This window comes from Myxocyprinus asiaticus, chromosome 44, assembly GCF_019703515.2.
Source record: "Myxocyprinus asiaticus isolate MX2 ecotype Aquarium Trade chromosome 44, UBuf_Myxa_2, whole genome shotgun sequence".
NCBI classification, from domain to species: Eukaryota; Metazoa; Chordata; class Actinopteri; order Cypriniformes; family Catostomidae; genus Myxocyprinus; species Myxocyprinus asiaticus.
The window spans coordinates 24,291,028-24,550,861 of NC_059387.1; the positions used below are offsets into that span (position 1 = coordinate 24,291,028).

The window sequence follows — 259,834 nt, forward strand, 5'->3', positions numbered from 1 at the left end:
TCCCTTTACAAGATTATGTGTGAATGAAAGACATTGGAAGACTTAATATATCTCTCTGAAAGTATTTTTGTGATATGAAAATTCAAATATGTATTTTCAGGGGCAATGCCTCTGAAAAACATATCTAGAAAACAGATATATTATTTGATAAATGCAGTATGATTAAAATGACCTAGAGTGGATTGCAGACAATCTGTGAGGTACATGTTCACACAATGTGTCATCACAGCCAAAGGGGGGAGACCAAGATTTTGTTGTGTAAAATGCTCTATTTCTGTTAGCGCTTGAGTTAATTTGAGCCAACCTATTTTACAAGACAAAAATATTATACTACCACTGTCTTTTACAGCTGCAGCCGTCAAGTAACCTCAGAATCAAAGAGTAACACTAACCTCTGAGTCACATCTCGGCTTCATTGCAGAGTGAGAAAAAGATTGTTTTGGACAGAATGTTTAAAGTTAACATGTAGGAGCTCAACCTTTCATTTAATGACTAAAATAAAAAATAAAACAATTTTTAAAAGCAAAACCAAGAGAAATACAAGTAATTCTGCTCAGCAATTGTAATTTGTTAGATACAACAGTTTGTTCCAGTCCTAAAGTCCTCTAATCTGATTGGTCAAGCAGCGATCTGAGAATGCGGCATTTTAGACAGGTTGTCAATCTATGCATTGCCTGGGGACAAGGGCAAAATAGTCAAATTATCTGGCAATATTGTGCCTAAAATGTAATTTACCCAATAAAACGTCTTGTTTAGACAGTAGAACTGTTGTATGTACCATGTGACATTGCTTAAATGTATTCCATCCCGATTTTCAGTATATCCAGATGAGTTGTTGCATTATTTGACCAATGGCAATTTCATTTAAATTCTACAGAGCATTTATTCTATGAAGCATTCCTTTGCACTCTCAGACTGCCCTATTTATTGTTTGATATATGTGAGTGCTCACATTGATTTCTTACATCTCTCCTGAACTTCCACCTTTCATCAGAAGATTCCTACAGGACTTATGCATATCTTCTCCAGTCACTATTAAACACCTCACAAACCATGACCCCTAGCACACAGCCCCGACCTGTCCTCACAATCTCATCTGCTCACTGGGCCCAGTCCAGAGCCATTGATTCTTCACCAGCTCCAGCACAAGGACAAAATCCCTTGATTACCTCCCTCCTGAACTCTAAATCATTTTACATGTGTTTTATTACAAATCCATGCATCCATTTCCTTTTGACCAAAAAGAGCATATAAATAGTAAAATACTATTGAAATCTCAGGGTTTAACTGGGTCCTGTTGTGCACCATAACTGCAAAATAAAATTGGACCATTTCTACAGTGAATGCTGATGGTGAGAAATAATCTCAAATGTGCTGTGACACATATCCACCAAGATCAGCGTGCTATTGCTAAAAATATTTGTCTTTTTAATGAGAAAAGAATGTTACAATTAGGGCTGTCAAATTAATGTGTTAATTTAGTGCAATTAATTATTTAAAAAATAATGTATTAAAAAATTAACACAATTAATCATGACCCCTGATGCCTACGTAAATTCTGAAATAAATGTGCGAATTGTCCTACCCACGAGCAATTCATACTTGAAGTACATCTGTATTTTTGAGCCTTGTCTATAGATGGCAGCAGGGCCGTAGCATGGTATTGTGGGCCCCCTGACTGTATATTGCTCTGGGCCCCTTTCTTATTAAAAAGGAATATTTATAATTTATTGTGGGCCCCCTGGAACTTTGGGCCCCAAGAATCACCCCACTAGCAACAGCCCTGGACGGCAGCGTGCCTCAACAAACCTCACAAGCAGTGCAGCCACTGAATAAGAACCGTGCTCACTGAGAAAGCACAACAGGTGAGCGAAACAAATCCTGAGACGTGATTTTTCCACTACTTTTAACTTGACATAGCATCCTAAATATGCAGCGTTTAGACAGTGAATCCAAGTGCGAGGCAGACGGAACGCAAGGACGCATACTGTGAGAACTGGATACACTGACGAACTCAATGCAAAACAGATTGCTCTCAACTATGTGCTTGTTCAGTGATATGAGAAAAAACAAACAACATATTGAGTTTTTAAGCTACTTTTTTTTTTTTTTGTATTGTCTAATCAATGCTTTATTCATCTGCCACAATAATGAAATTTATTTCAGACTGAATTTCAGTCCGTATTATATATGGGCCTTACATATTATATTTATAAATATTTGAATTATTATGCTTTATTTATTTTAATTATCTTTATTTGGAGGCCTTTCTCAGTAAATAATGATGTAAGCAATTACGGTAATTGCGATTAATTCGATTAATTAATCGCCATGTCATGTAATACATTAGATTAAAAAAAAATTATCGATTGACTGCCCTAGTTACAATGCTTCAGTATATTTTAAGGTACAAATTTTAGTTCAGATTTGAGTTCAAGTAGGCTGGAATATTAACATCATATCAGCTATTATATATACTGCTATTTACTGTAAAATATGCAGGCACCGAAATGCCATTCCATACTGCCTGAATCGTTGTCACTGTGTTCTTACAGTATATTTCTTGTAACCACAGCTGGCAGGTTGTTTTTTTTTTCTTTTTTTTTATTTATTTATTTTTTTGCATAATTTAACAACGTCTTTATGGTGTCTCGCTGTAAGGACCTACCTTCTCGCTTATCTCTGATTAATGAAGAGCGTTTAGTTTGAAGGAAACCAAGACACCCACACTTGCCCAGGAAAACCAAAGTAAGAGACATTAAAAGGGCCTTGTGTGCAGTTACCAAATGGCTGCTGCTTGGTTAGCTGTAAGCTTCATTTTGGGACCTTTTCCTCCCATATTTAATTAAAACATCATTATCACCTCTATGTGTACTGAGCTGTGTTACAGCAGATACAATTCAGATCAGTTTTCTTAATTGGTCTTAATGGGTAGATTGCACATCACATGCACTGCCTTTTCTCACTGAATAGTGAAGCAAAGTTATGGGGTGTAATTATTCAGTCACTTGCTTTTATTCTCGAGTGCCACTATCATGTTTTTAGAAGAAGGAAAAAAAAAATTAACAGGAGAAACAGGAAGGTGTAATGATTTAGTTAATTAAAGGGATAATTCACTTAAAAATAAAAATTCTTTCATCATTTAGACAACCTCATGTTGTTTCAATCCCATCTGACTTTATGTCATGTATGGAATACAAAATATGTTATTTATAGCACAATGTCCAAGCTGCATTTAATGAGTGTGAATGATGATCACAGCTATTAAAGCAATAGTTCAGCCAAAAATTAAAATTCTCTCATCATTTATTTTCTCACATGCGACTCAAGATGTGAATGACTTTCTTTCTTCTGCTGAACACACACACACACACACACACACACACACACAAAGACTTTTAGAAGAACATCATTCTCAGCTCTGTTGGTCCTCACAATGCAAGCGAATGGTTACAAAAATGTTCCAAGCTCCAAAAGCACATAAAGGTAATATACAATTTATCCATAAGACTCCAGTGGTTAAATCCATCTTCATAAAAGATATGATAGGTGTGGGTGAGAAACAGATCAATATTTAAATCCTATTTTACCATCAGTCTCCATTTTCACTTTCACATCCTTCTTCTTCTATGTTTGGCAATTAAAATTATTCGTGCACATCGCCACCTACTGGGCAGGGAGAATTCATAGTAAAAAAGGACTTAAATATTGATCTTTTTCTCACCCACACCTATCATATCGCTTCTGAAGACATGGATTAAACCACTGAAGTCATATGGATTATTTATATGATGCTTTTATGTGCTTTTGGAGCTTCAAAATGTTGGTACCCATTCACTGCATTGTGAAGACCTACAGAGCTGAAATATTCTTCTAAAAATCTTCGTTTGCGTTCAGCAGATGAAAAAAAGTCATACACATCTGGGATTGCATGAGGGTGTGTAAATGATGAGAGAATAACGTTTTTTGGGGGTGAACTATCCCATTAAGTAAGATTTTCAAGGCAAATTTTTCAGTGAATAGCATGCATCTTAAGACTTAAGTTATATGAAATATAAACCATGATATGTCCTACTTTTATGAACTGTTATGGTGCTTTTGTATTTTTGGGAGCTTGACAGCCCCTGGTCCCCATTCACTAATGGCTCAGACACGCTGCTAAACTTCACCTTTTGTGTTTCACGAAATTTAGAAAGTCCTATGGGTTTGGAATGATATGAGGGTGAGTAAATAATTACTTTTTTCCCTTTTTTTTTCAGTGAACTACCCCTTTAACATTTTTTCAAGGTCAAAGGTCAACACTCTTAATTAAATAAGTCTCAAATCTCAAAAACAGCTTTTGCATCACTGAGCACTTTAAACAGATGTGTTGACATTTTCCCTGCACCAACACAGACACCTCCAGCACGCATCTGATTGCAATCAGCGTTTGCGTGTTTACCTGTTGTGCGTGCCACACGCACCCAGAAAAACTTGAGCAGACCTTGGAGCAAACCTTACAGACAAACCATTGTTTAGAGGCATTAATATTCAGCAGGTCCCACTGCCAAGCACCTTGGACAGATGCACATGTCTAATGCAGCCACACAGAGCATGTGAGGCTGCAGTCACATCGTCAGTTCTCCTCTCATCTCCTCATTGTTGCTGAGCGAGCCTGGCTCCCCTGGCATAAACTAAGTGGCTGGCTGGCATATGGTGTAACCTCCATTTGAGTGCTAAAAGCTGAAGATTGTTTTTGTGGAGCAGATGTTGGTGGGTGCAGCAGTAGCACAGCTGACTCTTTCAAACAGCTGGGAACTGTGTGTGTCCCATATAAAGGAAAGTGGCCGTCTGCGTGTTTCTCCATGCAGGGGCACCAAATCATGTTTCTCCCCTTTTGTACATCTCATTTTTGGGGGGTTTTTGCACAACAAGTCTACTCGATTACGAATGAAGCCAAACGATAAGATACGGGTTGGTTTATCTGTTTTATTGTGTTACATGTAGCAGCTTGGAAGGCAATAATTAAGATATTTAAAATGTTGTTAAAATGGAGCAGCATACAAATGAAGCTTTTCTTGTATTTTTCAAAGACAAAAAAGATATTAAGGTATTTTTGCATCCAACGCCATGTCTCATTGTCAAGGCCGCGTACAAATGAAGATTACTATGTGCTCATAATGAGGATGCCAAGGCCATTATCATCTGTGCTTTGATAAATGTTGTGGCATTCTCTAAGCAGATGGGGCCTTGTGTTATGGGGTGGGATGGTGGGAGGGCATCTTTCACGAGAGCAGTGTGCAAGCATGCCTACACAAAAGGTGACTAAATATCCTCACTTGTCCCAAATGCTCCACACTCCACTGTATGTAAGAAACATTATTGTTTTCAACACCTTAGTAATAATATATTGCCGTTGAACTACATCAAATTGTTAATTCTTTTAGCTTTAGTTCTCTGTCTCGTTCATTATAAACACACACAAAAAAGGTATCTTGATAGGGATTTTTCCACTTTGAGAAATTACTTTATAAATGAAATAATTACACAACAGTTACAAAAAAGTGGTCACCTGAACTCAGCAGGAAGGTATAGTGAAGAAACAGTAATTTAAAAGCAATTAGGATTTTAGGGTACACCCCCTGAAGAGGAAATCAGTGGGACTCATCCTTTCAAAATTCAAACACACAAAAGTGTGCATTCGGGGGCCTGGGTAGCTCAGCGAGCATTGACGCTGACTACCACCCCTGGAGTTGCGAGTTCGAATCCAGGGCGTGCTAAGTGACTCCAGTCAGGTCTCCTAAGCAACCAAATTGGCCCTGTTGCTAGGGAGGGTAGAGTCACATGGGGTAACCTCCTCGCTCTCGGTGTGGTTCTCGCTCTCGGTGTGGCGCTTGGTGAGTTGTGCGTGGATGCCGTGGAGAATAGCAAGGGTCTCCACACGCGCTACATCTCTGCAGTAACACGCTCAACAAGCCACGTGATAAGATGCGTGGATTGACGGTCTCAGACGCGGAGGCAACTGAGATTCGTCCTCCGCCGCCCGGATTGAGGCGAGTCACTACGCCACCACGAGGATTTAGGGTCCATTGGAAAATGGGCATTCCAGATTGAGGAGAAAAAAATAAATAAATTTGCATTCAATGAGAGCCTTGAAGCAACCTCTAGGTCACCTATCCTCAGGAATCCAGCAGTATAACTTTTAGTGTTGTGGGTCTGTAGGCAAGGAGCAAACAACATTGTTTAAAAGCTCTCCCTCACGCTGCAGCCATTAATTAGTGGAGCTGTTTGTTGATTCTAGATTGATGTGTTTCGCTCTCCAGAGAGAGATGTGGGACGCCAGTGATGCCTTGATGCAAATCTCATCGACGGGGCCTAGACTCCCAAGGCACAATTTAGCACTCTGCATGGAGGACACATGGGCAACTGCATTTAAATGTGACAATGAGAATCATAATATTTATTAAAATGCAGATGTAATTTTTTAATTTTCACCCTTCCAGTGCCAGAGGGAGAGAAATCACCTGTAGCAATTAGCTATTTATACAAATTTTTCAACAGACAAAATATAGATGAAAACACATTTTCTTCATGGAGATGGGAAGAGGGCATTTATTTAGACTAATTAATTAAGAATTTACATCACTTTTCAAATAATGTGAAATAATGATGTTAAGGAGCTGCACTGACTGTCAGTCTAAAAAGAACAAATGCATAAATATAAATGGATTCTAATTAAATTGGACCATGGACTGTTTTAGACAGAAACTACCTAGCCTCACGTAGCCAGACTTACGGCATTACAGAGTTAGTTCACCCAAAAAGGAAAATGCTTTCATGATTTACTCACCATCCTGGCATCCAAGATGTGTATGACTTTTTTTTTTTTTCAGCAGAACACAAATGAAGATTTTTAGAATATTTCAGCTCTGTAGGTCCATGCAATGCAAGTGAATGGGTGCCAAAATTTTGAAGCTCCAAAATCCACATAAAAGGAGCATAAAAGTAATCCATAAGACTCCAGTGGTTAAATCCATGTAATCAGACACGATATGATAGGTTTGGGTGAGAAACAGTAGGGGGCTTCCCAGTAGGGGGCGATATGCATGAAGAATGTGAATCACCAAAAACAGAAGGAGGAGAATGTGAAAGCAAAAGTGAATTGGAGATTGACTGAGCAGGGAGAATTTGTAGTAAGTAAGGTTGATCTGTTTCTCACCAACACCTATCATATTACTTCTGAAGATATGGATTTAAGCACCAGAGTCATCTGGAGTACTTTTATGTTGCCCTTATGTGGATTTTGGAGCTTCAACATTTTGGCACCCATTCACTTGCATAATATGGACCTACAGAGCTTAAATATTCTTCTAAAAATATTTGTTTGTGTTCAGCAGATGAAAGAAAGTCATACACATCTGGGATGGCATGAAGGTGAGTAAATGATGAGAGAATTTTCATTTTTTGGTGAACTGACCCTTTAATTCTGGTCCACATAGCAGCTTATTCTGGCAAAAAACTGCCCACTTAGGCTGAAAGAGACCATGTGACTGGCATGGAAAGCCCAACATATACTTACAGTTTTTGTTGCAACCGCTATGCGTACAGTCTAATGCTATCCTTTCAAAATATACTTTATCTGACTGTGTGCATACACAGGCACATGCATGTTCTACATTCGTCTCCTGAGGTTTAGCACCGATTACATAATCTAGTGCTTCTTCGTGACAGCAAATGCTAAACTGTGAGTGCTGCCACCTTGTGAACCCACAAGTGCAAATAATTCCAAGCGCATACACATTCTGCACATTCAGAGAACATGCGGTCAGAAAAATTAGGCCGTACGCATTCAGTACTAGATCACTGATGACAAAATTTGTGTCACGCGTCCTGAGTGTCCGTGTCTGACCAAAGTATACTTTAGGCTTAAAGCGACCAACCAGTTTGTTTTTCTGTGCTGTTTAAGGGTTTATATGAAATAGATTATACCCTAAAAACAGTGAGGAAAACACTGATAGTTGATAATGAGTATACAGTTAATTTTTGTCCACCCAAAAGTAATAAGCACATCACAGAGATTACAAAGTGGAATATACAGTTCTGCTCATAGATATAGGGGTAAATGACAAATAAGGTTGTCAGAAAAACATTTTTAACATCTAGTTTCAAACTTGTAAAATTCATAGAAATGTAATCAATGTGTCTATGTTGGTTTCATGAAGTTTTAAAAAATATATAAAAGCACTTTCTACAAAAAATTGACTTAATAGCTTTAAAAAAAAGTAAACTTGTGTAACCATCAAGTAAAAGGTATTAAAATACTGTCTTTGCACCTTGCAAATGAATGTACATAACTGAATCATTAATTACATTTTCAGTTTTAAATTTTGTGCGACCTGCACTTTAAAGTGCATGTGCCTTTTTATAAAAATGTCTAAATATTAGAATTGTTTATTTATTTTTATTTATTTTTTTACACACTTATGAGGGTCTACAGTGCTCCTCTCGTTTTTTATTTATTTATTTATTTTTGTCACATGACAACGGAATATTGGTTACACCACCTGATTTGTTGGACAAAACTTTTTCAAATATGAACAATATTATAACAAGATTGCTTAATTTCTTGTTTTATTTAAACATTATTAGTAAAAGATTATTCCAAACACATGAAGCATTTTATTTATTTATTTATTTATTTATTTATTTACTTATTTATTTGTTTGTTTATTTATTATTTTTACTGTTTCTGGACAGTTAAAACACTTAGACATTTTTGACTTAAAATATTAAATGACTTTTAACTCAGAAATTGAAAAATGTTCGTCATAGAAGAGATATATTCAAGTAAAGTGCTCAGTCTGAAATGCATTTTTAGGTGTAACAATCACTTGCAGTTTGTAATTATTTTTTTATTTTTAAATAATTTCTCCTATCTCAGAAAAAAGTGGAGAGACAACTATAATAAACCATTTTTAGGTTGATCAGGCATAAAAAGTCACAGATTTAAACATAAATTTTTTTTCTTCCCTTGTTTTTAATTTCTACTATCAGTAGAAGTCATTATTATTTCGAGAAAGTAGTCACAGTGTGTTTTGGTCTACTGTGCAGTGGTTGGGGTGGGTTTATGATTTCTTAGGCCCCAAGCAATCGACCAACCCGGGGCCCCATTTCGAAAAAATTTGCTTAAAAAATGACAACATTTATTTTAAATCATAATGTTAAATTCATCCTATCAGTTATTGTAGCCAAGTACATTCAAAATGTTTAATGAAATAAAAATCTTGTTAAAGATAATGAATGCATGTTTTCCATGTTTTTTATTTTTTATTTTTATTTTATTTATTTTTTTTGTGAACAGGGTGCAAAACTATTTCACCCAGTATCATTTTGGAATTCCGTTGTTACAGTATGTATATTAATATTATAACCCAACAATTATTTATTGTTGTCCAGATTGTCATCATAATATGATACAGTAATATTATTATTACTTGAGGATTTGTTGTATACAACAGTAATATTACTATATTACAATAATATTTTATTATTGACTTTACTTTCACCTAGAGCTTATAATCTGATGCTGCAGTGTATTGTTCACCATGTTGCAAAAGGCTGTATTTTATGTAAGCATCGTAGGCAACATTCGTTACAGTATTGTAACAGTAAACACACAAGGCACGACGGCCCCTCAGAACACTAGCAGCAGGGGGATAAATTTGACATTTAGCAAGCACTGAAACTTTGCATGGTGCAGAATAATCTGGAATAATGTTAAACACTGTAACAGTCACCTCTTTGCAGCCTGAACTTGTTCAGAACGTTAAATCTTTGTGACACCTGTGCTAAAAACAATCTAGACGCAGTGCAACAAATGAAACAGAATGCAGGTGTCTTGACATGCATTTCTGAAACCTGAAGTTCTTTTTAACTTGACACAGTGTCTAAAAATGTTCCAGTCCTGCGTGAGACACTGAAGAAACAGCGAGACGCGATGCAGCAGTCAAGGACGTTCGTCCAGCGTGTGTTTACATAGAAAAACAATGGAAAAACAGAGTAGATGCACACAAAAATACGTTCAGTGTGAACAGCCCCTCATCCTTTCGCACATGTCTGTAAGCAAAAGCATGTGGGAGAAACAAGTTCAGAAGGCCCGTATATTTTTTTCATAAATTACAACCCAAACCCAAAGTCCTACTGACCCGAACCCGGTGGCTTCGTGAACCGCGCGTGTACCCAGAACATGTCACCCCTCAAACGGTTTTTGCAGAGCACTGGAGCGGGGGGCCCCCGACATGCGTGGTTGTTAAAACTGCTACTGGTTGTGGTCAGGATGAGTCAGGGACTGCTCCACCTTCCCATCATGCCTTATTTCTCGCCGCCTATATCAGACTGACTTTGATAGACGCATGGCCCACGATACTTGTCAGGACATTCTTTAGAAATAGACAGGGAAAAAATGCAGCATGGGTGTGTGTGTACATAGTTCCCGATTTGTATTGACGTGTGTGAGAGAGATGTGTGTGTCTCTAGCTTTTCTCCTCAGATCCAGGATTAATGGTGAAAGAGTTGTAACGGAACGTTAAATCTGTTGCTGCTCTCTGGGAGGACAGAAGCCAGCGAGTTGAAGCAGAAAGATGTCAGAGCATATTTGGCCTAATTATGGCGCCTCCTCACTGTAGTTTATGGTAATGAATGGGATGTACTTCACATTTAGTTAAATATCACTCAGGCACTACTACTTCAATAACTGTAGACATTCTCTTTCAGTTAGCACTAATTTTCTGAATACACCTTAACATTTGAACAAAGCTGTTTACATGGGGACATCATTTAGTATTTTAGCTAAATTTGGGGAGGAAGACATTTAGTCTCAGCAGGTGAGACTGAAGCATCTAAGTGAAGCTTACTTATAGGGCAAAATATGGGACCATATCCACCATAGACAATGAGGGTTACACATTTCCCCAATATTCAGATTAGAGGTTGACCTGCTTTTGTCAATACCCAATGCTGAATACCCTGTTACATCCATGGCAAAATACAAGAAACAAGAGCTAAAATCATAAAAAAACAGACGCTGAGTTTGGAATTGCATACTACCATACTACTTTTACTCTTTCTGCCATAGACTAACGTAGTACAAGTAATATGGTTAGTATGCAATTCTGAACTCAGCGATAGGATCACCAAATAGTACAGCCAGAGAGTTGAGACAAACTTAAAAATAAAAGCATTGCAATGACATAAGCCTAACATGAAACACCAAAACAAAGATAACATTTTTTTTTAGAACTATAAAAATGATCAAAAAAGTAAATAAATAAAAAAAAATTTAAAAAGTAAAAATTTAAATTCATTATAAAAATTATTAGATGAATTTTGTTTGAGGTCTTAATGCCTTTGCACGTGCTATACACTCTGCTAAAATGTTAAATGTAAATATAAATTGTATTTAATGTTTGATATATAAATATTCAAAGTAATATTTAATTCATATTTATAATGTTTCATATGACTGCTTTTTGATGCCTTTTTAAATAAAATTATTATTTGGCACTAATGTGCTTGGGCACTGTAATGTAAGTTGCTTTGGTTAGAGCATTTTTAAAAATTAGAAAATTTAGATGTAAATATAAATGCTTGATAAATAAATATTCAAATAACTATTTCATGCAAATTTATTTTGTTTCACAATGAGAGCTTTTTGATGCCTTTATAAGGGCATTCATAAAGGCATCACATAATAATGTGATTTGACTATAATGAAATAACTGTGTTAACACTATAGGATTCATCAAAACTACAAGGATAAACTTAAGAACTTCAGTTAATTGCAAAAGAACAATGAAGTTTGTTGCCTTGGTTCTGAGCATTACCAGCATTACTGCACTCTGATTGCAAAAAAACAAAACAAAACACACACACACACACACACACACACACACACACACACACACACACACAAACACATAATGCACATATTATTCAGACAGCAGTCAAACAAAGACCTACTTCATGTCAAAGTCAGATCACGTCTCTATAACCGGCCTGCTGTCTGTGCTCTTAGATGTGCAGCAGACTTCACCTGAGATGACAGGTGGGTGTCCTGAAGCAGGCCAAACTCAACAGGGAGGACCTGACCTGCCAAAGACCTGTCACTCACACAAGCCCACTGCGGCAGCTCAATCATGTCATCTCTTTAACGCATGAATCAGTGTGACACATCTAGTTTACATCAGTAAAGAGTCAAACAAAATCTTTTAAAGAAAAACTGTAAGCTATTAAAAATCCATGCCGAAGGGCATGTAAATGATTATGAATACTAATATTTTTGGTTCATGTACTTATCTTTTTTTATATGTAATATAGAGTGGAAAATGGGAGGACATTTCCAGTGGTGGTTTGTGAGGAGATCACTAAAACAACCAAGACATGGCTGAAATAAAAAAAACTTAAAATACTGAATCATTCAATACTGAAAGTACTGATAAAAATGATATATTTTTGCATTATTAAAAATTGACAACAATTAATTCTGGTCATCTTTTTATTTTTTATTTTTATTTATTTATTTTTTTTTTTAATGCTGCCTCCGAAGGTACACTGTAGCTGCAGGCAGTTTTGGAACAAAACTATGCTGTCAGGCAGGATGAAAAAATTGCCTAAATAACATTAATAAATTAAATCACACTTTGTGGGATGTTTGCTTACTATATATTTCTTGAGGGGATTTCATTTTTAAAATCAATAAATGTATTTGCATAATTTCTTGGCCTTTTTAGTTTCTCTCCAAGTGGACAGAGATTAATTTGTGCTGTGACCTCATCATATAATCTCTTCTTATTTGAATATAAGGGGGGAAACAGTTTGTGCCATATGGCAAATGATTACAACAATAAATCTGGTTCAGATCTCCCATCGTAATATATGACAAACTTATGCACTTTTTAACTGAAAGAGGGAGCAGTTGTGATGACATTTCAGGACTTCATTTCCCCCCACTCTTCTTTAATCAGATTTTTATTTCACTGTAGGGATTGTTCATACAGCTCATAGGCTAGTTGCTAACTGATTAAAGGACCGCAATTAATGGTGGAGCATTTACTGTATGTAAATGAGTAACCTTTAGGAGTCCTGCACTCGGCTACAGTGCCAGATGGGCACTAATGGTAATGGGGTGGAGACTGGCTAGAATAAATCTCAAACGGTCTGGACTCTAGTTTGGTGGTCTCAAGCCTGGCACCTGTGAGTCCAAATACCTTTTGAGGCCACTGTATGTTCATATAGTGCGGATGATATGTAGACAATTTTGGAGAATTATTTTCAACCCTGGTCCAATTAACAGATAATGTGCACAGTCATTCACAGTGACCTTGTCCCCATTAGCAAGGGAATTACATTTGGGGAAACAATTAGCTGTTTTCAAGCTCAGTAAGTACAACCCAATTCCGAAAAATTTGGGACAGTATGAAAAATGCTAATAAAAACAAAAAGGAGTGATTTGTAAATTAAATTCACCCTTTGCTATATTGAAAGCACTACAACTAAACATTATATGATGTTTTACCCTGTGAATTTCATTGTTTGTTTTTTTTTAATGTACAGTAATTTCAAATCAGATGATTGCAACACATTCCAAAAAGGTTAAGGCAGGGGCAATTTAAGACTAATAACAATTTGACGCGTTAAAATAACAAGGCAATGTGAAACGGGAGATGTTAAACAGGTGAAACAATCATGTCATAGTATATAAGGAGCCTCCATAAACTGCCTAGTCCTTCAAGAGCAAGAATCATTCAAGACTTGTCAATTTGCCAACAGATGCTTCAGCATATAATCCAGCACTTTGAGAACAATGTTTCCCAAAGACAAATTGGAAGGATTTTGTGCATTTCACACTCCACAGTGCACAATATAGTTAAAAGTTTCAAGGAATATGGTCAAATCTCGATGTGTAAAGGGCAAGAATAAAACCACTTCTGAATGCACGTGATCTCTGATCCCTTAGACATCACTGTCTTAAAAAACATCATTCATCTGTAATGGATATCATGAACATGGGCTTGGGATTACTTTAGTAAACCTTTGAAAGTCAACACCATTCACCACTGCATCCACAGATGCAAGTTCAGACTTTACTATACAAAGCAGAAGCCCTACATCAACACCGTCCAGAAGCGCTGCCAACTTCTCTGGGCTTCGTCACATCATAGATGGAAAGTAAAACAGTGGAACCGTGCTTTTTGGTCCGATGAGTCCAGTTTTTGAAAAATACAGCCGTCGTGTTCTCCAGGCCACAGAGGAAAAGGACCATGTAAGCTGTTATCAGTGTCAGGTCCAAAAGCCAGTGTCTGTATGGGCCAGGGGTGTGTGTCAGTGCCCATGGCATGGGTAACTCACACATCTGTGAGGGCACCATTAATGCAGACAGATATGTACAAATTTTGGAGCAGCATATACTGCCATCATTTCCAGGGACGTCCCAGAATTTTCAGCAGGACAACTTCAAACCACATACTGGCCGAATAAGCAGAGAGTCCGGGTGCTAGATTGGTCTGCCTGCAGTCCTGACCATCTCCAACTGAGAATGTGTGGTGCATTATGAAGCGCACAATACGGCAACGAAGACCCCATAAAATTGTGCAGCCGAGGACCTGCATAATGGATGAATGGGGGAAAATTCCACTTTTTAAACTTAACAAACTTGTGTCTTCAGTGCCTAAATGCTTAATAAGTGTTATTAGAAGAAATGGTGATGTTTCACAGTGGTAAACACTTGACTGTCCCAACTTTTTTGGAGTGTGTTGCAATCATCTGATTTGAAATTACTGTACATTAAAAAACAACAACAATGAAATTCACAAGATAAAACATCATATCATATTTAGTTGTAGTGCTTTCAATATAGTAAAGGGTGACTATAATTTACAAATCACTCCTTTTTGTTTTTATTAGCATTTTTCATACTGTCCCAACTTTTTTTGGAATTGGGGTTGTAATAAGCTGCATTGTCTTAGCACACAAAACAAATGGGTTTCAAAGAAACCAAACCATCAAAGGTGTCTAATTGAAATCCTCATGAGGGATGGAACTCTTGCAAATAAATATTGAGCTCAGAGACATAAAACCTGCTACGTGGCAGGACATGAGACATCCTTTTCCCCTACGGTGCTAAATTACCATGACAGCAAGTAGCTTTTCTATATTGGAAAGTGAGTGATCAGTATCATCATTTAAACAGCAATTTGGCAGTTAATTAATGTGACCTTGGTTGTTCCATGTGCATCAAAAAAGCAGACACCACCACCTTTCTTGTGCCGTCTGTGTGCGTGCTGTCAGAAGGTCTGCTGCTCAATTAAGTCACCCTGGTGACATAAGTAAATTAGGCACCTGTCAGGTCCGGTATTCACAGGTATATCCAGGCAACAATATCATAAAATCACAGAACAGTATCCAGCTAAGAGGATGTTTCAATGCAGAACTGTAATTTTATTCTAGGAGATCATGTGTGTACTCATTTGTTTCTGTTAATGAATAGTTCAACTAAAAAAAATACAATTCTGTCATCATTCACTCACCCTTGTGTTGTCCCAAACCCGTATGACTTTCTTTCTTCCATGGAATGTGGAAGGAGATGTTAGATAGAATAACTCAGTAGCCTCAGTCACCATTCACTTTCATTGCATTAAAAAAAAAAAATTTAAAAAATTAAAAAAAAGATGCAATGAAAGTGGACATTGACTGAGAATAATATACTGCCTAACATTTCCCTTTGTGTTCCATGGGATAAAAAAGTAATATGGATTTGGAACAACATGAGCTTGAGTAAATGATGACAGAACAATCTCTTAAGGTGATCACACTAAAGCCAAGGAGGAAGTACCTGGTGAGCTATCCATTAGAATAATTTTGTACCTTTGCTATAGGGCCTGTGTGATGGTCAGACAGTATGTAGTTGCTTTACAGATTTACTTTATTGTGGACACTCAAAAAAGTGTGCTGCGACTTAGTCTCATAGAATGAATGTCACTATTACTACATTTTTACAAACTGACTTTTATGTGCCGAATCCTACATATTGCTGCAGTGTCCTGGTGAAATTAACACTAGATGCGCTACAACAACTGTTTTATTCACTTTAACACAAATCATGACTACAGTTGCTGATTATTACTTTAAAAACATTAATTTTTTGCACTATTAGTCACCTTAAAAAACCTAGTCTGATTACGACACCGTTTCACTCGTTTTTGGCACTCCTCGCTGGATATTTCACTGGGAAATTATGCACATAATTTCATTTTGCAAAAATGTTGCCATGGTCACGTAACGTTCATGAGATAAGGCTGAAAGTTTTTCTACTTAGGATGCATAGGTTATATCGGAGTGTATACATCTCTATTTGCTTTAGATTGCTTTGTTACCTGATGTCAGTTTGTAATTCACAAGAGCTGGAATCAAGAGGTTTGGTCTGCTCCTCTCGAACATCAACTTTTGACAGATTAGAAACAGGATTTTTCCTCACCATCATTATTACTAAGCGATTTATGATGAGTTTAATGCTTTTTGGAGAGTGCCATTAAAAGGGAGATGTAAAAACTGGATAGCATGAAATCAATAGAATTGCACAGTAATGTTTAACGAAAAGTCTGTGACAACATCTTTAAAACCCAATGGAGTGTATTTAACAATTAGTTGTGTGGAACTGAGTATGAGGATTGTTGTCTGTAATGTTTAAACTTATTCAGGGGCTTCAGAACACCATGAATTATTTAACAGTGATGCTAATATTATATCATTTTCCATGTCTAATATCTTCTGCACATTCCAACTCTGGGAGGACATTACAACTGACAAAAGGAGTCAGAATAACCTTCATGTGGAGAAAAGTGTTCACCATTTATGTAAATACTCAGTTGTGCCATTGAAATGCATATTTCCCTGCCTGATTATTAAAACGGTGACAAGTGAAAATGGTACCAAGCAACGAGCAAGAAAATTAAGGATGCAAAGGGTATCAAGAGATCTTATGAATCTAACACATCTTAATACTTGTTCCTGCAAAAAAGAGAAACTGAACTTACAATATGACAGATTATCAATTGCACCATGAGCCAACTCTGTGAACAATATGAAAGCTACATGGTCTTAAAGGTGTCATAAGTTGGTTTTTTATTTTATAATGTTCCTTGAGGTCCACTTATAATGTTAGTGTGATTTTTTTCATTAAAAATAGTCATAATTTAGGAATAATTGGTCATTTTCTATCCAGTTTTTGTGCCTCTGATTCAAACACTCCATTTTTTGGGGTGTGTTTTCTTCAAGACTTCAGTGTAAACGCCCACTGCTGTGATTGGGTAACATCTTTGCACGTGGATAAGTGCAAACATCCCCGCCATTACCCGCGTGTGGGGTTGTTTTGAAAACTTCAGACAGTTTAACAAAATGACAACCGGAGGAATTCATCCATACATGTTTGAGCCAGAGTCTGATCCCGAATTTTTAGAAAATTAACCCCCTCCACAGACAGCGTGGTAAGTAATCACTGTAATTTACTTGTCTATTTTTGTAAATAGGTATTACTTTTATTGTTGTTTAAACCAAGATGTGACACAACAGTGTGTATCTTGTTATATAGTTGGGGCATTTTCCAACAGTGAAACATTTCTATGTTTTACAAATGCTGAGTTATGCATGACAGTACCAAATAAAGTGTAAATACATGGTGCTATCACATTTATAACTGTGAAAGGATACACTTACTGTGCAACATGTAAACGTATACAGGATACATTCACCGGTGTTTGTCGCACTGTCGTTATTCAGTGTAGTGACAAACGCATACGTTCTTCATTACAATGAGTCATGTTTTTATTAAAAAGGAAAGAGATTGTCTGAATATATTGATATCCATACTCTTCAGGTGCATCTGTGGCAATTGTGCCATCATGCCAACAGAAAAAGAAAATACACGCTGCTTAGAGATCCCTGTGCATTAAAACTAATACATGACCGTCTAAAATCACTAGGATCAAAACAAATACTCAGTAAACATCTACCCAGTACACAAAACAATTAACATGGATACTCACACTTGTTTGTTGCGAGATCCCTGTCAGGTCCAATATAGTTGGCACATTAGCTTTTAATTTAAGTCTCTCTGCAAAGCCTGATTCAAACTGTGTCTTGTTTGTGAAAGAATCATAGGTAAATTGAAGCGAGCAAACAAACACGTTCTTACCGACACGATCCGGGACTTATTAAAAATAAACATCAGCCACTGTTTCTTAATGTTGGGATCCTTGCGACATAAAAGCAAGAGATCTAGTTTCCCACAACCTGGCACTACAATGTCTTGACATCTTCGTGGCCATCATGACACCTCCTGTTGCTCCAAAAATAATCAACCGCTCTAATCTAACAACAAGACCGGTGGGCGGGCCTAAGCGATGTCGACGATAAAGTAGGCATTGATCTATTTATGCAGAGGCTGGCCTGTGCTGATGTAATACCTTACTATGATGTATTAGTGAGGAGGAAGTAGAGAACAAGCCATTTTGGCACCTTGGTTTCAATAAAGCCTTTTTTTGGACTAACAAAGAAGTTTTCGGTTCTGAAATTTACAGTATGTTTTTATAGTGCTATGAACTCTTATGTCAATATATCATGGTAAGTTTGATTTTCCAATGACCCCTTTAAGAGATATAAATAATAATTCTAAGTTATTAGTTAAGTTAAATTTATAATAATTCTATTTTGCTGTTGTCTACATTGGCTGATCTTCTACAAGATTAAAATGGCAGATTATCAGTTCATAAACTTACTTTTCACTCTGTTCCTTACACAGTGCTTTCTTGTGAAATCGAAACACTTTTACTAGCGCATGACTTGCAAGGTGATACATTTTAATGTTTGCATGACCATTTACAAGCTTGTTTAAGAGCGATCAAATTGGGCAGTAGCTCAACTGAAGGAGGCTCGGAGTAACGAAGCGTAGCTGGAGCCAGGTGACCGAAAGACCAAGGCGGAACTGCAGGGACCCCGGAGAAGCCGATTGGCTGAAGGACCACGGTGGAGTCAAAGGGACAGAGGGAACGAAGGGCCAAGGTGGAGTCCAGGGCTCGGAGGGTCTAGGCAGAGTCAGAGGGTTTGAGGTTCCCCTTGACCATGGTTTCGCATGGGGCGAAGGTCATGCCGGTATCGTGGGAGGAGCCGGCTGACCAGGAGGAGGAAGAGGAGGAAGTGTCCTGAGTGGAGCCAGCGGAGGAGGTAGGACCAGGGTACTGGAGAGAACTAGGGTGTCCATGATGTTGGGCAGAGCCAGCGGAGGAGTACACTGGGTGGGCATATGGGTGGGAATGGAATCAAAGTCAATAAGCTCTGTGAAATTAGGCTCTGGGACAGATGGGGCTATAGGTACTGGCTCTAGGACGGTCGAGGCTACAGGCTCTGGGACAGTCAAAGTTCAAGCCCATTCCGTAGATGGCAATGAGGAAGGGGTCCAAGATAGTGGTGGATGAGTTGAAGGAACTTTACGGTGTAATGCAGGAGAGGAATGTCTTGTTTGAAAAGTTCCAAGAAAGGACCTGTCAGCTCCATAACTTAAGAGACTGTGAAGGGAAATAAGAGAAATCAGTTTAAGTCCATTTGTAGGTCAGTCCTTCTGTGATGCTGGGTTCAAGGAGAGGAGACACAGGAGTGGATACTTTCAATCTTTTAATAATAGACGCAGGATTGGAACAAACTATAATGCGAAACATCACAAAATAACAACACAACATAACACTTCAAGGACTGACAATTGAATGAACAAAACTAGAGGGTATTTATACACAAGGAGCTAAATGAGGGAATGGAATACAGGTGAGGAGCAAATGGAAGTGATGAGGGCTGTGAACTATGGGAGAAGTAGTCCAGGGGGAAATTTCAAAATAAGAGTCCTAGGAAGACATGAATGAGACAGACTGTGACAGGCATGAATCCTCAAGGGCATGCAAATTGGCCCATGAGCCAAAAGTGTTGAAGACCCACAAATGATGTGTTTGCTTCAGCAATAGTATTTTTTTTTTTTAATCTCACACTTGCTTTTTATGAAACTATTGGTTAGGTTTAGGCTTAAAGGGATAGTTCACCCAAAAATGAAAATTCTCTCGTCATTTACTCACCCTCATGCCATTCTAGATGTGTATGACTTTCTTTCTTCTGCAAAACACAAATTATGATTTTTAGGAGAATATCTCAGTGCTTTAGATCCATGCAATGCAAGTGAATGGGTGCCAAATTTTTACGCTCCAAAAAAGCACATAAATGCATCATAAAAGTCATCCATATGACTCCATTCTGATCATCTATATTTTCAGAAGCACAACACAAGAAGAATGTGAAAGTGATCTGTTTTTCACCCACACCTATTATATCGCTTCTGAAGATATTGATTCAACCACTGGAGTCTTATGGATTACTTTTATGCTGATTTAAATTGCTTGTCAGAAGGTTCTGTGTTGCAGCTGGTGAATTTTTTAGAATATGCTCGGATACAAAGCCCTCCAAAAAGCAAGTGATTCCTCGCTAACTGTTTTTGATGAAAATGTCAATGAAGCTGCAGGTCCTTTCATTTTTCGGGTCCAGAGCTGTCCATCTAACCCAAACGGGCCTGGCACACTAAGAACCGTTTATCCACGATGAAGAGCATGTCATGTAATAATGATTGTCTCTGGGGAGCATTTAGAATGAAGGAAATTGCTGATTGGGACAATAGGCTGCTGAATCTCATTTGGGCTCTGCTGTGACAGGTGACTTCTGGTATAAACATGCATTTCTCCAAGGAATAGAGCTGTGTTTTCTCACTCTCTCTCTCACTCTCTTTTATTCATGTTAACAGCTGTAGCGAAAATCTTATTTTATTCCTGGAGAATAAGCTGTTTGTGGGCATTGTTATTGTGCGTTCGTAAACCTTAATCTTTAGTTCAGATTCCATGTCTCAGCATCCTATATATCAGTGGAAAACCAGTACAAAAAGGAGAAATATAGAAACACACATCTCAGGACATTTCTTATAAGAATAGAACTGAGAAAAGGGGTGGGGAACTGCTTATGATCATAAAATAGAGAAATGTGCTGTCAGTTTCACTTTTTATTACCTTACCAGTTTACAACAGATAAGCTGATAAAAGCATTTATTGTGAGCAAAGGGATGCCGTTATTTTAGTAGTGACAAAGCAAATGGATGGAGACATGAGTGACATGATGATGGTGATGCAACAAAGTTTAGAAAATTTTAACGAAATGCAAATGAGCAGTGATGCGATGCAGCGACTACCAGTGGAAGTGAAGGCCGTGTAGCTCATGTGATCTACCTCTTGATACAGCTGGATACTGCAATTGAGTGGGAACCAACCAACTACCAATCTACTACCCACAACAGTATTGTGACTTGCTGACCTTCAGCGATTTAATGGCTAAATTAGGAATTGCATACTACCACACTACTCTTACTATTTCTGCTGTTTAAAGATATGGCAGAAATAGTAAAAGTAGTATGGTCAGCCTGATCTCATGACAATTATGACTGTGCGGTGACATTTTTGCAAAATGACATTACGTGGTTCATTTCACATCTTGCGACAGTTTCAAGATGAAATATCCACTGTGTGGTGCTAAAATTTTGTTAAATGTTCTCCCAAACAAATGAGGTTTTAAGGTTAATGCTCTATCAAATTTTAAGTCAACAAATCCTACCTCCCTACCCTAAAGCTTAAACCTGAAGCTAACAGATGATGCTTCTATGACACTTTTGGCTCACGTGATGAAAGTGAAAAGTGAGTGCTGAACTGATACTTTGCTGTTTTACACATGATTTTAATTAAAGCGAATAAAAGTCACTATTGTAGCACCTTTAGTGTTTATTTCACCATGAAACTGATGCTATGCATATAACAAGCCACGTAAAAATCAAAAGCCCTACACTAGAAACCTCTTGGTAACTTGAAAATAAATGCTTTTCAGTCACTTTTGTTAATCGCTGTCATGTAACTCACTGCAACTGAGTGTTGCGAATAAACTAGATCACAATTTTGCTGATTATAATGGGAGCGATCTAGTTTTGCAACAATTTAGCTTCCGCTTGCTTGCAATTTAGATGGGAGGTTAGGCCTTGTCTGGCATTCGCTGTTCTAGAAAAAGGAGCCAGACCACACACCAGCTGCATCTGCAGATGCTCGTTTAAAACCAGCTTCCTTCACACAATTCTTTCCACTCGTTTATTTGCTGGTAATTTAGCCCTTGAAGCAAAAAAAAAAAAAAAAGTACAGCTTTGTTTTCATACTAACAAGGCAATTAGCAATCATTACCAATGCTTTTTCTCTTTTTCTCCCCCTGATCAGATGTGCTTGATGCCAAAAGCAGGAGTCTGAGACTATTTAATCATTTTTTGAGGGTCAGTGCTCAGGTTTGTGTACATCCAAGGATGATTGTGTGTAGACACCATTATGTGTATTTTGAGTGCGCATGACATGTTTAGCAGCAGATCATAGAAGCCTCAGTTCTATTTGCATAAAAACAAAGCAAGTCTTTGTGGTTTCTGAATCACTGTCTACTGAGCGGTCACAGAAATTCCCCAGTGACCCTCTGAATGCGGTGCAGCAGCAGGGATCTTGATTACGACGGGTGGCATGTAATCACATAAGAACAGGGCAGTAGTTTGTTTCTTGAATCAATAGAGAAGCTGATGATCTGGACAGGAAATTTGAGGAGACAGGTGTCTTGGTGTTGAAAGAGTGTGCTTCCATAGGAGGGTCTGTCAAATTTCATATTATTGCTCATGTGGACCACACCTGAGTGAACACAAACAATTTTTAGTAGTAATCTTGTGCTTCAAAGATACCACTGTGCAACCTGAAATCATTTTTATTCTACTAAGATGTACATAAATAAGATGTCCAATGCATCCATTGATTGGTCTGTAATTGTCTATACCTGGCAGATCCTGGACAAACAGGAGCTGAGCTGTACTGGCAAGCAAAACAACTTTCTCAATTTGCTCATATGGCAGAAGTCTCTCTTGGAAATCTTCTTAGGCCACATCCATACTAATCCCTTTCGTTTGAAAATTAAAATTTTTAGTTTCTAATATCATTTTCCAAAATATGCGGTAATGGCATTCTAGTGTGGATGAGAAACATGAACGTAGCTAAATGAATGCGTCTTCAAACCAAAATAATCTTGTTCTCATACACAGTACAAATCATACAGTAGATGTCCCAGAAATTATTTTTTTAAATGTGGCAAGCTCAATCAACCAAGCACATTTGTTCTAGCATGATCAATCATCATCTGTTAATCTGCTCCAATCCACAGGGTGAAACCCCTGCAGGATCCCTGATGGTATGAGTTTTCTGTCTGGCCTCATTGTTGATGCCGTTTCATCTGGCCAGGGAGAGAGTGCCGTACACGGCAGAGTCCAGCAGCGTCCCCAGAGCTGCATGCTATGCTCTGGGACCCCTGCTGCCTGGCCTACCTGCCTCATCTCATATGAGCAACAATCACAGCCATATGTGAAGCTGCAGGAAAACAGATGCTGTTTTTCCATTTGTAAAATCAAGCTGTTGGAATGGAGTCAGAATTATGGGCACCGTCAGCAAAAGGGCAAATATTAAAGTGACAGTGTTGTTTATGGCGAGCACCTCGATTTGTTGTGGGCACATCGAGTGCAGAAACAGGAGGCTCCTTCCATGATTCCAAGTCGAGGAATGAAACCCCATTTTGATGTAGCATGACTAGCCATCTGCTACAGGCTGCCTATATTAGCTTTTGCACAATTCTAATTTATAATGTATAACTGGATTTCCTAGGAGCTGAAAGAGCCTTATTCTTACTCAAGTGTATATTTATTTATTTATTTCTTTACATTTTTGTAAGGTCAGATTTGTCAAACAATAAAAAAAATAAAATAAATAAATAAATAAATAGAACATTTTCTAAATGTAATATTAGAAAATGAATAGTTCTGACTCCAAATTCTCATTGGACAGGCCATGTTCCAAGTTGTAACATGCAAATGAATGCACTCCTGGGACAGCACATTCTAAATAAATGTGGAAATTTGCTACAGTATGTTACTTGGCAACCATAAAAAGCATGCAGTTAGGCTAATGAACTATGTTGATGCAAAAATATATTATTCTGATTATTTTATTTTACTACTTACTGGACATTGCTGTCTTTCATCATATTGCGGTTGCCGCTGTTTTATAAAAGCAATCAGCTTCACGTCATGAATGAAAGGAAAGAACATTCCATGGTAAAAATCACTTTAAACCTCCATGGCTTCAACCCTCCTCTTATGTTTGGGTCATTTTTGACCCATTTAAGAGTTCAAAAAAGTGGAAAAACTAACATTAATCTTGTATTTGGTCAAATTCCTTTGAATTCTCCACAACAATGAATAAATGAAAAGGTAAAAGGTGGCACTTTTTCCATATAAAATGTTTTAAAAAGCTTGTGCTTAGTGTGAAAAACAAGCCTATGGCAATGTTTATGTTTATACTCAAAAGGAAGGTGCTATATTACTAATGTAATCTACTGGGTCTTTTTTTTTTTTTTTACCCGAACAAACAGGTTGGAATTTTCTCTAAAACAGAAGGGGTTCAAAAAAATAAATACAAATAAAAATAAATAAATAGAACATTTTCTAAATGTAATATTAGAAAACGAGAAAATGGGAGTATTTTGTGTGACTCTTGCAAGCAAGGTCCATGCCACCCTCCCCTCCACAGCCGGTGGTGGATCTGTCTGCAGTGGAGAGGCTCTTTTGTCAGTCATCTGTTGATGCCAACTGACAATACGTGGCAGCGCTGTCAGGTGAAGCAAAGCAAAACGGAGTGGAAGAACTCCTCTGCACACGCTGCTCCACCAAATCGCTCGCCCTCACACAAACAGGTCACAGTCACGGAGATGACACCTGTCACTCACGTACAGTGCGGTCTGAGAGACGGCCCCAGACAGCCCTCCACATGCTTACATTTCAGACACGTAGTAGGGCCTGTTATATCCTGCAATACAGTGTTGAAAGTTTGAAATGCTGAGCAGTTAATCAGTTTAAAGCAATAGCAGTATTGTATGTGTGTCAAAGTATGTTTAGGAGAACAAGAGTAGATTTGGTCATTGATTTTCCAAATACACTACATGGCCAAAAGTATGTGGACTTCTTCTAATTAATGGGTTTGGCTATTTCACCTATACTCATTGCTAGCAATAATCTCCTTAGGCCTTTTTTTTTTTTTTTTTTTTTATTAACCATTTTTATTGATTCCATTCAAAAATAGACATCACAGAAAATGTGGAATCAAATTATGTACAATTAAACCCTTCCCCCCAAACACCCCCACCCAACACAAACACACCCCAGTGGTCATATATATATATATATATATATATATATATTAAAAAAAAACACACACAAAACACGCACACAAAAAATAAATTAATTAATTAATAAATTAAAAGCATATTTTCAAAAAATATTCAAATTGCACACACATATTTAAAACTAGAGATCCCTCTCCACTTTCCCTGAAAGCCTTCCAAAAAGGCCAAATATCTGCTCCATTTCCTATCAAATAACCCCAGATTTCCCAGCCGTCTATACATCCCTTCCTCAAAGGCCGCCACCCTCCCCATCTCTGAGCACCACTCATGAAATGAGGGCACTCCAACCGACTTCCAACCCCTTAAAATAACCTGGCTGGTGATCATGACGTTCATTAGGACCCAACTCTTTATGTGCCGATTCTCAATGTCAATGACCACCCCATCGCCCAAAATACAGAGTCTGGGGCAAAGCAGAGTGCCCAATACATCACATATAAGACTCTGAACTTTCAACCAGAACTCCTGGATCTCAACACACCCCCAAAAGACATGAGTTATGTCTCCAAACTCTGATTGACATCGCCAGCAGGTGGGTGTCTTTAAGACCAAGCCTATACAATCTGGAGGGGGTCCAATAAAATCGATGTAAAATCTTAAATTGCATAAGGTGAACCCTTGCATCTCTAGATGCAGATTTGACATTTTTTAGGATCTTACCCCACACCCCCTCCTCCAATGTCAAGTTTAGATCTTTCTCCCATAATTTTTTGAGAGAATTCAAAGTTCTGTCCCCCAGACTCTGAATTAGCGGAAGTAATACACTAATGCCTCATGACCCTTCCCAAAATCAGCAATCACCACTCCCAGAGTATCTGCCGCACTGGGGGGGGGGTGCATGCCACTCCCAAAAACAGTGCAGAGTAGGTGGTGCAGCTGTAAATACTTTCAAATTTTCAAAAGGTCTCAATGCTCCACTCTCATATAGGTCACCAAGTGTATTAACCCCCCTCACAATCCAATCTGACCAACAAAAAGGGGACTTTTTGCTCGAGGCTACATTTAAATAAATGATAAGAATTAAACACTCTGGACTCTTTTGTCCATATCGAGTGCAAATGCAAAATAACGGGGTGCGACTTAACCTCTTCAGCTAGTTTAATCGAAAGGCTTTGCAGTGGTGAGATAGGGGCAAGAACTTCCTTTTCAATACAAAACCAGGGAGGGGCTCTCTCTCAGGTGGAAGCGACCAATGAGCCAAATGTCTAAGACCGAATGCATAATAATAAAAGAAAATCTTGGGTAGGCCTAACCCACCTTTGTCAATCGGCCTAAGTAACTTATTGAAATTTAACCTGGGACGCTTACCATTCCAAATGAAGGACTTCGCTATGCTATCAAATTGCTTGAAATAAGAGAGGGTGACATCTACAGGGAGAGACTGTAGCAGGTAGTTGAATTTTGGAATACAATTCATTTTAATAACATTAACCTTCCCAATCATCAATAAGTGTAATGAAGCCCACATGTCCACATCATTCGAAAACCTTTTTATTAAGGGATCAAAATTAACTCTGACTAAATCAGACAAATTTGCTGGGAATAAAAATTCCCAAATTCCCAAATTCCCAAATACAAGCACCTGGCTGGAAGGCCGTTACTGGACAGTATGCTGTCAATGCCAAAGCTTTGGACTTAGACCAATTGACTTAGTATCCTGAGAACTTGGAAAAGGAATTAATAATTCTGTGGAGGCAAGGCATAGATCTAGTAGGGTAGAATACGAATAATAAAATATCATCTGCGTAAAGCAGAAGCTTATGCGCCACACCTCCCGCAATCACCCCTGGAAAATCATCCTCCTTTCTTATCGTGGCTGCTAATGGTTCCAGGGAAGACAGAACAATAATGGCGAAAGAGGGCAACCCTGCCGGGTGCCCCTATCCAGAGTAAAATAATCTGAAATTAACCCGTTTGTTTGTACTGCCGCTACAGGGTGTCTATAAAGTAACTTAATCCAACCAATAAATGTACTCCCGAACCCATACATTTCCAAAATCTTAAAAAGATAATCCCATTCTACCATATCAAATGCCTTTTTGGTGTCAAGTGAGATGGCAGCAACTGGAGATTGATCATTCGCTACTGACCACATGATATTGATGAGACGCCTAATATTATCAGAAGAGCTACGGCCTCGAATAAACCCCACCTGATCTATATGTATAAGAGATGTCATAACTTTACTTAATCGATTAGCCAGAATTTTGAACAAAATTTTTACGTCTAACTGGATCAGGGAAATTGGGCAGTAACTTTTACACTCGCTTGGATCTTTATCTTTTTTAAGAATCAGACTGATCCGGGCATGCGTCATGGTTGGAGGAAGCTTTCTGTTCTTTAATGATTCCGTATAAACTTCTAACAAAAGTGGAGCCAGTTCTGTAGCATAAGATTTGAAAAACTTGCCTCTAGGCAAGGCCTTAATTACCTCATCAAGCTCCTCCAAGGTTATCTCAGAATCAAGAGAATTGTCGTCAGTCGTCAGTTTAGGGAGATCTATTGGTTCCACAAAGTTCCTAATATCTTCATCAGTAGACGAAGATGTGGAACTATAGAGATCAAAGTAGAATTCTTTAAAAGCATTATTAATATCAATGGCCGAGGTAAATATTTCACCACCAGCAGATATCACTGAGGGAATGGTAGAAAAAGACTCTCTCTGCTTTATATATCTAGCCAAAAGTTTTCTTGATTTGTCCCCTGACCCAAAGTATGAGTGTCTTGCCCTGAATAACCAAAACTCCACTTTCTGCGACAAAATAGTATTATATCTATATTTCAATTGGGTCAATTCTCTGAGGCCATCAGATGACATACGGCGCTTCAGCTCTGCCTTGGCACTTTTAATATTTCCTTCCAAATCCACAAGTTCTTGTGCTTTGGATTTTTTGGTGAATGAGGCATACTATATGATCTGACCCCTAAGAACCGCCTTAAGTGCCTCCCAAGCCACGCCCACAGAGGATACTGAGGATACTGTCTCCATATAAACACTGATTTCAGACTTTAACATTTCTTGGAAATCAGGATTTTGCAAAAGGGACACATTAAGGCACCAACTATATGATTTATTTTTCTCTGTATATGGCAACACCTCTAAACTCACCAGGGCATGATCTGAGACTAAGATATTTCCAATTGAGCAATCAACAACAGATGAAATGAGGGATTTGGATATATAAAAAAAAATCTATTCTAGAATAAATCTTATGGACTGATGAAAAAAATTTATAGTCCCAACCAGATGGGTTCAAAAGTCTCCAAATATCCGTAAAACCAAGATTTTTACACATCCTTTGAAGCGTTAATGTTGCTCTAGGGGGTTTACACACTTTTGCTTCACTGTGATCAAGGACTGAGTCCATCAAAAGATTAAAGTCTCCTCCCAATATTATATCACGAGGGGTGCCAGCGGTTTGCAGCATCCCTTCAAGATCTATAAAAAAGCCCTGATCATCAGCATTAGGTGCGTAAATATTAGCCAAAATCAACCTTTGACCTTGAATTTCAGCTAAAACAATAATGACTCTCCCTAATTTATCTTTAGTCTGTTTGAGACATTTGAATTGCAGATGTTTATTAATCAATATAATGACTCCTTTGCTCTTATTTGAGCCAGCACTAAAAAAAACATGTCCACCCCATATCTTCCCAAATATTTCAGCTTCCTGCGGGGAGAGATGTGTTTCTTGAAGAAACACTATATCATATTTCTTACGTTTAAGAAAAGTAATAACCTTCCTTCTTTTTATGGGGTGCCCCAACCCATTTACATCCCATGTGGAGAGAAATAGTGCACTCATATTAACATTTGACATTTTGATATAGTAGAAAAAATAAATTGTGTGTCAAAAACAAAATTATACAGACCACATTCCCCATTAGTGAAACAATCAAACCCCGAACTTTCCCCCGAACAAAACAAACAGAAAAAAGAAAAACGTGCGCATAAACCCCGCACATGACAGCGCGAACCGGCGACAATCCCTCTAAACTCAAAAGGTCCATGCATGCCCACTAGCCCCCATGACAACTTTGCCATCGGATTGCTCAATTTTGCCTCACAAATTTGTGAGGCAAAATTACATAATAGAAAATACTTTGTAAAATAAACCCCAGCCAATAGGAAGAATGAACACAAAGAACGTGTATATTAATTCACAGAACTGTCTCAAAGGTTTGATCTTCCACAAAACAAATTCCAGCTGATATAAAACCGTTCAGATTCCTCGGACAGACATACGAATGTTCAGTGAGCCAGCTGTTATGAGTTCAGACGTAATCATTCCAATATCCCATAAAAATACTCAACAAAACAAACTCCAGCCAGCAGGAGGAATAACCATGAAGAACAAACAGATTAATCCACAGCTGTTCCAAAAGAGTGTTATTCAATAGAACAAGCTCCAGCCGCAAGGCGGAACCAATACAAAAAGAAACAAAACCAGCATCCCGGTTCCCCGGATGGTCGAGTCAATTCACTTGGAGGCCGCATGAAAGTATATACCATGACTTACACAATCCGTCAACTTTATAAAAGACATCCTTTGTGTGAGCATGTAGATATTTTGCAGTCATCCTTAGTGTGCACTCTCAAACTGGCCGGGAACTTCAGTGCAAAAGTAATCTTTCGTCAATGCAAATGTTTCTTTAAGGAAAAGTGTTGTTCACAAAACAAACTCCAGCCGCACGGTGGAGCCAACGCAAAAAGAAAAAAGAAACCAAAATGACGCCCATTTTCCTCAAAAGCCAGAGTAAGTACAGCGAGTCGACCCACTCACATGAGAAATACCCAATGGTTTACTCACCCACTGATTCAATAAAAGACATTGCCTAATTGAGACATGTAAATACTTTGCGACCGTCCTTTGTTTCTATTCTCAGTTTGGCCGGAAACATCAGAGCAAAAGTGATCTTTCACTGATGTAAGAGTTTCTTACATTCCTTGAACCGATCGCGTTTCACTCTTGTCAAACTCGCAAAGTCCGGGAACAAGAAAATATTGTGGTTCTTCCAAGAAATCTTCCCTTTGCTCCTCGCTTGGTGCAACACAAGATCTTTATCGGATGATCTCAGAAATCTGGCCAGAATCGATCGGGGCCTATCTCCCTCAGCAAATCTGTGAGCTGGGACTCTGTGAGCTCGCTCAATTTCCAGCTTGTGGCCTGTTATGTCGAGCAGACTCGGGAAAAGCTTGTCTAGGAATTTCACCATAACTCTGCCCTCCTCATGCTCAGGAATTCCAACAATTCGAACGTTATTCCTGCGGCTTCTATTCTCAAGATCTTCAAGCTTTTCAAGGAGATGTTCCAAATCAACTTTGGTCGCGGACGGATTAGCGGTTAATTCCCTTTCCAAAGACTCCAGACTATCGATTCGTCTCTCAACATCAGTCACTCTTGTAACTAACTCAGAGAATTTTATTTCCATCGCCGTAATCGATCGACGTATTACAGCGAGATCCTCCAAGTCAGCAAGAACCTTCGTCAACATCACCGACATGTTGGACAACTGACGCTGGATCACCTCTCCCGCCGCGACATCCAAATCAAGTCCCCGGTCTGTAGGCCTGTCGGGGCTTTCATCCTGAACACGAAAGTGTCTTTTAATGTCTCCAGAGCCCGAGGATTTTGACTTCTTTGCCATGTTTTGCCTCAAAGAGCAAATGTGTAACTGGGTGTGTCAAATTTCACCAAATTATAACATGAAAATAATAAAAAATTTAGCAAAGTGCGCAGAGCTCGTCGCTCACACGTCTGCTTCTTGCATGGCATCATGTGGCCTCCCTTCTTAGACATTTTTAATAGAATGGGGTGTACCTAAGAGCTCAGTGACTATGAACATGGCAGTGTCCTAGCATACAACCAATAAAATGCTTTAGCGGCCCCACTGCTGAACATCAGTGCCTGACCTCACTGATGCTCTTGTATCTGAATCAGATCAAATCCCTGCAGCCATGTTCCAGCATCTATAGCGGAAAGTGTTTGAAATCATTACTGAGAGGCCAAAGACACCTAAGATCCCTCTGGCGACAAATTTCATTAACAGAGTTGATGTACCCACAGCATTCAATACATAGCATCAATGTAATAACAGGCATCAATTTAAGACTGTGTGTGCCTGTAGTCATATTAAAACTAATTACCAAAGCCTCTCCTGAATCCCCTTCCAGGAAGATCTGGAAGGTGAAAAGGGTAAAAATATGATGCTTTATTTCCAATCAGCATAAATTACAGGCATCAGTCAGGGCAGGCCCAAATTAAACACCTCATTTGACAATGCAATGTAGGCTTTGTGAGCTCACTTATGAATCAAAATGATTTAACCCAATCATTAAGCCCCAAAGCCAACATTAGCATCAAGATCATGTGCTTTTTCCCCCTCATCTTTTAATATCTGTCTTGCATAATTCTGGAATGGAGGACAACATTGGTTATCTAGTAACTCTTCTAAACTATCTGGGTGGGAGGCACTCATCTGTGATCTGTAATAAGTGTGAAAGGTCACTTTCTTGTGCTAGTGCTATATGACATGTAGCATGCATTCTGAAATCACAGCCAAACCAGTATTGTTAAAAAAAGAAAATATTAAAATGGTAAATAATTAGAGTAACTAAATATGTAAAAAAAAAAAAAAAAGAAAGAAAGAAAGAATAATTAAAATAATTTTCATTTTGAGGTTAGGTGGATAATGAAAGTAGGGTGAATACAGGTAATGTGGGACATTTTCTGATAATTTGTGCTTGTTTTTTTTTTTTTTACTATCGAAATGACAACATCAGTGTCATCCCATACTAAGGATGAGCTGATTTTTAACAATGGAAGAATACATAATGATAGATGATTAAGCTTAAAGGAATGTGCTGGGTTCAGTACAAGGTAAGCTCAATCGAGAGCATTTGTTGCATATGGTTGATTATCACACACACACAAAAAATTAAAATTAACTATCATTTTAATAATTTAGAAAACAAAAATCACTGTTAAAATGAGGCACTTACAATGAAAGTGAATGGTGGCAGTCCATATACATTCAAATGCACACTATATTTAAAAATTTAAGCCATGAGATGTAAGTTACAAAATACATTTTAACATGATTTTAGTGTGATACATTTGGTTACTAACCTTACCTGTGTAATGTTATATCCAATATTACAATTGTCAATTGTGCCAGTAAACCTAGTAATCTGGTAAACATTGAAACACCAGTAAATATCAGATTTGATCAGACTAAAATCATGTTAACCTGTTTCATTTTACATCTTATGACTGTACTTTTTGAAAGTGTGTATTTTAACATATGGTCTGGCACCAGTAGCTTCCTTTATTTATTTATTTTTTAATAAATGAGGGATAGGTCAAAACATGTTTTTTTTTTTGTTTGTTTTTTTTTTTTTTTGTAATCATCAATATGCCACAAATGCTGTCAAGTGAGCTTAACTTCTGTTGAACCCAGAACACTCCTTTAAGTGTCCTACTTTAACAGGTGTCCTACTTTACCTGTATTCACTCTACTTGAGAGGATGGTCAAAATTATTAAGATAAATTTCATTTACCAAATTTTCAGTGGGCATATTTCACATTTTGAAAATTACACAGCAGTGCCTGAGCTGGCATTTAGAGAAACACAATTAGCAACAAGCTCAGGCCTCCCCTCAGCTGACAGGAAGAGAGCAAAATGTCACAATCTACACTCACACCAATGTATGTGTCATGTTGAATAAGAGGATGTGGAAATGCAACATGATAGCCAATACAAACAGGTGACCTCTGCAGTCACCATTCAAAATGACTATCATGAAAAGACTTGTTAGCTTTAAAGGTGCTGTAAGCGATTTAACGTTCTGAAGCTGTCACGTGACTGAGCTGTTGAATTAGCCACACCCCCTCATTCCAAAACCCCACACTCCAAAGATAATTTTGAGACCAAAACTGAGCAAAAGAGCAGCATTGTTTGTTCCTGTGGCTGTCAAATTCAATAGTGGCACAATAGTGCCTTCAACTGACAAACATTATGAATCATAGCCTCAGTGATCTGCTTCAAATACAACCACTATGAGAACGAGCAAAATGATTGACAGGTGAAAAGCATCAATGTCCGTGGACACATTTTTGTTTGCTGTTTACAAAGTCTACAGCTGTCACAGAGACTGGTGAGATATCTCAGGACACTTATTTCAGGTTCATTTTTGCATAAATGAAAATAATCGCTTACAAGCGTCCTTTTCATTCACTCATTTCTTAGAAATATTTAAAGGGATAGTTCATGCAAAAATATAATTCTATCATCTTTTACTTTCTTTCTTATGTAGAACATAAAATGAGATGTTAGGCAGTTTGCTAGTCTCAGTCCCCATTCACTGTCATTGTATCTTTTTGAATGTAAAAGGTGACTGAGATAGAATACTGCCTAACATCTTTTTTTGTATTATTTATTTTTTATTTTTTATTTTTTTATGGAAGAAAGTCATGTGGGTGTAGAACAACACGAAGGTGAGTAAATAATGAGAAAATGCTCAGTTTGGGAGAACTATCCCTTTAAATAATCAGAAAAAGAACCATGAGAGATGAGAAAAGGACTTTTGATGTGAAAAGTCCTCAAGAAACTATCTTGCCAAGGTTAAAGTGCCAAATTAAAGTCATAAAAAGCTGATTTTAATGGAGCTTAAGGTTTCAATTAACTTAATTGATCTAATTACTGGTTGAAGTGCACATATTTAACATTTGTAAAAAAAATATTTAAAAGTGGATGATTGAGAATGTGGAGGGACACCCTCATAAAACATGGCACTGTGGAGAGTACAATGGAATTTTTCAAATTAATAAAATAAGAGCACCAATTAACTAAGTGAGTCCTCAATAAGAGCTGGGTGAAAGGACGAAGGAACCTTTTCATAAGTGGCCAAGTCTTTATAGAAGTTAAAGAGGACTGACTTTATAATATAGAGACATGAAAATGGGATTCGGAGACACTGATTTCCAAAGAAGCAGCCTTTCATAAATTTTGATTTGTAAATATTTTTGTGTACAAGTGTAATTGACGTGAAATACTTTTGGGAAGCTGACATGTCTTACAGTGTAACATGCTGTTCTCCATCTAAAACTATTTTGCTAATTCAAATAATCATGCATGCAGCTTTTATGACCTCATACTAATTGAGATACTACATGGAATATTTGTTCTTTTAAAAATTCATTTGCCACACCGCAGGACCTTTTAAAATAAACTATGAAGGCAAAAGTTGTTTTAAAAAATTTAGAAATACATAAAAGAAATGGAGACAGATACAGGACCTAAGATATACACTTTTTCTCATACATTCATATACATTTTAGCCTTAAATAAAAAAAGAAATCCTGGGCCATGTTAGAAATCAACTACCCACATTTAGGAAAACTTTTTTTTCCATACATATTTATTTAGCATTTAATTGATCTCTCTTGTGCTACAAAGGTGTCACTTTTTTCTAGAGTTAAACCTTGTGGCTTTAAGTTCAGTTATGACATATCCAATTCAGAAAACATTCCACTGGCTTTTGCCTGGATTTAACAGATGGTGTTTCCATTTTGAACTATTTGCAGTAGAGCAGAAAAAAAGAACTTGGAAAGTCAGGCTGTTTTTCTCACATCACTGACACGAGCTGTGCCTTAGATGAAGAAGACGTGTGAAATAATTCTCCCTCGCAAATTTGCTCACCAAGCTCACTGAGAGAGACGGTGAGCCAAAGCAGGGGTAGAGACCATGCTGCATAACTATCCGCCAGTCTCCCAAGCCAAGCAGTAAAATCAGAAGCATTATCTGTGGATTTTTGCCCTACATTTTCAAAATGTAATATTTGGGACTCTTTATGCAACCAAACTTTGAATGTAAAGACCCAACAGGACATTTCTGGTCTGTTAACCCATATATGGGATACACCTGTGTGTGGTTATGTTCAGGATAGGATACTAGCACACCACTCTTACTAATTCTGTAGTATATAAAATATATACTATTTACAGTATGCAAATGTTCTGGGTGACCTTCCACATTTCCCCAAATGTGCAGTATACAACAGAGCACACTGCACATTATATTGTATTTTACAATCCAGTGTTCTCAACTTGACAAAATGCAAAGCAAGCATTTAACATTTAATATGATTACTTGGTGGCACTCTGATCATGCAACACTGTGAAGTCATGTGACAACAATATAGCATACTACTGTTTGAAATGTTTATTATTTCACACAGCATACTGTTCCACATAAAAATAGTGGTACCACTTTATAATAAGGTTGTATACATAAACATTGGTAAAGCATTAAGTATTATAAACTAATCACTGACAGTAACAGCATTTCTTTTTTTAATCTTGGTTAAAGGTTTAGTTCACCCCCCCCCCAAAAAATATTCTCTCATCATTAACTCACCCTCATGCTATCCCTGATATGTATGACTTTCTTCAGCTGAACACAGACTAAGATTTTTAGAAGAATTTCTCAGCTCTGTATTTCCTCACAATGCAAGTGAATGGGTGCCAAAATATTGAAACTCCAAAATTCACATAAGGGCAACATAAAAGTACTCAAGACGACTCTGGTGGTTAAATCAATATCTTCTGAAGCGATATGATAGGTGTGGGTGAGAAAAAGATCAATATTCACATTCTCCTTCTTCTGTTTTTGGTGATTCATATTCTTCATGCATATCGCTCCCAACTGGGCAGGGAGGAGAATTTACGATAAAAAAAAAAAAAAATTACTTAAAAATTGATCTGTTTTTCACCCACACCTATCATATCGCTTCAGAAGATATTGATTTAACCACCAGAGTCGTCTTGAGTACTATTATGTTGCCCTTATGTGAATTTTGGAGCTTCAATATTTTGGCACCCATTCACTTGCATTATACTGTGTCTAAAGATATGGATCTAACAACTATAGTCATGTAGATTACTTTTATGTTTCCTTTATGTGATTTTGAAGCTTCAAAATTTTGGCACCATTCACTTGCAGTGTGAGGACCGACAGAGCTGAAATATGAAACTAAATATCTTAATACTAAATACCTTAATTTGTGTTCTGCAGAAGAAAGAAAGTCATACATATCCAGGATGCCAAGAGGGTGAGTAAATAATGAGAGAATTTAAAAATTTGGGGTGAACTATCCCTTTGTTAATTTATAAATATAGCTACTATTGTTCATTGTTAGTTCATGTTGGTTCATAATGCATTTACTAATGTTAACATACACAACGTTTAATGTTATAAATGTATAAGTATATGTAGAAATTAGTGCTGTCGAATTTAATGCGTTAATGCAAAATTCATTTAACGTGCTACATTTTTAACGCCATTAACGCGAAATATGACCCTTTGAATAAACCATAGTTCATGAGAAGCTAGTCAATTCACCCAACTGCAGCTAATTTCACATGCATTGACCGTCGGGAAAACAGATGGTGGAAGACATTATGCTGATACCTGCGCCAAGCATTTTATCAATGTAGCACAGCAGTAGGACGAACATGCCCGCAAAGCACAGATAGAGCTCTGAACTTTGTAACATGATTGCAGTGGCAAGACAGCTGCCATTTGAACACTTGCCTTGCACTGTTATTAACCCATTTAATCCCACCAGTTACAATTGTGACCGGGGTCTAAAAGGAGTTTTTGATGTATTTTGCACAGAATTGTCAATTGTAAATGACAGAGCAGACGTTTTTGCATGAGTGGTGCAAATAGTCACATGACCAGAGCTATTTAATTCCACTGTGCTCCTGGAAAGATTATGTCTGTCAAAACTCCATAAAAAAAGCGAATAAATCCTGTTATAATACACTTACAACTACCATATTTTGTACATAATTTTAACTGAGTTGTGTTGTGTTCATTTTCTGTTGATCAGCTCTGTTGGTTTTGTGTGTGAAAAATACATCTGAATGAAGCATATTTTGTCCACTCGTGTTTATAAAGATATTGCAATTAATCACGATTAACTACAAAAAAAAAAAAAAAAAAAAATCAGATTAATCATGATTAAATATTTTAATAGTTTGACAGCCCTAGTAGAAATACATTAACCAAAATGAATAAATGTTGTAAATGTATTGTTCATTGTAAGTTCACATTAACTCTTAAGATGAATGTCAGCTTATACGATATGATTGAAAAGTGTTACCACAGTGTATTCTGTGCAGTATTCAGTATGTAGTATGCTAGCATTCCATTCTGAACACAGCCAGAATTTCTAAAAAGCATATTTTCAACTGAAATCTTATTCGGTGACCCATTCACCACCAGCCACCCGTGCCCCATATCTGCAACATCATGTACCTAATTTCATCCCTCCAAAAACAATGGACCTGGCTTGCCCACATCGCCACAAGCAGAGAGGACAACTAGAGAAAGATCACAGTTCAAAACCAGTCAGACGGAAAATATGGAAAACAGGGGCGGTGGACACTGTGTCTCACCCCCCGATGCAGCAAGCTGCCACAGTTTGACTGACAAACTGACTTTTGGAGAGGCCCATGTCCATTCTAGTCAGAGTTTATAAAAGGTGATTTTGATCTCCTCCATGAGGCCACAGCAGTGGCTATGCCATCTGTCACCTTGATTGCATGGCGGCCTCTCTGGGGGAGTGCTATGGCTCCTGATCGTTTACAGATTGCACTGCTTTCTCCTCCATAAGGACCACATGCACAGAGCCAGATGGTGGGTATACACGGTTATTATGAGTCTTTATCTCTGTGCAGGAAGGAGTGGAACCATTAGGCCTCCCTCAGGATCTCCACTAGGCTCTGCAGCCATGCTGTTCCTCCCCAAATACAGTCTTCTTCAGCTGTCAGTGTCCTGTGCACACTGCTAATAAAAAACAAACAACGTTGTGCTCATGCCATTTAATATGAAAGTAAACACGGGCATGCATGCATACGCACATTTGCGCACTTTGTTTTCGTCTGGAAATAATGAGAGTTGTTAAAGGCTTTGCGAAATGCTAGGGATCCATGTTTATATCTGTTGCCATGGAAACTGTGACTTCAAAGGTTGGCATAACAAGCCATTTGGTTATTGAGGGAATTAATGTTTTGTCCTATCTAATACAGCCTCTGTATCCAGCGAAATGTACAGAATATCACAGTCCTAGTTAAATTCGTGTGAGCAGATTAAAGCAAGACTGGTTTTATTCTGGTTATTACAAGGTGAAAATCTTAGAGTCTGTTACTGGTCACCATTCCTTTTGAGTTTTTCACCACTTTAATCACCTTTTTTGCATTCTATAGTTCATTTTAAATGGTCCTGTGGCTTGACAAATGCATTTCTGAAAGCACAAATATGCTTACATCTTTCCATGTAGTCTCTCAATTAATATGAGGTCACAAAAGCTGCATGCATAAAAAGAAGAGCAAAATGATGCTTAAAATAGTTTTAGATGGAGTATAGCTTGTCACACCGCAGGACATGTTAACTACCCATGTTCCTGTATAATATGTGTCTTTCAAAATGGGACTAAAATCTAATTCTAAAACAATTTATTTCTCTCATACACAGATGGTTTAATGTCTGCCTCTGTTAGTAAAAATCAATGGGCATAAAAGTGCTGCTTTGAGCCTAGTATGAAATTTTGACAGTATGTGCTCCAATCCTATAGACATATGTAACTGATGACCAGGAGGGTAAAGGACAATGTGCAGGAAGAAAATAAAACGTGTACCATCAATGCATATTTTTCATGCTTGTTTAGAACTCTGAGTTCATTTGCGATACCATCAAGTGAAGCAAATTAGACAATTTCACACTGAGAAATCCAGTTCTCAGAGAAGAACAGTACACACACATCTAGCATGTCAATGTCATGTCACAACAGCAAAAAGCAGACTTTATGAGAGATCTTTGAGTCTTAAGATATAGAATAAAAAAACTGAGTAGTAAAGAACATAGTCAGTGAAGTAGAGACTTTTCACCTAAAATGTCTGAATAATTTCAAATACTTTATGTAGGCAGTTCTACAATTACAGGAGGCCCCCAATTAAGGCCTGAACCCCTGTTGGCTCCCCATCATTGTGTAATCACCGCAAATCATTGTATAATCAAACACTGAGCAGATAATATGCAAAGTATATAAGAGAAATCATTAGGCAACACGTACTGCAACTCCAAATCTGACAGACATGGTGGTATCTTGACAGCCTCATAAAACCTAAGCTACTTTTAATTGGTTCATTTCATTTTCAGGTAAAGTCATGTTTGGACATGCTCAGAGGGAATAAACAGTGTGGAGACCTTGTGCATGTCATTGTTCTTTGTCGTTCCTGATTTCCTGTCCCAGGGCAATGTGGCAATATGTTGCGTTGTTTAGGACAACAGCCGGCTATCTCCTCGTCAGGCTACAGTACAGTGCTCACAGTGACACAAGCCTGTGGTCACACATGTGCTTATGGCACATGGAAAAGCCATTTTAACATCCTTTGCTTAGCCATGTCACTAAAATGAAATCTGACCATGGCTAGATATTTCCATTCAGAACAGATTGTTTTATTTCATATTCAGCTACATGCATGAAAAATGTCAAATTTAGATATGTTAATATTTAAGTTGTGAAATGTTTACAGTATTATATTCAAATATTCCATTGCTTTTTTTTACATTCAATTTACAAATGTTAAATTTTTTTACAGTACAAACACATTTGTTTTTCTATCGTGGTGGGGACTTTCCACTGACGACTTCTTTTTAAGTAATATTGTCTATCCCCTACCCCTAAACCTAACCTTTACAGAAACCCTTCTGCATTTTTAGATTTTCATTAAAATCTAAATTCATTGTTGTGATGAGGAGGAGGGCGGGGCCGGGCCGTGAGGACACACAGCCAGCCCTGAATCGGGCTAATCAGCAGGGAGGGGGATAAAGACGAGCCAGAGGCAACAGTTCGAGAGAGACGCACGCAGCCGTGTTGTGTGTGTCTGTGTGTCTTTAAGTGTTATGTTGTTTTAAGTTCATTTATATCATTCAACTTTACGTTGACTGTTTAGCCGGTTCCTGCCTCCTCCTTGCCCATCCCTTACCCCGTTACATTGGTGCCGAAACCCGGGAAGGAGGAGGGATGCCTCGCCACTGCCGTCCGCCAAAGGAGCAGCCGCGGCTGGCTGCCTGGGAACGGAGGGGTCGCTGCTGGCCACCGAGAGCAAGAGGAACCGCTGCCGTCTGCCGGGGTAGGAGCGAGCTGTCGTCCGGCAGGGGGCGGAGGAGCGGTTGAGGTCCGGGCAACAGCGTGTCCGGGAACCGGGCAAGTTTTTCTCTCCCTCTCCTCTCTCTCTCTCTCTGTCTCTCCACCTCGCTCTTTCCCTCTCCCCTTTCCGGCTGATTAACCACAATTGTTTATTATTTATTATATTTATTAAACCTCTTTCCATGCGGGGACTGTAGGTTGATCCCCACGATGCAAGTTATTTCAAGTTTTACAGTCCTTGTGGGAATATTTGGTCCACACAATATAGGAAAAAACCTTACCAAATATCCAGTCACTGCATACACTGTCTATATATGCACATGTAATCACTGTATACAAAATGGCAGCAAAAAAAATAATAAAAATAATATATATATATATATATATATATATATATATATATATATATATATATATATATATATGTGTGTGTATGTGTGTGTGTGTGTGTGTGTGTGTGTGTGTGTGTGTTTGGCTAATTAAACCACACTTAATAAAATATGAATGTCACACAAAGTGATATTTATATTTTAATGATAAAACAACACTGTAAAAAAGATGGAGAAATGTCATGTAATATAACTCTAGTCATAAATTGGACGTGGCCCCTTTAAGAATTTTGCAACACCTGCTCTTCTATATTCTCTTGTGTTAGAGATGTGAAAACAAACGTTGTGCAAGAGAGCTCCCGGTTTTGTTCATTGTTTGAGATGTTGTTAAATTGCATTAAATACAGTATGTGTTCACAAGAGTCATAAGTTAAAATTGAGTGTTTGTTATGGGTTATTTTTGAAGGATGCATATGGATTGCATGTGTGGAGTTTGACCATGTTTGTGTACATGTGCAAGAACTAGGTATGTACATTTAGTATTAATCATATTTTATTTAATGATTTATAGCCCAGAGTGTTTTCCAGTTTGGTGAATAAGTGTAATACGTATTATATGTGAAAATATGTGTAATGAGAATTCTGTTGTTCTAAACTGCAATACATGTCCTTAAATCCTGGTTAAAAATGCATAAAATACTGTGAGTGTTTAAGCATGTGTTAAATACATAAAATGCTGTGAATGTTATAAACATGTATTAAGGTGATGTATGCTGAAGCGTATGGGTAAGTTAATGCCCTGTTTTTATTTTATTTTGACATTAGCCTCTACTGTATTTCATTATATCGTATTTCTTTCTACTGAGTTTCATTGTGCTGAAATTTACTGAATAATTTTTGCTCTCATTTGGGACATTGTTCTTTTTGAGTCACATTTACAAATTGTCAGAAAACTCCTGGATTGCAATCCAATTTTATATTTTTCAAATAAGCACAAAGGCACAGTTTTGTATTTTATTTATTCTTTATTCTTTTTTTTTCTTCTTTTTTCTTTTTTTTAAATTTTTAATACAATATGGCCCCATCGATCACTGTCATTTTTCTGAGACAGTAGTCATAATAAAAACCCCAAAACATATTTTTGTATCTTTTGTTAATTATTTTCCACTCACCGGCTATATTAAGTCAAAAATAATCAAGGCATCATGATGCTGTAAGATTTTTGAGGTCTCTTAATAATTAAGAGAGTCTTAATAATTGTCCTCATTAACATTGCTTTGTTTATTCATTTTGAATTAGTTTTTTCGCTAAATACAAATTACTTTTCTTCAGCCAATAAAGTCTTGTCGAGGCAACTACAGATTTTATAGTCAGCAGCACATCAATTAGCAGCCACACAAGAACTTTACTTTTGTCACCATTTCATTTTTATATGGTTCTATATGACTTTTGTATGAAGTTAACTGCAATCTTTGGCTGTGATGAAAGAAAGCCTTCTGTAAGGCAAGAGTGAAAACAATGTATACAATACAGAAGTTTGATTCAGACACACACAGACCTCAACCCTTAACACACAAACCTCAATAATGGTGACAATCAACAAACCTCATTAAGTAAAAAGATGAGCTCTTAATATCCCCACACAACAAATAATTAAGTGGTAAAAAAAAAAAAATAAAAAAAAAATAACACATCAAGTCAGATAACAGGAAAAATAAGCCTATAACGCTAACCGCATCATTTATTTAAAGTGCACTGCATGTTGGGAACTATGTAAACTGGCTGGGACAACACTTGCCTAAAAAAGACTGTTGGTCTAACATGTATTTTAATGTAGATTCAAAGTATTTCACATTTCACAGTATATATGACTTAAAAAAACATATGGTGGATTCAATGTAGATATATTGTTGTGGTCACTATCTGGTTGTCAAACTTTGTGGAACATGTGCATAGACAAAGTGATGAACTACACCTGTGGTTTCTCTGCTAGGACACCTTTGTGAACTTGAGGGGAACTGACTTACTCCACTAAAAATTACTTTGACATTAGATGTTTAAAAATAATTGAAAAAATTACTATAAAAAGCACAGTTAGTTCTGAGAAAAGCTCTAGCATTATTTGGTTGCCGATGTCACTTGGTTTGATATTTAGCATCTAATGACATTTTTAAGAAAGACACAAGTGCCCAAAAGTCTCCAAACACTTTTTGGGGCCACTGTATATATAATATATAATAACTTATATAAACTGTCTAAATCACTTAAAGATGGTTTGTGTTGACACCGCCTGATATAGAAGAATTGTTGACCAAACCTGCTGGTAATTGGAACAGACCAACACGACTACTCAAGACCCTTCACTCCATATAGCATAACAAGCCTCGCACAGAAGAACTGAGTTACTTAGGAGAAGCTTTTCCATATATTTGCTCTGGAATGGACTCATGGTGCACATATACACTCTAAGCCTCTCGTCTCTCTCACCCCTCTGCATCAATCTGTTCCCAAGCTGTTCCCACATTTTGGTGAATATCCCAGGCTAATTCCTTGGCACAGACAGAACAGAGAGGCTGATTACTTCAGTGTGAACCCCCCAAGCCTTTCCAAGCCTGCAAAAATGTATGTTCAGTGGACGAGTATCTCTTCTTTGTCTGCCTTTGGAAGCTTAAGGAATGTGCAGGGGCAGAGACTTTGATTTTCCATATATGATTACAAGCCACCAAACTATCTGTGATTAATTGCTTTTTTCCATAACTATTTACACGATAACTGGATGGAACTTTTTAGAGAAATACAGCAAGAATAGGCATTAAATGGAAATATTTTCTGCCATTTTTAAGTGTTAATGTCCAAGTTAGAGACAGACCAATAATCAGTATTTTTACAGATGTTCACACTTTTCTATCGCTTTGTTAATATCAGGTCTACCAATAAATGGCAACACTTTGTTCCAAATCTCTGTTTGGAAAAATTCCACTTAGTCAGAATTGACTTCAACAATAATACAACATATAACATTGTCAATAATAGTATTGTTATTGTTATAGGCCTAGTTGTTATTATTATTAAAATATTCATAATTTCTATTATTTTTTAATTGTTAGTAGTCTGATTACTTATAGACCATTTAACAAATCAATAATAAAAAAAAAAATCTGCTTATCAGACACTTAAAACAATAATTGGTATAATCGGTATTTGTCATAAAAAAACAAAATCAGTCAATCTCTACTCCAAGTTACCCCCAAACAGTGATTAAAACACTGTAAATCTGAGACTTGCAGCATTTACAGCATTTTTTCGAGCAGCCTAGATCTTTCATAAAGTGCAACTAACAATGAATCCAAACCTCATTAAAAGATATGAATTCTAAATCTATCCTGGAACTCGATCCACTGTCAATTTTGTTTTATTATTTATTTATTTATTTTTTTCTCTCCTATTAAATTACAGTCTGGAGCTGTGTCCCATTCAAATATGTAATGGTTGCTGATTTCCTACAGCACATGGTCATCAGGCCAAATCTACAGCCAGTGATTAGGAAGATGAAATGTTTAATTGAGCCTTAATTTTGATAAAAATTGATCTGTCACCCATCCTATAATCAGCCATTATGCTCACAAATCAATGTCAGTAGATTTTAGCAGGGAGGCATTCACCATTCTGACAGAAATGCATGTCTGCATGCCACATCATACTCTCAGCTGTCCTCAGCTCAGGGAGGCATTTGTGCTGTTTCATGACCTGCTACACTGCTGTCCTGTGCTTTCACTTATCATAGATCAACCATAATAAACATATGGTACTGCAAAACAAAAGGAGGAATGTCTGTTAAGCCATCTAAATGCTAGTGCAGTGATTCTCAACCTTTTTGATTCCAAGGACCTTCATAGACCAAGACAATATTCAAAGGCCCCTTATGTAGGCTCATGAATACTTATTCTGGTAATTCAGCTGTAAGGGTGACAAAGCTGATTTATTAACAGGAACTAGGAATGTCAATATATACAATATCTAATTGTGATTTATTTTGTGGTTCCAGAAGTTTCAAGAACTGCATGTTCTTGAAGGGAGTTGTTGAATTAAATAAGAAATATGATATCAGTTTATTTGTTGTACATCTTAATTTTTTGTGTTTTAGTATATTTTATTATAGCTAGTTAAATTATATTATTATAGCTTATTAACTTATTTTAAATTATTTTAAGTCATCTTGAGACACCCTTGAAAGTTGGGCATATGGGCAAGTGTGAGCTCCATTTTCAAAGTGTAATGTCCACGGAGGGCCATCAAAAGCGAGTTGTAAGGCAAGGTGTTTTCTGCTGTGCAGGCTGAGATACGGTGAAGAGGAATGTATTTTTATCGACTGTACCCCCCAACCCAAACCATAAACCTAAACCTAATCATCAGTGGAGTAGAAACATTACTGTGGCAAGCAGGGTGTGGCCGAGCAAAGATGGTGCGGAGCGAAGCCGGTATGGACACCTGGGGCGAATTATCTCTCGCAGCTGTTGGCGATTACGGTGTTAGCGGGCGAGAGATAAAGCCGCAGCCAGAGCCGCAGTGAGAGACGCACGAAGCTGTCCGTCTGTGTGTGTCTATGTTGAGGGGGTGCTGAAAAGCACACCATTATGTGTGACACTGAAAAGTGTGTGTTAATAAATGTCTTACGTTTGGATGTTTACCCAGCTCCGGCTTCCTCCTTCATAAGAAAGGCAGAGGTCTGCCACGGTTATGTATTAAAAAGGCAACCTCTGAATTGCACTCGTCACTGATTACACAAACACAATTACTTCCTGGTTTTGATGCAGGATCCAAACCTGGGTCTTCCACACTGCTGATGCATTACTTCCTGTCATGCCACAGGAGAAGGTAACCACACTGGAGCTAAGGCAAAAATATCTGGTAGGAGATGGTGAATATCAGTGAATCGGCATAATGTGGCCTATCCTAGGATACTGGAACTCTCAGAAACAACATGCATATGTGATCATATTGCCTTATCAGCCCTGGTCCCCTGGTTGAGAACCACTGTGCTAGTGTACTCCAAAAAGATGGCAAAATTACTTTTTTAGCAGATATACACATTGTTCAGTATATTTACAGTCTTTCTCTTCAGGGAAAATAGACCAAAATATTGATGATGACTCAAGCTCTCACTTTGTTTCCAATAAAGTATTTGTCCAATAGCATGTGTGCTAACCGCTAGGCCATGGCTCCAACAGTATCTTTATTTTTTGGAGGTCTTTTTTTAAAATCTTTTTTGGGTGACATTAGTCTAAAAAATGCATGACATATGACTACTAACTGCTACTGAAAACAGCAACTCTTGTCATACCATTTATACTAAGATAACTGCATAAGCCTCCGCACATGCTACAGCACAGGAAGTTCTTGTTTCTGAGGCACAGAAACTGTCCATCCTCTGTCAGCTCGGCATTATGGACAAATGGACAGATGGACGGAGGAGGCAGAGGAGTGGGAGAAGGTTACGAGAAGAAAAACAAAGCTTTCCATGCAGCATGATGGAGTGTGATATTTCTAAGCAAAATGCACAACTCTGCCAAAAGTGTCCCAGCCAAGCGCTGCCGAGCTTTTAGCAGTTATCAATGACAGCATGCTTGAGGGGGCACCAGAAACTCAACGGTGATTGAGGAACATTAAATGCCTTCATCTCCGGTCTAAAAAGAAGAAAACACAGTGTAATGGACCAGTAGCATTCATTACTACTGGCTCTTTGAATCTGGGGAAATCAATAGTAAAAGACTGCACTGCAAGCAAATGAAGTAAATACTGTTTGTTCTGTGATCAATTGTTGCTATTCTGTCATACAACTTGATAGCCAAGCCAATGACCGTGCAACTCCAGTTGTTCTCTCATTCTGAGAATAACATATTTAATTTAATTAGATATCTAATAGCTTTAAAGGTATAGTTCACCCAAAAATGAAAAGTCTGTCATTATTTACTCACCCTCATGTCATTCCAAACTCTATATACTATAAACAAATCATTTTTAGAGAGTTTCAGAGACATGAGGGTGAACAAATGATTAAAGATTTATTTAGGGACTATCCCTTTAAAGATTTGATAGCTTAAGAAAAAGCACCAAAAAGTATTAATGGAAAACAGGCATGAATTATGGGAGTCTGCGTATCAATGACTTCAGTGCCTCTCAGGAGGGACCACTTCCTTCCTGGAGAATTATGGGCGATTTTCTGCATGACTACAAAATGTAATATAGGGAATCAGATCTGGGGCAGGATTCCAGCAATGCAGCTTTATAATCACAGAGTCCAACTGTTCCTGTCCACATTCACTCAGCCATAATTTTCTGTGTGGATTTTTCTAACTTCTGCAATGGTAGAACATTCTGCTTAACATGTGGCACCCATAATAATTAAAACAAAATTAACACATATCATTTTATAGCCCTTCTGCTGCCAAGCTTTGCCAAAACGGGCCCCTTGTTTGTACAGTGATCTCTGGAGCGCTTTATTACGCCAACCCTGCTTCAGCATGTCTTACTCTGACAGTGATTTGGAAAGACAAATTCTTAAAGCTGTGCTCAAGAACATTCAAAGTGATATATCCTATGATGTCCTAAGGTACTGTATATATAAGGTGTTATAATCATATACCACATCTCACCTCCTGTGAAAATCGACCAAATAATGAATCGTGTGATAGGTAGGAAGATTCTTGAGCCAGGTAACTGCTAATCTCGCATAGCAAGACGTTTGACTACTGGCATAAAGTCTAGTTCACTTTAGACAGGAAGAGACCATCTGACTGACATGCAAACTGATCAGCCACATTTCGCTTTACTTTTGTGTCATTTAGGCAACCTGGACTCATAGATTCATGTTCTTATACCTACATTTTTGTAAAATTATTGTAAAATGGGTAATGTGTATGGATGGGTCCTGCAAAGTACAGTAGTGTCGCAGTGTGTGACGTGCGATGCTATGGCTGGAGAGGCGGTGCCAGGGCCGTCAACGTCAGCTCTGCGTCAGGATGAGGCAGACAAGGAAATTCCCGTTCTCAGGGGCTTCCCTGAGGGGGATTTCCCTCTGGAGCAGTCGCGTGATGAGACGCTCAAGCACGCCTTTGACCAAGTGAAAGTAATTGATGGTCAACAGCTCCAGCCTAATGTTGCGCTCACATACCCTTACTTTTCTATTATCAAAGAGCGGTTGAATCGAGTGATGCAGGACACTCAGACCAAAGAGAATAAAACTCAGCTGTTAGTACCAAAGAGCCGTCGGGAAACACTCTTCCAGGCGGCTCACTATAACCGAATGGCTGGCCACTTAGGTCACGAAAAGACTTTGAACCGTATAATGGCCTGTTTCTTTTGGCTGGGCATTCAGGTTGATGTACACAAATGGTGTGCAGCGTGCCGTGAATGTCAGTTGGTGAATCCACCGGCCACCCCAAAAGCGCCATTGCGCCCCCTGCCGTTGATCAAGGTCCCCTTCGAGAGAATTGGCATGGACCTCATCAGGCCATTAGAGCGGACTGCACGCGGCCATTGCTTTGTATTAGTTCTGGTGGACTATGCAATGCGATATCCGGAGCAGTGCCCCTGTGCAACATCTCAGCACGTAGTGTTGCAGAGGCACTCTTCAGAATGATCTCCCGAGTTGGGATTCCAAAGGAAATCCTCACTGATCAAGGCACAACATTGATGTCATGTACACTTCGTGAACTATATGAATTATTAGGCATTAAATCGATTTGCACCAGTGTTTATCACCCGCAAACCGACGGGTTGGTCGAACGATTTATTAAGACCTTAAAAAACATGATTCGTAAGTTCATACATGAAGATGCTAAGAATTGGGATAAGTGGCTAGAACCCCTGCTGTTTGCAGTACGAGAGGTCCCGCAAGCCTCCACAGGGTTTTCCCCATTTGAGCTACTGTATGGGCAACCAGCCACGTGGCATGCTTGATGTCATACTGTACAATAGGGGCATTCAACTACGGGAATTCACACAGGGAGATAAAGTGCTTGTATTACTGCCCACCTCGAGCTCAAATTTACTCGCCAAGTGGCAAGGACCCTTTGAGGTCACACGACAAGTCGGAGATCTCGATTATGAGGTTAGGCGATAGGAGAGGGGCACGTCAAATCTACCACCAGAATTATAGGCAATGCTTGAAATGGGCGTAATACAGGAGTCGCACAGCGATTGGGCCAGGCCAGTAGTTCTGGTACCAAAGAGCAATGGCTCGGTCCGGTTATGTATTGACTACCGGAAAGTGAACACGGTGTCCAAATTTGACGCTTATCCAATGCCGCGAATTGACGAGTTACTCGATCAGTTGGGCGCGGATCAATTTTACTCTACGCTGGACTTAACAAAGGGTTATTGGCAGATCCCTTTAACTCCAATATCCTGAGAAAAGACAGCTATTTCCACAGCATTCAGAATACACCAATTTTTGACGCTTCCGTTCGGTTTGTTCGGAGCCCCGGCCATGTTTCAGCACCTTATGAACAAGATCCTCAGACCGCACACGGCATATGCTGGCACATATCTGGACAATATTATTATTTATTGTAATGATTGGCGGCGGCATATGCAACATCTGAGGGCTGTCCTGAGAGCACTGCGACAGGCGGGACTCACGGCCAACCCACAGAAGTGTGCAGTTGGGCGGGTGGAAGTTAGGTATCTGGAGTTCCACTTGGGTCATGGGCAGGTGTGTCCACAGGTTAACAAAACCGCAGTGATCGCAGCCTGCCCGGTGCCCAAGACCAAAAAGGAGGTAAGGCAGTTTCTGGGGCTGGCTACTACCGAAGGTTTGTGCCTAGCTATTCTGATGTCACCAGCCCACTGACTGACCTTACTAAAAAGGGGGCTCCCGATCCGGTCCAGTGGACAGAGCTTCCTTAAGGTAAAGTCCGCACTTTGCGGAGGGCCATTGTTAAATGCACCTGACTTCTCTCTCCCCTTTATTTTGCAGACTGATGCATCTGACAGGGGGATGGGCACTGTGCTCTTGCAGGAGGTGGGAGGGGAGGAAAGGCCGGTACTGTTTATTAGTCGCAAGCTCTCCTTCAGGGAGACAAAGTACAGTACCATCGAGAAGGAGTGTCTTGCGATTAAGTGGACTGTTCTTACCCTCCGCTACTACCTGCTGGGGCAGGCCTTCACTCTCTGTTCCGATCACGCTCCTCTGCAGTGGCTACACCGCATGAAGGATACTAACGCGCGGATCACCTGTTGGTATCTGGCTCTTCTGCCCTTATATTCGAGGTGATCCACAGACCGGGGGCACAGATGGTTGTGGCTGACTTTCTCTCCTGAAATGGGGGGAGTAGGCAGGCCGGATGTTGCCCAGGCCTGAGTCAGTGGTGGGGGTATGTGGCATGAGGGGGATGGTCATGTGTCTGTCTGCAGGAGAGGGAAAGCGGTAAGGCTCGTCACCTGGGCTGTAATTACTGTAACACCTGTCTCTAATTATAGTGATGGCAGAGGGAGACCTGAGAAGGCTCGCCAGAGTGGCAGAGGAGGAGAGAGAGAGTGGCCCAGAATAACTGAGACTGATTGCCAGAAAGAAAGCTATTTTGAGATGGCCACTACGAGCCGTTTGCTTTGTGTGTTTGCTTTGTGTGTGAAGCTGAAGTGTCAGAATAAAACACTCACACTGTTCGCTGTCTCCTGTCTCCTCCATTGCCCACGAACTGAGATTCTTTACAGCTGGCTTTTCCCGAATTGTTAAAGGGGTTGTGTGTGGATGGGTCCTGTAATACAGTGGGACGGTGTGTGGGTGCAATGAGCTGACGGGGGAGGCGGAGCTGGGGCCGTCTATGTCAGTTCCACATCAGGATGACGTAAGGGAGGGGGAAGCCTCAGCTTCCCCAGCCCTTAGGGGAATTCCTGCTGGGGATTTCCCGCTGGAGCAGATGTGAGATGAGACTCTTAATCACACATTTGACCAAGTGAAAGTCATTGATGGTCAACGCCTTCAGCCATGCATTGCACTCACATATCCATATTTTTCAATTATAAACGATCGGTTGTATCGAGTGACGCAGGATGCTCAGACAAAAGAAGATACAACCCAGTTGTTGGTACGAAGGTGCTGTCGGGAAATGCTGTCACAGGCGGCTCATCATAGTCCGATGGCAAGTCACTTGGGAGAAGGAAAACACAAAGCCGTCTCATGGACTGTTTCTATTGGCCGGGCATTCGCGGGGATGTTAGCCGGTGGTGTGCGACATGCCGCAAATGTCAGCTGGTGAATCTGCCGGCCCCTACAAAAGCATCATTGCACCCTCTTCTGTTGATCGTGGTTTCCTTTGACAGAGTTGGCATGGACCTCATCGGGCCATTAGATTGGTCAGCACGTGGGCATCACTTTGTGTTGGTTCTGGTGGATTACGCAAAATGATACCCAGAAGCAGTGCCTCTTCGCAACATCTCAGCACATAGTGTTGCAAAGACACTCTTCATAATAATCTCCCAAGGGGGGATTCCTAAAGAAATCCTCACTGATCAGGGCACTAATTTCATGTCACGTACACTACGCGAGCTGTACGAATTATTGGGTATTAAATAGATTCGGAACAAGCGTGTACCATCCATAAATTTACGGCTTGATTAAACGATTTAATATGACCCTAAAAAATATGATTCGTAAGTTTGTGCACGAAGAGGCTCGAACCTCTGTTATTTGAAGTGCGAGAGGTCCTGCAAGCCTCGACAGGGTTTTCCCTGTTTGAATTGTTATATGGGCGTAAGCCCTGTGGCATCTTAGATGTCATGAAGGAAAATTGGGAGGAGGGATCTTCACAAAGCAAAAATTTTATTCAATACGTTCTTGACCTGAGAGCAAAACTCTACACACTGGGGCATCTATCGCAGGAAAATTTGCTATAGGTGCCAGAACATCAGTCCCAGCTGTATAACAGGGGAGTGCGACAACAAGAGTTTGCACAGGGAAATAAAGTTCTTGTATTACTACCTACATTGAGCTCTAAATTACTCGCAAAATGGCAAGGGCCCTTTGAGGTCACATTATGAGGTAGTGCGTATGGATAGAGGCAGGGCTCGTCAAATTTGCCACCTCATCCTACTAAAACCATGGAGAGAGGCGGTGCCCGTATCCTTGGCGACAGTAGTTCCGGAGAGGGAGGAGCTCGGACCGGAGGTGAATCTAATAGCCAATCACTTCACCCCGGTCCCTTGAGGAGACCACCTCTCGCCGTCACAACATACGGAGGTTGCCAGGTTGCAAAATAATTTCTCTGACATGTTCTCGCCTCTAATCTCATAAAACACCACATCAAGACAACCCCAGGGGTACTGGTACGTAGTCGTCCCTACCGCTTACCAGAACACAAGAAACAAGTAGTACGGGAAGAATTAAAGGCCATGCTCGATATGGGCGTAATAGAAGAATCCCACAGCGATTGGGCCAGCCCGGTGGTTCTGGTGCCTAAGACCAAAGGCTCAGTCTGGTTCTGTGTGTATTATAGAAAGGTCAATGTGGTGTCAAAATGTTATGCTTATCCAACGTCTTGTGTTGACGAACTGCTTGATTGTTTGGGCTCGGCTCGCTTTTATTCCACACTATTTTATTCGATATTGGCAGATCCCCTTGACGGATTTGCCAACAGAAAACGGCTTTCTCCACACCGTTTATCTTACACCGATTTTTGACGCCGTTCTGTTTGTTTGGGGCCCCGGCTATGTTTCAGCGTCTTATGGACCGAGTCATCAGACCGCACACTGCGTAAGCCATTGCTTATTTGGATGATATCATTATTTACCGTAATGATTGGCAACGGCACATGCAACATCTGAGGGCAGTTCTGAGGTCGCTGCGACAAGCGGGGCTCACAGCAAACCCGAAGAAGTGCGCAATTGGACAGGTGGATGTACGGTATCTGGGGTTCCACTTGGGTCACGGGCAGGTGCGACCCCAAATTGATAAAAACTGCAGCGATCACAACCTGCCTGAGACCCAAGACCAAAAAGGAGGTGAGACAGTTTCTGGGGCTGGCTGGCTACTATTGAAGGTTTGTGCCTAATTTTTCTGACGTCACCAGCCCGCTGACTGATCTCACTAAAAAGGAAGCCCCAGACCCGGTCCAGTGGATGGAGTCATGCCAGCAAGCTTTCACGCAGGTAAAAGCTGCACTTTGTGGCGGGCCGCTTCTGCATTCCCCTGATTTCTCTCTCCCTTTTGTTTTACAGATGGACGCATTGGACAGAGGGCTGGGTGCTGTTCTGTCCCAAGTGATGAAGCGCCCATTGCTGTACATTAGTTGAAAGCTCTCTATGAGAGAGACGAATTACAGCACCATAGAGAAGGAGTGTTTGGCCATCAAGTGGGCGATCCTCACTCTCCATTACTATTTGATGGAATGAGCATTCACCCTCTGTTCAGACCACGCCCCACTCCAATGGCTCCACCGCATGAAGGATGCTAATGCCCGGATCACCCGTTGGTATCTGGCACTCTAGCCATTTAAGTTCGAGGTAGTCCACAGACTGGGGGCACAGATGGCTGTCGCAGACTTCCTCTCCAGAAAAGGGGGGGGGGGAGTGGGCAGTCCGGACGGATCCCCCAGCCTGAGTCGGGCAGTGGGGGTACGTAGAGGTGAGGGCTTTGTCGAGCACCCATCTGGGGAGAGAGAAAGCGCTAAGGACATCCACCTGAGATGAATTGTGACTAATTACCATTTCCATGTTCATAGTGAGAGTCGGGGGAGATAAAAGATGGCCCAGTCCACCGAAAGAGACAGAGAGCCCAGCTGAGAAGCTGCCTGTATGTTGGGCGCTGCCGTTGATCTTTTATATTGTAGAGCCTTGAGTTTTGAGTTGATTAAAAGACATTCCTGTGTTGGAATCCCCATCTCCCACTTCATCCTTCTGATCTAAATACAAACATCTATTACACACCTGTATTATGCTTCCCCATAATATGTAGAGTACCATTGAGTTTTGAATGTCCCATTCTCAAGTGAGAAGAAATGACCTGTTCCTCTCTACTGATATTATGAGTGATTTCGCTTTGTTTAATGTTCCTTTGTACCCTATGAAAATGTCGTTCTGTCTGACATGTATCCGAGTACTTCTGTCATTTGTTTTTACATGTTGCTGAGATTAAATGCTTTCCTTCTGCTCTGCTAAGTGTGATTTTGATGATTGGATAGTCCATTCTTAATGAATCTTTAGCCATTTTGTCTACTTCTTCATTTCCCTTAATTCCAACATGGGCTGGTTCCCATATAAAATTAACTAGATGTCCAACCTGCCTTAATTTGTATATTGTAATCATTATTTCTGTTAAAGTATCACTGTGGCATGTCTGGAATGTTTGAATGCTCAGAAGTGCCGCCATTAGGGTTGCCACCCGTCCTGTAAAATACGGGATCGTCCCATATTTAAAGATAACATTTGTCCCGTATTTAAGCTGGTCAGATGGCGTCACGGCGAAATCGTTCCAGATCGCTAATTTAACATTGATATAAGTTGGAAAATGTGCCTGTGGTGGGTAAAGGACCGTATGAAAAGTCCACAAATGATTCTAAAACTGTGGATTTGTTTTCTATATAAATGTTCAATAAGATCAAACAATGTATGAATACAATCACTGAGTCATAAAGACAAGTACAGGTGAAGGAAGAAAAAAAATACATATAAACCAACCAAAATGTATACATGAGATAAAGGTGACAAATAATCGAAAAGATAAAAATAAATATATTTTTAACATAGAAAAGATGTTGTTGTTTTTTTATAAGTCAGGGGTCAGGAAAGTTCTCATTTCAGCATATAAGAAAGGGTATACAATTGTTATTAATTATGCATATTAACTCAACGCATTTATTGCTAAAACTGTGGAGGATGTGGTTAGGGGCCGTGATTTTTTAAAAATGCCGTCACAGTCATGTAATTTTCATGAGATCAGGCTCATTTAGGGGTCGATAAATCTGAAATAGAAGATAGGCCTACCGTAGTGCATTCTAATAATGGTGCAGTGGTCTCCACAAACGATCGTACAGACAACACAGAAGAAATTAACAGAAAATGTGTGTAACCTTGAATGTAAAATTTCTGTCCATCCACATATAAGAAGCACTTATTGTTTTATGGGTGACTTGTAAGTAGAAACTTCTGCTTTGGAAACTGATGATCAAAGTGCCCCATCACAATGTATATATCATCGCTAAAATATGTTAATGAAATGTTTTCTTTACTTAGTGAACTGTATAGGCAAATATGAGACTACATTTGGCAGTGTCTTGCAGTTGGCAAGATAAAATGCTTTAATTTTAGTCCTCTGTAACAGCAGGACGTCTTTTCAGTAGATCACAGAGAACAAGCCAGACACTGGATTCATACTTTTAGGTCGAATGAGCAATGACACTCAGATGCGTCAAAGCTTTGAGGCCCCACTCGGATGCCCAACTGATGGCAAGAACTAAAAAGGAGTGCATCTCAATAAAAGCGACAAATTTTGTTCTTTGTTTAAAGAAGAACATTTGTCATTTGCATTTTAAAATACGATGATCAAAAACAATTATTGCTCCGTCTGTATGTCTTACAACAAATGAATTAGATTATAAGCCTCCATGAGCACCGGTTTCTTAGAGCCTTGTTGCGCTGACAGTATTTGAAGTTTCCTGCAGTAACTTCATTACCCATATTTTGTCCAGAATTAGTGGAGCGTGCTGAAAATTGCTAATGACAGATGTTTCACCACTCTGTCACACTCCTTGTATCATTTGATTTGGAAAGCAACATACGGTGTTCTGGTCTATCAGTATGTCACAGACTGTCTGCAAACAGCTGGTCATAACTCAGTTCAGTGAAAACCATTACTTTCCAATGAAGTGCTGGAGACAGTCCAAATTGTGTTTTGGCATGGCCTCAGCCCCTTAATGCAGACGGTTTGATGCTGCAGGTAGGGAGGGACAGGCCGGGTGCCAGCATCTTCAGCTAAACAAAGCACTCAGCTAGCAGGAGGGGACAGAAGTCACCAGGAACGCTCCAGATATGGGGACGTTTGAGCCTAAGATGAATGTTTGAATGAGGTGATAATCTTTGACCTTTCAACAAAATGTGCAGAGACTACTTCCTGCTGTGTAGCAAAGGCAAATCATAGCCATCATGTCAACCTGGCTGTAGCCGCAAGCTAGCTTATCATCACTGATGGTTTATATTAATAAAGGTGAAGTGTGTAATTTCTGTGCCATCAAACAGAAACGCAAAAATAATGACTGCTTTCAAACTGGTTTCACAAACACTCCACCTGTCTTCCACTGGTCGAACAAACTAATAGTCCAACCCCACACTCTTGTGATTGGTTGAGCTAAATTTGCAATGTCTGGCTGGTCAGGATGCTTAAACAAACAGAGCAATGTTCTGATAGCGTCAGGAAGCCACATTGTTTACAATTTCCAGGGAAATCAACCTACGAATGGTTTATTTCTAGTTGTCAATGCATATTAAGCTGTGATAGGAGCAAAGGGATTTTTGAGAGTGCTCTGCCTTAAGCGCAGTGCTATGCAATTCATCAAGTGCAAAATCAGTGGTTATGGCCATGAAGTTTTGATATTTTCGGACCGACCGGACTGACCGGACTGGGTAGGGATGGGTGAATAAACTGACGACAAACTTGACCAACCAACACACACGACCAACTGGAACAAACACAAGACTGGAAACTAGACGAACTGGCACTGGACAGCAAACACTAGGAGACTAAAATAGGGAGAGAAATCAAATGAGTTAACAGGGGACAGGTGAGGCAAATTAACTAATAGTAAGCAAACAAGGAGGCAGGGTATGACATAAGACAGAGAGACACGCGGCGATACAGAAACAAAACAAAGCCACGTGCACTCACGTGCACAATAAGGTTGTCCAAGACAATAAGGCAATATACGCCCATGCAAGCGTAGCAATGCCAAACAAAGTGATGCCACGCATTCTCACACTAAACAAAACCTGACCGTACATCGCGAGGCAAAAACCACGCGATGCACGCAATAGGCGACAAAAACAAGACAGGACACCTGTGCGAGAGTTCAGCAAAAGACAGACATGGAGCACGAGTGTCCGGATCCCGACACAGACCAAAACCGAACCAGACAGGAAGTCAGGACCCAGACGCCATACTCCAGACATGAAACAAGACAGACCAAAGAATGCACGGCAGGGAATACAACCGAAACCATGCGCTCACACAAAGACAGACAACGAAACATGACAGACATGGGACGATGATGCCACGGTCCTGTCAGACAAAAACCCAGACTGACAGAGTGACAGGACCGTGACAAACTACGTCCTTACTGTGAACTCTCTCTCTCGTTTTGTCTGCCATTATTCCAGTGCTATGATGTTTGGCAGTGATACTACAGAGGAAGTTTGTGTTTACTCCTGCCTCTGGACCGCCTTGGATGTGCTCTCTAGCGGCCTGTGTCACCTGCAGTCTTGACATTATTACGAGATGCTTGAAATGTGCTTGCTGCCTTTCCCCTTTTTTTTAGACCCTTATTTAGGCACTTATGACGGAATGGTAGGAAATGTGCATATTGAACAAGAAAGGCCTCTTTAAGAACACAAATATTAAGTCTGCTTTTCATAACAAATTTTGCAGGCATCTTTTAGCAAACCCATATCACAAGGCATTACCCTTGAAAGCATCTAGGCAAAGCTTTACCAATTTCCTACTGCCTACTAAGTTAACTGATGCTTGAGGTCTGTTAAGCTAAATCTTTCATCAGTGACATTATCTGTAAGCTGTTTACTTTCATGTTTTTTGTTGGTTTGACAACTATAAACTTATAACTGATCTATTAGCTGCCCTCCAATAATGATGGCTTAAAGGTCAAGTACAGCTGCAATGAGCAGTGTTAATCAACTGTGATTCACTCCAGGATTTAAGTGTTTGTTTTTATGTAAGGCCCAGACTCCTCATTTTCTCTGCCCCTTGTTGGCATTGTGGGTTACAGGACTGACAGAATAGATGGAAATTGTATTAATGAATGTTTGCCACTATGAATGAGTGAATTCACATGAATAAGTGTGAACCACCTTCACATCCCCCTTTCCTGGCTGCTTTGTGTTGATTTCCTTTTTCAATTACAGTAATAAGTATGTCCCCATTCTGTGCCATGTCTCCAATATGTTCTCCTCTCACACTAAGAATCATTGTTGTCGCCTTCTTACCTGTATTTCTTCTGTCTGACTGTCCATGATTTTCATCATATTTTCTCCAAAAACAGCAGCATTGTCTCAAACGACATTATCCAACCAATGGCAGACAGGGGGAGTGTTCGGGAAACCTGTTTGAAAAAACAAAAAAATCTATAACATAAACCTAAGTCAGGTCTGTAGGAAAACCTGAAATATAACTGTAATAAATACAGAATTATAAATTTTATGTACATTTAGGTTATGTATAAATAAAAAGACTGTTTGCTCCGTACACCATAAAATATACAATTCCATCAGCTGTAATAAGTCTGAAATGAATTTAAATGCCAATTAGCAGTCTTCCTGGAGAAGTGAGGCTTTGCACCCGAATGCATTTCTGTTGTCTCATGGGAAAGTTTACTTCACAATGTAGCCCCTTGTACACCACATTGTATTATTTTCAATTGCTTTAATGATATACCCCATCATCGTGTGCTCAGCTATAGTCCCTCTCAAGCATAACAGTACCATCTCCATCCTGCCAATCAATGTGACATGCTTCAGGGATTTCCCTCCATTTCTTACCAAGCATTCTTCATCAAGCTTGGATGAAAAGAAACAGTCACATTTATTACCAGTAACTGCCTTTTAGCCTTAATGCACCAATATAAAAACTCTGGCTGACACAGATAATCCATAAATTATATAAAATCAATAGTTTTAAATGTTATGAGTAAATTCAGTCATCACAACATTATAATGTACTGTATGACAGATGAATATTCATTCTGAGATCTGCTAAAGATCTACGTTTAACATTGTTATTAAATTATCTGTGTTTTTAAAGATTAACTTTAAGTTAGCACTCGCTGATGGCAAAAGTAATCTAAATTTTATAATAGGCTGAAATTAGCTTTTACAATTAAATGTCCAATATCATTGGATAAATATCCAATGTCGACCAATATGATGCATTAAAAAAATATTATAAATAATATCGGCTGATATTAATAATACCCTGCTACCTTTATGTGGTTGCTGTAGAGACTTTTTTGTACCGTATTAATTTTTAATAATTTATATTAATAATCTTTCTTATAATTTCTTTTTATTTTATTTTTTCAGAGAATGTTGAGTGGGTATATACGATGCAGAGGCACGTACCCACTCTTGGAAGGTAATCTAAAAGCGAGTTGGGCCATGACAAATAGGGACAGCTGGCCTAACTGAATCATTTGAGCTAAGACAGCTCAACTTGGTTATCCTCTCCGCTGCCCATAGTGATATTAGCCTGGGAATCATTAGGCATGAAATCATGTCTGCACTCTCATCCTGCATCCTTTATGACACGATAGCCAGCAAGGCCTGCTTAGCATTTTTTTTTACACCAATGAGAGCCTTAAGAGCCATCTACTCACAGTCTGAGGAGATGAGTAGGTTCTGTCAATCATGCAGTGCGAGATGTGTTTTACTGTATCTCGGATATCATGTCACATTTCAGATGTATAGTATTACAAATTAATGCATCAGATTTATACTGCTGATTAAATGTTTTGTTTTTGTATGCCACAGACACAATGTGATTTACTCAACAATGTTTCTGGATCAACATCCTTGTTGGTCTTGGAACAACATACATATCATCCAATCAGATTTAAGGGGTATGATTTAGGGCCTATTTTTGCTATCCATGTCGAATCCATCATGTAGGGTATTTTCACACGATGATTTCATTATCAGATAGCTATATCATATATAGGTAATAATTGATTCATAGGAATGTTGTTCCAGTGTTCGGTAAATAATGTGAAGTCATTTGCGGGACAAATAATTGTTTAGTTTTTTTTTTTTCATACCTGTGTTGTATACAAAGGCCTTGGACAGGCTTCATATCATGATAGTTCCAAAGGTAGAAAAATCTCTTTTAACCACTGTCACACTTCAGAGCTCATAATGAGCTGCAATTACATTCATTCCTGCAGATCATTTGCCTTAATGTAATCAGGTGCATTTCATATGCCGCACCATAGATGGGCTCTTCAGCGGGGCTGCAGCAGCCTCATGTTTCCAGACCTCTCATCTCCAGGCCTGGTATCACCCTCCCTCCATTCCTCCCCCTAGCAGGCAGACTGCCATGCAATATAACAATTACAAGAAGTCAATTTCAGAAGTCATACATATTAAACATGTCACAGTAACTTCACTGGACAACATAGATACATCGCGATCGGTTAATACATGTAAATAATGTTTGATTCGTAAAAGCATAACAAGCAATATAAGTTTCAACAACCTTACCAGAAAACATATCCAAGCATTATAGAAGGTAAACTACTTCGCCAAACGGATAACAACATCCATCTAGACTGCACCGATGCTGTCCTGAACAGTGTGAGTCTTACTGAACTGAGCTGAACAGCATAGTTAGTTTCTCCAGCCGGAACATGAGACAGCCAGTACTTCTTTCCTGTGTGAGTGGACATGACATAATGACGCAAGGATGAACAGTATAAACCAGCGATTTCACGCCAAATCGAACCAACAGCTCAAAATAAAAAATCATTTTCATAGGCTTACAGTAGTGAATCGAGGTAAGGTAAGGACATTGTTTTGAACACTGATTGTTGATGTACTCAATCAATAATGGCAATTTGTTCATTTTTAACCAAAGAATCTTATATTGTGCAGCTTTAAAGGGATATAGTTCACCCTGAAAAAATCTGGCCTTATTTACTCACTCTCATGTTGTTCCAAACACATTTCTCTTTCTTTCTTTCTTTCTTTCTTTCTTTCATGGAACAAAAAAGGGATTTTATGTAGAGTATTAGATAATGTATCTTTTTTCCATACAGTGAAAGTGAATAGTGACTGAGGCTGTCATTTTGCCTAACATCTCCTTTTGTGTTCTATGGAAAAAAGATACGAGTCAAGTCATACGAGTTTGCAACAACACAACGGTGAAAATTTTATGACAGAATTTTCATTTTTGGGTGATCTGTCCCTTTAAATACAAATAAATGAGGAAACTCTTTTACTTTCACTTAAGTATGTTTTTGACTAGATACTTTTGGCACATTCATTTAAAATTTCTCAATACATTTTACACACCTGTCTATTGTGGAAGTTCACTCATGACAGGGTGATTTAACTGTGATGTGTGTGGGATCCCCTGCTACGTTCAGGTCAATTTCCATTTTGGGTACGTGATGTGACCCCAATGAGATGCCTACTTTAGCACTGTAGCATTAAGTGATGTCCCAGATTCCCCTGAGCAGAGTCGTGCAAAGACCTCAATCTCTAGGGTGAGCTTGACTGGAGACGCGGTCGTCAGGGGTACATACACATCCCTGGGGCCCCTGGGCACATTCAAAGAACATTTGCCATGAACAATTATAAAGAGTTTTAAAATGACAGGTCTATTCCAGGTTTAAAAACCCGAGCAGAGAGGAGAGGCGTGCTGACAGTCATTTGAAAAGATGGAATTACTGCTATCCCTGACTGTGAAGGCTTGGATGACTGCTCTCTCTTTCTCTCTCTCTCTCTCTCTCTCTCTCTCTCTCTCTCTCTCTCTCTATCTCATTTTTTTCTTCCTGCCCTTAGGGCTTTTGTGCAATGTGCCTTTTGGATGTTTACACATCATTACCGGCATCTCTCTCATACTCCTCGAGAAATCCAAATGTGCATCCACAGCAGAAATGGAGTCTGTCCTGTTCAAGCATGAGAGAGCAGATTTAGTGCTGTAACGTGATTATTGAAGAGATGATACACCCATCGAGACAGTCAATGTCAAGTTTAATGGCATTGTTGTGTCATCTTATGTTTGGACCAGGGCCACTTTGTGGGCTGTCTTCAGCTGTACTTTAGTCTCAACTTAGATTAGTTAATATAAGGATTGATACATTGTAATAAAGTGAATTTCAGTGATGTTCACAGAATGTGATGTGAAATTTAGCCTTCCTGAGAGCAGTAATGCCTCAGGATAGACTGAACAACATGGCTTTTTTCTCATTTCAGATATCTTGTGGTGACTTTGCCAACAAGAAAACTCATGTATAAACTCATGTATCAAGAAAATTTATGCATGTATAATTTGTTTTATACATGGATTTAATTTAATGTGCACAGAGCACAGAACCACTTTGAGACTGCTATAACACCTTATCATTGTCCTCATGTGTGTTCCGAGTATGTGTAAAATGTTACAGATCAGAGCAGCGATAATACAGTGCTTTTTACAAATGTGCACTTAAAATGAGAATATATTTTTCTTTTGAAGACAATTTAAGAGTCATTAAATGTACAGTACATGTCATAATCATTGTATTTTGTCATCCTATGTAATCATATATTTAAATTTGTTAAAAAGCCCACTACCATTTGTGATAAATATTAAACCAGTTCATCAGTAAGAATCCTAGCAAGAGGAAGTTCTTTTTCAAAGTAGCAGAGAGAGAGAGAGAGAGAGAGAGAGAGAGAGAGAGAGAGTCTGGTGTGCTGCAGACACGTTAGACAACAGTGGCAGTGAAGCATTGGCAGAAAGTGGTAATTATTTTAATTAATGATAATGATTTTAATGATTCAACATTTTGGCTAATTGATTATGATTGATTGCACATTACTGAACAAGGAAAGTGAATCAGGGAGGTAATCAGGGAGATGACAGCACAGGTCAACACTGCAGCATGAGGGAACATACAGTACACATGCTAATCATGCCCATGGAGATAGCAGACAGGACAAATGCAACCACCAACTCTGCCTGTCTGTCTTACTGCCTGTTTATCTGCTGCAATACTACCTGTATTAAAGTGTAGTGATAGACTGATATACTGTATTGGCAAGGCCAATATTTTCAGCCTGGTCAAATGAACATTATGTGACCGTGGCAACATTGTGGAAAAAGGAAATCACGTGCTTTATTACACATTTGGTTGCAGTTTCCCAGGGAAGGGGGGCTGGGGGTTGAGTCTAAATCAGACAAGGTTTTTAAGGTGAATATTAGATGGTGATTTTAATGAGTAAAATGTACCTCCCTAACCTAAACCTTTAACCTAAACCTAACCAACAGTGATCTAAAATAAAATGAGAGGTACGCACAAAACAGACATCCTTACCCTTAACCAACATCTAAACCTAACCGATAGTGTCCAAAAACAAACTGAAAAATGAAAGCACATTCTCTGAAGCAACAATGTCATCTCATGTCGCTTCTGTGACACTTTCATCTCACATGTCAGCTTGCCATTTGAATTTGTATTGCGCTTTTCACAACACACATTGTTTCAAAGCAGCTTTTTTTTCGGGGGGGGGGGGGGGGTATTTCTTGTCTATGTATTCCATTTTAAGGGAGAGTGTAGGCCTTTCTATGACCAAGATAATGCAGGGAGAGGTCAGTGAGTTGCATCGCAGAAAAGCTTGTGGCATTTCCAGTTAAGACCATCCTAAGTCCAAGGTTCAGGTAGTGGCCAGTGAAGTATCCCATGTTTTACGGTTGGAGTTGGCAGCAGTTTATCCTCTGTGAAGTCCATCGTAGTAGACTGAAGTGATGTATGGCTGGCCTAGCCTTCAGTTAGTAGTCATCACTAAGCGACACATAGCGGTGGGAGTAGGACATCGGGCAGGACCAGAGCTGGATCTGGCAGGCTCCGGTAACCTTGGGATATGTATCCCGAGGATGAGACAAGGGAACAAATTGAATAATATTAGCATAGATGCCATTCACTTTATAGCTGATTCATAAAATATGAGAAGTGTTTCTGGTTCAGGCAGACCTAACTAATGCAGCATAACTATGAGTTGAGGGATACATTTGTTGTATGCCTGGCTAAAGAGATGAGTCTTTAGTCTAGACTTAAACTGAGAGAGTATGTATGAGTCCTGTACACAGCTAGGAAGATTATTCCATAATTTAGGAGCCAAATCGGAAAATGATCTACCTCCTTTTGTGGGTTTTGATATTCTAGGTATTATTAACAGGCCAGAATTTTGTGATTGTAGTGAACGTGATTAAAGCATGATAGAAGGTCACTTAAGCACTGAGGACATAGACCATTCAGAGCTTTATGGTGATTAACAGAATTTGAAAATTAATACGAAACTTAACAGGTAGCCAATGAGCTTTCGAGTCCAAAGACCAACACTCCATGAGGTGAGTTACTGCGGAAGCTGATCACATTGGAATAAGTGTAAATGTAGGTGAGTCAGTAAGACAAGTGTTAAAATCAGGGTTTGAAATGAACCTTTTGGCTCACCAGCCACTGTGGCTAGTAGTTTCCAAGGTCACTAGCCACTCATTTTCACTAGCCAAAATCCCCTGCCTCGCAAAATGTGATAAAGGTAACTGGAGACTGAAATTGCATGCATTTGTTTGGACATTATTTGAACAAGAATTAGTTTAGCAGGACACAGGCCTAATGATTTAAGTCACCTTTAGAATATGTCATGGACAGTTAGAACAGGAGAAAAATCTGACCATAATTTATTCATAATCATGGAAGTTTTAATCCCATCATTCTAAATTGTACTTGCCTACATGGAAGTTTACCATTGTTCTTCTACCCTTGTTTAACAGAGCCATTTTTTGTAATGATAAGGCAATTACCACAGGTAAGACCATGGATGGCTCCTCCCATTGTAGTAAGGTTAATATAGTCTTTTCTAAAAAAAAAAATAAACTATAGTATTTGTTATAAAAAAGAAAAAAAAAGAAAGAAAAAAGAAAGAAAAAACATGAATAGCCTAAATACATTTAGAAATGCGTGATGCGTATTTTAAAAACTGATCATGTGTATTATTTGTTTACTCTTGACCTCATCAGTGCTGTTTATAATGAAGGGGATGTCTAGCAGTTTGAGGGGTTTGATTTCCTCCATATAGAGCTTTATACTACAATGTTCTCTGTATAATTAAATGGGTCACATAAGTTTTATGGTCTCTGCTGGCCTCCCTTATATAGAGTAAAGCCCGACTGAATCACACAAGTTTCGCTCTGGAACATGCTGACCGTAGTTGTACTCATAATTTGTGTAAAAGTGAATAAAATGTTATTGTAGCGCCAGTAGTGTGTTAATTTCACCAGGCATCTGCAAAGAAAAATAGAATTCGGCATGTAAAAGTCAGTTTGCAAAATGTATTCTGTGAGACCAGGTTAAATATTCTTGAGATTATCTGCATCGTCCTATGTGTCAATGTGGTCAATAAACAGAAGCAGTATTTAATTTGTGTTACAATTCATCAATGGATGAACACATTCAATATTTTTGGGAAGTTGACAAAACCATTGATAAAAAATGCTCATGGCACATGCCAACTACTTGACATAGGCTACTATTTAAATAAATAATATAACTAAGCTTGTGTACGCTATATGCATAGCGGTACATAAAATACATGACAAAACAGTTTGATGGTTGAGCCCGTTTCAGAAAGCATATCGCGCCAATCTGTTTTTCAATATCCAGTAGCCGTAAATCTTCCACCATTGCCAATAAACTTGAGTTTTACTTGTTTTTGATGTGGGTATGGAAAACTTAGCTTCGCTCAGTGATTTGGTTTGGCTTACAAAAAATCTAGAGTTCTGACAAACTTGCCATCAACTTGCTGCAAACCTGCTGCAAATTTCCCACTCATTATTTCCACATGAAAATGAACTTGCGATTCACCACAAATGCTTACCAGAAGTTTGCAGCTGTTCAGCTCTTCTAGTTGTGAACCTGCAGCAAAACTTTGGCGACAACGAGTTTGCCGCAAAGCTAATTTTCATGTGAAAATAATGAGTGGCAATTTGCAACAATTTTTGTAAGTGTGGTCATTGTTAGTTTTTGCTTTGAAGCCCGACAGAACTCAACCTTATCTTTGAACATTGGCTGTTTGTTTTATCTTTTTAATTGTACAGGTTTTAAACTGTCATTGCTTCCCTTGAGAGTATGGCTAAAAGACAAGTATTGTTTAGCTTGTGAATGAATCAGTGTTTTTGAATGAACCTTTTAAGTGAACGAATCATTCTCATTCATTTTCTGTTGTTTCGTTCCTGAACGACTCAGTGGTTCAGCGGCTCACTTATAATAACAAATATAAGATGTTCTTGTGTTGCCACCTACTGTCGTAAAAGTGTAATTTGCAGAACTGTTGACTGAATTCAAAGATTGGTGTCACGGGGATGAATCAAATTCCCCACCACTACAAAACATGGTAATCACAGCAGTTACACCGTGGCACTCTTTGCTCTTTAGTACTAAGGTATTATGAGTTATTAGAGCTCACTAGGCTAGTGGTTCTCATCTGGTAGTCCAAGACCTAGACACCATGGAAAAACAATGCTAAATGCAAAATATAAAATTCAAATGACCATTTAATGGTGCATAGTTAGGGTAGTAAATTAGATTTTAAAAAGGAAGACATCCAGCTATACATATTTCTAAAATAATATTGCTGTCTTTGTTTATATTGCTGGTGCTTGAGGGAATGGACTATATAATAGGATGCAGATGGTGGAATAACCAGAGAAGAACCTCAGAATTAAATTGCACTTGACCCAGCCAAGTTGTGCGTTGCACTGGCGATTTCGCCAAACCCACTTGCACTTTGACATTTGTACCTTTGTGCGAAAATACCAAAACGTCATGGCCATGCCGCTATCACTCTTAAAATAGGGCCATGTATATGGAGTTCATGGAAATAATACAATTTAGTGTTTGACTTTGAGGACTTTTTATTTTATTTTATTTTTTTATGATGTCTAATTTATAATCTAGAACCTGAAGCAAAACCAGCTAAAAACCTCTGCACTAGGCAGTATATCCAATTTTACTCAGCTTTGTATGAGGGTGCATGTGTTTACAAGTGCTGTGTAAAGTATAAGCTACCCATGATAATTGCAGCTGTTTGTGTACTTGGGAAAATGGTTATCTTGGTGAAATAAATGGCGGCATGGAGGGCACTCTGGAAAGAGGAACACTTTTAAAGATCGTCACACTGGTGTCCATGACAGGTACCACTCATCCTGACCACTTCATGTTAATTTGAGTGGTCATGAGTTTTCTGAGCCTTGTTGTCCTCTTGTCATGACTGACCCAAGATGTAATTGTGCCTTCACCTCTTCCTCAAATCTCCCTGTTAGCCATGTGTAGAGGACACTCATCAGGAGAAAAACCCATCAAAACCTGCCCACTAGAGTTGCCTTGAATGATCCTGAAACCCCATACATGCAAATATCGCACCCCTTTTATTTAATGTCAGAGAGACTGTATGGGATGACCTTTGACCTCTGCCCTCCTCTCTTGACTACCTATCCCCTGGTTTTACCCTCTGGAGGTGGCACCTCTCAGAGTAGGTTGACTGGTTTAGACTTTAATTAATGAAATGTATGATAATGTGATTTCTGTAATAGAATGACATAGTCTAATGGTGTTGTGTGATTATGATTAATACAGCACTTTACAACATGAACATCCAGCCAAAGGCTAAATGACAGTCTTTCTCTCTTTGATTTCAGACCCTGGTCTTGATTGGCCATCCTTCAAAACTAGACCAACTGACCTGATCAGAAAATTTATAAGATCAGTTAAAGGGATAGTTCACCCAAAAAATGAAAATTCTGCCATGATTTACTCACCGTTATGTTGTTTCAAACCCGTATTAATTTCTTTTTTCATTGGAATACAAAAGAAGATGTTATCGAGAATGTTAAGAACTGACAGCCTCTGTCACTTGCTTGCCGTTTTTATTTTTTTTATTTTTTTATTTTTTTGCATACAATGAAAGTGAATAGTGACTATCATTCTGCCAGTATTTGTGCTCAAATGGAAATCTCCATGAAAGAAAGAAAGTCATATGGGTTTGGAATAACATGGGTGAGCAAATGACAAAAATACAAACAGCTCTGAAAATATTAGGCAATTTAAGATTCTTATGTGGGGATTCCATATTTATGGGCTAAATCTCTGAATCACAAAGAACAGCCCAAACAGCTTGACGAACATGACAGTTCTAATTAGCAGATTTTTTAAAGGTCATACCAAGGAGATACACAAACCATCTCCAGGAGGAACAGAGAACTTCACAGGTGTCTGCGGAGGAGCGTTAGTCACCCTCATACCTTGTGAATTTTATAATTAATACCGTAATTCAACTAAAACCACTCAGCGCAAAGCATAATGAAAACTGATGCAGCTACTCAGCACAGTGAGCATCACAGGTGGGCCCAAATTAATGTGCAAATAGAGCTAAATTGCCTGTGCTCAGTGTTTTCGTCAGAACCATTTCAGTTTGTTGGAACTATCAGTAATTAATTCTGATATAACAAAGTCGTAAATTTAAGGTTAAACACCGGCATTACCTTCAGACGTGGTGATGGGGGGCCTCATTTAAGAGTCCCAGCTGGGACCCAACATCTCACCATTACTGAAACATCAGATGAGCCCTTTGAGATGAAGAGCAACTACAATATACTGTCAACTATGCTTAGTGGTCTATCATTACTCAGAACTATGTCCATTATTCATGTACATAGATCATAAAACTGCTTTATAAAATATAATTGTTGGCTTTTTACTTCTTAAAACCATCATTGGTATATCTGGCGTAAGACTATTCAAGGTTCATTTTGTTTTGTTTGGGCAAGTTCTATGCAAACGACTTAAATCAAAATATTTTTACTCTGCTTTGACTTTTTTTTCTATGTCTGCTGCAAAGCTTCTCATTTATTGAAAATTGTGTCTGAGAACAAACCTCAGACAAATCAGAAAAATAATCACACATCTATGAATATTTAGTATCATAGTCACGGCAAATAAGGCGAGTAATTAGTGGTTTCCATAAATTTGCAAATTGTTATTTCATGTTGATGAAAGATCTTCAGTTTTCCTCATAAATTATTCATGCATCAACAAAAGTTTAAAGAAAAGAAATTAAAAGTGAAAATTGGTGGGCTATGTGAAACAGTAGCAAACAAACATGCGCACACATGCTCAAAAGTACATTTGACTATAAAACTTTGACCTCAGACAGCAGCGTTTATCTACTTGAAATACAGTGAGATTTACACAAAAATTAAGTTCTGTGGGTTTATTTTCAGGTGTATAAGAAAATATGTGTGGGTAACAATTTAGTTCTATTTAAGAGTTAGCTAAATCTGACAAAACCTCACTTAGAGACCATTGGGATGTCCTTATTTAGATAAAAATATAAGTAAAGAAATAAGTAAATTACTATCATTATTATAATTTATTTTGTCTAAAAATGCTTAAAATGTTTTTTTAAGGATTAGGGTGTGGATTACAACCATTTAAATTATCATTAGTTTCATATAAAAACAATAGAAGTCTATGTTATGTCCCCGTTTAGATTAGTAAATGTAAGTGTGTGTGTGTGCCTACATTGTGGGGACCAGCCAAACCTACTAAAAATGTCATATAATGAAAATCTATTTAGTGGACAGAAAATATTATTTGCTCAGTATAAAAACAAGGGAAGTCAATGGAAAGTTCACGTGGGTGTGATTTCCACAGGAAAACCACTGTCCAGATGCACAGTCTCACATTTGATCACATCCTCGAAAGTAACTCATCCACAAACCCACAATATTATCAAAAAGAGACACTTTGTGATTGTTATTGTGTATATGTTAGCGGGATGGGGTGCAGGGGTTAATGTTTCGACATTACTGTGAGACGCAATGAGTCAGAAAACAGTAGCAAAACAAATCTGTGATCTGGAACTTCCCAAGCACCCACTCAGGAGGGAGTAATGAGGAGTACACTGCTGTGAAATTACGTGCCCTTTGAGTCAAGAAAATAGCCTTAGTGGTGCATGACCTTGAAATGAGGTGAGACAAAACTCACCTGAACCACAATTAACAATGTGACATGGGGACAGTTTGACATTTATGAGACAAAGAATGCAATACTCAGTATTTTATGTGGAAAATTAACAAAACTCTTTGATAGAAGGCATCTTTGTCTTTCTTTTGTTTTCAACCCAAGTCAGGACTAATTTTGAGGCCTAATATGAGCATCCTAAGACGACATTTGATTGAAAGGGATTACAGAAAAGGAACACTTGCTCGCCAAGCGGACGTTTGTTTGTCTTTGTTGTCCAGTGGCTGCTTTTATTTTTTGTGTAATTATCTGTCTGCTGAAATGTATTTAAAGAGATGAATTGGGATTGGAGGAGCCGTCCTGACATGATTATGAAGGATTCATCGGGAGCCATCTGCCATCGTTATGAAAGGGGGTGAGGGTGGGTTCGCGCAGCGAGTGTGGAGAGACAGCGGACCTTCTGTTCAGCAGCCTTCCTACTTTCACACGATAGACAAGCCTTTAGCGTGTTGAATTAACACACTCCTGCATCCAGCTCGGCTTCGTGAGGGACAGTTGTTGGGTCAGACAGATACGTAGAAGGTATGAATCAATTCTCTAAGATGGACACGGCCAGACAGGCATAGTCTTGGACAGAAATCTGTGATACTTTCCCAGAGTGAGGTCCAGGTAACAGAAGGACGAGGTTTCTCGCAGAACATATAGTCTACGTCATATTCACACACCAGTTGGAAGAATTTAAGGAGCAGATGGGTTCTATTGCTCATCAAAACGTCCAGTTGCTCTTCAAAAAGGACGAGGCCGGAAATGAAGCCAGCATGAGCTCTGATGCCGCATACTTAAGAGTTATGTGTGAATATCAGACATTGTTTTCCATCACAATTAAAGGGATTGTTCATCCGCAAGTGACAATTCTGACATAATTTACTCACCCTTATGTTTTTCCAACCCTGTATGTCTTTCTTTTTGTGTTCCTCAAAAGAAAGAAAGTCATATGGGTTTGAAACCACATGATGGTAAGTAAATGATTACAGAATTTTTATTTCTGATTAAACTATTTCTTGAAATTCTGTTTTTGTCTTTAGGCCATAAGTGACTGTATAGGCCAACATAAATCCATCTCTGATGGAATTACTACTGTATAAGCATGACACTGATTTAAAGACAAATACAAGCAAATAAGTTTTCAAATTAAAGGAAAATTCTGGGCTCAATACAAGTTAAGCTCAATTAACAGCAATTGTGGCATAATATTGATTACCAAAAAAATCTACTTTGACTTGCCCCTATTTTCTTTTCTTTCTTTATTTTAAGTCAATGGGGCCAATCTGTAAACATTAAAATACGTACTATTTCAAAAGTATAGCCACAATCCTTCATAAGTTTGGAGAGTTGTTTCTCTCCCAAGCGCAACCCATCTTACTTGACATTGATGCCATGAACATAAAATCTTACTTTAAAATTTTTATATCTCTCTCTTTAAAATTGATTTATAATAAGTCTTTAGACTATTTCTCCACTAAAAAGTCAGTGATGTGCACACTACAGACAGGATGATCATTACCACAGTAGAAGGTGGCTGTAGTAAGTCTTTTCATCCTTGTAGGTGAATTAAATTTCACATTACTGCACCTATGAAAAAACTGAATTGAATTGTATATTGTCACCCCAGCTCGAGGCAGACCAAGTACCACGTCCACTGTGATCATAACTGCAGTGAACTGACGTCCGTAATGTCTGAGGTAAAGGGTCAGAAATCTCAGCACTGTCTGGGCATCTCTATGACAGGCCGTTACGAAGATAAACCCAAGGAGAATCAGAGCCACATAATCCCTACTGATCTCTTCTCTGCATTGTTTTAACAGAGTACCTCTCATTCCATCTATTATAATACTGCCATCACTTCACATTACAGGTCAAAGTTATGGTGCTTAATTACATGCCGCCAGCTCCCTGCTTCTAATAACCTGTCATTTGGGGGGAATTTGAATGTCACACCATATTGTGGAGTTGTAATGGTGTCCGGCAGATCCACTGATGGGACGTTTTAGGACAATTATAGCAGATATTCAAATCGCAGGTGGGATATTGAGTGACCCGCAGCATATACACATTTTCTTTCTCTTCCACTATAGCACACACACACACACACACACACACTCATAACTTGACCCTGCGATCCTCTGTGCTTGACATTGACAAAATGAACGTCTCCACCGCCGAAATAGTTTAACTGTAGCCTGATCGCTTTTATTATCCTTCTAATCCAGATATCAGCTATTTCATCAGGCCGGAAGATATGCATGTCATGAATTATTTTGACATGGAGACCTTTTAATTTTCTCCAGCAATATTTCATCCCACCAATCAGTGCCTGAAGTCAGTGGTGCCGTGCGGACGTGGCGGTGTTAGAGGACAGTGCTCTCCCAACAGCTTCAAATCATCTGGGAGCCGTAATGAGCTATGGACACAATTATTATCATCTCCTGTGCTCACACATTTCATCAGCCTGTGGCGGGCAGATGCAAGATCACACACACACAGTGTGACTTAAACAAAACATAAAAGAGCTATTCAAGGCTGACGGGTATAAGCGTTTGAATGTAAAGGAGGTGTGTTATGGATTGGTATGATTTCAAAGCAGATGTAAAACAATGAGGTTGACATTAAAACTGCTTAAAGAAATATTCTTTGATGTTACATTACATACCCTTCAAAAGTTTAGAAATACTATGACTTTTTTATGTTTGTGAAAGTATATGATCACTTTATTCACAATGGATGCATTTAATTGATCAAGAATTACAGTAAAGACATTTATAATGTTAAAATGACTTATTTCTAAAAAATAAATAAATGCCGTATTCTTCAAACTTACTGTCATACAGGAATCCTCCACTTGCACCAATGACACCATTCTAGCAGTCAGTGTATTCTAAATCTTCAGGTAAAGTTTCATCTCATGCTTTTTGCAGCACTTCCCAAAGAAGTAATTTGCTTGAAGGGGACTTCTCACAGATTTTCCAACAACAGCTCACTACCTCAAACTTTGAGCCATCTGTTCGTAATAATCATTTCCAATCATTTACCACTAAACTGTTTGTTATTTTGCACATTCTCGCCTTTTCTTTTTATTTTCCAGTTTCAGATGTGGCTTTTTCTTTGAAAGTCTTCCTAAAATGACAACATCCCAAGACTGATCTCACAGTGAAATTGGAAACATTAGGTTGACTTTTCTTTATGTAAATCGGTCTGTGCTTACTGAAATTCAAGACACTGCCTCCAGTGGCCAAAGCGAAAAGTGTTGATGGGTGTATGGGCATGTGTTTGCTCCATTTTCTGGATGTAATGTTCACAGAGTGGCACCAAAAGAGAGTTGAAAAGCGCATTGTTTTCAGCTGTACAGGCTGTAATACAGTGAAAAGGAATGCATATTTTATAAACAGTACCCCCCAACCCAAACCCTACACCTAACCATCAGTGGAGTAAAATTGTTATTTGAGAGGGGAAAATGCAACCTCCAAATTGCACTTGTCACTGATTATGCAAATACGATGAATTCCTGGTTTCAACTCGTGATCTGAACCTGGGTCTCCTATTCAGCTGACGCAACATGCTTCCGGTCACGCCACAAGGGAAGGTAAACATGCTGGAGCCAATGCAAAAATTACTGATAAAAGATGGCTAGATGGATAGAAGAGTCTTCTCTTCAGTGTTGCAGATGAAAGTGGTGTTTGCCATGTATTGGTTATTGAAGCTGCTAGTTTAGGACCTGTGAGTGTTCTGGTTCTCAAACTAGAGACTCTGATGTACTTGTCTTCTTGTTGTTTTGCATCTGGGCTGGCCACTTCCTTCTCTATCCTGGTTAGATCCAGTTTTATTTCTTCTTTCAAGACAAAAGTACATGGAATAGCCTTCATCTCTCACAAGATAAATAGACTGATACATTTCTAGTGAGATTTGTTTCTTTGGCCATTTTTAAAAGCAAAATTTGCAGTGCAAGAAATGCAAGTGTACTCAGTACTTCAGCAAAATGAATAAAATAAACAGATTTACGTCATTACGGTAAGTAGCACAACCGTGTTCAGCTGTTCTAATAAAAAGAAATGTTTCTTGACAACCAAATTTGCACATTCATATCATCTTGGTTTAAGAATGATGTTATACATTATTTTCATTGTGGAGTAGATGGCTGAAAATTGGGCTTTGACATCAGGAGTAAAAATGTAATTTTTTAATTAATAACAATACAAAACAGCTATTTTAAACAGTACACTAATAATAATTTTACAGTGTTACTAATGTCTAAGGTAGTGTTTTTGATCTATTCATTGTATCAGAGATAAAAAGAAGCATCAATTTATTTGAAAAGGACAAAATGTCTTAGTGTTTCTAAACTTTTGAAGGAGGTGTATATTTGTGTATTATCCCCATATATTTCAGCAGGGGGATTGAGTCATAAAATCACTTACCAACCTTGATTGCTATGTTATATCCAATCATTCAACTCATGACATGGCCAAGTAAATGTGATAAACACAGGAACCCTGATAACTTTAATATGATCCATGAAAGGTTACCAGGGTTGGGTTGCACCAGCTGTGCATAAGGTCTCACTTAAGTTGAGACGTAAAGTTTACACTAAGGGCTTAGTAACTACTAGTTAGTTTGTAACTAAGTTACAGTGCTTAATTTGGTTGCACCACCTGTTCTTAAGGCAAGACTTAACTAGTATATTATGACGTTTACTTGTATTGATCCAATAAACAGCCTTCAAATTTGTGCACAGAAGTGTTAAAAATTTCAGTTTGATCTTGTTACAGTTGATGTTCAAACCTTGTTTGCTCACATAAATGTCAGCTGTAATAAATGATATCCCTATTGAAATATGATACGTAATAAAACAAGATATCATTAATGGTATATTTAGCCTATGAAAATAACAATATTTAATAACTGTATCTGAAATGAATAAGGGGCACTAAATACAAAATTACTAATACAACAGGCTGGAAAAATAGACATTTATTCATTTTAATATCTTATATATTTAGTATATGTTGAAACTTGACACGGGGCAGCGTACACAGGAAAGTGCACCGTTAGATCGGTTTCATGCTGATGAAGATTTTTACATAATGTTTCATTGATGTCATAAAATGAGTCTACTTTTTTATTCCATCCGTTACTTCTGGTCGGAAGCTTCCATAAATATTTTGTTTAAACGTAGGGTTACGTTCTACCTGTAATGCTCACATATTTAGTAGTGCGTAAATTGTGACTTATTGCCCATTTACACTACAACTAGGCTAAGTTGTAACTTACGTATAGCTGGTGCAACTGGCCCCAGGAAACTAGCTCACATAAAGCTATTGCATGGCTTCAGAAGACTTGAATATAGCGCATATGAAGTCTTGTGGAGTAGCCTAGGTTTTGGAACTTGACAGCCATGGTCACTGTTTGCTTTCATTGTATGAAAAAGAGCAGCAACATTCTCTTTTTGTGTTCCACGGAAGAGAAAATCTTACACAGGTTTGAAACAACATGAGGGTGAGTAAATGATGACAGAATTGTAATTTTTGGGTGATCTGTTTTCTTTTGTATTTCAACAATATATTTAATTTGTGTGTCCTAAATGTTGTATTTACCCAAGAAGATCCCATTAAAAAAATATAATAAATAATTCAAGGGATCACAAGACTGTATTCTTGTGTATCTTGATATATAGGCTGATATACTGTATATTCACTGTATCTTGATATATAGGCTGAGACCTGTGTACAAAAGCAGATTCCATTTCTGAAATTGGGAATCTATGACCTTGCCCTGCCAGGGTGATGACCCAACATTTGAAGAGAGACATTACAGGACATCACACAACAACACAGCACTCCATCAAATTGTGAGAAGAAAATAAATAAAATTCAATTAAATCTTCTGTATCAGCTCCAGTGCTGAACACTGATTACACACACACACACACACACACACACACACACACTTTCACAACCTCAAAAAGTTATTTGACATAAATTACGGGTGTCACATAATTTCCCTGCACATAGAATGTAATTTACAGCCGATCCCATTGACTGGGAGCTGAACCTCAAATAAAATCGTCAAACTGGCTGGGCAATAAGATGCACCTTTCTCTCCCATCAGCACACAATCAGCCCTGCGCCCACAGGCAGATTAACAATGCAAATAAAGCTCATGATATTGACGACACATTTATGCACAAATACGGAGCTGTGGCCGGTATCTTGGAGCGCCAGGGAGGTTTGTAGACATCAGTGTTATCTGCATCCCTCTTCATCTAATATGAAAAGCCTGTTGAGAGGGGAGTAGATGTATATGTAATAATCAATAAATTATAACATGTTTCGTGGAATTCACAGTATCACTGTATTTATCTCCAAGGTGAGTTTAAAGGTCTTTATGACATTTTGACTGTTCAGTTATCATGTTACAGAGCAGTTATGAGAGAGAGAATAAAAACTGTTTTGAGGATATCAACTTTATGTGCATAATGAATACGCATATGCATTCTATGCATTACATGATGCTTGAACATCAATATGGAGATGGCAAAATGTGATTTTATAGATTATGTTCTAAATATAGGCCTATTTCAGTAAAATGTATTTATGAGTAGAGTACAGCTACTCTGAATTTATAAAATACCTTTTGGTAGAAAATATCTTTGTTATCTAATAGCAATAACAGTTAAGACATGAAATATTGTCAGAAGAGGGACATGCAGAGGCCCCAGAAAGTATCTGGACACTTAATCCGCACAAATGTATATCTTATCTTTAGATAGCAAAATATCAAACAAAGAGTCCTTAATTTAAAAGAAAGAGAGCAGAGGCAATTTCAAGCAGAACATTTCACAAAATGTCTGTTATGTTTTAAATCATAAAACAACAGATATATACTGAACTGTTCAAAATGAAGACAGTTTCTGGTTGTCAAACTTAAGTGAAACATGTTCATCTCACTGAGCTTGGGGGGAACTGATCCACTAAAATTACCTTAGCAGTTAGTTAAAATTATATTGCAAAAATAAACAAGTGAAATTAGTTCTCAGAAAAGATCAAGCAAGTGTCCTTTTGGGCACCACTATATGTCAGCACATTAACTTGAATACATTGTAACACTCATACTGCTGCATTTACTCTGTATTTACCTTAGTATATTTACCTAAGATCTAAACATTTCCAGAACTGTTCTCTAGTTCTGTATGAATTTTCCACATTTTTTTGCATTTTAACTGAAGCTTTGGCCATTTTATTCTCAGATGTTCCAAATTTTATGAAAAAAAAGCCCTATTTTGAATATCGTTGTGAATGGTATTACTTTAAAAACCTCAAAAGTATAAATTAAAAAAAAATCATTAAAATAAAAAATGCCAAGCGATAAACATACTGCTTTTTAAAAGTTATGGGAAAGAGCTGATATGTAAAAATGGTCAAAAGAATGGATCTTAAATCAGTTCATGTCTCCTTGACTTTATGTAAATGCTTGGCACATATATGACCATCACAAAGCTGTCATGAAATACTTAAGTACATGACAAGGCAAAATGTGCACTTAAAGTGTCCTTGTCCTTAAAGGGATCATTTAGTTAGGAAGCAATTTTTCTGAGTACTTCACACTGCATGAAAATGAATGCAAATCATAGCCAACCAACGCCCCCTAGTGTCAGAGATTGCACAATTGCTGTTATAAAAGTGTCAGAAATTTCACCCAGAGGCTTGAAGAATTCACCTCAAGTGGCTTTGTTTTGTGAAGCCAAAATCTATCTATAGAGTGACAGTGCTAACGTCCCCCAGCAAAACTAGTTGAATGTACCCTCCCTGGCGCCATACGAGCACAGTATGGCAGCCATATGTGTGTCTTTTAGGCCTGTGGCCCAGTTGAAGAGGCTGACCCACTTCACCAGCAGATGGTTGTGTTAGGGTCTTTCAGAAAGAGATATGAAGGTGTGTTCATTGGATAAGGTGCACTCTGATGATTGATGAGGTTTCCTGCTGCTTTCTCTCTACAATGACTTGGTCTTGATTTCTCCCAATACAGTCACTGTAAGTCCAAGATGACACGAACTGAGTTGATGACAAGTTACTGAGTTCACATTTAAAGGTGAAAAGGTATTTTCTGTAATAATGACTGTTTTCAAACAGGCTGTCTTGAACAATCCCCCATTTGCAATTAGTTGGACAAACTCACGCCACTGGTTAAGCCAATATTGCTATTTGTGCAAACTAGTCCTACAGAATGAACATTACAATAAATAAATCATTTTAAACTGACTTTTACGTGTGGAAAATTCCTATTCTACATTTCGCTGCAGTTTCCTGGTAAAATTAATACTAGAGGTGCTACAACAACTGTGTGTTTTATTAACTTTCACACAAATCACAAGACCAACAGCTGATTGACTTTATAAACAGTTATTTTTTTGCTATTACTCACACACTGCTAAGTTATGATATTGAAACACTTGAACGCATCAATTGAAAAATTATACATTTTGACGTTTGTGTTACAGACCCGCCTATGAAAGTGTTTCATCATCAGCACAGTCTGCATGGACATCCAGAGTTTCTCGACAGGCAGACAGTTCTCATCTGTGCACATCGTTGCTGCATGTGCCTGCCATTGACTGGAATAAAGGAGTATTACAAAGCAGTTTTAGTGGGCATGCGTCATGCGTTCATATTCACTTGTAGTCAGAAGAGTATACTTTAAACGGGAACGTGGTTGGCAGAGCGCAATCTGATCTGGAACACACAAAACAAAGTATACTCTGGCCTTTAGGGTAAGGATGTCTGTTTTGTTAACCTCTCATTTCCTTTTAGGACACTATGGGTTAGGTTTAGATGCTGGTTTAGGGTAAGGATGTCGGTTTTGTTAACTTCACATTTCCTTTTAGGACACTATCGGTTAGGTTTAGATGTTGGTTTAGGGCAAGGATGTCTGTTTTGTTAACTTCTCATTTCCTTTTAGGACACTATTGGTTAGGTTTAGATGTTGGTTAGGGTAAGGATGTTGGTTTTGTTAAACTCTCATTTGCTTTTAGAACACTATTGGTTAGGTTTAGGTTAAAGTGGTATGTTTTACTCATAAAAACCTCCCTCTAACATTCACTTTTAAAACCTTGTCTGATTACGACATCATTTCACTTGCTTTTGGCGCCCCCAACTGGACATTTCACTGAGAAACTGCAGCGAAACGTGTAATGAAGCACAATTTCGTTTTGAAATTGTAATTTTTGTGGGATCTGGTTGTATTTGGTTCTAGTCAGTATGCTAAAAAACAGAGCAATGTTTTGATAGCACCACAAAGCAGTACGTTTACATACGCAGTTGTAATTGAGTTTCAGCGGGTTTTTGCGTAGTCAAGCTACATTCTTCTTCTGTCTGTACAAGTATACATGACACAATAAGAAATTGAATTTTTGACTTCAAATCCGCCAGGTTAAAGGTATGTTGTGCATTAACTTTAATTCGGAACATGTGCACTGAGGCCAATTGTGGTCCAATTAATGTGTATACATGCTGGCCAAAGTTAAGCTACAACTGCATTATCAGACTTTTGCTAAATTTCAGTAGGACTAATGCATTTACTGTACATGACATTTTAAAAAGATGAACTACTGTTTTAGACCCAATCGAACCTTTAAATTGCAAAAAAACAAACATTACGTTGTTAACACTTTTTAGGGAATAAACCAACGAATGGCTTACTTATAGTTAGCTGTTATAGGAAGAAATAAAGTGTTGTATGATACATGTATGGCAATGTGTATCCATTGAATAAATAAAATGCTACATATTCTAAACAAGAGTGAACTACAACAGTTCAAAAGGGAAATTGTGGTTAATCCATTTGGAGTTTACTCATATTAAAACAATGTCTTTACATCGTTAATGCTGCTGTGCTTGGCTTTCGGTGAGATGCCATAAGGAATCTATGACAACCATGATGTTCCCTCAGGCCTCCCTTGACTGGGCACTTGTCGATTTACCGATTAAAGCTCAGTGATCTAGCTGTCGTCGCCATTACAGGCTCATAGCTGGCCTTGCTTGTCTCTGCTGTCTAAGCAAAAGTGGAGGAGGTGGGGATGCCCTTCGGCTGTTTACACCCATCATCATGAAAAAAACAGATTTCCTCCCCTCTACCCTCTTTTTCTACTGCTGCAGGCCTCAGCACTTCATCTGGCGTTGTGATGCTGCAGTGTCATGGCAGATGCCGTGTCTCCAGCCAGGAGCTTGGACCCTGATGTTACAACCCAGCATTCAGCACCTGCTGATCTGGACCTACTGCCTATGTGCAGACATCTTGGGTGCAATAGTCTCTCAGTTTGTTAAAACAAGCAAGAAGTGTGTTTACAGTAAAGCACTTTCAGTGGAAGTCTAAGGGGCAAGACGATGCATCAGGACAGATGTTAAAATCATGGGGCCATGGTTTTTCTGGTTAACATGGCCCAGTTAGTCCCTGCTAGAAGATGCCGTGACTACACCATTATGTGGGAAAAAGGCTGTTTCTCCATAAAACTTATAAAATTTAAAAAAATAGCAAGCAGCATATAAATGGCAAATATTTAATTCTATATAGTAGATGTTTTACCAGTGACCAATATTTTTGGAGAGCACTTAAAAGTGTGAAATTGACTTTTTCCTCTGTGTGTGTTCTTGTGGCACTATTAGCAAAGCAGTGTCAGTACGTCATTTTAATTAAGCTCAAGTGAAGGGCTCAAAAACAATTGCATCCAGAACTGAGTGCCCATGAGCAAATATGGAAGAATGCAAGCCATCTACTTCTGGAGTTCTTTTATGTTGGTAACTTAAATTATGTCTGTAACACATAATAACCAAAAGTACATATACCTAGAACAGTAGTCCTATCACAAAAAGGGGAATATACAATTTAATAGCTCAAATAACATACATTTTGGAAGAATAATGTAAGCACTTTAACAAAATCATGTGTCACACATTTCTGCTTCTAAACTCACTGGAATGGCTTGCCCCATAGACTTCTATTGTAAGTGCTAGCATGTAAATGTTCAAGTCTTGTGGCTATGCTGTCAAAACAGTGTGTAGCTAATTTTTATGTTTATTCTGGCGCAATGCCTTATCCCATAAAGCGGCGGTCACTCTAGGCTTTGAGCACGCACATTTTTTGGACAACACAATGGACAAGGACATATCATCACGGGGGAAGAGCTTCTGGTTTTAGAAAATAACACTTCATAAATAAATAATATTATATTAAAAATGTTCAAATATACCATCTACTCATTTCCCAGCAACAATAAAACACGCAGTGCATTTACAATAATAAGTATTGCAGCACTTTCATTGGCTGTGGAAAGTGTCTCACTTTAAAAAGGATCCAAAAGTACCATACAAGTAATCCATGCGACCTGTCCGTCATATCCCAATTTTTTTTTTGAAGGCATTTCATGATAAAACCACGTTCAGTGGCTCGTGTGTTCACATGACTACTTGTTTTGTTTGCTGCAAGTTCTCGCGTGATCACATGTGACATTTTGAACAGGCAACGGATGTCAAGATTTTAAAAAATAAATTACATTTTGGATTGTTTCTCACCAAAACATATTGCATGCATTAGATTTGGTATATGGAATGACACTATCTACTGCCATTCTATTGAAAAGATGGACTGAGATATTCATTAAAACTAGGCCTGTCTATTTAAGACATTAACTGACCCTTCGCTGAGCTCCGCTCCTCTTGGTTACAGTTGCTCACTCTGACAAGCTCTGCAGAACTCCCCGTTTGGAATAAATGAGAGATTGCCATGAACTATGCGGTTTTTGGCTAAATCTTCTCATAAACGGAATAGATAATATTTTTCCATGGGCTGGTATGAAGAGTGACATTGTAATGCATATTTATATGAAGTTTTTTTTTTTTTTTTAATTGATTAAAAACTGTGGAGACTGTGAATCAGAATCAAGGCAAATGATTATTACAGTTAATTGAAAAGAGAAAAACGTAATTTAATAGTGATTACACATCTAATAACCTCCATTGACCTCCAGCGATAAATGAGTGTGTTGAGATGTTATAAACAGTTCTGTTCACTGTTTATAACATCTCAACACACTCATTTATCGCTTTTATTATGACTGGAATCAATGAATTAACAATCTGTTTTTAGCTTTAATTTACCTTAGAGCAAATGTAGGTGTCGTTGCAGATGTTATATGTTCATTTGGGAATGAGGGCTGACACAGTTTAATCCATAACATGCTCTTCTCCAGATCTATTTAAAGATTATTTTAAAAAAGAAAGAAAAACTCTGCGGCTATCCTCTCTGGGTAACTCGTGTCACTATTACAAAAAACAACATGTTATATTTTAATTTTATTTTTTGATTATTTTAATAAAAACCCGCTCAAAAGTACTCAAACCACTGATATATAAATAGAACTGGATCGCTGATGCAACGTTAAGCTGCTAGCAGAAGGTGAAGCCACCGGAAGTGTTCGAGCGGCCATCTTAGTATGCCCAACCTCTCATAGAGCATCAATGACTGACAGGAGAAAACACCCGTTTCACCATCTCCGACCTGCAGATACGACAGTTGCATTTCGCCTTCTTGTGACAATCATGTTTAATGTTTGATTTGCTTGTTATGGATAATATTCGTTACGAGGGAGAAGATATACGTGGATCACGATCACGTGGATCATTCACCTGCCCTGGTGTTCTGCCTATCAATGCAGCACAACGATCGCCAAAGGAAGCAGGAAAACTGTCCACAAGTTATAATGCAAGTAGGAAAAGCTGTAATAGCTGCTTGTTTAGGGTGACAATACGTCCTTACCCCCGAACGGGACTTTAAAAAAGTCAGACCGGGATTTCCAAATCACCTTAAATGCCTGGGATTTGCTTGTTTTCATATTGAAGTGCTCTCTGTAGTCAGTTTAATTCATTGTCCTCCAGTCGAACCCATATCAGTTTAATTTTAACCAGCTTTACTTTGCTTGTCTCCCTCAATCTCTGCATGCCCGCTGCGAATGTGATAGAGAGAGAGAGTGCACTCTTATTCAAGTGACCGCAAGAAAAAGGCACTTTTTGATAGAAACATAAAACAACTCTGAACAAACACTTCGATTATCACAATAAGTCTGAAAATGTTACCTCAGTTTCAGTGAACTTGTTTTAATACAGCTGATCTGTTCGCTGATGAAGTCCAAGAGGTGGATAGTTTCATATAGATATACATAACTTACTCGGGTTTTCAAGAAACAGGAAAAAATTCCAAACTTTAAATAAATAAATAAATAATTACATGTGTTGGACATTTGCATTGTAGGGATGTACATGCAGATTTCAGATATAAAATTGGTAATTGAATGACTAATGTTTACTGACTGAAATGAAATGATTTCCTTAAGTCAATAGGGACATTGGAACGTTTGGGCATAGCAATATGGTGGCATCTCAGTGACTCAAACACACATTACTTCCATAGGCTGTCATTGGAAAATAGCAAAGCATGTCAGAGTAATGGCGGCAGGGCAACAGTTGCTTAGACAGGATTGGTCAGTAGCGCTTTTAAGGCGGGGCTTAGCAAAGGGTCAGTTGAGTGGGATTGATTATATAAAAAAAGCGTTAAAGGTGCAATATGTAATATATTTACTGTACTACAGCATAAAATTATCATAATATGTTATCAGAGATTTAGGAAACATACTAAGCTGAAATACTGGCTTCTCCGAAAACAATGCTACAGCCAGTATATTCCACTTTGAAATGTCCATTCCAGACCGGAATTTCTGTTTGTGGTTTGGCCTGTATGATCCCGCCCACTGCCCATTTCCCAGTAGTATTTCGACACCCCAGGTTGCTAGATTTGAAACAAGTTAGCGGGCAAACACAGCACGCTGCAGCCATGGAAGCCAGCAATACATCTAGCTAACATTGACAGAGTTATAAAAAATCCACATGAGCTGGTTTATAATTTGCAAAAAAAAAACAAACAAAAAAAAAAAAAACATTGCAAACGTATACATTAGCTGATCAACTTACAGTGTAAGGCTCCTCGCTTGCCATTGTCAGTTTGCTCGTTCCTGTTGCATGTCCTCAACCTGGCAACCCGCATGAGCTTCAAGTCTGGGGAGGAGGGGGCAGGGGGAGACAACTCTCTCCAATATTTTGAATTTGGACTGCAGTACCCATTTTAAACGCTTGATGTCAATGTTACATATTGCTCCTTTAAAAATATTAATGCAATTAATCCTATGCCCAGACCATAAGGAATATTCCTATCATTGGATTAGATGAAGTACCACCTGTTTTCAGCAGGGGGCAGTAACTCCAGTTGTATTGGCAACACACAGCTGTACAAACAACAAACCACACATTCTGAATGCAGGGATCCCAAGAATTCCAAGAATAGTTTTTCTTATTTACAAACTGCGTTTAACTTGACAAAGGAACCTAAAGATGCAACCAAAGTGAGACGCTGCAAAAGTATCCTTCTGAAACGTGAATATTGACGTGTCCTTAGAAAATCCCTTATAATAAATCTATAAATCTCGAACAGATTGACGAATTCAACTGCAAAATGGATTTTGGTGGACTGTAGGCCAATGATAGGCTTCAGTCAATATGGAAATAAATATTTTGCCTGCTAAAACCACTTTTTGTATGCTCAATGATTTACTCATCTGCAACAATAATGTAATGCATTTTAATTTTCTGAATTATATTTTAAATATATATTATATTTATATTTAAGTATAACTATATTTAAGTCTTCATTATATATTGAATTATTGTTGCAGGCGTTTTTCCAGCAAATATTCATTTACAGTTGTGCTCAAAAGTTTGGCAGAAATTGTGAAATTTTGGCATTGATTTTGAAAATATGAATGATCGTGCAAAAAACTATTTTATTTAAGGGTAGTGATCATATGAATCCATTTATCATCACATAGTTGTTTGGCTCCTTTTTAAATCATAATGATAACAGAAATCACCCTAATGGCCCTGATCAAAAGTTTACATACCCTTGAATATTTGGCCTTGTTACAGTCACAAAAGGTGACACACACAGGTTTAAATGGCAATTAAAGGTTAATTTCCCACATCTGTGGCTTTTAAAATTGCAATTAGTGTCTGTGTATAAATAGTCAATGAGTTTGTTAGCTCTCACGTGGATGCACTGAGCAGGCTAGATACTGAGCCATGGAGAGCAGAAAAGAACTGTCAAAAGACATGCGTAACAAGGTAATGGAACTTTATAAAGATGGAAAAGGATATAAAAAGATATTCAAAGCCTTGAAAATGCCAGTCAGTACTGTTCAATCACTTAAGAAGTGGAAAATTCGGGAATCTCTTGATACCAAGCCAAGGTCAGGTAGACCAAGAAAGATTTCAGCCACAACTGCCAGAAGAATTGTTCGGGATACAAAGAAAAACCCACAGGTAACCTCAGGAGAAATACAGGCTGCTCTGGAAAAAGACGGTGTGGTTGTTTCAAGGAGCACAATATGACGATACTTGAACAAAAATGAGCTGCATGGTCGAGTTGCCAATGCCACAAAAAAGCCCGGTTGCAATATGCCCGACAACACCTTGACACGCCTCAAAGCTTCTGGCGCACTGTTATTTGGAGTGAAGAGACCAAAATAGAGCTTTATGGTCACAACCATAAGCGCTATGTTTGGAGAGGGGTCAACAAGGCCTATAGTGAAAAGAATACCATCCCCACTGTGGAGCATGGTGGTGGCTCACTGATGTTTTGGGGGTGTGTGAGCTCTAAAGGCATGGGGAATCTTGTGAAAATTGATGGCAAGATGAATGCAGCATGTTATCAGAAAATACTGGCAGACAGTTTGCATTCTTCTGCACGAAAGCTGCGCATGGGACGCTCTTGGACTTTCCAGCACAACAATGACCCTAAGCACAAGGTCAAGTTGACCCTCCAGTGGTTACAGCAGAAAAAGGTGAAGGTTCTGGAGTGGTTATCACAGTTTTCTGACCTTAATATCATCGAGCCACTCTGGAGAGATCTCAAATGTGTGGTTCATGCAAGACGACCAAAGACTTTGAATGACCTGGAGGTATTTTGCCAAGACGAATGGGCAGCTATACCACCTGCAAGAATTTGGGGCCTCATAGAAAACTATTACAAAAGACTGCACACTGCCATTGATGCTAAAGGGGGCAATACACTGTATTAAGAACTGAGGGTATGCAGACTTTTGTTTAATTTTTTTCTTTGTTGTCATGTTTTGTTTTATGATTGTGCCATTCTGTTATAACCTACAGTTGAATATGAATCCCATAAGAAATAATAGAAATGTGTTTTGCCTGCTCACTCATGTTTTCTTTAAAAATGGTACATATATTACCAATCCTCCAAGGGTATGCAAACTTTTGAGCACAACTGAATGTGATTAAATTGATTCATTGGCTTATGTAATTAATTCGATACATTCTAATATACACACATAATGGAATAAAAAACATAACCAGGGCTAATGATACCCAATAATTTCCAACGAAAAACACCACAAAACATTATTTTATCTATTTAATAATCAATATAATTCCTGTGAACAGCCAAGAATTTTGTGTCCTACAAACTTTTCTTTCTTTTTTTTTTTTTTTTTTAATTGAACAGAAAATATGCACTGTAGGCCTACATGAGAAGCTACTAAATCTACCATGGGTTTTGGTTCTGTTTCTTGGAGTAACAGTGAATAGCTTAAAATGCTTCAATGAAGGATGATGTACAGTACAAGAGGGTTGAAAATAAAATTCAGACACTAAAACGTAACGCAATTTGGATTTTGTTCATAAATATAATACTGATGGCCTCTCTCATATTAGATCCAACTAAAAGCAAGCCACTGTTTCGATTCTGTACATTAATACGGTCACATAAGTTTAGATTAAAGTGAACATGATGTGATGAAAAAAAAAATAACATACAGCCTCTTTTAAAGCCTTGCTGATTACATATGTTCAAATTATTTCAAAAGAGAAATACAAAAGGACGCAAACACCGATGCCTTACAAATGCCACTGAAGGTTTACAGCATAATGAGAAAATCTGATGACAAGAATGACAAATCAATTAAACAAGAGTTAAAGGGATAGTTCATCCAAAATTTAAAATTGTCATCATTTACTCACCAAAAATGTAAAGTTTTTTCACCACTTGGTTGCATTCAGTATAGGGTGTTCCCAAAAGGAGACCTGCATACATCAAAGAACAAGTCTGCACGAAAACTTAAGACCAAAACTTATGTTACATTTTGTTATCCCTAAATTTAAAGGGATCACCCAAAAATGAAAATTCTGTCATCAATTACTCACCCTCATATTGTTCCAAACTTGTATTACTTTTACTTCCGTGGAATGTAAAACAAGATGGAACACTTCAATGCAAATTTGTTTGCATACAATGAAAGTGGTGACTGGGATTGTCATTCGGTCTAACATCTCCTTTTGCATTCTACGTAAGAAAGTAAGTCATACGTGTTTGGAACAACATGAGGGTGTGTAATTGATGACAGAATTTTCATTTTTGGGTGATCTATCCCTTTAAATTTAGGGATAACAAAATGTAACATAAGGTTTTGGTCTTAAGTTTTCGTACAGACTTGTTCTTTGATATGGATGTATGCAGGACTCCTTTTGGGAACACCCTATACTGAATGCAACCAAGTGGTGAAAAAAACTTTACACCCAGAAACAGTGTTAAACTGTGAAGTATATAAGAACATCAGCTACAGGAAATAGTACACACATCCCAGAGCAGACTTCCCAAACGTGATATGTGAGGTCAGTTCATAAAGGTGCTGATTGGTGGTGGTCATGCAAAGGTGACAGGCACGTCTAATCAGAGCTGACAGGATCATGCATTTGGCTAGCAGGTGAACCACATCCTTAAAATGAACATATGTATGAACCCTGAAAAAAAAACATTCAGACACATGTATGTAAAGAATACACAGAAAAAATAAAAATAAAAACATTTGATAAATAGTCAGCATGCCTTTGCTGATAAAGGAAAACTATGGATGAAGCTTAGGAATGGTACAAAAAAAGATGACTTTCAAACATCAATTGCTAAAGGACCTGATCTATTTTACAACATGCTTGTCTAATGTAAAGAAGGTACTCTGGTGCTTGGCACATGCTGTAACAAAGACGGGTTAATATTGCACACATTGTAACAGCTATTTTGAGGTGCTTTCCCTTTTCTGGAGGCATAACTGTTAATTATTACTGCACAGCAACCACTGCTGGTGTTTAAAGGGACAGTTCACAAAAAACTAAAAATCTGTAATCATTACTCACCCTCATGTTGTTCCAAACCTGTATGACTTTCTTCCATGAAACACAGGAGATATTAGGCAGAATGTTAGGGACTGGTAGCCTCAGTCACCATTCAGTTAAATTCCATCTTTGTCCATACAATGAAAGGGAAATGTGACAGAGGCATTCTGCCTAACATTTCCTTCTGTGTTCCTCGGAAAAAGAAAAAGAAAACAGACAGAAAAATCATACGAGTAAGGAGCAACATGAGGGTGAATAAATGACAGAATTTTTATTTTTGGGTGAAATATCCCTTTAAAGAGGAGTAACAATGAACCATCACTACACATTTTAAACCTAAAATACAGATAAGAAAAAAAATAAAATACAGATAGGAACATAGATTACATCTTGAGAAGGTTTCAGAAAAAACAAAAAATTAGGATTTAAAATTAATAAATCACAACAAGCTAAAAAAGGCAGCAAAATAATACAGCATACTTTGAAAACGTGCTGATGGATAACGTAATATTAGGATTATCAAATATGAGAATAAAGATGTTTAAAATGTACAAAAAGGCTGAGATGAAAGGTTAGAACACATCAGAAAGCACCCAAATTCATACAAATTTAGAAAACCTCAAGGTATGGCCCACACGACCACGAACCGTCCCGCTCGTGACGAAGCTCTGAAGGTTGTTTAGCCTCAACAGACCTGGGGCAAATCATTTGGAAACAGTACCCGACCAAAAAAAAAAAAAAAAAAAAAAAAAAAAAGAGCCAGATACACATGAAACGCTTTCTGTGAATTTCTCCCGACTGCTGTCTCGTTTTAGTGTCTTGTGTGGTGCGTATGCAGCGCTAACGTGAGTTTCGGAGCAGTTTGTATCGCGTACTGTTTAAAGGCAGCCTGTTGTGCTGTTTTTAAATTGGAACTTGGTTATAAGTTTATTGCGAGGTGCGCTCGGCAGTCTTGCGCTTCGAGGGCAGGCTGTAAGGGGTCGAGGCATGCAGGGTCACCAGTAAAAGGATCGGGACAGGAAGTTAGCGGCTGTGCTCAGCCAGCTCACGCCGTCTTGCACGGAGCCCAATCGCGTCACTGCCTTGTGCTGCTCCTGAGACGGGCTCTCATCCTCGGGCAGATAATCTGGCAAATTCATGTTCTGCTCGACCACCACATCCGAGTCCTCTTGGAATGGGATTACAATCTGAATGGGAGGGAAAGAGAGCAATAGGAACAATGAGCCGTTTTGTATTGATTTCTAAATTGGCAAGTAAAACGGAACATTTGGCATAGTAGCCAAAACCATGATAAAACGACAAGTTAACTACCCCAATAAATATCCTAATGACTTATAGTGATAGAATCTTACTTTAAAGGCTGGGCAATATAGCAAATAAGTACTATATTTTCCATATTATTTTGTTGGCAATATAAGATTAAACAACAGGGGCAGTAGGCCAGTTTTTCCACCTGCTCTGTGTTAAAACTTGACCATGACAGTGCTAAAACTGACATTTACATAGTGACTCTGATGACTCTACATACAGTACATATCTACATACACAGAGAGAGAAATTTTTCGATAAGGCTGAAAAGTATCAATAAATAATCACCCAGTCCTACTTACTATAATGCCATTTTGTTCTCAACATTACTTCCCAGAGCTTTAATTGGTGTTTGGACCCAGTATCAAGTGGAGCTACAGATTACAGAATCATTCAATCAAGTGTGCCATCTGCTGGATGAAAGAGGAACTGCATGATAAAACAAAGTCCAAGACCGCTGGGATGACTGCCACCGGAGGTCATGACTGTGACGGTGCATTTAAAGATCGTCCTTCCAATTCAACCAGAGAGGACACATCTTTTTTATTTACCACACAGTGCCTATTTGCACTGCATGCAAGAGCATATGTGGGACTCCAGGGTCCTCTGACACACTGTTTCAGGGGCAGAGGAGCATCCTGTGAGTGACCATGTGATGAGGGGGAAGTGAGTAACTCTTGATAGTTTTGTTAAATCAGTGTCTAGAAGTTGATAGCATGGTATTTGGCTTAAAAGGCAGAATATTTGCCTGTCTGGCCAAAATGTAATATCTTCTCTTAACCATTACTGAGAACCAAGAGGCGCCTGATGAAAATAGCTTTATTTAAGGGATAGATTACCCAAAATGAAAATTCCGTCATCATTTACTCCCCTCCAGTCATTCTAAACCCATGTGATTTTCCTTGAAAAAAGGGGGGAATTTAGAGGAATGTCTAAGTTGCTCTTTTCCATAGTGCAAAAACAGATAGTAACAGGGTCTGTCTAGCTTCAAAAAGGACAAAAAAAAAAAAAAAAAACAATCCAGGTACTATATTTAAAGTTTTCTAAAGCCATAAAATATCTTTGTGTGAGCAACAGAATGGCACGAAGAAGAGTACAGAGTAGATGATTTATGAATTTCAATGTTGGTTAAATGATGCCATTAGTGTGCACATTCTGCCCACTATTTAACACTAGACGTGCTTGTTTTATTCACTCACCTCAGATCCATCTTCTCCCTTCACTACCTGTTGTGCTTTCATGACTTTGGTAGAAGCTATAGCAGTTCCCAAGGCCTGAAGAGTGAATACAACATTTGCTATTGTTAAATGTTATGAATGTTGTAAATCATTTCAATAGCGCGTTTCATTTTGGGGGTTTCAATAATAATGCTTTAAACATAAGGAAAAAAAAAAAAAAAAAAACCACACTAAACAAAACCAAAATTCAAAAAAGAAAAGTAAAACAAAACACACTAAAATGAAAAGTCAAACTAAAATCCATCCAAAACAAAACCATAATGGAAAAAAAAATGCAATCAAATTTCTCAAGTTTCTTATGAAATCTGAAGATTGCTCCATGTTTTGACTAACCTCTGCCTTCAAGTCAGAACGGATCCTAACCACACATCTCTTCACAGCCATCTGGAAGGTAAAGCTGATGACTCCTTTGATCTTCAGCAGGGCCTCCTCACAGAGACTCCTCCTCGCCTGACAAAGAGAGACACGCAGGGTCAAATTGGGTATCAATTCAGAACAAACATATAACAGAGGCATTCTACAATGTAAAGTCAAATATCATTATGTGCCCTCTAAACACTATAATCACATGGGGTTCCATTACTCTGAATCTGACATTACATCATGCAGCTTGATTTGTGACATTTAGAGTTGTTAAACAAGATGTGTTGTGAAGGATTTTTGTGCAGAATGACAGTTACCGAGTCGTCAAGCCCATCGATCTGAAGCACCACAGTTTTGGCCCGTTTGTTCGTGCCGCCCAGGAAGAATTGGCCTTTTTTTCGGCATGAGGCAGCAGCTTCTGCCTGTTCAGCCTCTGGGCTGCTGGCGTTCTGCAGGATCTCATAGATCTCAGAGGCCAGCAGCTTCGTTTCACCTGGCGACGTGCTCCTAGTGAAAAACAATCGCAGTTAAAGGAATAGATCACCCAGAAATGAAAACTCTCATCATTAACTCAACCTCATGCCATCCCAGATGTGTATGACTTTCTTTCATCTGCTGAACTCAATATGAAGATTTCTACAATATTTCAGCTCTTTTGGTCCATTCAATGCAAGTGAATGGGTGCCAAAATTTTGAAGCTCCAAAAATCACATAAGTCAACATAAAAGTAATACATAAGACTCTAGTGGTTAAATCAATATCTTCAGAAGTGATATGATAGATGTGGGTGAGAAACAGATCACTTTCACATTCTTTTTCTTGTGTTTTAATGCATATCACCCCCTACTGGGCAGGGAGAAGTATTTCTAGCAAAAAAGGACTTCAATATTTATCTATTTCTCACCCACACATATGGATTCTTATAGATTACTTTTATGATGCCTTTATGTGCTTTTTGGAGCATCAACATTTTGGCACCCATTCATTTGCATTGTATGGACCAACAGAGCTGAAATATTTGTCTAAAAATCATAATTTGTGTTCTGCAGAAGACAGAAAGTCATACACATCTGCGATGGCATGAGGGTGAGTAAATGATAAGAGAATTTTCGGTTTTGGGTGAACTGTCCCTTTAACTTTAGGATTGAAAACAGATTATAAAACTAAAGAATAACTGAGTGAATTATGCACATTCCATTTTGTTAAAAGAGTGTATTTTGTGCATTTCAACGCTTGTCAAGTGCTGATATTTGAAAAGGTCGCCTCTCCAGTAGACAAGAGGACATGACACAGATCTACGCAGGGGGTAATCTGCAACATGGGGGCTAGGAAAATTCACACCGATGGAGCATGAACATACTAACCTTTAACGTGTAAAAAAACAAACAAAATCTGATTCATTTATAGTCACAGCCACATACAATATCTCAATTGTAAACAAATTCAAATGGTTCACATAAAAATGAATATTCTGTCATTATGTACTCATCCTTTTGTTGTTCCAAACCCGTATGCTGTTATTTTTTCCAGGGTACAAAAAAGATATTTTAAAAGGATCTTCACATAGATATTTCCCATTCTTCAATGGTTCACAGCAAACAAAAAGGACAAAAACACAATATCAAACCACCATAAAAGTATCCATAAAACCTGTACACTATAAGCCAAGTCTTCTGAAGCTATATATATATATATATATATATATATATATATATAATATATATATATATATATATAGCCCATCCTCAGCATTCATATATGGTCCAAAAAGAAGTTGTTTATCAACCTACAGTTTGTGGCCAACAATAGTTTCACAAATGTCATGAAAATAAGACGCATTATAAATAGAAAGAGGACATCTTTAGTATATTCTAGTTCCTAGATATGGCTCGGGTCCCTCCTTTAATGCAAGTCATATTGTTTTTTTTTCACCTGATTTATCCACCAGCCGAAAATCACAAGTCTGATCACTTAGAAAAGTAATAGCACATGTTTCCTCAACAAGCCATACAATTTGAGGTATCATTCAGTTGTTTAACAGAAGTTTAAGAAGTTTAAAGTTTAGTATGAGCAACAGTTGAAGTGATGCACACATTAAAAAGTGTGGCGATGAAGGTTTTCTTCACTTCCTCTAGGCATAATTTTTCAGGCCGATACACGACCTCTACCCAAAGTCGCATGACTGAAATAGTGACGAGCAGCTTGTGGAACTGCAGGGCACTCCTTGATGGCATCTGTGCTAACTGAAGTGACTAGTGAATTGAAGGGGGCGGGCAGAGAGTCGCCCTGAGAGAAGGATACACAGCTCTCTGCCAGTCATTGGCACTTCTGTCTGTAATGCTCCATGTTAAACAGAAGGCACTCGCCGTCTAAAAGCCTGCAGACTTTCGCACTCAAAATAATGCTGAAATGTGGTAAATATACAGTACACATACGTGGATCCTGCATCTCTATACTTAGCCTAGGAGGCGTCAGATATATGCAGCTGAATGTAGTTATGCAGTTGCATGAATATTTAAGGCATCAGCTGACATCTACAGAAGTGCTATTTAAATTAGTAAAGCCTGCAGCACATTCTTTTCTGAAGCTTTTTTATAACAAAGAATGATGTAATTTCCTTCTTGTCATACAAGGATGTAAACAAATCAAATGGGGGAATCAATTGTAAAATTTGCGGCATAATTTTGATTTCCACACCAAAAATTTAGACTTGTCCCTATTAAAAAAGATCTTGGTTACAGTACAGCACTTACTGTACAATGGAAGTGAATGGGGCCAGTCTATAAAAGCTTAAATAGTCTTTTTCATAAGTATAGCCACCAGATGTAAACATTATACGTTCACAATTATTTTAGTGTTATAAAATCACTAACTTAACCTAATCTGTGTGTGTAAAGTTGTATCCAATATACTGCACTGCCATGAAAAAGAAACCCTGTAATCCTGGTATTGGATATAACTTTACACAGGTAAATGATTTTATCAGACTAAAATCATGTTCACGTGTATAATATTTCCGTCTTGTAGCTATACTTTTGAAACCGTGAGTATTTTAACATTTATGGACCTATTCACTTAAGAGCATTACGGTAACTACTTTTTTTTTAATAAACGAGGGATGAGTCAAAAACAATTTTTTGTGATAATCAACATTATGCCACTGAGATTACCTATAATATAAAGTTTAATATTCTACAAAATTAGTTTAGAATTCAATGTTTTTAATTACATTTTAAAAAATAACAGTCATCAGACTGATTCAAATAACCCATGAGTTCATGAGTCTTTTTGTGTAATGCGTTAAAAGAATTGCCTCACAAGAATCACTCATTTGTAAACTGGACTACATTAGTCACACTGTGTTTGCTCCGGTGTCATGCAATATTCAGTCCCCCTTGAACCATAAAGCGGATTCACTGGCTGAAAGAAGTTGTTTTGGGTATTCAATTTTATACCTTATTGGAAATCCTACAATATCAGTAAAAGATTTAAGTAGTATTAAACATGAAAATACATCAATTACTTTACGCTATAAATGACACAAACAATATATAACCAAAGCAACAAACGATCAAATTAAACGTTTCTCTTGCCGTTTTCATTTAGCATGCTAACCGATTAGCCTGCTAAACTAACATGCCTTTATGCATTCCCAATGGTTAGCAAGCTAATCAATTACCCTACTAAGCTAACATATTCAGTGAAGTAGCCTACTTCACGTAATTATATTGAAACATTTAATTTCGTGCTATATGGTAAATGGATTTGGTAATACTGTGTTTACGTGATCAGCTACAACAGGAATTGAAATAGACACTTCTGCCAAGTGGGATTGAATATTGCATGACAACAGCCCTGCTGTAAGGCATAATGTGCTGTCTGACCTCTTAAACTGACCTCTGCTGGACGTTAACCCATGACGAAATAAACAAACATAATCTGCAATAGTGCACCTAATCAGGTTGCTTGACATCTCACGTTACACTTTAACAGCAAGCTTGCATCATCACACCCATTCAGTCTCAAAACAGACATAGCTGTTTATGACAGGGCGACCTTTCTTGTGAACTAAAAATCTGCCTACAACACACATTTTGCTCAAACCAAAGCTGCAGGATGAGGTTTTCGTGCAGGAAAGTGCAGTGAACTCGTGTGCCTTCATGTTTTGTGGCAGCATGATGGGAGAGACTTACTTCTGCATGACGTTCTGCAGACTCAGCATCATGCCTAGCTCGCCCTTCATCTTCTCCCTGTTGGCACGGCATTCTGCCAGGTAGCGCACCGCCTAGAAGGACAAATGCATTAAGGGTCACACAGGGCCATTACAGAGGCATACTGCCAGGCACCGCTGTGATAAATCCGCTAACAGAACACCACGAACCACCAGGGTCACTGTTATAAGAGTTTGTGTGTGTGTGTGTGTGTGTGTGTGTGTGTGTGTGTTATTCTAGCATTCTTTAAGTCACCACAGGTGCGATGTCCCTTTGAAAGACATAACACATACATAGTGCTGTCATTAAAGAGATATGATTATTCGGTCATCATTTACTCACTCATGTTATTCCAAACCCGTGTGACTTTCTTCCGACACAAAAAGAAATGTTAGGCAGAATGACAGATACAGTCAACATTCACTCTAATTGTATGGAAAAGAGATGCAATGAAAGTGAATGGAGACGGAGGTTAACATTCTCCCTAACATCTCCTTTTGTGTTCAATAGAAGAGAAAAACACATGGGTTTGGAACAATATGAGGACAAGTAAATCATGAGTGGGTGAGCTATTATTGACACCTGATGACTCAGTCTACTGCTGTCTTATAAAGGCGGAAGGGAAAACATTAGATGGCTCGCCTTCCTGCAAAGCATGGCATTCCTGTAAAAGATTCTATAAAGCATTGTAACTGAACTGGACAGCAGGTGGCAGTCATGTAACTCAAAGACATGATCATACAGTATGGACAGCTGGGTGAGCATCATCTGATTATTTAATACTAATATTAGGATATGAAACAACTGGACTGAAACTAAAATGAATAATGTTGCTAAATTACCTGGAAAACTGTACCTGTAATGTAAGCCTTATGAAATTAATCTACTGTATTAACTTAGCATGAGACCAAAAAAAAAAAAAAAAAAGACAGGATTTGCCAAAATTATTTAAACAAAAATGTTTTTATTTATTATAGCACAATGTTCATTTTGGAGGATAGTTGATATTTAACTATTTTTTTCAACACAAAGCTTAAAAAATTAAGGTTGAAAAAAGGTCAAGTGTACATTTTAGGTGCTGTACTCGGTCACCATTCATCATTTTTATCCACGTCTAGCTTTTTTGCAGTTCACTTCAATGGTCCTGCTGTGTGACAAACTCAATTCTGTATGAAAAATTCTAAATTTGTGTTCTCTTTATTAATATGAGGACATAAAAACAGCAAGTATAATAAATAATTACACAAAAACATAAGAAAATTAATATAGTTTTAGAACAATTATAGCTCATCACACTGCAGAACACTGCTGTCACTGCTTGAAATTTCATGTCAACTATTCTGGAACACTATTATTATTATTATAATAATATCACAATCTTCTGTTTATCAAGGATCTTGATTTGAATTATGACTTTAGAAACATGACAGTACATTTCTTGCAAGTCATATGGTAAGAACAAAAGTCACTTGAACGTGAACGTCTTACCAATAGCGCAGAGTAGACTACTTGTGGATTGGGGTGGTCAAGAAAGAGAATGAGGCCCGGCAAGCAGCCTTGATCTTCAACAATAGCTCGTCTGTTGAGGGGGTCAGCAGCTAAGTCCCTCAGCTGATTCACCACAGCCAAGGCATCTGGCTCCCCACTCATGGTGCTCTCACACTAAGGGCCATGCACATAAAACACGCAGATCAAAGCTGTAGGGATAGAGAAAAAATAATCATTTGATGATTGCAATCACCCTTTAAAAAGTACTTTGGCTGTGGAATGGTGCTTATTTGAATTATCGCCATATTCATGTACAGTGGTATTTACATGGAACACTATGGTACTTTAATGAAAACAATAGTTTTACCCTAGTAAAATTCCAAAAACATGGCATTACCAGCATGGTACATTTCCAGAAAACATGGTCATTCCATGGTGCTTTTAAGTTATCGACAGAAAGCACAACAAACTGTATAATATAGCTATATTTTAAAATATAAATCCATAGAATTCATTTCAGAATAAAATTGATCAGAAACCTGTTTTGCTCTATAACAATTCAGACTACTTTAACATTTCATTGGTTAAATATTTTAATATATTAAGCAAGGCAAGTTTGTTTGTTTGTAACTAAAGATACAAAGTAAATGTTAATATAAAGAAAAATAATAGTAAATAACCAAAAAAAAAAAAGATTGTTTAATAGTAAATAACTTTAAGTAAAGAAGTTGACAAAAATTAAAATGCTCTCATCATTTACTCACCCTCATGCCATCCCAGATGTGTATGACTTTCTTCTGCAGAACACAAAGATATTTAGAAGAATATCTCAGCTCTGTTGGTCCTCACAATGCAAATGAATGGTGACCAAAATGTTTACGTTCCAGAAAGCACATAAAGGTAGCATATAAGTAATCCATACAACTCTAGTGGTTAAATCCATATCTTCAGCGGTGAGAAGCGGGTGGGTGAGAAACAGATCAATATTTGAGACCTTTTTACATTAAATCTCCACTTTTGACCAGCCCTGACCAGTAGGTGTCAATATGCATGAAGAATGTGTATCACCAAAAAACAAAAGTATGTGGAAGTGAAAGATGAAATGGAGATTTATAGTAAAAAAGGCTTTAAATACTGATCTGTTTCTCACCCACACCTATCATATCACTTCTGAAGTCATGGATTTAACTACTGGAGTCATATGGATTACTTCTATGCTGCATTTATGTGCTTTTGGAGCTTAAACATTTTGGTCATCATTCACATGCATTGTCTGGACCTACAGAGCTGACATATTCTTCTAAAAATCTTTGTGTTCAGTAGAAGAAAGTCATACACATCTGTGATAGCATGAAGGTGAGTAAATGATGAGAGAATTTTCATTTTGGGGTGAACTATTCCTTTAACAATAAAAGAAAAGTAAAATAAAAATTAAATTGAAAAAATATATTAAAATGAATAAAAAGGAGAAAAATAATAAATGAAAGATATACAGTTGAAGTTTACATACACTTAGGTTGAAGTCTTTAAAACTCATTTTTGAACATGTACTTTGTGCATGACAAGAGTAATCTTTCCAACAATTGTTTACAGACAGATTGTTTCACTTTTAATTGACTATATCACAATTCCAGTGGGTCAGAAGTTTGCATACACTAAGTTAACTGTGCCTTTAAACAGCTTGGAAAATTCCTGAAAATGATGTCAAGCCTTTAGACAATTAGCTTCTGATAGGAGGTGTACTGAATTAGAGGTGTACCTGTGATGTATTTTAAGGCCTACCTTCAAACTCAGTGCCTCTTTGCTTGACATCATGGGAAAATCAAAATAAATCTGCCAATACCTCAGAAAAAAAATTGTGGACCTCCACAAGTCTGGTTCATCCTTGGGAGCAATTTCCAAATACCTGAAGGTACCATGTTCATCTGTACAAACAATAGTATGCAAGTATAAACACCATGGGACCACGCAGCCATCATACCGCTCAGGAAGGAGACGCATTCTGTCTACTGGAGATGAACGTAGTTGGGTGCGAAAAGTGCAAATCAATCCCAGAACAACTGCAAAGGACATTGTGAAGATGCTGGAGGAAACAGGTAGACAAGTATCTATATGCACAGTAAACCGAGTCCTATATCAACATAACCTGAAAGGCTGCTCAGCAAGGAAGGAGCCACTGCTCCAAAACTGCCATAAAAAAGCCAGACTACAGTTTGCAAGTGCACATGGGGACAAAGATCTTACTTTTTGGAGAAATGTGCTTTGGTCTAATAAAACAAAAATTGAACTGTTTGGCCATAATGACCATCGTTATGTTTGGAGGAACAAGGGTGAGCCTTGCAAGCTGAAGAATACCATCCCAACCGTGAAGCATGGGGGTGGCAGCATCATGTTGTGGGGGTGCTTTGCTGCAGGAGGTACTGGTGCACTTCACAAAATAGATGGCATCATGAGGAAGTAAAATTATGTGGATATATTGAAGCAACATCTTCCAAATGGACAATGACCCAACCATACCTACAGTTGTGGCAAAATGGCTTAAGGACAACAAAGTCAAGGTATTGGAGTGGCCATCACAAAGCCCTGACCTCAATCTGATAGAACATTTGTGGGCAGATCTGAAAAAGCGTGTGCGAGCAATGAGGCCTACAAACCTGACGTTAAACCAGTTCTGTCTGAATTCCAGCAACTTATTGTGAGAAGCTTGTGGAAGCCTACCCAAAACGTTTGACCCAAGTTAAACAATTTAAAGGCAATGATACCAAATACATACAAAGTGAATGTAAACTTCTGACCCACTGGGAATGTGATGAAAGAAATAAAAGCTGAAATAAATCATTCTCTCTACTATTATTCTGACATTTCACATTCTTAAAATAAAGTAGTGATCCTAACTGACCTAAGACAGGAAATGTTTTCTACTGAGTTTAAATGTATTTGGCTAAGGTGTACGTAAACTTCTGAGTTCAACTGTACATAAAGTGCGTAAACAGATGTGTTTTCAGTCTGTTGGATATTATCAATAAATGACAGGAATCAGGGTTGCATCGGCTGACGTCAATCTGTCAACATTCATGTCGTGCATCTCTTTCACATTGATTTATGGAGTATCTTCTAAACACGTTGCACATTATTGGCTCTCAACATAGGAATGACACATCATGTGTAGGTCGTGTCTTATGGCTTTACCGTTAATAACGAGGCCTTTAAATGGGGCCCGTGCTAAACGGCTAACACAAACACACCACCTTTTCAGCATCACAAGACAATGACAATTTGATTTATTATCATAGGGGACCTAAAACAGCATATAGAAGCAAACGTTTGGTGCTGATGGATCATAATATTTAGTCTATACACATAAATGCAAGTGGATCTGAATGTTTATGAACAAAAACAATGCCAGCACGCAGAATCGGTAATCAGAATGAATTTCTTAAAAAGACATATATAACACATATATAGATGTGACCAAATAATCGAATTAAATGTATGACCCGTGCATTTAATTAAATCTGCGTCGCCTGTATCTTGTTAACCTTGTGTCAATCTGTGTGTTGTGTTGTGTTGTGTTGCTGCACTATTGTCCACGCGTAACCTTACAGCAACGCCCAGGACGGCTCCTCGATTCAGATGATCCTCCTCAAATCAAAAGATCCAACCCGCCGACAACTGAACCAGTGATAGAGACGAAACTGAATGCGACCCGTAATAATTACGACTTCCGTGAAACCGGTAAAACATCTGTATGACAGCTGCTCTGGTCAGTTTTTGGCCATCATCAGCGGAGCTTTCAGGACCCAGTGAAACGCATCCTGGATATAGATGCTCTGAGTGGAGGATATGGTCTATGACGTCATGGATTCTTGGCCAATAAGAGAGGGTTTTACTAAAAGACACGCTAAAATGTTCACAAAAAAAGCTGTGATAATAGGCCTTTTTCACACTCCGGGTTTTGGAAGGCGGAAGTAAACGTTTGCAGGGTAAACTTCGACAGCAAAAATTATTTTCACTTACCCATTTGCTCCAAGAGAAAAATTAAAAATCCACTATTACATCTGAATGACTTTCCAGAAGTAAAAATAGAGAGCTGTGGATTAAGACAGTAAAATAGGAGAAGATGTCTGATTTACTGTCACTCTCTCTAACCCCCTTCGCAGCTGTGGTAATTAATTTTTAAAACTAGTTTCAGGGTAATATAACGCAAAGCATAATGTTTTAAATTTACACTCAATATTTAAAAAACGCATAATATATAAAAACATTTTTTTTGTGAGATTTACGCTGATAAATAAGGCGGAAACGTTAATTCAAGAAAGAAATGGAACTTTAAATGTTTGAAAATTTTTATGTAAATCTATATTAAGCCCCCCTAGTGTGCATCTGTTTGTTATATTTATGTTGTATTTTCTTGTATACGCTAATAATTGTAACATACTCTTTTTTTTTTCTTGTTAATAAAAAAAAAATTAATACAAAAATAAAAAAGGCGGAAACGCGTCATCACAGTCTGTAAAAAAAGTTATTTGTTTGTCTATTGTTATATTTTGATTGTTTGTTTTTTTATTTCAAAAATAAATAAACAGTAAGAAGCCATTTCAAAGCCAAGGAACAATTGACATTTTTTAATAATTATATTGCGTCTTCCTAAAATCCAAGGTTGCAATGCATGAGAAAACGAAGGGAACTGATACAGGTATGATAGAATAGAAAAAAAGATCAACGCTTCACACTCGTCCCAGTAGGTGGCGGAAATGTACCAAAAGCTGGTTTGCCAACTGTCATAAAGCCAAAGAAGAAGAAGAAGAAGAAGAAGAAGAAGAAGAAGAATATTTTAAAGCCCCGCCCTTATTACCACATGACTGTTCTATACTCTGAAAAACAACACCACACAGGTCGCCCGCTGATAGCGTTAGCGGCATAGTACAATCAGGAACAGCACAATTATGCTACAGTTCACAGGGTAAGTGTACCATCGATATTTCCTTTCACTTACCCATTAGAAATAACGACAACTTTTATACCCAAATAAGCACACATTTAATCTAGCACTGCCTTCGTTTTGAGTGTCTTTAATCAAAGTTTTGTTGACAGCTCACTGGTAAATGGTATAGTATTTGTTTGTGACAAGCGCTCCAAATTCACCACAATGTGCTTTGATAAGAAACAACTGGAAAATGGATTAATGCCGCATTCAGTCTTTTGGCAAATGTTGAAGTTAAAACCATCAGCTTCATGACCGCTCAGGCCGTCATGAACCTGGAAGGAAAAATGGAGACAAGTTTATGCAAGTTGCTCAATAATTAGCACTTTGCAGGGACTTTACATGGATTTAACAAGGAAATGAGGACAGACTTAAAAAAATCAAATAAATATATTGCTACAATAATTTACGTTCTTTTAAACGCATGACTCCACAGGTTTTGATCTGACGATGTCCTAGCAAAGATTCCTGATGATGAGAAAGATGTGACTGTTGCAGAATAACAGGATGAGCAAAAGTCATAGACGGATAGAAATGGACCTGGTGAGTTTATAGAATTATTCACATGTACTGTACTGGCTGTTTGGTAGCACTCATCCTGTGATTAGAGGAATGACCATGTTTATGTCTCTTCTAGGCTTTAGGATCATCAAAGCCTTATGGGTCGTCCAGGACTATTGTAAGAAGAATCGCCACAAGCCTTCCTCTGCCGCCTTATCCACTACTCATACCTGAAAGTGGACACGAGGATGAGTTTCATGTTAATTTAAGTGTGTCAGTCACGTAGACATGCATATCAGGTCAGCATGTAAAAGATGCCTTATTTACAATTTATACTTTGTGGCATGATTTAAGAAGTAATGGAAATAAAGTGTTGCTTCAACATACTTGTTAGTGTATGTTTTAAATATTGTCTGTCATGTATTTCCATTTATTGTCTAATGTAAGTAGTCCGCCCAACATTTCATTGTATTCTATCATTCCATTGAGTTTGTAGTGTTCTATTTTATTGTATTTTTATTTATTTTTTCCTATATGCACTGTCTGCTCCTTTAAGTCTTTACATTGCTTTCTACTGTGTCAGTCTTTGACTTTCAGTTCACCCATATCATCAGATTTATGTCCTCTTGTCTGTTTTGATATCATTATAGTGCTGACAATAAACAATCTTGAATAACAATCTAATGTAGCCTTTTGCAACTTGGTAACTTATAACATGGATTAATTAAATATGCAATGATATCAAACACACCTTGAAACTTTTATTACTTCTTCTCTGTTGTCCTTCTTTCCAGCTGTCCTGTACATAAGGAATGCAGCATGTCTGCTTTAGGTCAGTTCTCTGTTTCATTCTTGGAAGTCTTGGCCAAGAAACCTTTTAAATAGCTTAAAGCGCTGCATTTATCTAATGAAATAGTTAATGCTTAGCGCTTATAAAATATAATGCTCTGTTTCTCTGTGTAACGGAGTTGAATAGCATTGTAAATCTTAACACTCTTATTGCACATGAAGCACTTTAAAGAAATGTTCCGGATTCAGCATCACATTATGCCACAAATGCTGTCGATTGAGCTTAACATGTATTGAACCCGGAATATTCCTTTTATGGCAACGTTTAAACCAGTTTCCCTGGTGCTGTTTACCTTACTGTGACTGAAAACAGTACAAGCATGCTCTGCTGTTGTATTTCAGACATGGAACGAGTACTTGAGTGTGTGTGGTTTGTTTGTTGTTGTCGTCAGATATTGTATGTGTGTGAGACTTGTAAAGCACCTTGAGCAGGCCGTATAATTATTAACTGTCCTTTAATCTATCTTTGGAACTTGTAGCTTCATCCATTCACTGCTGGTGTGGGCTTCCTGAACAATTCCAATGGACCAAATGGGCTCGTGGCCTTTTTTGCTGATGTAGGCTGGATTGACAGACAAGAGAATGATGTAACTGGCAAAACTAGGTGAAAATATGTACCAATAGGATGTCTGTGCTTAGAATTTAAAGTCAACATGAAATCAAAATTGTTCCTGGTGTTATTGTGCACTGTAAATCAGTGTATGTTAGTCCAAAGAAAGTGAGTCACCAAATCTTTCACCATATGTTTTGGCAATATTAGCAAATAATGTTTGATATAAAAAAATAAGTGTTTTACCATTGGGAAACATCAAAATGCTCTAGAGGGTGAACCGAACCTTCAGACAATGGATAAAATCAAGTCCTGCCCTACATTTTTTTTCTGTTGAAAATCCTATTTCACTTGCAAATATGTCACATTATGAAAGTAAAATGGGTTGTGAATATAATTTCATGTTGACTTCAACAATTATTTACAATTTTAATAACATGTTGTGAATCTAAATAGTAGTAATTGACTCTGCATAGCTCAGATGTGGTGTTTGTGTATGTATCTGTGTGTCCTGCAGATTTGAGGCAGATTCTGGGTTGTTTTTCCGCACTCAGCAGCGTAGACCCTTGGGACGGCAGAGCTCTTTACCCAGCTTGTATCAGACTGAGACGGCTCCTCAGAGCCAGGCAATTATCAATGATGAAGCCTTTCAGAAGATCAGCACTCTTGAGTCTGAGCTGGCCAAACTCGGAGCTCAAATCGCACAGATAGTTCAGGCACAGGAGCAAAATGCACAGTCCACAGGTAAGCTGAGCTTTGAAAATGGGGTTAAAGAGTGCAACATTCTCAACATCCTTAATTTCTCATTTAAGTCACAACAGTGACTTAGTTTACAACCCAGACTCTGATTTTTACAGTTATTTTAAGGTAAGTGGATATATGAAGAGATTTCAAAAATGTTCCGGGTCATGTTTCACCCCAAAACCAAAGAAAAAAATAAGAAATTATATTTTCAATAAGGAAAATGAAGGTTGGTTTTAGAACCATTAAAAATTTTCAATTGTGACATTATTTTCATGACAATTAAGCACATGTCCCCCTCAAAATCTCCTTACTGTAATGTGAAAAAAAGCTATACTATTTAAATTGTAAAGCACTGTCATAATTAAAGGTAAACCGATATCAGTGCCTATAGCTGCTTTTGGGATGGTTTGGTCATCCGCAAAATCTTCATCTGTGTTCCTTTGTGGCTGGCGCTGGAGGATTCTACAGTTAGAAAGGCTTGGTTCTACAGTATAACAGCAGCCTCTAGAGGTGAAATGAAAACTATCACTAACACCTTGTGGGTATTTGATGTACCTAAATCTTTCATCCAGAGACTAAAAACTAAATGTTTTTCATTTTGATTCGTTTTGAGCAAAAACAGAATTTTTTTTGTTCCGGTTCAGTAGTTCTGCAGCCTCCTTTCCAAATGGTAACCGATTGGAACAAAATAGAAGAACGGTTCATTTTTTAAAATGCGCTAAGGGGTGGGTGAAATACCAGTTGCGGTGTTGTCAGATCTCGCAAGTGACCTGGTGTGGAAAAACAAGCCAAAAATAAGCCACTCGCCTCACAAAAATAAGTGAAAATATGCCATTTTTTTCCCTGTGTGGTGGATTTATCTGCATAGAAATCATAAGCATACAGTTAATTAACAGTTAAGTATAATTTTAATTACAGATCTGCTTCTCAGTCAAAACCCAGCAGCATCAAATTTGTATTAATGTATCATGTCTAATATTAATTCAGTGAAGACTTGGAAACAACTGAGAAATGTACTTTACCTCTAATGTTTTTATCGTATCTGGATTAGAAGTACATGTACAGTATATGTAGTAATTATACAAAGTTGTTAAAGATCTTCATTTACAGAATGCCGTTTCCACAATGGGCAGTTAGGCAAAGAAATGTGTGATGCAGCAGTTTCTTTCAGGATCAAAGCACGTTTCATTTCTTAAGGTAGGTGGTACGTGTCAAAGTAACATCCACATGAATGCCATGACCCAAGGTTTCCCAGCAGAACATTGCCCAGAGCATCACACTGCCTCCACTGGCCTGCCTTCTTCCCATGGTGCATCCTGTTGCCATCTCTTCCCCAGGTAAACGACGCACATGCACCCGGCCATCCACATACCAAAAACGTGATTCATCAGACCAGTCCACCTTCTTCCATTGCTCCATGGTCCAGTTCTGATGCTGACGTGCCCATTGTAGGCACTTTCGGAGGTGGACAGGGGTCAGCATGGGCACTCTGACCGGTCTCTGGCTACGCAGCCCCATACGCAGCAAGCTGTGATGCACTGTGTGTTCTGGTACCTTTCTGTCGTGGCCAGCATTACGTTTTTCAGCAATTTGTGCTACAGTATCTCTTCTGTGGAATTGGACTAGACGGGCTAGCCTTTGCTCCCCACGGGCATCAGTTAGCCTTGGGCGCCCATGACCCTGTCACCAGTTCACCAGTTGTCCTTCCTTGGACCACTTTTGGTAGGTACTAACCACTGCATACCGGGAACACCCCACAAGACCAGCCATTTTGGAGATGCTCTGACCCAGTCATCTAGCCATCACAATTTGGCCCTTGTCAAAGTCATTGAGATCTTTATGCTTGCCCATTTTTCCTGCTTGCAACACATGAAACTCAAGAACTGACTGTTCACTTGCTGCCTAATATATCCCTTCTTATCAAAATAAGAGTCCCAAAATAAGTGTGTATTGCTGGTTTGTTTATTGTTAAAAGTCCAGCGTTATGTGCCAAATCTTCATTTTTCTTTTTCCTTGTTATTGTTGGGATTTTGGTTGCACAATAAACTGCATCTGGGATTTTGTTCATTTTGGACTCTTGCAGCCTCTATGTCTGTGACCGTCATAGTAAGAAAAGACTAAGAACATTTTTCAACATTCTACAAGTCAATTTAAAAAAAAAAAACTATTGGCTGATTATTCGGTTATCTGCCTTTTCCACCACTTTAGTTATCAATATAGTGGCAAAATTCACTATCGGTCAACCTCAACTCATAATATTTATAAAGTCAGTTATTTAACCCATTTTGCCTTATGTTGAAGCTCCAGGTGGCCCTCCTGTCCCCATGGCTATACCCATGGCTCCAGTCCCACCACCACCACCACCTCCTCCTTGCCCTGGCATGCAGAGGAGCTATTCCGCCATTGAACTCATCAAAGAGCAGCGTGGGAAAAAGTCAGAGCAGAATATATTACTGGAACCAGAATCCAATAAGCCAGAGGTGCCCAATATGTTAGACGTGCTGAAAGACATGGGGAAAGTGAAGCTGCGCTCAGTTAAGAGGTGCGTATGCTGGTTTTGGACCATGACATCGGTAAAGAGTTACCATTATGGAGATTAAACAAGTATATTTATTTTTTTCTTACAGTCATACGGTTGATGGCCACACGAAACCCAAGCCTGTTGAACCCACAGATGCTGCTGCATTGATTGCCGAGGCACTGAAAAGAAAGTTTGCTCGCCGTTACCGTAGTGACTGTGAGTGTGAAAGCAGCTTTAACTTATCAGCCCCTGAGAACAAGTCCCATGTGGAAGCACCACTGGTAAGAATCAGAGTCACCCTTTAGTCAACATGTAAAGGTAAACATCACTCTTTATTCAAGATGAAGCAAAAATTTATTTGTTTATGGTCTTATTGTGGTCAATTCAATGGTGCACATTATTCCCAAAGCAATGTTTGTTTTCATAATCTTTTATCAACATTTGCTACAACCTCTGAAACGGCTGTCTTTTTTGGCCGACATCACCAGACTTGTTTTTCAAACCCTGTCATATAGAGACCTTTTCATGATCTCGTCAATTTTCGATGGATAAAATCAAGTCATGTCTGCCTTTTTGTCCTTATTAAAACTTTTTTTTTTTACCTCAGTAATACAACATATTAGGGATATAAATTGGGATGTAAACCATGTTTCATGTTGACTTTAAATGTGTGGCATGTGATTCTTCTCATAATTTGCCAGTATTTTCAGCCTTAGTGCCCAATTATTTTTTTTGGTGTTCTTTTGCAGTTTGGAAGGCATATTTTGAAATCAACTGGAAGGAGGAAACTGTACTAAGATGGACACAGAAGCTACTCTTCTGAGCCCTGTTCCTGTTAGAAAGTTAACTGAGTTAACCAGATAACTTTTAATTCCAAGTAGTGAGCTAGATGGGTTTTTTTGTAAATGAGCATGCACATGCCAAAACACAATGCAGTCAATCTGGTTTCCCCTACTGGACATCAGCATTGTTGTGTATCTTTGTAATTTTGCACTTTGAAGAGTTCATCTCTATCAGCAAATGTTGTACCTCAGTGGTCTCATTGCATGCAGGTTCCATTTTGCCAGTGATATGAAAAATGCATTTTATTTGTATTCAGTTTTATGTAAGATTTTGTGTTTTTATGTGGATGTTTAAGGTCAATAGAGCTCTAGTGCACACTTTAATTTCTTAATGAAGGGCTAGTTATTGAAAGCAAGCACCAAAGTATATTGACTGTTCTGGTTGCCTTAATAGTAGCATTTTAGTATTCAGAACACCTGTTCTCTTTTTGCTTTAAAGGGTGCCAAGATGTTACAATCAGGTTTGAATGCTTTTATTTCTGTCAGACTATATAGCCTGTCTGTAGGAACAGTTATGCTGAATGTATCACGCCTTCAAACATCTGTGATCATAAAAGGTGCTATTTCAGTACTATATTTGCTCATGTGTCGAGAGATTATTTAAAAAGTATTTTTAGGTTGTAATATATTTTGGAACATTTATATGTGGTTCTAGGAGTAATTTAGTTAACAAGTTTAACAAATCACATGAATAATGTAGGTGATGTTTGTTTTGTGTAAGACTGACATATGAAAACACAGAATCTACAAATACATTAAGCTTTCCATCTCTGTACCATATTTGCCGTTTATCCTCACCATATCATGAGAATTGTGTTGTCAGTGTTTGTTCCTTTGCACACTTATATTAATCTGCACCAGAACAACAAACCTACAGTTTTAAGGCCAGTGTGTTAGCATTATACTTTAATTTAGAAGACTCTCCCATTTTAAGCTGTTTGAGTTATCCAACATGTGGCAAGCACATGGGAACAATACCTCCAGAATTTAAGGGACCTTTTTTTTTATATTTGCAATAATTTATAATTAATGAATAAATAGTCAATGCCTTGATGCAAATAGCAAATACAAAGTGTGTAATCAAGTATTTCTGTTCAGCTGCATTTCGACCAATCAACCATCAACAGCACAAGCTTGTGCCATCTAACAGAGAAACATTTCGTCAAGTTTTATTCATCAAAAATGCAACCGCAACATATGTATCAAAAGGTTATACGGCAAAGCCTTTACAAAATGGCTTGACACATAGATCGTCTCCCCAAAATGGCTGTTACAACAAACTGTAAACAGTTTTTTTAAATCAACAGTCTTACAGCACTTACAACAAAAAATACAAATCACCTAAAATAAAGCACCTCTTCTCTTTCTAAATTTTGAGAAGCACAAAAACTACTTCATTCTGTACAGAATCCAAAACAACACAAAAAAATGGAATGTTCAATGTTTAGAATAAAATGAAACCAATTCTCCTCCATATATATTTAAAAAAGGTTTATCCACGACACAAAGGCAAAGGGTCAGACAGTGCACTAAATGGACAATGTGATGAGTTTAAAATTAAAACAACAGTTGGTTTGGTTGCTTAGCTTTGTGCATAGTTTTAAGGCATCGTGTAGAGTCTTCCAAAGAGACGAGTGGCTTTTGAGACATTCTGAGAAGGATCACTTACCTTCCTTTACAAAATACAGAGAGAGAGGGTGGTGGCTACCTACAAAAGGCACCTTAACTTTCTTGTTTCTCCCAATAAGCAGGTTGATGAAACCCTGAGCAGAATCCATGGAGAGTCTTTTTAGCTACAAGATTCTTCTTCCACGGTTGAAAGGGTTTGTCTCTACGTTTGCCACCTTTCAAGGAGTTATGTTCCTTTAACACATGGGCTTTGTCTATGGGGGGAGAGAGATACAAATGGCATTCGATGTGTCACGCAGACAGAGTTGAAGTCCAATCGATTTGTTGAACATCAGCAGTAGTCTTCGAAAAATGTACAAGTGGTTTACGTCTGTGCTTAAAAGGCAATAAATTATAGAACTAACGTGTAGAAAACAAAATGTGTAAACAGTCTTCAGAGGCAGCAAAAGGACTGGGCTCTTCACATTTGTAATTTTTGTACAAAAGGAGGAAGATTGATTTGCAGAAGCACTAGCACGTTCACACACGCTTACACACTGTCTCTTGGTGCAGTTGTAAAAACCTCTACTATAAATCCTCGAGGTGTTGCAAATCACTTTCAGAGCAAATGTTTCAAAATGGCATTTAAAATCCATAGGAGGGGGCTTCTTTCTTACCCCTGTATTTCCTTACAGTCTCTATCAAAGCTGAATTGGTAATGACCAAAAACAAAGAAGGTATTTAATAAATACATCACAATAATTAAAAGGAAAAATTGCAGCAGTAGCCAAATGAGGTATCTATGTATTGCTCTATGTCAAAGGGGGTAAATGAGAGCTTAAAATTAAACCAACAAAAGAAAAATTATTCATCAGTGGTTGGTAAGAGATGGGTGGTGAGCAACTCAAATGTGATGTAAGATGTCTGGCTGAGGGCAGTAGAGGTGTTCTCCCCAATGTAAGCGTTGGGGTGTCATGACTTCTGGCTTCCCTGAGATAAGGCTCTGGAACTGGGCTCCTCAGTGACTTGGGCCGGCTCGGATTCCCCCTCCTCTGAGCTTCCCGATGCCTCGGGCTCCATGGCACTCCAGCTGGCCTTGTTCAGGCCCAAATGGCCGAGCATGGTCTGAGAGAGCCGGGTGTCCGAAAAACGCGCCCACTCGGCAAACAGAGGCTCCACCACGTAGGTCATGAAACCTGGTGATAGAGAACAGAAATCAGAAACGTCACTTAATTAGTCACATTGCTGCTCCAACTGAGCCAGTTACAGTTAATTTATACTAATATTATCAAAAGCATCTAAACTGGGATTGAGATGCGCCAACTACAAGAAAAAAAAAAGGGTAATTGCCAGATATGTTTTTATGGAATGGTTTAAGCTGAACTGTAAGAACGATAATCTGACCCTTACTGATGTGTGGTGTGATGTCAGCATTTCAAAAGGCATACAAACCCTATACTAAAGGAAATATGTGTTGAGTCTTGCACTTCGTCTTGTACATCAGTGGAAAATTTTCCATAAAGCTGCCTCAAGTTTTATGTCCAGAATTTCACATGGACTAAAAAAAATTATGATGGGTCCTCACGCTTTTGTGGCAGTTGCACTTTCACTGAGACAGAGACTAGCTTATATAATATATATAAAAAAAATACCTGCTAAATATTAACATTGTCATTTTGTCAAAAATACAATCATAAAAAGTAGAAAGGTAAAGTTTGTCAAGACAAACTTGATCTTGGCTTGACAAAGCCTGGTCTAAAAGTAAAAAACAAAAATTTACAAATCAAGATAAGTTGGTTAGTTAAGTCGGTTTTTTGGGGGGATTTTTGATTGTTCGCTGTGCAAGAACCACAGGTCTGATCAGTTGGAATGACACAACACACAATTCCAGAACAGTCTGAAGGTCTTGGTAAGTATGGCAAGAAGTACATTTTGGACCCTGATCGCGAGCGAAGCTGGAGCATGTAAACAAGAGCAGTACTTTCTTACCGATTTGAACACTGGCTATGGTGTTGGCTTCACTATCACACAGTGGACTGACTTCAAGTTTATGCTTCTTTTCAATGTCACCTAAACGAGATGAGATAGCAAGGAACATAAGGCACTTTGATTAACGTTTTGACATGGTGGACTGAATAAAAATACAGAGCATGGTCATGATAAGTATTGGGCACCTTGGTGGAAGAATTCCTCTGTAACTTTTTCACTCCATTGCTTGCTGAGCTCCCACGGTCTACATGGGTTACAGATATCTGCACACTTCAAGGCCATCTGGAACAGAAACACACGTAGATTAAAAGCTGGTTTGTGCTTGTTTTAAGAGCCCAAACTAGTTTTCTTGTATTTGGGCATCAAAATAACAACAGGACTTAAAACTTGGTTCAAAAGATCTTATTCCATCGTAACGTCGACGTAACTTCTTACCTTAAAGGAATAGTTCACCCAGAAATGAAAATTCTCTCATCATTTACTCACCCTTATGCCATCCCAGATGTGTGAGACTTTCTTTCTTCAGCAGAACGCAAATGAATATTTTTTTGAAGAATTTCTCAGCTCTTTTGGTCCATACAATTCAAGTGAATGGGTGCCAAACTTTTGAAGCTCCAAAAATCACACAAGCATAAAAGTAATCCATACAACTCCAGTGGTTTAATCAATGTCTCCAGAAGCAATACGATAGGTGTGGGTGACAAACATCAATATTTAAGTCCATTTTTACTATAAATTCTACTCCCTGCTCGGTCCGGCTGCACTTTAGATTTCACATTCTTCTTCTTGTGTTTTTGGTGATTCACAGTCTTCATGAATATGTCCCCTAATGGGAGGGAGAAGAATTTCAAGCAAATATTGATCTGTTTCTCACCCACACCTATAATATCACTTTAGAGGATATGGATATATCCACTGGAGTCGTATGGATTACTTTTATGCTGCCTTAATGTGATTTTTGAGTGTCAAAATTTTGGCACCCATTCACTTGCATTGCATGGACCTACAGAGCTGAAATATTCTTCTAAAAATCTTCATTTGTGTTCTGCTGAAGAAAGAAAGTCATACACATTTGGGATGGCATGAGGGTGAGTAAATGAGACAATTGTAATTTTTGGGTGAACTATCCCTTTAATTTGCCACAAGAATGCATTATAATGACCACAGTGCAAAAAATCCCTCTTAAACAGTATCATTGGGTTAAAATATCTAAACATTATTAAAATAAATAACCTGAGAAGTGACTGCTATACTAATACTGATTGTTTGCAGAGACTCTTCAAGTGTATTTTGTCTTGTTCCACTACTTGTTTTCTGCACAAACCTCCCTACATTTTTCATTCCATTACTAGTTTTCTTAGTCATTTTTGTAGGGCATTTTTGAAATTGAAGTTGAATTCCAAATTCCCACCTGCAGAATGAAATGTCGATGAGAAGCGTTTCCCAAACAAAGGTCATCCTCATCTAGGTGAGTCCTGAAGCGGGACAGGTACTCATTCTGTCTGCTGATGTCTGTGGCCAGAATCAGCGAGCCCAGCTGCCTCTCTATACTCAGACTGTGAGACATACCACAAACACCAATTAAAGGGGACATCTTGTGGAAAAAGGATTTTCCTTGCTCTTTTGACATGAAAGTGTTCGATACCAAGTAAACATACTCTAATGTTCACAATGCAAAGCTTTCACCACAGTTCACCTGAAACCATTTGCAGCTAAAACGAGCCATTCAATACTGCTGGCACATAAAGGTTAGCTAATTATAACAAAGATTTTTTATTTTACAAATACACTACATGGTGGACACCCAAATAACACACCAATATGTGCTTGCTGATCATTTCAAAACCATGGGCATTAACAGGAAGTTGGTCCTCCGTTTGCTGATGTCCACTAGTTGTTAGCAAAAGTGAGGTCAGGCACTGGTAACACTAAATTATGATTATTTATTTTATAAGAAACCTTGACTAGCATTATAAGTGGACATCAGGAAAACCAATTAAATGCTTACGCATAAAGCATAGATACACTATGTCAAGTGAACAAGCATGTTGGAGACACTGACCTGTCCTCGGTGGGCAGATGGGAGAAAACTTCGGTTTCTCTCAGCAGACCCACTGCAGATCTCCAGTGGTGATTCTCCAGAACGGAGGTATTCTACAAAGCAACACACACATCCATCAGAAGTGAGTGACTTTGACATATTTACAAATACAGCAATTGACCTAGAACATAAAGAGGATTATAGAGCTAATGATTTGCTGTAATCCCATTGGATGGTGCTCTAACCTGGTACAAAGCTGCAAGGTAATGGTTGGTTTTGATGAGGAAAGGCTGGTTGACTCCAGGGTGGTCCAGATCGTGTGTGGCTGCTGCCAGCAATCCTAAGAGGATGTCACATGATGTGAGGGACTGGGCAAGCTGTGTGAACAGACACAAACTGAAATTAAGTGTACCGTAATTACCAGTAGTCATTCTTAAAGGAATAGTTCACCCAAAAATTTAAATTCTCTAATCATTTACTCACCTTCATGCCATCCTAAATGTGAATGACTTTCTTTCGTTTGTAGAAAACAAATGAAAATTTTTTGAAGAATATCTCAGCTCTGCAGGTCCACACAATACAGGTGAATAGTGACCAAAACTTTGACGCTCCAAAAAGCACAAAGGCAGCAAAAACAAATAAATAAAATAAATAAAAACATACGACTTCAGTAGTTTAATATCTGTCTTCTGAAGCAATCTCTGGGTGACTATAAATCATGACATCAGCAGTCTTCTTGGAAATCATGATTTCAAGCTCGATTACACTTTCTAGCGCCACCTAGCACTCTGTGCATGCATCAAGTACTAGGAAGTGTAATCAAGCTTGAAATCATGATCGCCAAGGAGACTGCTGATGTCATGATTTATAGTGGAAAAAGGAGTTACATTTTGGTCTGTTCTCACCCAAAACCAAATCACAGATCGCTACAGAAGACATGGATTTTAGACATGGCAGCCTTTATGTGCTTTTTGGAGCTTCAAAGTTCTGGCCACCATTCACTTGCATTGTATGGACCTACAGAGCCGAGATATTCTTCTAAAAATCTTCGTTTTTGTTCTGCAGACGAAAAAGTCAAACACATCTGGGTTGGCATGAGGGTGAGTAAATGAGAGAATTTGTTATTTTTGGGTGAACTGTTCCTTTATACACACATACATACAGTAAATATTATATATATATATATATATATATATATATATATATATATATATATATATATATATATATATATATATATATATAGTGGGATCAGCAATGTCACTGCAAAAAAAATATGTATTTAGCTTTCAAAAGAAAAGGTTGTAAGCTTGTGAACTGTATGTGACGAAAGAGAAAAACTGGGCTCTACAAAATAATATATTGACAATAAATAGCCAACACAACATGCCTTTGCTGACTGCATGCAAAATCGAACAAGCAAGTGCAACAAGAAATCCAATGTGTGTACAAACTGCTCAATTTGTGCAGTTCTTTTTAATGAATAATTCGAAAAGGAAACACTGATGCATGAACATCTTAGCCAGGTTTTGCAGAAAGACTCACCTTGGGTTCTCTCAGGTAACAGTGCATGGCCTGGGTCACGTCAGCAGCATGGACTGCATTGTGGTACGGGTTCTGATTGTGGTAGTCTTCTTGTACCAGAACTGCAAATCAGAACACAGCATCCAATGAGAGCTATATTAGCATATAAGTTCAGTTTATGGATGCCAATCTAAAGTGTACAAGCACTTTAACGTTTTGAGTCACTTTGATAAGAAACAGTTACGCAAAACTAATTTTGCAAAAACCAGTGACGTCAAACATGATTCAGTCTGAAAAAACACTTACCTAAAAAGCGACGCACTTTAACCATGTCTAACTGGAAGAGCTCAATGAGGCCATATTGATTCAGCAAATTAAATGTCAAGTAGACGAGGCTGTTACCTGAAAAACAGAATACATGTAGGACTTGTCTAAAAGAAACACTTTTGCTCAATATTGCCCATGTACGTTTCAACCAGCAGGTGTCGGTGTTGACTGCAAATACATGTACAGTTGCTTGTGACAGTGCATTACAAGAATGTGGGAAAAGCTTAAAATGCTTTTACACACATATACAGAGGTATGACCAACAAACATATTTACCATTTGTAAGTCTGTCAAAGAGGAATATGTTGAAATTCCAGCTTCCAACCTTTTCTAGCATACACTGCGAGAAAATTAAAACAGATGAAATGTCAAGAAATTTCAAACACGATGTAAACTAAAACATCATTAAAATGTCACCAAATGGTATTTGGAGGGGAAAAAAATTATGTTTGCAAACACTTTCAACAGATGGCGCGAGTCTGGGGCGAGGCTATCTGTTTTTGCTGATCAATGTCACTAAATCAGAATGCTCAAACAGAGCAATGTTTTGAAAGTGCCACAGAGCCGCAGTGTTTTTACTTTTTGCACACACATACCTTGGCCTGGCCGCAGTAGTCCTCATCCAGAATGTGGAGGGGGTTGAGGTGTGGCGGTCCTCGTAGCAGACGGGACGAAAGCAGGTGTCGCTGAAAACTAAAGAGCCTCTGTATTCTCCGAACTGGGATCGACCCTGCTGACTCAGCACGGGCTATATATACACATACAAGAAAGAGGACATGAAAATTCCATAATGCAGGACACCGAACTGCTATCATTGTTGTGACTTGAGCATCGGACTTTGTCAAAATCAACCCCACCCTCACCCAGACTTGAACCCCTGCTGTTTAAATGTTAGGTTGCTATCGTTGCAATTGTCATGCTCAGGCAGCCTACAAGAAGTCACGCCTGATTGGCGCACAAAAGGCAAGACCAGTCCAAAAAGACTCTTTGAAACAGAGTTTCACCATAGAGAGAGCAATAAATCTTGTCATGCACTCTTAGTGTATGGTTCTCCTAAATACGCTCGCCTAAATCACTAGTATTAGCAGAGACAGTGGGGACATATGCACTACTGCAAGACTTTGGGGAAAATGTCTTAAATATAATTTGGCTATTTTATAATAAATCGGTGAGAGGGATAAGCAGTAGACTGCAACAGTAGGGTTCTGAAAGTAAAAATTCTATTTAAAATCTCCAAAGAGAAATTAATTTTAATCTTGGCATATAAACCTTAAATGCTTCTTTAGAAGTATGGCTGTCACTATTATGAAATATGGCTGGCGATTAACTATCATCTGTTTCAATAATGATTACGCATGCAATTATTTAATAAAAATAACTGCGATTAATTTCATTGCCAGTTTTAGGGCTTGTCACGATTATGATGATTAACTGTCATTCAAATTGTCATCATTCTCAAGGTGTATGTGTGCTTAAGGGGTAGAATGACATGAAAAATAACACTAAACATTTCCAAAAGTACTTTATCCAAGTCTCTTTTTGATCAACTTTAGTCTAGGTCAACTTTACATTAACACTGTTGTTTTTAAGTTATATTACTTATTATACTATGCAATAGTATAATATTTGTCTGTCCTAAATTCTTCACTTGCACGCGTTACTTTAAGGCTCTCCAATGAAACCCACCTGCCCTTATTTTGCATGTGGAGCATATGCAATGCATAGGGGCGTCACATAAAGGTGGGTGCCGAATCAACCTCAGAGAAGTTATTGGAATTTGAAGTACACAATAATCATGGTTCTCAAATAATTGCAATTAGATCAAATTGCGATCAGGCAATTATATAATACTTGTGATAGGCTTATTTAGAAGCCAGAAGTAGTAAGTGTTATTTTAACTTCATTATTAAAAAGTCATGTTCAATTACTTAATTCTTACTAAGTACTACACTACCCACAATCCTGAAGAGAGATCCACCAATTAGAAAATTTGCTGTTACAATGGAAACAGGAATCACACCAATGTCCACAGACTAGCAAGATACCATACTGTCAGGGGTGGAAAGAGTACTGAAAAAAAAATCTCACTAAAGTGAAAGTACAGTAACTTCCCAAAAAGTGTAGTTTGAGTAGAGTAAAAGTATCAGTCCTAAAAACTACTCGAGTAAAAGAGTAGCTCATTTAAAAGTACTCATGAGTAATTTTCATTGCCAGAAAGAATAAAATTCCTATATATTTTATAGGTATTTTTGACTGCCAACTTTTAAAATAAATCACTACATGATACAAAACACTACATGAATCTGATTCCAAAAAATAAAAAACAAAAGGGCAACATGATTACAGAAATGAAAAGATGAAAGTTATTTTCAACACACTGTTCACCATTTTAAATTGTAATGTATGAAACAATTACATTATATACATTATTTATGTGTAGGGTCTAAAATGCCCTTAATGTTGACAAAGCGAGTTATTGTTGCATGTAAAACATGTTAAAAACAATGCAAGGAATGTCAAAAACTCTTTAAAAACACTAAAAAAGCAGGGTCAATTGGCGTGTCATGTCCCGCACAATAGAGGAGGTAGAGCAGGGGTGGGAGAAGTTGTTTGGTACAGGGGCCACATCAGGCTTTAAAGGAATAATTCACCCAAAAATGAAAATTCTCTTATCATTTACTCACCCTTATGCCATCCCAGATGCATATGACTTTCTTCAGCAGAACACAAATTAAGATTTTTAGAAGAATATCTCAGCTCAGATCAATATTTATGTCCATTTTTACTATAAATTCTTCTCCCTGCTCAGTCAATCTCCACTTTAACTTTCAGATTCACATTATTCATGCATATCGTCCCCTACTGGGCAGGGAGAAGAATTTCTAGCATAAAAGGACTTAAATATTGATCTGTTTCTCACCCACACCTATCATATCACTTCTGAAGTCATGGATTTAACCACTGGAGTCACATGGATTACTTTTATGCTGCCTTTGTGATTTGTGAGGTGACAAAATGTTGGCACCCATTCGCTTGCATTGCATGGACCTACAGAGCTCAAATATTCTTCTAAAAATCTTCATTTGTGTTCTGCAGAAGAAAGTCACACATCTGGGATGGCATGAGGGTGAGTAAATGACAAGAGAATTTTCATTTTGGGGTGAACTATCCCTTTTTAGTAGTACATGAGGGGCCACACTGCACTCCTTTTGAGATACAATGATCCACAATGATTTAATTACTGTATCTTTTAAGCCCAGAAATAGTTGTGTTCTCATTCTAATGTATGATGCACAATTTTCTGAAGTGTATTTGTGACTGGTGGAATATTCTGCCTGAAGTATTCCTCTACAAATTTTAGAAGGCATTAGAAAAAACTTGCTAAAGGCTAAGCATAAATATAAATTATTTTATCATTTCTACTTCCCTGGAAATGCATTATACAAATGAACACACTCTACATCAGGGGTCGGTATAATTAAAAACCTAACAATATTATTAAAAAATATTATTCATATTAAAAAAAATTATTATATTAAATTAATACTCTTTAACGCTATTAAATGTATTCAGCAAAATGTAGTGAGGGGTTTTCTAGTTTTCTTTTCAATGTTGTTTGATTAATAGCCTTTTAATGACATACTAGACAGTGGTCTATTCGGTTACACTTAAAGTCTGACATTTTAATACAAATAAGATTTTTTGCCCCACTGTTTACGTTCACTTTAGACATAACCGACTGCGTTTACATTAATGCCTCACCAAGATGGGCACTGGCGGAATTATGAAGTGTGTTTGATCGTTTAGGCGCATACCCACAATAGCACTCTCGGAAAACACGCACATGTAAAGCGCAGCGCACAAACAAACCACCTGTCAATCAAACAGCGCACAGCCATAGACGCCAGGAAATAAAAAGTCAGTCTTTTATATTTTATCTAGACTAGCCAACCAGTGGTGGTCTTGTTGTCACGATCGATGTAATGAACACTCCTGGTCTAGATGTAGAATATAGGCCAAGTATAGAAAATTACTCAAAAGTTTATCATCGATATCGAGGTCTTTTTTTCCGATAAACATCAAGATCATTTTATCACCCAGCCCTACTGATAACATTGCATTAATCTCTCACAGCAACCCAAAAATCTCAGTCATAGATAGCTAAATTACAGGCTACGTTATAGACACAAAGAATTTAGTAAGCAGAAATATGAAATTTACCTTGATATGTTCTTCAAATTAGAGGCAGAATTAATGCTAATATCTGGCTTGAGCTAGCTAAACTCACATGACACGATCAAGCAATTGGCCTTTTTCACTGCAAAGAGCATTTTCAGGTGTTGAACCACTGTTTGAGGCATAGTCCAAATCCATAACAGTTGGCGTCAGATCTACAGCTGCCGTTCAAATTTCTATGCGTGTTTTGATTTGACGGGAGTCACGAGACTCTCATAGCCAATCTCGTTGATGGATAAAAATAAAATCAGGACAGGGAAGTAGCAAACACATACGGAGGGAAAAGAACGCAATAAACGTACAGTTACAGCACTTAATGTACACAAGTATACAATTTTTAAACTACTTAAAGTACAGTTTCTGGGGAAAACTACTTAAATTACAGTAACGTGAGTATTTGTAATTCGTGATAGTTAGCTGCCTACCTAATTTCAGTTAAAATCTGTTAGACATTTACTAAAAAGAGTAACTAAAACACACAAAACCCCAGACTGAATCGATTACATTAGCAATGCGCTATGAGAGTAGTTCATTAATTCCCCAAGTACAAAGTCACGCATTCATGTCTGATTTGGCTTCAATTCAAATGCTGTAATATTGTGATTCACCTGCCAGCTCATTAGTTTTTTTCATGGCTTAGAACTAATCCTATGGAGAAAATGAATGGGAAAAATACTTCTGAAACCAAGGATGTCTGCTACGATTTTTAGTGCTTTGATTGTCCATGTACAGGTGCATCTCAAATTAGAATGTTGTGGAAAAGTTCATTTATTTCAGTAATTCAACTCAAATTGTGAAACTCGTGTATTAAATAAATTCAATACACACAGACTGAGGTAGTTTAAGTCTTTGGTTCTTTTAATTGTGATGATTTTGGCTCACATTTAACAAAAACCCACCAAGTCACTATATCTCAAAAAATTAGAATACATCATAAGACCAATAAAAAAAAATTTTAGTGAATTGTTGGCCTTCTGGAAAGTATGTTAATTTACTGTATATGTACTCAATACTTGGTAGGGGCTCCTTTTGCTTTAATTACTGCCTCAATTTGGCGTGGCATGGAGGTGATCAGTTTGTGGCACTGCTGAGGTGGTATGGAAGCCCAGGTTTCTTTGACAGTGGCCTTCAGCTCATCTGCATTTTTTGGTCTCTTGTTTCTCATTTTCCTCTTGACAATACCCCATAGATTCTCTATGGGGTTCAGGTCTGGTGAGTTTGCTGGCCAGTCAAGCACACCAACACCATGGTCATTTAACCAACTTTTGGTGCTTTTGGCAGTGTGGGCAGGTGCCAAATCCTGCTGGAAAATGAAATCAGCATCTTTAAAAAGCTGGTCAGCAGAAGGAAGCATGAAGTGCTCCAAAATTTCTTGGTAAACGGGTGCAGTGACTTTGGTTTTCAAAAAACACAATGGACCAACACCAGCAGATGACATTGCACCCCAAATCATCACAGACTGTGGAAACTTAACACTGGACTTCAAGCAACTTGGGCTATGAGCTTCTCCACCCTTCCTCCAGACTCTAGGACCTTGGTTTCCAAATGAAATACAAAACTTGCTCTCATCTGAAAAGAGGACTTTGGACCACTGGGCAACAGTCCAGTTCTTCTTCTCCTTAGCCCAGGTAAGACGCCTCTGACGTTATCTATGGTTCAGGAGTGGCTTAAGAGGAATATGACAACTGTAGCCAAATTCCTTGACATGTCTGTGTGTGGTGGCTCTTGATGCCTTGACCCCAGCCTCATTCCATTCCTTGTGAAGTTCACCCAAATTCTTGAATCGATTTTGCTTGACAATCATAAGGCTGCGGTTCTCTTGGTTGGTTGTGCATCTTTTTCTTCCACACTTTTTCCTTCCACTCAACTTTCTGTTAACATGCTTGGATACAGCACTCTGTGAACAGCCAGCTTCTTTGGCAATGAATGTTTGTGGCTTACCCTCCTTGTGAAGGGTATCAATGATTGTCTTCTGGACAACTGTCAGATCAGCAGTCTTCCCCATGATTGTGTAGCCTAGTAAACCAAACTGAGAGACCATTTTGAAGGCTCAGGAAACCTTTGCAGGTGTTTTGAGTTGATTGGCATGTCACGATATTCTAATTTTTTGAGATAGTGTATTGGTGGGTTTTTGTTAAATGTGAGCCAAAATCATCACAATTAAAAGAAGCAAAGACTTAAACTACTTCAGTCTGTGTGCACTGAATTTATTTAATACACAAGTTTCACAATTTGAGTTGAATTACTGAAATAAATGAACTTTTCCACGACATTCTAATTTATTGAGATGCACCTGTATTTACAGGTAGCAATGTGTGTGATTGGACAAGTGTCTTGTTTCAACACTTACAGTGCAAAGTGCGGAAATCGATGCCAAGGTATGGGTGCGAGCCTCTTCGTTCAGGTTCAAAGCCTACCTGACTTCTCACTCTCACATCTCCTAGAAGGCATCAACACACAGGTCCTCAAGACATTTGTTAGCAAACACAATGTATGCTTTCAACCACAGCAGGGTAGCAGGCTTGGCCATGGGGGTACTGAAACATACACACACAGGCGATGGAAGACGACGGGGGGGGGGGGGGACCATGCATCGCCATGCTGAAGAGGGACTTATGCATTAGTATTCAGACGGCTAGGAGCACAGGAGGACGAATGGAAGAAAGACAAGCTTGAGCTTCAGCCCAGGACAGAATGGAGAGGAAATCAAAGGGACTTCAGCGAGGCTGGCCAAAGCTCTAAAGTCACATCTGTTAAAAGTCATTCAATAGGCCTTTTCATCAAACTTTTGGCTGCATGTGTGTGCATGCATTTGCATGGGGAGGGAGAGGGTTGGAGGGACGCATAAACTTTGACGGAGTAATAGCAGCCTCCAACATATCAGTCAGTACTGATTGGAGTTCATGTGCAGTATTAAGTAGTCAACATGTAAAATAAGTCATTAAATAAAAAAAACAGCCTCCCACCAGTTTATTTACTTACTTGAAAACAGCTGTTTGAATATTACACAAGCCCCTATCAAAATACCAAAACTGAATTACAATTACATTTAAAAATAAATAAATAAATAAATAAATAAAACACAAAATAAGAAAAAAAAAAAAAAGAAAAACGGCAATCATAGATTCGGACTGAACGTACAAGAGTGTAGCTCAACGCCACATGCAACAGGCGAATCAGACATAAAAAAAAAAAAACAAAAAGACAAAGCTACTCTGACATGCAGAAGACAAAGCCGTGGAGGTTGAGAAAGCAAGAGCCACATCCAAGTGACCGCCATCGATTAGGGTCTTTTTGTTTTACATTAAACCTACGCAACTTCTCGAATGTAACCAGAACTTCTCTCCTGACCGATAAATATTTTAAGAATTTTAAATGTGAGAAGTGCCACTGATTAGCTGTGCCCATTGATGCAGGTCTTTGAGGAGGAATGGTGTGGAAGAGTTGTTAAAGGGATAGGTCGTGAAAGCGAGTGTGCGGTTGTCTCTCCTTGTGAAGATGACTTGGTTCATACCTGGTGTAAACACGAATGAGGGTTTGATTGTTTTGTTTGTCACAGCTTAAAAACAAAACAAAACAAAAAAGAAATTACGATCAAATATTAGGTCAGGGTTAGCTTTAACTGGGTTTTTGGCTACATGCTCTAGGAAGTTATGTTATGGACGTGTAGCTATTCCAGGTTATTCAGTATGTTATAGCGTCTTTGTCATGTATTGTTCATTGTCAAGACAGAAGGCAAGGCAGTCAGTGTAACATGGCGGTTGATGTTTTTAAGAGAAATTAAAGGGATGGTTCACCCAAAAATGAAAATTCTCTCATCATTTGCTCACCCTCATGATATCCTAGATGTGTATGGCTTTCTTTCTTCACCAGGGGCTGATTGCATAAAACTGATTTAGACTAGTCTTACTAGTTAGTCATCTAAAATGTTGGTCTTAATTTATTCAGTCAGTTGCATAAATACTTAGATCAGTCTAATTTAAGACCAAAATGTAAGACAGCAGACACCTAGGCTAACTTTTGTTTACATTCCATGTTTCCATGGAAAGTGGGGGCTTCAGTTGAGGGATGAAAGGGGCTTGAGTTGAGACTGACTTCAATGATGGTTACAAAATGTCATGTGTTTATTATTATTTGGGTTAAAATCACTAAATTTGTTCATTAGAATAAATTGAGCACTGTAGTCCAATAATCATATATGTTCAGTGAATGAAAACCATATTGAGCGTCCAATGTCAGCCATTTTATTTTTAAGCTGTTCAGTGTCTTTTCCCACAATGCAATGCGAATTAGACTGTCTTACTAAAGACAACTGTGAACTTGTTTTACGCAACAGGCTTTCTATGGCGTCTTTAGCTAGTCAGACTAATTGTTAGATGCAGTCTTAAGTTAAAGGCTATATTTATGCAACCGGCCCCAGAACACATTTGAAGAAAAACAGAAAAATATCTCAGCTCAGTAGGTCCTTCAAATGCAAGTGAATGGAGATTTCTTTTTTGACGCTCCAAAAATCACAGACAGTCAGCATAAATGTCATCGACACAACACCAGCGGTTAAATTAATGTCTTCTAAAGCGAAACGATCACTTTTGGTGCAAAAAGAGAGAAATATTTTTAACTAAAATCAAAAGCTTCACGAGAGAGTGGAGTTCAAGCAGTCTCTCGTGTGGTGTATTCAAGTTGCCATGATACAGAGGTAATCTCACATTCGCCACTCGGTTGAGACATCCAGGATAAGTACACAAACGCAGCATTGTGAGTAAAGAAACAGATAAATACAGATCTAAACCAAAACCAACCAAGCTACTGGACAGCGTTCCTCCTAGACAGTTGTAAACAGCACTGCTCTTACGGCTGTGATGCTTGTGCGTCAGTTCCCACATGTTTCAAATGCCAGTGCGATTACATCACACGCACATACCGCTGCAGAACGGAAACATGATTTAGAGTTAAAAAAAGTTAAATATTATCCTTAAATAGTTCAATATCTTTTTCGCACCAAAAGCAATCGTTTCACTTTAGAAGACATTATTATAACAGCTGGTGTTGTATCGATGATGTTTATTCTGACTGTCTGTGATTTTTGGAGCTTCAAAAGAGAAATCTCCATCCATTTGCATTTTAAGGACCTACTGAGCTGAGATGTTTTTCTTCAGATGTGTTCCGGTGAAGAAAGAAAGTCATACACACCTGGGATATCATGAGGGTGAGTAAATAATGAGAGAATTTTCATTTCTGGTGAACTATCCCTTTAAGTGATAAAACATTAGACATGATGAACTAGTCTGATTGTGAAATGATTGTGTAAATGCCAGTCAATCTGACTTATTGTAGACATATGTGGAACAACTACATATTAAGGTGCATTATTATCATATAAAATCTCTGACAGCAGAGACGAGGGGCCTCATGTATAAACCTTTTTGGAGATTTTATCCTAAAAGTATGTAAACGCACAAACGGCAGATTTTGAGTACGCACAAACATTTTTAGATTTATAAACTGTTTGTACACCAGAACCTGCGAAGTTCACTTTTTAAATCCTAGTTAGTAGGGCTGAGCTGTATGATCCTATATAGGCCCACCATTCTGCTATACCTTATACATTCGTGATTAAAAACATCCAACACCAAGCACTTACCAAACTATAGTAACAAAACTAGGCATGAACACATGGTTACATATACCAAATATTTTCAGGTTGAATTTACAGTAAAATAACTACAGTATATTGCGAGATATACTATTGATCCAGAATGTAAATGTTGCCTGAGCAGATAAGAAAAATGCAAAAAAATTCTAAAGTGTCTTGTTTTCTAGTAAATATATCCATAAATCAAGATAAGTTAGTCTCATTTGCATGTTCATGAGCATATAAGAGAAGCTTTTTCACAGTGAAATGTGTTTGAGAACTTGCGTTGTTTTTAGCACTAGTGAACCACTGTGAACAAGCTTCTCATAGCACTCAAGAACATGTAGAGTACGTTAACATTTTCATAGAAAAATCACTTGAATTTTGTGTTGTTTCTCAACAAAACCTATCGTAGAAGACTTCATTCAGAGGACCTGTAATATGATGCATGAGTTGCATGCACTACTTTTATGATACATTTGGGTCAATTTTTAAGCTTTCAAGTGAGTTACTATCAACTATGGCTGGGGAAAAAAAATTCTCAGATTAATCGCGATCTTCATTTGTACGATACCAATACTGATTCTTAAAATACCAAGATCGATATTTTACTTTTAAGTTTATTTCAGTTTTGGTTGTGCTGATCATTATTTCTGTTAAATAAATAGCAATTGAACTGCATTGTTTGCTACCTATTGTACGTTTTTCAAAATTAATATTTCCGTGACTTACCAAGTTAGAAGGTTCCCTGCATAATTTACAGCATTAGCTGAGATAATTTTTTCCATATGTAAGCAAAATGGACATTATAACTGAAATATATCCAAATGAATCCACACTAAGGCTGTCAATCGATTAACATTTTTCGTTAAATTATTTAAATATATGTAAATGAATCATAAGTCACATATATAAATATTTTGCTGAAAAAAGGCCCTGAAATAATAAGTTCAATATATAATGATTAAATAAGTTAATTTAAACTAACATATTATAAATATAATAATTCAGATAATTAAATTGCATTACATTGTGGCAGACAAGATTTCCAAATAACTGAACATTAGCCTATCATTGGCCTACAGTCCACAGCAATCCATTTTGCAAATTAATTCATCAATCAGTCTGTGAAATTTATTTTATAAGGGCTTTTGCTGCTTTTCTAAGAACACGCCAATGTTCGCATACGTCAGAAGTACACTTTGAGCGTCTCAATTTGGTTGCGTCACGTCATAAACACAGCCTTTTTAAGTCGCTGTCAATTTAAACGTAGTTTAAAACTAAGAAAAAAATGTCTAGAGATCCCTGCATTCGGAGTTGCTCTCCATCCAGCTGTGTTTGAATGCAAGAACGCATTCTCATCTTGTGCTGTCACTAGTGTCAAGCCAGAGTGTGGTTTGTTGTCCGTACAGCCGTGTGTTGCCTATACATCTAGAGTTTTGCTTACTGCCCCCTGCTGAAATCAGGTGTTTCTTCAAGCTTCAATTGCTTCGATAGTAGGAATATTTCTTATTATGGTCTGGGGACATAATTAATTGCATTAATTCTTTTAACATGTTATTTTTTTATATAATTAATTGCACTGAATAAACACATTAAATCAACAGCCCAAATCTGAATCAGGAAATCTGTCTCGATACCCAACCCTACTATCAACTGCCATTTTATTGAAAAGACAGATTGGGGAATTCATTAAAAATTCTCTTTTTGTGTTCTGCTTAAAAAAAGAAAGCAATACAGTTTGAAACGACATGAGGTTGACTAAATTATTACAGAATTTTCATTTTAGGTGAAATCTTATTTTAAAGAAATGCCAAAATTTTGAAGCTCCAAAAATCCACATAAAGGGAGCATAAATGTAATCCATATGACTCCAGTGGATAAATCCATGCGTTCAGACACAATATGATAGGTGTGGGTGAGAAACAGATCAATATTTAAGTCATTTGTCATAAATTCTCCTCCCTGCCCAGTACGGGGCGATATGCATGAATAATCTGAATCACCAAAAACAGGAGGAGGAGAAAGTGAAAGTGAAGGACTTGAATCTGTTTCTCACCCACACCTATCACATCGCTTCAGAAGATATGGATTTAACCACCAGAGTCATCTGGAGTACTTTTATGTTGACTTTGGAGCTTCAGAATTTTGGCACTCATTCACTTGCATTGTATGGACCTACAGATTTGAAATATTCTTCTAAAAATCTTTGTGTTCAGCAGATGAAAGAAAGTCATAACATCTGGCATGGCATGATGATGAGTAAATCCAGTATGGGATGGTGAATGCACTTTTCAATGCCCATTTTGCACATATGCAATGTTTATTCATCAGGCCCCTGGATCTTTCAGTGCTGTCCTATTCAAAGGGGCACAGTAAAACTAAAAAATATCCCGCGGGTCAGCAATTAGGCTGAATCGGGGTTTGATAACTATTAAATCAAATGAAAATTCAGGGAAACGCTAAGCAATTCCCATCTGAGGAATGACTTAAGCTCTGGATTTAATGAAGTAATTATCAGAGGCTTTTTTGACTGCCGGTAGAGGCTCTCCATCCCCTCTCTGTTACACAATCTGTTGTATAATGGGTGTTCTTGGTAACTTCCAGTGCAGAGTGGTACAACTACCCTATGTCTGCATTTGTTTACAGGCTGAGAGTGTGTATGTGTGTGTATAAGACAGGGAAGAGAGTGCTTACCTAGCATGCGAATATACAGAGCAGTTTGATCAGAGCTGTCATAGGAGATTGCTCCACGTCTCTGCAGGGGAAGAGATGCAGACGGACATCAGAATTTGCATTTACTCAAACACATGAGAAAAACTCATATGCAAGCCAAATTCTCAGCAGTGCATATTCAAATACAGCTCAACCAACACTACCATTACTCACAAAAAAACCTTCATAAACAATTTGATGGTTTGCTTTTATTAAAAGAGCCTATTCATTTTTATTTATTTTTTTCACCAACACATTTTCTTCTGCGTCGTGTTTTTGACTTGGAACCATTTACCAAAAACAAATTTTTTTTGCAGCTGATATGAGTGTAAATAACCAACTGATTTAAATCTGCTCATTTTCTAAACATTATCAAACAAACCTTTTTTCTTAAAAAAGAAAGAAAAGTTAATCTGGCATCTTGTTGTCCTGTAATATCTCTAAACACATGTCATATGAGTGATTGGCCAATTTGTGACTTAAACACTCAATCTCACCATAACCATGTGAGAGAAACACACATGCTGGAGGGCTTAACATTAGCTCAACCCTCTTACAAACCCTGCCTTCACTGCACACTGCTTTCCCAGCAGCAGGAAGAAACTGGAGCGAGAAAGCCTGCTTCACTGAACTAAGTGTGCATCATCTGTCCTGGGTAATCTGCTCTCCTGTCCATTACACTTCCATACAGGGCCACTCAGAGATTAATTCAAGAACAGACACTCATACCGCTGCTCATGATGCCCCGTTGCATGTGATTGGCCTATCCAGGGATGCATTCCCTGACCACAGCACTTGGAAGAGGCCTCTTTGTGTCTAACATGCTGATTAAGTACTTGCAGTTTCTTAAAAGGTAGCACAGGTTTGTTTTTAGAAGTCACAGGCACAGCTGGTAAAAAGAACAGCCTGAACAGTAGAGGACAGCATAAGGGTTTATTCTGAAATGCTTTTCAAGAAAAAGAAAAAGGAGGAATAGATTAACATGTCGACCTCTAGCTATCATGTTTTTTTGTTTTTTGTTAAAAGGATCCAAAAAAAAAAGAATATTGTGTCTTTATTAACTCAACCGCATGTTGTTCCAAACCTGTAGGACTTTCTTCAGTGAAACACAGAAGTAGATGTAGAAGGCATCTTTCTTCCATACAATGAAAGTGTACATCTGAGGCTGAACATTCTAATTCTCCTTGTGTGCTCTACAGAAATAAGAAAGCCCATAATGTTTGAGACAACACGAGCACAAGTAAATAATTTTTCATTTTTGGGTGGACCATCCCTTTAAATGCATTGCACAAGCTTTCAGAAACTAGACTTTTGGAGAAGGAGAAAATCTCACTGTGAAAACATAAGAACTGGCATGTGCCTTCATATATATTCCAAAAAGAACCTGTGCATCACACACAAAGACAACCATTTCAGCGTAGCTCTTAGATGGCTGGTCAGGGTGTCCCCAGATGGCATACAATTCAGCCTCTGACGTCAACAGACTGAACCAGTTTGCATACTTGATTTTTATCCATTAACAGCTCTCCCGTGCCTCGAGCCTCTGTCCAATAAAACGGCAAATGCACACGAGCTGCAACTACGACGAGGATTTTAACACAATATGTACACACGTAATCCAGACAGAGGGTCCTGTACTCTGCAGCATAATTCGGTCGGGGTATTAACGTGCTGGAGGCCAGGCCACAGTTTGAAAGGCCATAAATGATGGCAGTGCTTCGAGTTAAGTTAATAACCAGCAGAACAAATGAACTGTAAAACTGCTAAGTGAATATCAGTGTTGGAGAAGCTTCTTTGAAACTGCAGCTTGCCAAACTATAAGCTACTCAATGTTTAAAGGAGTTAAACTACAATCAAGTAGTTAAAGTAGTTAGCTACATTACAAGTTACTTACAAAAATTGCGTCGAAGGTACTCTAGGGGACAATATCTTTATAACAAATGTACACAAAATACAACCAATAAAACTGCAAAACACTCTTTTATATAACGGAGTGTATATAGTCTAAAAGTGATGAACAGCAGCATTTAACTACGATAAATACTTTACAACAAAACAGACGATGCAGGGACTTCTGCGAGGGGACTTTAACGAATCTGTGAATCATTTATCTGTGAAAGGTTCAGCCAGACAAACTGATTCTCTAAAATGAATCTGATTTCCCAACATTACTTGAGAAAGTCAAGTTCAGGACAATTTTTAAGAGCGTGTTTGATTAGTTCAACAGCGCCCACCCACTTTTTCAGCTCAGCTGTCTTGGTTCCAGAAGTGTTTTTCCCATTTTTATTTCCATAGGGATTTCATAAAAGCGTTAAGCAATGAACCAAACCAACAGCTCTGAAATGAATCACAACATCACACAATTTGATTTAAAGCAAAGTATTTGAAAATCAGACAAAAGGCAAAGGTGTGACTGACAAGACTGTGTCCTTAATGGTTTTAATGAGGGAATGAACTGCAATCCCATGAAGCACTGCAAATGATGTAATGGAATTAAAAACTATGGAAATATAGAAAACTTGATTTATAAACAGTATATATAGAAATATATAGTATAGAAGTCTATAGCAATATATACAAATTGCTAAATACTGCAAATACATGAGTAGTCTGACAGTATAGGAAGACTGACTCGATTGCGTCACAGTGTGTCATGGGAGTGGACGGTCACTATTGGGCTCGTTTGTAGCGATTTTTCGATTGGTGGATCGTTTCCCTTCATGATCATGGGTAGTGTAGTTCTTCACCAAAAATACCTCCTTTAAACACACGCACACAATTGTGTTTAAAGGAGGCATTGGTATTTTTGGAGGTACATACATTACATACATACATACATACACAGAGTTGTTCTCAAAAGTTTGCATACCTCCGTGGGACAACAAGCACAATACTTGTTGACCCCTCTCTTTATGGTTGTGACCATAAAGCTCTATTTTGGTCTTGCCACTCCAAATTACAGTGTGCCAGAAGCTGTGAGGCATGTCAAGGTGTTGTCGGGCATATTGTAACCGGGCTTTTTTGTGGCATTGGCTTCTTTCTGGCAGCTGGACCATGCAGCTCATTTTTGTTCAAGTACCGTAGTATTGTGCTCCTTGAAACAACCACAACATCTTTTTCCAGAGCAGCCTGTATTTCTCCTGAGGTTACCTGTGGGTTTTTCTTTGTATCCCAAACAATTCTTCTGGCAGTTGTGGCCGAAATCTTTCTTGGTCTACCTGACCTTGGCATCAAGAGATCCCTGAATTTTCCACTTCTTATTAAGTGATTGAACAGTACTGACTGGCATTTTCAAGGCTTTGGACATCTTTTTATATCTTTTTCCATCTTTATAAAGTTCCATTACCTTGTTATGCAGGTCTTTTGACAGTTCTTTTCTGCTCCCCATGGCTCAGTATCTAGCCTGCTCAGTGTATCCACGTGAGAGCTAACAAACTCATTGACTATTTATACACAGACACTAACTGCAATTTAAAAAAAAAACACAGGTGTGGGAAATTAACCTTTAATTGCCATTTAACCTTGTGTGTCTGTAACAAGACCAAACATTCAAGGGTATGTAAACTTTTGATCAGGGCCATTTGGGTGATTTCTGTTACCATTATTATTTATAAAGGAGCCAAACAACTATGTGATAATAAATGGCTTCATTTGATCACTATCCTTAAATAAAAGACCTGCATGATCAGTCCTATTTTCAAAATCAACGCCAAAATGTCACAATTTCTGCCACGGTATGCAAACTTTTGAGCACAACTGTGTGTGTGTGTGTGTGTGTATATATATATATATATATATATATATATATATATATATATATATATATATATATATATATAAATAAATAAAGGTTCATCTATGGTGAAATTAAATGGGATTTTTACTTTCAGAACTAGATTGTTGCTCTCTACTGCCTCGGTTCGCTTTGCTGTAGAGCTGTATGTCCAATACAAGAGGTTTTGAAACACTACATCACTACTCACTGGAAAAGGTAGATTTTTTTTAAACACAGCTGAGGTACTGAAAAATTTAGTTGTTAATACTTTAAGTTATTGCCCACCACTGGTGTACTAGCTACAAAAACACAGCACCTCAAATTACATTTTGACACCCTCTATCTGCCAAATAACCCCCATACAGCCCGTGAAAACAGAGTCTTGACTCATCCGCTATCGCCGCGGCAGTATTTTAGTATTAACAAGCAGTGTTTACACACATTACTTGTGTTTTTGCATGCAAGTAATGGCTACCAGGGGGCTGAGCAGGGCATGACAAACCACTTGGCCATGTCCATATGGCCGAGCACACGAGCAGCATCAGCGCAGCCGGACATGAAAAGCAGGAACAGAGAAGTTTCATTTCTTGGAGAGGCCAACATCACTTGGGTGCCAGCGAGGCGTGACGGTCTGCTCCGTTTTGCTGACTTTACACAAGCTGGCTTGGGGCCCAAAAAAAAAAAAAGGAAATAACATTTGGAGTTCAGCACAGATAGTTCAAAGGCAATTGTGGTAGGCCGATTTAAATTCTGTGTCAAAAAAATTCCGCAAAATTACCTAATGACAGACACAAAAGGTCACTGTCTTTAATCATCCTTTCACTAAGTCAACTAACCATTATTTTAATAATAAAGAGTATTTAAACAATTATACTATAATTAAATGACCAGCCCAAATATAAAATGTTTCTACCTTTTATAAATACCTTAAAATGTACATATAAGGTATCAAAATAATGTATACACAATTCACTTTTCAAAAAGAAAATGTAGGTATTTTTAAAGTGAAAGTGGGAAAACAATTTAAAGTGGAAATAAGACAAAAAGTACTAATCTGTTGGGGTATATACTGTACATTGGAAGAATATTTATGCTCCTGACTGTCAAAGTGCTAAAAACCTTTAAACCTTTATAACCAATTAAATCTAATCAAATTAATTCATAGAACTTAAACCACATGAAAACAGAACAATTACTTTTCAACATACTATTACATTATTTTTATCAAATGAAGGTCTTGCAGATCCTCACAACACATTCCAAAACACAACATTGTAGTTACTTTTGTCAAATACAGTGCTGCACAATAAAATCACAGTACTAATGAAAGAATTGATGAACATTTTTATTCAGTACAACAGCACTCTTGCTTGTGAGATACTGCTTATATATATATATATATATATATATATTTATATATATATATTTATTAGCGCTAGCTCTGGAAAACATTGAGACCACTCCAAATGTTCAGTTTCTCTGGATTTACTATATGTATGTGTTTGAATAACATTTTTGTTTTATTTTATAAACTATTGACAACATATACATTATATATATATATATATATATATATATATATATATATATTACACACACACACACACAGTTGAAGTCAGATGTTTACATACACCTTAGCCAAATACATTTAAACTCAGTTTTTCACAATTGATATTTAATCGTAGAAAATATTCCCTGTCCATTCCATTGTTATTTTAAGAATGTGAAATGTCAGAATTATAGTAGATAGAATGATTTATTTCAGCTTTTATTTCTTTCATCACACTCCCCGTGGGTCAGAAATGTACATACACTTTATTAGTATTTGGTAGCATTGCCTTTAAATTGTTTAACTTGGGTCAAACATTTTGGGTAGCCTTCCACAAGCTTCTCACAATAAGTTGCTGGAATTTTGACCCATTCCTCCAGACAGAACTGGAGTAACTGAGTCAGGTTTGTAGGCCTCATTGCTCACACACGCTTTTCCAGTTCTGCCCACAAACTGACTGAGGGCAGGGCTTTGTGATGGCCACTCAAATACCTTGACTTTGTTGTCCTTAAGCCATTTTGCCACAGCTTGATTTATGCTTGGTGGATTTATGCTCTCCATTTGGAAGACCCATTTGCGACTGAGCTTTAATTTCCTGGCTGATGTCTTGAGATGTTGCTTTAATAAATCCACATAATTTTCCTTCCTCATGATGCCATCTATTTTGTGAAATGCACCAGTCCCTCCTGCAGCAAAGCACCCCCACAGCATGATGCTGTCACCCCCATGCTTCACGGTTGCAATTGTGTTCTTCGGCTTGCAATCCTCACCCTTTTTCATCCAAGCATAACAATGGTCATTATGGCCAAACAGTTCAATTATTGTTTCATCAGACCAGAGGACATTTCTACAAAAAGTAAGATCTTTGTCCCCATGTGCACTTGCAAACTGTAGTCTGGCTTTTCCATGGCAGTTTTGGAGCAGTGGCTTCTTCCTTGCTGAGCAGCCTTTCAGGTTATTTTAATATAGGACTTGTTTTACTGTGGATATAGATACTTGTCTACCTGTTTCCTCCAGCATCTTCACAGAGTCCTTTGCTATTGTTCTGGGATTGATTTGCACTTTTCGCACCAAACTACGTTCATATCTAGGAGACAGAATGCATCTCCTTCCTGAGCAGTATGATGGCTGAGTGGTCCCATGGTGTTTATACTTGCATACTATTGTTTGTACAGATGAACGTGGTACCTTCAGGTATTTGGAAATTGCTCCCAAGGATGAACCACACTTGTGGAGGTCCACAATTTTTTTTTCCTGAGGTCTTGGCTGATTTCTTTTGATTTTCCCATGATGTCAAGCAACGGAGGCACTGAGTTTTAAGGTTGGCCTTAAAATACATCCACAGGTACACCTCCAATTGACTCCAATTAGCTAATTAGACTATCAGAAGCTAATTGGCCAATTGCCTAAATGCTTGAGATCATTTTCTGGAATTTTCAAAGCTGCTTAAAGGCACAGTTAACTTAGTGTATGTAAACATCTGACCCACTGGAATTGTGATAGTCTGTCTGTAAACAATTTACTCGAGTCATGCACAAAGTAGATGTCCTAAACGACTTGTCAAAACTATAGTTTGCCAACATGAAATCTGTGCAGTCATTAAAAAAAAGTTTTAATGACTTCAACCTAAGTGTATATAAACTTCTGACTTATATATATATATATATATATATATATATATATATATATATATATATATATATATATATATATATATATAATTACTATTTATGTATTATTATTACTATTATTTATTAATACTAATTACATTTTACTATTTAGTAATATACTACTTTCGCAATTTCTTTAATTTCACGCTTCTGGTTAAACTGAGCTTTTATTTTGTCAGCAAGCAAAATGGACTTTTAGTTTGCATGTCTTGTTGTATGACGACAGCCTTCCGGCTAAGCAGTTCGCTATACGGCTTCATATGCTTATCAAACGGCTAAAGGCTGCGATTTAATTATATAAATACATATTCTGCATGTGCTGCGTGATTTACAGTAAATGAGTGCTTTGCTGTTTGCCATCTATTACACACACACACACACACACACACACACACACACACACACACACACAGAGAGTGCGTGCGATGATTATGATGAGGTACCAGTGAATGTACAGCCAGCTTTACAAATTATTTTGTGTAAAGTCCACATTATTCATTTCCATCTCAGCCTTTTGTGTTTAATCAACAAACTTGGGCACGTCATGATTTTACTGATTAACTGTACATTCATACATTTACTTTATCCCAAATGTGTCAAATTCCATATCATTTCGCGTTTTTTTCATTAATTCTGTTTTTATTACTGGATTTTGCGATTCCATCCGCGTTTTCTGAATCGTGGAAATCATAGGGCCCCAAGTTCACAACAAAAATCTAGACAATCATAACAGGATAACCTTCCACCCCATTTATACTTGGTGAAAATGTATCTAAGCTGTCTAAACACCATTTAAACACAAATATGTCGGTCTGACACAATACTCTATGTGGCCTGGGGCAAACCTGTAATGCAAACCCATCCAGCTAGTTTGTTAAACAATCCATTCCTTTATACGTCATTCATTGATCTTTCTTAAATACCTCATTGAGACACTATGTTCAAACAAAACAATTTAGATGATCAACATGTCATGCCAAGACTCAGAAATGCATTCCGTCACCTCTGCACAATGTACTAGGTATTGCAATGCAAATTAACAGCTTTGTTTAAACGTAATAAAACAATGCAATGTTCATGGCTGGACATTAACAAGCAGTCTAGAAAAGGATCACAACATCTGCCATTCATCTACAATCACATTAAGACAAACATCCATTTGTTCATTTTCACAAATGTATCACACTTTATCTTAAATGCATCATGGGTGTGTAAACTCTCTATGTAAACAAGATGTGTTATTGTGATATACTAGCTTAGCTTCGCAATACAACAATCAGTTGCTGTCACTGTTTGCATTGTTTTAAATGTTTGACATTTGCCATTTATCTTTGCATCTATATTTACTGCATTTCTGGATCCACCGTCACTCTGCAGTATTCGCAGATGAAAAAAATCGATTTAAGGATATTTTCTAATCAAATTACTCAAGCATTTTCTGTTCGTCCCAAAGCCAAAGCAACTTGCAGTACACTAACTGCAGGACCAGTCCCATTGGAGCAACCCCTGCCTTTCTCAAGGGAACTATGGTAACACTGTTCACTATGAAGCTAAAGTTCACAGATGCCTATTCCTTGGAAGTGACCCTACAACCTTCATGCTACCAACTCAGTGCTTTGACCACCTGATTACCACTATACTGTATCAAATGTATATGTCCAGATTGCTGATTTCACTGCTTTGATGGTGTGGAAAGGCATGATTGCTATCTTTTATGAAGCTCCTAAGGAATTTAAGCAATGCTTTGAAGGCTCTATTTGAACAGGTTAGCCTAACACAACATTGTGGGCCTACAAGCCAATTATTGACACAACGTTTGGATGCGAAACAAGTTAAACGCCTGTGTGAAGAGGGATGGAGCCCAATCAAAATCACCAAAAACTTCACAGTAAATCACCACAACCACAGTGAATTCAGTTCCACGCCACTGTCTCCCACTGGAGATTTGACAAAGGCCTTCAACAAGGGAAAACATAAATCACTAATTGCTTTAAACTAATCCAGGAAGAGACAATGGGGAAAATAATTTAGCACTTTGTTCCTTTTTGGGTACCACATACTATAGATTGACAGAGAACTATTTCTCAAGATGAGGATGTAATTTATTGAATGAGAATTTCCATCCATCCCACAGTGATGTGGTTTAACACCCAACCCAGACCATCATGGGTGGATGTCTATACTGCAACTCAACAAGACTTATATACACCAACAAAAGCTCTATTGCTGAAACAGACCCCACATTTCAAGGCCAAAGTACAGGTGCATCTCAATAAATTAGAATGTCGTGGAAAAGTTCATTTATTTCAGTAATTCAACTCAAATTGTGAAACTCGTTTATTAAATAAATTAAATGCACGCAGACTGAAGTAGTTTAAGTCTTTGGTTCTTTTAATTGTGATGATTTTGGCTCACATTTAACAAAAACCCACCAATTCACTATCTCAAAAAATTAGAATATGGTGACATGCCAATCAGCTAATCAACTCAAAACACCTGCAAAGGTTTCCTGAGCCTTCAAAATGGTTTCTCAGTTTGGTTCACTAGGCTACACAATCATGGGGAAGACTGCTGATCTGACAGTTGTCCAGAAGACAATCATTGACATCCTTCACAAGGAGGGTAAGCCACAAACATTCAAGCTGGCTGTTCACAGAGTGCTGTATCCAAGCATGTTAACAGAAAGTTGAGTGGAAGGAAAAAGTGTGGAAGAAAAAGATGCACAACCGAGAGAACCGCAGCCTTATGAGGATTGTCAAGCAAAATCGATTCAAGAATTTGGGTGAACTTCACAAGGAATGGACTGAGGCTGGGGTCAAGGCATCAAGAGCCACCACACACAGACGTGTCAAGGAATTTGGCTACAGTTGTCGTATTCCTCTTGTTAAACCACTCCTGAACCACAGACAACGTCAGAGGCATCTTACCTGGGCTAAGGAGAAGAAGAACTGGACTGTTGCCCAGTGGTCCAAAGTCCTCTTTTCAGATGAGAGCAAGTTTTGTATTTCATTTGGAAACCAAGGTCCTAGAGTCTGGAGGAAGGGTGGAGAAGCTCATAGCCCAAGTTGCTTGAAGTCCAGTGTTAAGTTTCCACAGTCTGTGATGATTTGGGGTGCAGTGTCATCTGCTGGTGTTGGTCCATTGTGTTTTTTGAAAACCAAAGTCACTGCACCCGTTTACCAAGACATTTTGGAGCACTTCATGCTTCCTTCTGCTGACCAGCTTTTTAAAGATGCTGATTTCATTTTCCAGCAGGATTTGGCACCTGCCCACACTGCCAAAAACACCAAAAGTTGGTTAAATGACCATGGTGTTAGTGTGCTTGACTGGCTAGCAAACTCACCAGACCTGAACCCCATAGAGAATCTATGGGGTATTGTCAAGAGGAAAATGAGAAACAAGAGACCACAAAATGCAGATGAGCTGAAGGCCACTGTCAAAGAAACCTGGGCTTCCATACCACCTCAGCAGTGCCACAAACTGATCACCTCCATGCCACGCCGAACTGAGGCAGTAATTAAAGCAAAAGGAGCCCCTACCAAGTATTGAGTACATATACAGTAAATGAACATACTTTCCAGAAGGCCAACAATTCACTAAAAAATGTTTTTTTTATTGGTCTTATGATGTATTCTAATTTTTTGAGATAGTGAATTGGTGGGTTTTTGTTAAATGTGAGCCAAAATCATCACAATTAAAAGAACCAAAGACTTAAACTACTTCAGTCTGTGTGCACTGAATTTATTTAATACACAAGTTTCACAATTTGAGTTGAATTACTGAAATAAATGAACTTTTCCACGACATTCTAATTTATTGAGATGCACCTGTATACTTTGGTTTTTCATGTGCCACTGTGTCTCATTCACAGTGTGGATGATGCAAATTTCGTTTTCAGCACAGTACATGCGGAAGTCCACATTTTTGCGCATTGTTGTCGAATGGGTCCATAAGCACTAGAGGTCAAAAGAGCATACTTTGAAAGGCTAAGCACTCGACCATGCACAATATGGAATGGCACATGGAAAAATTAAGTATACCCTAGCCTTTAACTAGCCACAATGTTTAGCACACTTAAACAGCAATCTCTAAAGCAGTTATATCTATTGATATACCAATATATCGACTATGCCAATTAAACAACTAACATATTTGGTGAGTAAATATTGGGTAAAATAAGTGTTTATTTTATTTCAGTAATTTTATATAAACTTCATTTGAATTATTATGTGGGACATCAACCACCTGGCACTCTAAATATGGACATCGGCCATCAGGGGCGCCATGAACAGTTCTAGGGGGGTTTGCAAGTCACGTTTACCGAATTCTTTCAGATAACTGAGCGATTATCTTTTAACTCTGGTAAATATTTTAAGTAATATTTTTAGCTAAATTAAATTCACTGGTATTATAAAGAATACAACAATAGGTTACTTGATTTTTTTTTTTATAAATGGAAACAAAACAGCTATATTATTTTTAATGTATTCACTTTTTTTTTTTTTTTTTTTACATTTTTGAATAAAAAAAAAAAATACAAATAAAATAAAATACTCCATACTAACAAATATTGTACATCTATAAATTTACAAATGTTCTTGATGTCAAAGTGACCATAAGATCTCTGAAATGAGAGGAGTGCCAAGTTGTTCAGTCTGAACAGCTTTAGTTAGTCTCCTAATAGTATTAGCAAGTCTAACTTGCTAAATTACATTTACACTGGGTCCAAAATACATTTTAAATATTATAAAACAAATTACACTATAGTTGATTTGTTGTGAAGAAATTAAATAAGTATTTTTTTTACTAGCTATGAAACTGCATTTCTCTTTATTTCCCTATGACAGTGATACCATGTAGCTTCCCCCCCCCTTGCATATCAGTGACAAACAACAGGTTTTTCATTGTGTCAAAGTGAAACTGCGCCACAAATTATTCTGTTCCTCACATATTCTTTTGGTGGTTTAAAGTGAGGAAAATAAAACGTGTCTGGAGTTCTGGACAAAAAACTGAACAGCTGAAGAACAAACATGACTTCATAAACTTAACTAACAAATAGGTCTTGATCAACTCTGACAGGGTGATCAGGACGCCAACGCGAAGCGGTCTGGTATCACCCTGAAGTGGTTTCTTTTGCGATAACAACTGGCTGACTGTACATTATCCAGCTTATTACACAGCTACTAACCAAATAAATAACTACATGGATATAAAATATTGATTTGTGTTGAAATTATGTGACAAGAAAGAAAATCGCTGAACACCTGAAATCCACCTCCGGTTTCCATTGGATTTCAATATCCCAGGCATATATAAAATGTATTTGTAAAAAAAGCAATCCAAAAAAATTCCAATGAGGTGATTTTGGGGGCCCCTTGAATCCGAGGCCCAAATGCCTGGAATACCCTGCAACCCCTGTAACAGCACCCCTGTCGACCATTAAAAAATCTGGTTGACCAGTTTGTGAAGTGGCATGCCAGGCACAATTTTTTTTTTTTATCCTATTAGTATTATTCAGTGGTGGAAAGAGTACTGATTTTACTAAAGTACTGCTACTGAAGAAATAATTCACCTGAGTACAAGTAGAAGTACTGAGAAATATTATGACTCTAAGTGTAAATAAGTAGTTTGCCAAAAAACTCAAGTACTCAAAGTAATTACGGTACAAGTTACTTTATGAAAATGTTTATAATGTATAGTACATACGCTTCCATTTTTAAAACACAGACATTTTTGTTTTTGAAAGAAATTGATGCTTCCTTTCACCAAGGATGCGTTAAATTGATAAAAAAAAAAAAAAAACTGCCAAAACCATTAATTGCAAATTATTATTATGGTTTGAAATAATTGTTTTAAATGGTATTTCTTCTATTTTTTCTTTACCTATGATGGCAAACATACTGTGTCACCTATTCCTTACAAAAGCATTCTAAAGTGCTAATTTGGTACTCATTATTTGGTCTTATTATTAAAACAATTGAAAACGGATGCCCTACCATGCGGAAATCATAACACAGTGGGTTTTTTCCCCACTTGCTGAGGTATTGAGTTCTTACAAGTTGCTTTACACTTGCAAGTCAAATTTTGGTTTTAAAAACAGGAAAAAAAAATAAAAAAAATAAAAAATAAAAAAAAGTCTCTTGAAATTCTATTTTCTCATAAAGTCTATTGTTTTAGAGAGATGAAGGCTATTCCATGCATTACTGTTTTGAAAAAAGAATCTCTAACCAGGATAGAGAGGGAAGTGGATGGTCCAGATGCACAACAAAAAGACAAGTAAATCACAGTCTCTAAACAGATTACTCACAGGTCCTAAACTAGCAGCTTCTAAATGCCAAAGACCTGCATTGCTGCAAGAGGATTCTTGGACAACCAGAAAATTAAGAATACATTTATTTAAATAGAAATAGCCATTTGTAACATCTAAAAGCAGAGGTGGGTAGTAACGTGCTACATTTACTCTTACATTTACTTGAGTAAATTGTGTGTGTAAAAGCAAGGTAAGTGGTGGCTCTAATGCTAACACGGGCTTTTCTGTGTAATGTGATGGTCATTTTCAGGGTGATTCTGTAACTGGGCTCTTATGACATCAGTTTTTAAGTGTACATTTTTAAATCTACAGCAATATATCAGTGTGCTTTGTCCCGCGACCAGTATGTCAGGAGCAGTATTTATGCATTTACCGTGCACATCTATCGCAGCTATTTCAGGCTGATTAACTGTATAAATCCATCTAAACATCCAAGTTAAGTGTAAATGCCTTTTGCTCTTCCGTTCACATGACTGACAACTGGAGTGCGAACAGACAGCATTTCTGCACGTGCACAGTGAGGTGCACGCATGAGAGATGTGCAGGCAGGGTTGGTGCCCTAAGCAGGCTGCGTACTCTGCATTTAGGTAGCGCAGATCTAAACTAAGATCTAAAAGCTATGAAATAGTGAAAGTAAAGCATGATCTTGCTTTGGTTTATATATCAGCATTATATATAATGTCCCTGTGGGACATTGTTCACATTTTTTTTACCGTAATAATTACTAGAAATGTTTCCAAACCTCTCTTCTTATTGACAAATTCATCCAGATCTGACAAGAGTCCTTAAAGGGATAGTTCAACCAAAAATCATTTACTCACCCTTATGCCAGATGTGTATGAATTTCTTTCATCTGCTGAACTAAAATTTTTAGAAGAATATTTCAAAAGTCAAAAGACATTTACAAAAAAGGCACTGTTTGCAGACATCGCTCAACACGAGTGCTGTATACTGGTAATATATGTCAATAATGCACGTGAGGGTTTATTTAAAACGCGCACGCAAATTCTTCATGTTCCCTATAATCTAATCGCGAGTGTCAATAATGCTCTTTGATTAATGGCATTAAGATGCCGTTATAGGAATACATTGACACGATTAATCTTTTATGCCGACATCACCCAGGGAAAGAGCCACAGGTGAGCCGAAATGGCCCACACTCCCTTCCATTTTTAAGCAGGCGTTAAGTGCTAATTCAGACAGACATGAAACAATAACTAAAGCTCTTGGGGTGTTCATGTGGGATTTCCACATATTATTAAAATAATCGAGCAGCATCACAACATCCCTTCTCGCATGCATTTTAATAGCAAGCTTATTCCTTCTAGAGTGATGTAAAGCTTTCTTCTTTTGTTTTTGGTGATTCACATTCTTCATGCATACGCCCCCTGCTGGGCTGGGAGATGAACTTCTAGCAAAAAATGACTTAAATATTGATCTGTTTCTCATCCACACCTATCATATCACTTCTGAAGATATGGATTTAACTACTGGAGTCATATAGATTACTTTTGTGATTCCTTTATGTGCTTTTTGGAGCATCAAAATTTTGGCACCCACGCATTTGCATTGTACTGACCTACAGAGCTGAAATATTCAAGAAAAAAAATCATAATTTGTGTTCTGCCGAAGAAAGGAAGTCATATACATCTCAGATGGCATGAGGGTGAGTATATGAGAATTTAAATTTTTGGGTGAACTATCACTTTAAAGTGATATTTAATAAAGTGATTTAATATTCTGTCATGTTGTTCCAAACCTGTGTGACCCTTTGTATTCTGTGGAACACAAAACATGTTAGACAGAATGTTAGGGACTGACAGTCTCGGTGTATATATATATATATATATATATATATATATATATAAAAAAAAAATTTAAAACACATTTCACTGAAAGTAAATGGTGACCAAGGCTAGCATTCTGTCTAAAATCTCCTTATTGTGTTGCATGGAAGAAAGTCATACGAGTTTGGAACATGATGGTGAATGATGACAGAATTTCCATGAATAATAATAATAATTTTGTAATATGAGCTAAATGTGTATTATGTAACGGAATGTAGGGAGTTAACGTCCACTATGTCATTTGTGAAAGTAACGAGTTACTATTTGAGTACTCTTTAAATTGGATACTTTCTTACTCAAGTAATGATTTATGTTAGCACTTTTACTTCTACTAGAGTAATTTATTATTGTTAATTTTTTTTTTTTTTTTTTTTTTTTTTTTTTTAAAGTAATTGTACTTTTACTTGAGTACAGTTTTTGGCTACTCTACTCACCTGTCTAAATGTCTCAAAATCATCTATAAAGTGCATAATGTGCATTGTGACTGAAACACATTGCCATTTCAGGTTTATTCTCATTCACATATGTCCACGTATTATGGCTAGATATGGAATGAGATTATTAAGCAAACTTAACTCCTACATGCCAACTGAATAAAATAAAGGCAAAAACAAACATTTCACACAGTGATTAGTTAGCGATATGATTGATTCAAACACTAAAAGTGGTTGTTCTGTATTTGTATTATTGTATTACAGTTGTAATAATAAAGTCTTAATTAGCATTATGGTTATTTAACATATTGAGATATTAAGTAAATTGTAGCATTTGGTTACATTATGTTTTGTGATTTCTCATACCTTCTTTATATAACATCCATCCCTTGAGCACTTTTGGCCTCTAGTGGGTGAGGCTTTTCAGACAGATAAACAGCGTCACAGGGCAAGGAAGTACAGTGCAGCACCGGGAGTAAGAGTGTTACCCGCTAGGACAGTTTGTTTTAAAGAGGGGTGAACGGTTATTAACACGGGAGTACAATACCGAACTGATGCGGATTGATAGAAGCGGAGAGCCCGTCTGTGCACCCGATGGTGCGAGGAACTGGACAGCAGGATAAAAATTATGTTCAGTGAAAAGATCACAATGTATGTAAATGGAACTACATCAGATATGATTCATAAAACTCGGGAACTCGTAGCGTGGGCATTTTTTATTTTTTTTTCTCCATATTTTTCATTTCTGGGATATTTTTGTTAAATTCGGTGGCATTTTTGCCCCAATTCCCCATTAATTTCCAACACTATTGGCATTGTATCTTTCTAAAGTATTTAAAAGTTTGTTTTAGACATATAGTAGCAAGTTAACAAGATATCCCCAAATATATGTCAGACTACATTGTGTTAATGTTTGACAGTTAAAACACTGCCTACCTTATAAACAAGTGAAGTTTGATCAATGGTTAAACGTGTTCAGATGGTTCCCTCGTACCTGAATGAACGGCTCCTTTCCAGAATAAAATGAAATATGCAGAACATCACAGTATTACAGTTCTTGTATAGTGACAGGACAAAGTCTTGAAGCTAGAGAAGAGAGGACACCGGCGGCAGTTTATGCAAGCTGCTTTGCTCTTGATGCTGTGCCCTGCAGGCTTCCGTCGTGCCGCGCACAGCGTGTTTTAGTTTATAAACAGATTTAGCGCTTACAGTGCACCCGGAAAGTATTCACAGCGCTTCAATTTTTCCGCATTTTGTTATGTTACAGCCTTATTCCAAAATTGATTAAATTCATTATTTTCCTCAAAATTCTACAAACAATACCCCATAATGACATCATGAAAGAAGTTAGTTTGAAATCTTTGCAAATTTATTAAAATAAAAAACGAAGGAATCACATAAGTATTCACAGCCTTTGCTCAATACGTTATTGAAGCACCTTTGGCACCAATTACAGCCTCAAGTCTTTTTGAGTATGATGCTACAAGCGTGGCACACCTATTTTTGGGCAGTTTCTCCCATTCTTCTTTGCAGGACCTCTTAAGCTCCATCAGGTTGGATGGGGAGCGTTGGTGCACCGCCATTTACAGATCTCTCCAGAGATGTTCAATCGGGTTCAAGTCTGGGCTCTGGCTGGGCCACTCAAGGACATTCAGAGTTGTCCCGGAGCCACACCTTTGTTATCTTGGCTGTGTGCTTAGGGTCGTTGTCCTGTTGGAAGATGAACCTTCGCCCCAGTCTGAGGTCCAGAGTGCTCTGGAGCAGGTTTTCATCAAGGATGTCTCTGTACATTGCTGCATTCATCTTTCCCTCGATCCTGACTAGTCTCCCAGTTCCTGCCGCTGAAAAACATGCCCACAGCATGATGCTGCCACCACCATGCTTCACTATAGGGATGGTATTGGCCAGGTGATGAGCGGTGCCTGGTTTCCTCCAGACATGACGCTTGCCATTCAGGCCAAAGAGTTCAATCTTTGTTTCTCATGGTCTGAGAGTCCTTCAGGTGCCTTTTGGCAAACTCCAGGCAGGCTGTCATGTGCCTTTTACTGAGGAGTGGCTTCCATCTGGCCACTCTACCATACAGGCCTAATTGTTGGAGTGCTGCAGAGATGGTTGTTCTTCTGGAAGGTTCTCCTCTCTCCACAGAGAAATGCTGGAGCTCTGTCAGAGTGAACATCAGGTTCGTGGTCACCTCCCTGACTAAGGCCCTTCTGCCCCGATCGCTCAGTTTGGCCGGGCGGCCAGCCCTAGGAAGAGTCCTGGTGGTTCCAAACTTCTTCCATTTACGGATGATGGAGGCCACTGTGCTCACTGGGACCTTCAATGCTGCAGAAAGTTTTCTGTACCCTTCCCCAGATCTGTGCCTCGATACAATCCTGTCTCGGAGGTCTACAGACAATTCCTTGGACTTCATGGCTTGGTTTGTGCTCTGACATGCACTGTTAACTGTGGGACCTTATATAGACAGGTGTGTGCCTTTCCAAATCATGTCCAATCAACTGAATTTACCACAGGTGGACTCCAATCAAGTTGTAGAAACATCTCAAGGATGATCAGTGGAAACAGGATGCACCGGAGCTCAATTTTGAGTGTCATGGCAAAGGCTGTGAATATTTATGTACGTGATTTTTTTTTTTTTTTTTATTGTTTTTTTTTATAAATTTGCAAAGATTTCAAACAAACTTTTCACGTTGTCATTATGGGGTATTGTTTGTAGAATTTTGAGGAAAATAATGAATTTAATCCATTTTGGAATAAGGCTGTAACAAAAATAACAAAATTTGGAAAAAGTGAAGCGCTGTGAATACTTTCCGGATGCACTGTATATCTTTCTACCCAAAAATTCAGAAATATTATGTAATTTTTTTGTACTTTGTAATTGTGGTGAAAAACAACTGCAGCAAAGTTGAATACCTCATTTTTAATCAACTCATGTAAAAGTACTACAATTTATTTATAAAGTAAAAAAATTGTGAAAAATGTACTCAAGTACTGTAATGAGAGTAGTTGTAATTCTTTACTTTCCACCTCTGCTATTATTTTAGTGTCTTGATCAGGACACACAAGGTTTACTTAGAGGAAAGCAAGTCTAAGACATTCAGCAACACAAAACACCCAATGGAACCAAATGGAAAATTAATTTGTGCTTCTCAAGGTGACTGCTACGACTAGATTTTATGCCAAGAGAGGGTCTGTACTGGGTTCTGGGGGGAATCCTCTCTGATCAACTGTGATAGATAATGACTACTTGATTGCAGAGCCCCACTTTACAAATTAAGTAAATTTTAAGTCCCGATCTGTATCTGATCTTGACACATGCCAATACCTAAACACAAATAGTCTGGGTCTATTAATGGAGTTAGTTTTCTCTCTAAAACAGATGTGGTACAGTTGTCAAAGTGTTATTCTGGCAAGCGAACAAGGAAATCCACGGAAACCTACCTTAGAAAAAATCCATCTGATAAGAATTATAATTATAGACCAGATCAGAGCTATTCCCATTGGACTTTGCGAAAACTGTGGATCATAGTCTCCGACTGAATTTGAGTGCAGGTGTTACAGTGTATGTCAGTATGTGGGTGTATGGATTTGCGTACGTGTGTTTGCCTGTGTGTGTGTAGATGGCTGGAGACCAGCTCAAGGCCCAGAAAAATGCAGAGCTTAGTGCAGCTGTCTTTGTACACACACACACACACACACACACACACACACACTTAAAATGAGCTACTCATGTTAACCCTAAATGTCTCTCTCTTTCTCTCCTTCCATTTCTCTGTCTCACTCTCTCTCACACACACAGCCGCCTAGCAACAGCCAACCAGACTGGCAGTATCACTGACGCACATGGTAGGAGGGGCTGGCAGGACGAGAGCATAAGAGTCATCATCTCAGCAGTGCAGAGAGCAGACTGTATGCTTTATTTTCTAAATAAAACACTGCCAACTTCTCTTCCACATCGCAATCAAAGATGTGTGCTTGTTTCATTGAGCATATTTATTTTTCATTTGCAGTTTTGTGACCTTAAGGATTAAGTACTTGTACAACAAGTCTATCTGGAGACAGATTTGTTATATCTAGTCAATATACAAGTTTTAAATGACAGCTTAGGCTGATGAAATTTTGGGTACGCATATTGAATAACAGTAGTTTAAAACAGGGACTGAAAACGGTTCAAGGAACAAATGGTTTTTTGCAGAAGGTTACTGAAAGCAGGATCAAAGTCCCTCTCAATTGTTCCAGAGTGAAAACATTACCTTTAAATGCTGATAGCCGGTTATAACCGGTTATTTTTGTTCTGATATTTTTTTCATGAAACCAAAGGGTTTATTACGGTGTTCAGAATTACACCATTTCATGTTGCCTGAAAAAATGAGTCTTGAGTGTGTGCTTTGATCTGAAGGAAACTGCTGCATCACACATTTCTTTGCCTAACTGAACAATGTGGATGGAGATATGATATACATATTTGATGCTGATAAGATTTTACAGAGAAGAACTGTACTTAAAATTAAATTATCCACACAGATTTTATTTATTATTAATTTGGTCCTTTTGTGATAATGTTTAGTTTCATAAGGCTTATTACAGCTAAAGAGTCAAAGCAATGAGTATGAGCTCCCTTCTGTTTTAACGAGATTTTGGTTATTAAATCAGTATAAAGTTGATTCAGGACTTTATTAGCTACAGAAAAATATAGTATGTGTATCTCTGTGGGTACAAGGTTTAAAACTAAAATAATTCAGCCCCCATCCAAATGGTATAAACATCTAATCAATTATTTTCACTTATTTGGGTGAGGAAAGTCGCTTATTTTGAGCTTGCTTTTCCAGATCAGTTTGCTTGATACTCTTGTGAGATCTGGTAAAACATCAACTGGTATTACCTACCCTTAGCACAGAGTACTGTCATTTAAAAAAGAATGTTATTAACAGTTTTTATTTTGTTCTAACCGGTTACCAATTGGAAAGGAGTCTGCGGAACATCGGAACCGGAATGAAAAAATACTGTTTCTGCTCAGAACGAAGCATTTCGGTTTTAGTCCTTGGTTTAGTATATATTGTTTGCTTATATTACGTGGTAGCATTTTGATCCTTTGACCATTTCAGCTTGCAAAATTACTCACACAACTAGATGTACTGTATATATTGTGTATTGTATATACGTATTTATATATTTTCTCAAGTCGCCAGGGTGTTGCTAAGGTGTTTTGAGTGTTTTAAGTGCACTGCAACACAGTTGTTTTGGTGTTCTGGATGGTTACTAGTGCATTACTAGGGTGTTCTCTGTGGATGTTCTATGGTCGCTTACTGGCCCGAGGCAAAAAAGTCAATCCCCAAGTCTCTATGAAATTCTGGTCCCTAGACATTACTCAATCAGTAACAAGTCTATCAGTGATTCTCACAAAATCTGTCAAGAAAATATCCTGGTCATATTTAATACAAAATCAATAATTAATAAAATATGACATTATTTTTTGCATAAAAAAAATTAAGCTAACATTTAGGACCATTAAGACCTTTTGCATTGTGACATTATTTTCAGGACACCCAATTCCCCCAAAAGTGAAAATTCTCTCATCATTTACTCACCCCCATCCCATGCCAGATGTCCGTGACTTACTTTCTTCTGCAGAACACAAAGATTTTAAGAATATTTCAGCTCTGTAGGTCCATACAATATATTCAATACAACACATTCTTCATACAAATTGCCACCTACAGTGCAGGGAGGAGAATTTTTAGGAAAAAAAGGACTTAAATATTGATCTGTCTTTCGACCACACCTATCACCTCACTACTTAACCACTGGAGTCTTATGGATTACTTTTATGCTGCCTTTGAGCTTTTTGGAGCTTCAGAATTTTGGTACCCATTCACTTGAATTGTTTGGACCTACAGAGCTGAAATATTCTTCTTAAAATCTTCCTTTGTGTTCAATTGAAGAATTAAAGTCATAAGGTGGGATCCATCCAACTATTTTTAAGCGCATTTTGAAAGTGCACATAAGAAATCCTGAATGGAAACGCTTGATATGCGAATAAACTTTCTAAATTTGATTAAAATTGAATGCGCTAGGAGGAGGTGGATTTTCTAGAGTTTTGCATTAGTTAAAATGCACATTCAGGAGATGGAAACACTTTATTCCCAAAACAATGACGTGCTTTGACCATTCGTGCATGTGTGTGTGATAGCTTGATGTGACTAGCTCACCGAAAGGTCCGACCTTGGCATACAATTCTTTGAACATAGCACTTGTCATTCGGAAGTGTTTAAACCCACAGCTGGTCGATAATGTGGGTCCTCACAATCCGGCAGAACAGTTTTGAGAGCGGGCGCTCCAAGTATGCGGAGACTGGCGGTGTTTGGACATCGCAGCCATTTTAGCCCACATTACAGTTGTGCTCAAAAGTTTGCATACCCTTGGAGAATTGGTAATATATGTACCATTTTTAAAGAAAACATGAGTGAGCAGGCAAAACACATTTCTTTTATTTCTTATGGGATTCATATTCAACTGTAGGTTATAACAGAATGGCACAATCATAAAACAAAACATGGCAACAAAGAAAAAAATGAAATGACCCCTGTTCAAAAGTCTGCATACCCTCAGTTCTTAATACTGTGTATTGCCCCCTTTAGCATCAATGACAGTGTGCAGTCTTTTGTAATAGTTGTCTATGAGGACCCAAATTCTTGCAGGTGATATAGCTGCCCATTCGTCTTGGCAAAATGCCTCCAGGTCATGCAAAGTCTTTGGCCGTCTTGCATGAACCACACGTTTGAGATCTCCCCAGAGTGGCTCGATGATATTAAGGTCAGGAGACTGTGATGGCCACTCCAGAACCTTCACCTTTTTCTGCTGTAACCACTGGAGGGTCAACTTGGCATTGTTCTTAGGTTCACTGTCGTGCTGGAAAGTCCAAGAGCATCCCATGTGCAGCTTTCGTGCAGAAGAATGCAAATTGTCTGCCAGTATTTTCCGATAACATGCTGCATTCGTCTTGCCATCAATTTTCACAAGATTCCCTGTGCCTTTAGAGCTCACACCCCCCCAAAACAGTGAGCCACCACCATGCTTCACAGTGGGGATGGTATTCTTTTCACTATAGGCCTTGTTGACCCCTCTCCAAACATAGCACTTATGGTTGTGACCATAAAGCTCAATTTTGGTCTCGTCACTCCAAATTACAGTGTGCCAGAAGCTGTGAGGCGTGTCAAGGTGTTGTCGGGCATATTGTAACTGGGCTTTTTTGTGGCATTGGCGCAGTAAAGGCTTCTTTCTGGCATCTCGACCATGCAGCTCATTTTTGTTCAAGTATCGTCGTATTGTGCTCCTTGAAACAACCACACTGTCTTTTTCCAGAGCAGCCTGTATTTCTCCTGAGGTTACCTGTGGGTTTTTCTTTGTATCCCGAACAATTCTTCTGGCAGTTGTGGCTGAAATCTTTCTTGGTCTACCTGACCTTGGCTTGGTATCAAGAGATCCCCGAATTTTCCACTAATTAATAAGTGATTGAACAGTACTGACTGGCATTTTCAAGGCTTTGGATATCTTTTTATATCCTTTTCCATCTTTATAAAGTTCCATTACCTTGTTACGCATGTCTTTTGACAGTTCTTTTCTGCTCCCCATGGCTCAGTATCTAGCCTGCTCATTGCATCCACATGAGAGCTAACAAACTCATTGACTATTTATACACAGACACTAATTGCAATTTAAAAAGCCACAGGTGTGGGAAATTAACCTTTAATTACCTGTGTGTCACCTCATGTGTCTGTAATTAGACCAAACATTCGAGGGTATGTAAACTTTTGATCAGGGCCATTTGGGTGATTTCTGTTATCATTATGACTTAAAAAGGAGCCAAACAACTATGTGATAATAAATGGCTTCATATGATCACTATCCTTAAATAAAAGTCATATTTTCAAAATCAATGCCAAAATTTCACAATTTCTGCCAGGGTATGCAAACTTTTGAGCACAACTGTATATCAGATATTACACTTATTTTGCGGTGTCTCGTGGATGCATTTAATAAAATTAGATACTTGCAGCAAACTTGCAAATAAAACTGTCCCTAGAGCAGGGAGAGGTCATTCAGCTGCTCCATCATGACGAGGTGGCTCTCTCTTGATAATACGCATTATGTAGTGGATGGAAACGCGCAACAATTTGTATTTTGAAACCTAGCAATACACACCTGGGATGGCATGAGGGTGAGTATAGGCCCTTTCCCACTGCAGTTTTAGCACTTAAGGAACTATAGTTCCTCGTAGCCACTTTAAGGGACATTTTTAGCTCCTACTCCAGGGAAGGTACTTTTGGGGGCATAGAGGGACTGTGGGAGGTGCTGTAGCCTGTCCAAAGTTTTTTAAACTGTCCAGAGACCAGTTTCCTTAAGAGTTCCATTCATCCAAAAACACTGTTGTTTAAACCATTAACTGATTAGGCAGCAAGGCAGCTGCTCACGTTTTCGGATGCAGCCACATTTTGTGTAGGACAACCATAACAGGGCCTGGGTAGCTCAGCGAGTATTTACGCTGACTACCACCCCTGGAGTCACGAGTTCGAATACTCCAGCCAGGTCTCCTAAGAAAACAAATTGTCCCAGTTGCTAGTGAGGGTAGATTCACATGGGGTAACCTCCTCGTGGTAATGATTAGTTGTTCTCGCTCTCAATGGGGTGTGTGGTAAGTCGTGCGTGGATCGCGGAGAGTAGCATGAGCCTCCACATGTGGAGTCTCCACAGTGTCATGCACAGTGAGTCACGTGATAAGATGCATGGATTGACGGTCTTGGAAGCGGAGGCAACTGAAACTTGTCCTCCACCCCCCAGATTGAGGTGAGTAACCGTGCCACCATGAGGACCTACTAAGTAGTGGGAATTGGGCATTCCAAATCGGGAGAAAAGGGGATAAAATAATAGACAAGCCTAACAAAAGTGTAGATCCGATCCTTGCGTCCTTCATCGATGTTGTTGTTGCTACTGAATTGCATGTGCAATAACGTCAGATGAAAAATGGTCAATACTAGATTTCTTTTGATTTGAGTAAAACAGTCCCAGGACATTGTCTTGACAGGTTTGGTGAGAATCACCCTTGTGGTATTTTTATTTTTTTGCTTGTTTTATCATCTGCTAGGTGAAAATCATAGAAAAGCATCACTTCGGAAATTAATAGCACCCCTCTCCTCAAGCCACACAAATTTGATATAATAACAGTGATGCTTGCCTTAGCAACAGAATACATAACATGTTGCACATTTATTGTTGCATTAATTCAAACATAATGGTCATTGTTGACCAATGCATTTTATGGGTCAAAAAGTCACCATGCATCACAAAATGCATTGTTTGGCCCCTTGGCCTAATTTTCATCATAAATAATAGAGATAGATACTGTCAAATCCACTGCGAAGCACAAGCTGAATACTCAGTTTAGACTCATTTTAGGAACAGGTGTAACACAAGCTCCCTCTCTCAGACCAAAGTTGGCCTCTCTTAGCAGTGACATCACCACATCTATCTGCGGAGAAGCATTTCCATAAATAGCAGAACGGCATGTTGGATGAGTCGAACCTCCGCAACCACAGTCACAGAAAACAGACTTTTCTCGCAATTCCAAGACAATAATGGCCCATTCTGCAGAAGACAGACACATTCGACCCCGGTGATAGAATGTGTATGGTATGAGCTTCATAATATTATTCCTTTTAAAGAGACAGGTGAAACAAAACTAAATCTGGGTCATCATTTACTCACCCTCACATTTTTCCAAACCTGTATGACTTTCTTCTGTGGAATTCAACAAGGAGCTGTTAGGCAGAACATTAGGGACTGACAGCCTCAGTCACCATTCGCTTTCAATGCAACTTTTTTTTCCATGCAATGAAAGTGAATGGTGACAGAGGCTAACATTCAGCCTTACATCTTTTGTGTTCCACACAGGAAAGAAAGTCATACAGGTTTGAAACAACATGAGGGTCAATGTTTCAGTAAATGACCGAATTTTCATTTTTGGATGAATTATCCCTCACATTTTTGCTTACCACCACGGAAAACCCCACCACTTTGTCCAAAACCCAAAATCCTTTCTGCTTTGAATGTTCCTCCCAGTGCAGAATTTCTGGCACTCATGTAAATGTAAGATCAATGACATGGGCGTTGCGCACTGGGTCACATGATGTCTAATAAGCAGCACAGCTGACGATGCAGGCATTCGCATTGGAGAGAAAAAGAGTAGCGGTGGAGAGAGGGACCATCGCAGCTGTGGATTCCTGAGTCAAACACAGGAAGTGTAATGATGGAGCGCATGACGTGGTTCTCATGAGGCTCCTGTTCCTGACCTCATGCTCTCGGCTCCCAGGCCCCAGTCCAATCAAAAAACCTGACAACACATCATGAGGGGAGTCAGGGGTGTAATACTCGCGTTTCGATCATGATTCAATGTGTAATGCATCCCATTGGGACAGAAAGATCCAATCCGCCCTACGTTTGATAACGGTCCAAGGCCTGTCACTTGAAGTCCATCTGATGTCCGATTACAGTCTAAGTTATCAGGTTTCAATTAGGGTTTGGACCAAGTAGCAATGTCAGCTCTTATCTGTGGCTATCTGCGCCAAACTTGCAGTCTGATATACTTTCTGTGAGGGTCAGGGGAACAACTGGGAATGTTGTCCTGGACCCTTTGATGAGGGGCCTACTACACTTTAGATATGGTGAATTAGGGGACCCCGCAATAAAACTTTTGTCCCTGGTGAATTTTTAAGTCTTAGTGAATATGTGAGGGATGGTCAGGATGATTGACTGGTTGGACCAGTTGTCCAACAACCAAATAGAGATGAAGTAAAATAAAATAAAATAAAAATAAACTGCATTCAGTTCCATTCAACAGCTCTCCACCTATCTGCTACTGACTACAAGAATGTGTCCTATGTGAGCGCCCTTTCAAAAACGTTTCTAACTAGTTGTCTGATTGGCTAAAAAAATTATGCCTTCCCCCTGACTCTTTCTTGCTGTTTACAGAGCCTAGAGCTGTCATAGAGACAGGTGGGATTTCTTATGACACTGATTTCAGTGATATCTGTCAAAGAGATGCAACATATGTGTTGTATTCTAAAATGGGTGATTCACACAAAAACTGTCAAGAAAATTTCCAGATCTTATTTTACTCTAAAAACAAACAAAAAAGATATTTAAAATAGAATATTTAGCCTTTTTAGGCCATTTAATATTTCTAACACAAACAATTTATTGACGGTTACGCACATTTTAAACCCCAATTCTCATTAACGCAATTAGAAAAAAAAGCATTTACCCGTAATAATAGTACTCCCTTGGTACTGCCTTTTATCGCTGATTTAAAAGATCATTGTACAACAGCATCTTTTTTTTACTGTAATACAGTGAAACATTTTTTTTCATGAGAATCATCACTTAAAACTATGGGAATACTAAAAGTAAAACGTCTCGACATGTTACAGTAATGAGAATTTGTAGGTAAAATGTGCTATATACACAGTATTGATACACATAGTATTGACCAGTTTGTGAGAATCACCTGTAATTCCAAAAGCTTCCAGCACCTTCAAGACCAACTTCTTGATTAATAGTTCAGACCAAGGATGCTGTAATTATACAGTTTCACTATTAACCACAATTAAAAATGCCATGGTTAATTTAACCATAAGAATTTAGAATTTAGAAAAAAAACATGAAATTATTTATTTACACTTGGGAAAAATATTATTTACACACACACACACACACACACACACACACACACACACACACACACACACACACACAATGGTGGCCAAAAATATTGGCACCCTTGGTAAATATGAGCAAAGAAGGCTGTGAAAAGGCTGTCTTTATCCTTTTGATCTTTCATTCATAATATTCACAAAAATATATCCTCTAATGGATATAAACAATTGCAAACATAACAAGTTTTATCAAAAAACAAATATTATTGTCAAATATGTGTGTGGCACAATTATTGGCACCCCTAGAAACTCTTATGAGTAAAATATATCTTAAGTATATTCCCATTCATTTTTTTAAATTTTTAGTACACCTGGGTGACTAGGAACATGAAATTGTTCAGTCATGACTTCCTGTTTCAGAGGGGTATAAATATGAAGTAACACACAAGCTAAATTCTCTTAGTCATCTGTCACAATGGGTAAGACAAAAGAATAAAGTTATGATGTGCGGCAAAAGGTTGAGCTTCACAAAATGGAAAATGGCTATTGCTAAAGCATTGAAAATACTCATTTCCACCATCAGGGCAATAATTAAGAAGTTCCAGTCAACTGGAGATGTTAAGAATCGACCTGGAAGAGGACGTGTGTCTATTGTCTCCAAGCACGGTAAGGAGGATGGAGATCCACTAATCATGATCACAGCTGGAGAATTGCAAAAATTAGTTGGGTCTTGGGGTCAGAAAGCCTCCAAAATTACAATCAGACGTCACCTACAATCACAACAAGTTGTTTGGGAGAGGTTTCAAGAAAAAAGCCTCTGCTCTCATCCAACAACAAATTTAAGTGTCTTCAGTTTGCCAGACACTACTGGAACTTCAAATGGGACCGGGTTCTATGGTCAGATTAAACAAAAACAGAGATTTTTGCAGCAAACACCAGAGATGGGTTTGCTGCACACAGAGTGTTAGCCATATGGAAAAGTACCTCATGGCCATGGTTAAATATGGTGGTGGATCTTTAACATTGTGGGGCTGTTTTTATGCCAAAGGTCCTGGACATCTTGTTTGGATACATGGCATCATGGACTATCAAATACCAACAGATAAAAAACCCACAACCTGACTGCCTCAGCCAGAAAGCTTAAAATGGGCCCTGGTTGGATCTTCCAGCAAGACAATGATCCAAAACACACATCAAAATCAACACAAAAACGGTTCACTGATCACAAAATCAAGGTTCTACCATGGCCATCCCAGTCTCCTGATCTGAACCCCATAGAAAACCTGTGGGGTTAACTGAAGAGGAGAGTCCACTAAGTGGACCTCGGAATTTAAAGGATTTGGAGAGATTCTGTATGGAGGAATGGTCTCAGATCCCTTGCCATGTGTTCTCCAACCTCATTATGCATTATAGGAGAAAACTCAGGGCTGTTACCTTGGCAAAGGGAGGTTGCACAAAGTATTGAATAAAAGGGTGCAAATAATTGTGCCACACATATATTTGACACAAATATTTGTTTGATAAAACTTGTGATGTGTTTGCAATTGTTTGATATCCATTAGAGGATATAATTTTGTGAATATTTTTAATGAAAGATCAAAAGGATAAACATTAAAGACATTTTTTCACAGCCTCATTTGCTCATATTTGCCAAGGGTGCCAATATTTGTGGCCACCACTGTATCTCTTGTGCCTGGGTGGAGCAGAGACTTTTTATGCAGAGATGGGCCACGTCTATTAAAATGAATGGGAGAAATTGGAATGCCTAACGGTCAACGGATTTAAAAAAAACAGGAAGTCCCACCTTACAGGTAAAAGAGCCAATTACCATTTAGATCAAGACACTGCCTGTCAATGAACTCGAGAACGTGCATGCACATTAGCTAGACAACCCGGGAAAACTAAGATAAAAAAAGCACAATTTAAGATTACCATTGTTGTTAGATTTTACTGCAGATTTTAAATATGTTCTTTGAATGTAATCTTGGCCAACCGTTTGAGATTTTGGTCTTTCCCCATTCAAATAGATAGGAGCTGCACTTGTATGCCACTTGTTTACATAGAAAAATAGCTGCCCAGCCTGCCTGAGACCGTTCCAAAGATGGCTGCCGGGTGGACTGACTTGCTATAAAGAATTTGGTTAGAGCAGTTGTTGCCGTGGTTACGGATGTTATCCGCATGGTGCAAAACATAACAGAAGAACTTAATCTACCAGACTCACATCTACCGAAAAAGCGACTTAAACCGGCTGTTTGGGAGCATCTGAATTTAAAAAAAAACAGGATTACTGAAGACGATCGATGTGATACAGTCATAGACCTCATATTAAAAAAAACACACCTCCTAAAATGTGTTGGTCATCCAAAAAACAACTAGCAAGTTTAATATTTTTAGCTGTGGTGCTTTTGAATGGCTGAACTGAGAGATTTAACTTTTTGGAATGTTTAAACATACTTGCAGTGCGCAATGCATTAGCATGTAGTAACTTAGAGCGTGGTAAACTTTGAGAGGTTTTGTCTTAAATCATCCATTATTTAAAGCATTGCTTGTATACAAATTACCCTCATTCAACAGTAAATTTCAATTTCAGTCATTAAGTCATTTAAATTGCCTGCTGTAAGCAATGTTTCCGTTGTTATAATGCATAGTCCACATCTTTATTTTTGAGGTGTTGTGGAAAGTTTAAAAGGACAGTATTTTTTATGCAGATTCTTTATGGTGGGGTGTCTGACAGACAACGGATTGCTTTAATAAACTGTTGCAGAAGAAAAACTGCTGGATGGCATGAACTACATGTTGTGCACCCACAATATTCTTACAGTTTTGCACTAATGAATTGACTCAAAGCACTCTGGTTACACTGAAGCGCATCATGATGCAGATAAGCGGTATTGTGCCCAATGTTGGAGCATCTCTTATACCTCCTATTTATTTGTGTACTTATCAGTTTTCCTATTGTAGGGTTGCACTTAGCATCTATATATCACAAAGAAATATGTCCACTAACACATTTGTGATATATGAATTTTTTGCCTGAGTGCTGTTGCATAATAAGAAAATTAGCAAATAATCCTAAAACCGGTTAACTGCGATTTTTCTGAGACGGTAATCTAACAGTCAAAAACTCACACCGTGGCATCCCTAGGTGTAAAGACAACTTATGGACTGGGTTGTATGTTATTTTGCTTACACAAGTAATTCTACAGCCACTGTTCTCAAACCGGAAGGCGTGCCTCCCCAGTGGAGGATGTCAGGGGAGGTGCGGAGAACTATGATAAATTCACTAAGTTAAATCAAAAGATAAAATAAAAACAATAAAAATGTACTGTGAAGATAAATGAAAATAATTGGCTTAATAGACCATAGTCCAGCTTAACAGACAGTAGCTCTATGGTGTTACAATTCTATTAAATGTCATGAACCCATGCATATCATGTGAGAGTGCATCTGTACTGGTTGCGTGAGCGCGAATCTCTCCACTCGCACGCGGATTTACTATACGCTGCTCTATGAAATCTCCTTGCTCTCTTTCAGAAAGTGCGTGTACAATCAAAACCGGTCATGTGCACTCACAAAACGTATTATATCGAGGAAGAAACCGGATTTTGAGGAATCAACTCGTCATTTGGCCGATAACGATTACAAGAAATGCAGTATAATACATGGTTAAAATCGTATTGAATAAGAATGATTTTCTGATGTTCATTGATGAGACGTGAGCAAATCAAATGACATAAACGGTCAACTAAGAACATCTGTTGCAACTCACGTCTTCTGTCACCACAGTGGAAAATATAACTGCACAAGTTTATCTAGGATGCAGAAAATCCAAAAATGTGGAACAAAATCACGACGTTCAACATGATATTGGGTTGACGTGTGTTTGTGTGTTTGTATTTGATTAAATACTGGTTCATATAATTTACCTTTTCTCCCAATTTGGAATGCCCAATTCCCACTACTTAGTAGGTCCTCGTGGTGGCGCGGTTACTCACCTCAATCCTGATGGCAGAGGACAAGTTTCAGTTGAGACAGTCAATCCGCGCATCTTATCACGTGGCTCGTTGTGCATGACACCGCGGAGACTCCGCATGCGGAGGCTCATGCTACTCTCCGTGATCCACGCATAACTTACCACGAGCCCCACTGAGAGCGAGAACCACTAATCGCGACCTCAAATAGGTTACCCCATGTGACTCTACCCTACCTAGCAACTGGGCCAATTTAGTTGGGCACATCTTATCATGTGGCTTGTTGAGCATGTTACCGTGGAGACACAGCGCGGGTAGAGGCTTCACGCTATTCCCCAGGGCATCCACGCACAACTCACCACGTGCCTCACCGAGAGCGAGAACCACACATTATAGCGATAGGTATATATTAGGTAATATAGGTTTAATCATGTGACTCTACCCTCCCTAGAAACCGGGCCAATTTGGTTGCTTAGGAGACCTGGCTGGAGTCATTCAGCACACCCTGGATTCGAACTTGCGACTCCAGGGGTGGTAGTCAGCGTCAATACTCGCTGAGCTACCCAGGCCCCCACTGTTTCATATTATTAATAGAAATATTTATTGCCAAATATTTATCACTCTTCCGATGTATGACACATTGCTGAATGAGTCTGTCAAGACCGAATCTAAGGTTATTGATCATTTTTGGTGAATTGCTCCAATGCCTGAAATATGATGATTTTTAATAATATAACACTAGGAGGACAAAACCTGATAAAACGTAAAATAAATGGTGAGAATATACTGCTGTTTTTTTTTTACATTTAACATAGGTCATTTTATTTATTATTTACTTGGCTATTGTAAAAGCCAATATACAACATTTTTGTATGTATATAAATCCCAGGGCGCAGTCTTGTAAATTTTGTTGGGGGGGGGGGAATGAGAGCTTACTGTTTAACACTTTGAATACCCCTGTTCTACACAAAAATCACAGGTTATACCCTATATTTATCAAACCTGACTTGGTTTGAAAATAGAAAAAGGTCCGTGTCAGCATAAGGTCATCTCGGGTGTGCCGCAGGGTTGCCATGTACCTTCCTCCCAGCACGTACCAGCTGTTTTTTTCCTTAAAGCGATAACGGTCAGTTTATAGTCAAGCTCCAACTGATTTCTTCCTCGTGTCTAATTACGGGTGAAAAAAAAAAAAAGGGAGTGGGTTCAAGACAGAACAAGCAAACAAAAGAGAAAGCCAGACAGATTCCAATTAAATCTTATCCAACGGCATGCTTCTAAACTCACTCAGAATAAAGGAACAGGCCTCGGAGTGGCCTCATAAATTCAAAGCATCCTCATGAGTTATAGCACCATGCTGAGAGATGCTGGATAACAGTAGTGCACATTCCTGTAAGTGCCAAGCCATAAACGCTGTTTTTACAGTACAGGTTATAGAGGTCTATAGAGGTCACCGCATAAACTTAGAGTATACCTGCACATTCTCTAGTCGAGTAAGACGGCACATTCATACGGGCCTTTCTTTGTGCTTAAGGTATAGTTCATCCAAAAAAATGAAAACACTGCCATTGTTTACTCACCCTTGTGTTGTTCAAAATCCATTTGACTTTCTTCCTTTAGTATGTTAGGCAGAATGTTTGGGGCTGACAACCTCAATCACCATTTACTTTAATTGCATTTTGTTTTCCATACATTGAAAGTGAAATGTGACTGAGGCGGTCATTCTGACTAGCATCTTTTGTGTTCCATGAAAGAAAGTCATACGGTTTGGAACAACAGGTGAAAGCAAGTAAATGATGACAGAATTGCCATTTTTAGGTGAACCATCACTTTACATGTAAAGAAACAGTTGACATTACACCAGTATCAGTACCGGTGTCAAACTTGATGTTACCGTTCTCTGAATTTCTGAAGTTAAATTTCTTAACGTGATGAATAACAGAACACTGCATTCTCAACGGCGGATCCGCTAACCTCGCTGATAGACGGCAGCACAATTTGCTGAGGGCCGTTTTGTGGTGCAACCAGGATTAACGTCAGAGGAAGTGAATCAGTGATATATTGTGACATGACATTCAACAGTCACTGCTTTGAGCCAACAATCCAATCGACAAACCAAACAGCACTACAAAAGGGATCATTTGTGTAGATTTACCGCCAGCACATCCTCCCAAACTAAAGAAATATTTCAGAGGCCAATATGTAATTGAAATGACATCAAGACAGCAAAAGAGTGAGATATTCAATGACTGTCAACAAGGGTGGAGATGTTGTTTACGTCATTTCTAAACTAATAAAATACTTAAATACACAAGATCCGCCATTCTGATGCATTTCCATTGAAATGGGTGTCTTTGAAACTCACTGACCAGAACGGTGAAGAATAAAAAAAATCCCAGTGCAAACATAATAGTGTAAGAAACTATAAACACTCAATACCGATATGCGACTGTGCTGTAAAAGCAAACACAACCACTGCGACTGCAAGGAGCTTAGGGATAGTTCACCCAAAAATTAAAACTCTATCATTATTACTCGCCTTTTTTTTTTTCGCAAACCTGAAACTTTCTTTCTTGTATGGAACACAAAAAGAGTTATATTGCAGAATGTCCAAGTGGCTCTTTTCCCGGTCACCATTTACTGGGTAAATAAAACAGAATTTTAAATTTTTATGTGAACTATCCCTTTAAGCAAACAGTAATGGTGACTGTGCATGTAAAAAGCAGTACCCGGCAGTGCAGGGGTTACACACACATTTACACACACCAGCAGCAAGTTGTGAAATACAGAAAACCGAACAGCTCCCTCCACATTCTTACCACATCCTGAAACTACGTCAGTCGAACACCATGGCACAAAAAAAACCTTATCGCTTGAGTGAGATAAACAAGCTCCTTGAAAAAAAACTCCTCACCCTGTCTGCACCACCAAACACAACTGATCTGACCTCCAATGAATGCACGCCAATGCAAGCATGCATGTTGGCCTTCCAGCTACAAAACCATCATGATGTTCACTACATTTGGCTCTCTGCTTGCACACTAGATTCCAATGGTGTCAATAGCACACAGATGAAGCAGGCGCACCAGAGGACTGCAATGCTTTACATGGTGCTCGGAACGGGCTGCACTGCTTAAATGGCAAAAACATGCTGTCACACAGCTGATAACTCACTGACGCAGTAAAGTAATACAACACATGAATAAGTGATTGATTCAGGAGCACAGGCACATCAGAGCCCACCAGACAAGGCAGGAAAATTTACAAGCACATGCCTCACACAGCTGTTTTTACCTGCTTGAAAACACATCACAATCTGGTACGCTTGTGAGATTCTTAAAAACACATGTTGCAATTTACTAAATACTATGACAACAGCATTTATCTTTCCCACATCTTTGTTTTTCAGGAACTTCAAGTACATTTCAGGCTTAAAGAATGTAATTTTTTTGGATTTGGTTAAAATACTTTCTCTTATCCTAGCTTAATATGTAGAGACATTTATAAGTAAGCTGTTTTAGGCCGATTTCCCCAAAAAACATTAATACTGTGGCTCTGTTGCACCATCAAATCATTTCTGCATTTGTTTAAGCATCCTGATCAGCCTGACAACAACAACACTAGCTCAACGCGAGTTTGAAGCAGAACCGTCTATTTGTTTGACCTATGGAAAATGAGGGGTGTGAAAAAAAGCCTTTTTGAAAAGTCATTTTTGCTACATCATTTGATGGCACAGAAATAACACACTAAGCTTGTTTAAAGCTTCTTTGTTTAAAGCATAATTTCTGCACAACTAGCACCAAAAACAGATTGTCCCATCCCAAACTCATGCCAGTGGTTGAGGCTACGTTCATATTTAAAATTTTCTAAATGCTCTCCGTCCACACTGCCGTTTACAAGCGTTTTCCTAAAGTTACTCATCCACACTGAAACGTATGAAAATGCTTAAAATGCCCATACTGCGCATGCCAAAAATCACCGTTCCATGAACGGTCTGAAATACAATTGTCCTCATGTTCCGTCGCCTGGCAGCAATTCCGAGTAAACTTACCTTTGCCTTTGAAGGAACGCAATGTTAAGGTTGTACAAAGAAACATTTCTCTTTATAAATGCTATCAAAGTGAATAACAGGCACAACATGGGCCACCATCTTGAATGTTTTGGGTTGAATGGATTACACGCCCGCATCACATGACAACAAATACGTCATTGTTTTCAGACATCTCTTTTCCATGTCCACAATACAACGCAAAGACAGCATTTTCAAATGTATCCACTTGGGAGAGCGTTTTCGAAAAGCTCAGTTTTTGCTGTCAAAAACGCCATCTCAGTGTGGACAGATGGCCAAAACGTAGAGAAAAAGATTGATTTTAAAACAAAAACGTATTCGTGTCAATTTTGTTGTGTCAAGCTGGACTGTCCGGTCAAAACAAATTAACCTAAAAATGGCTTACTTATAGTTGTCTCTGCATATTAAGCTGGGACAAGAGAAAGTATTTTAACACTGGAAAAAAGCTGATGTGCATAATTTCTGATCAACATAGCGCCACCAAACATAACTGCAAATATAAACATGGTTTTCAAACAGCTTTCCCAAATACTCCCCCATCTGCTGTAAATAAAATAAATATTCCCGTACATAATTCACGCCATTGGTTAAATCAATGAACGCGTTTACATGTACGTTCTAACACTGATTATGCTTAATAAGCCGACAACGTGTGTGGACATGTAAATGCATTAAACAGCATTTCTTGATAGGTGTACAGTCATAAATGGGGTAAGCATAAACCGATCAACATGGGTAGATTTTTGCCCAGTTTTCACATTGCATGTAGACACCTTAACCAGCGTTCTTAACGGCTTACCCAATGTACGTACATGTTGTGTTTAAGATTAATTTTTCCTAAAAACCTTAAAACTAAATTTAGATTCACTTGATTAAAAAACCTTTTCAAAAGAATCAACTGAATAATACAGGTTCCTCAGATGTGTAGAGGTATGACAGTCCAGTAAAATATGCTTAATGGATAGTGGGTTCTGACAAGATGAGCACTTTGGTGAATTTTCTCCTGATAGTAAAAATTGGTGCGAGTCTTGTATGCCCTATCCGGCATCGTGAATTGTTCATTTATATTAAAGGAATGTTCCGGGTTCAATACATAATATTGATTGCCACAAAAATAAATTTCAACTCGTCCCTCCTTTTCTTTAAAAAAAAAAAAAAAAGCAAAAATCTGCGTAACAGTGAGGCACTTACAATGGAAGTGAACAGAGGCCAATTTTTTATGTTAAAATAGTTGCTGTTTCAAAAGTTTAGCCACAAGATGTGTGTTAACATGATTTTAGTGTGATAACTTAATATCCTTTCCTTTGTAAAGTTATGGCCAATTTAACATCTTCGCTGCCATGATGATGTAATGTCAACAAAACCTAAAATCCTAAAACGACTGTAAAAAATGATAATTTAACTTTACAGCTCAAATTATACATGAGTTTTAACAGAATTAAAGTGCTTTTATAAAATTATTAGCTTCACATTTCTGCACAAATTGGCCCCCACTTACATTGTAAGTGCCTCACTATAACCTCGATTTGTTGATTTTCTTTTTTTTTTTTTTTTTTAAAAGGAGGGTTGAGTCAAACTAATTTTTGTGGTAATCAACATTATGCCACAAATGCTGCCGATTAAGCTTAACTTGTATTGAGCCCGGAACATTCCTTTAAGCTGGCCTTATTCCCAGCTTAATATAAAATAAAAGTATTTTAACATCAAAAGTTACAAACTTTCTTTTTTAAATACAGAAAAAAAAACAGAAATTTGTTAAACATTGCAGCAAACTTTTCTTACATGATAAGAGTGTGATCTCTTTACTTCTGCTCTGCTCTGCTCTGCATTGACTGAAAAAATAAAAAAAATTGGGGGGAAGATGTATGTTCATTTACAAAAAGTATGTTTGAGAAAAAACAAGAGTGGGAGAGTTAAGTTGAGAGGGGGAAAAAAGAGCGAAGTTAATGGAACAGTGAGAAGAATGACAATACAGAAAGAAAGCAAGAGAAAGAGAGAGACCCTGGCCATCTGTGATGTTGGCAGCTGGCCAAACCACTGCCCCCGGAGTCCAGGCACATGCTTAACTACCTCCCTCTGCAATGGTAGCCTGCCTCGACTCCAACAAACATAGCTGCGAAGAGCAACTACACACCCGCACGCAAGCATTACAACAGTCACTCGTGTTTAATAACTGCATGAACAAACAAAACAAAAAATCAGTGTTCACAAAAAGCTAATTGCCCTGCCTCTACAAGCCATCAAATGTGCATATAACCTAAATGTTACTGCCCCAACTTTGAGGCACCATTTGACATTAAGCGATTTGTTGCATAGTGTGCCTTAAAGGTGATTTGTTAAAATATTAATGTTGTCAATGTTAAAATGCTTTCTACCATCCCAGTTTAATATGCAGATTGTAACTGTATAATTAGTAATACAAGTAGATTTTAAGTGAGCCCTTTGTAGCTTGAAGTTTCTTATCCAATACGCACAAGTGTTGTGCGCATTTCTGTTTACGTTTTGACCATGGGCGGTGCTAGAGTGGGTTACCGGGACTTAAGCCATGAATGTTTTCAGTAAAACCCCGAATGTTTTTATCATCTTGTAGTGATGTCAAAAGTTCCCTTGCTTCGTAACAAGTTGATACTAAAATATAAATCTATTTTAATATTAAGTAATAGAAGCATAATTTAACGAGACTGGTCTCTCTATAGTATAGATAACACCAAATATTAACTCAATTCAGTATCCATGCGCTGTCTTGTTGGCGGCTGCCGGCTGCTGTGTATGTGCATGCAAGAAGAGCGCCCGTGACTCGTGATTGCGGCTGTGTGCTTAAAAGTTCAAAATGCCTTGTCTTGGTGAGATACAGAATATGCAGTAAGTACCAAATATTTAGATATATAACCCTGAAAACAAAGAGTAATATACAGATGAGCTTGACGAATTTGCAAACGTTGTCACGAGCCAGGACATTTGCGTTTTTGCCAAACTTCTTTAAGACATGATACTAGATGCACTGATTCAATACCTGGATTGGTACTGGCTCCAATACTGACGCTTTTAGACCAACGAGGAAAACAAAAGTCTTTTCCAACGAGTCCGATCCAAATCCGATACCGTGTGTTAGTCTTGTTCGCTACTGTCAAGCTCCAAAAATTACATAAAAGAACCATTAAGACACCATTAAAGTAGTCCATGTGACTCATGCATTTTATTCAAAGCCACTTGAAGACAAGTGATAGCTCTGTGAATCGCAAAAGGCTGTGTTTAATAAGTAATTATATAGTATGTAGCCTATGTGCAGCGCGTGAGTAAGTGGTGCGGCTCTGTTGACATGCATGCATATGCTGTTGATGTGCTCACTGCCCTCAAAGCAGTGCAAAATATTTGAGTGCTACATATGAACAAAATCTCATATGTAAAAGCTCAATAGTTCAGTTCACTTATAACATGCATTGAGAATGCCACCGGAGAAGCATTTCACCAGATTTTGAATAAGAAGCTAAATAAACTACTATGAACTAGCCCATATGCAGCTACAGGACATCCTGAAGTGTTCTGACTATCAAAATAAAGCCCCAAGGGCTTTAAAGGTGCAGGACTGAAATATATAACTATATTATACAATTCTAAAAGTCAATAATTATCATAAATATATTTTATCATTATTAATTACAACAGTATTTAAGTTGAATGGGTTCCAAAAAATAACTGTGTGAAAAGTGGACTGACATCTCACAATTTAAGTAAACAAAAAAAGAGATCTGAATCCTTTACTAATTGAAAAATGGGTTAAAACTGGCTTCTTTTCCAATGAAGACTTTCACTGGAATTACTGTTAATTTTGCTGCCACATATATCCAGTAGACTAGTTAACTATACAGTTTTTTCTTAATAGGCTGCACATTTATATTGAAATAATGTGTAGTTAAAGGTCTGTTTCTTTACATATAAAAGAGTACCCCCAATTAGTTCCACACAGTGAAGTATAGATCTTCTAAACTGATTAAGAAATAAACAACTCTGGTATCGGACGATACAGAGATTTCAGGTATTGGAAACGGATCGGAAGAGAAAGTGGTTTCAGTGCATCCCTACATGATACCATGAACCTTGCAAACTTTGGCAAAACTAGCAACTACTTTTTTTTTCCTCCTAAGCACCTATTTCAGCTTATTTACAGCCTGCTATCTTCTAAACCAAGGTTCCTCAATTAGTTTTTACCAAGGGCCATATTCTGTCAACAATACAAAGTCAAGGGCCACGTCCGTCGATGTAATGACAAATTTTTTGTGCTTATGCCATTATTATTATTATTATTAGTGGTTGACCGATATATTGCTGAGGTCGATAAATCGGTCGATATTCTGACTTTCAATTATCGGCATCAGCTGATAAATTTTCCCGTTTGGCCGGTTTGTTTCTTGAGGGCGCCGAAAATCGCCTGCTTGCATGTGAAGTGACTGAGACATGTAAACGACCAGTCACGGTTCGTTTTGTTGTTACGCGCCATCGTGTTACTACAATAACAGACTGGTGTGCAACACAGCGTCATTTAAACGATCCGCAAATCAGAGCTGCGGCAGACTCGTTTGAGCTCATAATGTTAAAGTGCTCGCCTGTTTCATTCTCCCTATCTCTCGCCAACAGTTCCCTGTAACTTTTAACTGTCTTGTCTAATGATAAAAAGGCAAATATCAATAAAATATCATATACCGTCTGCAAATGTGCACATCTCATTTAAACAGATGTAATAAACAAACCTCACAGAACTTGAGCAGATCCAGCATCCTGTGGAGCGCTTATTTACCTCTAAAGCACATATTCTAGCAGCCTCTCCTAAGCATTTCCCTGTCACCTTTAACTTACTTTTCTAATGCTAAAAGGCAAATATCAATAAAACTTCTATTATATACCGTTTGCAAATATGTAGATATCTCATTTAAACATATGTAATTCATGAACCTCATGAAAATCCAGCATTTTCTTCCAGTCGAGTGCTCATCTAATATCTTCCTCTGAAGGGCATATTCTATCCACCAGAATCAAAACTTCAGGATCAGGATCAAAAGTTCCTCTGATTCACAAATCATGACGGTCACCCCGTGACAATCCAAGCAGGCGATCCAGGCAGTTTAAACTCTCAGGAGATTGCTGCTCTCACTGGATGCGTGTGAGCGCAACTTCAAAGTAAAAGCGCTTCACATGTGCTATAAGTAAATGTCTTATTCACTATGCACTGTATGTTCAATTGGTTTGATTTGGTATTTTTTTTTATAAAATTTGATTGCTTACATGGACATGCCATCCATGGTTGCTGGACTACTGTGTGTACTGTCATATTCTTCTTTCTAATATATTAAAAATTACTTCACGTCCAAATAAATTACTAACATTTTATGACTAAACAGAAATCAGAAGAAACTGCTATCAACCATTTAAAATACAATATTTATTTAGATTCGTTTTTACAAAGTCAAAGTTTTGTGAAATTGAGTAAATATAGTGCTAAATAAGAGTTTTTACATTTTTTTAGCAATTTTTTGTTCATGTTATTTACTATATTAAATTGTGTGATATATCAGCATTGTATCGGCCTATCGGCCACCCTGCTCTCTGGATATCAGCATCTGCCATTAACCCTTTCATACACACCGTCACACATGACATAACTGGGCCTCGCAGAGTAGCATCACACATATGTTTCTGCAACAGCCAGTTATGTTACAAGCTGCCAGATTTAAATTGGCTTTCGTGCCGAAACAGGCTGCGCTGGTCAAGCGCCTGTAATTTATATTTGCTCAAACAGTTACTCATACGGTCTTTTAAACCACAAAATAAGTTAATTTGACATACAAACATCCAACTCGTCACCAAAGAACCACAATAAAAAGTTTACAGCTCTTATACGCACAGTCAATACATCAAACACAATCTTCCTTCGATGTGTCCTGAAATGTTCGTTTATATTTGTAAAGGTTGTCATTCGTCAAACAAACAGCTTGAAGAGTCTTTTCAAGCACATAAGTTTATTTTATGTAACAAACAGCCAAATTGTCACCAAAGTACCACGATAACAGTTCACAGCTTGTATATGCACAGCCATCATATCTAAACGTGATCTTCCCATGCACGCAGCCACGTCTGCTTGGGTGCAGATGCGGTTTTCATTCACACAAACAGCAACTCAAACAGCCTTTTCAGGCATACAATACATTTGTTTATTGAAAAAAAAAAAAAAAAAGAAAAACAAAAGCACCACGATAACAGTTTAAAACTCGTATACTCAGTGAACACATGCTGAGAGCGATTATCGGATGCACGTAGTCACTGTTTACATTAGTTTCTCGTCACACACACACACAATGTCTGAGATGTCAAACAGCGCATAAGCAAACTGGACTGCTGATATTATTTGTTCATTCATTTTAGTTTTTTTTTTTGGCTATATATAAACGAAATAAAACAAATACAGTACAGAAGACATAACCCATTTGTTCATACGTTTATTATATACAGTATATTTTATTTTTTAATGACAAGAAATCAAATTAAAATTTAATTAAACTTGTCTACACTCTGCCCCCTCTACCGGCTATACAGTGTCACATGCAAAAATAACTCACTCCAGGGGGCACTGAAGGGGAATTTAGAGCCTACTTATGAAAAGGTTTTAAAAAAACATAACGGTCGACCACTAATTTTTTCTTCTTCTTCTTCTTCTTCTTCTTATTATTATTATTATTACTACTACTATTGTTGTTTTTATTATTAAAAGTTATGCATAATTTTTTTATTAGTTCTTTTTCTCAGTATTAGTAGCCTGTTTTATTTATTCAAACAATTATGAACATTTTGTTTGTATACAGACACACAAAAATACACAACTTTGCCTGCTGGAAAAAAAATAAATAAATAAAAAGAACAATCTGCATCCCCATGTCCTCCATGCGAGTCAACTGTTCCTGCTCATCTCCAAATGGGCTCTACTCCCTGCACTTTCACTAATTGTTAGATTCAATTATTAGACCTATTAGCATTAATAATATTATTGTTCTTAAGGATAACAAAGTATTGCAATAATTTAAATAAAGAAAAGACCGTGAGCCAATATTTTCTTAAACTATTTTTAATATTAGGCTATGCATCATTTTTTTTCTGTACAATGTTATTCTTAATGTGCACTATTCCACATGTTTTTGTATCACAGTACCTTGTGTTATATTATCCAGGCATTAATCCAGACATTATAAAGTGTAGTTGGCTTCGGGAGTCCGTTTGGAATATACTCGTAGCAAAACACATGTACAAATATAAATAGGACGCATATTTATGCAACAGTGCTCTTTACTCATCTCACTGGCATAAAAACACAGATTATATACTCCTCAGAATGCCCCAACACCATGGAAAGCACATAATGAAACAGTTATGCCAAATTAGGTAAATGAATGCTTTAACAGCGTTCAATATATTAATCTCTAACATCTGAAAGTGTGGGCATGAGACTGGTATAAATGTTTGTAGAACAGCAACAGCACCGCCTAAAGTACAGGGGTGAAATTTTTTTTCATTTTTATATTTTATGCACTCTGTGTGTATAGACCTTTCGTCTGAGGTTTGTCTCATATAATCGTCACGTATTTGGTGTGAACAGGCCTTTAGTGTGGGCCAAACATTTGTCTCTCACGGGCCGGATGTGGCCCTCGGGCCACCTATTGAGGAACCCTGTTCTAAACTAACTTAAAACACCCAACAAATCAATAATAGACTATAAAATAGGGATGGGCATTCATCAATAATTTGGTATTCGAATATTTAAGTTCATAAAAAATGAATACTCGAATATTCTATTATTTAAATGAGGGTAATTAAGAGATGTTGTAAAATTATTTTTTTTGTAAAGATTGCATCACCATTTAAAAAAAAACAAGCTTCTAATTATATCCAAACCAAGCTTATATTATGTCCTGTGTTGTTTTGTTGAAAACATTTAAAGAGCACCTATTATGGTTTTTCAAATATTACCTTTCATGTAGTGTGTTATATAGCTGTTTGTGAATGTAAAAAAAGTCTGCAAAGTTTAAAAAAATCAAAAGTGCATGACAAATGGAGTTATTGACTCCCAAAAGAAAGAACTGATACTGAACACCTGAAACGAGTCGTTAGTAATTCCAGACTTACTTCCTGTACTAACCTACCTAATTTGGTAATAAAAAACCCCACCTCTGGTCTTCATTGGCTGCTCGCGAACAGCTTTGACCCGCCCTCAAACACTACACTAAGCGGTAGACCAATCACAACAGACTGGGACATCTGACCAATCAGAGCAGAGTAGGCTCTCTGAAAGGAGGAGTTTAGAATGAATCCTTTAGAATGGATCATTGAACGAGTCATTTTTGTCACTGGAGAAAAAAAAGGTAATGCTGCAATTTAAATTATGAGCAAATTAAAGTGTTTTTTTTTACTTGGATGAGACCTTTAAAACAAAATTAGGCACATTTAAAAACCATAATAGGTGCTCTTTAAAGGTGCAATATGTAACTTTTTCATGTAATATTCGCCTTTTTTTTGCCAATGTGTGAACAGCTTGTAATGCAACTTAAAGAATGAGCCCTTATTCTTCTTTTTGGACAGGTAAGCTTACATAACTGCAAAGCATATGAAATATAGTGCCATAAGGATTGATCTGTGTAATTTCAGCTAACTTGATCTTGCCTGCTAACGCTGACAAATTGCAAGCTACCATGCTTTGTAACTTTCAAATAATTTCAACGATCTTCTCTTTATAATAAAAGTCAGGTATGCTGATTCACAGTAACTGACAATGTTAATCTGTAATTATTCAGCAAGGTAAACTACAATAACACATGAAATGAATGCTAGACAATGTTCAAGATAATGCAAAAAGCTCCATTCATTAGTGTAACGTAACTTGGTTATACAGAAAATATATACAATCTATAATTATAAAACAATAGCGCATCGATATATCGAAATGTCAGTTGTGATGGAATCACATCAATACTGAATTGTGTCAACATATTTATAATGTACAGTCTATTTTATAAACAGCTACTGTCATCATCTACCAAATTCAGCTAACAGCTATTGATAAAGCTGGCTAGCTAGCTAACGCCGACATTGACTGCATTTATACAATAGCCTATGTATGCAAAGAAAAGTGATTACTTCAAACTACAGTCTCGCATAGTCAGACCTATATCCAAACATTGTTTTAGCCCTGTCCCAGCATTGGAGTAGTCAAATATAATATACAGTCTCAAAGTTTGTTGTAAAACAATCATAACTGTGTAATTTTAATTATGCTACCTCATCTGTCAGCATGATGCCGGTGAATCACGTTCAGTCTCTTTGTTTTGGTCCCTATGGAGTGAGCGCGATCACGAGTTTCTGTTAGGTTTTTTATTATTAGTCCCAGATATAGCCCTCCATCTGCTTGAATCCAAGAAACGCAAGGTTTGGTCTCACATTCCTGATGAGTAAGCCTGCTGAATTTATTAACAAAACTTTCAAATTATGCAATGCATCGAAGCTGCATCAAGCAAAGTATGCAAATAACACAGCTAGAGTTTTTTTTTTTTTTTTGGTACAACAAAGTCTCCGCTATGAAATTATATCATATGGGAATGAAGTAGGGGGGCATTCGTCAAAAAAAAAAAAAAGAAAAGTTGAGAACCACTGGTTTACAACATTATTAAAAAGCCTTCAGAGCAATGGCCTGAGTTTGGGATGGAACTACCTGTTTTATGAACCACAGAAGACAGAGGAGTGTTTGGGAAACCCGTTTGTAAACAATTCTTTTTGCAATTCCATTTGGTGCCACTAGTGATGCATTAATTAGACACTGCATCTTTAAAATTTAACATTGAGGACTATGAGACAGGTCTATGTGACAACCTGAACATGGTGGAAAGCTGAGTTGCATGCAAACACAAAGGGCTTTGCCTAATCTAGGATCTGATCTCCTCTTTTCGTAGCATTATTTCTAAGTGACAGCACCGAAGGCCATTCACTTTGTTTTGCTTCTTAATTCAGACAACAAGCTCAGTCGTCACAACAACAGAATTCCCAAATATGCTTTCCCTATCCAAAGGCCTGGACTTGTCAGGACCGAGGCCAAGAACTGTTCTGAGTCTATCCCACATTCCACCCACAGATGAAATTCCAGCAAAAATCCAGGGAGAGCTTCGCTGGGTTTCAGAGCAAGCTCTCTGGGAGGCACTTAGTCGGTCATTGTGTTTTCAGAGAAGGCGATTGTAGCTGCTGGGTGTTTTTCTTTTTTTTTTTTTCTTTTTTGGCAGTTTAACAGACAGAGATAAGGGGCAAATGCTTTTTGCACAAAGCTTGCCAAAGCAATGCTATTAAGAGAGGCAAATAGGTCTCAATGCATTCTAGGTCAAACTCCCAATGGACCCTAGCATTAGATTTTCTGACATCTTGACTACTATAGACTTGCCATATGATGCAATGCCAAACCACTCACTGTTTCTCTTTACTATGCAATATTTGGCTAATTTTACTAGAAAAGCAGAACACAAATACATTTGCATGTGTTTGCTGTGTGCTGATAGCATCTCTTAAACTCAAACAACCAGGAGCTGTGGAGACAATGCACTGGACAGAAAGGTTATCTAATCTAACTCCCAATACAAGCAGTTGCCTGGTGACATGACCCCTTGTAACTGACTGAATGCATCTTACATTCTAGGCCTCAAAGCCCTGCAGGGCCTCTTAAGCATGTTATCTTGCACAGTGTGGGCTTGCTGTAAGACTAGTGTATTTATCATGTACAGTGAGTGACAATCATTTGACCTGAAGATATGCATTATCTCTCATAAAAGATTAAGTACAGGCACACAAAAGGGTCACCCAAGATTACAGTTCATCCTAATTGAATTGTGTTTACATGCATGGCTTTTATTCTTGAGCTCTAAACACATGGTACTATTACATTTAATTCAGTGTAAAAGCAGCTGTTTTTATTTGTATTTTTATATTGAGGGCAAACAAACTTTATTAGTTTACACCAATTTAGAAAGCAATCAAATGATGGTTAAAGGAGATGCAATGCTACTTTAAAGCAACAGTTTAATCATTAAGCTCCTTACAGTAGCAGAGAAATATCTTATCTCCCTAATGGACACCAAGTAACAAGTTGTTAGAGGGCTGTCCAAAAGAATCCCCAACAAATTCAAAAGTCGTGTTTGTGTCTGTGTCTGTGTGTGAGGGGGAAGAGTGACACACTTTCCGTCTGAAAGGACTGTCAGCATGTGGCCCAAAAGGACAACAAAACATATTTTGTGTTGCCAACACCGCAGTATGACAGCGACAACAGACAATTAAGGAAAATAACGCTCTCTCTTCTCAAGCCCTGACACTTGCGAACTTCTGAGTAAATAAATCAAGACCCTGAACAAGCACAAGAATAATTGAAGATAGGGAAATTTGGGCCGTGTCTCAAAACACCGTGCGCTGCCTGCCTAATCAGCCTTTCTTGGGAATCATAAGCGCGTTCCGAACATTCGAATCGTTTGCGATGCTCCAAATTGCAACGTTCGAATCGAATCGCGGGTATGATTCACAAAATGCTCTGTATGTTGACAGCTCATTAGGTTTTGAAACACAGCCAGAATGATTCATTATTATTTACCTGTGACAGCTGCCTCGGGTCGGGGGCTCCGAATAAAGATGAACTGGAGCTGAAACTGATGGCTCCCCTCCGGCTGAGAACATGTTTGGGAACCGGCCTGTCTAGAGGCAAAACCGGTAACTGATAACATAATTCCATTGAATAATATCAACGCTATGGATCCGGATCAAAAATATCCCTCCCCCCCCACCCCCCCAAAAGACGACGTAAAATAATGAAAGGAATCAAAAGACGACGGAGAGGAGAACTTGCATGGAACTTGAGCGCTGTTTTCAACTCTCAAAACACACGGGAATGCCCTCTCCCTTTAATTGCAAATTTAAAAAAAATAAATATCAGTTTAAATGCTCAAGAGGCGAAGTGCTTCATTTTGTTCGGATCGATCTGGTTCTCGCGCACGCCGCCGTCATTATTGATATGGTCCATATTTCCCCACGCGCGTGTCTCGTGCTCCATTTCACTCGGTTTTTATTCATCAGGCTCGTTTGGTCTTTCTTTCTTCTCCCCTTTCCCATGCACAGATCACGGCCTAGGGGACGACGAGGCCTCTTCTCTATCTTTTTAGTATCTTTAGAAAAAAATGCTTCCTCATTTTTTAAACTCCGTCCAGTCGTGAATCATTATCATCGTGCAAATGGCTCCGCAGTCTTGTCTCACAAATTAAAACAAAAGGCATGACCAAATCAAACCCCGATGCTTGTTGGAGAAAACAGAGAGATCCTGCGAATAAATAAATACATGTACGGGAAGTTGTCTTTAACGACGGATTTCATTCAAGCTCTGCAGTGCATGGACATGCTCTCGCTCTTTCTCATTGTAGACACAGTCTCTCTTTTTCTCAATGCAGACAACACAGCTAGCACCCGTAATTCAGCACACACTCAATGCAGCACTGTACATTTAACCAGAAGAAAGTGGCCTGGGTGAAATTAAAAACACGCCCGCGACCACGCCGTGCGTGTATTGGCACATGCTGTTCGGTGAATGTCAAAACCAAACGGGAAATAAATTACGCTGGTAACATTCGACAATCTCAGTTCGTCCTGCACATTACAAGCTGTTTCCGAACATGCACCACCTGCGAAAGAGAAGGGCTTCTTGTATAGAGAGCGTTCACAAAACGTGAGCCAATCGGTGTGCAGCTGTATGTGTAACGCAGATTCTCATTGGACCAAACCGCACAGTGCTTTTGAGACAACGAGTCTCATTGGCTATGCTTTCAAGGCGATTCCAAGACTGATTTATGCACTCCTGCACTGACTGTATGGACCTCAACAAGGATATTCCACTACAACGGGGTTTGCCCTGCAGCCGGTCTACATCATTGCCTGTGATTACCTTTCCTGTATGAGTCATCCTGTTATTAGTGAGCAGTGAGCTGCCTTTAACTTCTCTCAATAATAAAAACCCAGGAGTAAAGGTGTTTTGTGAAAAAGAGCATTTCTCTCTTAATAGGTGTTTCCTATTTCTTTTTAGAAATGAATAGAAATAGATCTCTCACTTTACCTATCAAAGGTAATAAGACTCCAGCAGTTAACTACATTTTATGTTCAAATGTTATGGGACCCCTTAAATGACATTTTCTTATTTCTTTCAAAAGAACAATGATGCATGCAGTGGCCATTTTTAAATGTAATCCTGCCATCTTTTTTATGATAAAATTAATCTTTGTGGGGTTGATGCACACTCTGGCTCCTTTTAAATCAAGTCGTACAGCTTTGCAACATTAGCAAATGTTTTAACTTGAGTTGCTGGGGACCAGGGGAACAATAGTGAACTGTGCCATGGCAACAGAGGCCATATGCCAGTAGTGAGTATAATTGCTCCCTCCCACCCTGTCCCCACCGTTCACAATACAATTCTGCAGAGCCAAACCTCTCAACATGCAACCCTAAGCCTTTTCCAGGCATCCTAGCAAAATGTTGCCAAATCACACAGATTACCACAATGCTTTAGCCCCTTGTACAGTAGAGCCTATTCAGCTTTCTTAGAAAAATTCATGCAAAAGGATTGAGAAAAGGGATTTCTTACTTCCTCGAGTGACTAATTTCAAATGGCTCTTTAAAAATTTACTATTCATACTGTATTATTGTTGGAATATTATTGGTTGTATTGTGATTTATGTGGTCACTGGCTGCATTGATACACTAACTGTTGATAGTACTGTATGAAAGCATGCAATACAGTTAGTACAGTATTTTAAAATTTTGTTGGACTAAACAGAGAACGCAAACTTTACACACATCGCAGAACACACTTAAAGGAATAGTTAATCCAAAAATGAAAATTCTCTCATAATTTACTCACCCTCATGATATCCTGGATGTGTGACTTTCTTTCTTCTGCAGAACACAAACAAAATGTTTTAGAAGAATATGTCAGCTTTTTAGGTCCATACAATGCAAGTGAATGGTGACCAGAACTTTGAAGCTCCAAAAAGGACATGATGGCAGCATAAAAGTAATCCATATGACTCCAGTGGTTAAATCCATATCTTCTGAAGCGATATGATAGGTGTGGTGAGAAACAGATCAATATTTAAGTCCTTTTTTACTAAAAATCTCCACTTTCACTTTCATGTTTACATTCTTCTTATTTTGTTTTTGGTGATTCGCATTCTTCATGCATAATGCCACTTACAGGGCAGGGAGGAGAACTGATAGTAAAAAAGGACTTAAATATTGATTGTTTCTCACCCACTTCTATAATATCGCTTTAGAAAATAGGGATTTAACGTGCATATGAATTACTTTTCTGCTGCCTTTATGTGCTTTCTTGGTACTTCAAATTTCTGTTCACCCTTCACTTACATTGTGAGTACCAACAGAGCTGAAATAATCTTTTAAAAATCTTTGTTTTTGTTCAGCAGAAGAAAGAAAGTCATACACATCTGGGATGGCATAACGGTGAGTAAAAGATCATGAGAGAATTTTCATTTTTGGGTGAACTATCCCTTTAACTCCTCTTGTGTTCCATAGACAAAAGAAAGACATAAAGAATTAACATTTTGGGTGAACTAACCCTTTGACAAGCTCAGGTGTTCATCAGACTCGTTTTTAACTGTTCTGTTTTCTTATGTAATACTGTTTAATCAGTGTCAAGGACTACATTCTGTCAACTTCTGATGGCCCAGTGTGCTGCTCATCTGGGAGTCTCACATTTCCTGACTGAGGGGCAATCTTTTCATTAATGGTTTGTTTCTGAGGCTTAGTTTGCCACAAATGCTGTTCCCCTGGCAGACGTGCTTTGCAGGAACAGTCTCCTGAGGAGACAATGATGAGGGGTGGCGAGCACACATGCTAATTCCCCTTGAGACACCATGTATCCACTTGCAATCCGACCTGTGCTATGCACCAGTCATCAGGAGACTACAAACAAGGGGAGCGCCAACATAATTGATACTGCTGGTTGACGTCTGTCATGGCTCTTTCCTGCTGCACTGCTCAGTCACCGGTGACTTCCTTGTTGTTTTGACTGCTGTCTCAATTGCATGTTGTTTTTAAAATAAATGGGAATTAGTATCTTTTTCACCATAATTTATTTTATGCATAATATATACATACATATATACAGGGTTGTGAAGGTTACTTTTGAAATGTATTCCACTACAGATTACAGAATACATGATGTGAAATGTAATTTGTACTGTATTTCATTAGATTACTCAAGGTCAGTAACGTATTCTAAATACTTTGGATTACTTCTTCAGCACTGGTAGATATTTTCACTTGTTTTGACTATAAAAACTCTGTCAGTACAGTAAGACAAAATACACATGTTAAAAATACATTCTCTGAAAAACCTAAATATCTTATGCAGTGTTGTTTCTAAAACAAGATTAATCAAATTGATCTTGTTTTAAGGATTTTAGATATTTTTACAGGAAAACAGTACAAAAATTATTATCAAGAATATGATTTTTGCCCTAATATCAAAGGTCTTACTAGAAAAAAATTAATTATGATCCAACGTGAATTTTCTTGACAAAAAAAATATGATCGTGCCTGGTAACGTGCATGTAAAATAGCTTGAAATAGCATTTTAGCTTAGCGTAAAGCTGACAATTTACACAAGGTTTATTTCTATTTCTTTTGCTCTAAACTTACTTCAAACTTACTTCTCTGTCTGCTCGTATGAATGTAACACATTATAAGAAAGTGTTTCACCGCTGTTCAAATGCACTTTGATCGCAGCATTTATATGTATAAATGTTTTCCATCTGAAAGGACTAAATATTAAATGAAACAAATGACAATAAAATGCAAAGTAATCTCTTCAGTAATCAAAATACTTTTTTAATGTAACTTTATTCTAAATACCAATGATTTAAATTGTAACTGTAGTGGAATACAGTTACTTATATTTTGTATTTTAAATACATAATCCCGTTACATGTATTCCGTTACTCCCCAACCCTGCATATATATATATATATATATATATATATATATATATATATATATATATATATATATATATATATATATATATATATATATATATACTGGCGGCCAAAAGTTTGGAATAATGTACAGATTTTGTTGTTTCGGAAGGAAATTGGTACTTTAATTCACCAAAGTGGCATTCAGCTGATCACAAAGTATAGTCAGGATATTACTAAGGTAAAAAAAACAGCACCATCATTTGAAAAAAGTCATTTTTGATCAAATCTAGATAGGCCCCATTACCAGCAGCCATCACACCAACAGCTTATCCTTGAATATTCATGCTAAATTGCTAATTTGGTACTAGAAAATCACTTGCCATTATATCAAACACAGTTGAAAGCTATTTGGTTCGTTAAATGAAGCTTAACATTGTCTGTGTTTGTTTTTGAGTTGCCACATTATGCAATTTACTGGCAAGTCTTAAGGTCAATATTAGGTCAAAAATGGCCTGGCGTCTGGAAGGCCAGATGTTCAACTAAACAAGAGGATAAATACAACAGAGTCTCTAGTTTGAGAAATTGACGCTTCACATGTCCTCAGCTGACAGCTTCATTGAATTCTACCTGCTCAACACCAGTTTCATGTACAACAGTAAAGAGAAGACTCAGGGGTGCAGGCCTTATGGGAAGAATTGCAAAGAAAAAGCCACTTTTGAAACAGAAAAACAAAAAGAAAAGGTTAGAGTGAGCAAAGAAACACAGACATTGGACAACAGATAATTGGAAAAGAGTGTTATGGATCTTAACCCCATTGAGCTTTTGTGGGATCAGCTAGACTGTAAGGTGCGTTAGAAGTATCTGGACAAACTGACAGCTGGAAGGCCAAGAATCTGCAAAGATGTCATTGCTGCACGTGGAGGATTTTTTTTTATGAGAACCCTTTGAAGTAGTTTAAGAAGTTCTGAACTTTTTTTCAAATTGCAATAGTAATTTTTCACGTTATTAACACCCTGACTGTACATTGTGATCAGCTGAATGCCACTTTGGTGAGTAAAAGTACCAATTTCTTTCCATAATAACAAAATCTGTACATTATTCCAAACTTTTGGCCGCCAGTATGTGTGTGTGTGTGTGTGTGTGTATATATATATATATATACACTACCAGTCAAAAGTTTTGAAACACTTACTCATTCTTTATTATAATTTTTTTCATTTTAGAATAATAGTAAATTCATCAAAACTATGGAATAACATAAATGGAACTATGGGAATTATGTTGTGACTAAACAAATCCAAAATAAATCAAAACTGTGTTACATTTTAGCATCTTCAAAGTAGTCACCCTTTGCCTAGAATTTGCAGACATGTACTCTTGACATTTTCTCAACCAACTTCTTGAGGTATCACCCTGGGATGCTTTTTAAACAGTATTGAAGGAGTTCCCATCTATGTTGGGCACTAATTGGTTGCTTTTCTCTATTATTTGGTCCAAGTCATCAATTTAAAAAAAAAAAAAAAAATTTATATATACAATTTTAGTTTTATAATGAAATAAATGAATATGTTGGCACAATTATATTTTTGTCTACAAAACTAATTTCAAACATTTAAGAATTTGCCTTCAGATCAAAAGATTTTTTAAATCATGAGAAACATTTCAGTCAAGCGTTTCAAAACGTTTGACCGGTAGTATACATATAAGAATGTGAATTCCCGGTGTGGTTTTTCTTCTTTTAGCACTTTAAAACTATTTTGCAAAGGTTGAGTTAAAAGAATGTTTTTGGTTAGAAACAATTAAAGAGCTGTGTCCTTTCTGAAAGGAATAGTTCACCCAAAAATAAATTTTGCTCATAATTTACTCACCCTCATGTTGTTCCAAACCGGTACGGCTTTCTTTTTCCCCCCTACTTGGAACACAAAAGGAGACGTCTAACAGTATGTTAGTCTCAGTCACCATTCACTTTCATTGCTTCTTTTTTCATACAATGAAAGTAAATGGTGACTGAGGCTGGCACCCTGCCTAACATCTCCTTTTGTGATCCATAGAGTAAATTATGACAGAATTTTTTAACTAGTGGAAGAAGTTGTTGCCATCTTGTGGTGATACAAGATAAGTGCTAGATTTTTTTTTTCAGCATTATTGTTGCTTTATAACAAAACATTATATTTGTGGGAGAAAAAAATAGCAAACAGACATGTGGATAGTGTTATAATGTATAATGCAGCACAGCCGGTAAAATGTATCAAAATACATATGCCACAAAATACAGATGACAAATTCCGGTCAATTCTCAATGATTTGGCAGAACATTTGGCACTGTCTCTGGTCTGATAATATTCTGATAATAAAACTGCCATTAATAAAAAAGCCACTGCACCTCATTTAGCTATTAAAGTTAAAGAATAACTTTGATATGAGCTTTGTACTCTTATAATTTGGATGTGAAGACTCACACATTGTTAACAGTGCTCTAGTTTTCACCATTGACTAATACACTAATCACAGCAAAAAAAAAACAAATTCTTCCAGAAAAAATTAATAAAGCATAATGCAATCTCACAGAGTCAAGAAAACATTTCCCTTGTGCAAAACAGTTCTGTTTGTTTTTTTTCTAATGTTATAAAATGACTGTGCAATCTGTTTTCTTGCAATTTATTGTAGCAAAATATTAATAACATTTTGTATTTTTAGCAAATGTGTATACATAGTTAATATTGTTGCTGATTTGCTACTGAGCATGTGCAGATCCAATAGTTCACCCAAAAATTACAATTCTCTCATCATTTACTCACCCTCATGCCATCCAAGATGTGTACGACTTTCTTAATATTTTTTCTGCAGAACACAGACAAAGATTTTTAGAAGAATATCTTAACTCTATAGATCTATACAAGTGAATGGTGGCCAACATTTCAAAGCTCCAAAATGCACATAAAGGCAGCATAAAGGTAATCCATATGGCTCCATTGGTTTAATCCATGTCTTCTGAAGTGAACCAGTTGGTTTTGGGTGAGATCAGACCAAAGGATAACTTGTTTTTTTGTTTTTTTACACTACATATCCATATATTCCAATTATGGCAATTATGCTTTCAAGCTCAAGTACACTTCCTAGCACCTAGGTACTTACATTTTGCTATGTTTTCTCCCAAAACTGACCGTATCGCTCAGGGCCATAGATAGACAGTGAGGGGGACATGTCCCCCCCAATATTCATATTATTAGTCTACTGATATGGGTTTTTTCCATGGTTGATTATTAAATTATTACATCATTGGTATCGCTTCAAAAGACATGAATTAAAACACTGGAGTCATATGGATAACTTTTAAGCTGCATTTATGTGCTTTTTTGAGCTTCAAAGTTTTAGTCACCATTCACTTGCATTGTATGAACCTACAGAGCTAAAATATTCTTCTAAAATTAATAATTGTGTTCTAACTCAAACACATCTGGGATGGCATGAGGGTGAGTAAATGATGAGAACATTTTCATTTTTGGGTGAACTATTCCTCATCTGAGTTTAGGTGGCTGTTATTCTGTTAATTCTGAACACTATTTTTTTATATATACATTTTCACACCAGTAATTATTATTATTATTATTATTTTCCTCAATACGCATTGGCAAGTCACTATATTTGTCACACCATGGGATTGAGTGTAATATCATTTGCAGATTTGCACCACAAGATGGCGACATTGCATTAGCAAGAAAATGCATCAAATCAAGTCGAGTTCGGCAGACAAGAGTAAAAACATGACACCTAACCTTCAGGCTTCCCCAGTGCTCCTTCCTTATGCAGGTTATAATATCAGTTGTGCCACATAATGCGTGTCTATCCTCAGACACCAGACAGTGGTCACCGAACATCTTCCCCAAAAGCTTCAACCCTATGTAGTTACACAAGCACTATTGCCACTGAAACCCAATGATCCTTGCTGGTAACTATGTTAAACTGGCCTAATGTTACCTGAGCTCATGAGTAGCTCCATGTATAATTCATCTCCTCAGTAATCTACTCACCCTCAGAGAAGGAACCTGACTCCATTAGCCTGTCTACCTGCATTGAAGAAGGACTAAAATTTGGAATCTGTTCACTTGAACAGGTAAGAAAGCCAATGAATGGCCTTCTATGGGATTTACTTCACCACTGATGTAATGATACCAGTTTTTGCTTAACACTTTCAGCAGTCAGCCACTGTAAACCTCCAGAGAGATGTGAAGGCTATATAATTTTTTGATCTATTTAATATTCAATGAAGGCTCATTACGAAAGATGGAATTATTCAAGCATGGGGGTTGGAGGTTATCAAATAATCTATGTCAAAACCTTGTATTGTATATTATCTTCTTGCCTGCTATAACCTTAAAGTTGATGTTAGTTCTTACAAACAGCAGGACTGGTTTAGAATTATTGTCGACAAGGTTGGTATGTTGGTGTCTAGGTTGATGTGTGAAAGAGTGACTTTAATATGAGACACAACACAAATGTCAGTTGTATCTTGCTTTCCACACAGGAGAACCTGACCTACTGTTTTATACAGTTTACTGAAGGTTTATTTGTTCTTTTGATGTGAAGGTAATGGTTTAAGATCATGACTGAACAAAGGCAACGAGCCCTGTCCACATCAGGGGAAGCTCTATACCAGGTTCTTGGTCTTGACAAAAACTGCACCCACGATGACATCAAGAGGTCCTACAGGTAAACTGTGACTTGCAATCCCTATTTTCCCATCAGTGCATTGCAACTGGATGTCCTGAGATGGACTGCCTTTCGGTTTTAGTTACTTGTTAGGAGTTCGGAGTGTTGTTATATAATAGATCATTTTTGGGGTGAAAAATGGAGCAAAAGATAGAGAGAGAACGTGCAAATCTGCAACTCATTCTTCTATAATCTCTGCCTTTGGTTGCATTGGAGCTGCATGAATATAATATGACTTCCATAAATCTAAAATATTCATTATGTTGAACAGATGGCAAGCCTGATTTTACTGGGATCAGGAATGATAAAAAAATCTTATGGATGAGACATACAGTATGTGAACATGTTCATGGGTACACGTGTGTGTGTGTGTGTGTGTGTGTGTGTGTGTGTGTGTGCGCATGTTTATACTACATTACGAGGGAATGGCTTGTTAAACATACTAAACTATGTTTTTTTGAAAATGTAAAAATGCAAACCCTTACCCTTTGGTAAGGGTTAGGGGATAGAAATTATCGTTAGATCTGTATAAAATCCATAAAATGCATGGAAGTCTATGGAGAGTCCCCACAATTATATAAAAACAAGTTTGTGTGCGTGTATGTGTGTGTGTGTGCGGGTGCGTGCATTAATGGTTCTCGACTATAACTTCAAGGGATAGCTCACCCAAAAACGAAAATTCTCTCATCATTTACTCACCCTCATGCCATTCCAGATGTGTATGACTTTCTTTCTTCTGCAGAACCCAAACGAAGATTTTTAGAAAAAACATCTCAGCTCTGTTGGTCCTCACAATGCAAGTGAATGGTGGCCAGAGCTTTGAAGTCCCAAAAAGCACATAAAGGCAGCATAAAAGTAATCCTTATGACTCCAGTGGTTAAATCTTTATCTTCAGAAGCGATACGATAGGTGTGTGTGAGGAACAGATCAACATTAAGTCCTTTTTTACTATAAATTATCTTCCCTGCCAAAAACAAATCGCTTCTTAAGACATGGATTTAACCACGAGATTCGTATGGATTACTTTTATGCTGCCTTTTTATGCTTTTTAGAACTTCAAATTTCTTCACTTACATAGTATGGACCTACAGAGCTGAGATATATTTCTAAAAATCTTTGTTTGTGTTTTGCAGAAGAAATTAAGTCATACACATCTGGGATGGCATGAAGGTGAGTAAATGATGAGAGAATTTTCATATTTGGGTGAACTATCCCTTTAAACAATACCATGGAAACGTGCAATGCTTGCCTTTGGTGAGAATAGCATGACTCTAACATCATAATTGTAGTCCCACTTGTCTGTTGGCATAACAACTGCATAAAAATGTTACTCAACAACAGGACAACCTGGGCCATTTTTATTTGCTTGTGTCAAAATGTAGTATTTGTTATATGAGCCTTATCTAGCTATTTAATTTAAAAAGGATGATAAGGTGTGAACATTTTGGTAACATATGTATTTATGCACGTCTTGTGCTTGTTCTATATCTTGTACACTAAAACATGAAGGCATCAAGTTGGAGAGCTTCATTAGACAAGTTGATTTGAAACACCATACTGATGTTCCAACAATTATAGTCTCTAATTGCTCTAATTTACACGATGTTCAAGGAGGCATTTAAATGGTTAGCATTTTAACAGCACTTCTTTGTGGTTAATGAATATATAATCATCACAACTCTTGCAGATGCCATTGGCGTAATGAAAAATTAACAAGCAAGCGTGCTTGGAGCATTATAAATTGTTGATGTTTAGTTACAACAATTTAGTTAATTTAGTTACAAAAAAAAAAAAAGAATATAAATTATATAGAGTCTATGTTCATGTAAAGTTTTTTAAGGTGAAATTCTTGGTTTAAATACTAATAGCTTGCTCTGAGGTATTAGTAAAAATTCAAATTTCTGTTAGTAGATTTAAAGGGATAGTGCACACAAAAATAGTAATTCTGTTATCATTTACTCACCCTCATGTTGTGTAAAACCTGTATATGGCTTTCTTTCTTCTACTTGAAGAAAGAAGTAATTCAAGTTTGGAGCAGCATGAGGTTGAGCAAATGATGACAGAATTTAAATTTTTGGGTGAACTATCCCTTTAAGCAGCTTTACGCCTTTTACATGATCATTTTTTAGATCACAAAAATGACAGTTTTATTGTTTAGAATCTGATCATCCAGTGCCACTTTGAGCATAAAGATATAACATTTTACAACATTATAAAATGTCAGACGACCTCATTGCTGCAGACTTCAGACAACTGCTTCACAGAGTTTGAACAAGTTGACATTCATTCAGAGCAGATCTGAACTGAGTCATAGACAAAGACATTTGCAATGCACCTCTGGTTCCAATGGGGAAAATGTCAGACTGGGTGACGTTCCTCTCTTCACCATCTTGTGTGCTGAGGAGCTATCGGAGGCACTAATAGTGTCTGCAGTCTTGCCGACACACAGACAGGTCAAGCAGTGTGCGCATAAGACAGCTCGCCGCTAAAGATCACACCCTACTGAGATCATCAAACACAGAGGCAGCATTTTATACTGGCACATGTTAATGAGTCTGCTCACACTGAGTCCAAAACTATTCTTGTTTCTTTTTTAAACTAATGGCTGTCTTATGTCACTTCAACACAGTCACTCTCATTTGGAGAACCATGGAAAATAAGTCAGTCACAGACTAAATGCACAGTCTTACTGAAATTCAGTGTAGTACATTTCTGAGGTCATATAAATATATTTAATATACAATAAAATCATTTGCATACAGTGGCCCCAAAAAGTATTTGGACACTTTTGGACACTTAAGTTAAACTTAAAAATGTATGTGTTACATTGTGTTAGACACCAACATATCTAACCAAGTGACATCTGCAAACAAATTATGCTAGACCTTTTCTCAGAACTAACTTCACTTTAATGAGCCATTGTTTAATTATTTTGAACCAATTGGTAATTTTTAGTGGATGTACGAAGGTAGTGATTCTCAAGTTCACACGGGTGTCCAAGAGTAGCCATAGGTGTAGCAGTTCATCACATTGTTTATGGGCATGTTTCACAAAGAGCACAATATATATATTGACTTACCATTTATATGAAAAACTAACAAATTTCTTTTAGAGAAATGCTTTGCATGTAAAGTGGGTTTGTGCTATATTTCTTTAAAATAAAATCCTCTTGGTTTCATAATTTGTTCTAAAATGCAAAGACATTCATATTTTTTGATATGAAGTGTGGCTGAAAGGGATAGATCAACCAAAGATGGGAATTCAAAGATGCAAAATGTTAGCCTCAGTCACCATTCACATTGATTGTATGGAAAAAGATGCAATAAAAGTGAATGGTGACTGAGGCTAAAATTCTGCCAATATCTCCTTTTGTCTTTCGGTGAGAAAAGAAAGTCATACAGGTTTGGAACAACATGTGGGTTAGTAAATGATAGCAGAATTGCCATGTTTGGATGAAGTGTCCAAATACTTTTGAGGGCCACTGTATGACCAATACTGTTACCAGTGTGTTTCCACAAAACTTCTCTCCAGTAACTTTGAAAAATCAAGAATAATAAAGGCAAAAAGCTACAGGTGCAAGAAGTCATAGACCTCAGTGTAGGTGTTTGTAATGATCTGAAGCTTTCTTGCAGGTCATTTGAAAAGTTTAAAGTTTTTTATTTTTTTTTACATATCCTTGCCTACATTTTAGAAAGCTTGCTTTGAAATATCATCCTGACAAGAACCCTGAGAACCCAGATGCAACTGACAAATTCAAAGAGCTCAACAATGCCCACACGGTGCTGTCTGACGTCACCAAGAGGAACATTTACGACAAGTATGGCTCCCTGGGCCTCTATGTGTCGCAGCAGTTTGGAGAGGAGAATGTGAACACGTACTTCATGCTCTCCAGCTGGTGGGCTAAGGTGCATTATAACTTCCCCCTTATTTCCATATGTTTGTTTTTTTTGTCTTTATAAATATCACTTTAAAAATATTTAAATAAATGTTATATTTTTGATAAAAACTAAATTCAGCATTGTAATGTTAACACTGCAAGGTCAATAATAACTAATAACATTTTTCAAAATGAACCAGTTAACCAAAAAAATAAAATAAAAATAAAAAAGTGATAATCTTTCAAAATTCAATTACTCACTTTATAGATATTTTGTTTGCATTGTAAATTACATCGTATTCGTGTTTCTTCAAATTTACATACTGTATCTAAGGACTTTGTGATACTTATGCTAATATTACTGAACTACATTATTTTATTTTATTTTGTAGGACAGCTTGCAATTGAACATTTGGGTAGATGAAGTTTGTAGAATAAAGGGATAGTTCACCCAAAAATGAAAATTCTCTCATCATTTACTCACCCTCCTGCCATCTCAGATGTGTATGACTTTCTTTCTTCTGCAGAACACAAATTAAGATTTTTAGAAGAATATTTCAGCTCTGTAGGTCCATGCAATGCAAGTCAATGGGTGCCAGAATTTTTAAGCTCAAAATTCCAAATAAAGGGAGCATAAAAGTAATCCATATGACTCCAGTGGTTAAATCCATGACTTCAGAATCCATGTGTTCAGACAGGATATGATAGGTGTGGGAGATAAATATTTAAGTCATTTTTTTATCAGAAATTATTCTCCCTGCCCAGTAGAGGGCGATATGCATGAAGAATGTGAATAATAAAAAAACAGGAGAAGAAGAATGGGAAAGTGAAACTGAAGTGGAAATTGATTAAGCTGGGAGGATAATTTATAGTAAAAAAGGAATTAAATATTGATCTGTTTCTTAAACTCACTTGTCATATCACTTCTAAAGTCATGGATTTAACCACTGGAGTTTTATGGATTACTTTTTCATTGCCCTTATGTGAATTTTGGCACCCATTCACTTACTCTGTGGACCTACAGAGCTAAGAAATTATTTGGACCTACCTAAATTTGTTTTGATGAAGACAGAAAGTCATACACATCTGGAATGGCATGAAGGTGAGTAAATGCTGAGAGAATTTTCATTTTTGGGTGAACTCTTTAACATTAGTTAATGCAATAGTTCAAATGAACTTAACTTGAACAATACTTTTACAGCACTTATTGATCTTGATTAATGTGAATTGCTACATATACTAATACATTTTACATGTACTAATACATGTTCCAGGTTCAAAATAAGTTAAGCTCAATCGACAGCATGGCATAATGGTGATTAACCAAAAAAAGATATTTCGACTCATCCCTCCTAAAAATCGAGGTTACAGTGAGGCACATTGCAAGTGAATTGGGCTAGTTTTTGGAAGGCTTAAAGGCAGAAATGTGAAGTGTATTCTGTTGTTTTTACTGTCATTTTAGGGTTTGCAGTGTTACGCTGTCATGGCAGCGAAGTTGTAAAATGTAATATAACTTTACACAGAAAAGGTTACTAAGTGATTTTATCACACTAAAATCATGTTAACACACATATTGTCTTGTGGCTATACATTTGAAACAGTATTTTTTTTTTCTCCCAAATTTGGAATGCCCAATTCCCAATGCGTTCTAAGTCCTCGTGGCGGTGTAGTGACTCATTTTTCATGGTGGCGGAGGACTAATCTCAGTGAGATCATCAATCAATGCATCTTATCACGTGGCTTGTTGAGTGTGTTACCGTGGAGACGTAGCGTGTGTGGAGGCCCACACTATTCTCCACTGCATCCATGCACAACTCACCACGCACCCCACTGAGAGCGAGAACCACATTATAGCAACCACGAGGAGGTTACCCCATGTGACTCTAACCTCATTAGCAATCGGACCAATTTGGTTGCTTAGGAGACCTGGCTGGAGTCACTCAGTACACCCTGGATTCGAACCTCCCCTTGAAACAGTATTTTAACGTATACGAATTGGCCCCATTCACTTCCACTGTAAGTCCTTCAATGAAACCCAGATTTTTGCTTTTTGTTAAGATAAGGAGGGACAAGTTGAAATGTGTTTTTGTGGTAATCAACATTATGCCACATATGCTGTCTATCAAGCTTAACTTGTACTAAACCCAGACTATTCCTTTTAAATGTAAAGTTATATGCTGACATTAGTTAATGCATTTTGAACTAACACAAACTATGACCAATAGTAGGCCACTATATAAATAAACATTTATTAAACATTTATTTATTAAAAATATATTGTTCACTGAGTTGAAACCTGATGCAGTAGCTAGTATTAATGCATAAAACAGTAAAGCGTTACCAACAATAATTATTACTGTTGTAATAAATCATATGAACATGTGATTGTGATATGTGTAACATGGACACTGTAATGTGAGTGTAAGTGCCCTTTTGAACTAATATTTGATGCTGAATTTCTCCCTAATGGCATTTGTTTGTCTGATTATAAACTTTTCCATTTATAGGGTCTGTTTGCCATCTGTGGCTTGATGACAGGTTGCTATTTCTGTTGTTGTCTGTGTTGCTGTTTCAACTGCTGTTGTGGGAAGTGCAAACCCCACACACCTGGAGAAGAAGACCAAGAGTTCTTCGTGTCTCCTGAAGACCTAGAGGAGCAGATCCGTACCGACAATGAGAGAGGAGGTAAAACACACACTCTAGATGTGTTTCAGGAAAGCATTCTTTGAAAGGGTAAATGGGCACAATATAACTCGGTCACAGTCACTCTACAGCTAGAGAAAAAGTGGTTGTAAATGGTGTAAGGCATTCCAGAACTAATGGGTCATACATGAAACTAAAACACATTTTGTAAACTGGTCTCGATAAGAGTGTCTGCTAAATGCCTCAATTGGAAATGTACTGCTGGTAATCTTTAAAACCAGCTGTAAGAATCAAAGACTGACTCTAATATTATTTTTTTATTATTATTTAATTATTTTTTTTAAGAAAATATTGCATAATCTGCTATTGCATCTTTCTATAATTAATTTCACCATTGCTTTATATGATTAAATTTTCTTATTAAAAAGTGTATGAAGTATTTTTAACAGAAACAGGCTTTGATGTAGAAGCTCATGGCTTATGAGTGAAAGGAAGAGCTCAGCAAACATAATAAGTCATCCTGTTTAACAAAATAAATAGACTAGGTCCTTTTGAGCCAGATGTTTGGATATAATACTGCCAGTGAGCTGTAAGAGGTAGATCTTCTTTTGCAGTCCTTTGCAAACATGATAATTGCAGTCTGAGTCATTTCTCAAAGTGTATGCATAATAGTTTTTTATAGCATTCTCACAATAAAAATAAACAATGTTGTTTCCTACATTTAAAAAGCAGCATGTAAGATGGTATAGAGAGGAAAAGACGTCTTTTTTTCTGATATTTGCCAAAAAGACCCTAGCTTCATGCTTCATTTAAAAATACACTACTTCTATTTTGGTTAACTTGCATTCACCTACCCAGGTTGGCAATACATAGGACACAAGACACTGAAAAGACTCACATTGTTACTGTATTGCTTGTATGCACCTACTTCATAGCATTTACATTAGTGCAGCAAAATAAAAAATGCATTAAAATGAAACGTAATGTGTTAAAGACATTTCCTGCTCAAGATATATAAAAATCCACCCTATCGTCTTTGAATCTGAAACAGTCTAGGAGTAAAATAACCTCCCTCACCATTAAGTAAGCCAGTGGACAGTGGGCTGCCCTTCAGAGCAGTGATCCAGAGCCAGCTCGATGAGGTCATAAAAGTGCAGCCAGCAGGGGCAGGCTAACAGCAGATTGCTGGGACGTCCTTGGAGCATACAAAACACTTTTCATTTCAGCAGGAAGTTCAATTAGGAGTGTGAAAAGGCATGACATTAGACAAAGTAGCCTCGTTTTTTTCCATGTTGATCTTATGTGACCTCTTTTACCTGTGATTTTGGTTTTCCAGATGGAGACACTCCGATTGTGCTTCAGCCAACCAATGCAAGTGAGAAGACCCAGCTGATTGGCGATGGACACAGAACATACACCTAAAAGCAAATGAGTCATGATAGATACTGATCTTTGAATAAAATTATTTTGGAATATATTGATATATATCTTTTACAGTTTAACACTTCGGTCAAAAAATGCTTTGTTTAACCATGCTGTCTGTAAATAACATATTATATTATTCTTATGCTTAATGTGCAGTTATTACATAAAGCAGATAATGTGATAAAACTTGTGAATAATATATTTTATTTTTCATTCGGGATTGAATAAAAGTATAGCTTAGGTTTTCACAAAAATCAGGCATTTATGTACCTTTATCAGAGGTTTTCAAACAACATCTTTTATTATATATTTCATTTGTCTACTGTTATATGTACTCTGCACTCATATAACTGTTTCAGTTTAGTTTTTAAGTCACAAAAAGCTCTTGATCAACTTTCAATATCAAAAACCTCACTCCTTCGAGCCGGATTCGAACCAGCGACCTAAGGATTACCATATTCATTCTACAGTCCTCCGCTCTACCAACTGAGCTATCGAAGGAATACGGTATACGGACTATAATTATTATACCTTAATATTAAACTATCTGTTTAAATTTCGCTTATTGTTATTTTAGTCATAAACAATATATTGCACAGTGCAATAGTATGAATATAGTACTGTGCATAGTACAAAGTGGAGCGAAATATTTCTTTTCAACAGATCTGCACAGCAAATTAGAGGGCAAAGAATACACTAAAAATAAGTAAATGCTAAACAATACATTACAAATGGTAACAACTGTAACAGTGGTAAATGAAATGCTGATTTTTGTAGAATCAGACTAGTAAAATACGGAAACAAATTTAAGAAGTGGAATATATTTAATGAAGCACTGTTATTAAATATAATTTGTAGACTAAAGATAACATAGATAATGGGTCACTGCCGAATTATCCACAAATTACTTCGCAGTTATTTATTAGAAAACATGGAACCTGACTTAAACTAGTTAGCAGAACAGCGGCGTTTCATCCAACAAAACTAAAACGCAAAAGTAATTATAGCTCAAATTGAAATGAGACACGCTGATGATACTAAAACGAGTAACTGAACAAAACCTCAATAGTACAGAATAGTCACAATGTAGTATACAAACAATACTACAAATTCAAGCCTCAATAAACAAGCGGGGAATTAGCTCAAATGGTAGAGCGCTCGCTTAGCATGCGAGAGGTAGCGGGATCGATGCCCGCATTCTCCATAAATACTTTTTCTTTTCTTTTTTTACATATATATATAGTTTCTTCAATGTCCCAGCAAATATTGTCTTTTTATATATTAATTACACGAACAGAAACCTAGAGACTTCTACAAAAACTAACGTTTTGCGTTACTGTAAATTCACACAAAGTTACATGCCATTGCATTATGCTTTGAGTAGATCACAGAAGTATACAAGTTTATATATATATTTCTCTATTGAGATGCAGACCACGCGTTCTGCGCTAGAAAGCTACGCGACGAAACGAATTAAACAGAACGCATGTGTCCCGAGTTCTTTTTAACCTTACACGGCATCTAAAAAACGCGGCACTCCGGAAAAATCAGCTAGACGTATCGCTACGGTCAAATACCTTTTAGAGCATGTTTAGGCTATATGGAAAAATAATTAAAAACTGCTCAGACGGCCGCAAAACTGCGCTCTATGTGAACGGCCCCTAATTCTAAAATTCCATTTATATCTAAGTTTTCATCCCCATTTTTTTATCTAACATTAAAATTCGACTAATTTAAAGGTATATATTTTTATATGAGCGTCCTATATTTATTATATTTTAGAAATGCACTGTGGGTCAGCAGCACGCCATCGTTTTCAAATATAGGCAAGTGAACATGTCAACCTCTGACGTGCGGCTTTCTAAAAACAGCGCACACTGATTGTGGGCCTTCGCGTGGGGAATGCCATGTCTCATTATAGAGGGTACAGACAGACACTTGGGCAATGGCGACGGCCTGAATTCATCCGCGCTCAAGAACTGGGATCATTTATTTTCTCAATCCAGTTTCCAGAACGGTCTCATTCTCATTTTCAGTGGAGCCACAGCTCATCAAATCAGGATGGACAGCTTGGAGAAACAGCTTATTTGTCCCATTTGTCTGGAAATGTTCACGAAACCTGTTGTTATTCTTCCTTGTCAACACAATCTTTGCCGGAAATGTGCTAATGACATTTTCCAGGTACAGTTTAAATATTTATTGTTTGTCAACATCATTTATCACAATGAATATTGAGATCCCCTTTTCAAAATTATTGAATAAATTGCTTAAAATGTGTTGAGGTTTTCAGAAACTACTTTCCAATTGTAAGTATTAGGCTATATAATAATATTGTATTTTTTGTATATTTTATTTTATTTTATAAATTTTAAATATAGGTCACAGACCTCCCTTACTTTGCATTTACCCTTAATCCAGTTTAATAAGTGTTTTATTATGTTTGCATTTGTTATAAATATGTGGCAAGTAAATAATAGAAAAACTTGTCCCCTCCCAGTAATACATTTTAAAGTCATTACTGAGTCTTACACATCCCCTAAACAGGCCTCAAATCCATACCTTCCCACCAGAGGAGGCTCAGTGACGTCAGGTGGCCGTTTCAGGTGTCCATCTTGCAGGCATGAAGTTGTGCTGGACCGTCATGGGGTCTACGGTCTGCAGAGAAACCTTTTGGTGGAAAACATCATTGACATGTACAAACAAGAGTACATCAGGTTAGATCTGGCAAATAGCTTATGTGATCTAAAGACGCTATTTTGTCATATTTCCAGTTGAAAGGTTAAGTTGGGGCGGGGCATTTCAAAAGACTCATCCCTTATTTTAAATAGCCAATAACCTTAAAGCTAATGGACATGGAGTACAAGCTTCAAAACTCCAATTTGGTCAACCGTGTAATTGATCAAAAGTGATAGTTCACTAAAAAATGAAAATGTTCTCTTCATTTATTCACCCTCATGCTATCTCAGATGTGTTTGGCTTTCTTTCTTCTGCTGAACACAAACAAACATTTTTAGAGGAATATTTGAGCATCGTAAGGTCTATACAATGCAAGTGTACCAAAATTTTGAAGCTCCAAAAAGAACATAAAGGTAGCATAAAAATAATCCATACGATTACTCCAGTAATTAACTCCAGTGGTTAAATCTATATCTTCAGAAGTGATATTATAGTGTGGCTGAGAAACAGATATTTAAGTCCTTTTTTACAACCAATTCTTGCCCCCTTCCCAGTAGGTGGCAATATGCATGAATAATGTGAATTGCCAAAAACAAAAGAAGAATGTGAAAGTGAAAGTGGAGTTTGATAGTTAAAATGACTTAAGTTTTGATCTGTTTCTCACCCACACTTACAGTATATTGCTTCTGAAGACATGGATTTAACCACTGGAGTCATATGGATTACTTTTATCCTGCCTTTATGTGCTTTTTGGAGCTTCAAAATTTTGGTCACCATTCACTTGCATTGAATGGACCAACAGAGCTGAGATTTTCTTCTAAAATCTTTGTTTGTGTTGTGCAGAAGAAAGAAAGTCGTACACATCTGGGATGGCATGAGGGTGAGTGAATGATGAAAGAATTTTCATTTTTGGGTGAATGATCCCTTTAAGCAGTAGCTTGTGATTGTTGGCAAAAGCAGGATGTTCCAGGAACATATTAACGAATGTAGACTGACAATGAATTGCATTTCCTTCCATTTATCAACAGCTAATAATCCTTTAGTCTTTTAGTTGTGTATGAAAAGATTTGTCCCTTTTACTCTTTAAAAAAAAAAAAAAAAAACATTCACAAGAGAAGACATCTTGCTTTTAAGAATAAAATTCACAAAGGCAGAACAATTAAGTTCTCCAGTGCACTTTGCATTCCACTTAAGCATTTAACTTTATTTTTAAGCCCAAAAAAAGATTCCTTTTGAATGAGCTGGAGAGAAAAATTTGTTATAAAGCTTTATAATTCAGTGAGTGGCTGTGCAGCGCAATAGACTGTGGATTCCCTTGTGTCTATGTGACTTCCCAGACCTGTGCGACTCAGACAGGTCAGAAGGGTAAGGATGTGGGTCAGCTGGCAGGAGGCTTATTTATAGTTCAACATCAGCTGGTGTTGAGTCTCTTGAACATGACACACATCACAGACCCTCAATATGGCCCTATGAACTCTATTGTTATTTCATTAACAGAGGGAGTATTTGCACTAAGTGTAAATAGCACCTGCCACACAGTGTAGCTAATTGCACTCTATTTGCAAAAAAAGAATAAAGACAAATATACTTTCAAGTGTTACTGCATTGGTGTAGTGTGTAAAGGCAGTATGAATATGTATTTTTCGTGCGGACGGACCCAGGTTCGATTCCTCTTTTGTCCCACTTTTCCCCATCCTGTTTCCTGTCTCCACTCCTAATATTTCCTTTAATACTACTTATAATAATGAATACAAATTTTAAATTAATATAAAAGTTGATTGTATCGCAGTGATTTGTTCACAGTGACAGTCCGGGAGTTGAGAAAAAAGGTTTGATCTGGGTAGAATAACCATGGTTTTACTATAGTAATATTGTAGTAACCATTTTTGGCTGTGTGTGCCACATGCAGTAGTGCACATCAAAGCGGCAGGATTCTCGTGAGTGAGCTTGGAATGCGGCTCTGCTTCGACTGTCGTGTCCGTTTTGACGCCTCCCTCATTGAAAATTAATAGGGAGTGTGCGGTGACCATGTCCCGTGTAAAACCGCCTTAACTTTTGCATTATTTTTGCATTACTTTTTTCTCACAGCCACTTTCTCTTCTGCTATGCCATGAATTCCATACAAGTAAGCCATGCATTGCATTCAAGAAACATTACATGTCATGCTAGCTACTGTTCAACACTCATGTCAAAGGAACATAGTAAACAAACAGATATTTAGAAAGTAGGTCTTCATGTCATATTTATAATAAAGAATCAATAACATGAATATGCATGATTTTTTCCCCCATCAACATGGCAGCCACTATGAATAATGAAGAATAACCACTGTCTTACCTAAAGCAGCAAAGTCCAACACTTGAACCTGCATCAAATATATATCATGTGCTGTGCCCATCGACAATGTCAGAGTAAACTTATGATGTTTTTCAAAAGTCAGGATAAAATTTCATGGAGAATGCCAGCCTAACATGTTCAAGGAATGTGTCTGATAATAAAAGAATATTTTTCACTTAAATCATCTCCGTGCACACTTGTTTTGAATTGATCCACGGTGCGTAGAGATGGCACTGGTTGATCGCATACAACTTCAAAGACATGTTGATACAACTTAAATAGAATCGTTTTTAATGCTACCAAAATGTCATAAAACAGTTTGTTTCATGACTCAAACTACTTGCTTATTATAAAACAAATATTTAGAATCTTTTTAGAAACTAAGACATTTTCTCTGCATACACAATTGGTGGAGAATGTTGCTCGGAGCCACTGATCCAGAGTCAGCTTTTCTCATCCCATTCTCCCATTTACAGGGAGCTCTAACACGGAGCAGTTTGGCTACATAAGTCAGTGAATTGAGTGAGTATTTCACCCTGTGTATCATGTTGTGGCCAGTGGAAGACTAGTCTTATAATCCCTCTGCCTAAACACGTTTACTAAAAACGTGTTTCACTCAACCGAATGTTGACCTCATATTATACTATAACACGATTTTCCCAGCTTGTATAGCTAATGCGCATGCACTTTAGCGAGTTGATTGAGAGGAGATGTCTGTATCTAAAAGGTGATTGGCTCTTTTAACTGCAAGGTGGGACTTCCTTTCTACATCCATTGTCTGTTGGTTGCTGGAGCTTCTTGGTTGGGCATTCCAATTTCTCCCATGTATATAAATAGAAGTGACTTGTCTCTGCTAAATAGTCTCTGGCCTCACACTCTATAGAACTACAATGCCCATCATGCACTACATCTCCTCCCCAAAGTTTGCACACTTTTACTCCTGATTTCTTGCAAAACAGGGAAAGTAGAGGTGTACAAAAGCAACGCATTACTTTATTTAAAAAGTAACTCTGATATTATGGTCTAAAATAAAAAAACATATTGCTTTACTTTACTCATTACTCGAAAAAGCAATCTGATTACGTAACGGGTTACACCCAACACTGATGGTGATAATATGGTTACAGTAGTAAAACCATGGTTAATTTTTTGTAATGGAGGGTTAGGTTTAGTGGTTGGTGTAGGGTGTCTGTGGGACTCTAAATAAATACAGTAAACACACTGCAGTGATGCCCCAAAACTGAATGTTATTAAAAGTGCAAATAGTTTCTGCCACTATTTGCACTGAGGTGCAAATTGCATCGAACAATATTTGCATTTGAAGTGCAAAGAAGATGCTTTTTGTTGTTATTTAAACTTAGTGCAAATAGCCTCTGCCTTTCATTAAATGTTGTTTTGTGATATGTCCTCATCCCAGGGCCTATTTATTGTACACTTAGTCACTTCTGTAGTCACAATTGTACATGCGTCTTGATCGATCAGATTGATATCCAACTTTGCCCCATACTGCAATTAGTGTAGTAGAGTTTTGTGGTTGCTTCATCCATAATTTTCATATGCTTCAAATCATCCATATGCTGATGTAGTTCCATTTGGGAGGAGTAATGTTTACTGTATGTATGTGGCCTGAACAACCTGATACATTTACACTTGGCCAAGTCAGGTATTGTTTACCTCTCAAACCACCTTCTTAGGGTTGAGTGTTTAGATTGCTATACATCCAAGATGTGTCTTTGAAGGCATTTACACTGTCTTTTCATGATCAGATATCGAGCTATCCAAGACGATAAAAAAGGAATGCAAGAAGTTACCAAGTGTACTGTAAATACTCCCTCTGGGAATTCTAAGGAAATTTCTTTAATTTTGTTTCACAGACTGTACTTTCAAACCTAGTATGAATCTGTCTTGTTTAACATGTTTAACCTCAGATGTCAGATCTTGCCACTTATTGATCCACTTTTCTCAATGAAATAGCAGCCGACCCTCTTCTGAGAGGAAGGCTGACCAGCCAATGTGTGAGGTCCATGAGGATGAGAAAATCAACATATACTGCCTGACCTGCGGTGTCCCCACCTGCTCTATGTGTAAAGTGTTTGGTGCTCACAAGGACTGTGAAGTTGCCCCCCTTAACAGTATATACCAGACGCAAAAGGTAAAGATACATGTGAAAGAGTTAGACCACCCAAAATAAAAATTCTGTCATCATTTACTCATCCACATTTTATTCGAAACATATATGACTTACTTTCTTGCGTGGAACTCAATAGGAGAAGTTAGGCAGAATTGTAACCCGGGTTGCCATTCAATTTCATTGTATTTTTTTCCCTTAATCAGGGTAAATAAATGATGGCAGAATATTTTTTTTTTTAATATTTATGTTTGTTGCATAAGTATATGCCACAGTTTACATCAGTGTGCATGTGTACATGCGCTTGTCTGCATGCGTATGCTTTTACAGTTGCATGTTAATATGCTCACGCACGTTCTTATCTCTAGACAGTGCTCACGGATGGAATAGCAATGATGGTCGGCAATAATGACAGGATCCAAGGCATCATCAGTCAGTTGGAGGAGACCTGTAGGACCATAGAGGTTAGACACCCTGTCTCCACCCCCCCAATGCCTCACATAAGAGCAGGATTATTGATGAGGAGAGTAAAGTATGGTCCCTTTGACAAAAGATGCACACACTCTGGCATTGATGAGCCAGGCAGGTAGGGAGCTGGATTCTCTCCAGATCTCACAGTTGCATTCACAGAGGCTCCATGATTGACCATCAAGCAGAAATGAGCCATCTCAGGTGAGCATATGGCGGCTCTGACAGAAAGTCATTGTGAGCAAGGTTGAGGGTTAGATTCGGCAGAAGAAAAGAAACAGGTATTTGTTCAAACTGTCCATTTACAGAGCAAAAGTTGAAAAAAAAAAATGGCAACATGAATCTGTATACATAACCCATTATATTTCCTAAATTACTTCAGCATTTTAGAATAATTGAGAAGTCAACGAAACTATGAAGTAAGACAAATGCAAGTGTGGGAATTATGAGGTGATGAAAAAAAATTGCCCATCTTTTATATTAGTGTCTCCAAAGTAGCCATCCTTTGCCAACAGCGCTCGGCATTCACGCAACCAGCTCTATGGGGTATCGGTATGCAAATTGTGATGCTTTTTAAACACTATTGATGAGTTCCCATGTATGGCTGACATTTGTTGGCTGCTTTAACTTCACTTTCCAACCTAGCTAATCTAAATTCATACGTAAGCACAATTTATAATAATAATAAAAAATAAAATAAATAAAAAAACAGTTAAAGTCTTTAGATTAAAGGTTTTTGTGAATTTGGCAACAGGAGGTCGAAAGCTCTTCTGCTGAAATCGGTCTGTGCTTACTAATATTCGAAACCACTGCCCCCAGTGGCCGAAACTTGGAAGAGGTGTTAAAAATTCTGTCATCATTTACTCACCCACACAGGGTGGAGGCAAAAATGATTGTATTTTTAGTTTTATATGACGTTAGTCAACATAACTCCCGTTATTGGAGTACATTTTTTATTTTAGAGCAAAAATGCAACCCCACAATCGGGATCACCATTGTTTATGTGAACACGATTATTCCTGCTTTCCATGGGACCAGAACGCATGTCCCCAGAACCCATTATTAGCACCACAGGAAAAGGTGAACACATTTAAATTGTTGTAAAAAATTGTTATGGGGATGTTTGTTGTCAGTAATTCAGGAGATGGGGGATGATGCTTGTCAGTATTTTAGCAGAATGGGTCGATTTCAAGGTACATGAACATTTGGAATCACCATGTCGATTTCCTCTGTGATGTTTTAAATTCAGTCATTTGTCCAAATTTGTTATTGTATTTCTGAGTGAAACAGGATACTCAACTTTGTTGAAAGTTAATGAAGACTTTTTTTTTTTTTTTTTTTTTTTTTTTTTGGAAGAACGTGCACCGATGATTCATGCGCATTAAGACCAGGTACATTTAAGTAAATAGGGTCCATTTTTATTTAATATTGACTTTAGAGCTCTTAAACTTTTAAGGTATTTAGTCAGCAATTTGCATTGTTTAAAACAATTAGTAGTGGAGAGGTAACAAACATTCTCCTTCACAGGAAAATGGCAGACGACAGAAGTCCCAGGTGTGTGAAAAGTTTGACCAATTGTACGCCATCCTGGAGGAGAGGAAGAGAGAGATGAACCTGAAAGTGGTGGCTGAACAGGATGAGAAAGTCAGTTATATTCGTGGCCTCACTAGCAAGTATGGAGATCATCTGGAATCCATGACCAAGATCATGGAGACAGGAATCCAAACATTGGAGGAGCCTGAGATGGCTGTTTTCTTGCAGGTCTTTTAAGCCCACAGTAGATGCAATCTGGTCTCAAAGAATTACGTTACTAAACCTACATTTTTGCAAAATTATTTTTACGTGGTTCGCTATATGTATCGGCGCAGTTTCCTGGTGAAATGAACACAGTGGACATTGGAACTGAGAACTGCCTACAATACGTATAATGAACCACGTATTGTCATTTTGAAAAGAAATTGCCACAGTCACATAATTTTCATGAGATCAGGCTGAGTAGATTATAGAAACAGGGTTCCCACAGTCATAAAAAACTGGAAATATCACAGAATTTTTTTTAATTGTGATTTCTAGTCCTGGAAAATTCATGAAAATTAAAATATTAAAAAGTCATGGAATTTCAGTGGTGAATATAATTTTTTTGTAGATTTGCTCTGCTCTAAAATATTTTACCACTTCGATATTGTTCTTTGTAAGTGTTTACATTATGTAGTGTAAAACGTCTGAACATAAGTCTGTCCATTGAGAGTCTTACTGGAGACATTTGTACGCTAATAGATATAATTTAAATCTATTAATTCCAAAGATTGGTACCTGACATACAAATTGAAATCAGCCTCAGCAATCTCTTTTTTTTTTTTTTTTAATCCCCTTTTCTCCCAATTTGGAATGGCCAATTCCCACTACTTAGTAGGTCCTCGTGGTGGCGTGGTTACTCACCTCAATCTGGGTGGTGGAAGAAAAGTCTCAGTTGCCTCCGCTTCTGAGACAGTCAATCCACGCATCTTATCACGTGGCTCGTTGTGCATGACACCACGGAGACTCTGCATGTGGAGGCTCATTCTACTCTCCGCGTTCTTTCCACGCACCCCATTGAGAGTGAGAGCCCCTAATCGCGACCACGAGGAGGTTACCACATGTGACTCCACCCTCCCTTGCAACTGTGCCAATTTGGTTGCTTAGGAGACCTGACTGGAGTCATTCAGCACGCCCTGGATTTGAACTCGCAGCTCCAGGGGTGGTAGTCAGCGTCAATACTCGCTGAGGTACCCAGGCTCCTCTCAGTAAGCTCTTAAAATTCCTTACAGTATCCAGTAATCATGAACCACTGGAAAGATAATGAAAAAGTCATTGTAATTATCTGGTGAAAATGTGTGGGAACCCTGTGGAATTAATATATTTTTTTAATATTATTGCTGTTGAAAAATAACTTATCTCTTTCTTTCTCGCAACACCAACAGAATGCCAAACCACTCTTGCAAAAGTAAGCGCTGATTGTTTCTGCCACATTAATGCGTATCAAGTTTATTTTTATGATTTGAACATATTCTAAATTGATTTCTTGTTTGTTAGGATTGCAGAGGCATCAAATACCTCCCACCTGGAGAGAGTTGAATGTGGCTATGAGAGCATGGATCATTACTCCGTGAGCTTCAAGAAAGAGGGCAGGGCCCTTCGTAATATTGACTTCACCAGAGGTACGACTCACCTGAAATGCTCATTACACTGATTAAACTTTAACTACCAACATGTGTGGATAAATCAAGTTCGCTTGTAGAATGAATTAAGAAAGTAATTTAGTAAAAGTAGTTTTCTGGGGCCGGTTGCATAAACAGAGCCATTAACTTAAGACTTCGTCTAACAATTAGTCTGATTAGCTAAAAACCCTGTAGAAAGCCTGTTGCATAAAAAAAGCTCACAGCTGATTCGCATTGCATTGTGGGTAAAGTAAGACACTGAACGCTCAATACAGTTTTCCTTCGCTGAATGTATTTGCTTATTAGAGGAATACAATCCTTCAAAATTTATTCAAATGAACAAATTTAGTGATTTTAACCCAAATAATAAAAAAACATAAGAAATTTTGTTACCATCGTAGAAGTCAAAGTTTTCTACAAAGTCTCAACTCAAGCCCCTTTCAGCCCTCAACTGAAGCCCCCAATGGCACAGCTGACAGTTATTTTCCATGGCAACATAGAATGTAAACAGAGGTTAGCCAAGGGGTCTGCTGTCTTACATTTTGGTCTTAAATTATACCGATCCAAAGTCTTTCTAGCAAGTCAGTCCACTGTCGGCCATCTTTGGAACACCCTTGGGAGGCTATTTCCAGTCATGCCAGTACAGCTCTATCTACTTGAATGGGGGAACACCGAAATCTCAAAAACGGTTGGTCAAGATTATGATCAAAGAACATATTTCAAATCAGCAATAAAATTTGACAATACTGGAATCATAAATTGTGATTTTTTTTTTACCTCATATTACGCTAAAAAACTCAATATTCCCGGCTTGTATAGCTAATGCGCATGGTTGTTCTAGAGTTGATTGACAGGTGATCTCTGTATCTAGAAGGTGATTGGCTCTTTTAACTGTTTGGCTCTTTTTAAGCCTGTAAGGCAGGACTTCCTTTATATATCCGTCGACCGTTGGGCACTCAGAGCTCCTTGGTTGAGCGTTCCAATTTCTCCCATTCATTTTAATAGAAGTGGCCCATCTCTGCTAAATAATCTCAAACCGATCCAAGTTTTTATGCAACTGACGGAAAAAGATAAGACCAAAATTTTAGATGACTAACTATTAAGACTAGTCTAAAAACTGTGCACTCTGGTGCATTCACTCTCTGTATTTTAAATAATCAGTGTGGGGCTGATGGTATCTTCATGTCTTAATGACCTGACACTCTGATCTCATGTCGTTGATTCTTTGCCAGATGATGAGGAAGAGGAGGAGGATGAAGATGATGTGGGTGTTGATACGGAAGGCCTGGCTGAGGAGACAGCCTTGGGGGGAGCGGATACAATGGACCTGTTGAACGAACCCCTTCCTCCCCTCCTGCCCCCACAAACACAGAGCAAACACACACCCGCTACATCTTCCTAAATTCACAAAGTGCACATACTCGCTAACACATAAAACCCTCTCTTTGCAACCTGATTTGAAACATAAAAATGCCTATAAGCCTGTAGACACTTTCAAGACAGAGAAATGGACTATGACACGTTCCTGAATTTGAGAAACTGTTTTTCAGTTACTGCTTATGAAAAGTCACCAGATGACTAAATATAAACATAGATGACTTAAAAAAAAAACTTCCAAGATTTGTGGTGTTGTACACTGCATAGAGAGTGTTCACGTGATATTTTCATTGCAGTTGGCACGGCAATGGTATTTGAGTTATGAATGATATGAATCGCTCTAAATGTTCTTTGCATTTCATATAAATATCACAGACAAATAAAAGTTTACTTGAGTTGGTTCCAGTTCCAAAACAGTAACCTTTATGTAATGGCAACTGGAGATAGCCTATATAAGTAGTGTAATGATTCGTAATAGATTCAATTTAAACCAATATAATCTAGTTCAGTCCATTTCATTTGTACCCAGAGCACTCATGTATTACATATAGTTGCCTAATCTACTCTAAGAAGCATCCGTGGCAGAGCGTGGAAGTAATCTCCACATTGCACTGACTCTGCTCTGTAAACAAGTGTTGTTCGCACTTCTCGGTGGTCGAGCTGAAATAACGATGCCAGGGCATTGCGTAATCCATATATTCTGGCCCAGTGGAGGGTGATCGGTGACGGGATGTGCTTCTGTGACTGGATTCACATGGAGCACGGCTACGATGAACTTAATGTGGCCCAGGGAGCACAACCCCAATTCAACACTCATCTCAACATGTGTGTCTAATACCTTACAATGGGCGGAACTTTGAAAACTGAGGTGTACTTCATGAAGGTTTATGTGAATTGAAATGATAAGCTAAGATTTAAGTTTTTTTTTTTTCAACAGAAAATTATAGATTGGTTTTAGATGTTCTTCCCACGATGCATTTAGGACATGGTTCAGGGAAACTCTGCACCCAAAACTTGGCTGTAAAAGATCTCCAATTGCTGCATAGATAGAATGAGTCACATACCAGTTATTTGGTTTGGTGTCAAACCAGGTTCAGTGAGCGCAAGGTGTGCGTACTGCAATTGAGAATCAGTCATCTTTTCATAACAGCAGGCAAGTCTATTGTTATTTGCTGTTTATTTCCGTAACATATTGCCAAAAATACTACCAAACTACTTTTGGTAGAAGTGCAGCCAGTTCTATTCAGAATGCAGTCTGTCCTTATTAAATAATTACTGTCTAAAATCTGTCAAAATGTGAAGTGACAAACATTTGTGTAAGTTGATGTGCCATGTACTTATATGTTTTAGAACCTTGTTTTTGAGCTACCTTTTTAATAAGTGAAAATTTCCCTTCAGTATATGATCAAGTTTGTTGCTACATATGTGGTACACTACTATTTTTCCTTCTTTTTTACACTTTAAAATATTGGTAACAATAAGGTTGTATTTGGTAACATTAGTCAATGCTATGGTATAATGAACTAACAATGAACAATACATTTTTACAGAATTTAATCTTAAAGAATTTAGAATTTATAAAAATAGAATAGTTCATATTACTAACATATACAACTTTTAATTACAAAATGTACTAGTAAGTCTAGAGTATATTGAAATTTAACATTAACCACGAATACAACCTTATTGTAAAGCGTTACCAAAATGTATAATTGTAATTTAAATAATGGAATAGATTCAGCATTTAATATTTATATAAACTTTTGTAAAGGAATCATTGTTTTCGCCTGGTGATGCCAATCAGGAACGAGATGCATCTCCTGTCAGTCATCTCAAGATGATCATCATTCATTGATCCTTAGTCTTTACATCACAATGTAATCACTGTGAATATTTAATATAAGATGTAGATTATATTGACAACATTTTGCTGCATTGAAAAATGTTAATGTTTAAGGATTAGATGTACTTGTTTATTTAATCGCTTATGTTCATACGCCAATAATCTAGACAAGAAATGGCACACTGGCTTTCAAAGTTTTATTGAAAAATATAAATATAAGACATTCTCTTGCACAACAAAATCAGTGGTTGCTCATTAGTTTATTAACAAACTTAAACAATGTACTGTATGTTACAATGAAACTCAAGTCTGTCAGATAAAATAATGCAGTACTTGGAAATATTAAAGTCTTTTTTTTTTTTTTTTTAAGAAATCCGTTTTGAATAATCTACAACTCTGAATGATCACTTATACAATAACATTGAGAGTGAAGACAGTTTTGCGCATCTAAACAAATTACCAGTCATGGTCATATACACCAACTCTAGTCGCCTTCATTGAAATATCTACAAATAAACAAGTCACCGGTATAAATAGATCGTGATGGAAAAGCAGCACTATGGTACAGAATATTTATGTTTGTGCCAAATGTAAAAAATATCTTTGGCAGATGGGTTTTGGTCGCGGTTACTTCCCGAATATTTCCATCATTTTGCGGTTGCTGTGAGCTTGCTGGGCCAATTGTTCGGCTCTGGCCATCTCTAGTACTTCTCGTAGCAGATGAAAGGTCAGATCTAGGGAAATCGGTGGCTCCTCCGACCTGCGCTCTCTCTCCTCGGAGTCGAGCGCCCGGAGCGCGTAATTGCCATCCCAGCGGCCGACGTTCCCAACTTTGCCCTCCAACAGACGCTGCGTTAACTGGAGCTGCAGTGCTCTTTTGGAATACTGGGATGCCTCGGGGTAGGTGTCAGGTGGAGACCGGGGAGAATTCTCATTTCTGTTACCGAGCCGGATGAAGTACTCCTCTCCCAAGCGCGCCAGAACGGCTGGTGACTGTCGCTCTTCATCGGGGTCCGTGACTGGCTGGTTGGGGCTGTTGTCTATGGCTCTACATTCATAAGGTGGTGGAAAGGCAACGAGCAGAGCCATGGTGGTGACGAGAAAATTGAGCCTCATTTCAAAAAGTGTCGAGAAGAATCTGCGGGAGAAGTGAGTTTTCATTATGCGCACAATTTTAACTTCTTTACGCACTGGATCTTGGACATAGACCGATTCTTGACAGAATGCAATGTATTTAAGGCACATATTCTGAACATTTACATTCACATTTGAATGAAAAATTGCACATTTACTTATTTCTAAGTCCACAGAAGCAATTACGCACGCCTTAAAGTTGGATAGCTGGATGCCTTTTGTGCGCTTAACACGAGGGCACAGCATTTCCATTCCATAGCTCTAAAATTGACTAGAATAAAGACTACCAGAGTAAGTTGCTATTACTTTAAGTTTACTTTACAAAAAAATAAGCTTTCTTATTCCAGATAAAACGATGCGTACCTGTGGCGTGCGTAACTGATATATCCTAGGATGGTCTTTGGAACTTTGTGAGATGCGTTTTTCTCTCTTCCAGTTGTTGCCTATCAAGTTCTTACTATTAGGACTTCTTCAAAGGAAGGCTGGAGTTTGCATTTATATAGGCACGGTCAGCGACAAGTGTCACGCATTTTGTATCTCGCATCTGCGCAGAGGAGAGAGAGAGTTGACTTGAATGAACGTAAGTGAACAATTTTCTTGTTTGAATGAGTCATCGAGGTGTGTGCGCGCGTGTGTGTGTGTGTGAGTGAGTGAGTGAGTGAGTGAGTGAGAGAGAGAGAGAGAGAGAGAGAGAGAGAGGGAGAGGGAGAGAGGAAGGGAGGGAGAGTCTTTTATTCGGTAAAGAAGATGAATACAAAACCCAGGGTATTATAAAGATTCTTTATATAGATCTTCTTTCCTCGACTCCCTTTTGTGAATATGTAAGATGTTGTCCTCAGTATATCTGACAAGTTTGACATCCCAAACTTTTTGAATCTCATCCATGTAATTGATTAAATTATATCATTGGTGAAACTGTATGACTTTCTGTTATGAATCCATAATTTTAATTGCATATTCATCATCTTTGATTGCCAAAGATACATTTTAAAGTGGTGTAATTGCAGTAATCAATTCCTCAGTGCACAGTCAATAATCAGGTTGTTCCCACCTTAAAATCAATGTCAGAAATGTCAGATTAAACTGCATAAGATGAAAAAAGTCATGACGTTTAGCTGTTGCAGACAATGTCACACAGGCGTGGTGAACTTTGGGCAATGTACTAGTGGGTGTCACTTATCCAGTGGGCACAAACAGAGCTTTGGATACCAGCGATTACAGATGCACAGTGGCAGGACAACGTCACTCCTGTAGTCACTGCTGTCAAGCGCTGTCCTCCCCCACTTTGCACATCCATTGCAACAAATCCATTCCTTCCCACTAATGTCAAACTATTTGTTGCAGTGTTACAGGGGTTTAGGAAGGTGTCGTAATAGATATTTCTGCCATCTAATGTTTTAGGAGAAACTTATATGCAGCAGGCAACGGGAGCCCCACTGTACCCTATAATATAAATCATGTTAGTAAACTTACTTACCAACATACATTATTGCCTGTTCAAAACTGTAAAATATACTTTCTCTGTGTGTACTTGTGTCGACATGAAACCCCATATGAGAGAAAAGTATGCAATTTGTGGGAAATATGCAGTACACAAAGGAGCAGGTGGGTAGAGAACAATATGGTGCTAGGGGCTAAATTTGAGAACATTTGAAATATGTTCAGGTCAGATTTGATTTACAGATGTACAAAAAACTATTTACAGCTGTAAAACATTCAGAAAGTCCGAAGGTAAAACGTCACAACTAGTTCTTCCCATACGGGTCAAAATTGGAAGGAAGGAACACATTTTTTTACATTGTTATTTCTCTTAAAAATGTATGGATAGATAGATTGATTGATTGATTGATTGATTGATTGATTGATTAATTCATTAGTTTTTAAGGTCTCAACAAAGTCACAATATTTGGTTCCAGTACCAAAAACTATGCAGTATTTAAAACATATTCCTTATGTGTCCCGGGTCAAAAATTATCCTAAGACAATGGCAGGGTTAATTGAGACTACATGATGGTTTTCCGCTTCATCTATTGAACTGTCACCACTGTCAGACAAAAAACATCTCACAGGTTTGACAGCTTACAGATAACCATATTTGGCATATCACACATTTACTAATTGCAGTAGCTATTCTGCTGATCTGGTGTTGCTAGGTATTAATAGGACCTAATTATTATGAGGGAAATTATCTAAAAATCCTAAACAGCCTTGTTGAACTTTTTATATGGAAATATGGAAAGAGGACCATCAGGATATAGACTTTCATATTACCTGATTTAATAAATGTTTTCATAAATATCTGACGTGTTGACAAAATGTAGGGACACCTCATAAAATTATGTTTTGTTTAAAATGTTTATAATCTTCAGTAAGAAGAAAGAAGTCTTTTTTCAAAGAAACATATTGACATTGTTTTTCCTGTCTTGAGTTATGATCTGAAGATGATCTTTGATAATATCATAATATTGATGAAATGTGGATGAAAAGAAAATTAAAATGGTACATTTGTGTGAAGAACATTCTAGTGATAATCTCTGATTAATTTCTATGTAGTAATGTTTTTTGTTTTGTTTTTTGGAAGGTAAAGATGGAAGGTAAAGATGTGGGATGAATTGCTTATCTGTAAAGAAATAATGCATTTATTTATTTATTTTTCATTGTAGAGCAAAAAGTGAAAGTAAATATCACAGTACATTTATGATTTGACTCAGGAGAAAAAGGGCCCTTGGTTAACAAGAAGAGCAGATTTATACCAAGAATAGTGTTATTATGGATAATGACTGCATCCATCTATGATAAAGCTGACAGATGAAGAAGGCGGTAGACATCTTGGTTCTATTTTCAGCACCTCAAAGCACCTAGTCCCTAATCCACTCAAATGTACCCTATAATTCACTCTATAAATTAATTATCATTATATTCGCCCCACCAAGTGGAGCCTTTTGTAATGATCCTGGAAGTTAGACTAAACACCTCTCTGTAACAATTCCAGCCATTCTTTTATTTTTTAGACTGATTACTTTTTCCACTCTGTGTGGGCGATTTCATTCTGATCGACTGTATGAAGCGTTCAGACAAATGACGAGGTCAAAAGCTTAAGCGTTTCTCCATAAAATAAAGTAGAGCAATTTTCCTCCTACCCTTCAGGCCTGGTGTCAAGTCCCATCATGAGATGCGGCTGCTTTCTGACACAAATCTAACGTACCACCTCAGTGTAAAAATTCGCAGATTCGCTTGTGGTCATTGATGTCACTACAATTTCAAATCAATGTCTGTAAGTGGTTAACAAAACATGCAATGTGACGAAACACAGCAAGCAGTGTATGAATTATACAATGACTTGCAGGGGGTATCAACTTTTCCTGTGTAATTTCTTGGAAAATTAAAAAAATCTGTTGAGGTTCACGAATCACCTCACAGTTAGCCAAACCTCATCTATCTGAAAGTCTTGTTAAACAATACACTAAAGTTATATGTTTGTGAAATGTAATTCTTTAAAAAAAAAAAGTACTAACTAATAAGAGCACTTATGTTTTTCTGATGTATCATCTGATAAAAATCCAAACAAAAAGTGCTCGATTCCTCAGGCGAATGCAATTTTTCACCAGGTGAAAAAAACAAGCTCTGACTAAATTGTAACTTATGTGGTCACTGAAACTTTTGCCTAACTTTGCTGAAAGCCTACATGTAAATGTATATGCACTTTTTGTTTCAAACCTATGGGAATGTTCCCCCTAAAAATGAAAGAGATGCTAGGAAGAATGTTCAGTCTCCAATGAAAGTGAATGTGACTGTTATTGAATCAGTCAATAACATTCAACCTAACATCTTTTCTTTCAACTCAAGAGATAAACAACGTCAGGGTGAGTTGACTGAATTTTTATTTTTGGTCAGATCCCCACAAGTGCCCCATATCTCACATCCTAAAACAACATTCTGTAGGCCCCGTGAATCCATATGTGTGGTTTTCGTGTGTTTCTGTTGACTAATAATATTCAAGAGGCATATGGTGTGTCAATATGTTTACCAGCGACCACACTTCAGAAAGTTAGCAAACCATTAAATCTTGCTCTTGATAAGAGTAACACTCAAAATTCGTTTGTCTCACTTCACCTCATTTGTTCTTTACACTGCCGTAAGACACTTCACATCCACCCTTGTAATTGAATTGGATTACGCCAATGCTGTTAACAATGACGCCGTTAAGCTGCACGCCATCTTCAGCAGATACAGTCTATTCTGGTCAACTGGGAGGTGATATCAATAAAGGTTGTCAGTACTATAAATGAGTTTAAAGAGGCTCAGAGAGCCTGCTGATCTTCCTGCTCCAAATAGACTGTGGTCTGACTCAATAGAAGGTCTCATCTGTCTTCTCATTGGGGTGTTTGCTGATATTAATTGGTGTCTTTAATTGAATTCAAAGAACTCGCAATATTGGCTCCCTCCTGGCTTTCAGACGCATATTAAAGGCACATGGGGTTGTTTAAAAACACCACATTCAAGTGTTTAAAGACCCCGTGTGTGTTAACATTGAGGCCATCTACAACCTCAGTTAGGATAGCATGGTAAAAGCTAATAAAAACAAAAAGGAGAGATCTTTACATTCTATTCACCCTGTGCTATTTTGAAAGCACTACAACAACACATTATTTGATGTTTATCTTGTGAATTTAATAATTAAAAAAAAAATTATACACTCATTTCATATCAGATGATTGCACAAAGTTTGGGACAGTCAAGTGTTTACCACTTTGTAACATCACCATTTCTTCTAACTCTTACTAAGCATTTGGCCACTGAAGACTCAGGTTTGTCAAGTTTAGCAAGCGGAATTGTGCAATTGTACAGGGCCTTCGTTGCCGTATTGTGTGCTTCATAATGCGCCACACATTCTCAATTGGAAACAGGCCAGGACTGCTGGCAGGCCAATCTAGCACCTGCACTCTCTGCTTATGCAGCAATGCACTTGTAATCCATGCAGTATGTGATTTGGCATTGTCCTGCTGAAAAATGCAGTAATGTCCCTGGAAAAGAAGGCGTCTGGACGGCAGCAAATGTTGCTCCAAAATTTTTACATATCTTTCTGCATTAACGGTGCCCTCACAGATGTGCAAGTTAGTTACCAAATGCTTAATACGTATTATTAGAAGAAATGATAATGTTAGACAGTGGTAAACACTTGACTGTTCCAACTTTGTTGGAGCAATCAGAAGCACAGGTAGATGTCTAAACCTGCTGAGCATTACTACCTGCCGCACTTCCGGCAGTGCCTTCAGTTGTCCAGCTATGGGGTCATCAGCCGGGAGCCACCTATCACAGATGTTTTGCCCTAATTAATCCCTGAACATCTCCTGGTGGTGGGGCAGCAGTCAGGGACATCTCCCTGCCACCTCCGCAGCTGGACACCTGATCCTTTCGATTGCCTCTTGTTCTTGCTTTCCCATCAAGACATTCCTCCTTTCCGTCAAGACATACCATACAACCAGGGTTCAATAATTGTGCCAAGGTGGTCTTGCACACCAGCCAACATGTGCAGCAGATTTTCTCTTGGGGCCTTGCAGAGGGGACAACTCTCCTCATTACCATACCAGAGAAACAAATTTCCATGGCTTGGAAGAGTGTCATAGGTGGATCTTATTAGAAAACTTAGCTTGGCCTGGGGTATCTTCCACAGGTCAGCCCATTCTAAAACTCTATTAGATGCACCCTCCCACACTGTCCAGTGCCCTTGCTGCTGCTGGCTGACTGCTTGAATCATATACCCTTTCTCTTCCATCCTAGTTACTTCTGTCACTAACATAGCTTTCTTCTGTTTTTTAGAGGATAGCGGGTTGTCTTTCTCCCCTAGTTGCTGTTACATGTGATCTTCTAGATCTTACTTCGACATCACCAGCTTTCCACTCCTCTTCTCTTTGAGAAGATTCCTGGCAAATTTAAAAGGAACCTTGACGAAATTCATCCTCACATGTTCCTTCCTTCTCTGCTGTTGAATTCTCCCTGCCCTACTAAAAACTGACAACCTAGCTCTTATGCCATCCCACAATACCTTCAAACCCTCTTTCTCATGCTCATCTGCTTTTCTCCATACTTTGCGAAGCTGCCTCTGCTCTTTCACCAGCTGAAGTATTTCCTTTTCTCTCCTACCTATCACCATGGGACCATGCTTCTTCAATGACACTTCCCCAAATCTACCTAAATATTCTTCATAAGCAATGTCACTAAACATATTAAGCTTGGCCTCCACCCTTCCACTGAGTGCATTCTCCAAGGTGTAACACAGGTCCTGGTCTAGTCTTCTCCAAGCTTCATTGTCGTTAGATTTTATTTCCTTCTCCCCTCCCTTTTAATTGTCTTGCCTTCCCTGTCTTGCCTTTGGGTTAACAATTGTATCCTCCTGCAGCTGATCTCGCAGGTATGACTTGTCCTGCTGGTCTTATTGGAGACCCTCCACAATAGTGGATTCAGTAGCGCTGTGGTGCTTAACCGGGCTCTGTATCCTTCTTGTCTGACCTTCTGCTGCAGTGCAAGGTTGTGTCTGGCTGTTCCCGCCACATTTCGTCCTTCCTTGATGAATCCGCAGCCCCTAGTAAGTCATTACACACATCCACCCACAACTGCATTTCCTAAGGATCCTTTGCTTATTATCCATGGCTGTGCCAGTCATGTCTGTAGAGTCCTAATTGGTCCATCCTCTGATTTGAAATTAGTGTATATTAAAAATAATAAATAAATACATTTTCAAGGTAAAACATCAAATAATGTGTTGTTGTAGTACCTGATTTGGTTGGAATTAAGAGTCAAGAGTCAAAACAGGAAAAAATAAGCTCTCTAAATCATCTCTGAATGCCTTAGAAATCTGTCCAAACCTTAAGGTCACAGTCCTTGTCTTTAATGTGAAATGAATTTAATCATAATACAAATATGGTGGAGACTTTTTTGTCTGACAGACACGTCTAAATTCATCAGCTGTACCTTATAAATTTTAATAAGCTTGTTAAAATCCAATTGCTCATGGGTACATAAATGTCATCCAGGATCATAGTCCAACCAGTGGAAAGTTATAAAAACAGAGGGCTCCAGAAATCATGCTACCCCAACTCCATCAGGCAAGTGTCTTTTAGGTGTATGCAAAATCTGCTCTATTTGGATATTTCACTGAAAGCAGTGAGTCCTTTAAGAGATCTCTTAAAATACAAGGAGCTCTTGGCTGTCAGGGAGGGCAGATGAGGTCAGGCCTCAGAGCGCTGCTCTCACCCCCTCAGGCCAAGATACTCCCACTCGTTCAGCAGTGAGTGGCTTAAATAACAGTGTCAAACATGAGCAAAATATAATCTAGCTTCAATTTTCAGTCAGAGAGAGAGGTGATCGCAGTTTTTAAAGTAGCTTTGATTTGTTCATATTAATATGTTTCCCTGGCCTGATTAAGTTTTCCATTGATAATATGAAGCATGTTATTCTGCGATGGGAAGCTTTGTTATATGGATGAATATATTTGGAAGGCATGCAAGTAATCGTAAGGAAGCAGCAGTTTCTTCTATGTGGGCTGAAGCTTATCTTTTTTGTGCCGCCCACAAGGCTGTACAATAAGAAATGTAGTATTTTACAACAGCTAATATGAATACAGTGTGCAGTCTACTTTCAGCCATGAGTATTATATATTCAGTGTTGGGGAGTAACAAAATACAAGTAACGGGAATACGTATTTAAAATACAAAATATAAGTAACTGTATTCCACTACAGTTACAATTTAAATAATTGGTATTTAGAATAAAGTTACATTCAAAAAGTATTTTGATTGAAGAGATTACTTTGCATTTTATTGTCATTTGTTTCATTTAGTATTTAGTCCTTTCAGATGCAAAAATGTATACATATAAATTATGTGATCCAAAGTGCATTTGAACAGTGGTGAAACACTTACTTATGATGTGTTACATTCATACGAGCAGACAGAGAAGTAAGTTTGAAGTAAGTTCGGAGCACAAGAAATAGAAATAAACCTTGTGTAAATTGTCAGCTTTACGCTAAGCTAAAATGTTATTTCTAGCCATTTTACATGCACGTTACCAGGCACGATCAAATTTTTTTTTATTAAGAAAATTCATGTTGGGTCATAATTTCTTTTTTCTAGTAAGACCTTTGATATTCGGGCAAAAATTGTATTCTTGATATTGTTTTCCTGTAAAAATATCTAAAAATCCTTAAAACAAGGTCAATTTGATTTATCTTGTTTTAGAAACAACACTGCATAAGATATTTAGGTTTTTCAGAGAATATATTTTTAACATGTATATTTTGTCTTACTGTACTGGCAGAGTTTTTATAGTCAAAACAAGTGAAAAAATCTACCAGTGCTGAAGACGTAATCCAAAGTATTTAGAATACGATACTGACCTTGAGTAATCTAACAGAATACGTTACAAAGGACATTTTATAGCATGTATTCTGTAATCTGTAGTAGAATACATTTCAAAAGTAACCCTCCCAAACCTGTGTGTGTGTATATATATATATATATATATATATATATATATATATATATATATATATATATATATATATATATAAATATAGATAGATAGATCGATCGATCAATCGATCGATCGATAGATAGATATACAGGGTTGGCAGGGTTACTTTTGAAATGTATTCCACTACAGATTACAGAATACATGCTGTAAAATGTCATTTGTAACGTATTCCATTAGATTACTCAAGGTCAGTAACGTATTCTAAATACTTTGGAATACTTCTTTCTTTTGGAATAACACTCCTTCGGGACAGATGTGGATGAATCTGCATGTTCCTTGTGTTTATGCCTCCTATTGGCTGGAGTTTGTTTTGTGGAGTATTTTTTGCAGGACATTGGAAGGATTAGGTCATCTGCTACACTCATGAACAGCAGGCTCACTGAGCACTCGTTTGACTGTCCGAGGAAACTGAAGGGATTTCATTTATATGTATAAATGTTTTCCATCTGAAAGGTCTAAATATTAAATGAAACAAATGACAATAAAATGCAAAGTAATCTCTTCAGTAATCAAAATACTTTTTGAATGTAACTCTATCCTAATTACCATTTATTAAAATTGTAACTGTAGTGCAGTTTAAATTGTACAGTTACTTATATTTTTTATTTTAAATACGTAATCCTGTTACATGTATTCTGTTACTCCCCAACCCTGTATAATACAGGTGTATTTTGGGCACTGTACTGTTGTGTTGTTTTTACAGCAGGGTTTATGACTGTACTTTATATTTTTAAAATGCAGTCTTTGCTAAATCTAGATCACAGTCATTACTCTGGCAATGGCCATCACTCAGTTCTCAGGGATATATTGAATATTATTCAATTGTCAAAGTCTTTTGCACTTGCTTGAAAAATGTGTGAGGCTGTGAGGCCATTCATGTAACAAATCAATCTTGAGTGCATGTTTGGCACTTTCCACAAATAGGGTCTAAAGTATTAGAGGCACAAATCCCATGTTCTTTGGAATGAGTAGTACTATTAAATATGTTACATAAAGTATTATTTAACATAAAATGAACATATGAAAAGTAGTCACATCTTTCAGCCTGTCCCTGATCATGATCTTCTCAACTGTATCATCAAAGTATCATATCAACCTGTTAAAATTAATATTTTGTAGTAAAAAAAGAAAAAAATAAATAAAACATTTTTAATTATTAACAAACATTTTTTGCAACCCTGTTACCACATGATTTTCCACCTTTACAAAAAATGGAACATTTCTTAAAATTAGACACTTTATACTGCATAATAATTGGTGCCAATAGCTACTTTTGGAACAATCTGTTATCATCAAAAAGATCTCCAATAGTTCACCCTCTCGTGCAGGTAAAATAAAAAACAAAATAAACAATCACTGACATCATATGGTGATTTGCTGTCTACATTTGTCATCATTGACAATATGCATCTACTGTATATTTATATCCTCACTTTAATACATTTTGTTATTTTGCACAGATAATCATCAAGTAATCTACAGTAATTTGTAAGGGCATACATGCACAGAAAAATGTGAATATAAGGAAACGTGCCCCGTCAGCATGTAATATATATATATATATATGTATAAGCTATACAGTAACTACAAAAACTTCATCTTGTAAATGCTTAGTGCATTAATGTAGCTAAATCTCTTTCACTGTTTATGGACTAATGCATTATTAATACGAAATTACACTAATAATGAAGCATGGACATTATTGAATGTTTATTTATATAACCGTTATTGGTTGTTGAGTTCATGTTTATTTAAATGGACTGTGTCCCTACAGAAAGCAAAAAAAAGAATTAGTTATCAGCTTTTTCAACCACCTTGAAGAAGTTTTATTTATATAGCACCTTTCCCAAGCTCAAGGTTGCATTACAATATGCATAATTTATACAACTAGGTAAAATATAATAAAAAAAATAAAAAAATTAAAATCAGATCAGATCACATAGATAGTTAATCAGATCAGATCAGATAGCTAATCAAAATCAAATTATTATATATGAGATGGTAAGTAAATATCGATATTAGCAAAATCCAATAACGGTCAACCTCTAATAGGAACTAATAGTTGATTGCATTCGTCAAGCCCAACCACTCAACCCAGTTGTTAGTATCATACACTTTTTTTTTTAAGTGCTTTTTTTTTTTATTTCTGGGAATTATAAGTTTGTTAATAACTGCAAACCAACATCTGGTCTGTTCCTGATCTTGCTAACCCTGCTGAGTGACAACTTATTTTAGACTAAATCTGCAACCTTGTTATTTGCAAACCTGTTACCCATTAGTATTTTTGCAAGAAAATAATAAAAAAAAAACACACAAATCAGGTTTTCAAAACTCATATAAAATACATGTAAAACAAAGCACCTCCTTTCACAGACCATTGGCTGAAAAAACAATGCTGACTTTGTTTTCAGGCCCTATTTTGTACCCTATTCATGGAAATTGTGATTTCTTCTTGGCTTACAACATGTATATATGGCACTATCACCATTTACAGTACATGTTTGTCAATGCAGACTGGATGAAGCTAAATGAAATAAATTTGCTTTCACTTAATAAAATCTTTTTGAATGTTCAGAACTTTCTTCATTGCTTGCCTTTTCAAGTCTTTGGTGCTGAATCACCTTGAGATAATGAAGGGGCAGGGATATTCTGTGTGGAACGTCATGCTCTATTGCACCTGTCCCATTCTAGTTTCATCTAACTTGTCCTGTTTTGAGTACCTGCCACAGATGTTGTGGGATCCCTGCCAATCATATTGTTCTGGCACTTTCTTTGTGATTTTCTGGGCCTGACAACTCATTCTTCACTTGACTGTGACATAATCTGATAGAACATGACATGAGTAGCCCTCACAAGAAGAGCTGTATTTTGCATGAAAATCAATAATGCATTTTAGTCAACTGCACTGACATCTTTGAACATCAGAGATATCCTGTAGACTTACAGTAAGTCCTCAAGATCTCCTTGTCTTTAATACTATAAAGAACTATCTGTTTATAGTACTGTTTCTCAGATTATAATTAAAGGTAAAGTGTGTAATTTCTGGGCCTCTAGCGTCACCAATCAGAATTGCAAAAATTAAAATCAAATTAAAGTTATAATCTGCAGTAGAAAAGACAGAATTAATTTTAGCTTAGAAAAAATCCCAAACAATTACATCCAACACAAGCTAATTGTTAAATACAATTATAAACCAAAGTATTGTTTTAACAGAGGAGGAAAGAATGGAACATAAGCGAATGTGTCAATGTGTGCATTATCATGTTTGTGAATCACAGTTCAACATTTGTTTCAGACAGAAATCATGACCTACAATTTAATTGGACTTTGGCAAAATATGGGGTAAAACATTACTATTTAAAAATTCATCCCATTGAAAAAACACATCAATGTTTCTGCACCTCTTTGAACATCAAGGTGTCTTTTTTCCTAAGAATACCTTCAGGGCATGCCACTTGCTTTTAGCCCTACTGAATCTGTTATAACCAGTGTGGCAGCGGGGGCGTGGTCAAGCGTCCGTCCAGAGAGAGAGAAAGCGGTAAGGGTGCTTGCACCTGAGCTAGATTATGTTTAACACCTGTCTCTAATTCCAGTAAGCATGGGGAGAGTGGCATATAAACAGCCACGCCACCAGCAGAGAGAGAGAGAGAGAGTCTGGCACAAGGAAGGCCACGGTGCTCCTGAAGCTGTCGTGTTTAATCTGTTGTGTTTTGTGAAGCTGATGTGTTTAAGTAACAACGTGCCTGTGAAGCTAATGTGTTTAAAAGTCTACATGCCTGTGAAGCTGATGAGTTTGTAAAGTTGTGAAGCATTGAAGTGGCTGATTAAAAGTCTTACCTGAGCCTGGAAAACCTGCTTCCCTGTGTTCTCCTTCCCTTCTTCTGTGAAGTTGTGTTACACTGGTGCTGAAACCCGGGAATCAAGATCAAAGACGGTATGACTCATGGAGTCCTCACCATTGGCCAAGGTCCTCAAGTCCCTCGCCTGCCTACACCACTCCCACCAACAGGCCCTGCTTGAGCTCCAACAGGACCAAGATTGTCGGTTCCACGAGATCCTCAGAGCTCAGGCAGAGGACTGGCAGGCTACCCGGAGCCTCCTAAGTCAGGGGAAATCCCCGGCTGTGACCCCGGACAACAGTAGCCCCATGCCCCTGCCTCATGCTCATGAAGATGGGGGCAGAGAATGACTCAGAAGCCTTCCTGGACCTCTTTGAGCGGACTGCTGAGATCTAGGGCTGGCCACGAGCTCAATGGGCGGCCCGGCTCATTCCTTTGTTGTCCGGGGAGCCCCAGCTCACAGCCCAACAACTGCCGGCGGCTAGCCTCCTGGACTACTGTGTCCTAAAGAAGATTATACTGCAATGGGTTGGCAGAAGTCCAGAACAGTACCATCAGCTCTTCCAGTCCATGGAATTGGAAAAGTCAGGCCGCCTTCTCCCAACGACTTCGAGACGCCTGCCGAAAATGGCTGTTTCCTGTCGCCCACAGCATCAACAGTGCCCCTCCACTCTCCCCCTCAGGTGGAAGTGTCCGCCGACGTAGGTGCGGGCGTGGTGCCTGGGCCGGTCTGCTGGAGTTGCAGAGATCCGGGCACTTCTGGGATCAATGCCCTGTGATGGAGCTGGGAATGGTGGTCCAAATCCCTGACACTCCGCAGGCTGCCCCCGATTGGGCCGGAACGTACCAGATACCGGTAAGAGTCAAGGGGGGTACTCTCTTAGCGTTGGTGGACACGAGTTGTAATCAAACCACTATTCACCAAGGCTTGGTTCAACTCGAGGCTTTGGGCACAGCTAAAACAGTGAGGCTGAAATGTGTGCATGGGGATATTCACAACTACACTGTGGTGACCGTTGTGATAAAATTCCGGGGAACAAAACATAGAGTGGAGGCCGTGGTTAGTTCCCGCCTCAGCCATCCGCTGATTTTGGGGACTAATTGGCCTGAATTTAGAAATGTATTAAAGGGAATATGCACGGATGGGTCCTGCACAAAAGCGATGAGATGTGAAATGTGCGATGCTCTGGCAGGGGAGGTGGAGCCAGGGCCGTCTTTGTCTGCTCCACGTCAGGATGACGTCAGGGAGGGAGGGGCTGCAGCGAAATGAGTTTATGATGTTATAATCAGACAAGGTTTTTAAGGTGAATTTTAGATGGAGGTTTTAAAAAGTAAAATGTATCTCCCTAACCTAAAACATCACCCTAAACCTAACCAATAGGGTCTGAAAAGATAAATGAGAGTTTAAAAAAACAGACATCCTTACCCTTAACCAACACCTAACCCTAACCGTGTTTTAAAATGCAAATTAGAAATGAGAGGAAAAATGATACAAATGATTCAGACTTAAAAGTCTTCAATGATCACACTAGGCCGTGACACAAACTGCAAATCTGGAAAAGTGAAGCTTGCAGCAAAAAACACACGTCATAATAAAAGTACAATTCAAAATAAAATCTAGATGCCTGAAATTGAAGAAATTGAATACAAATATTTTACAATTGTATAGTAATATGTAATATTCACTTTAATAATAATAATAATTAATAAAAATATCACAAGCAAGACAGCTACTGAATAAAAGTTTGGCAGAAAAGTTCTATTTTCACTTGTTAAAAGTTTTAAGAATGTATTGATTAGACACCATTTTGATGATGAAATTAAATTAAACTTTAAAAAATGTTCTGGAAAATAATTATTATTATTAAACTATAATTATTAAAAAATTAAAAATAACTATAATGTTCAATAGTACATTATCATATTAGCATATTTTTGCTGTGGTATCGAAATTGGTATCGAGAACTGTGAAATTTCACTGGTATGAAATTTTGGTACCGTGACAACACTACTATAGTGCATAACTTGTTAAACAATTCATTTGAATGTTTGCATTAACCAGCTCTATTTACAAGCTTGAGTGTGATCAAATTGCATGGTAGCTCAACTGATTACAATTGCGATGCAAAGGACCGAGTTAAGAGTCCCCAAAAGCACGACACATAAGCCAAAAGTGTTATAGAAGCATCACAACATTACTCAGAACTGCTGCGATATGTGTAAGGAACCATGTAATATATATATTTTGAAATATTTGCGAAAATGTTGCCATGGTCACGTTTTTTTCATGAGATCAGGCGGGACTTTCTTTATAGTTGTGCAAGCTAATTTTCTTATTTCTCATATCATTCCACTGTCTCTTTCTTCTCATGTAATAAAATAATTTCAAATATATTTATTTATGTATTTAAGTCCATTAATGTATTTACTGGGTAAGTAGTCATGTATTAAGTGGGATAAGGTACTGATTTGGAATATAGTGTAAAAGTCATATGTACTAGCTTTGTGATTACTACTACTCTGTGGTGTTTTTGTCCTTTTCGTAGTTTGACACCCCCTGGTCCCAATCCATTTTCATTGTAAGGAGCAGAGAAGCTCAGGCATTCTGCTAAAATTCTTTAGCAGTTTCCTTTGGTGCTACACAGAAGAAAGAGTGTCATGCAGGTTTGGAATGACACAGGATGAGTAAACGATGAAAGGATCTTCATTTTTGGGTGAACTACCACTTTAATATCAACTATCCCTCTCACTTCTCTTGATTTATTATTGAGCAAAAGTGACACCTTTCCCCTCATCTCATTTGGAGGTTTCACTAAATAGGGCATTCAGTCCCATGGGAATGTTTCTAGACGATCTTTGATCATGTTTCAGTGACACACAATCAATGACTTGTGGCCTTTTACTTCATGACAACTCAAGGAGCATGCAGCTTTGCGTCTTTGCTCCTTTATGCACACACAGACACACACACACGCGACTTCTTTAATCTGCTGTCCATTTTTATCCCCGTGTGTTTTAATGTGTATCCTCTTTGCCTTACATGATTATACATTTAATTTCCATATTGTTTATTTAGAGGAGGACTGTGCGAACGGTCACCCTATGTCACTAGAGCTCTGTGACAAGAAACGTTTTCACGCAGTGAAATGAATCAGACAGCTCCTTCAGTTAATGGCAGTATTCTATAAAAGTCGTATTACATTTCTATCACTGAAAACGATATGACCACTCCCATTATAATTAATAAAGCTGTCTAAGTGTGCGATATGTCATGTCGGAAATGTGGTAGCAATCGATTATTAATCTGTTGATGAAATTACAACACAATACATAGAGTGGACATTTTATTGGAACTGTGTTGGTTTGCATTTATATTTCTGCGTTGGTGTGTCAGCGTTATTCTGTGAGTACGCAGACAAAATTCTAACTATTGTTTCATAAATTAACAAAAGCAATTCAAGCAATGTAATTTCTGGATTCTAAAGTATTTATTAAATTATTGTAACATCAAAAATGAGTTCAAAGTATGTGAACATGTTGAAATGTAGGCTACATATTATCAGAAAATAAATGAGGAAATTACTGTATGCTTGCTCTTGAGTCGCTTAAATAATAATACATAAACATGTTTTGGCATACTTTTGACATCACGTACTGAAAAAGAAATCATCAAAATAATTAATAACTACTCGTCTCAATAACACAAAATGGGTGTCGTTTTAAGGACTTTACAATGCATACAGGCAATATAACCAACTCTTACCAGGTGCTTTTTAATTTGCTGACAAATTAGAAGTGTTCCGTTTCCATAACTTATGAAATATGATTAGTTACTCTACACAAACTGTCAAACATACGGTCAAATCTTTGTGCCGATCAGAAAGTTTACGAGTAGAAAACAACACATCATTCACATATTAAATTTATAAGAGTATATATGTTGTAAACAGATATCTTCTGTCGCATTTTGCTTGTAACTTCATGAAACACAAACAGATGCTTCGGGGCGAATTCAAAACAACATTTTTGCTCCCTCAATGGGCACTGCTGTGGGAGGGGATGCCACTCGAAAGCTTGTTCCAACAAAGTGAGAAAATGAATGGGCCCTTCCACAAGATGAAAGGTACATTCAGACAGTAATTCCGTGTTGCCTTCAGTGTACCCACTTCAAGGTCTCTGCACCTCGGAGTGAGTAGGGCATAGGGAGGATCACTTGTGATTAGAATCCAACCCCAATCTGCTGTAGCGCACGCTGTTACAGGCACCTCCACTTAATTTTCTTTATTAATAACACATTATTACTGTTATTGTGAGATTATTACGAGATTTTAATTTTGTTTTATTTAACTGTTTTAATCGAATTATTACAATTTCTACTTTTTTCTCATACCTTTAGATTTGTGAATGAAAGGGGCTCACGCCCCTGCTGCCCCCATTCTGTTCATGTCACAGCATGGCATCAACACATGAAGTCCAAGTGACATGTCCATCAAAAGATTTTCATGCATTTCATAAACTCTATCTTCATTCAACATTGTGTTATCTGCATAATCAGCCTCCAATTTCATCTTCCGATGGATACACTTGTGCATCCTTCAGAGCAGATAATGAAGGTGGGATGCTACAGTGCACCGAGTCGCACCCCAGAAGGCCATTCAACAATTTAGTAAGAAGACATACAGGTTTAAAAAACCTCCGGAAGCAATTACCACTGGCAAAAGTTTCCCTCCTTATAGATGACTGAAGAAGGCTAAAAGAAGTATTCTTAGAACAGTGCCATTAAAGAATTGTCTAATTGGTGTGTGAAAAGGTCTTTTTGGTCTACTCCATCTACATTATTATGTGGATATTTTCAGTGTGGATACTTTACTCATCAGGGACTGCTGAGTGTGAGCCTATAAACAAAGGCAAAGTCATATTCTGCACTAATTGGTGTTCATTAGTTCCAAGGTTGATACTTTGAGATTTCTCTGTGGATCTCACACTGAATGTATCATCAGAGGATTGTACCCATCAATCAGTTTGATTTATCCTATTAATTAATCATCATCATAGTTGCTAATTGTGCTAAAATAGAACGTGAAGCTCAGTGCGTCAAATGGCTATCCACTAAGAAATCATGTTTCATTTACGCACTCAAGACAGCGAAGGTATAAAAAATTACTTTTGAGGAAATTAGGAAATTTAATTTTGGAGACTGTTCATATTACAGAAAAAAAAGAAAAACAAAAGAAAAAATATTGGACAAGCTGAAGATACATTGGGGTTTAAATGTCTAGTGATAATGCTTCTATTAAGCCTTTTTCTAATACGGCTTTTTTTTCTTTACAAATTATCTTAGCAGCAAAATTGTTGTGAAATTGAGGGCATAGTTCACCTAAAGAGAAAATCCTGTCATAATTTACTATTGTGTTGTTACAAACCCATATGACTTTCTTTCTTCTGGGAAATGCAAAAGGAGGTGTTAAGACTGATTATTAGGGATTGACAGCCTCACACTCTTCAAAATAAAGGTTCTTAAATGGTTCTTTGTCAGGGTGTATGGTTCCATGAAGAACCTTTAACATCTGTGGAACTTTCCCATTCCACAAAAGGTTCTTCATAGTGCCAAAAGCTTCCATTTCTTTAGACCATAAAAAGGTTCTTCACACTCGGTAATCTCATTTAATGTGAATATTTTTTAAACTGTTGGAAAGTTAGTTCACTGCAAACTAATGGTGTTAGTCACCATTCACTTTCATTACATCTTTTTCCATACAGTGAAAATGAATGGTGACTGAGGCTGTCAGTCTGCCTAACATCTCCTTTCATGTTCCACAGAAGAAAGACATCAACAACATAATCTCATGACAACTCATAAGTCATATGAAATGCGGCAAAATTAGTTTTTTATTCTTCTGTGGTACACAAAAGTTATTTTCCTAAATTCATGGTTAGGTTTAGGGTTTGGGCAAGGGGTTACATTTTATGGTTAGGTTTTGGTTTGGGTTGGGCATTAAAGTTACGGAAAATCGTAACAAGACAGTTTGTTGGTTCTTTATTTTTCTCTGTTGGAGCAAAAGTCATGCATTTTTGTATGAGCCAACCTGTACAATTTAGTATGACTTCTGATGAGACCTGGTTGGACAGGAAATGAAAAGTCTGGTTTGAAACAACATGAGCATGAATAAATGATGACAGAACTATCCTTTCAACATTACATGTCACAAATATTGCTTATTATAGTGACCTCCAAATAGTGAAGAATCGTAAATATTTATTATTAATTTCACATCATAATGTTTCTTTGTTTAAAATTTTTCAAAACCCTCGAACTTTCTGTTAATTTCCAGGTGTAAATGAGATTTTGAATCCAAGATTTTGAACCGCACTGTGTCTGTGTGTTACAGATACCTTCTGTATTTACTTAATTAAACATTGTAAATTTTGAAGGAGGCAAGGTCAGGCATCAATCAGTTCTGTGTGGGTCAAATGAGCATAAATCCATAAGACACCTCTCAGCAAAAAAAGCTGCATTTATGGGCGTCAGGCAGCAAAGGAAAGACTTTGAGATGCTCGGACGATCTCTCATTGCAGTAAGTGTACTGTTTATTTTTCACTTGTTGAGAGAAGTCATCTATGTAAGTGATTGCAGTCAACACAGCTGACATGTTGTTTGGGACTGAATGACAACAGATGTCAGAATGCAATTAGAAGGAGATGCTAGCAGTAGTGAATTGGGCATGGAATGTATCGATATATGAGTTACAGGCTCTCGGCGGCACTCGTTGGATGAGTCAGCCTCTCTCAAGGGAGCGATGCGCATATCTTTATAGTCTGAGTTTATAAAGTGGCCCCTCTCCAGGCCCCTTCCCAACTTTTAAAATCAAGAAGGGAAAAGATACAGTTTGATGTTCCCTCTGAGGTGAGGACCGAATATGGCACTGAATCAATAAAAATGTCAATTCGCTAAAAAGTATCTTCCCCGGTCTCTGAAAATGAGAGGAATAAATACAGTGGATTGAATTTTCTTTTGGCATGTCTTAAAATTGAGAAGGTTGCTAGCATCTCACGAAAGTTAGTGTTCTCTCTGAAGTGCGCTTTAAGCTTTATGACATCAGTTTATCTCATTACTGAGCGATGACTGCAAGTTGTTGATGTAAAAACAAGAAGGTCTGTTTTGTTCTAATTGTATTTTCACACTGCACATTAGCAGTTCATTAGAGCAATTAATGGAGATGTTGTTTATTACATTTACCGCAAACATGTCACAACATGCATTCATGAGCAATAATAATATCTTTGAATTAGAAGTACCTGAACTATTTCATTAAAATCTTGGTAGATGTGTATAGACTATGATTTTAACAATTTTCTATGAACACTGTTGAAGTTCAGCACAGTGCAAGAGTCAAAGTATCCTTAGAGAATAAGTTAACTAATTCAAATTTCTTTTTCCAAATCTTAATGCTTTAAAATCCTTATTTCAAAAAACACTTTAAAAAGCCTGTTATACATCCATGGTAATGAGATCTCCCACATATTTAATGTCAAAAGACACTTGGGTTCAGCCTGTTCATATACTTTTTGTCCCTATGTCTACTGGGACCAAAATGCAGTTTTGATTCAGTGGAATGCAGGTGTTAAGAGAATTTATATTGAACTGACATTTAAAATGGTTCTAAGATGGTTTTCATTCATTCGATCCATAAAGTGTTTAACTCCTATTTTATGCATCAAAATATGTATGCCAGAGAATCGTATGACTTTATGTTCCCATGCCCCTGAGACAGAACACATTTCTGCATTTTCTTGCCCTGAGGAAAAGGTGTACGTGCCTGCATAAATAATGCAGCATTTGTTTCATGTATGCTCATGTATGAACAATATTAGAATACATACAGAGAAGTTTCTCAATTCAGCTTTCAAACTGCTATGTTAAACATTTAGCATTGTAATGGATGAAGTATGTCAAAATGCTAAAGAAAAAAACTGTTAATTGGTTAACTGTACTGTATGTTATATCCCTTTTATATATGAAAAATTATATTAGTTTTAAAGACCCTTTGAAAAAATAAGTTACTACAAAAACTGCTACTTTTAGTCCATATCTATTACATTGTAGGCCATAGTGTACATATAAATGTTGACACAAAAAAAGTGGTCGGACTCGGTATTAAGGTAACTTCTCAGTTTCCCTGGCAGAACACCAGCTCTGGAATGAAAAGCAGCAGGGGTGTGTGTGTGTAGCTTTGCCGGGGGGCTGCGATGTAAACTAAAGCCTTTTGACTATTTTAAAAAATGGCACTGTAACAGGGTTCACAGGATGGGCAAGGAGGAGGCAGGAACCAGCAGAACAGTCAACAAAATTTTAATGACATAACTGAACTTAAACAAACACAGACACACACACACACACACACAGCAGCCGCATGTGTCTCTCTTTCTCTGGAACTGGCATCCCCGGCTCCTCTTTATCCCTCTCTCGCTGACTGGGCTGATTCAGCCCCGGGCGTCCATCATTAACCTCTGCCATGATGTACTCCCCTCCCTTTCTGGGGGGGAGGTGTTGCCCTTCCGGCCGTCCTTCTGCCGGCAGGTCTTCCCCGCCTCTCTGGAGCACAGGGAGAGGGGAGGGGAGGGAGAGGGGAGAGGAAAAGAGTGAGGGGGAAAGAGAGAGAGAGAGAGAGGAGAAAAACTAGCTCGCTGGTCCCCAGACACGCCGTCGCCTGGTCCTCATCCACTCCACCACCCTCTGGAGGACAACAGCCGCTCTTCCCCTGGCGGATGGCAGCGAGTACTTTGAGCCCTGGTGGATGGTAACGGCTCCTCCGCTTCCTGGTGGATGACAGCAGTTCCTCCGACTCCCAGCAGCCGGCAGCGACAACAAAATATGGCAACAAAGAAAAAAATGAAATGACCCCGTTCAAAAGTCTGCATACTCTTAGTTCTTAATACTGTGTATTGCCCCCTTTAGCATCAATGACAGCATGGAGTCTTTTGTAATAGTTGTCTATGAGGCCCCAAATTCTTGCAGGTGGAATAGCTGCCCATTCGTCTTGGCAAAATGCCTCCAGGTATGCAAAGTCTTTGGTTGTCTTGCAAGAACCGCATGTTTGAGATCTCCCCAGAGTGGCTCGATGATATTAAGGTCAGGAGATTGTGATGGCCACTCCAGAACCTTTACCTTTTTCTGCTGTAACCACTGGAGGGTCAACTTGGCCATGTGCTTAGGGTCATTGTCATGCTGGAAAGTCCAAGAGCGTCTCATGTGCAGCTTTTGTGCAGAAGAATGCAAATTGTCTGCCAGTATATTCTGATAACATGCTGCATTCGTCTTGCCATCAATTTTCACAAGATTCCCCATGCCTTTAGAGCTCACACACCTCCAAAACATCAGTGAGCCACCACCATGCTTCACAGTGGGGATGGTAGTCTTTTCACTATAGGCCTTGTTGACCCCTCTCCAAACATAGCACTTATGGTTGTGACCATAAAGCTCTATTTTGGTCTCGTCACTCCAAATTACAGTGTGCCAGAAGCTGTGAGGCGTGTCAAGGTGTTGTCGGCATATTGTAACCGGGCTTTTTTGTGGCATTGGCGCAGTAAAGGCTTCTTTCTGGCAACTCGACCATGCAGCTCATTTTTGTTCAAGTATCGTCGTATTGTGCTCCTTGAAACAACCACACCGTCTTTTTCCAGAGCAGCCTGTATTTCTCCCGAGGTTACCTGTGGGTTTTTCTTTGTATCCAGAACAATTCTTCTGGCAGTTGTGGCTGAATTCTTTCTTGGTCTACCTGACCTTGGCTTGGTATCAAGAGATCCCAAAATTTTCCACTTCTTAATAAATGATTGAACAGTACTGACTGGCATTTTCAAGGCTTTGGAGATCTTTTTATATCCTTTTCCATCTTTATAAAGTTCCATTACCTTGTTATGCAGGTCTTTTGACAGTTCTTTTCTGCTCCCCATGGCTCAGTATCTAGCCTGCTCAGTGCATCCACGTGAGAGCTAACAAACTCATTGACTATTTATACACAGACACTAATTGCAATTTAAAAAGCCACAGGTGTGGGAAATTAACCTTTAATTGCCATTTAAACCTGTGTGTGTCACCTTGTGTGTCTGTAACAAGGCCAAATATTCAAGGGTATGTAAACTTTTGATAAGGGCCATTAGGGTGATTTCTGTAATCATTATGATTTAAAAAGAAGTCAAACAACTATGTGATAATAAATGGCTTCATATGATCACTATCCTTAAATAAAAGACAGTTTTTTTTGCATGATCAGTCATATTTTCAAAATCAATGCCAATATTTCACAATTTCTGCCAGGGTATGCAAAATTTTGAGCACAACTGTACACTATATGGCCAAAAGTTTGTGGACACCCCCTTCTAATTAACAAATTTGGTTACTCCATTAAATCCAGTAAAGAAAAATCTTAATGTTTCTTTATGTAATGGCTTGGGCTTTGTGTGCTTCCAAATTTGTGGCAACTGTTTGGGGATAGTCCGATTCTGTTCCAGCATGACAATGCCCCTGTGAACAAAGTGAGGTCCATAAAGAAATGGTTTACTGTGTCTGGCGTGGTAGAAATTGACTGGCCTGCACAAAGCCCAGACCTGAACCCCACTGATCACTTTTGGGGTGAACTGGAACAGCAACTGTAAGTCAGGCCCCATCGACCAACATCAGTTCCTGACCTCACTGATAGCCTTGTGTCTGAATGAAAGCAAATCCCTGCACCCATGTTACTACATACAGTATAGTGGAAAGCCTTCCCAAAAGAGTGGAAACTGTTATTACAGCTAAGGGGGAAATTGATGCCTAAGGTTTTGAAATCAAATCAAAATCATCAAGCACATATGGTGTCCACAAACTTTTGGCCATATAGTGTATATATTAGATTAAAACTTTATTAATGTATCAATTTGATTAAACACCATTTGATCATAACATTTAATTTAAACATTTAACATCCAGAAAAATTAAAATGGAAAATGCATAATTTGTATCTTTTTTCCCAATTTGGAGTGCCCAAAATTGTCTTGCGAGAGGAAACTTTCCTGTATTTGTCGCGAGTGAGAGAGGGAAGAAAAATGTGCAGTCTGAGGTGAAAAGAAACTTTGTATCTGCTCCAGATATCCTCTTTTCCCCCCCTTTTTTTAATCCCCTTTTCTCCCAATTTGGAATGCCCAGTTCCCACTACTTAGTAGATCCTCGTGGCGGCGCGGTTACAATCCGGGTGGCGGAGGACAAGTCTCAGTTGCCTCCACTTCTGAGACCATCAATCCGCGCATCTTATCACGTGACACGCTGTGCATGACACCGCGGAGAGCCATAGCATGTGGAGGCTCATGCTACTCTCGCCGATCCATGCACAACTTACCACGCGCCCCATTGAGAGCGAGAACCCCTAATCGCGACCACGAGGAGGTTACCCCATGTGACTCTACCCTCCCTAGCAACCAGGCCAATTTGGTTGCTTAGGAGACCTGGTGGGAGTCAATCAGTCACTCAGCACACCCTGGATTTGAACTCACGACTCCAGGGGTGGTAGTCAGTGTCAATACTCATAATTTGTATCTTTAAGACTTGCAGTTCTTTTCAAGTCATTTTCTGTGTAATTTCATCAAACATCTGAGGCTTATATTTGTTGATTTTAGTATCGATTTAGTATAGATACCGAGGTACCAGGGCTGGTATCGTACCGAAGACAAAATGTTGGTATCAGAGCAACCCTACTCAGGACTACTATACATACATCATTGTTCAATATAGTATCATGCTTCCTTAATTATACACAGGGTAGACCTGGGGTAGTTTTATACTTTTTACTCTGGTAGAAAAAGAGTTTTCAGGGTTGGTTTATTTTTTAAAGTCAAATCCTGTATAGGCCCATTCTTTCTTGTCAAGTCTTGACAACAAAAAAGCTATTGAACATTTCCAACATTATTCCCCAGGGAAAAATATACCGTTCATTAAACACATTTTGACTTTTTTGACAACATACCCCAAAAGCAGGGCATGTATATGGAGTTAGAACCTGCCATTAAAATATCAGAATTAGAATATTGTAAGTAATGCATTTGATAAATTTATAACATTTAAAACACATGTGACCACCCATGTTGCTTTAATAAAAATATGACAACTTGCCTCGACCTGACATTTATTAGAAATACCCTTGTCTTGGGAACATAGTTTCACCTTTTGGTTAAAATCTGCTTTCATTATATAGATGTATGTAGAATGCATGCTATAGGGTTGTTTAATTTTGTTCACTTGTTTATGATGATATTTGAATTGTAGTTTAGAGCATGTAATTCACAAAAAAATATTTTGAACTACTGTAGGTGTTTTAAACCAACATACAAAACCACTGGTATAAAGAAAACAAGTAGGAGTCCGGGGCTATAGTTACACTTTTGACTAGAGAATATTTTTCAAAGGTTTATTTTTGAGAGTCAATTTCTGTATAGACACATACCTTAAAGTCTTGGCTAAAAAAAAAAGCTTTGAACATTTTTACCATTCTTGTAAAAGAAAAAATATCACAAAAATAATTAAATCCATATCTTCAAAAGCAATATAATAGGTATGGGTAAGAAATAGAACAATATTTAAGTCCTTTGTTACTCTTAATCTCCACTTTAACTTTCACTTTCAGATGTGAAAGTGAAACTAAATAGACACCACATATGACTTTCAGATGTAAAAATGAAAGTGAAAGTGGTGATTTAGAGTAAAAATTTGACTTAAAAGTCCCTAACAAACAATCTGCTTCTCACACACACCTATTATATTGCTTCTGAAGATATGACTTTAACCGCTGGAGTCATATGGATTATTTTTGTTTCCTTTATGTGATTTTTGGAGCTACAAAGGTCTGATCACCATTCACTTGCATTGTATGGAACTACAGAGCTGAAATATTCTTAAAAAAATTGTCATTTGTGTTCTGATGAAGAAAGAAAGTCATACACATCTGGCATAGCATGAGGGTGAGTAAATGATGAGAGAATTTTAATTTTTGGGTGAACTATCCCTTTAAGAGGGTTTTGAACCAGTTGTTTGAAACCAACATGCAAAACGTCTGCTAGAGAAAAGACATTTGCATAATTGGACTTTTAACCCTAAATCTTATTGTTACTAGCCCCATTCACCCATATATTTATAGTCTTAAGTTTTCATTCTAGGTCAACACTACAGTATTTGAACTGGAAAAAGAGGTGAACAGCTGTGAACTGATGTTTATTTTGACTTGAAGTTTAAAAGCCGTCATCCCACAACCCCGAAAGAGGAAGCAAGAGAGAAATCAAGCATGTGTTGCCCCAGGCCATTGCTGCCAACCACTTCTAGCGCTGTGTGACAATGTAAATGTGCATCCACTGCAGTGGCATTCCCTGGAGCTCATAATGATATCTATAAAGCACAACAGGAGTTGACACACAGAGCCTCTTAACACTCTTCAAAGCAATGACTCACCAGCTTTTATTTAGAGTAGATATGCAAAGCGGTTGCCTCAGCCATCTCCACATTCTCTCCTGAACCCTTTACAGAGCATTAATCACGCCATCCTCAAACCGTCGCCTGTCGCCCATTGCAAAATTACAGACACCTGGAGATCAGTTCATTGTCTTTTTGATTTATTATTTATTTAATTCCAGAAGAATGTGTTAAGCCAAAAACTGGTGTGACTGAATACAATAAATGTATACATCATGTGGACCATGTTTGTCAAGATCCAAAAACATAAAAAACATCAAATTAGTCCATATGACTCATGCACTATATTCCATGTCTTTTGAAGTCATACGATAGTATTGTGTGAGAAAACATTTCCCTCCACTGCAGCTCTTAAATGTCATTCTTCATTCCACATATCTAAATTGGCAAACCCACGTTCAGTTACGACACACAAAACCCAATATGGGGCATCATGTTTTTTTAAGGGGCACCGAAGTCCACCCCAAAACGTTTTTAATGCTGCAACAGGTGGCATAAATCAATGGAAACATTATCACATGCACGAAAATTTATTGTAATCAATTACAATACATTTTAATTGATTGAAAAATGGTTTGTCTTTCTCCGTACTTATTCCTCCATAAAATTGTTTCACCATGAATAGAACTAATAGGTGTAACAGCCTAAAGGCCGAAACGCAAGTACGCAAATGCAGACGCAAGCGCATGGCCAATGCATATCCAAATCGTGGTCCCGTTGTACATACATTACATGCGCTCTTGCGTTGCTCTGATGGTAACAAACCTCAGACCATAAAGGGTCAATAGATTTGTTAGTGACCATGAAGTGGTAGATGAGTCGATAGTTGAGGAGTGGCGAGAGACACGGAGAAAAAACAAGTTCGTTTGAATGGACTGGGGACAAAAAGTCTAAATTTTCCGAAAAGATTAAACTCAACTTGCTGCCCGATTCCGCCATGACAGTTGTTGATTGAAAGAAGAAAATCCACTCTAGTGCCCCTTGCGGCAATGCTGAGAATGCAGCGTGTACTTGTGTTGGGTTATGAAATGAGTGCTGACCACCGATCAGTGGCGCTGACACATTTCACAACGCAACGACGCGTGAAATCGAGCTTGCGTAGTAAGGTGCGTCTGCGTTCAAGTACTTGCGTAGAGTATGTTTGGGCTTTAAGTGTGAAATCACTCACTCGAATTCACTATATAGGAATAATGAACGAGTGAGTGATTTCACATTTAAAGCCCAAACATACTCTAGGCAAGTACTTGAACGCAGACGTACCTTACTATACAAGCTCAATTTCACGCGTCGTTGGGATTTCACATGGTTAATTTAATATTCTTGACGCAACATAACGCTTGCCAGTCAGCTGTGTGCTTTCTACACTGCGAAAGGGACCCCAACACACACAAATACACACACTTACTAACAGTGACGTCACCGCATAACAACACGTGAAGTGTTTCCACTATATGCATTTAGGAGCGGCGCTGCACAGGGCAGTCTCACCCACGCAGCGCAAATCATTATAAACAGCACAGTGAGAAGCGCGGCTGGAGACGTGAAACTCATTTGAAAATTTGTCATTTTTGTGGAAAAACCCTATGAAAACCCTTAGTGTCTCTTGCCTTGATGATTTAACGAGTTTTAAACCATGTTTAACGGCACACCATTATTAACAACACTGACCAGAACGTATATTATAAGGCTGAAAAATCCACACATCACCACCCTAACAAAAGTGTACCTTGGATTTACAATAGTAAAACTTACTGTGTTAACAATGGTATTTTGGCAGAAGTGCAATGTTATATTCATAGTAAATATTTGTATATTATTTATATAGTCCTATCAAATAATTCATTTCTGTTACAATTATGTCAGTTTCAAAAAGTTGTTTTAATAGTTTCTAAATGTATAGTTTCTGTCATTTCATAACAAAAATGCCATAGTTTGTTTTGTTGAAGTTACTTACTATCGTAGTAAGGAGCCATGCTTGGTTTTACCTGTGACTACCTGTGATCTAGTTACAAATATCACTTCTGGACACTAATGGAGGAACTAAGGCAACTTTTCATAATTATTATGGACCATGCAATCAGTTTTTCTTTGGTGTAAAATCTGTTCTAGAATCTGCTTTTTGATTGTAGGAAAAATTAACTGGCTTTATGTGCCTTCAGAAATTCAAAGAGATGGCTGTACTTAATCAGTAGGATCGCACGCAGAATATTTCAATTTCGCCCTATATAAACTAGGTAGGCCTATATATAAATAAACTTTTTTACAGATGTTACTGTTGCATCAAGTCAAAATCAGTGCTATAATGTCTAATGTGCATTTCAATGACAAAATAATATAAAATATATAACAATATCATTATTTTTATTAGTTTCTATCCCTATATATATATACACTATATTGCCAAAAGTATTCGCTCACCCATCCAAATAATTGAATTCAGGTGTTCCAATCACTTCCATGGCCACAGGTGTATAAAATGAAGCACCTAGGCATGCAGACTGCTTCTACAAACATTTGTGAAAGAATGGGCCGCTCTCAGGAGCTCAGTGAATTCCAGCGTGGCACTGTGATAGGATGCCACCTGTGCAACAAGTCCAGTCGTGAAATTTCCTCGCTACTAAATATTCCACAGTCAAATGTCAGTGGTATTATAACAAAGTGGAAGCGATTGGGAATGACAGCAACTCAGCCACGAAGTGGTAGGCCACGTGAAAGGACAGAGCGGGGTCAGCGGATGCTGCGAGTTTGGTGTGGAAGAAATTGACTGGCCTGCACAGAGTCCTGACCTCAATCCGATAGAGCACCTTTGGGATGAATTAGAGCGAAGACTGCGAGCCAGGCCTTCTCGTCCAACATCAGTGTCTGACCTCACAAATGTGCTTCTGGAAGAATGGTCAAAAATTCCCACAAACACACTCCTAAACCTTGTGGAAAGCCTTCCCAGAAGAGTTGAAGCTGTTATAGTTGCAAAGGGTGGGCCGACGTCATATTAAACCCTATGGATTAAGAATGGGATGTCACTTAAGTTCATATGCGTCTAAAGGCAGATGAGCGAATACTTTTGGCAATATAGTGTATATATATATATATATATATATATATATTTTTTTTTTTTTTTTTTTTTTTTTTTTTTTTTTTTTTAATTAAGGACAAAATAAATTTCTTTTTCCACTGTTGCTACCAAATCAGGTGCTGGTGCCACCATCTGTAGAACTTGGTGGCACCAGTGCCACTGCTCTTATATGTTTGTCTGGAGCCCTGTGGTGACATGTATGTTCTTTTAGATAGGTTTATATTTTCTATTGGTGTTTATGTTTAATACAAATAGTGAAAGTGATTTTCTGAGCGCTTAAACTGTCAAAAACTCCCAGTACATAATAAACACACAAATGACAAGGCGAACATGAATAACCCATCTATAATGATTCTAAGGTCATTTTAAGGTATTACTTCACCGACTTGCGTAAATACGGGTCCGGCCTTGCTGGCTCGTGGACGCGCGTACAGCAGCACCACTGCTGAAAAAAATCCTAGGGGAAACACTGACTTGTCAAACTCGCTTCATTTCAAGTGGCCTTTTCCTGTCATCTGTATGTTTTGGAGCGCATTTTGCTCGCTTCAAAAGCAGAATGAAACAACACTACACGGGTTGATTATCAACACGGCTTAATCATAGCAGCACGAGGGCAGAGCAGGTGCAGTAATTCGTGGACTGGTCTAAGCCGAACAACAGACTATTTTAAATGCGTTTGTGAACCAGTGAGATGAGTGGCAGGGATTGCGAAACCCATTTGAATGCGGTACAGAATTGTCTGTTGCAAAACTCAGTGATGAAACTAGTTTTAAACAAACAGACCCCACATTCTAAACGGCACTGACAAAGAAAACAGAAGAAAACATAAATTAGAAGGCTTTTCAATTCTCAAATTACAACACTTACAAAAATGTACCATGGATTTACTGTAGTAACACTAACTGTACTGTATTACATGGTAGTTGTGGCAGAAAAACTTTCTAAATGTATTTAGACTGCTGTTTTTTCATTACAAAAATGCCATAGTTCTTTACATAGAAACCATAGTTACTAACCATGGTAGTGAGGAGCCATGCATGGTTTTCCTATGGTTACCATGAACTATTACAAATATCATTGTTAAAACTATGGATACTATGGAAGAAATATTGTGCATTTTCATAATTATGGACCAAGCTATCAGTTTTCCATCTGTATAAAATACGTACTCTTGTAATGCTCTCTGATTGTAGGAAAATTTGTTTTCAAAAGTTGTTTCGTTTGCCTTCAGAAATTCCAAGACATGACTGTAGTTTAATTAGTAGGAGCCTGATGAAAGGAATCTGTAAAGAAGACCCAACATAGTCACACTGACTGAATATTTCAATTTGGCCATATAAAAATTAGATGTCCATTTTTTCCACAGATGTTACTGTTGTTAATATCATAATTTTCATCTGCATCCCAACTTCAAGATCAATGCTTTACTGTCAAATGTGCATTTCAATGCACATAACATGTAATATTTTTTGCATTGGTGCTACCAAAGCAGGTGCTGGTGCCACATTTTCAACAGACCCTATGAGGGCACAAATAAACCCTGATGTGGCCCAGGCTGAAAATGAGTTTGACACCCCTGTTTTAATCTATTCTTTGACCAACATGCATTAATACGGGTCCGGCATTGGGGGCTTGTGGACACGCGCACAACAGCACCGCTGCTGAAAAAAAATCCTAGGGGAAACACTGCAATATAATACATGTACTTAATAGGGAATAGAAAGTGATCAGATCAGTTTTTAAGGGCACGTGCCCCTTCAGTTTGACTGAGCATGACACCTTTGCCATTTAGTGTCAATGATGTGAAGCTGCTGCGGTGCTAACGCACCCAAACGCAGACGTAAATAAGATTTCAGAGCTTTGATGGAGAGGAAGGTTATCAGTGAATAATAATTTAAATTTCAGTCTGCTCCTGACCTGGAATTGTCATGGCTCCGGTGAGTTTGTTGGTTTGTTTTGTATGTTTTGTCATTTTCTCTCCCTCATGTCTCGCAGGCGCGACCTGCATGCATGATCGCTGTTTCCATGGGAACACTGATTGTTCCTGGGGGAACGCTGATCATGCCACTGATTAACGTGCTGAGCAACATCTGTTCTCCCCTAATTCACTCCCTTCTTAAGCCCCGTCATGTTCTCAGTATCTTTGCTAGATTGTTGTTTGATGTTGATACTAACCTCACTCTCTCTACCTAATTGGTCCTGTCTCGTGTATCTGTTGGTTACCCGCATGTCGGGTGTGTGGTTGTTTTCCAGTATTGCTGCGTGTTAGCTGGTCTTCCATGGAGGATACCTTAACTCTGCCCACATGTTGGGAGTTAAGTTCGCTCATCTCTGCTGGCTGTTGTTCTGCACCTCACTAGCTTCAATGGAGGATTCTATGAATCTGTTCCTGACTTCCACAACACACACACTCATCCTACGAACACACTCTTCATGGGCTGCCCCTTGCTACAACGCGCACGCCTTTGGAGATTGCTTCCCGCTGCTGCAGCCGGTGTCGGGATATTCTACATTCCTCAACCCAGTGACTGCTCATTATTATTGTTAATAAATCCTTTGAACTGTTCCTCTGCTCTTGGGTCTGTTTGTCTCACTATTGTTCGTTACATGAATATAGCATACAAATATCGTATGGACTACTTGTTATGGTGCTTTTTATGCTTTTATAGAGTTTTTAGTCATTTTTGGAGCTTGACATACACTACCGGTCAAAAGTTTTGAAACTTATTCTTTATTATAATTTCTTTTTCACATTTTAGAATAATAGTGAAGTCATCAAAACTGTGGAATAACATAAATGGAACTATGGGAATTATGTTGTGACTAAACAAAATCCAAAATAAATCAAAACTGTGTTATATTTTAGCATCTTCAAAGTAGTCACACTTTATCTAGAATTTGCAGACATGTACTCTTGACATTTTCTAAATCAACTTCTTGAGGTATCACCCTGGGTTGCTTTTTAAACAGTATTGAAGGAGTTCCCATCTATGTTGGGCACTTATTGGCTGCTTTTCTTTATTATTTGGTCCAAGTCATCAATTTCAAAAACTTTTTTTTAAATTAAATTTTAGTTTTATAATGAAATAAATTAATATGGTGGCACAATTATATTTTTGTCTACAAAACTCATTTCAAACATTTAAGCATACGTCTTCAGATCAAAAGATTTTTAAGATCATGAGAAACATTTCAGTCAAGTGTTTCAAAACTTTTGACCGGTAGTGTATATTGTCACTATGAACTGCTGTTGTATGGACAAGAGCCGTGTAAAGATTCTTTAAAAAGTATCTTAATTATTCAAAACATCATTGACTAATTATTGAGTAGTTTGTTTATCATGTGTTGTTTGGTGTAACAAATCTGTAGCAATTGTAGTTTATTTATCCCTTTACTAGCAAACACAATTTTTTATTTTCATGTATTTACTAGATGAAAAGGTCACTGACGGCTCTGGAGACATTCTGAGACCTTTTTAGATATTGATGTCATCTTCCTGTCATAACTGCAATACCAATGTTTAGGTGACTTTTGCTCTGGACTTGAATTTATTCTTGTTGAAAACCAATTAATCACAGAATCATGGCAGAGGTCAATCTGATGTTCATGCAAAACTCTCTTTTTTTTCCTTCAGCACTCCCCATCCAAACAGAAAATCCAATTTGAGGTTTATTCGGAATTATCCCAATGATTTCCTCTTATTTTAATTGTATGTCCACTGGCAGGGACAATCTTCAGTCACTCACTGCACCAAGTGGGTTAAAAAACCTCAACTCTTCCCAAGTTCTAATTTTGGGGGCTTTGATCATCATTTGAAGCTGGAAAAAACAAATACAGCCAGACTGGAGAATGTTCCAGTAATATATTTATTTTACTAAATGACATTCCAAAACAATTCTATGGTGAAAACCACAATGCTATGGTGTGCCTATACAGTTGGCATGTAGTTTTGGGTGGTTTTTAACATGTTCTCTTGATAGGGTGTTCTGGGTGGTAACTTAAAGGAATATTCTGGGTTCAGTACAAGTAAAGCTCAATCAACAGCATTTGTGGCATAATGTTGTTCATTTCATCCCTCCTTTTCTTTAAAAACATAGAAATCTGGGTTACAGTAAACCACTTACAATGGAAGTGAATGGTGCCAATGCATAAACATTAAAGTACTCACGGTTTCAAAAGTATAGCCACAAGACGTAAACAGTATGCGTGTTAACATGAATTTAGTGTGTTAAAATAACTTACTAACCTTTTCTGTGTAAAGTTATATCCAATTTTACAATTTCTTTGCAATGACGACATACCATCGCAGACCCTTAAACCCTACAACGACTGTAAAAATGATGATTTAAATAGCTTTACAGCTCAAATTATAAGCTTCACATTTCTGCCTTTAAATCCTCTAAAACTCGCCCCATTCACTTCCATTATAGGCAGTAGCCTAGGCAGAAACTTTTGGTTGGGCAGGCCAAGAGACATTATCGACTGCATGAGATACAGTGGTGGCCAACAAATATTAGCACCCTTGGTAAATTTGAGCAAAGAAGGCTGTGAAAAATATGTCTTTATTGTTTATCCTTTTGATCTTTCATTCAAAATATTCACAAAAATATATCCTCTAATGGATATCAAACAATTGCAAACACAACACAAGTTTTATCAAAAAACAAATCTTTTTGTCAAATATATGTGTGGCACAATTATTGGCACCCTTTTATTAAATACGTTGTGCAACCTCCCTTTGCCAAGATAACAGCTCTAAGTCTTCTCCTATAATGCATAATGAGGTTGGAGAAAACATGGCAAGGGATCTGAGACCATTCCTCCATATAGAATCTCTCAACATGGTAGACTCTCCTCATCAGTTCACCCCACAGGTTTTCTATGGTGTTCAGATCAGGAGACTGGGATGGCCATGGCAGAACCTTGATTTTGTGGTCAGTGAACCATTTTTATGTTGATTTTGATGTGTGTTTTGGATCATTGTCTTGCTGGAAGATCCAACCAGGGTCCATTTTAAGCTTTCTGGCTGAGGCAGTCAGGTTTTGATTTTTTTATCTGTTGGTATTTGATAGAGTCCATGATGCCGTCTATCCGAACAAGATGTCCAGGACCTTTGGCATAAAAACAGCCCCACAACGTCAAAGATCCACCACCATATTTAACCGTGGCCATGAGGTACTATTCCATATGGCTACCTCTCTGTGTGCGGCAAACCCATCTCTGGTGTTTGCTGCCAAAAAGCTCTATTTTTGTTTTATCTGACCATAGAACCCGGTCCCATTTGAAGTTCCAGTAGTGTCTGGCAAACTGAAGAAGGTTGAATTTGTTGTTGGATGAGAGCAGAGGCTTTTTTCTTGAAACCTCTCCCAAACAACTTGTTGTGATTGTAGGTGAAGTCTGATTGTAATTTTGGAGACTTTCTGACCCCAAGACCCGACTAATTTTTGCAATTCTCCAGCTGTGATCCTTGGAGAAGTTTTGGCCACTCAAAACATCCTCCTCACCTGCTTGGAGACAATATAGACACGCGTCCTCTTCCAGGTTGATTCTTAACATCTCCAGTTGATTGGAACTTTTTAATTATTGCCCTGATGGTGGAAATGGGTATTTTCAATGCTTTAGCTATGGTATTTTCTTATAGCCATTTTCCATTTTGTGAAGCTCGACCTTTTGCTGCACATCATAACTTTATTCTTTGGTCTTACCCATTGTGACAGATGACTAAGGGAATTTGGCTTGTGTGTTACTTCATATTTATACCCCTCTGAAACAGGAAGTCATGGCTGAACAATTTCATGTTCCTAGTCACCCAGGTGTACTAAAATTTTTTTCAAAATGAATGGGAATATACTTCAGATATATTTTACTCATAAGAGTTTCTAGGGGTGCCAATAATTGTGCCTACTTGTGTTGCAGTTGTTTGATATCCATTAGAGGATATATTTTTGTGGTTGTCTACTTTAAAAATATTAAAAGATCAATCTGCAATAGTCGTGTTTGTGTACATTCAGATATTTTATTTAACTTGAGTAACCTACAGTATGGACTTGTGGCTGAAAACAGATTTTACTTTGGAAATTTTTGCCAACGAATGGACATTTTAATCCTAGAATGGACCAATTTTGGTAGTTTTTTACCAAATGATGAAAATTACAGATTAAAAATTATGTAAATGGGTATTGTTGCTATGTCTCTGCTATGGTTTACTGTCAATAAAATTACTTTGACTCTGATTGCATCACTGCATCGCAAGTCTACTTTTATTAAATTGGGGAAGAGATAAAACATAAAAAAGTAAAAGTAAAGGAATCAGGTTCCGAGGTTGAGAAAAAATATTGGGAGCTATTTTCCAGACTGTTATCCTAAATTCTTACCCCAAAAAATAAAAAATAAAAAAAATCACAGCAATAAATTCACACGTATGATATTTGGAAATAACACAATTTTATTTTAGTCGTACAGAATAAAAGAGATTGGAGTTTAAAAGTCTTAGGAGATTTGAGAGCTTATTTTATCATCCAAAATAATGTATTTCAGAGTTGCTTATTTATGCCGTCACGAGCTGCTTATGAAGCAATGAACAGAAGTTATAACGAATAAAATTCATAATTAATTCATACAGTACATATGATATTTGTAATTAACATTATTTTATCTTACAAAAAAAGTTTATTTTAAGTTATTTAGTATAGCATCTTATGTCAACTCAGTCTGGTTTTGATGAACAGGTTAGAAGTTATATATAGCCTAATTAATACAATTCATAGCAATTTATTCACATATATGACATTTAATAGAAATATTTTATTAGACGGGAAAAATAAAGTGGAGCCGCTGCACGATATGGAATGCCCGTCAACTAAATGTGTGTCTCATCACAGCATGGGGTATTTATAGTGTAAATAGCTTTGTAGTAATGAGAGCGATCTAGTTTTGTATTTTGAGCTGCTGTTGTTTTAAAAGCTTTGATTCTGACATTATCCAGGCTGCTGGTGGAATAAGACAATGTTTGGGCACCAGCCCACCCAGGCCTACCTGTGATTGTAAAACTGACTGTAATCTGTAAAAAGGAGGGATGAGTCCATTTTTTTTTTTTTTTTTTTTTTTTGTGGTAATCAACATTATGCCACAAATGTTGAAAACAACCCTTCCACAAGTCTTTATTATATTCTGGTGCCTAGGTATGGGTCAGGCCCTTCCTTTAGTGTATTGTAAGTATATGGGATTTTTTCACCCGTTTATCACCCGCCAGGCAACAATCGTAAGTCTGACTGCTTCAGTATGGAAGGTTTAGTTAGATATTATCAATCCCTTTTTGTCACATTATGTGAGAGCCTCATTGATTCTGTTATCAATATGAACATCTCCTATCAGTTATTGCCAGTGCTTAATCAGAAAACAAATTAAATAATCTATGATGTTAAGCTATTCTTAGACTTCAGGGTGAGGTATTAACAGCTGCATCAACAAAAGTGAAGCTCACAGTGCCTGACTTCTGTTTTCAGCCCAGTAATCTCATTTTAAAATATGAATTAAGTTCAAGGTGTCATTTGCATAACAGGATGTCTTGCATGCATGTAATCTAAACTATTTATGGCAAACTAAAGTAGCACTGGATTTTACACAGTTGGGGAGCTTTCATGCTCAGTGAAAGTGACAGTTCAGCAACTTAGCAAATGTGGTGACTTGTCTCAGCTGAGAATATTATACCTTACATTAATCACTGCCAGCAAATGATCTGGAATATGTGTGCCATGACACTACAGATGACACCGAAAGGTGACACGAGTGCTTGCTAACTGACAGTCACTGGAGATAATGCCCAATTGTGGAACTGATCTGACTACTGACTCTGAACTCAAACCGTTATTGATAGTGTACAGTACATTATGAAACTGACAGTGGTCCCTTAAAGCAATCAAATGGGGGATTCTCACATTAGCTTATCCACTTTTATTTTGCAATGCCGAAGTAATTGGCTGTATTTCATTTCTTTATGTGATACGGGATGTACACACTAAAAATAGAGGTTCCAGACATGGTGTTTCGCAGCAATGCCATAGAAGAACCATTTTTGGTTCCCCAAGAACCTTTCAGTAAAAGGTTCTTAAAATAACTATTTTGAAAATCCTTTTTCAGTCTAAAGAACCTTTTCCCATTACTAAGAACCTTTAGTGCAATGGGAAGGTTCCACATAATGTATGTTAAAGGTTCTTCATGGAACCATACATGCTGATAAAGAACCTTTACTTTTAAGAGTGTACAACACCATAAATGTTAATACAAGTCTAAATACAGTACATGAGGATCTTCTAATGGCTAGATTAATTTAAGTTATTGGATCATTCACTTTTTGCCATAAAGTAATGTATACTGTATGTAGAAACTTATGAAGCACTTTGGTGTTAAAGCATAAAGCTGTAAAAATGGCATGACTATAAATATTGTCAGTCTAACATCAAGCAGCAAAATGACATATTTTTGCAAAGCTAATATAACTGGAAATGGCTGACCGGAAGCACATAAAAAGTTTAAAAATGGCCAAGACCATTCCAAAAATAAGGTGGAAATCACGTAATCGTGTTTACATGTGGGTAGGTGTGTGCCTGACATCACAGAGAGCACATAGCAATTGATAAAAAGGTCAGGTTTGTCACATAGCATTGCGTTTGTAGGGATGTCGCCAGTCCGTGTAGCCAAACTCCAGCTGTGTAGGAGTTTTGACAAAAATATGCTGCTTGCTTAATTAGCCTGGCCAATATGTTAAGATAAATAATTATTGCTGTAAAGGGTTAAACTAGCTGAAAGAACTCATTGTGAGCTCCTGTCTTAAAATTAGCTGCTGATGAGGTATCAAAAGTCTTTCACACATTAAGGGAAAAAATCTCATTCCATATTTTTCTCAAATTAGTCACTTTTGAAGTTAACACATGAATTAACAGATGGTCTGCCAAGTGTGGAAATAATGCACTTTTCAAATCCTCAGAGGTTGTTATATACATGAAAAGAATTCTTTGGCGCAGCAATAGCTTAATGAAAAGTCGCAATCAATTTGTCGCGATTTCGCACAAATTTGAATGTTGAGTGTAGGGTAAACGTCATTGCGGAAGCGGCCCTTTGGGATGCAAAAAACCGCTGTAATGGCCTCAGAACATCTCTCAAAAGGCTAATTTGACACTTGTCAAATGCAGATTAGGTGAGAAGTCATTTCTTTCGGATGTGCCTGTTCCCAGCTGTCTTAATCTGTCAGTTCAGATAGAGTCAGAAGAGGGTGTGCTGACGACCAATTAGATTAAGAGTTTAAAACTCCCTTACCCCCGCCCAGATCCATCAAGTTAAAACGGGTTCTTTGCATGATTGCGCACAACGTAGACATCAGGTTTAAATCTTCAGCAGCTAGCCACTATCCAGTTGTTTAATTTTAGTCAGATCTAATTTAGATGTAATTCTGTGTCTGACTCATATGCAACTCTGTTATTCTAAACAATATACTCGCAACTTTTTGACTCAATTGGGCTTTGATAAAACATAATTCAGTTATAAGTCCACCATACTGTTTAAAGGAATGTTTTGGGTTCGATACAATTCACATTTTTGCACTTACAATGGTAGGCAATTCCAGAACATTTTAAAGTAGAAATATTAAGCTTGTGTTTCTGATAAACTACAAAAAACATTGTTATTTGAGCAATGAAAAGTGACTAAATCATCTTTTTAGAATTGTGACTGATATTCTACCCAGACGAACATCTGATTTTGCGTTACTGTTGCAATTCCTGTGAGAGGTGTTTGCCTTATGTAAACAAAATTATGCAAATAAATCCGTATGTCCGTTTTTGGTGTCTATGTGCATATAGTGTTAAAGTTAGTGTGTTTACCTGCTTTACGTGGTCATGACAGGAGTTGAAAGGTTGGATATACAATACAACAACAGTGTTTCTGTAGCTCACCTGGTAAGCAACACCAGGGTGGTGGGTTCAGTTCCCAAGGAACAAACATTTTGTAAAACATACCTTAAATGTACTGCAAGTTTCTTCGGGTAAATATGTCTGCCACACAGTTTTAGGGAGTAGTTAACTGAAAGTAGCAACGCTACTAATTTAATTACATTTTTCAGAAGCATGGCAATTGCTCAGTTATTTTCACAATAGTATAGATTTCCCAGTAACAAGTTGCCTTGTAGCCTCACAAAATGCTACATTTGTCAGTCACATTGTATTGTAAGCACAGCAATGAAACTGAGGGAGGAATAATTTAAGTGAAATATAATAATTTGGGAAGATAAGATAATTTTGGACGGTTCATGTAAATGAACTAGTTCACATACATGATTCACTGATTTACTTGAGCCCCATGCAGCCTTAAAGGTACTTTGCCTTCTACAGTATTATGAAGCAAAATATTTAGTTAAATGCTGCCCTTTACCACTATATTTTGATTCAGTTATTGGCTATAAAATAGGGTGTTTCATAGTTTTATAAGTGTATATTAAAGCTGCACTATGGATCTTTGTGCTCTCTAGCCACATCTGTGGTTGAAACTGCAAGCAATCTGCAGAAGAACACTTTACGTGAGTTGTGTTTCGGCACTGCTCTTAAGTGCGATGAATCTCATGATTTGAGTTTACCTGGACATTGCCTGTGTGCGATCATGACTGTAAGATATTCAGAGGCAGAGTCATTTGTTCTATTTTCATGTTGAAATTATTTTAATCTTTTAAACATTAAAAACCGAAATATCACTTGTTTTGATAAAGATAAACAACACTTGTATTTACATATTTGGAATGAATGAATTTGACATTTATAGCACTTTTATGACACTACACTCAAAGTGCTTTAACATAGAGAACAGGGGACTCTCCTCAATCACCACCAGTTACTAGTACATTTTAATATGATTATTCAAGTGTTTTATCCACTATTAATGTTTGCATTGTACTACATTTTAAGAGGTGAAACTCGTGATATGGCTGATCTGAGTTCAATGGAAGACTTTATTATTTTAGCCTCAGTTGATAATGCAAGTAAAACCATAATACTATGTCTATGCACTGCACACAATAACAATGTAAAATAAAAACATAAAATGAGGATTCAATAATGATAGGGATTAAATATACTGTATTAAACATGAAAATAATACTACACTGTAGTAACCTGTAAACAGACAATCTGCTAAAGGGACAGTAAGTGATAGATTGTGCATTTCTGTGACTGAGGCAAAAGAAAAACAGCAGCACATACACTTAGGGAACCTGGAAACTACAGCAATGTTATAAAATACTCAGAAGTCATGAATATTAGTAAACATGTTACAGTAACTTCCCTGGACAATGTAGATACATCGCTATCGGTTAACACACATATTGTTCGATTCATAAGAGCATGACAAGCAACATAAATTTCAACAACCCTACCAGACAACATATCCAAGCATTTAAGCAAGTAAAGAACTTCACCAAACAGTTAACAGATATGCTGTCCTGAACTGTGTGACAGTGACTGACTGAAATGAACAGCGTAGTTTCCCCAGTCGGTACTTCTTTTCTGTGTTTACGGACACGACGTAAGGATGAACGACATAAGCCTGCTATTTTGCGCCAAATCATATAGGCCTACTATATGGTTTTACTACTAATACCATTGTTAAACTGTTGGTTCTTGTAGTAAAACTATAGCTAATTTTCATAAGGTGATGTCATCCTAATTAAATATATACACTGGCAGCCAAAAGTTTGGAATAATGTACAGATTTTGCTGTTTCGGAAGGAAATTGGTACTTTAATTTACCAAAGTGGCATTCAACTGATCACAAAGTATAGTCAGGACATTACTGATGTAAAAAAACAGCACCATCATTATTTAAAAAAGTCATTTTTGATCAAATCTAGACAGGCCCCATTTCCAGCAGCCATCACACCAACAGCTTATCCTTGAGTAATCATGCTAAATTGCTAATTTAATACTAGAAAATCACTTGCCATTATATCAAACACAGTTGAAAGCTATTTGGTTTGTAAATGAAAATTAACATTGTCTTTGTGTTTGTTTTTGAGTTGCCACAGTATGCAATAGATTGGCATGTCTTAAGGTCAATATTAGGTTAAAACTGGCAAAAAAGAAGCAACTTTCTCTAGAAACTCATCAGTCAATCATTGATTGAAGGCATGAAGGCTACACAATGCTTGAAATAGCCAAAAAAATAAAGATTTCATACAAAGGTGTACACTACAGTCTTCAAAGACAAAGGACAACTGGGTCTAACAAGGACATAAAGAGATAAGGAAGGCGAGATGTTCAAACAAGAGGATAAGTACATCAGAGTCTCTAGTTTTTAGAAATAGATGCCTCACATGTCCTCAGCTGACAGCTTCATTGAATTCTACCCACTCAACACCAGTTTCATGTACAACAGTGAAGAGAAGACTCAGGGGTGCATGCCTTATGGGAAGAATTGCAAAGAAAAAGCCACTTTTGAAACAGAAAAACAAAAAGAAAAGGTTAGAGTGAGCAAAGAAACACAGACATTGGACAACAGATAATTGGAAAAGAGTGTTATGGATCTTAACCCCATTGAGCTTTTGTGCGATCAGCTAGACTGTAAAGTGCATGAGAAGTGCCCGACAAGACAGTCACATCTATGGCAAGTGCTACAGGAAGTGTGGGGTGAAATGTCACCTGAGTATCTGGACACACTGACTAGAATGTCAAGGATCTGCAAAGCTGTCATTGCTGCAGATGGAGGATTTTTTGATGTGAACTCTCTGAAGTAGTTTAAGAAGTTCTGAACATTTTTTCAAATTGTAATAGTAATTTTTCATGTTATTAATGCCCTGACTGTACATTGTGATCAGTTGAATGCCACTTTGGTGAATAAAAGTTCCAATTTCTTTCCATAAGAGAAAAACCTGTATATTATTCTCAACTTTTGGCCACCAGTGTAACTACCCGGTGATATTATTTAATTCTAAAATCAGAACTGATAGCAGAATTAAATAATATAATCGAAAAATATTTTCTTCTTTAAATAGCTGCAGTGTAGTTCGCTACTTTTTGTGGGTAGCTTGTAGAGTAGCTAACTATTTTTTTTTTTTATGAGTAGCTAAGCTATGTGTAGCTTGTGGATTGAGAAGCAGCAGTTTCAGAGTAACTTCCCCAACACTGCTGCCAAAAGCATGTGTACATGGAAAGAACTTTCCACAGACAAGGTTATTTTATCACATTAATCACTAGTTTTGTGGCTATACTGTTTTAAATGTTTATCCCCCATTGACTTTCACTGTAAGTGCTTTAGTGTAAACACAATATTTCTTGGTTTTTACAAACTGAGGGACTTGTCAAAATTATAATCTATGGTAATCAAATAACATGCCACGCATCCTGTTGATTGAGTGAAAGTTGTAGTGAACCCAGAACGTTCCTTTCATGAAATTTCACTGGACAAATTACAACCTCATCATACTCTAATTAAACAGCAATTAATAATAAGAGCGTATGACCCCTTCTCCGGATCTTTGGTTCAGCACTTCAAAGGGAATTTCTGTGGGCCGTACTCCCAGCGGCAAACACCAAATATTTGCATACTCATTATTTCTGTTTTGTCTTTTACTCTGCCTGAGATTATGAGCATATAAAAAGTGTTCAGCCCCAAGCTGTTTTACAGGCTTGAGTAATAATAGTCTGATTTCTCAAGATTATTGATACTGTGGAGATTAGTCACTGTGTTGGTTTTGTGTAGTTTGGGAACAGATTTTGTTTTATTATTACGCCTAAAATATTGAACTATAGTGAGTGTTCCCAGTAAATGATGTCGCTGTTTTTTTAATGAGCTCTTGTATGGTGGAGAGGTTAGGGATGACCTCTGTCATTAATGTGGTTTGCCTTTATAGTTAGTCCAGATCACAGCATGGAGTGTGTGACTTCCTGCTGCAACAGCACACTCTAGAAGGATAGAAAAATATTCGGAAAACCTTGGAATGCAATTTCAAGGACGCAGGCTTGCATGCTGGGATTTTCTAGGATGGCAGCCAGATTGTGCAGAATGTTAGCAATGGCATATGCGGTCAGTATCTCATCATTCTCAGACTTGATCATGTGCACTGTAAACCCTAATGTTGTCATTACTGAATTAATCAAGTTGTCATAAATAAACATTACTTGAAATGGCAAAGTTTGGGTTTATAACTCAAATATCTAAGTTCCTTGAACTTATTTTTGTGTTAAAATGTTAAAAACTCAAACTATTGAGTACAAAATTGAGGCTATGGGGAATACCCAAAATGCCTTGCATTTGAATTATTTATTTATGTTTCCTTGGTCAAAGGGATCTTATTGGGGCATTTAAATAGTTATTATTAAGAATTCAAGTGGGCGTGGGAGGGAGTGTTTGCGCTATTGTGGGTGTATGAGCACAAACTATGGGTGTATTGTATATAAATGAAGTGGTGCAAAGTGCAATTTGCTATTTTCCTGAGAAATAAGTCATTGCATTAAGATGTTTTAAAAGCAGGTCTGTTTTCAGTGAGTTTGGAGATTCCACCAGGTAGTAATAAAGTTCATGTCCAAACTCTGATAACATAGTGGAACATCAAATTATGTCCTTGATAATCACCGTTTTATGAAACAAATATTTATGAGATTTGTGTTAAACTTTCTAGAGGTCATGGATTATTTCTCAATTATTATCATTATTATGTTTATATTTACAATTGTATTTATGATCTAATTTGTATTGGTATTTTTCCACCTATTGTCACAGAGTGATTTTTAAGTCACTGCAAAAGCTGCCGGTGAAGGACGTCAGAGAGGATAAAATGTTTGGTTTATGATTTTTTTTTTATCCATTTCATTATTTTGATTATATTTTTGTATCATCTGAAGTGTCATTTGAATTTAGAAATATTTTAAGTATAATTTTTTGTTTCAATAAATGAATTTAATTGTTCAAAATCAAAACTGGCCGGTAGAAGTGAAGTGGGTACGTACCGATACAATCACTATTAATACTAGCCATGATTTGTGTGACAGTAGATCAGAATTTTTAATAATATTTACATTACCTAGAATTTAACATAGCGTACATCCAAATCCTGACGAGAATACAATTTTCTAACCATGTAAAAGGAGCGTGTCCATATTTTGATTATTCTAATTCAATGCATACAGTCAACTTACACTACCAACTTCTTATGAATGTGCTGTCTTTGTTTATATCACTGGTGCTTGAGGGAATGTACCGTATAATAGGATGCAGACACTGCAATATCCAGAGAAGAACCTCAGAATTAACTTGCACTTGACCCAGTTCATTAGCACTTGCGCCTAGATTTAGCGCATGCTTGCACGAAAATACCAAAACTTCATGGCCATGCCCACAGACTTTGCGCTTATGACTTACGGCATAGCGCTACGCTTAATGCTAGTGCTCTTAAACTAGGGCCCTTTACAGTTTTAGAAAATAATGTGTTCAGTATCCTGTTAATCATATCAGTAGAAAGTCATGGTGACACACACTGGGACCGTTTTCTATGGAAAGCCACATTATCTTTTAATGTTCCCAGTGTTACTCGTCATACTTGCATTTATACTAGTAAGAATTCCAATTACAGAGTTCTATAATTGAATATTTACTAGTAAGAATTCCTATTAAAGAGCTCTCTAATTTAATTTTTACTAGTAAGATTTTCAATTACAAAGCTCTCTAATTGAATTTTTACTAGTAAGAATACCAATTACAGAGCCCTCTAATTAAATTTTACTAGTAAGAATTCCAATTAGAGAGCTCTCTAATTGAATTTTAACTAGTAAGAATACCAATTAGAGAGCTCTCTATCTGAATGTTTCCTTGTAAGTTTCCATTGACTCCCATTCATTTTTAATTACAGAGTTCAAAAAATTAATTATTACTAGTAAGAATTCCAATTAGGGAGATCTGTAATTCCATTTTTACTAGTGAGAAATCCAATTAGAGAGCTTTCTAATTGAATTTTTACAGGTAAACAAATCACATTAAAGATATGTTTAATTGCAGAGCTCTGTAATTGAATTACAGAGCTCTGCAATTACATTCTTACTAGTAAGAATGCAGTTGTAGAGCACTCTAATTGGAATTCTTACTAGTAAGAATATAATTGTAGAGCTCTGCAATTGCAGTTCTTACTAGTAAAAATCAATTGTAGAGCTCTGTAATTGGAATTCTAGTAAGAATGTAGTTGCAGAACTCTGTAATTCAATTATAGAGCTCTGCAATTATATTCTTATTAGTAAGAATTGCAATCAAAGAGCTCCACAATTACATCCTTACTAGTAGGAATTACAATTACAGAGCTCTGCAATGGCATTCTTACTAGTATAAATGTAATTTTAGAGCTCTACAATAGTGATTCTTACTAGGAATAATTGCATTGTAGAGCTCTCTATTCAGTGCCATCTCATTATGTTAATGGCGTCTCATGCATATTCATATTCATCTGGCTTATATAAATGGGCATGTGGGAAGATGTATATGAATATGTATGGGTGGGGGGTGTGCACAAAGTGTACTATGAATATGCAGTATATGATTATTATATATGATATTATATCATATGTTATTATATATTTATTAAAAAGATTAAAATCATTAAAAATTCTGTTATAAAAAATATGTTTGTCCGATATTTCATACATCAGGCACAACTTGCTAGGGTAAATGAAAAATAATATGCAGAAAAACATTTCATTCAATTTTCAAAAGAAGAAAAAAATTTGCTATCCTCCTTTATGATTCATTAAAAAAAAAACAAAACAAAAAAAAATATCATTAAAACTACTTGTCTTTCTACTGTTTTGCATGTACACCTCTGTACTCTTTGCAAACTTTCACACAATCTACACATTTACTTTCTAAACATTTTGATAAAAAAAATTTTTTTTATAATTTTCGGGACAAAATCCACAAGTGTCTGGCTGGCAGGTTTCTAAAAACTATACTGTAGATGCTGCAGACCCCAGTGGGCCGTATGAGTTTCTGACACGTGAAAAACGTCTTTGAACTTTTTTCAAGAGTATACAGAGGTGAACTAATATAGTTAATTCATATAAAATATTATCCTTCATTAACAAAGCATATTTGTGTTTTCATCTCAATCTTCACTATAATCTTGACACTATATGAATACAATCAATATGTTTGCTTAATAAGCTCGTAAAAATATTTCATGCTAATATCTTACCATATCACACATGGCCTTTATTTTTAAGTGTAGCCGACCTCAGGTGGGATTTGGAAAGGGAAATGGGTGTAAATGCCTCTGTTTTGCATCTAATGAATACAAGTTTTTACTAGTAAGAATGCATTTGTAGAGCTCTGTAATTGAAATTCTTACTAGTGAAAATTGAATGAGAGCGCTCTGTAATAAAATGTTTACTAGTAAGAATCAAATTGCAGAGCTCTTTAATTGGAATTGTTACCAGTAAAAAGGCAATTGCAGAGCTCTTTAATTCAAATGTAGAGTTCTGCAATTGCATTCTCATTAGTAACAATGTTATTACAGAGCTCTGTAATTCTAATTCTTACTAGTAAAAAATCAATTGTAGATCTCTTTAATTGGAGTTTTTACTAGTAAAATGCCATTGTAGAGCCCTGTAAATCAATTGCAGAGCTCTGCAACTGCATTCTTACTAGTAGTAATGCAAATAGAGAGCTCTGCAATTGCATTCTTACTAGTAATAATGTCATTACAGAGCTCTGTAATTGGAATTCTTACTAGTAGAAAATATATTGTAGAGCTCTCTAATTTAAATATTACTAGTACAAATACAATTACAACGAGTTAAGCTGGATGCATTAAAAGCAAAATTGGCTTGCCATAGTTTCCAGGGAATTATCTTTTTGACCAAATAATGCATAATTTTGCTCTTTATTAAAACATAATTTTTGTGACACATTTGAATCCCTTTGAGGAGTAGACAGAACAAATGTGAGATGTACGGATTCAGCTGGAAATCACCATGACTCACCATGGACATCTCATTTTGGACTTCATGACAGTGTTTCCCCCATGTGATTCCATCTTCTTCCATCTGATTAGACGTCCCTGGCCAAGTGGGTCTGTTTCATTTACATAACACTGGACTAAAAATACGAGAGCATAAATAACAAAGTGTTTTCCATTAGATGATCACTTCGATTAAGTCAGACGGGCATGAAATCATTGCCCTTTTGTTTGCTTCCCTTCCCTGTCTATCATGCCCTCTATTTGTGACAGGTCAACAGTAATCTCCCGGAGAAGTGTAAAGCCAACACAACAACGTTTACCTTCAACTTAAGAGATATCTGTCCATCCAGTTTCATGATTCATGGATCACTGAAGGTGCAACCAGTCAGAAAGTGTTAAAGCGAGAGCCTGATCATTCCCACCACCAACACAATGAAAGCGTGACCTTCACTCAGGTATGCGCATTCTCAAAACTGATCATTCTCTGCATCCAAAATATATGACTTAACTTAAAAGGTAAATTACTGTATGTTATAATTTACTCATCTTTGTGTCATTCCAAATCCATATGTTTTTATTATTTTTTGTGGAACACAGAAGGAGAGTTTTGAACAATCTTTACGCAGATCTTTTTCATACAACAACAGTTCACAGTGACATTGTTTGTTAAAGGGATAGTTCACCTAAAAATGAAAATTCTCTCATAATTTACTCACTCTGATGTCATCCCAGATGTGTGTGACTTTCTATCTTCTGCTGAACACAAACAAAGAAGAATTTTTAGAAGAATATCTAAGCTCTGTAGGTCTATTCAATGCAAGTGAATGGTGACTAAAACTTTAAAGCTCCAAAAAGCACATAAAGGTTGCATAAAAGTAATTATAATGACTCCAGTGGTTTAATCCATGTCTTCTGAAGCGATCCAATTGATTTTGGGTGAGAACAGACCTCCTTTTTCACTGTACATCTTGCCATTGCAGTCTCTAGTGCTTAATGCATGGGCACTAGATGCACTAGATGGCTAGTGTAATCAAGCTTGAAATCATGATCGCCAAGAAGACTGCTGATGTTGAGATTTACTGTGAAAAAAGAGTTATATTTTGGTCTGTTCGCACCCAAAAACGATTGGGTCGCTTCAGAAGACATGGATTAAATCTCTGGAGTCATATGGATTACTTTTAAGCTGCCTTTATGTGCTTTTTGGAGATTAAACATTTTGGTCGGCATTCACTTGAATTGTGAGGAACTACAGAGCTGAGATATTCTTCTAAAAATCTTCATTTGTGCTCTGCAGAAGAAAGAAAGTCATACACATCTGGGATGTTTTTTTTTTTTTTTTGTCAAAGTACAGAACATTTTTGGGTGACCTATTGCTTCAAACCCCCCAAAGAGGACCAGAGAAGTAGTCCATATGATTTGTATGCTATGTTCCAAGTCATCTAAATTTGTGAATGAATCATTCTTTCGAGCCGGTTCTTTTTAAAAAAAATTTTTTATAACAATACAATTCAGTTCTGAGTTCAACTCACTGCCTGGATTCAGTCACAATTGTTCTTGAGTTAACAGTTTGCTGGAGGGAAGATTATTACTGAATTATGTCTGTTCCTCATAAAAAAAAATGTCAAGCTGCTTCAGAAGACTTGGAATATAGTGCACAAATCATTCAGACTAGTTTATGATACTTTTTGATGTTTTGTTTTGTTTTTTGTCATTTTTGGAGCTATAAACGGTTTGGATTTGATAGAAAACACCTGTGTGAAGATTCTTTAAAAAAAAAAAAAAAATTGTTCTCAGAAAAAATAAAGTCAGACTGCTTTAAGGAAGTTATTTCTTCTCAAAGTTTGACTAACAATTAAGGGATTCCAGGCCTGATGTATGGGTGGATTAGAATCATACACTGTATAAACTAATATATTCACAACACAAAATAATGATCCAAAGATTATTATGCATGCACACACATGCTCGGATTCAAACTTCTTCACACAACAATGTATGCATCAACAAACAATCAACACTGATGGTGCCATTGCCAGAATCTATGCAAATAACAGAACTTGGGACCTGCACAAAAACAGTTTGATAGCATTCTGTTATCAGACTTCTAAATGGCAAAGGAAGAATTATGAAAGTGCACATAGGCTTGTTTCGTGCTCACCTCTCATTAACATTCTCATTGTCACTCCAGCTGGAGGCATACACAACAGCAGCATTCCTGTTCTCATTTCCATAGCAGTCAGAAGCCTCACTTTTATGGGAAGGCATCAATATTGGGTATAATTAGTGAGTCCCAAAATAAAATGATGCCATTTGGTGATCTGTTGACATTGTTAAACGCAGTATCACAGCCTGGGGTGCTGTGACAAGATTCTTCACATACCTGTAAGCTATGTATAGTAAAGAATTAGAGAGATACTGTGCGGCTTTGGGATTCTCATCAAACAAATGGCATGTGCTGCTTGCTTGTGGCTTTGTCATATGAAAATGCAAAACAACCGCAAATCAGACATCATAATTAAGCTATATTTTCATGCAGAGCATGCCTGATTGTGTCCTTATAAGTCAAGAAATTATTCTTGCTGTGACACCAGTTTTCTTTCAAAGGCAAGTTAATGAATTTATTACATCTAGCTGTGTTCTTTAAATACATAAATTGTTCTGTAAACATTGGTTGCGGACTTTCCTGCAGAGCTCTTCAAAGTGAGACAGCCCTTGGATTCCATGGCTTAAGCTTTATCGCTCAAAATATATTGCTTGAATTGCTATACGTAGGTCAGACAAAACAATGGGAATTATTTCTCAAACTCTCTATAGTTGACAATCAAATCATAATGCACTGACATCAGACATGTTGCTGCAATGTGTATCTGAAGTCTCCCAGACTGCTTTGATAACTGCATTGTGGTTTGAGTTTAAATTAGTAACTTGTATTGAACCTGGAATATTCTGCTGATGTGTTATGTGTGTAGTGTACAAACTTATTCTTTAATGGGAAACCTGGATGCTAATTCACATTTAGATTGATTATGAAGTATATGAGCATGACTAGTTTTCTTGCAGTGTATTATTTTGTTTCTCTGACTGAAAAAAATGACAAAAAAAGACAATTCTGGCATCATTTATTCACCCTCATGTCGTTCCAAACATGTATGACTTTCATTATTCCATGCAAAACCAAAGAAGTAGGCAGGTGCTGTCAAACTGTATCAAGGACAAAATGACACCATAAAAGCATCATAAAAGCTTTCCATGCCACTTGTGCATTATATTCCAAGTCTTTTAACTTCTTAAGCCCAGGCCACAGAGAGGTGCTGAACACAATAAATAAATAAATAAATAAATAAATAAATACAGTATTGTGCAAAAGTCTTGGGCACATAAGATGTTTCACAAAAACATTTGTCTTAAGATGGTTATTTATATCTGCTACTTTAGTGTGTCAATAGGAAATCTACATTTTATACTCCCAAACATTCCATTTGCAAATAGAATTGAATAGAATAGAAGAACAGGGAGCCCTGCAACAGATGGCATGGCCCTCACAGAGCCCCCCACTGAACATTGGGTCACTCTGGGATTACACGAAGAGACAGAAGTAATTGAGACAGCCTAAATAAAAAAAAATTTAAAACATTAAAAAAATAAAATAAAAAAATGTGGCAAATTCTCCAAGAAGCTTGGAACATCTTATCTGCCAACAACCAAGAAAAACTGGGTCTAGGTGTAAGTAGCAGAATTGGTGCTGTTTTGAAGGCAAAAGTGTTCACACCAAATATTGATTTAGCTCTTTTTCTGTTTACTGGACTTTGTATGACGTTAATTGATTAATGAAAACTATTTATGTCATTATTTTTTTAAGAAATCCTCACTTTGAAAGTTTTTCACAAGTGCCTAAAACTTTTGCACAGTACTGTATGTATACTGTATATTGGTATATAAATATGTATAATGGTATTATTCAACAACCACTTGCTTGATCTGCATAACATAGGTGTCATTTTAAAGCTTAGGCCCTAGAATACTGCTTTTAAATTTGCTGGCAAATTAGAACTGTTCCATTTTTGATCACAACAATCATATTTATAACCAGTAAAAATATTTTTAAAAATCACATAGCCATGTGTTATATTTCTTTGGAAAGGTCTTGATTAGTAGAACACAATGAGCAAATTTGTTTCACTCAAGAGGCCAAACTACAGTGAGTAGCATGTAAAATCCACAAGTATAATAAACAGATAAATATAATTTTCGTTACATTTTGGTTTACTACTTCATGAAAATAAACATTTGTAGCGTGGTCAAGCGTCGGTCCGGAGAGAGAGAAAGCGGTAAGGGCGCTTGCACCTAAGCTAGATTATGTCTAACACCTGTCTCTAATTCCAGTGAGCATGGGGAGAGCGGCATATAAGAAGCCACGCCACCAGCAGAGAGGGAGAGAGAGTCTGGCATGAGAGTCTAACGGTGAAGCTACTGAGTTGTAACCTTAAAGAATTTTGATAAAAACTGTGTGATGATTAAAAGGCTGTGACTAGGAGCCTGTGACGCTAAAGAGTTTGTGAAGCCAAAGAAGTTACAGTGCCAGTTGTGACTGTGTTAACACAAAGTTTGTGATTAAAAGCTCACCTGAGACCTGAAGCACCTTGTCCCAGTGTCCTCCTTCCCTCATTCTGAGTGTCTTCGCTTACAACATTATATAGAAAATGGCGTATCACAACTTACAGCAGATGATTTTGAATCAAACACTCATGGAGACAGACTGCCCTCACTGCGAAGGCATGAATTTCCGGATGTTGCGCTCTAAGATCGACCTCGTTCTGAGGGAAGATTCAGCCTATCGTGCTCTCCCACCCGCATCTTATGTGTTAAGTCCCGAGGGACCACATGAGGAGGCACGGTGAGGCAGTGAGGTTAAGCTGGAAGAATTATAGGAGGATATTGTGCCAGTGCAAGCCCTGCAAGTATGCGTGTGATGGGCTCCGGCCCTCTATTGGAGCACATGGCCTCATTACATTTGGCAGCTCTGATGATGAGGATGATGCTGTGTCACACGCAGCTTCAGGTGTGTGGTTCACGGAGGATGTTGCCACCTCTTGCCCCCAGCGAGGGTGAAGAACGTGCACACACCACAGATAAGAAGCTTTTTCGCGTTCTCGCGAGAGCGGTTGAAGAGCTCGGTCTTGAGTGGTCCCCTCCAGAAGAGACAGAAAAGTCTCACCTGGATGAATGGTTTTTGCAAACCATCCATAGTCAACAGACCGCAGTCCGGAGGAGCGCACCATTCTTCCCTGAGGTCCATGCGGAGACCTGGTATGTGCCTTACTCTTCATGCATTCAGGTTGGAGGTGCTGCCGTCCTCACTAAAGTGGACCACACCGATGAAAAAGGCTCAAAGCTTCCCCCGGTGGAACAGGCAGTTGCAGCTCACCTCTGCCATGGGATGGAAATCCCACCCCGCCCATCACTCCAAGCCATGTCGACTGATGTCTGCACTGGCTGGACAAGCTTATACAGCAGTGGGCCATGCTGGTTCAGCATTCCACAGCATGTCGGTGCATCAGGTTTTTTAAGTTAAGCTCCTTAAACAAATGAATAAGGCTCCAATCCAGAGCTGTTCAAAGAGCTCCGCACCACTACAGATTTACCGCTGCGATCACAATAGCTACCGCTCAGGCTATCTGCAAAGCGATGAGCAACCTGGTGGTTCTGGATTGGCATATTTGGCTAACTCTCACGGTGATGCGTGACGCAGAAAAAGGCACCCTCTACGACACCCTGGT

At 37.8% G+C, this 259,834-nt stretch overlaps 6 protein-coding genes and 2 non-coding genes across 18 annotated transcripts; 4 read left to right on the forward strand and 4 right to left on the reverse strand.

Moving 5' to 3' along the window:
- Nucleotides 1-86,515: 86,515 nt before the first annotated feature.
- LOC127434364 (armadillo repeat-containing protein 1-like) lies at nt 86,516-100,708 on the reverse strand. Of its 2 annotated transcripts, none has more exons than XM_051687051.1 (7): nt 100,494-100,708; nt 96,891-97,099; nt 95,385-95,476; nt 91,509-91,698; nt 91,162-91,278; nt 90,790-90,864; nt 86,516-89,469 (listed from the first exon to the last, which is right to left on the reverse strand). In XM_051687051.1, the coding sequence occupies exons 2-7, from the start codon at nt 97,050-97,052 to the stop codon at nt 89,278-89,280; spliced, it is 828 nt and encodes a 275-aa protein (XP_051543011.1). In that variant the 5' UTR covers nt 97,053-97,099; nt 100,494-100,708; the 3' UTR covers nt 86,516-89,277. The 2 variants fall into 2 exon arrangements, with proteins under 2 accessions (XP_051543011.1, XP_051543012.1); XM_051687052.1 differs by having other exon boundaries at nt 100,430-100,708.
- An 828-nt stretch (nt 100,709-101,536) lies between these two features.
- Nucleotides 101,537-108,457, forward strand: LOC127434371 (mitochondrial fission regulator 1-like). The gene is made up of 8 exons (XM_051687063.1): nt 101,537-101,853; nt 102,311-102,417; nt 102,512-102,634; nt 103,704-103,828; nt 104,292-104,518; nt 106,820-107,060; nt 107,146-107,320; nt 107,789-108,457. The coding sequence occupies exons 2-8, from the start codon at nt 102,382-102,384 to the stop codon at nt 107,834-107,836; spliced, it is 975 nt and encodes a 324-aa protein (XP_051543023.1). The 5' UTR covers nt 101,537-101,853; nt 102,311-102,381; the 3' UTR covers nt 107,837-108,457.
- Nucleotides 108,458-109,025: 568 nt separating this feature from the next.
- Nucleotides 109,026-176,029, reverse strand: LOC127434350 (high affinity cAMP-specific 3',5'-cyclic phosphodiesterase 7A-like). 9 transcript variants are annotated; one of them, XM_051687021.1, is made up of 15 exons: nt 174,943-176,029; nt 127,936-127,996; nt 123,121-123,165; nt 122,589-122,621; nt 121,957-122,046; nt 115,967-116,118; nt 115,647-115,710; nt 115,350-115,445; nt 115,065-115,165; nt 113,765-113,896; nt 113,541-113,632; nt 112,890-113,034; nt 111,664-111,760; nt 111,479-111,559; nt 109,026-110,685 (listed from the first exon to the last, which is right to left on the reverse strand). In XM_051687021.1, the coding sequence occupies exons 1-15, from the start codon at nt 175,078-175,080 to the stop codon at nt 110,462-110,464; spliced, it is 1,551 nt and encodes a 516-aa protein (XP_051542981.1). In that variant the 5' UTR covers nt 175,081-176,029; the 3' UTR covers nt 109,026-110,461. The 9 variants fall into 9 exon arrangements, with proteins under 9 accessions (XP_051542981.1, XP_051542985.1, XP_051542984.1 ...); XM_051687025.1 differs by lacking the exon at nt 123,121-123,165; XM_051687024.1 differs by lacking the exon at nt 122,589-122,621 and having other exon boundaries at nt 121,957-122,043.
- Nucleotides 176,030-183,929: 7,900 nt separating this feature from the next.
- On the forward strand, nt 183,930-192,031 carry LOC127434366 (dnaJ homolog subfamily C member 5-like). Its single transcript, XM_051687055.1, has 4 exons — nt 183,930-184,036; nt 187,728-187,941; nt 190,421-190,598; nt 191,893-192,031. The coding sequence occupies exons 1-4, from the start codon at nt 183,930-183,932 to the stop codon at nt 191,976-191,978; spliced, it is 585 nt and encodes a 194-aa protein (XP_051543015.1). The 3' UTR covers nt 191,979-192,031.
- Nucleotides 192,032-192,396: 365 nt separating this feature from the next.
- On the reverse strand, nt 192,397-192,482 carry trnay-gua (transfer RNA tyrosine (anticodon GUA)). Its single transcript is given in 2 exon segments — nt 192,397-192,432; nt 192,446-192,482. It is a non-coding gene; the product is annotated as a tRNA-Tyr (tRNA).
- Nucleotides 192,483-193,112: 630 nt separating this feature from the next.
- Nucleotides 193,113-193,185, forward strand: trnaa-agc (transfer RNA alanine (anticodon AGC)). Its single transcript has one exon. It is a non-coding gene; the product is annotated as a tRNA-Ala (tRNA).
- Nucleotides 193,186-193,914: 729 nt separating this feature from the next.
- LOC127434358 (tripartite motif-containing protein 55-like) lies at nt 193,915-206,600 on the forward strand. 2 transcript variants are annotated; one of them, XM_051687043.1, is made up of 8 exons: nt 193,915-194,162; nt 194,526-194,695; nt 198,972-199,146; nt 199,491-199,586; nt 201,118-201,351; nt 202,551-202,573; nt 202,663-202,787; nt 204,020-206,600. In XM_051687043.1, the coding sequence occupies exons 1-8, from the start codon at nt 194,043-194,045 to the stop codon at nt 204,187-204,189; spliced, it is 1,113 nt and encodes a 370-aa protein (XP_051543003.1). In that variant the 5' UTR covers nt 193,915-194,042; the 3' UTR covers nt 204,190-206,600. The 2 variants fall into 2 exon arrangements, with proteins under 2 accessions (XP_051543003.1, XP_051543002.1); XM_051687042.1 differs by having other exon boundaries at nt 198,969-199,146; nt 204,020-206,529.
- A 26-nt stretch (nt 206,601-206,626) lies between these two features.
- LOC127434367 (corticoliberin-2) lies at nt 206,627-207,598 on the reverse strand. Its single transcript, XM_051687056.1, has 2 exons — nt 207,505-207,598; nt 206,627-207,145 (listed from the first exon to the last, which is right to left on the reverse strand). The coding sequence occupies exon 2, from the start codon at nt 207,121-207,123 to the stop codon at nt 206,635-206,637; it is 489 nt and encodes a 162-aa protein (XP_051543016.1). The 5' UTR covers nt 207,124-207,145; nt 207,505-207,598; the 3' UTR covers nt 206,627-206,634.
- Nucleotides 207,599-259,834: the final 52,236 nt, after the last annotated feature.

What these genes read in the sequence shown, in the direction of transcription:
- LOC127434358 (XM_051687042.1), top strand. Translation starts at nt 194,043, where the DNA reads ATGGACAGCTTGGAGAAACAGCTTATTTGTCCCATTTGTCTGGAAATG. An exon ending in GTATATACCAGACGCAAAAG is followed by an intron (nt 199,147 to 199,490) that starts GTAAAGATACAT and finishes TCTTATCTCTAG; the next exon opens with ACAGTGCTCACGGATGGAAT. An exon ending in AGATGGCTGTTTTCTTGCAG is followed by an intron (nt 201,352 to 202,550) that starts GTCTTTTAAGCC and finishes CAACACCAACAG; the next exon opens with AATGCCAAACCACTCTTGCA.
- LOC127434367 (XM_051687056.1), bottom strand. Translation starts at nt 207,123, where the DNA reads ATGAGGCTCAATTTTCTCGTCACCACCATGGCTCTGCTCGTTGCCTTT.
- LOC127434371 (XM_051687063.1), top strand. Translation starts at nt 102,382, where the DNA reads ATGAGCAAAAGTCATAGACGGATAGAAATGGACCTG. An exon ending in GACGGATAGAAATGGACCTG is followed by an intron (nt 102,418 to 102,511) that starts GTGAGTTTATAG and finishes TGTCTCTTCTAG; the next exon opens with GCTTTAGGATCATCAAAGCC. An exon ending in CCCATGTGGAAGCACCACTG is followed by an intron (nt 107,321 to 107,788) that starts GTAAGAATCAGA and finishes GTTCTTTTGCAG; the next exon opens with TTTGGAAGGCATATTTTGAA.
- LOC127434366 (XM_051687055.1), top strand. Translation starts at nt 183,930, where the DNA reads ATGACTGAACAAAGGCAACGAGCCCTGTCCACATCAGGGGAAGCTCTA. An exon ending in GACATCAAGAGGTCCTACAG is followed by an intron (nt 184,037 to 187,727) that starts GTAAACTGTGAC and finishes CCTACATTTTAG; the next exon opens with AAAGCTTGCTTTGAAATATC. An exon ending in TACCGACAATGAGAGAGGAG is followed by an intron (nt 190,599 to 191,892) that starts GTAAAACACACA and finishes TTGGTTTTCCAG; the next exon opens with ATGGAGACACTCCGATTGTG.
- LOC127434364 (XM_051687051.1), bottom strand. Translation starts at nt 97,052, where the DNA reads ATGAGTGGGGAGCCAGATGCCTTGGCTGTGGTGAATCAGCTGAGGGAC. An exon ending in CTGCAGAACGTCATGCAGAA is followed by an intron (nt 91,699 to 95,384) that starts GTAAGTCTCTCC and finishes GTTTTTCACTAG; the next exon opens with GAGCACGTCGCCAGGTGAAA. An exon ending in GTTCTGACTTGAAGGCAGAG is followed by an intron (nt 90,865 to 91,161) that starts GTTAGTCAAAAC and finishes TTCACTCTTCAG; the next exon opens with GCCTTGGGAACTGCTATAGC.
- LOC127434350 (XM_051687021.1), bottom strand. Translation starts at nt 175,080, where the DNA reads ATGGAATTATGTTATCAGTTACCGGTTTTGCCTCTAGACAGGCCGGTT. An exon ending in ACCCGAGGCAGCTGTCACAG is followed by an intron (nt 127,997 to 174,942) that starts GTAAATAATAAT and finishes CTTCCCCTGCAG; the next exon opens with AGACGTGGAGCAATCTCCTA. An exon ending in ATTCAAACAGCTGTTTTCAA is followed by an intron (nt 122,047 to 122,588) that starts GTAAGTAAATAA and finishes GATGCCTTCTAG; the next exon opens with GAGATGTGAGAGTGAGAAGT.